The sequence below is a fragment of the Eschscholzia californica genome, unplaced genomic scaffold, assembly GCF_041429995.1.
Source record: "Eschscholzia californica isolate CP2 unplaced genomic scaffold, dmEscCali1.0.p SCAF_1, whole genome shotgun sequence".
Taxonomy (NCBI): domain Eukaryota; kingdom Viridiplantae; phylum Streptophyta; class Magnoliopsida; order Ranunculales; family Papaveraceae; genus Eschscholzia; species Eschscholzia californica.
This window is the reverse complement of record NW_028238198.1, coordinates 16,657,772-16,932,266: the sequence shown is the minus strand read 5'-3', so window position 1 is coordinate 16,932,266 and position 274,495 is coordinate 16,657,772. Positions and strand designations below refer to the sequence as shown.

The 274,495-nt window shown below is 37.0% G+C and overlaps 28 protein-coding genes, 5 long non-coding RNA genes and 4 pseudogenes across 45 annotated transcripts in view; 25 read left to right on the top strand and 12 right to left on the bottom strand.

Moving 5' to 3' along the window:
* Window positions 1–8,461: 8,461 nt before the first annotated feature.
* On the top strand, window positions 8,462–9,820 carry LOC147564647 (putative serine/threonine-protein kinase PBL7 pseudogene; annotated as a pseudogene). Its single transcript, XR_015223558.1, has 3 exons — window positions 8,462–8,468; window positions 8,736–9,115; window positions 9,201–9,820. The product of XR_015223558.1 is annotated as a putative serine/threonine-protein kinase PBL7 pseudogene (transcript).
* Window positions 9,821–15,107: 5,287 nt separating this feature from the next.
* LOC147564646 (uncharacterized) lies at window positions 15,108–16,950 on the top strand. Its single transcript, XR_015236946.1, has 3 exons — window positions 15,108–15,327; window positions 15,798–15,949; window positions 16,670–16,950. It is a non-coding gene; the product is annotated as an uncharacterized LOC147564646 (long non-coding RNA).
* A 929-nt stretch (window positions 16,951–17,879) lies between these two features.
* On the top strand, window positions 17,880–19,651 carry LOC147564645 (putative serine/threonine-protein kinase PBL7). Its single transcript, XM_086635716.1, has 4 exons — window positions 17,880–17,964; window positions 18,108–18,452; window positions 18,923–19,302; window positions 19,388–19,651. Exons 1-4 carry the CDS (start codon window positions 17,880–17,882, stop codon window positions 19,649–19,651), a joined length of 1,074 nt encoding a protein of 357 aa, XP_086491842.1.
* A 1,593-nt stretch (window positions 19,652–21,244) lies between these two features.
* On the top strand, window positions 21,245–24,506 carry LOC147564644 (putative serine/threonine-protein kinase PBL7). Of its 2 annotated transcripts, none has more exons than XM_086666023.1 (4): window positions 21,245–21,346; window positions 21,511–21,846; window positions 23,468–23,847; window positions 23,932–24,506. In XM_086666023.1, exons 1-4 carry the CDS (start codon window positions 21,277–21,279, stop codon window positions 24,157–24,159), a joined length of 1,014 nt encoding a protein of 337 aa, XP_086522149.1. In that variant the 5' UTR covers window positions 21,245–21,276; the 3' UTR covers window positions 24,160–24,506. The 2 variants fall into 2 exon arrangements, with proteins under 2 accessions (XP_086522149.1, XP_086522156.1); XM_086666030.1 differs by having other exon boundaries at window positions 23,468–23,843; window positions 23,932–24,479.
* Window positions 24,507–44,039: 19,533 nt separating this feature from the next.
* Window positions 44,040–44,937, top strand: LOC147564643 (uncharacterized). Its single transcript, XR_015236941.1, has 3 exons — window positions 44,040–44,170; window positions 44,356–44,496; window positions 44,621–44,937. It is a non-coding gene; the product is annotated as an uncharacterized LOC147564643 (long non-coding RNA).
* Window positions 44,938–45,115: 178 nt separating this feature from the next.
* LOC147564641 (uncharacterized) lies at window positions 45,116–58,663 on the top strand. Its single transcript, XR_015236939.1, has 3 exons — window positions 45,116–45,335; window positions 45,431–45,552; window positions 58,372–58,663. It is a non-coding gene; the product is annotated as an uncharacterized LOC147564641 (long non-coding RNA).
* Window positions 47,199–47,816, bottom strand: LOC147564642 (secreted RxLR effector protein 161 pseudogene; annotated as a pseudogene).
* A 5,309-nt stretch (window positions 58,664–63,972) lies between the features above and the next one.
* Window positions 63,973–76,792, top strand: LOC147564639 (vacuolar fusion protein MON1 homolog). The gene is made up of 14 exons (XM_086648561.1): window positions 63,973–64,715; window positions 65,598–65,677; window positions 65,840–65,911; window positions 66,010–66,049; window positions 66,223–66,324; window positions 66,511–66,632; window positions 67,248–67,380; window positions 73,284–73,375; window positions 74,256–74,337; window positions 74,577–74,641; window positions 74,877–75,176; window positions 75,253–75,344; window positions 75,692–75,756; window positions 76,544–76,792. The coding sequence occupies exons 1-14, from the start codon at window positions 64,203–64,205 to the stop codon at window positions 76,637–76,639; spliced, it is 1,854 nt and encodes a 617-aa protein (XP_086504687.1). The 5' UTR covers window positions 63,973–64,202; the 3' UTR covers window positions 76,640–76,792.
* LOC147564640 (uncharacterized) lies at window positions 64,040–67,925 on the bottom strand. Its single transcript, XR_015227783.1, has 2 exons — window positions 66,143–67,925; window positions 64,040–66,093 (listed from the first exon to the last, which is right to left on the bottom strand). It is a non-coding gene; the product is annotated as an uncharacterized LOC147564640 (long non-coding RNA).
* Window positions 76,793–77,413: 621 nt separating the features above from the next.
* Window positions 77,414–83,809, top strand: LOC147564638 (kinesin-like protein KIN-5B). The gene is made up of 24 exons (XM_086648516.1): window positions 77,414–77,731; window positions 77,884–78,080; window positions 78,573–78,702; window positions 78,809–78,964; window positions 79,068–79,405; window positions 79,486–79,624; window positions 79,746–79,843; window positions 79,936–80,092; window positions 80,180–80,249; window positions 80,338–80,414; window positions 80,532–80,585; window positions 80,661–80,741; window positions 80,822–80,933; window positions 81,006–81,092; window positions 81,197–81,372; window positions 81,456–81,617; window positions 81,700–81,807; window positions 81,985–82,143; window positions 82,223–82,306; window positions 82,402–82,607; window positions 82,706–82,807; window positions 82,897–83,006; window positions 83,099–83,250; window positions 83,425–83,809. The coding sequence occupies exons 2-24, from the start codon at window positions 77,905–77,907 to the stop codon at window positions 83,638–83,640; spliced, it is 3,150 nt and encodes a 1,049-aa protein (XP_086504642.1). The 5' UTR covers window positions 77,414–77,731; window positions 77,884–77,904; the 3' UTR covers window positions 83,641–83,809.
* Window positions 83,810–84,127: 318 nt separating this feature from the next.
* On the bottom strand, window positions 84,128–86,783 carry LOC147564637 (uncharacterized). Of its 2 annotated transcripts, none has more exons than XM_086648534.1 (8): window positions 86,415–86,783; window positions 86,268–86,310; window positions 86,031–86,155; window positions 85,630–85,736; window positions 85,135–85,317; window positions 84,691–84,765; window positions 84,487–84,609; window positions 84,128–84,375 (listed from the first exon to the last, which is right to left on the bottom strand). In XM_086648534.1, the coding sequence occupies exons 2-8, from the start codon at window positions 86,291–86,293 to the stop codon at window positions 84,301–84,303; spliced, it is 714 nt and encodes a 237-aa protein (XP_086504660.1). In that variant the 5' UTR covers window positions 86,294–86,310; window positions 86,415–86,783; the 3' UTR covers window positions 84,128–84,300. The 2 variants fall into 2 exon arrangements, with proteins under 2 accessions (XP_086504660.1, XP_086504652.1); XM_086648526.1 differs by having other exon boundaries at window positions 86,031–86,161; window positions 86,415–86,544.
* Window positions 86,784–87,330: 547 nt separating this feature from the next.
* On the bottom strand, window positions 87,331–90,110 carry LOC147564636 (uncharacterized). Of its 2 annotated transcripts, none has more exons than XR_015227780.1 (2): window positions 88,903–90,038; window positions 87,331–88,661 (listed from the first exon to the last, which is right to left on the bottom strand). XR_015227780.1 is itself a non-coding variant. In XM_086648546.1 (2 exons), the coding sequence occupies exons 1-2, from the start codon at window positions 89,940–89,942 to the stop codon at window positions 87,621–87,623; spliced, it is 621 nt and encodes a 206-aa protein (XP_086504672.1). In that variant the 5' UTR covers window positions 89,943–90,110; the 3' UTR covers window positions 87,331–87,620. The 2 variants fall into 2 exon arrangements, 1 of the variants encoding a protein (XP_086504672.1); XM_086648546.1 differs by having other exon boundaries at window positions 87,331–87,627; window positions 89,329–90,110.
* Window positions 90,111–90,929: 819 nt separating this feature from the next.
* On the top strand, window positions 90,930–93,940 carry LOC147564635 (small ribosomal subunit protein uS8my-like). Of its 2 annotated transcripts, XM_086648305.1 has the most exons (4): window positions 90,930–91,111; window positions 91,156–91,369; window positions 92,773–92,933; window positions 93,569–93,940. In XM_086648305.1, exons 2-4 carry the CDS (start codon window positions 91,240–91,242, stop codon window positions 93,665–93,667), a joined length of 390 nt encoding a protein of 129 aa, XP_086504431.1. In that variant the 5' UTR covers window positions 90,930–91,111; window positions 91,156–91,239; the 3' UTR covers window positions 93,668–93,940. The 2 variants fall into 2 exon arrangements, with proteins under 2 accessions (XP_086504431.1, XP_086504425.1); XM_086648299.1 differs by having other exon boundaries at window positions 90,935–91,369.
* A 3,361-nt stretch (window positions 93,941–97,301) lies between these two features.
* Window positions 97,302–99,583, top strand: LOC147564634 (small ribosomal subunit protein uS8). Of its 2 annotated transcripts, none has more exons than XM_086648283.1 (4): window positions 97,302–97,465; window positions 98,432–98,582; window positions 98,690–98,850; window positions 99,279–99,583. In XM_086648283.1, exons 2-4 carry the CDS (start codon window positions 98,450–98,452, stop codon window positions 99,375–99,377), a joined length of 393 nt encoding a protein of 130 aa, XP_086504409.1. In that variant the 5' UTR covers window positions 97,302–97,465; window positions 98,432–98,449; the 3' UTR covers window positions 99,378–99,583. The 2 variants fall into 2 exon arrangements, with proteins under 2 accessions (XP_086504409.1, XP_086504417.1); XM_086648291.1 differs by having other exon boundaries at window positions 97,320–97,465; window positions 98,435–98,582.
* Window positions 99,584–100,495: 912 nt separating this feature from the next.
* On the bottom strand, window positions 100,496–103,656 carry LOC147564633 (soluble inorganic pyrophosphatase 4-like). Of its 2 annotated transcripts, XM_086648497.1 has the most exons (10): window positions 103,504–103,656; window positions 103,372–103,407; window positions 102,281–102,424; window positions 102,139–102,167; window positions 101,867–101,932; window positions 101,674–101,781; window positions 101,511–101,576; window positions 101,309–101,429; window positions 101,095–101,176; window positions 100,496–100,756 (listed from the first exon to the last, which is right to left on the bottom strand). In XM_086648497.1, exons 3-10 carry the CDS (start codon window positions 102,420–102,422, stop codon window positions 100,714–100,716), a joined length of 657 nt encoding a protein of 218 aa, XP_086504623.1. In that variant the 5' UTR covers window positions 102,423–102,424; window positions 103,372–103,407; window positions 103,504–103,656; the 3' UTR covers window positions 100,496–100,713. The 2 variants fall into 2 exon arrangements, with proteins under 2 accessions (XP_086504623.1, XP_086504631.1); XM_086648505.1 differs by lacking the exon at window positions 103,504–103,656 and having other exon boundaries at window positions 103,372–103,502.
* An 11,674-nt stretch (window positions 103,657–115,330) lies between these two features.
* On the top strand, window positions 115,331–115,937 carry LOC147564632 (uncharacterized). The gene is made up of 2 exons (XR_015236937.1): window positions 115,331–115,669; window positions 115,788–115,937. It is a non-coding gene; the product is annotated as an uncharacterized LOC147564632 (long non-coding RNA).
* A 5,041-nt stretch (window positions 115,938–120,978) lies between these two features.
* On the top strand, window positions 120,979–125,750 carry LOC147564631 (ras-related protein RABE1c). Of its 2 annotated transcripts, XM_086648491.1 has the most exons (9): window positions 120,979–121,121; window positions 121,204–121,322; window positions 123,165–123,237; window positions 123,345–123,445; window positions 124,219–124,284; window positions 124,566–124,663; window positions 124,943–125,005; window positions 125,089–125,181; window positions 125,290–125,750. In XM_086648491.1, the coding sequence occupies exons 2-9, from the start codon at window positions 121,250–121,252 to the stop codon at window positions 125,371–125,373; spliced, it is 651 nt and encodes a 216-aa protein (XP_086504617.1). In that variant the 5' UTR covers window positions 120,979–121,121; window positions 121,204–121,249; the 3' UTR covers window positions 125,374–125,750. The 2 variants fall into 2 exon arrangements, with proteins under 2 accessions (XP_086504617.1, XP_086504611.1); XM_086648485.1 differs by lacking the exon at window positions 120,979–121,121 and having other exon boundaries at window positions 121,135–121,322.
* A 1,895-nt stretch (window positions 125,751–127,645) lies between these two features.
* On the top strand, window positions 127,646–134,423 carry LOC147564630 (uncharacterized). Its single transcript, XM_086648454.1, has 9 exons — window positions 127,646–127,834; window positions 128,062–129,736; window positions 130,294–130,520; window positions 130,624–130,956; window positions 131,675–131,921; window positions 132,353–132,481; window positions 132,563–132,778; window positions 133,299–133,425; window positions 133,780–134,423. Exons 2-9 carry the CDS (start codon window positions 128,180–128,182, stop codon window positions 134,016–134,018), a joined length of 3,075 nt encoding a protein of 1,024 aa, XP_086504580.1. The 5' UTR covers window positions 127,646–127,834; window positions 128,062–128,179; the 3' UTR covers window positions 134,019–134,423.
* Window positions 134,424–135,191: 768 nt separating this feature from the next.
* Window positions 135,192–140,264, bottom strand: LOC147564629 (uncharacterized). 2 transcript variants are annotated; one of them, XM_086648466.1, is made up of 7 exons: window positions 139,982–140,264; window positions 139,748–139,852; window positions 136,774–137,994; window positions 136,620–136,685; window positions 136,332–136,530; window positions 136,105–136,219; window positions 135,192–135,937 (listed from the first exon to the last, which is right to left on the bottom strand). In XM_086648466.1, exons 2-6 carry the CDS (start codon window positions 139,748–139,750, stop codon window positions 136,137–136,139), a joined length of 1,572 nt encoding a protein of 523 aa, XP_086504592.1. In that variant the 5' UTR covers window positions 139,751–139,852; window positions 139,982–140,264; the 3' UTR covers window positions 135,192–135,937; window positions 136,105–136,136. The 2 variants fall into 2 exon arrangements, with proteins under 2 accessions (XP_086504592.1, XP_086504599.1); XM_086648473.1 differs by having other exon boundaries at window positions 135,192–135,818.
* A 1,230-nt stretch (window positions 140,265–141,494) lies between these two features.
* LOC147564628 (uncharacterized) lies at window positions 141,495–149,975 on the top strand. Its single transcript, XM_086635667.1, has 7 exons — window positions 141,495–144,141; window positions 144,275–144,387; window positions 145,352–145,413; window positions 146,460–146,527; window positions 148,089–148,157; window positions 148,276–148,382; window positions 149,683–149,975. The coding sequence occupies exons 1-7, from the start codon at window positions 141,495–141,497 to the stop codon at window positions 149,725–149,727; spliced, it is 3,111 nt and encodes a 1,036-aa protein (XP_086491793.1). The 3' UTR covers window positions 149,728–149,975.
* A 1,049-nt stretch (window positions 149,976–151,024) lies between these two features.
* On the top strand, window positions 151,025–153,270 carry LOC147564627 (putative F-box protein At1g47790). The gene is made up of 2 exons (XM_086648275.1): window positions 151,025–151,221; window positions 151,748–153,270. Exons 1-2 carry the CDS (start codon window positions 151,152–151,154, stop codon window positions 152,956–152,958), a joined length of 1,281 nt encoding a protein of 426 aa, XP_086504401.1. The 5' UTR covers window positions 151,025–151,151; the 3' UTR covers window positions 152,959–153,270.
* A 1,735-nt stretch (window positions 153,271–155,005) lies between these two features.
* Window positions 155,006–156,415, bottom strand: LOC147564626 (histone H2A). Its single transcript, XM_086648446.1, has 2 exons — window positions 156,017–156,415; window positions 155,006–155,463 (listed from the first exon to the last, which is right to left on the bottom strand). Exons 1-2 carry the CDS (start codon window positions 156,221–156,223, stop codon window positions 155,209–155,211), a joined length of 462 nt encoding a protein of 153 aa, XP_086504572.1. The 5' UTR covers window positions 156,224–156,415; the 3' UTR covers window positions 155,006–155,208.
* Window positions 156,416–160,475: 4,060 nt separating this feature from the next.
* Window positions 160,476–172,996, bottom strand: LOC147564625 (uncharacterized). The gene is made up of 18 exons (XM_086648432.1): window positions 172,504–172,996; window positions 171,017–171,096; window positions 170,340–170,390; window positions 169,535–170,065; window positions 169,163–169,423; window positions 168,495–168,560; window positions 167,682–167,861; window positions 167,154–167,205; window positions 166,791–167,075; window positions 166,158–166,268; window positions 165,252–165,446; window positions 164,795–165,070; window positions 163,697–164,323; window positions 162,326–162,831; window positions 162,188–162,248; window positions 162,014–162,082; window positions 161,314–161,887; window positions 160,476–160,989 (listed from the first exon to the last, which is right to left on the bottom strand). The coding sequence occupies exons 1-17, from the start codon at window positions 172,705–172,707 to the stop codon at window positions 161,801–161,803; spliced, it is 3,642 nt and encodes a 1,213-aa protein (XP_086504558.1). The 5' UTR covers window positions 172,708–172,996; the 3' UTR covers window positions 160,476–160,989; window positions 161,314–161,800.
* A 10,755-nt stretch (window positions 172,997–183,751) lies between these two features.
* Window positions 183,752–187,835, top strand: LOC147564624 (uncharacterized). Its single transcript, XM_086648266.1, has 2 exons — window positions 183,752–184,188; window positions 185,067–187,835. Exon 2 carries the CDS (start codon window positions 185,278–185,280, stop codon window positions 186,658–186,660), a length of 1,383 nt encoding a protein of 460 aa, XP_086504392.1. The 5' UTR covers window positions 183,752–184,188; window positions 185,067–185,277; the 3' UTR covers window positions 186,661–187,835.
* A 1,754-nt stretch (window positions 187,836–189,589) lies between these two features.
* On the top strand, window positions 189,590–193,673 carry LOC147564623 (uncharacterized). Its single transcript, XM_086648256.1, has 2 exons — window positions 189,590–190,026; window positions 190,905–193,673. The coding sequence occupies exon 2, from the start codon at window positions 191,116–191,118 to the stop codon at window positions 192,496–192,498; it is 1,383 nt and encodes a 460-aa protein (XP_086504382.1). The 5' UTR covers window positions 189,590–190,026; window positions 190,905–191,115; the 3' UTR covers window positions 192,499–193,673.
* Window positions 193,674–195,418: 1,745 nt separating this feature from the next.
* LOC147564622 (uncharacterized) lies at window positions 195,419–199,502 on the top strand. Its single transcript, XM_086648247.1, has 2 exons — window positions 195,419–195,855; window positions 196,734–199,502. The coding sequence occupies exon 2, from the start codon at window positions 196,945–196,947 to the stop codon at window positions 198,325–198,327; it is 1,383 nt and encodes a 460-aa protein (XP_086504373.1). The 5' UTR covers window positions 195,419–195,855; window positions 196,734–196,944; the 3' UTR covers window positions 198,328–199,502.
* Window positions 199,503–203,868: 4,366 nt separating this feature from the next.
* On the top strand, window positions 203,869–205,590 carry LOC147564621 (ATP synthase small subunit 6, mitochondrial-like). Its single transcript, XM_086648421.1, has 3 exons — window positions 203,869–204,077; window positions 204,203–204,288; window positions 205,340–205,590. Exons 1-2 carry the CDS (start codon window positions 203,957–203,959, stop codon window positions 204,247–204,249), a joined length of 168 nt encoding a protein of 55 aa, XP_086504547.1. The 5' UTR covers window positions 203,869–203,956; the 3' UTR covers window positions 204,250–204,288; window positions 205,340–205,590.
* Window positions 205,591–208,735: 3,145 nt separating this feature from the next.
* On the bottom strand, window positions 208,736–213,014 carry LOC147564620 (protein INVOLVED IN DE NOVO 2-like). 2 transcript variants are annotated; one of them, XM_086648321.1, is made up of 7 exons: window positions 212,772–213,014; window positions 211,226–212,142; window positions 210,575–210,756; window positions 210,344–210,433; window positions 209,953–210,249; window positions 209,514–209,720; window positions 208,736–209,334 (listed from the first exon to the last, which is right to left on the bottom strand). In XM_086648321.1, exons 2-7 carry the CDS (start codon window positions 212,127–212,129, stop codon window positions 209,104–209,106), a joined length of 1,911 nt encoding a protein of 636 aa, XP_086504447.1. In that variant the 5' UTR covers window positions 212,130–212,142; window positions 212,772–213,014; the 3' UTR covers window positions 208,736–209,103. The 2 variants fall into 2 exon arrangements, with proteins under 2 accessions (XP_086504447.1, XP_086504439.1); XM_086648313.1 differs by having other exon boundaries at window positions 212,739–212,972.
* A 5,867-nt stretch (window positions 213,015–218,881) lies between these two features.
* LOC147564619 (serine/arginine-rich SC35-like splicing factor SCL30A) lies at window positions 218,882–222,276 on the top strand. The gene is made up of 9 exons (XM_086648375.1): window positions 218,882–219,035; window positions 219,175–219,212; window positions 219,586–219,771; window positions 219,862–219,939; window positions 220,962–221,126; window positions 221,226–221,275; window positions 221,437–221,515; window positions 221,598–221,783; window positions 221,870–222,276. Exons 3-9 carry the CDS (start codon window positions 219,593–219,595, stop codon window positions 221,991–221,993), a joined length of 861 nt encoding a protein of 286 aa, XP_086504501.1. The 5' UTR covers window positions 218,882–219,035; window positions 219,175–219,212; window positions 219,586–219,592; the 3' UTR covers window positions 221,994–222,276.
* A 1,379-nt stretch (window positions 222,277–223,655) lies between these two features.
* Window positions 223,656–227,582, top strand: LOC147564618 (uncharacterized). The gene is made up of 4 exons (XM_086648366.1): window positions 223,656–224,227; window positions 224,505–224,901; window positions 225,925–226,141; window positions 226,611–227,582. Exons 2-4 carry the CDS (start codon window positions 224,644–224,646, stop codon window positions 227,093–227,095), a joined length of 960 nt encoding a protein of 319 aa, XP_086504492.1. The 5' UTR covers window positions 223,656–224,227; window positions 224,505–224,643; the 3' UTR covers window positions 227,096–227,582.
* Window positions 227,583–240,208: 12,626 nt separating this feature from the next.
* Window positions 240,209–242,438, top strand: LOC147564617 (protein TRIGALACTOSYLDIACYLGLYCEROL 2, chloroplastic-like). The gene is made up of 5 exons (XM_086648354.1): window positions 240,209–240,758; window positions 240,846–241,175; window positions 241,384–241,499; window positions 241,711–241,801; window positions 241,896–242,438. Exons 1-5 carry the CDS (start codon window positions 240,231–240,233, stop codon window positions 241,986–241,988), a joined length of 1,158 nt encoding a protein of 385 aa, XP_086504480.1. The 5' UTR covers window positions 240,209–240,230; the 3' UTR covers window positions 241,989–242,438.
* On the bottom strand, window positions 242,431–243,262 carry MT2A (metallothionein 2A). Its single transcript, XM_086648398.1, has 3 exons — window positions 243,078–243,262; window positions 242,793–242,876; window positions 242,431–242,695 (listed from the first exon to the last, which is right to left on the bottom strand). Exons 1-3 carry the CDS (start codon window positions 243,140–243,142, stop codon window positions 242,599–242,601), a joined length of 246 nt encoding a protein of 81 aa, XP_086504524.1. The 5' UTR covers window positions 243,143–243,262; the 3' UTR covers window positions 242,431–242,598.
* A 3,086-nt stretch (window positions 243,263–246,348) lies between these two features.
* LOC147564615 (very-long-chain enoyl-CoA reductase-like) lies at window positions 246,349–247,471 on the bottom strand (annotated as a pseudogene). Its single transcript, XR_015227740.1, has 2 exons — window positions 247,035–247,471; window positions 246,349–246,716 (listed from the first exon to the last, which is right to left on the bottom strand). The product of XR_015227740.1 is annotated as a very-long-chain enoyl-CoA reductase-like (transcript).
* Window positions 247,472–247,711: 240 nt separating this feature from the next.
* On the top strand, window positions 247,712–248,698 carry LOC147564614 (uncharacterized; the record flags this gene model as incomplete). Its single annotated transcript, XM_086635624.1, has 2 exons — window positions 247,712–248,249; window positions 248,392–248,698. Coding segments are annotated over 2 exons (756 nt in total), but the record flags the coding sequence as incomplete, so codon positions are not given.
* Window positions 248,699–257,329: 8,631 nt separating this feature from the next.
* On the top strand, window positions 257,330–259,035 carry LOC147564613 (uncharacterized). Its single transcript, XM_086648343.1, has 2 exons — window positions 257,330–257,469; window positions 257,673–259,035. The coding sequence occupies exon 2, from the start codon at window positions 257,704–257,706 to the stop codon at window positions 258,895–258,897; it is 1,194 nt and encodes a 397-aa protein (XP_086504469.1). The 5' UTR covers window positions 257,330–257,469; window positions 257,673–257,703; the 3' UTR covers window positions 258,898–259,035.
* Window positions 259,036–263,238: 4,203 nt separating this feature from the next.
* Window positions 263,239–265,941, top strand: LOC147564612 (protein argonaute 1-like; annotated as a pseudogene). The gene is made up of 11 exons (XR_015228269.1): window positions 263,239–263,397; window positions 263,509–263,642; window positions 263,730–263,868; window positions 263,962–264,024; window positions 264,106–264,169; window positions 264,251–264,386; window positions 264,498–264,571; window positions 264,655–264,749; window positions 264,835–264,866; window positions 264,991–265,080; window positions 265,531–265,941. The product of XR_015228269.1 is annotated as a protein argonaute 1-like (transcript).
* Window positions 265,942–273,316: 7,375 nt separating this feature from the next.
* The window catches only part of LOC147564611 (splicing factor Cactin-like), a 4,337-nt gene continuing 3,158 nt past the window's right edge, over window positions 273,317–274,495 (bottom strand). Inside the window, exons 10-12 of the mRNA XM_086648332.1 lie at window positions 274,103–274,279; window positions 273,748–274,014; window positions 273,317–273,651 (exon numbers count right to left, since the gene is read on the bottom strand). Of these exons, the coding sequence (XP_086504458.1) occupies window positions 273,532–273,651; window positions 273,748–274,014; window positions 274,103–274,279 (564 nt within the window). The 3' untranslated portion in view covers window positions 273,317–273,531. The remainder of the gene's footprint in view (window positions 273,652–273,747; window positions 274,015–274,102; window positions 274,280–274,495) is intronic.

Genomic DNA, 274,495 nt, shown 5'->3' with positions numbered 1-274,495 from the left:
TTTGTTCAATTAAATCCTTCACTAAAATTTGATTCAAGGTTCGAATCTTGTTGTCCAAGATTATTAAGTTATGATAAACTTTTATTGCTCATTAGCATGATTTTGTATTCGTTTTGATTTGCTAGTGACCTAGAGTTAGTACTATTAAAAATCTGAACTTGAAATTGGGAACTAGGGTTGATAGATCTTGAGTTAATTGCTTATCAGAAATGATTTGTTATTTGTCTTTATTGCTTATAAGAAATGATCTTAAGTTGATTTGATGTTTGTCTTTATTGCTTGTAGAAATTAATGAAGAATTTTGGAAGAAGAGGATTTAACTGTTCTCCTCCAAATTTGCTATTTATTTTGAGTTTATTGGTTATTAGCTGGTTCTTCACTGGTCCTTAACAAAAAAAGCTGGTTCTTCACTGTCCGCCTGAATCCCAGATTTGGTTAGATTCTGGCTAATGAGAATAGAAGAAGAAAATAGAAAAAGAAAAAAGTGTACAAGTAGAAAAAGTTTTTTTTTTTTTTTTTTTCAGGTGATGGGGTTGCCGGCGAACTGCCGGCCGGCGACCCCATCACCAGTGAAGAAATAAAGAAAGGACAGGAAGGAAATGTTATTTTAGATTGAAGGGTAAAAAGGTAACAATTATTTTGACTGTGGGGGTCAAAATAGAAGTTGGTCATCTTTAGGGGATCATTTTGGTGAGTTGGTCATCTTTAGGGGGCCAAAATAAAATTAACCCTTGTTTTTTTAGCTGAAAAAGTAAGCAATGGATAAAAAGAGCTCATACGGAGAATTATGAGCTTGAGCTCGTGGTCCGTTGATCTTCTAAGATCGAAGAAGGTGTAAATTGTACAGCTGTATTCCTTCAAACAAGGTAAAAACAATATACTAAAAGACAACTTTCTCAGTTTAATTACAAAATTACCACATTGTCTCCCCCTTCCATTCTCCGTCTCCACAGTTTCCATTCTCAGTCTCCACATAATTATTCTCTCTAAAACAATAAATTATGTCACTTGAAAACAAAGATTAGAGAGAGAAATAAGGGGAAGTTAGATTGAAGCTGAAATCTATCTAGTAAAGCACACAGTGGAGTGGTGGGATAAGATTATTCTTCCGATGAAAAGAGTTTAGATTGTTGTCACGGCATGTATTGGGTTGCGTAAACATGGATGATTGAAGCTGGGATACGATGTGAAATCATGCCTGTAAATGCTGAAAAAGTCAAAAACATAACAAATTCATGAAGTATTATCATTATCATCATCTTCTTCTTCTTCTTCTAGCCATGAACCCTATCTAAATGATATGTCAGTAGATTCAAGATTGTAAACAATGTCAAGGGATCTTTATAACATCACCTTACTAAAAGGTTAAATAATGTTGAGACTCTGAGATGAAACCAACTCCACAAGTAGTAAATGGGTCGTTCCAAGAGATCTCAAATTTCCCCTATCTCTCTCTCTCTCTCCCTCTCTCTCCCATCTCTGTTTAGAAGTGACTCATAATTTGTTGTTGTTCTGAAGACAAGAATTAAACGGATACGGAGGTGCGGAGGAGAATGAGAGACAAGGTGGCAATTTTGTAATTAAATGATAAAAATTGTCTTATAGTATATTTTGTCCTGAAGAGGGAATGTTAGATGTTTAAATATATAGTTGGTAGCTCAAGTAGTTCCAGGGTGTTGACATAAACTCTAGAAAGCCTTGGAGGTCCCAGGTTCGAATCCCAGAGAAGGTGTAATATTTGGTTTATTTGAATTGGAATTATTAGGGTATAAACAATGTAGTTGGATTTTAGGCCATTGTTTAGTTGGGCTATAGGCCCTGTTATGTTAGAGTTTGAGTGGGTGGTTATCGAGCTTATCACATCTTTGATGTATCAATGCCAAATGTAACGACATACGTTGATTGACTTCCAAAAAAATAAAAAAAATAAAATATAAAGTATCCTCAAATAAATATAAAGTATCCTTAAATAAATAGGGAGTCAAATAGGAATAATCATAAAAATATAAAGTATCCTTAAACGAAAAAAGAAGAATAAAATCAGAAAAGTGAAATTATTGTCAGGAAGAGGGAATGTTGGTTGTTTAAATATCAAAAAAAAAAAAAAAAAGAAAAAAACTTCTAACACTTCTTCCTCTCCCGCTCTGTCTCGCCCTCTCTCTCTCTCTCTCTTTATCTCTACTTCTGCTTGTTTACTGTAGTAATGGGTTATAACTCATGGTTTTGCAAGTCCAAGAGAAAACCTGACGTACATGTTCCTGTTAAACCTAATAGTAATGTTATCTACTAACCATATGTTACAAGTTTGATTTCTCATATTTATTTGTTTAACAATAAGTATAGGGTTCTTTTTTTGTTTGTTTAGATTGCAGTCCTTATGATGTTGTTGTTGTTGTTGTTGTTAATATATTTCCTTTTTTTTCAGTGCCTTTGATGGGTTTTAAACGTGATTGTAAGTTTTACACTCTTGATGAAATGCGACTTGCAACCGGTAATTTCAATGAAAACTATGTAATCGGAAGCGATGGATTTGGTAAAGTATACAAAGGAATTTTACCGCGGACAAACCAGGTCGTAGCTATCAAACAAGTGAACCTATCTGGTTCCGATGAACACGAAGCTTTTTTACTTCTTGTTCACCCCCACCGCAATCTAGTCCCTCTCCATGGAGTATGTCAACAAGGACATGACACATTTCTGGTACACGAGTTCATGCGTTTAGGGTCCTTGGACAAAGCATTGCATGGTAATAATCTATCCTTCCTCTCTCTCACACGCGCACACACACACACACTCTCTCTCTCACACTGTAGGAAGTTGATACAATAACGTCCGGGGCTATTCCATCTCCTGGCTAGACGCCCAGACCATCGGGGGCTCTAATAATCCTTTCGTAACATAGTACCCTTGACCAGAAGAGCCCCTTGAATTAGAGATTTGAGTAGGTCAGAAGTCTAGATTGGTGAATTTGCATCTAACTGAAAGAAAGCAAGATTATCATTCACTTTCATTAAGAACAAACAATTACAAGGATTGAGTTTATATAGTTCATCAATCTAGAGAGAGAGAGAGAGTCGGTTATAAGCTCATTAAGACTAATTACATCTTAACTACCAGTAACTAACAGTTAACTAACCTAACTAACTAATTACACACACACATACTATTAGCACATGTGACAGAGTGTAAACAGAATGTAACCACAGTGTAAACCGAGTGTAAACAATCAATTAAGCTTCTTCTCTTCTTCTTTCGCATCTCCTTTATCTTCTTCTCTCTTACACCCCCCCTCAAACTCATGTTTCGAAGAAGGAACAAACATGAGTTTGTCTCTAATCAACTGGAGAGTGGAGAACAAAACTCCCTTTGTAAGAACATCAGCCAAATTCTCATCAGATGCTACAAACTTAACTTCAAGTTTCTTTTGAAACACCAAGTCTCGAATAAAATGAAAATCTATGTCAACATGCTTGGTTCGAGCGTGAAGAACAGGATTAGATGCTAGATATTTTGCACCCATATTGTCACAGAAGATAGTCATTGGCAACTCTACTGCAACATGAAGTTCCTTGAGCAAATAAGAAACCCATAGCATCTCAGAGATTGCCAAAGAAAGAGCTCTATATTCTGCTTCTGTTGAAGACCTTGAAACCACCAATTGCTTCTTTGAAGACCAGCAAATTAGAGTAGATCCTAGAAAAATACAGTATCCACTTGTTGATCTCCTAGAATCTGGGCAACTGCCCCAATCTGAATCAGAAAAACCAGACAAAGAAGAGATATTTCCAGGGACAATTCTTATACCAGCACCAAGTGTACCTTTCAAATATCTTAAGACCTTCTTGAGTAAGATTAGATGAGTAGTGCTAGGCTCCTGCATAAATTGAGCAAGATAGTTCACAGCAAAGGCAACATCTGGCCTAGTCATGGTGGCATACTGAAGCCCTCCAACCATACTTCTATAAAAAAATGGATTTTCAATTGGTTCCCCATCAAACTTAGAAACTCTCTTTCCATGAGACACTGGAATTAAACTTGGCTTGCAGTCTTGTAACTCAGACTTATGAAGAAGCTCAGAGATATACTTTGTCTGAGTCAATTCAAGATAAGAACCATGAGAATGAACTTCTATACCCAAAAAATAATGAATAGCACCTAACTGTTTCATAGCAAACTCATGTCCCAAATCAGTCACTAACTTTTTCATTAAGAACTCACTTGAGCCAGTGAGAATTATATCATCAACATATAGCAGAAAGATGAGAATCTGGCCATCTAGATAAAATACAAACATGGAAGTGTCTGAAGAACTTCTCTTGAAACCCCATTGAAGTAAATAAGATGCTATTCTTGTAAACCAAGCTCTTGGAGCTTGCTTAAGCCCATAGAGGGACTTGTGGAGCTGGCAGACATGAGTAGGATATTGGGGATCCTCAAAACCAGCTGGTTGTCTCATATAAACCACTTCATTCAAATCACCATGAAGAAAAGCATTCGACACATCAAGTTGTTGAATAAACCATTTGTGAGTCATAGCTAAGGTAAGAGTGACTCTCACAGTCTGAATTTTCACAACAGGGCTAAAAGTCTCTTGATAGTCTATACCTTCTTGTTGGTTATACCCTTGAGCAACTAACCTTGCTTTATATCTCTCAAGAGACCCATCTGAATTGTACTTGACCTTATAGACCCATTTACATCCTAGGACATTCATAGAAGGCAACCTAGGTGTCAAGGACCATGTTTTGTTTTGAACCAAGGCCTCATATTCAGATTTCATAGCTTGGACCCAGTTCTTATCCTGAGAAGCAACCTTATAGGTCTTGGGTTCAGGTATTGAAGAGATAGCAGCAACATAAGAAGCATGAAAGGCATGAGGAGTAGTAAAATGTGATACATGATCAGGTATTCCCTTAGGCTTAATTATCCCACTTTTAAGCCTAGTTTGCATAGGATGCTGATTTGTGAGAATAGGAGGAGCAACTTCTGAAGGAGAAGGCTCCAACAAGGGATTAGAATCGTCTAAAGTATCATGTGAAGGTTCTTGTGGTGCAGAAAATGGACTTGGTGATGGACTAGGCTCATGTGGTCCAGAAGATGAACTTGGTGATGAACTAGATGATGGAGATATTTCCTGGTCATTTTGAGGATAGCTACTGTGGTAAGAGGGTATAGATACATTTGAACCTTGAGTGAGCAGAGGCAATTGAAGAATTTGGTAGGTTGTAGTATGATCTTGGGTTTGTGAAGGAGTAGGAACAGAAATGTCAGCAAAGGGAAAGGTAGACTCATCAAATATAACATGTCTAGACACATATTCCTTATAAGAAGACATATCCAAGCATTTGTATCCCTTATGAGTTGTACTATAACCTATAAACACACATTTAACAGACCTAGGAGACAGTTTATCATGCTTCACATTTCCCAAATATGGATAACACAAGGAACCAAATACCTTAAGCATTGAATAGTCTGGACATTTATTGAATAAAACTTCATAAGGTGTGGAATAGGATAGTACCTTGGTTGGGGTTCTGTTTATAATATAGCTTGCTGTGTCATAAGCATGAAACCAGAAGCTTTTGGGCATTGAAGCTTGGAATAGCAAGGAATTCCCAACTGAAGTAATTTGCCTGTTCTTCCTCTCAGCAGCTCCATTCTGCTCAGGTGTATAGGGACAGGAAACTCTAAGGAGTATACCACACTTGATTAAGTGAGCTTTGAAGTCCCCTTTTGATAATTCAGGAGCACCATCACATTGAAATATCTTGATGGATGTGGAGAATAGCCTTTCATAGTGTCTTTGAAAGGTTTGAAAGCAACCCAAACTCTCAGACCTGAGCTTAAGAGGATATATCCAAAAGAACTTGCTAAAGTCATCCATGAAAAGGATGTAATATCTTATTCCAGACTTTGTTGTTACAGGTGATGGCCCCCAAATGTCACAATAGATGAGCTGTAGTGGACCAGAAGAGGTACTGTCTGATGCAGAAAATGGTAGCTTATGACTCTTACTTAGTTGGCAAGAGTTACATAAGGACATGAAGTCTCTTGAGCTCAGTTTTATTCTATTCTCTTTTTCCAAACTCAAGATGATATCCTTTGAAGGATGTCCTAGTCTATTGTGCCATGTTTGAGCAGATGCTGTCACAGAATAGGCTTCCTCAATGGTATCTTGAGATTTTTCATAAGGGTTTAGTGTGAGATCAATGCTGTAAAGGTTGTTTATCATAGGTCCATCAGCAAGGACCTCTTTAGACCACAAGTCTCTAACTAAAAAACCCCATGGCAAGAACTCAACACTGCAGAAATTCTCTTTAGTAAATTTGGAAATGGAAAGCAAATTTCTTTGGATAGTTGGTACATGAAGTACCTTTTTGAGCTGAAAAGAGGCTGAACCAGAACTCACATTTGCTTCTCCTGTATTGGATATAGATAATGACTTCCCATCTCCTATCATAACTCCATTTGTACCCTTGTAAGGCTCACTGACATTGAGATTCCCTTTGCTATAAGTCATATGACTACTAGCTCCTGTGTCAGCAATCCATTTGCTATCATTCTTATTTTGACAAGATGTATTTGCTGCATAGGCTACCTCTTGACTTTCATCACAGTAGACAAGATGAGCTTGCTCTTCTTCTTCATCATCTTGTTGTGTCAAAAACCCATCTTCATCCTCATCCTCCTCTTCTAATTCTTGCAAATGAAGATTTGCAAAATTTCTTTGAGGTAGCTTGTTTGAGGATGATGGCTCAGAGAAATCCTTAAACCTCATCCTACATTGCCTTGCTGTGTGACCCCATTTGTAGCAAATACCACAAGGTATGGTAGTATAATCAAAGAACACATTTCTTGGTTGAGATGAAGATGATATTTGTTTTTGACTTTGTCTAAATTGATTTCTCTGTTGAAACCCATCTGAGTTTTGGGTTTGATTTGGGTATCTGTAAGAGGGTTTAGTTGGGTTTCTTGGTTGGTATCTTTTCACAAAATAGGACTCATTTTCCTCATTCATGTCTTGTTCTTTTAACCAGACTTCATGATGAGTTAATCGACTTCTTAGTTCTCCAAAACTCAATATTCCCTCTCTATTTTGAATTGTGATAACAAATTGTGAATATTCTTTTCCTAATCCTTGTAAAGCTATTCTTGTTAATTCAATATCACTAACCCTATCATTTACTGCTACAAGAGAATCAGCTAGGGTTTTAATCATACTTAAGTATTCAGAGATGGAAGATGTACCTTTCTTGATGGTTTGTAGTTTATGCCTCAATGATGACTTCTTGGCTTCGAATTCTTGAAGATAAATCTGTTCTAAATATCTCCAGATGTCTCTTGCTGTTTTCAAACCCAGAATATCTGATGCTATAGATTGATTGATTGTAGCTTTGATGAATGATTTGACGAAACTGTCATTCTTTCTCCATTGAAGATAGGCAGGATTCACTATGTCTCTTCCTTCAACCACAGTTAATTGTGGTGGTTCTTCATAAGTTCCATCGATATAGCACATAAGATCATTACCAATTAGTGCGTTTTCGATTTGATCCTTCCAAATTAAAAAGTTAGAACCATCCAATTTTGTTGAAATCAGACTGGTTATGTTAGCATTGTAGGAAATTTGACCTGGATTAGGGTTCATAACTTGAGGATTGTTGATGATTTCTGGTTGTTCCATGAAATGAGATCAAATCTCTGATTCTATGATGCAGAAGATGATCTCTTAGTTGCGAATTAGAAAGACTGAATACTCCGATTCTTTGATGACGGAAGTTTCAGCTCCTTTTGATCGATTTCGGTCTCGTCCCAATTTTAGGGTTTCTTGAATCAATTTTGATCTTCAACTCTTAGGGCTCTGGTACCATGAAAGAAAGCAAGATTATCATTCACTTTCATTAAGAACAAACAATTACAAGGATTGAGTTTATATAGTTCATCAATCTAGAGAGAGAGAGAGAGTCGGTTATAAGCTCATTAAGACTAATTACATCTTAACTACCAGTAACTAACAGTTAACTAACCTAACTAACTAATTACACACACACATACTATTAGCACATGTGACAGAGTGTAAACAGAATGTAACCACAGTGTAAACCGAGTGTAAACAATCAATTAAGCTTCTTCTCTTCTTCTTTCGCATCTCCTTTATCTTCTTCTCTCTTACACTAACTATGGGTCTATTTTATTTCGATCCCTCGTCCTACAATAGGAGAAGTCCAAAAAGTAGTAGACATAAAGATCACTTGGGCACAATACTAAAACATTAATTCCCTTCAAAATATTTTGCCGAGTTCCATGGTATGTTGCTTGTACTTTATCTTATGTTCTTTTTTGGCATTGATAAAAATCTTTTTAGGTTAAAATTGTCAGATTGTGTGCAGAATAATGCACCATATCTGGAGTGTAATGGTCGGTATAATTCTTAATTTCTGAAAGAAGTTGAACTAGGATGGGAAGTAAACTAGTTGTGCGAAAATTGCGTAGTTCTCAGTGAAACTGATTCGTTGGTTCATGGGGAGTAAACTCGGTCATGAAAACTTTCGTGGCCTCTAGAAAATATCAGCGTGGTCTCTTGTTGATAAGTTTTCTGAAATCTTTCATAGATTTTTATCTTTATTTGGATTTGAATTAGCTGAGAAATACATAAATAGAAGATTTATAAGAACTAGTACATAAATCAGTTAGATTTCGTTAGAACTAACAATGTACATTTTATTTTGTAGGGGACACTAGAGAAACTATACTTGATTGGGATACTAGGCTGAGGATTGCCGTTGGTGTCACTAAGGGATTGCAGTTTTTGCACGAGAGGGGGATTATGCACTACAACCTAACGAGCGCGAATATTTTGCTCAGGGATGGATATGAACCAAAACTGGCAAATTTTTGGATAAGAGGACTTAATCCGTTTGGGTATGGGTCACATATTGTGATCGAGCCTTGGTTCACGCTTGGTTACATGGATATGAATTATGTGGCGATAGGTCAATTTACAGTCAAATCAGACATTTATAGTTTAGGAGTAGTCCTTTTGGAGCTCATCACGGGTCGAAAGGCTTTGGACCACTCAAGACCAGATGGAGAATGTCATTTGGTTTATTGGGTTAGACTTATTTCTCGATTAATTTCTTCTGTTAATTTCTTTTTTTGCTTCTTTGATTTGTTGATGCCGCTTGATATGAATGCAGGCAAAACGTAAGTTTAAAGATCATTCCTTGTACCAAACAATGGTGGATCCAGAGCTCAAAGGGAGGTTTCATGAAAAACAGTTACTCGGTGCAATGACGATGGCTGCAAGATGTGTCCATTCAGATGAGAGACTAAGACCATCAGCAGCAGAAGCACGAGAGATTCTGAGTCGCATCATCAGTTGTTCTGCTGATGAATGTGTCGGTGCAGAACAAGAACAAAGGCCATCTATAGCGGAAGAAGTCCTATCTCTTGCTGACTCAATTGAAGCAAAATCCATCCGTTGACCTTCTTCTGCAGTAGACACAGTTGTTCTGCAGTATATGGGAAGCTTTAACAACTCCTTGAACTGCAGTTATATATATATATATTATTAACATTGAAGTAAATTTTAGCTTAGTTGCTGGTTTGATCTACCAAGTTTTTTAATTTTGTGAGGCTTGTTGCACTAGGAAGCCTGACAAACAGGGCCTTGGACGATGCCTATTTTTAGGGCTCAAATTAACTGATTTTTAGGGTTTAGAATATATTTACCTCTCTTGGGGAGGATTAATGGATGAAGAAACTTGATTTGGAAGTCCCATGGAAGATGTACGAAGAGATTCAAGAGATTTTGTTTGATGATTTCTAAGGTTCAGAATGTTTTTTCCCTCTTTATCTCTCTAACTTACTAACTTTGTTCCAGATTTAGAGAAATAAAGATAGTAGGGTTGGAGATTTGCAGCAGATAAGAGAAGTGATGGAGAAGGAAGAACAAAAAGTTATGGAGGAGATGAGATGCGTGAGTTTTTCTCCAGAGAAGAAGAAAGAGGGGAAATGACTTAAAATAAAAAAATTAAATTTTTTTTACGTAAATTTAATTTATAAATTGCAATTTTTTTTTATTCCCCATAGAAAATATTACATGTTTTTGAATTTTTTTGCCAAAATTCGCTTAAAAATTTAGGCTTTGGTTAAAAAGAATTATTTCCTTTTTGTAGGCTTCAACTCCCAGTAGCATTTTTGTAAATTGTTAAATGGAGGTAAAAGACGAAACTAACTTTATTGGCAAAAACGCAGTAGTCTGCAATGCTTTGCAAACTGGTTTGCTGTGCTTTGTAATCTAGTTTTTAGAACTTTACAGCTCACTTACAAATTTTTTTTTGAAAAATAGTTACAACACATGTTTCTTTAAATTTTTTTCAGTAGACCGAAGACGACTGAAAGATTAAAATAAAAAAAATATGCAACTTTGATGTTTCTTCTGAAATGTTGATATTCTCGCTTAGTCATCCGAATTCAAAGAAGAATCCAACTGGTTATCATTGAATACGTAATACAAATAGTGTGTAATTCATCAAAATTTTACACATGGTGTACGTAAATTGAGCTCGTTTACATTGAAGGTTATGCAAGTATGTGCAAAAGTAATTTAATTTTCATCCAAGTTGCAAAAGAATTCCAAGCTTTCGATGACTTTGCAATGAGTTTGCAGTGCTTTGCAGAGCTTTAGAATGACTTCAAAAGTATTTTCTATCTAATTTGAAAGAGAAATTTGGCCAAAACTCCCAAAAAAATTTGGAATTTCGTTAAAAATGACCAGTCATTTTTTTTTTAGTCTGCAGCTCCCTATGTATTTTTGTTACTTTGCAATACCCTGCGACAGCTTTGTAACACATTGCGACAGCTTTGTAATGTCTTGTGACAGTTTCACATCGCCTTGCGACAGCTTCACAGCGCTTTGAGACAACTTTACAATTGTTTTGCAACAACTTTGGAGTGCCTTGCAACACCATACAACAACTTTGCAACGCCTTGCAACACCATACAACAACTTTGCGATGCCTTGCAACGCCTTGCGATCTCTTGCAACACCTTGCAATCTCTTGCAACACCTTGTGATTATTCGGAAGACTTTTGTAAAAAAATTATTGGATTTTTAACAAAAAAAATTCAAATATTTGAGTTTTTAACAAAAAAATACAATATATTTTATTTGTAAAAAAAATATAACTTGTCTTTTTAACTAATTTTTTTTTTAAATTTGGTCTTCGATCAAATTTCCTGAATTTAAAAAAGTTTCCGAAACTTTGGAAGAGCTTACAATAAGTTTGTAGTGGTTTCCAATGAGTTTGTAGTGTTTTGCAATGAATTTGCACTGCTTTACAATTAGTTGGAGTGTTTTGCGATGCTTCACACTGCTTTGCAGTAACTGTAGCCACAACCATTTTGTTCAACTACCACAAAACAATTAGGCCAGCGCTTTAGGGAAAGCTAAATAGTTTCCGGGGTGTGAAATTTTAAAGGGAATATGTAGAATTTTAGAAATTTTCCGGGGAAATAAATTTTAAGGGGAAATAAAAAAAAACACTCCACCTCACCTCTGTCTTCTCCGATTAGGTCGCCGGCCGGAAAATTTTCCGGCCGGCGACCATGAAGACAAAAAAAAAATAAAAATAAATTCACTCTCTCTCTCTAGAAACTCCGGCGAAGGGGTTTCCCTTCGCCGGAGTTTCGGTCTGTTGAAGAACAGACCAGATCGGTTTGTTGAAGAACAGATCTGGTCTGTTCTTCAACAGACCAGTTCGGGTCTGTAGAAGAACAGACCAGATCCGGTCTGTTCTTCAACAGACCAGATCGGTTTGTTCTTCAACAGACCGGAACTCCGGCGAAGGGAAACCCCTTCGCCGGAGTTTCTAGAGAGAGAGAGAGAGTGAAATTTTTTTTTTTTTTTTTTTAAATGTTCGCCGGTTGGAAAATTTTCCGGCCGGCGACCTAATCGGAGAAGATAGAGGTGAGGTGGAGAGAGAGTGAGGTGGGTGGAGAGAGAGTGAGGTGAGGTGGAGAGATAGAGAGGTGAGGTGGAGAAGTATTGTGCTTTCCCCCTAAATAAAATTGTCAAACAAAATTGACCAATTTTGACCAAGTCTTCACACCCCGGAAACTATTTAGCTTTCCCCAAAGCGCTGGCCAACAATTAGAACTTTAAATTACTTTTGTATGTATAGAATTGTTAAAACAATGAAAATAAGTAAATCAAAAAGTAAAATGATACCTTGAGACAATAGAAGATTTTGCTTCCATTATTATTTATCAATAGAAATTAAAACTTTCTCTCTTTAGAATTTTATTAAAAAACTTGTTGAAAATTCTAAAAATTCAACTTCAAACAACCAATAAAGAGATTCAAACACCTAAATCTAAGATAGATTGATGATTTGATAGCAAAAAAATCAATGAATCTTTCCCCGCTCTCTCTCACCTACTGTTGGAAGGAGCACTCAAAACTTCAATCTTATCTTTCTAAAATTTTGAGTTAGAGAAGAGGTATTTTCAGTATTGAGAAAAGTACTGCTTTTAAAAATGCCCATCAAGAGCATTTCTAAACTTTCTATGGTGCCTAAAAAGATAAAAAGCTAATTCGTCTTTTTAACAAAAAAACATAAAATTAGGTTTTCGGTCCAATTTCGAATTTTTTTATTCCCTAAAGTAGCGACCATATTTGCTGTAGAAGGCGAACCTTTGATGCCTACACAGGGCCTAACAAATCCGCTTTTGACACGTGACTCCTATCATCCACATTGTGCACTGGCCATAGTTAACTTTTAGTGTTTAGAGTTTAGTCCTACAAATACAATAGTTTATATTTGAGTCCTGAATCTCTTTTTTATCTGGACCCGTTGTAACATTGTTGGTACGTTTAGAAAATTTCCTCATATTTTTTTTGGGTTGTACTAGACACTTAAATTGAATTCTCATAGGAAATTTGAGTTTTTTTTGCCGCGGCTTTGGGGAATAAAGAATAATCTCCGTGGAATAAATTCTCTAGGGAATCCATATTTTTTTTATACATTCTCGGGGGAATATTTTATTTTAGTCCAAAAACTCACTTGATCAAACATTGAACCCTAATATTCGTCTATTTGGTGTTGTTTTAATTTTTGGGAGTAAAAAAAAAAGGGTGGTTTAGTTTTGTTATTAAAAAAAACGTGATTTGATTAGTAGTTTTGAATGGGGGCATTGAACGGTAGTATAGAATGGTTTAGGAAGTATTGAATGATAATTTTGGTTGGTATTTCATTTGAGTGGTTTCGGATAAGGTGGTTTTAGAATTTAGAGGAGGTGGTGTTAGTGAAATATTTGAAAGTGGTTTTGGATTTCTTATTGGAATTGTTGGCAATGAATTTGTTGGCGGTTTTGATTTGCATTTGAAAGTTGGCAGTATTGCATTTGAATGTTTGACAATATTGCATTTGCATTTTCTTCCTCCTCCTTTGGACAATATTGCATTTGCATCTTCTTCTCCTCTTTGGGCAATATTGCATTTGAATCTTCTCCTCCTCCTTTGGCAATATTGCATTTGAATGTTGGCAATATTGCATTTGCATCTTCTTCTCCTCTTTGGGCAATATTGCATTTTAATCTTCTCCTCTTTGGCAATATTGCATTTGAATCTTCTTCCTCCTATGAGCAATATTGCATTTGCACCTTCTTCCTCCTCCTTTGGGCAATATTGCATTTGCATCTTCTTCTCTCCAACGATTGCATCTCCTTCTCCGTTTGCAGTTTTGCAGTATTGGATTTTGGTTTGCAGTTTTGGATATTGGATTTTGATTGGCAACATCGAGTTTTTGGATTTTGGGTGGCAGTATCGGATATTGGATTTTGGTGGGCAATATTGGACTTTGGTCGACAGTATCGGATATTGGATTTTGGTTTAGCAGTTTTGCAGTAATTGGTTTAGCAGTGACTTGTTCACCAAGTCACACTCGGTTCCACGCTTTCGTTGCTTAGTTAGCAAACTCTTGATACTTTTCAAAATCGCATCGTGAGTTTGAGGGATGGTGTTAGAATAATATATGTAATAGTTAGGGGTTGTTTAGTAATTTGCCCTTTAAGGGCCTTTTAGTCTTTTATCATTACTATATATTTGTTAAGTTGTAACCCTAGTTTATTGAATGAGATTCATAGCTTCCATCAGAATGTTTCTCCTCTTCCTTCTTCTCTTTGAATCTTCCTTCTTCTCTTTGAATATTGTTATTGATTTTCACACTTGGAACAGCAAAAACATCACCCTCTTGTACCTTAAATCTCATGTTATTGCACTCTATGTCATTTTTAATGCTTAAACACACCACATCGATCAAACGTCCATGTGTTACTATTGCTATCTCACTTGCTCTTGGATTCCAATGAGGACCCGTCATTGATCCCTTCATCACAAGCATACAGACAGGTGATCAGTTGTTATATATATATATATATATATATATATATATATATATATATATATATATATATATATATATATATATATATATATATATATATATTTGGAATTGCATGGCAGGTGATCTTTCTATTTAGAATTGTATTGCGGCTTGTGATTTCTTCATTTTTAATGTTACTCAGTAATTCAGATGCCTAACTCGACAATGGCTTAGGCTTCACGAGGCTTGTATTCTAGATGAAGTAGATGAGATAACTTAACCATGGCTTGGGCTTCATGAGATTTGTATAGGTTTGTATTATCAAAATGTATACTCAGCCCGCCTCCAGGGACTCCCACTTGAACCGCATGTGAGAGAAACCCTTGTTTCTCTCTCCACGTGACTAAACATGTGAGATGAGAGAGAAACTCTTGTTTCTCTCACATGCGGTTCAAGTGGGAGTCCCTAGAGGTGGGTTGTGTAGCTTTGTTGTTGTATTATAGACGATTTTTTTTTGCAACAATGCTGTGTGGAGCGAATAGGTAAAAGCGAATGAGTAGCGAACAAATCATAGAACGCCACCTGGCGGAGAAACTTTCAGACCACGTGACCCCTCTAATTTTAGAAGTATTACTCTTAAGTCTAAAATTTAAGCATGTTTAGCTTTAGGTCCCTCAACAAAAATATGATCTCGACCGTTGAGGATACCAACGGTCCAGATCAAATCAAACAACACAGAAGCCACTCCCAAACAGCATCTCGCTCTCTCTTCTCTCTGTCGATAGAACCCCCAATAAGCAGATTGCTCTCTCCTTCTCACTCTCTCTAAAAATACTCAAATCCAAGAATTCAAGGTGATTTTCTATAATATGTCTTCAACGAAACACGGAGTTTCTTTTCTTGCAATATCTTCACAAATTTCAGAAGATTTGGTAAGGTAAAATTTTAGTACTTTTCCTTTTAGGGTTTTTTCTATTTAGGGTTTTTGATGAGGTGAAAAATGACTGCTTTAATAGATTTTTTATATTTAGGGTTTTTCTAGGTACTGCTTTAATCTTGTTAGTTGTTTGTGGATAATTCTCTGTATGTTTATTTCATCATTGCCTACTGGAATTAGTAACAACAATGGATATGACAAAGACATTTACACATTAACCACTCCTCATAACAGAGTGGGTTGATTCTAAGTTTGTTGAAATCGAAATTCAAATTATAGGAATACCTTACTTGTAATTTGACCATTGGATCTTGAATGAAGTAAAAGAATTGACCTCTAATTGGATGATTTAATCTTTCACTCAAATCAATGAATGTTCATTATTTTCTATTGTGTTCTTGTACTATTTCTAAGTTATCTCTTACTTGAGTTGAATAGTGAACTCGAACCAATTTGGATTTGAACTCTAGGTTTGTCTTCAAAGGAGAAGCCAAAAGTTGTAGATCCGGAGTTCTTAAGTTGTTTGCTTCAGCCTCCGAGTGCCAATTCAGATCCTAATTACATTGGAATTCGGCGTTTACTCCTATACAAGAAGATTACATCTGGTGTTGATAGCCGGAAGGTATACTCTTTTCTTTGTATGTTCGTACTTGTCTGTGATTTTTGGAGCTTTTCCTTTGGTTTAGTTATGGAGTTGATTTCTTTGTGTTGATATTCAGTCGAACTAGATTTTGCTCTGTAATGAAAGAATTAAGATGCATTAGAAGGTATTAAGATGTAATTGAACTGAAAGAAAACAAAAAATGTTAATGGCATTCACTTCAACAACATCTCAAAGTCTTCAAAATGAAAAACTTGTGAAATGATTATGTTTGATCTCCTTGATTGTTGATTTCATACATTAAATATGAAAAAAGAAGTAAGTTCTCTGCAAACAGTTTTGCTTGGCATTTAGATGGTATTTAGGAACAACTTTTTTATTTGAGTTTGTGAACGGGTTCAAGGGCCCGACCCTTTAACGATTAACTTAAGTATGCTTAATTTGTAGAACACTTACGATTAAATCATTTGTCGATTTCGATTGTTCTTTACTGAGGTAATACATAAAATCTATATCGTCGGGGAGTATTTATGGAACATTGCATTATATAGTACAAGCTTTTTGATATGTGAATTATAGGGGTTGCTAGGCAAGACAAAGTTTCATGTCAGCTATAGGGACAAAGGGCTTATCAAGCCTATTCAACAGCTGAATGAGACTTCTCTGAAATGCTTCAATGATGCCCCTTTTCAGATCTTTTATTACAAGATATTATTAACTCGAGAAATCCAAATTTTGCAGGTTCTTGCTAATAGCTTGAGGTATTTCTTGAGGCGTCCATCGACTACGGATGCGAGCTTTTGAGTCATTTCGGTGGTCATGTTTTTGTCTACGATCTTTTTGGAGATGTTGGTGTTTCAGTTCATTTTTTTCTCTCTCTCTCTCTCTCTCTCTCTCTATGTTGGTGTTTCACTTCATCTCTATCTCTCTCTCTAGAAATGCAATGGATAATGTATTGTTGAAACAGACATATTGTTGAAACAGACATATTGTTGAAAAATGTAAAAATAGTTCGGATAATCTGTTGTTAGTAATAATCCTTTCCGTCAACCAACTTATTGTATTACAAGTTCTACAAAAAAAAAAAAAACTTATTGTATTACAAATGATGTAAACTTTTAGTCTTGTGATGCCATACACAGGGTTCTGAACATTGGTTGATCGGTTCTTCTAATGGAATTGAATCTTATGAGCTTCTTTGTCAACATTGATTGAAAAAAATAATGACCAATCTATCTATAAGTTGGATCTTATGAGTAGTAATTAGAAAAAAAACCTAAATTGTACCTCATAATTACCAAAAAAACAACAGTCCAATAAATCGAGAGAGAGAATAGAGCCAGATGCTGTTTGGGAGGGGCTTGTGTTGTTTGATATGATCTGGACCGTTGACATCTTCAACGGTCCAGATCATCTCCTAATTGAGGGGCCTAAAGCTAAACAATCTTAAGTTGTGGACTTAAGTGTAATACTTCTAAAATTAGGGAGAATCACGTGGTCTGAAAATTCTCCGCCAGGTGGCGTCTTCTGGTTTGCTCGCTAGTCATTCGCTATTAACTCTTCGCTCCAAACAGCATTGTTGTTTTTTTGTTCTTTTTGTTTTTGTTTTTTTTTTTTTTGTTAAGGATGTTGTTTTTTTGTTAGAAAAAAATAATATTCCTATCAAATATTTTCACACGTGTAAACACATGCCCTATAGGTAAAAGAGCAATTGATTACAAAAATATAAAGTATCCTTAAATAAATAGGGAGTTGAATAGGAATAATCATAAAAATATAAAGTATCCTTAAACGAAAAAAGAAGAATAAAATCAGAAAAGTGAAATTTTGTCCGGAAGAGGAAATGTTGGTCGTTTAAATATATATATATATATATATAAAAAGAAAAAAACTTCATCACTTTTGTGGCTCTCTTTCTCTGTCTCTCTACTTGTACTAGTTTCCTGTAGTAATGGATTACATGTCATTGTTTTGCAAGTCCAAGAAAAAACCTAATGTACATGTTCCTGTTAAACTACCTAAAATACATGTTCCTGGTAATGTTTTCTACTAACCATATCTTTATAGTTTTATTTTATATGAGAATATTAGAATAATGGATGATGCACTAATGAAGCTAAGGGTTTTGTGTAGATTGCAGTCCTAATGATGTTGTTGTTATATGTTTCCTTCTTTTCAGTGCCTTTGATGGGTTATAAACGTGATTGTAAGTTTTACACTCTTCATGAAATGCAAGTTGCAACCGATAACTTCAATGAAGACTATGTAATCGGAAGCGATGGATTCGGTAAAGTATACTACGGAATCATACCGTGCAGTGTGACAAACCCGGTTGTAGCTATCAAACAAGTGAACATATTTAGTTCCAAAGAAGGATATCACGAGGACAAACGTGAAGCTTTTTTACTTCTTGTTCACCCCCACCGCAATGTAGTCCATCTCCATGGAGTATGTCAAGAAGGAGATAACCCATTTCTGGTGTACGAGTTCACGCCTTTAGGGTCCTTGGACAAAGCATTGTATGGTAATAATCTCTCCTCTCTCTTGACGCGCGCGCGGACACACGTGTACACACACTCACTCACAGTAGGAAGTTGATACAATAACGTTGTATGGTCATAGACGACATAGTCGCAACGAAACTCCTAAGCTACTGAAACATTAATAGTAGGAGCTAACTACTTCTAGAGCAGCCCTTTCATGCGATAAAATCTTAATGTTTCCACAATTCTATCGATGTTTAACCCTTGTCTAACATGTGGTTGATGAAATGAGTCAAATGTTTACAACCAATGTAGGTAATTAAGTGACCTATCTAGAATTATTGTCACCTATTACCTACTTTACTTTCCAAAGATATGTGGTCTCTTGTAGTCTTATTGATAAGTTTTCTGAATCTTTCATAGATTTTTATCTTTATTTGGGATTTGAATAAGCTGAGAAATACATAAATCAGTTAGATTTCCTTAGAACTATGTACATTTTATTTTGTAGGGGACAATAGAAAAACTATACTTGATTGGGATACTAGGCTGAGGATTGCCGTTGGTATCACTAAGGGATTGCAGTTTTTGCACGAGAGAGGGATTCTACACCACGACCTAAAGAGCGCAAATATTTTGCTCGGGGATGGATATGAACCCAAACTGGCAAATTTTTGGATAAGAGGACTTAATCCGTTTGTGAATGACACACATTTTCGGATGAAGTCTTGGTTCACGGCTGGTTACATGGATCCTGAGTATGCGGTGACACGTCAATTTACAGTCAAATCAGACATTTATAGTTTAGGGATAGTCCTTTTGGAGCTCCTCACGGGTCGAAAGGCTTTGGACCACTCAAGACCAAATGGAGAATGTCGTGTGGTTTATTGGGTTAGACTTGTTTCTCGATTAATTTGTTCTGTTAATTTCTTTTTTTGCTTATTTGATTTGTTGATGCCGCTTGATATGAATGCAGGCAAAACCTAAGTTCGAAGATCGTTCCTTGTACCAAACAATGGTGGATCCAGAGCTTAAAGGGAGGTTTGATGCAAAACAGTTACTCGGTGCAATGACGATTGCTGCAAGATGTGTCGATTCAAATCCAAGACTAAGACCAACAGCAGCAGAAGCACTAGAGATTCTGAGTCGCATTATCAGTTGTTCGGCTGATGAATGTGTCGGTGCAGAACAAGAACATAGGCCATCTACAGCGGAAGAAGTCCTATCTGATACTGACTAAATCGAATCAAAATCCATTGGTCGACCATTTGCATTAGACACTCTTGTTTAGGAAAAAGATTGAAATCGGTCACTGAAGTATATGGGAAGCTATAAGAACGCCTTGAACTGCAGTTATATAAACTAACATTTAAGTAAATTTTAGCTTAGTTGCTTGTTTGATTGCTTAGTTGAGCTTCTTGTTTTTGTTCGAGAACGAAATAGAAAACTTCAATTATATATATTACCAACAGTACGTCAAATTTTGGCTTGTTATATCTTAATCATTCTTCGACATCATACAGTATTTATAGAAAATTGAATCAATGGATTTAGTTTTTGACCCTGTTATGAGTCTAATGAGGACTATATTAAAATGTCTATATAATTTGAGTCTTTGTATGCATTTACTTCTTTGATCTTAAAGCAAGTCTCAACAAAATTTAGACATATTAATTTAGTTGAAAAGCCATGCAATAGAAACAAATATATGTTGCAAGATCGTACCTTTCATCCGAAAGATAAACGTATGCAAAATGACTAATTACGCCTAAATTTTATTCAACTAACTTTTCTTAGCAACATGACGCTCCAATGCCCCACATTGTATCAATACCGAAGAACTGATTAATACGGGTAACATTACATTCCTTAGTAGGTGGAGTCAGCTACCTAACTATGTGGTAATGGGGACCAAGATTATTATGAAAAAAAATGACTTCCTAAGAATCCAACTATGCTGCCATATATTCATGTTCTCACTATGAGAAATGGTGTTTGGCCCGAGTGGCCGGTCGATGAAGGAGGGTCTAGCAGCATGGGTTGTGGATAAGCAGCAAACTCATACAACTGTGTCTAAAGAAGAGATGTTACATCACTCAAAAGAGGAGCAGGATGTGACATAGGAGACATTCCGGCGATCTTAATGTAGTTTGTAATGTGCTTGTTCACGAATCTTGTATATGTATCCAGATCATCTATAAATCATCCATCTTTTATTTCTCATAAGTCAAAAGATATTGTTATCATCACTGGTTGAATAATTACTTCGTTATAAAGTTGGATTTTCACGTTGGCACATCATGTCAAAACTAAGCTCAAAACATATCTTGAGGCGGTGTTTTTCTCGACATTTTTCATCTTGGAGTTCTATTATCAATTAATTGCAAACGGGTCAAAACCAAAAGGTCCGAAATCATATTTTTAAGAGACATTAGCGAGTGATGGGATATTCGAACTACAACTCTCCAACTCTCTCTAAAATTTAAATTGAAATAGACATAATCACACGCACCTCTAGTTTGTGCACTTCATTTCTACTTTGACTACTCTTTTTTTTGTGTGTTGAAAGAATACTTCGACTTTTTTTTTGTTTGTTCAAAGAATACTTTGACTACTTTTTTCTGTTCAACAAAAAAAAAAAAAGTCTAAATTTTTCCAGTTTGAACTAAAAAAAAGTGCCAGTCTTTTCCCTCCTTAATTTGGTTAGACTACCAATTTAAGTAAAATGAAGTAGTGGGTTTGGTGAATGTGTCATTGAGGAGGTAATGTTCAATGTTGGTTGTTTATCTAGTCAATGAATGGTGGATATAAATTAGGGCATAATATTACTTGTGCCTCTCTAGCTTGTACTAGTTTACTGTAATAATGGATTTTAAAGCATGGTTAAATTACAAGCTTAATAGAACACCATCTAATAATGTACAGGAGAAACCTGGTAATGTTATTTTCATAGTTTGATTTGTAGTGTTTATTCACTTGTTTAACAAGTATAGGGTTTTATCAACATTATATTTTGATTAGAATTGAGGCAGTAATGAAGTTTAGGGTTTCTGTGATTACATCCCTAATGATCTTGTTTTTATATTTCCTTGTCTGCAGTTCCTTTTTTTGATTATACGATGCGCTATAAGTTTTATACTTTAGGTGAAATGCAACTTGCAACGCGTAACTTCAATGAAAATTGGGTAATTAGAACAGATGAATTTGGTAAATTATACAAAGGAATCATCCCGAAGACAAACGAGGTCGTAGCTATCAAACAATTGAACCTAACTGGTTACAACGGACATCACAACTACAAATACGAAGTCCTTTTACCTCCTGTTAGCCACCACCGCAATGTAGTTTATCTCCATGGAGTATGTGAAGAAGGACATAAGCCAATTCTGGTACACGAGTTCACCCCTTTAGGGTCTTTGGACAAAGCCTTGTATGGTAATAATCTTTCTTCTCTCTATCTATACTTACATTTTTATTGATCAAACTTAAGGAATTAAACAACTGTTGGGCCCCGTACTTTCCTAAAATTATGAAACTATTAAAAATATTAATTATTTACTAACTCAAAATATTATACTACTAATATTACTAGATTTTAAGATACGATACTAGGAATATCTTTTGAAAATCTCTCTGCATCATTAGAAGTAGTTGAACTTCGGATGGATGGGGAGTAAACTAGTTGATCCGTAGTTCTGAGTGAAACTAATTCGTTGGTTCGTGGGAGTAAACTGGGTCATGGAAACTTCAATGACTCAATATATATATATATATATATATATATATATATATATATTGCGACCATTAAAAAAATTAGGGGTGTCGTAGATGACATAATCGCCACAAAACCCTTATTGTACTGAAACAGAGATAGTAGGAGCTAGTTAGTTGTCTAAACTAGTCCTTTCGTGCCACAACATCGTAATGTTTCGACACTTTCATCGATGTTTAACGTTTCTTTAATTTGTGTTTGATGGAATGATGTAAGACAAATGATAGATGTACAATCAAAAATCTGGAAATAGTGTCCAGGTTTAGGTGGCAGTCTTGAAGATGAACATTGAAATTGTGGTGTTTAATGCTACTCTTTATTCTCAAGACTGCCACATAAGATCTGGACGCTATTTCCAAACTTTTAATTATACATATAGCATTTCTCATGATGTAAGTATTTCAAAAAAATATAACCATATAGGTAATTAAGTGAACCATGTAGAGTTATTGTCACTTGCCTACTTTGCTTTCCAAAGATATTTTGGGGCACTATATTTAAGGCCGCGGCTTTGGGGAATAAAGAAAATTCTCCGGGGAATAAATTCTCCAGGGAATTCAGATTTTTTTAAAAATTCTCCGGGGAATAAATTTTTATGGGGAATGCAAATTACATTTTTTTGAAAGTTCTCCTCCATCTCATCTGTTCTCTCTGCCACTTCATCTTCTCGCCACCTCATCATCTTCTCCGGCGAAAATTGCCGGCCGAAAATTTTTCCGACCGGCGACCTTAAAAAAAAAAAACTTTTTTTTTTCTCTCTTCCTCTCTCTCTCTAACACTCCGGCGAAGGGAAACCTTCGCCGGAGATCTGGTCTGTCCATGGATCTGTTCGTGGACAGACCGGACCTCCGGCGAAGGTCTCCCTTCGCCGGAATGTTAGAAAGAGAGAGAGAGAGAGGAAGAGAGAATTTTTTTTTTTTTTTTTTTTTTATGTTTGGAGGTCGTCGGCAGGAAAACTGGTCGGCCGGCGACCTTCGCCGGAGAAGATGATGAGGTGGCGAGAAGATGAGGTGGTAGAGAGGTGATGAGTTATAGCATGTTCTAAAATTAAAAGCCCCTTAGCAATTAAACAGAAACATAAAAGTCAATCTTATTTAACTAGTTTCAAGAAAAATCTTTATTCCCCGGAGAATTTTCTTTATTCCCCAAAGCCGCGACCATATTTAATTGATAGCTTTTCATCCTAATTTGGATCCGAATAAGTAGAGAAATACATAAATAGAAGATTTATAAGAACTACATAAATCAGTTGAATCATCTTGGAACTAACATTTTATTTTGTAGGTAGCACTAGACAAACTATACTTGATTGGGATACTAGACTGAGGATTGCTTTTGGTGTCACCAAGGGATTGCTATTTTTGCACGAGAGAGGGATTATACACCGCAATCTAACGAGCGCAAATATTTTTCTCGGGGATGGGTATGAACCGAAACTAGCAAATTTTGAGGTAACTCAACTTAATCCGATTGGGAATTCTTTACATCTTTTGATGGACCCTTTTGGCAAGATTGGTTATATGGCTCCTGAGTGTTATACGATAGGTGAACGTACAGTCAAATCAGACATTTATAGTTTAGGTGTAGTCTTTTTGGAGCTCATCACGGGTCGAAAGCCTAACGACCGATCAAGACCGGAGGAAGAACACAATACCGTTTGGTGGGTAAGGCTTTTTTCTCGATCAAATTCTTTTGTTAAGTATCTTTTTCATTTCTTTGATTTGTTGTTGCGCTCGATACAAATGCAGGCAAAATCTAAGTTTAAAGATTGTTCTTTGTACCAAGCAATGGTGGATCCAGAGCTCAAAGGGAGGTTTGAAGAAAAACAATTACTCGATGCAATGAAGATTGCTGAAAGATGTGTCAATGACAAACCAAGACGAAGACCATCAGCAGCAGAAGTACATGAGTTTTTGAGTCGCATCATCAGTTGCCCCGCTGATGAATTTTTCGATGCAGTACAAGACTTTCAGTGAAAGGCATCATTCAACTCAACTGTTTCATGCCACTTTAGATACTTATAAAGCAACAACAAATTCACCATTTGCAGTTACAGACCAAGAAGCATAACTAAATTCTAGCAGTAGTATACCAGTCTAAATAAATAAAAGGATTATTTTATGAAAGGGCGGTACGTACCGGGTTTTGCAAAAAGGACATGACCATGTATTATTTTGGGAAAAGGTTGTGAACTACTCTTGACCGTTAAATAAATGTTATATTTAAGTTTCGCATTACATGAACAGTTAATTTGTTAAGTCGATGTAATTAACGACGTTAACCCAAGTGAATATGAAAGAACCTATTCGGGTTTTGAACGAAAGAACATATTAAGTTCATCTTGTTTCCGTTTTCTTTCTTCAACCTTCGATTTTGTTTGATCTAATAGTTTAAAAGAAATCCAAAGTTACGTTAATAGAAGCAGTTAGCAAATTTTGAGAAATAATATTTTTCACGGTGAATGTTATAATATTTCACTTTAGTGAATTTAGTGTAGTTAGATTTTGTTAGAAGTGACTCGAATATGGATTGGTATCGAACTCGGTTGACGACCCGCCAACCTGCTTACAAGTCGAATTTTGGACCCTTTAGCGGAGCTGATTACTGAGACAGAGCTGGTATGCGAAGCAAAGTTGTGAGGCAGAGCTGGACTCCGAGACAGAGCTGGGATGCGGAAGATAGGCTTATGTCGGTGATTAGTGTTATCCGTGTATAATGTCGGTTGTAGAGAAAGTCGGTTGTAGAGAGTCGGTGAGGCGGTGGGATTAGGGTTGAGTGGCTATATAAACTAAACCCTAAGGAGATATCAGTAGCACAATCTCACGAATCTCTTGTGTAAACTTGTTTGCTTATCATAGTGGAAATCATCGTGCCGTTGTCGCCGTGGAGTAGGTCTCACCAACTGAACCACGTAAATCTCTGTGTTCTGTTCTTGATTGTTCTTTACTATTCCTATTGCTTATCTTGGATTACTCGTATTGATCACATTAAACCCCGATCGACATAACAGATTTAATGGTGTTAAAATTTTAAACAATATAGCTAGAATAAACGATTTTAAAACTTACCTGGTCAATTCTAGTCCACGACCAGTTCGCAAAGGAATAAACAGTCATGCTCCTTTCACGAAACCCAGTACTTATGTAGGACCCTTTCGCAAAATAACCTTAAATAAAAAATTTGATCATCAATAAATGAGATACGATACGAGAACTCTTATTTAAACCCATGAATGAGACCAGTTTCTTAAGCCTGAATCATTCATCAACTAAAAGCCTTCATGCAAATTAACGTAAACGGTAGAGGGACAAGAGATCTCCTTGCCTTGAGCTTTCCTGCTCTTGATCTTTCAGTAAGAATTTAGGATAATAAACAGTTCTAGGCTCATCATTACATAAAACAGAAAAAGAAGTAGTTGATAAATATTGCTATCCGCGTACAAAAATGGAAGAGAGATCTCTTAGTGCATTCATGTTTATCAAAAGAGTACGAAGTCTATGAATGGTGATGTCTTAGTCCATGTTTATCAAAAATGTACTTAGTCCATGAATGGTGATGTCTTCGTCCATGTTTATCAAAAAAGACCAACCACGATTCAAGATTTTATTTCCTCAGCTTTCATGCCTAGAGGAACCTTTGATGCACTTGTTAATGTATAAATTCTTATGAGGATGTGTTTTGTAATTCTTAATGTAGTGACGGATACTATTGTAATTGTTCCTTCTCTTCTCCTTTATAAATATAACGGTTGCCTTTCCATTGAGGGCATCCTTCTGTGAAAAGGTAAAACCTCGATGAATAGAAGCACACAAACTAAAATAAAGAACACAATGGTTTACGTGGTTCGGTCGGAGGATCACGACCTACATCCACGGAGAAAGCCATGAATGGCTGGATTATATTATTTCCATAATCGTGGGATTGATTGGTTACAGATTCGAAGACTCAATGCAACTCAATTCAATGTAAAATACATAGAGGTCACTTCTATTTATAGAGTGATTTGGGTATCTTATTTTCCTAGGACTCTATCTAGGATAAGTATAAATAATATCTTCATATATCTTGGACTGTATACAGATATCTACGAATCTCGATTCATCTCGATCTTTATACTCTAACACTCCCCCTCAAGTTGGAAGCGGAACTAGTGGAGTTTCCAACTTGAAAATTGTACTTGGAAAATATGGATGTTGCTCGCATACGATCTTATTCAAACTTGAACTTGAATTTTAATTTTTTTTTGTTTAATGTCGAACAATTGCCAATGGTGCTCAATTCTTTGTCTGCAACTTGAACTTGTAATCGCGCATAAACTTGATATAATATTTTTGTCTTTCGTAAGCTTGAATCTCATTCTTTTCTTCTTTACTTTATTTCTTTCTCGAGCTTGAATAAAAATTGGTGAGAGGGAGGCGAGCTTCCAATTTATCAACAAACTAAGGAGGAAACGATACCATATGTAGTTGATGATGGAAGAGAGGAACCGGTGGATCCACGAAGAGGATGATGAAGACATAGTGTCACGAAAAGAAGAGATAGGTGACTGAAAGATAGCATCTCGAAACCATGTAAAATTCCACACTCACGTGAGAGTAACCATGAGGGAGAGATTACAACCCACGAGTGATATCGTGAGGGAGAAAGATATAGCCGAGAGAGAGGGTTATGGCCGAGAGAGAGAGAGATGACAGAGAGAGAGAGATTACACCATGTGAATTATCGATCTTGAATGATCGGGAGAGAGAGATAAACTCGTCGGATTACAAACCGAGAGGAAGAGGGATGATTACTCACAAAACTGAAGAAATCAGTGGTGGCTAATAAGGTGATGTCCAAATTGATGAAGAATTTCGGTTGGTCGAAGGAAAGGCCGGAAAAGTCGATCGGCAAAAAAAAAATAGATGAAGTTCTCAATCCAATTTCTGGTGAGCTGGAGAGACGAAGTATATCGAGATGAAGCAGAAATTGTAGTAGTATATCCTACTAAATATGATTTGAAGGTGGTGTAATTGATGAGATTAGAGAGCGACCATCAATGATGTGTGGAAATTTGTCACTCCTCATTAACAAATCCACGACAGTGATGATTGAACGATAAATACAACAAAAATTGTTAGAACTCGCGGAAGCTTGAATCCGGATGCAAAAGAAACGATCGGCAAAGACCGTTTTGAGAAGAGAGGGAATGACTGAATAAGTCTAATTCATCGCAGCCGATAGAACGGAAATATTAAGGCGATTAAAAAAGAAATTGATTAACTTGCTCATAAGAAGCATGTTGAAGATGATTGGATGATTATTAAACGATGAGGAGATGTCATGTGAGTAGTTCCTTTGGATGACCATGTAAGCAGTTCCTTTCAATTTCAACGTAAGGCCATTGAGATGGTCTCTCCCATTGAAGTCAATAGATTTAGCTAGAGAGAAAAGGAAAGTACCAACCAAGAAGAGGAAAGGGTACTTGAAAGATTAAGCTGAACCATTGGAGCATGTTACTGTCAACACATCTCCACCCTCAGTGCCAAGGGTATGGTGCCGTGATATCTTGGAGTTTTAACAAAGTAACTTCAACTGTCCAAGTGAATAAGGAAGATGAATGGGAAACACAAGATAATCTTGGATATAATTTCTTCCTGAAAATCCATAAGAGGATGAACCGAAAAACGCAAGAATGGGAAAAATAGACCGAGTGGTCGATTGATAACGGAATCACAACGATTAGAAAAAACGTCGGAAGTGCGGAAGCATGAATGAGGGTTTATTAACCTGCTCAGAGAATAACAAGAATAACTTGGACAAAAAATATCAACAAAGTCATATTGATTACTTAATCACAACGAAACTATCGTCGATAACAGCGACGCTAAAAGAATTCGATAAAACAGGATTGATGAACCTGTTCAGGAGAATTTAATCTATCAAAAAAAAAGTCGAGAATATGAAGAAGTTTGATCAGGATTGGTTAACCTGCTCTTGATACCATGTGAAAAGGTAAAACCTCGATGAATAGAAGCACACAAACTAAAATAAAGAACACAATGGTTTACGTGGTTCGGTCGGAGGATCACGACCTACATCCACGGAGAAAGCCATGAATGGCTGGATTATATTATTTCCATAATCGTGGGATTGATTGGTTACAGATTCGAAGACTCAATGCAACTCAATTCAATGTAAAATACATAGAGGTCACTTCTATTTATAGAGTGATTTGGGTATCTTATTTTCCTAGGACTCTATCTAGGATAAGTATAAATAATATCTTCATATATCTTGGACTGTATACAGATATCTACGAATCTCGATTCATCTCGATCTTTATACTCTAACACCTTCATTTCAGTATCCCACATGGTATCACAACCGCCTTCCTCTAAGTAATATATTTTGGGTCTTGGCTCTCTAGTCTTCTTCCCTCACCTTATTCTTTTCCTTTCTTTTCTACTGCTTCATTCATGGCTGACTCCACCATCACACCTCTTCTCCCACTCGAATCTCTTCTTTCCCACCCTCAACCACCTATGTTTCAACTTTGCTAACCCTTACTAACATTGCTAATCTTGTTTCCATTAAATTGGATAACACAAATTATCTTCTCTCGAAGAGTCAACTTCTTCCTATTTTACATTTTCAAGACCTCTACAAATTTGTCAATGGCTCCTACCCTCCCGTTCTTGAGTTCATCACATCTTCTCCTGAAACCTCCTCTGTTTCTCTCCCAAACCCAGATTATGCGTACTGGTATCGTGTGGACCAAATGCTTCTTTCTTGGCTTAATGTCACACTCACTGAACCAATACTCACTCAGGTTTTAGGACACACCTCCTCTAGAGCAGCCTGGGAGTCCTTAAAAATAAGTTTTTCTTCCTTCAACTCAACTCGACTAATGAATTTGAAACTTCAAACCTCAAAGAAAGGTTCTCTTACTATGTCTGAATATCTTTTTCGACTTAAAAGTATTACTGATTTTCTTGCAGCTATAGGCCATACAGTAAGTGATGAAGAACTTGTTCTAATAGTTCCCTCTGGCCTTGGCTCTGAATATGAAGGATTTGTCACCTCCATAACAACTCGATTGATTCCTCCCACTTACTCTGCACTTCACTCTCAGATACTCACTCATGAGTTTCGACTTCAGCTTATTCAAAACAACATTTCACAAACAACTGTTCTTTACTCACTCGTGGTAGAGGCTCCTATTCCGGTAGAGGGAATTTACGCCAAAACTCTTCCTATGTTCTTGGCAAACCACCAGATCGTCCTCTCCTTATTTCTCAATACTGAGATCGTGTTTGTCATTCAGCACGTCAATGCTATCATCTGACTCGTCAAAGTGACCTTTGTTGGGTTGTGGTGTCCCCTAGTGTTCTAAGCGGAATCCAAAACATCTCATTTCTAACACTAGTATGATCCCAAGATCATCATGCATAAGCTAATAATCAACTAAGAGTTTAATATTACCTTAATCGCTAGTTTCCTCTCAAACTTTTCCAATCGAATGCGAAGACCACGAACCCCACTTATGGCTCCTCTACTCAAGACACCCGAATGATCAACTTGATCTTCCACCTTGTAGCTAGCTAGAACTTCAATGGTGGGTTGATACCGAGAACACCTTCTTCTTTATTGACTAGTTAGATAGCTTGAGAATTAGCTCAATTTTTCTTCTCTACTTGATGTTGTAGAGTAAGAAAGCTTTTTGAGAAATTGCACACCTTATTCAAGTCCCTAAGAGACCTTATATAAAGTTTTAAGTTAGTGTCAAACCCTAATTAGATTACTAAAAAGTCTCTTTTGAATAAGATTAAGGAAATAGTCGAAAACCTATTTCCCTTAGTTGTGGCCGCCCCATGTATATGAACTTTCCAGATCTGGCATGCCCCTTATGGGCAGCATATTGAACATGGTCGGCCTTCCTATTGGGCCCAAAACATCCTTTTGGTGCCCCTGTCCAAAATCCCTCTTTTCGAGCCTTTTGCGTTATCTTTGTCTAAACTTCTTTTAGGCCTATTAGACATGTTTATGGGACTCTCCCATGATTATATATCTCATTCTCACTAGTCATATCATTCGATCAAACAAACATTCTTATGTGTAACCCGATGTAGGATCCGGTCGAACTTAGCCACGAATTACTTTGTAATTCGACGACCGTAGTTGGTTCCTAGCTAAATACTACGACCCTAAATCAACCAGACTTGATGATCTTCTTCGTTAATTGTCCTATCCGAAAAATTGCTCGCATTGCATCTTTGGTCGAAGGACATCTCCTTCACATACATATTATTTTCATAATGATTTTCGATACAACGCAGTTTGTAGAGATATAAACGTTGTAAGAACGTAGAGAGTGAGAAGAAAATCTCGTTTTAGAACAAGGACGACGGATTTGGTGACTTTGATGCAGTAAAGCCAAACCGGTTTCGACAATATGTCGAGTTTTTCTTTCAGCCATGTCGTTTTGTTGTGGTGTGTATGTCGGGTTATGGTGGTGTCTACTAATGATTATCATGCATAAACTAATGATTAAACTAAAAGAAAATAGTTGATTACCTTAATCGCTATTTTCCCTCGAACCTTTCCAATCGCTTAAGAAGACCAAGAGCTCCGGTTGTTGCTCCTCTAATTGAGACACCGAACGATATACTTAATCTCCCACCTTGAAAGCTCGCAAGCACTCCAATGGTAGTTTGATAAGAAGAACTCCTTCTTCTTGCTTGACTAGTTGATAGCTTGGGAATTAGCTCACTTTCTCCTCTCTACTTGATGTGGTAGAGTAAGAAAGCTCTAAGAGAAATTCCACACCTTATTCTGTGCCCTAAGAGTCTTTATATAGAACCCTAATAAGAATCCACCTCTAATTTGGTTTTTTAAAAGACCCTTTAGAATAAGATTAACGAAATTGCCGAAAATAGCAACTAGTTGATATTTTCTCAATTCCTTAAGGAGGTGACGTCCAAACCCAGCCAAAATTGACAGATTTTATGTTCCTAATCACAGAAACCGACCCTCCGATTTTCAGCCCAATCCGAGCCCTAAAAGTGCTCCAATCGGTTTAGGCCCAAAACCCCGTTTTCGGGCCTTTTTTGCTATCTTTTGCCTAATCTCTCTTTAGGCCTATGAGATATGTTTATGGGACGCTCCCATGGTTATATCTCACTCCCACTAGTCATATCATCAGATTAAATACCCATTCTTATGTGTAACCCGTTGTAGGATCCGATCGAAGTTAGCCGCGAATTACTTTAATTCGACGATCGTAGTTGGTTTCTAGCTAAACACTAATACCCTAAATCAATCGGACTTGATGATCTTCTTCATCAATTGTACTATCCGAAAAATTGCTTGCATTGCAATCTTGGTCGAATGACATCTCCTTCACACTCCTACTTGTACTTAAAACAAGTGCAATGCTCGATTCCCGTGTCAATTTGTATCCCATCTGATACGTCACGTCATTCAGACTTTCTTGATATCCGTACAAATGTAAAAGACAAAAGATTAACTCCTAATCCGTTTGAGCGTGGCCACGCATTTTCAGTTGTCAACTCATCAAGTGCCTTGAGACACTTTGTACCTAATGTGATTAGGATGACACGATCCATTCTTGCGCTCCCACTTAACTTCATGTCTATCATGTCCTTTCCAGTATCCGCCTTTATAACCTCCTTTTACGGCGCGGCGTTTGACGAAACCAAGGCCGGACATTCCTTACATAAGATGAGTGGAGCACTCATGTTTGGAGGAATCTCTCCAATTTTGTCTTCATGAGAAGCGTTTGACGTTCATCACGAGTGATGTACTTCTTATTAGAGGGTTATCCAGTGTATAAACCCTTTTACACACCCACGTGGTCGACTCGAATACTGCCATTCTATAGCCCATGAAACTGCGCTATCTCATCGACCTCATGTGCTAGTCTTCCTCGGTCATTGTTGTTCAAGCAACGAACTGGACTAGGGAGATGATAATAAATATTCCAAGTTCACTTAATAGGGTTTCATTCATCAGATCACGTATCTGACAAACTTATTCAGAATGTTTTATTATCTGTGGACTGTCGTTTAAATACTAAACCAAATTTAGACGACTGTGAAATAATCAACTTATTTCCGATAACGAGTTTGTAAATCTGAGTCTCTTCCGTAAAAATCCTTATACCCGCTCAGTTTACTTGTCAAGGTTTATTCAAAATATACCTCATGCCTTAGACTTGTGTATGAGCCTCATACTTTGTCTTAGGTGACAGTTTAGATTTGACTACCGATGTAGTCTGTTTTAAACTTTGCTAATTATCAGTTAATTTGAAGACTGCTTTCTTCAACCCTGATAATTTCTTGTAATCTTTACTAGTATTAAGGCTTTTAATTCTTATGTAGTATTTGCAACAGTTCCCGGCTTAAACACTTTTAGCCTAGTTTCCTTCCATGTCTGGAAGTTTGCTACGATGACTTGTTCAACTTGTGTACTACTTCATCCTTTAGCCTTCTAGGATGTTCTAAGTAGTGTTTCGGTTTTCAATCCGAATTTGGATGTCGACATCAGTGCTCTGGATGTTTAAATGCTAATCATGTCCCACATGATCGACTTTATGTTTTCGAACATAGGGGTCTCTCTCATGCGTGCTTGCTCATCGGCGTCTCTTAGACTCCGAGTCTTGCAACGCTCTCTGTCATGAGTTTTTGGGTCGAAATTCTCGCAGATTTTTTCGAGTCTCAGATTTCCGGTTTTGGATCTCAAGAGTCTCAGCATACTGAGTTCTTCTAATCCTATCATCTTTTCGATCTATGCTTATGGATCTTTATTTGGATTTGAATAAACTGTGAAATACATAAATAGAAGATTTATAAGAACTAGTACATAAATCAGTTAGATTTCGTTAGAACTAACAATGTACATTTTATTTTGTAGGGGACAATAGAGAAACTATACTTGATTGGGATACTAGGCTGAGGATTGCCGTTGGTATCACTAAGGGATTATAGTTTTTGCACGATAGGGGGATTATGCACAACAACCTAACGAGCGCGAATATTTTGCTCGGGGATGGATATGAACCAAAACTGGCGAATTTTTGGATAAGAGGACTTGATCCGTTTGGGAATGGGTCACATATTGTGATCGAGCCTTGGTTCACGCCTGGTTACATGGATATTAATTATGTGGCGATAGGTCAATTTACAGTCAAATCAGACATTTTTAGTTTAGGGGTAGTCCTTTTGGAGCTCATCACGGGTCGAAAGGCTTTGGACCACTCAAGACCAAATGGAGAATGTCATGTGGTTCATTGGGTTAGACTTGTTTCTCGATTAATTTCTTCTGTTAATTTCTTTTTTTGCTTCTTTGATTTGTTGATCCGCTTGATATGAATGCAGGCACAACAAGGGGCGGCTGTCGAAGTGGCGGCAGATAATCCAGTCGGAGGGGCGGCAGATAATCCAGTCGGAGGGGCGGCAGATAATCCAATCGGAGGGGCGGTAGATAATCCAGTCGTAGGGGCGGCGGATAATCCAGTCGTAGGGGCGGCGGTAGAAGAAGAGCCTGTCGTAGATCCCGTTGACAACATGTTAATTGAGCCCAATTACATCCAGCCCAATATGTTTTTGAACCAACCCAATAACCTTTTCATGAACGAGCCCAACAATATGCTTCAGAACCAGTTCCAAAACGACATCCAATTTCAGAACCAGTTTCAGAACCAGTTCCCAAACAACAACCAATTTCAGAACCAATTCCCAAATAACAACCAATTTGAGAACCAGTTCCCAAACAACCAACAAGGCAACATCTATGACAGGGTGTTGCAAGTTTCAAACCGCGTAAATGGAATGAGGGCAGAGTTGGACCAGTTGTCTGTTATGTTGGCTGGCATAGCTGATGAGATAATCCTCAAGGGTCTTTAGTCTGTTTTTGTTTTTTTTTTCGAGTGTAAATTTAGTTTTTGGGTTGAGTATAAGGTTCAGATTCATGCCTTATTGTATCTCGGATTTTTTTTGGTAATGGAATTTTGTTCGTATACTAATTGCTGACCATCTCTAGAATTGGAAACTACAGATTTTGATAGAATTCCATAATGTATTTGAATGTCTGATATTCTATTTATTTCATAATTTTTTTTGGTTGTATGTTAGTGATGATATTCCTGGTGTTCGAACTATTGTCCACTATCAACTTCCACATTGGGCTGATGTAAGTATATTCATAGGGAAGCTAAGGAGAACTTTTAAGTGTTATGTTTCCTAGAATATTATGTCTTTGCTTAACAAATGTTATCTATTTTAGGTTTATGTTCATAGAAGTGGAAGAACTGCTTGAGCATCTGCAGATGGTTGCTCCATTGCATTAATCTCACCAAATGATAAAAATAAAAGTTCGCCTCCCTGTGCAAATCTTTTTCAAAGGTAGTTTTTCTTTGGAAGTTATTTTTTCCCATCTTGATTAGAGTTTAATATGAGGATATGTATGCCGCAATTGCTCATTCGGAAGCCTTAAGTTTCTTAGTATTTTGTGGGCCGTGGGGTTTTTGTTTAGACTATCCGACAACAACCTGCATGCTTTTTAATCTTATTTAGGATCTTTTTAGGTGAAGTGTATAGTTCTATTTCTATATAATGCAATTTGAACTAATGGGATGGAATATTCGCGTTTCCACCATGGAGATTGACTGAGATCCTGCTAGAAAAACCATCAAAATTAAAATTCTAGTACCGAATATTTCGGTGTAAAATATGTTTCCAAGAATTTTTGGCAACATACAAAATAATACCCATTAGAATCACCCAACAGGAAGGACATCAACCGAATGAAGGGTGACCCTTATTTGTCCTAAAACAAACAAAATAATTTTCCAAGAATTTTTGGCAACACCCAACATAATACCCAAGAGAGAGTAATGGAGATTTTTTTATGGTACAAGTGGATTTGCAAGGGCAATTTGGGAAATAAGACGACTACCGAAACCCTAACAGTATTTTATAAATACAGTGAGATTAAGTCATCATCAAATCATCATTAAGTCATCTCGTCTTCTTCCTCGAAAATCTTTTGCGAAAAAAAATCTCGTCTTCGTTTCCTTCAAATTACTTTCCGTTTTCCACGCCTATTAGATGGCGCAACCACCGCCGGAAACAGATTTCGCGGCAAGGATATTTCTCTATATCCAACAAACGCAACGTGGATCAATTCAGTTCATTAAATATCGAGTTTTGTATATCAATAGGATTAGTTTTGCTCAAGAATTCAACACCGTTTCTTTCCCACAGCTTTTACAAGAATTAAGAGAGAGAGGATTTGTGGAACCAGATCAACCCGGAAATGCAAAACCAGAAGAAGATTTCTTCCTTTTCCCCAGGAATTTATATCCTAAGAGTACCAAACTAAATGAAGTATTACCGTCGAGGAGATCAATCTTCCCTGAAGGACTCCATTACGTGACAGTTCCACCCTGGTCGGCGCCGTCCCTTAACCAAGAACCTCCCATTCTTGATCAAGCACCTCCGATTCTTCAACAAGGCGCGGTTGTCGAAGGGGCTGGTCTTAATCCAGCAGGAGGGGAGGCAGATAATCCAGCCGGAGGGGCGGGAGATAATCCACCTCCAATTCTTGATCAAATTGGGGAGGTTAATTAAGATGCGCATCAGGAGGCGTCAGATAATCCAGCAGGAGGGGCGGGAGATAATCCACCTCCGATTCTTGATCAAATTGGAGAGGTTAATCAAGATGCCCATCAGGAGGCGGCAGATAATCTAGCAGGAGGGCTGGGAGATAATCCACCTCCGATTCTTGATCAAATTGGAGAGGTTAATCAAGATGCCCATCAGGAGGCGGCAGATAATCCAGCAGGAGGGGCGGGAGATAATCCACCTCCGATTCTTGATCAAATTGGAGAGGTTAATCAAGATGGCCATCAGGAGGCGGCAGATAATCCAGCAGGAGGGGCGGCAGATAATCCACCTCCGATTCTTGATCAAATTGGAGAGGTTAATCAAGATGTCCATCAGGAGGCGGCAGATAATCCAGCAGGAGGGGCGGTAGATAATCCACCTCCGATGGATGATCACAATATGTTCGACAATGATCCGTTTAATTTTTTGTTCGATGATGAACCGGTCGATTATGAATTTATGAATGATGAGGAAGTTGGCGACAACTTCTTGTTCGGTCCGATTCTTGATCAGGCACATCCGGTTTTTGATCAACCACCTCTGATTCTTCAACAAGGGGCGGCTATCGAAGTGGCGGCAGATAATCCAGTCGTAGGGGCGGGAGATAATCCAGTCGGAGGGGCGGCATATAATCCAGTCGTAGGGGCGGTAGATAATCCAGTCGTAGGGGTGGCGGATAATCCAGTCGTAGGGGCGGCGGTAGAAGAAGAGCCTGTCGTAGATCTCGTTGACAACATGTTAATTGAGCCCAATTACATCCAGCCCAATATGGTTTTGAACCAACCCAATAACCTTTTCATGAACGATCCCAACAATATGCTTCAGCCCAACAATATGCTTCAGAACCAGTTCCAAAACGACATCCAATTTCAGAACCAGTTCCCAAACAACAACCAATTTGAGAACCAATTCCCAAACAACAACCAATTTGAGAACCAGTTCCCAAACAACCAACAAGGCAACATCTATCACAGGGTGATGCAAGTTTCAAACCGCGTAAATGGAATGAGGGCAGAGTTGGACCAGTTGTCTGTTATGTTGGCTGGCATAGCTGATGAGATAATCCTCAGGGGTCTTTAGTCTGTTTTTGTTTTTTTTTTGGAGTGTAAATTTAGTTTGTGGTTTGAGTATAAGGTTCAGATTCATGCCTTATTGTATCTCGGATTTTTTTTGGTAATGGAATTTTGTTCTTATACTAATTGCTGACCATCTCTAGAATTAGACACTACAGATTTTGATAGAATTCCATAATGTATTTGAATGTCTAATATTCTATTTATTTCATAATTTTTTTTGGTTGTATGTTAGTAATGATATTCCTGGTGTTCGAACTGTTGTCCACTATGAACTTCCACATTGGGCTGATGTAAGTATATTCATAGGGAAGCTAAGGAGAACTTTTAAGTGTTATGCTCCCTAGAATATTATGTCTTTGCTTAACAAATGTTATCTATTTTAGGTTTATGTTCATAGAAGTGGAAGAACTGCTTGAGCATCTGCAGATGGTTGCTCCATTGCATTAATCTCACCAAATGATAAAAATAAAAGTTCGCCTCCCTGTGCAAATCTTTTTCAAAGGTAGTTTTTCTTTGGAAGTTATTTTTTCCCATCTTGATTAGAGCTTAATATGAGGATATGTATGCCGCAATTGCTCATTCGGAAGCCTTAAGTTTCTTAGTATTTTGTGGGCCGTGGGGTTTTGGTTTAGACTATCCGACAACAACCTGCATGCTTTTTAATCTTATTTAGGATCTTTTTAGGTGAAGTGTATAGTTTTATTTCATAATCCACCTCCGATTCATGATCAAATTGGAGAGGTTAATCAAGATGCCCATCAGGAGACGGCAGATAATCCAGCAGGAGGGGCGGCAGATAATCCACCTCCGATGGATGATCACAATATGTTCGACAATGATCCGTTTAATTTTTTGTTGGATGATGAACCGGACGATTATGAATTTATGAATGATGAGGAAGTTGGCGACAACTTCTTGTTCGGTCCGATTCTTGATCAGGCACATCCGGTTGTTGATCAACCACCTCCGATTCTTCAACAAGGGGCGGCTGTCGAAGTGGCGGCAGATAATCCAGTCGTAGGGGCGGCAGATAATCCAGTCGTAGGGGCGGCAGATAATCCAGTCGGAGGGGCGGCGGATAATCCAGTCGTAGGGGCGGCGGATAATCCAGTCGTAGGGGCGGCGGTAGAAGAAGAGCCTGTCGTAGATCCCGTTGACAACATGTTAATTAAGTCTAATTACATCCAGCCCAATATGTTTTTGAACCAACCCAATAACCTTTTCATGAACGAGCCCAACAATATGCTTCAGCCCAACAATATGCTTCAGAACCAGTTCCAAAACGAAAACCAATTTCAGAACCAGTTCCAAAACAACATCCAATTTCAGAACCAGTTCCCAAACAACAACCAATTTGAGAACCAGTTCCCAAACAACAACCAATTTGAGAACCAGTTTCAAAACAACAACCAAACCCAATTTCAGAACCAGTTCCAAAACAACATCCAATTTGAGAACCAGTTCCCAAACAACAACCAATTTGAGAACCAGTTCCAAAACAACAACCAAAACCAGTTCCCAAACAACAACCAATCTCAGAATCAGTTCCCAAACAACAACCAATTTGAGAACCAGTTCCCAAACAACCAACAAGGCAACATCTATCACAGGGTGATGCAAGTTTCAAACCGCGTAAATGGAATGAGGGCAGAGTTGGACCAGTTGTCTGTTATGTTGGCTGGCATAGCTGATGAGATAATCCTCAGGGGTCTTTAGTCTGTTTTTGTTTTTTTTTCGAGTGTAAATTTAGTTTGTGGTTTGATTATAAGGTTCAGATTCATGCCTTATTGTATCTCGGATTTTTTTTGGTAATGGAATTTTGTTCTTATACTAATTGCTGACCATCTCTAGAATTGGAAACTACAGATTTTGATATAATTCCATAATGTATTTGAATGACTGATATTCTATTTATTTCATAATTTTTTTTGGTTGTATGTTAATGATGATATTCCTGGTGTTCGAACTGTTGTCCACTATCAACTTCCACATTGAGATGATGTAAGTATATTCATAGGGAAGCTAAGGAGAACTTTTAAGTGTTATGTTTCCTAGAATATTATGTCTTTGCTTAACAAATGTTATCTATTTTAGGTTTATGTTCATAGAAGTGGAAGAACTGCTTGAGCATCTGCAGATGGTTGCTCCATTGCATTAATCTCACCAAATGATAAAAATAAAAATTCGCCTCCCTGTGCAAATCTTTTTCAAAGGTAGTTTTTCTTGGGAAGTTATTTTTTCCCATCTTGATTAGAGCTTAATATGATGATATGTATGCCGCAATTGCTCATTCGGAAGCCTTAAGTTTCTTAGTATTTTGTGGGCCGTGGGGTTTTTGTTTAGACTATCCGACAACAACCTGCATGCTTTTTAATCTTATTTAGGATCTTTTTAGGTGAAGTGTATAGTTCTATTTCTATATACTGCAATTTGAACTAATGGGATGGAATATTCGCGTTTCCACCATGGAGATTGACTGAGATCCTGCTTGAAAAACCATCAAAATTAAAATTCTAGTACCGAATATTTCGGTGTAAAATATGTTTCCAAGAATTTTTGGCAACATACAAAATAATACCCATTAGAATCACCCAACAGGAAGGACATCAACCGAATGAAGGGTGACCCTTATTTGTCCTAAATCAAACAAAATAATTTTCCAAGAATTTTTGGCAACACCCAACATAATACCCAAGAGAGAGTAATGGAGATTTTTTTATGGTACAAGTGGATTTGCAAGGGCAATTTGGGAAATAAGACGACTACCGAAACCCTAACAGTATTTTATAAATACTGTGAGATTAAGTCATCATCAAATCATCATTAAGTCATCTCGTCTTCTTCCTCGAAAATCTTTTGCGAAAAAAAATCTCGTCTTCGTTTCCTTCAAATTACTTTCCGTTTTCCACGCCTATTAGATGGCGCAACCACCGCCGGAAACAGATTTCGCGGCAAGGATATTTCTCTATATCCAACAAACGCAACGTGGATCAATTCAGTTCATTAAATATCGAGTTTTGTATATCAATAGGATTAGTTTTGCTCAAGAATTCAACACCGTTTCTTTCCCACAGCTTTTACAAGAATTAAGAGAGAGAGGATTTGTGGAACCAGATCAACCCGAAAATGCAAAACCAGAAGAAGATTTCTTCCTTTTCCACAGGAATTTATATCCTAAGAGTACCAAACTAAATGAAGTATTACCGTCGAGGAGATCAATCTTCCCTGAAGGACTCCATTACGTGACAGTTCCACCCTGGTCGGCGCCGTCCCTTAACCAAGAACCTCCCATTCTTGATCAAGCACCTCCGATTCTTCAACAAGGCGCGGTTGTCGAAGGGGCTGGTCTTAATCCAGCAGGAGGGGTGGCAGATAATCCAGCCGGAGGGGCGGGAGATAATCCACCTCCAATTCTTGATCAAATTGGGGAGGTTAATCAAGATGCGCATCAGGAGGCGTCAGATAATCCAGCAGGAGGGGCGGGAGATAATCCACCTCCGATTCTTGATCAAATTGGAGAGGTTAATCAAGATGCCCATCAGGAGGGGGCAGATAATCTAGCAGGAGGGGTGGGAGATAATCCACCTCCGATTCTTGATCAAATTGGAGAGGTTAATCAAAGTGCCCATCAGGAGGCGGCAGATAATCCAGCAGGAGGGGCGGGAGATAATCCACCTCCGATTTTTGATCAAATTGGAGAGGTTAATCAAGATGGCCATCAGGAGGCGACAGATAATCCAGCAGGAGGGGCGGCAGATAATCCACCTCCGATTCTTGATCAAATTGGAGAGGTTAATCAAGATGCCCATCAGGAGGCGGCAGATAATCCAGCAGGAGGGGCGGCAGATAATCCACCTCCGATGGATGATCACAATATGTTCGACAATGATCCGTTTAATTTTTTGTTCGATGATGAACCGGTCGATTATGAATTTATGAATGATGAGGAAGTTGGCGACAACTTCTTGTTCGGTCCGATTCTTGATCAGGCACATCCGGTTGTCGATCAACCACCTCTAATTCTTCAACAAGGGGAGGATGTCGAAGTGGCGGCAGATAATCCAGTCGTAGGGGCGGCATATAATCCAGTCGTAGGGGCGGGAGATAATCCAGTCGGAGGGGCGGCAGATAATCTAGTCGGAGGGGCGGCAGATAATCCAATCGTAGGGGCGGCGGATAATCCAGTCGTAGGGGCGGCGGATAATCCAGTCGTAGGGGCGGCGGTAGAAGAAGAGCCTGTCGTAGATCCCGTTGACAATATGTTAATTGAGCCTAATTACATCCAGCCCAATATGATTTTGAACCAACCCAATAACCTTTTCATGAACGAGCCCAACAATATGCTTCAACCCAACAATATGCTTCAGAACCAGTTCCAAAACGACATCCAATTTCAGAACCAGTTTCAGAACCAGTTCCCAAACAACAACCAATTTCAGAACCAATTCCCAAACAACAACCAATTTGAGAACCAGTTCCCAAACAACCAACAAGGCAACATCTATGACAGGGTGATGCAAGTTTCAAACCGCGTAAATGGAATGAGGGCAGAGTTGGACCAGTTGTCTGTTATGTTGGCTGGCATAGCTGATGAGATAATCCTCAGGGGTCTTTAGTCTGTTTTTGTTTTTTTTTTCGAGTGTAAATTTAGTCTGTGGTTTGAGTATAAGGTTCAGATTCATGCCTTATTGTATCTCGGATTTTTTTTGGTAATGGAATTTTGTTCTTATACTAATTGCTGACCATCTCTAAAATTGGAAACTACAGATTTTGATAGAATTCCATAATGTATTTGAATGTCTGATATTCTATTTATTTCATAATTTTTTTTGGTTGTATGTTAGTGATGATATTCCTGGTGTTCGAACTGTTGTCCACTATCAACTTCCACATTGGGCTGATGTAAGTATATTCATAGGGAAGCTAAGGAGAACTTTTAAGTGTTATGTTCCCTAGAATATTATGTCTTTGCTTAACAAATGTTATCTATTTTAGGTTTATGTTCGTAGAAGTGGAAGAACTGCTTGAGCATCTGCAGATGGTTGCTCCATTGCATTAATCTCACCAAATGATAAAAATAAAAGTTCGCCTCCCTGTGCAAATCTTTTTCAAAGGTAGTTTTTCTTTGGAAGTTATTTTTTCCCATCTTGATTAGAGCTAAATATGAGGATATGTATGCCGCAATTGCTCATTCGGAAGCCTTAAGTTTCTTAATATTTTGTGGGTCGTGGGGTTTTTGTTTAGACTATCCGACAACATCCTGCATGCTTTTTAATCTTATTTAGGATCTTTTTAGGTGAAGTGTATAGTTTTATTTCATAATCCACCTCCGATTCATGATCAAATTGGAGAGGTTAATCAAGATGCCCATCAGGAGGCGGCAGATAATCCAGCAGGAGGGGCGGCAGATAATCCACCTCCGATGGATGATCACAATATGTTCGACAATGATCCGTTTAATTTTTTGTTCGATGATGAACCGGACGATTATGAATTTATGAATGATGAGGAAGTTGGGGACAACTTCTTGTTCGGTCCGATTCTTGATCAGGCACATCCGGTTGTTGATCAACCACCTCCGATTCTTCAACAAGGGGCGGCTGTCGAAGTGGCGGCAGATAATCCAGTCGGAGGGGCGGCAGATAATCCAGTCGGAGGGGCGGCGGATAATCCAGTCGTAGGGGCGGCGGCAGAAGAAGAGCCTGTCGTAGATCCCGTTGACAACATGTTAATTAAGCACAATTACATCCAGCCCAATATGTTTTTTTTTAACCAACCCAATAACCTATTCATGAACGAGCCCAACAATATGCTTCAGCCCAACAATATGCTTCAGAATCAGTTCCAAAACGAAAACCAATTTCAGTATCAGTTCCAAAACAACATCCAATTTCAGAACCAGTTCCCAAACAACAACCAATTTGAGAACCAGTTCCCAAACAACAACCAATTTGAGAACCAGTTCCAAAACAACAACCAAAACCAGTTCCCAAACAGCAACCAATTTGAGAACCAGTTCCAAAACAACAACCATAACCAATTTCAGAACCAGTTCCAAAACAACATCCAATTTGAGAACCAGTTCCCAAACAACAACCAATTTGAGAACCAGTTCCAAAGCAACAACCAAAACCAGTTCCCAAACAACAACCAATTTCAAAATCAGTTTCCAAACAACAACCAATTTGAGAACCATTTCCCAAACAACCAACAAGGCAACATCTATCACAGGGTGATGCAAGTTTCAAACCGCGTAAATGGAATGAGGGCAGAGTTGGACCAGTTGTCTGTTATGTTGGCTGGCATAGCTGATGAGATAATCCTCAGGGGTCTTTAGTCTGTTTTTGTTTTTTTTTTCGAGTGTAAATTTAGTTTGTGGTTTGAGTATAAGGTTCAGATTCATGCCTTATTGTATCTCGGATTTTTTTTGGTAATGGAATTTTGTTCTTATACTAATTGCTGACCATCTCTAGAATTGGAAACTACAGATTTTGATAGAATTCCATAATGTATTTGAATGTCTGATATTCTATTTATTTCATAATTTTTTTTGGTTGTATGTTAGTGATGATATTCCTGGTGTTCGAACTGTTGTCCACTATCAACTTCCACATTGGGCTGATGTAAGTATATTCATAGGGAAGCTAAGGAGAACTTTTAAGTGTTATGTTCCTTAAAATATTATGTCTTTGCTTAACAAATGTTATCTATTTTAGGTTTATGTTCATAGAAGTGGAAGAACTGCTTGAGCATCTGCAGATGGTTGCTCCATTGCATTAATCTCACCAAATGATAAAAATAAAAGTTCGTCTCCCTGTGCAAATCTTTTTCAAAGGTAGTTTTTCTTTGGAAGTTATTTTTTCCCATCTTGATTAGAGCTTAATATGAGGATATGTATGCCGCAATTGCTCATTCGGAAGCCTTAAGTTTCTTAGTATTTTGTGGACCGTGGGGTTTTTGTTTAGACTATTCGACAACAACCTGCATGCTTTTTAATCTTATTTAGGATCTTTTTAGGTGAAGTGTATAGTTCTATTTCTATATACTGGATACCTCATAACCTGATATTTCATTTATGTCTAAATGTTTGAGATGTGTAATTATTGTCTGCGTAACTAGAATCTGCTCTCCTTTACAGGAAAGTCTTAAACGGTTTCCCGTAGATAGATCATTAATACAAGAGATTACAAAACAACTATCTCTTGCTCGTCAAATAGACAAGATTTCACGAAAAGACTCTTAAGGTAATTAGATATTATAATTGCTAAAAATGCTGCAGAAGTTCCAGTTTATCTGTTTTTTCATATGAGCAAGATAGTTGTATTTCCTTGGTTTGGTTCGATCAAGTTTTCGGATTAATCAGACACAAAAATTAGATATAATTTTTTCACATGTTTCATTTTCTTCCTACCTTTTATGTTGTTTTCAGGAAAAAGCGGATAAAACGTGGTTTCGACGTCAGGCCGAATCGGTTGAATTAGTTATAGAGGATAGTGACAGTGAAGAAGATTGAGTGAATAGTTCTAAGAAAAGGAAACTCAATTCTTTACAGTTGGAAAAGTTACAGGAGGTATCTTTTGACCTTGAACATTCTTTTTATCGTAAAACTAGATGTTACTTGGCTTCGTAATCAGAAAATATTTATTTGAATATCTATTAGTTGAGCTTATTCTGTGATATGTTACTATTTCCAGGAGTTGAAAATACTGCTTTCCAGGCCATTGCAGCCAAAATTATTTTCACATCGCTTTTGGGCTGGGATATGTATCGATCAATGACTTCATTTCTACTAATCATTACCATTGAGTAGTTAACCAATTCGATATTTATTATTGATTCTTTATTAATATTTCATTTGATGTCTGGTGTTTATAACCAATTTATTCATGTACTTTTATAAGTTTTACTATTATAAAAATTGACCGTCTTGTCGTGCTTTTCAGTCTGGTGTTTCACCACTACTTCAAAACCAATTCAAAGAATTAGCAACAAACAAAGCAGGTGGTAAAAAATAAAAGGGAAATGATAGAGTGACTTAAAAATTGGTACTTAGAGGGTGACATATTTCCTCATTTAGAAATAAAAGCGGTCCCCACCGTAGTCAAATTTTGAAAAAAACCTTGTCTTTTAGTGATTCCACATCAGCTGGGCATTAAAATGCCCAAAAAATTTGGGCTCTCTAGATAAAAATGCAGGAGAAAACAAAAGAAGCAAATTAGTAGTTATTGGACAGGATTGTATCGAGCCACTTCAAGCTCTTCGTAGTGGCGGGCATGAGGTATACTATAAACCTTGATTCTGATGTTATTTTCATATCTTGACGCCTATTCAGAGAATGCAAACAAAGGAATGAAGAAAAGCGAAGGAGTGCAGAGAACGCGAGAAGAAAGAAAATGCAAGAAAAGAAACGTACGCCTATTTCCCCACCCAAATCCTCTCTCCCTCTCTCTCTCTCTTTACGCTTTGTTTTTCGGTCATGTTTAAAATGGCTTTGTCTCTGGCAGGTTTACATACCAACGTAGAAAAGAGAAGAAAAGACTGAAAACCAACGAGGAGTAGAAGACTTTATTCAGTGTGTTCGGAAAAGGAAATGGAGGATCAAGAGACCTACTTATTTCTTATGTAGGTCAGAATCAAACTTGCTTTTTTCCTTTTTCTTTTCTTGTGTTAGAACTTGTGAGAATACTAGGGTTAAGACTGATTTACTTTAGGCTCTGTTCAGCGAACATGATGGCCTGTAGTTTCACTAGTTTGCCCACAGTCAAAACTGTGTTAAGGTACTAAATTAATTATCATCAATTTAAGTAGAACTTCATTTATTAATGTGATTTTTTAACCAAAGTTTTAATGAAATTTTAAGTTGAGTATTTGTGAAATTCAAATACTACTAAATAAGTCAATATAATATTGAAAAGGAACAGAAAAACACAAAATAGTTGATATTTATTATTCTGGTAAAAAAAACACACATTTAATTGCGCAGAGCAAAGAAGGATGGATCTAATGAGTGTTATACATTCTATAAGTAGTGTTCATGAGGCAAGTTAGCAATTCAAAATCTTCTCATGAACACACAAGAATCTAGGGACTCATGTTTGTCACAAAATCAATATGGAAATATGAACATTGGGTAATTATTAACATGAAATAATTACATACCTTTCTCCATTGTAGAGATTAGAAATAACTTTTAACTTGAACCAATACAAGCTCCTTTCTTGAATAAGATTAACTCCTTAATTCTCTACTTACTAGAAGATGAACTTGTATATTCTTTTCTCTTCTATTCTTCAAGCACTAGTGATGGAGATACTAGCTTGAGTTAATGAGCAAGAGCATAGCTTTCCATCTCATTCTCCATCTCTATTTATACAATTCTCTAATCCATCATAGAGTTTGTACAAGTTACTACATGGGTGTCATGTGTCCCCTCATGTGTCAAGCAACAAGTCCATTAGGTGTCATGATACAAGACAAGTGTCCCTTATGTGTCAAGAGCCACAAGACCATTAGGTGTCAAGACACAAGACAAGTGTCCCTTATGTGTCAAACAACTAGACCATTAAGTGTCAAGACACAAGACAAGACAAGACAACACACCTCATTAGTCTATACACCTCATGCTTATAGATGGGCCTTGTTGTCAACACATATTTAGTGTCCATAGATTCAATACATGAATGAGTTTTATGAGCCCAACAAACCTTTAGCCCAACAAGTCTATACATGGTCTTATTGTATGGGACATACTAATGGGCCTTGTTCATGAAAATTGGCGAATGGGCCTTGCATGAACATAGCCCATGTTTACATTCTCCCACTTGGACCATACAATTGAAAAAAAAAATTTAGGTTTTCAAAGATCATTAAAAACTTTTAGTAAATGTATTGGTTAAGGCTGAGGCTCAAAAAACATATATGCGCGCATTTTAAAATTAACTCCATTCATATCTAGTGAACACAATCTCATTAACAGGTAGGCTACTAATGCGAGTCATAGCGGTTACATGTCTTAAAGCGACATATTTCCTTCCATGTACCACGACATTAGCAACTTCCTGACATTACCATTCATTGGAGATTAGATACAAAACCAAGTACATAAGTGGTTTTGTTTCAATTCAGCTATGTCTGATTAAGACTATTCCTGTCTAATCAAGACTATTCTTGTCACTTTCACTCATTTCGATTATGCACATATGAGTAAACAAGAATTTGGAAACATAACATTCATGAGATCTCAATTAGTATTTGTAGAAACTTACATACATATTAATCCACTACGATACAAGGATTACTAAGACCCATCGTTGCAACATCTTCCTTAAAGGTCTTAGATACCAAACCCTTAGTTAGTGGATCAGCTACCATACACATGGTACTAATATGTTCTACAATTACTGTATGTTTCCGAACCTCCTCTTTTACAATAAGATATTTGAGCTCAAGGTGTTTGCTTCCTCGTGAGTTCGAATACTTATCATTTTTAGAGAAATATACTGCGGCAGTATTATCACAATAAATTCTCAGCGGCTTGGCAATAGAGTCGACAAGTCCAAGTCCTGAGATAAAATTCCGCAGCCATAAAGCATGAATTGTGGCTTCATAACAGGCCACAAACTCAGCCTCCATTGTGCAAGATGCATAAATACTTTGCTTAATGCTTCTCCATGATATCGTTCCTCCAGCTAATAGGAACACATATCCAGAAGTGGATTTTCTACTATCAGTACATCCAGCAAAGTCGGAGTCTGAGTAACCTATTACTTCCAGATTATCTTCTCTTCTGAAAGTAAGCTTATAGTCTTTCGTTCCTTGTAAGTACCGCATCACCTTCTTTGCTGCTTTCCAGTGAGTCATCCCTGGGTTACTTCGGTAACGACCAAGCATTCCTACTGCGAAGCTAATGTCTGGACGGGTACAAACTTGCGCATACATAAGACTTCCTACTGCAGAAGCATAAGGAATACTTTCCATTCCTTTTCTTTCCAAGTCATTCTTAGGACATTGCATGAGACTTAACTTATCTCCTTTCTGTATTGGTGTATCAGTCGGTGCACAATACTTCATGCCAAATCTCTCTAAAACTTTTTCGATATAGCTCTTCTGAGACAAACCAAGTAGACCTTGTTTTCGATCTCGAAAAATTTCGATCCCGATCACAAATTTTGCCTCATTCATATCTTTCATTTCAAAGTTCTTAGAGAGAAATTTCTTGGTTTCATACAGTAGACCAAGATCATTCGTGGCTAGGAGTATGTCATCCACATATAAAATCAAAAATATGAACTTACTCCCACTGACCTTCTGATATTTACATTGATCAACAATGTTTTCTTTAAATCCGAAGGTCACAATGGTATCATTAAATTTAAGGAACCATTGTCTGGAGGCTTGCATAAGTCCATATATTGACTTATTCAATTTACACACCATATGTTCCATACTCATTTCTGAGTAACCTTCTGGTTGCTCCATGTAGACCTCTTCCTCTAAACTCCCATTTAGAAAAGCTGTTTTCACATCCATTTGGTGAAGCTCTAGATCATAATGAGCCACCAAAGCCATAATGATTCTAAATGAGTCTTTTCTTGATACAGGCGAAAATGTATCATGATAATCAATGCCTTCTTTCTGAGTGAAACCTTTTGCAACAAGTCTGGCTTTATATCGTTCAACTTTGCCTTTAGAGTCGAGTTTGGTCTTGAAGACCCATTTACACCCGATTTTCTTACACCCTTCAGGCAATTGAACCAGATCCCAGACTTTGTTTTGTTTCATAGATTTCAACTCTTCATTCATTGCATCAATCCATTTAGAAGAATTATTGCTATTTACTGCTTGTGAAAATGAAACTGGATCTTCCTTACTTGTCCCAATGTCATATTCAGATTCCTGAAGATATACTAAATAATCAGAAGAGATCGCAGACTTCCTTATTCTCTGAGATCTGCGTAACTCTACTGGATCATGAGATTGTGGGTCCATCAATTGTTGTTCACTATCAACAGTTGGATAGTTTTCATGAGGAACGACAATATTTTCAGTAGGTAAGGGTATGGGAACAGTTACCCTTACTTCTTTAATAACCACATTTCGTGGTTCAGTACTCCCACTATTCTCATGATTCTCAAGGAATCTTGCATTGCCAGTTTCAACAATTTTAGTGGTATGGTTAGGACAATAAAATCTATACCCTTTGGATTTATCAGGGTATCCAATAAAGAACCCACTGATAGTTCTTGAGTCCAATTTCTTTTCTTGTGGGTTATAGATTCTAGCTTATGCTGCGCAACCCCAAACACGAAAGTGCCTTAAACTGGGTTTCCTACCAGTCCATAACTCAAAAGGAGTTTTAGGAACTGACTTACTAGGAACTCGGTTTAAGACATATGCAGCAGTTTTAAGAGCTTCACCCCATAATATAATGGGTAAAGTAGAGTTGCTCATCATGCTCCTAACCATATCCATTAGAGTTCTATTACGCCTTTCGGCAACACCGTTCTGCTGAGGCGTTCCTGGCATTGTATACTGTGCACAAATGCCAAGTTTTTCTAGGAGTTTAGCAAACGGACCAGGATGTTGTCCCGATTCGTCATACCTTCCATAATATTCACCACCTCTGTCTGACCTGATGATTTTCACCTTTCTATCTAATTGTCTTTCAACCTCAGTGATAAAAATCTCAACAACAGTTACTGCCTGAGATTTATCATGTAACAAATAGATATACCCATAACGTGAAAAATCATCTATAAATGTGATGAAATATTTCTCTCCACCAATACATGCAATGGAGAGAGGTCCACAAATATCAGTATGGATGATCTCAAGAAGTTCTCTGCTCCTTGTGGCTCCTTTCTTGGTGTGTGTTGTTGTCTTTCCTTTTATACAATCGACACACATCCCGAAATCGGTGAAGTCTAGGTTTGACAAAATCCCATCCTTCACTAATCTCATCATTCTTTCTTTGGAGACATGCCCCAATCTTTTATGTCACAAGTTGCTAGAGTTCTCATTTATTTTATGCTCAATTCCAAAACTTACATTAGGATGCAGACTTAAAATAGATTCAGCAAACTGATTATCAAGACTGATTTTATAAAGTTTATCATATAAAACGCCAGAACCTATAACACATTTATTTTTATACAAGTCAAAACGTTGATTTCCTAAAGACAGTTTATAACCCAAAAGATCTAGTTGAAACATAGAAACTAGATTACGAGATACGGTTGGAACAAAAAGAGTATTATACAAATCCAAAAAACAACCAGTATCAAGTTTTAAACGATAGGTTCCAACAGATAAAACTTCAGAGGAAATCTGGTTTGCCATAAAAATGAAACGTTCAGTCTGACTTGGGTTTCGGCTTGAAACAAAGCCTTGCATCGTTTTAGAAACATGAACATTAGCGCCCGTGTCGAGCCACCAAGTATTAGAAGGAATTTCAACAAGATTTGATTCGAAACATACAAGAGCTAACTGCTCACCTTTCTTTTCGAACCAAGCCTTACGCTTTGGACAATCTGCCTGAAAGTGTCCAATCTTTCTACAAAAATGGCATCTGAATTCCTTCTTCTTAATATGAACCTGGGGAGCTAAAGCAGGTTCATGGTTCTTTGGTGCGACAACTTTCTTACCTTTCTTGGGCTTCCAATTCTTTCTTTTCACTTCTTGAGTAACAAGATTAGTAGAGAAACTTTCTTGTTGTCTTAACCTTGTCTCCTCTTGAACTAACATACTAGATAGTTCATTCACATTCCATTGTTCCTTAAGTGAATTGTAATTCATCTGGAATGGTCCATACTGAGGAGGCAAGGAATTCATAATAAAACGAACAAGAAAAGGCTCCTAAACATTCATACCAAGTCCATTAAGTCTCGCCGCAATGTTAGTCATTTCAATTAAGTGCTCTTGCATACCTCTCACACCGTCATACTTTATGGTTGTGAGTTGAGCCATTAGCGTGCCAGCTAGAGACTTATCGGCTGCACGAAATCTCTCCTCAACTGCATTAATGAAGTCTTTAGCATTATCAGTTTGAGCAAGGGATGACTTTATATTGCTTGCAATAGTCATTCGCATAAACATCATGCTTAGTCTGTTTGATTTTTCCCAAGCGTCAAACAAATTTTTCTCATCAGTGCTACTTGATACATTTAGAGTAGCAGGTCTATCAGACATAAGGGCTCGATCCATATCAAGAACACCTAAAGTGAACTTGACATGTTCGCTCCATTCTGAAAAATTTGAGCCAGTAAGCAAGGGAACAGACGCAGCTTGCGAATGTAGGGATATCGGTGCAGATACTGCAAACATTTAGACAATATACTATAAGCAAGTTAACTATATCAAAATTTATCCTTTGGGTCTAAATTAAGATATATACCATACCATTCATCATTTAAATACCATACATAAATGAGTCCATTAGTGTATCGTCTAACCACAAAAGGGTTCATCACCTTTGGGCAATAGAACCAAGTTGATTAGATGGTACAAAGCATTAACAATAATATTCAATCAACTTATAATTCTTCTTTGGAAAAATTACACGTTATCGAAGTAGTTTAATGCAAATTACTCGACATAAGTTTGAACGTTAGCTAACCTTCTTAGATATGTAAGATTAGTTCAAATGTCACTTTGGCAACCTTTTCACTAATTATACATATCATGGTTAAACTTTTATTCTTATGTCAAATTTTCATTTAAAACTTTTATAAAATACAATTTTCATATACTTCAATTATTTGACTATAACAAAACTTTAATTAGCCAACATAATGAACTTTAATATTGTCTTCTTACAAGTTCTAAAATTAACCTTTGGCTCGTTTTATCGATAATTCGAAAGGCGATAAAAACACATAAAGAAGGTTTTTCTTAAATCAAAACCAAAATTCATTAGTGTTATAACTAAAAGTCGCGGAAGCTATCGAACCTATCCTAGAAATTGATCCGATTATGATGATTAATCGAAAAGCCAAGTCAAAATCAAATATGCGAACAGAATTTAACGAGGTTCCGCTTTAAAGCCTACGTCCTCGGGCGAACAAGAAATCTTTATTGAAGGATATATAGATGAAGACGACTAACACAACCCGCAAGTTCGTCGCAAGATGGTACCGTATAGTAATAACCTTCTATACTAAATCTTCGACGACCGAAAAATTTAACACCGCTCAAAAACTATGAAAAATTTCTCTCACTCTTGCTCTCTCTCTAGCTCTCTAAAGAAGAGTTGTTGTTGCTTGTGTTGGTTGTTGGTGATGATTAGAAGCACTTAAGACCACCTATTTATATAATAATATAAGCCGGTGGGGGAACCAAATTTTGGAAACCAATTCCAATTTTTGGAAACTAAACTGAAACCGCCATCCACATTCCAAACCGCCACAAGCCATGAAACCGCCTATTCAATTTGAAACCAAACCGCCTCTTTTGAATTAGAAACTGCCTCTCACAATTCTCCACCTCGTACACAATTTGATATACTTCAAATTTTGGACGAACACCAGGATACTCCTTGTAAGATATATCTATTTCTTGTAGCTTCATCCGACTGCACCATATGACCATGGCTGCCTACGTACCCTTTTATAGGATCAAGCCTACCGTAGTTCTACCAACCCTTCACATAAAGATTACCTTGTCGCCATTACGCCCTTTCGGGCAACTTAACACGAGCCGATTTGTAGCAATTCCAGGCAATGCTGAAACTTGCTACACGTCACCACTTTAGTCAACCTGTCTGCGGGATTCTCATCTGTGTGTACCTTCATGAGAGAAACATCACCTTCCTCTATGACATCTCGTACAAAGTGATACCTGACATCGATATGCTTAGTACGAGCATGATGGACCTGATTCTTCGCTAAGTGGATCGCGCTTTGACTATCACACCATACATCCACGCACTCCTGCTTAATCCCTAGATCATCCAGAAGACCCCACAACCACAATGCTTCCTTCACACCCTCGGCCATAGCCATATACTCGGCCTCCGTAGTAGATAACGCAACTGTAGATTGTAACATCGATCGCCAACTAACCGGAGCACCATGTACCCTAAATACATAACCAGTAGTAGATCGTCTTCTATCTAGATCGCCAGCATAATCCGAGTCAACATAACCGCTTACTTGACATGTGTCTCCACCAAAGCACAAACCCGTATCAACGGTACCCTTCAAGTACCTCAAGACCCACTTCACAGCTTCCCAATGTGTTTTCCCCGGATTTGCCATAAACCTACTAACCACACTGACCGCCTGTGAAATGTCCGGACGAGTACACACCATAGCGTACATCAAACTGCCAACTGCACTAGCATACGGTATACGATCCATATGATCCTTCTCCACCGTAGTAGTGGGAGATTGTTTTCCCGAGAGCCTGAAGTGTGGTGCCAAAGGTGTTGACACCGCCTTCGCATTCTGCATCCCGAATCGAGTAACTACTCGTTCGATGTAACCTTTCTGATTCAAGTACAGTTTCTTACTTGACCGCTCTCTCTTAATCTCCATTCCCAGTATTTTCTTTGCAGTGCCCATGTCTTTCATCTCAAACTCTTGACTGAGTTGAGATTTCAACTTATTTATCTCCACCATGCTTCGAGAAGCAATAAACATGTCATCCACATACAAAAGGAGATAAATAAAGTCACCTTCGCGAAGCTTCTTGATGTATACACAACAATCATAGTCACTTCTGCGAAAACCATGCTTTAGCAAGAAAAAATCAAATCGTTTGTACCATTGGCGAGGGAATTGTTTTAATCCGTAAAGAGATTTCCTCAAACGACATACTTGATTTTCTTTACCCTCAACCTTGTATCCCTCAGGTTGAGCCATATAAATTTCTTCTTCCAAATCTCCGTGGAAGAAGGCGGTTTTAACATCGAGTTGTTCCAGCTCAAGATCACTGTGAGCAACAATACTCAATAGCACCCGAATAGAAGTATGTTTCACGACCGGTGAGAAAATCTCATTGTAGTCGACCCCTTTTTTCTGTGCATAACCCTTGGCCACTAGTCTTGCCTTATACCTTGTACCCTTGATTTCGGAAGAATCCTCTTTCTTCTTGTACACCCATTTACAACCAATAACAGACTTACCTTCGGGCAATGGGACAACCTCCCATGTCTGGTTCTTGTAAAGAGACTCCATCTCTTCTTGCATAGCAACCAACCAACTCTCTCTTTCCTCCGCGGTGATAGCTTGTTTGAAGGTGACCGGCTCGTCGTCTTCCACCGAGAGTGCATATTCAACCACATTTGCCTGCCCGTAATGCCTAAGAGGTTTGTCTGACCCTAACCTCTGTACCGGCTTATATAACCGTTTCGGCCTAGTGTGTACCGAAACATCCTGCTGTTGTTGTTGTAAAACTTGTGTACCTTCCCCTTGAACCTCCTCATGATCGGGTTCATCAATTTCCTCATCCTGAGTTTTATCCTGATGCTCCACCTGATCATGATTCCTAGAAACCCGTTGGTCTTCGGCTTCTACTTCCACTACTTGAGCTTTAGTAGACCCAACATCACCACAACTAGGCACTGTAGCTTTTGCCATAGCTACAATAGATGACTCATCAAACACCACATCTCTGCTGATTACAAACTTCTTGTCTTCCGTACACCATAGCCGATAACCCTTGACTCCTGTAGCATATCCTAAGAAAATTGCCTTCTTTGCTCTATTGTCAAGTTTGTTACCTTTAACATGGTAATAGGCCGTACAACCGAAAACCTTAAGTCTCTCGTAATCTGCATGTTCACCTGACCACACCTCGTAAGGTATGCCGCCATCTAAAGAAGAATGTGGAGACCTGTTCACAATATAACAAGCTGTAGCAACAGATTCTGCCCACCATTCTACGCCTAATCCCGAATTGGAGCGCATACATCTAGCCTTCTCAAGTAGTGTACGGTTCAATCTCTCTGCGACTCCATTCTGTTGAGGTGTGTTTACTACTGTCCAGTGCCTCACAATGCCTTCCTGATTACAAAACTCCTTGAATGCCCCATCCGTGTACTCGGTCCCATTATCCGACCTTAACGTCTTCAGCTTTCGACCAGTTTTGTTCTCAACCATTGCTTTCCACACCAGGAATGTGTTGAATACCTCATTCTTATGCTTCAGAAAATAAAGCCAGACAAATCTCGAATGATCATCAACGAATGTAACAAAATACCTGGAACCACCCTTGGAAGGTAACTTTGCTGGTCCCCAGACATCGGTGTGTACGTAGTCTAACACCTCTTTGCTCTTGTGCTTGCTTGTAGAGAACGTCACCCTGTGTGCCTTCCCGAACACACAATGCTCACAAAACTCCATGCAAGGCTTCTTCATGTCCTTCAACAAGCCTTTCCCGCACATCAAAGATAGACCCTTTTCTGACATATGCCCAAGGCGCATATGCCAAAGCCTCGTACTAGCCGTTGGATACCTTCCACTGATTCCTACTGCTACATCTCCCGTAATTGTTGTCCCCAAAAGTTTGTATAAATTTCCGTAACCAGTACCTCTCATTACCACCAAAGAACCCTTAACGACTTTTATGGAGCCATTCTCTATAATTATCTTACAGCCGTTCCGCTCCAACACACCAAGGGAAATTAGATTTTTCCGCAAATCGGGTATGTGTCTTACGTCCGTCAATGTTCTCACCACTCCATCGTGCATCTTGATCCGTATTGTTCCGAGTCCCACAGTTTTACATATACTATCATCACCCAGTATAACTGTACCACCATCTATACTCCTATAGGTAGTAAACCACTCCCTATTTGGGCACATATGGTGTGACGCCCCTGATCAAGCATCCACTTATTGAAGATCTTCTCAGACACCTCTGTCACCGAGAAACATTCGTCCGCCTCTTCTGACACATATCCTGCCTCTTGCATCTCTTGTTTCTCCTTGTAGCCTTCGTTCTTTTGCTTCAACTTTCTCTTTGGACAAGCCGCTTTAAAGTGGCCAAGCTCACCACAACTAAAGCACGTTTTCTTGAAAGAGCCTCTAGATTTGGATCTAGATTTCCCGCCCTTTCCCTTTCCCCTTTCATTACTCCTCCCCCTCGTTACAAACAACCCTTGTGCTTGTTCTTTGTCTACTCCACCCGACGCCATACTGCTAGTAGCAACCTTACGAAGGTCATCCGCTAATAGCGAATTTCTCGTCTCTTCCATGCTTAGACTATCACCAACAAGCATCAAAGTTTGAACAAGGTTCTCATAGGATTTAGGCAATGAAAGTAACAATATGAGGGCTTGGTCCTCATCCTCAACCTTAACATCAATATCCTTCAAATCTGAGATAATCCTGTCAAACCTATTCACATATTCCTGAATAGAAGAACCCTCTTCCATTCTACATGTGAATAATTTGGATTTTAAGTAGACCCGATTCGTTAAAGTTTTCGTCATGAAACTGCTTTCTAGTTTTAACCACACACCCGCCGCCGTTGTTTCTTCGTCTACTAGGAACGCCACATCCCTCTCAAGACACAACATAATGGTAGCCCGTGCTTCGAGATCTAACTCTTCCCAATCCTCATCTGACATATCTCCTGGTTTCTTTCCCGTCAACATCTTGTGTAATTTCTACGAGATTAACAGATTCTTCATCTGCATCCGCTAATAAGAAAAATCGTTTTTCCCATTGAACTTCTCTATCTCATATTTCCTTGCTTTGACCGTACCACTTCTCGATCCCATCTTCTCTTCGTTCAATCTCAACAAGGCTCTGATACCAATTGTTATAACTAAAAGTCGCGGAAGCTATCGAACCTATCCTAGAAATTGATCCGATTATGATGATTAATCGAAAAGCTAAGTCAAAATCAAATATGCGAACAGAATTTAACGAGGTTCGGCTTTAAAGCCTACGTCCTCGGGCGAACAAGAAATCTTTATTGAAGGATATATAGATGAAGACGACTAACACAACCCGCAAGTTCGTCCCAAGATGGTACCGTATAGTAATAACCTTCTATACTAAATCTTCGACGACCGAAAAATTTAACACCGTTCAAAAACTATGAAAAATTTCTCTCAATCTTGCTCTCTCTCTAGCTCTCTAAAGAAGAGTTGTTGCTTGTGTTGGTTGTTGGTGATGATTAGAAGCACTCAAGACCACCTATTTATATAATAATATAAGCCGGTGGGGGAACCAAATTTTGGAAACCAATTCCAATTTTTGGAAACTAAACTGAAACCGCCATCCACATTCCAAACCGCCACAAGCCATGAAACCGCCTATTCAATTTGAAACCAAACCGCCTCTTTTGAATTAGAAACTGCCTCTCACAATTAGTGGTTTTAATAACTTTGAACCAACACAAAAGAGGCTTTTATGAAACTAAATGAGTTCTTTAATACAAAGGATTTTAAGTTTCAAAAATCAACTCATATAGCTTCTTAAAATTTATTTTCAATATGGCAACTAAACATAGATTTAAAATCCGATAATTTGCCAAAACGATTTTGAACAAACATGAAGTCCACACCCATAGCTCTGATACCACATGTTATACATTCTATAAGTAGTGTTCATGAGACAAGTTAGCAATTCAAAATCTTCTCATGAACACACAAGAATCTAGGGACTCATATTTGTCACAAAATCAATATGGAAATATGAACATTGGGTAATTATTAACATGAAATAATTACATACCTTTCTCCATTGTAGAGATTAGAAATAACTTTTAACTTGAACCAATACAAGCTCCTTTCTTGAATAAGATTAACTCCTTAATTCTCTACTTACTAGAAGATGAACTTGTATACTCTTTTCTCTTCTATTCTTCAAGCACTAGTGATGGAGATACTAGCTTGAGTTAATGAGCAAGAGCATAGCTTTCCATCTCATTCTCCATCTCTATTTATACAATTCTCTAATCCATCATAGAGTTTGTACAAGTTACTACATGGGTGTCATGTGTCCCCTTATGTGTCAAGCAACAAGTCCATTAGGTGTCATTAGGTGTCATGATACAAGACAAGTGTCCCTTATGTGTCAAGAGCCACAAGACCATTAGGTGTCAAGACACAAGACAAGTGTCCCTTATGTGTCAAACAACTAGACCATTAAGTGTCAAGACACAAGACAAGACAAGACAACACACCTCATTAGTCTATACACCTCATGCTTATAGATGGGCCTTGTTGTCAACACATATTTAGTGTCCATAGATTCAATACATGAATGAGTTTTATGAGCCCAACAAACCTTTAGCCCAACAAGTCTATACATGGTCTTATTGTATGGGACATACTAATGGGCCTTGTTCATGAAAATTGGCGAATGGGCCTTGCATGAACATAGCCCATGTTTACAATGAGGACGACGTCTATTTCCATATTGATAACTAGTAGTAGTAGTAGTCTATTTCCAGATTGATGACTAGTTTTTCATCTCTTTCTCTTTCTTTGCAGATTACTACTACTGTACCCAACAACGACAAGAGCATTCATGGACAACCTAAACGACGACCTCCTCTATAAAATCCTCATAAGACTACCTGCAAAAACATTAGAGGGATTAAAAGTTATCAACAAAAGATGGTACTACTTCATCTCTGATCCTTCCTTTGTTACCAAACATGCTAGTCTTCAAACAGCTCGAGATGCTTCTAATTTTCTTTTGCAAACATATGAACGTCTTGTCACTCTGTTATCTTTTGATTGCCCCTCACCCGATCTCCATAGTGAAACCACCTTCACCCTAAGCTTACCACCTGATGACTATGGTACACTAACCGTTGTTCCTCAACCAAATTTTTTTTGCTAGTGGTTGTGGCCTTCTTATTGTTAAAACTGGATACAACACTTACATCTACAACCCTTTTCAGAAATATAAATATTTTCCATCTCCCTACAAAACCTTATATTCTCATTATGGAATAATCTTTGGTGAGTCAACTTCCTCCGGCCATAATCACTACACTCTGGTTTGTTTGGTTGAAGCAAACAAGGCTTTTAAATTCATGGTTTTTGCCAAATAAAAGCCGTTGGAGAGACTCCAACAACTCTTCCATAGTTCCATGATAAGCTACGGAACTAACGGGTTAAAGATATATTCTATATGCAAAGATATTTTTCCTGTTTGTTCTCGAGGGATTATGCATTGGTTAACTCGTGAGGGATATATTATTGCATTCAATTTGGATAAAGAAGAGAGTAGGATGATTGAAATACCAAAGAGCGTATGGCGGTTGCAATGAGGAGAGATTGGTGGGAATGTACTTGGCTCGGAGTTTTAGAAGATGAAGTTATTCTTGTCGTGGCTACCTCTAAACATGAAATAGTAACTTGGGTACTCCATGATTATGAAAACAAGTTGACAATTAAGAGAAAAGATGTGATAAATCTTAAGAGGGTTCCCGTAGTTTATATAAGACCATTGTTCTTTGATGGTCAGAGATTTTTGTTAACCATCTCAACCAACATCTACTACAAGTCTGGGTACCGTGCACACTTACGGATGGAACATCATGTCCGAACTAGTGTTTCAAAACCTTTACGTTCCGAAGGTCGTTCATCGTTTCCAGGTTCTTTACTGTGTGTTCCTATTATGAGCACTCTTACTGAGGTTTAGACTGGTAGTTAGCTTGTTTGTGGAGGATAGATACACTTTTGTTTGGTTTAAGTTCCATTTTGTGCCATTTCGGTAGGAACTCTTTTTCAGGTTAAGCTTTCAGTAGATACTAATCTTTTCTCCTTTTTCATTCTTTAAATCTTTGAGTTTGCAGTTCATAGTAATTGAGTATGGATGTCGATGATCTCTACAACATCACTAACAGAGTACTAGAACAATAACTTCATGGAAAATGGTCACCTGTATATATATAATCATATATGCAAACTGCTGATTTTCTTTGACAAAAGCAAATCAGATACTCGTCTCTCCCTCTCTCTCTCTCTCTCTCTCTCATATATTTTGGGAAGAACTTGGATTTGGGCTAATCAGGTAATTCAAGACATAGATTCAATGAGTTTTCCACTGATTATCATAAATATTGATATATTGATTTCTGAATCTAGATCAAACATTTGTTGCCTTAAAGATCTTTATTTAAGTTTCTTTCTCTCTGGTTTGTACAAATAGGTTAATAATGGTAATTGACAACCTAGACAAAAATCTCCTTGGTGAAATCCTAACAAGATTTTCTGCTAAAACATTAGGACAATTAAAACTCATTAACAGAAGATGGTACTCCTTCATTTCTCATCCTTACTTTGTAAATAGACATACTACTCTTCAATCCAAGACTTGTACTACTTTTTTCCCCAGCTATACAAGTGGTAGTGGTGGTAATATCGTCAAACTATCTTTCGATCCATCTTCGTCGGCTCGGCCCTTTACTAAAACCATCATTTCTCTAGATTTACCCGAGGAGTTTTCTGAGTTGTACTAGTAGTAGTAATTCAACCACTGTAGCTATTTGTTACGGGCTTCTATTGGTTGAGTACTTGAGTTTCCAAACTGCATTTACATTTTCAACCACTTAACGAAGAAAAAACACACTTTATTCCCTCATCTAGTTGTGATTGTAGATATGGGTTAGCATTTTGAACAACTTCTCCATCTTCATATTACCATAACCATTACAATGTGGTTTGCTTGTATGCAATAAAAAACAAGTTTTTGTATCAAGATATCCGATCCGGAGCAAGGGTGTTGGAGAGATTCTAACAAAATTAGCACGATAAGCTATGATAATGGGTTGAATAATAGGACAACATTTATAAGATCCAGTCCTGTTTGGTTTTGAGGGATTATACATTGGTTAACTAGAGAGGGATATATTATTGCGTTCAATTTGGATAAAGAAGAGAGTAGGTTGATTGAAATACCCAACAGTGTATATGAAACGGTAGCTACACCTAGTAATAGTGTCCCATGGTGGGATTTTAGTTGGTTACTTGGTTTGGAGTTGTGGGAGATGAAGTTAATCTTGTTGTGCTTACCCCTGAACACCAAACAGTAATTTGGGTACTCCAAGACTAAGAAAACAAAAAGTGGAAAATTAAGAGAAAGGATGTGATACAAACAAAGATTAATGTTATACCTTATATTCATATCATGTTCTTCGATGGTAAGAGATTGGTTCTTTTCATTCAAGTCGTGAGCAGGAGTTGTGAGTTGAAGTATTATTGGCAGAAGCATGATACCAGAAATGGTGTTTCAAGATCTTTAAGTTTCAAACAATGGTTTACACAGAGTTTCCCCTATATAAGCACTCTTACTGAGGTTTGGGATGACAACCAAACTTTGATTAGTATGAAGGTTTGGAACCCTGAGTAGATTTGTTGTGTTTATAGATACAAGAATTCATGGTTTTCTTATAAGGTTTTCTTCTCAACTCATAGTTTTGTTAATTCTAATGAGATAGAGTTTTGAGTTTTTTTTTTTTTTTTTTTTGTCTATTGGTACGAGTGTTGTTAGAGTGATTCTTAGCTTGTAGATGATGAATGTAATGAAGACATCGAAAATGGGTTGATATAAGAAAATGGTAAAAGAATATGGCAAATATTTGTTCTTCTTGCTCTATATGGATCTGACGAAATTCAACAACTTTGGTTTTGTTCATTAATGTGGAGTAACAACTTGTTTGGGAGCTTATCTGCTAAATAAAGTAAAGAACGTTTTTCTTTTCCTCCTTCTTTTTGTGTCGGTTCAATTCCAATTTGCCCCAAATCTTGACCAATTAGGAAATTTGGCTCCTAAATGTGTTCAGAATTCTAATTTAGTCTCTAAAACTATGATTAAGAATGCTTCATAAATACTATATTGAAGTTCATTCAAATATCACAGGAAGATAATGGAGATGATGAAGCACAAGGGGAAGACATCATCACTGTCTATGGATAATGGGCGACTAACATAATATGTGTTGTCTTTGTGGTGGATAGATTATAGATAGTAGATACACATCTTGTTTGGTTTAAGTTCCATTTTGTGTCATTTTCGTTGGAATTCTTTTTCGAGTTAAGTGATGTGGCGTTAAAATGCGACATTTGGATCACTTAACTTGGATGAGTTAGTTCTTTTCGGGTTTTATTTTTTGATTATTTATGCGTTTTTCTTGTTAGGAGCTTATTTGGAGTTTTATGTTTGATTCTGAATAAAACGGAACATTTATCACATTTTCATCTCATGTGGAAGTGATCGGAAGGAAAGAGTACCAGGGGTATTTTGGTAATTTTGTGAAAAATCAGAGGTTAAACGGCAAGTGGGGTCAATGGTGAGTCCGACGGCGAAAACAGAAGTCGAAACGGAGTTCAGACGGGAAAGTTATGGAAGAAACAATCCGAGGGATATTTTAGTCTTTTCTTGAGATTAGATGTGTCAATAGATATGAAGGCACCCCCTCGTTAAAGCCCAAAACCCAAGCCCATGCTCAAACTCCAAAAGGCCGAGAAGAATTTAAAGTGAGAGACTTATAAACACCCCCTTTTATGTCCATGAAAATAGTCTTAATAGATAGACTAAGTCAAGGTGGGCCTAAGGTTGAGTCTTTGGACAAAAGAACAAAAAAGAAAGAAAGGGCCAAAGGGGGTCTGAAAAAAGGGATTATTATTAGAGTTAATAATAAAAATAAAATCTTAATTCCACCTCATTTCCCTCTCTAAAATGTCATTTTGACAACTTTGTAAACAAGTCATTTAGTAAGAAGGATAAAAATGTCATTTGTCCAATGCATAACTAAGAATTTATTTATGGTTAAAAATGTCATTTTGAACATGTATGGAGATAAATATTAAGTTTAGTGTACGAAAATATTAAAATATTTTTACTTTGATTTTTAACTTTACGTGAAACTAATTCTTAAGTGGGAGCAAGGAATTAAAAGTGGACTATTTCATGGAAATAGATGTCCTAGGGAATCAAAGTCATATATTATACTTCGTACCAAACGGTGGAAATACACTTTTCCATGTTCCATGGAAATAGGAGATACCAAACACACCTGAGGGGATAAAGTGTTCCGTATAGACATTTTAAAACATTTCAGGATATTTATCCATAGACAAAATATCTTCATAATGTTATAGGATGGTACAGACCAGCCTTCCGGGCTGCTAGTGATACTATCCGCTTTGGCACACCTGAGCCTCACGGTTTTAAAAGGATACTGTCCGCTTTGGCACACCTGGGTCTCACGATTTTCAAACGCCTCACTAGGGAAGGGTGCTTAACCTCTTAAGAGGAGCACCACACTCCTGTCTCCCACGAATATGGGATTGCTTTACAACACACCCTTCCAAGACCACATCACAGTAGAGCGAATCGTGCTGATAAAGGGTATAGGATGGCGAGGACCAGCTTCTGGGCCGCTAGTGATATTGTCCTCTTTGGCACACTTGGGCCTCATGGTTTTAAAAGGCCTCATTAGGGAAGGGTGCTTAACCTCTTAAGAGAAGCACCACACTCCTGTCTCCTGCCTCACGGTTTTTTAACCCTTGAAATTTATTTTGTGTCTTTATTTCTTAAATTAGTTATTTTATTTCTAAGGAGGAAACTATTATTGTTTTTTAAATAGGTAACTTTATTTCTACGAAAGACTATATTTTAAATTTTGAGAAGGGCTTCTAGACAATATATTTTATTAAAAAAAGATGTTTGAAGCATATAATTTTTTAAATTATATTCCCTTCTGTTTTATTATATAAATTGTATAGAATATAATTTATGAAAAACTTTAATAAAAAATGTAAAAGAAAATGTCAGATGGGACTTCTGTCAGACCGATCGAATCTGTTGGTTTCAGAATAGAGGTCCAACCCGGATCCAGAATAAAACCCGAGTTAACATGGCTCATTTTCTGTACGGTTTGGACTGGGTCGCCCCTGACAGATAAGCACCCTTATGTCTGTCTTGGGCCACCCCCTAGTTAACCCGAAAAAAGGGATTTTAAAATGCACTTACCATTTTTCGTTAAAGGTAATTTTTAGTGAAGTCAAAAGAAGATCTGAGTATGACAGGTATAAATGGTAAGTGTATATAACATTTCTCGACCGAAAAACAGCCCCAAAAGAACAATCAATTAACAACCCTTTGTTGAAACAGTAATATGTATAGTCTACCTCCTCGTCAACTATCTCAGGTGGGCAGAATGAACAACACGACCAGTCGTTAAGAGGACGACGATTTGTCCTTTCCTGTTTGTTGTATGTTCATCAAAACCCTATTTTTTACCCCCATCTGACCAAAAGTTCCCATTAGAAAGAATTTTCATCAATCATTTTTCATTCCCAAATTGATGGCCTCAGATTTGGATTCCTCCTCTGAGTTAGCCATTGATTCTACAAATGAAAAACCTAATCCTATAGAAGTTGCAGATCAATTATCATGTTTAGAATTGGAAAAACCTGTAGACGAGGAAGTAATTTCTTCTAATACAGCTACCATAGCCAATGGATCTGCTGAATCCAATCAAGATGATGAGATCAAAGTCCACGAAGAGCTTGTTAGTGGTTCAGTCGCTGAAGAAGTGATTGAAGATGATAGAGATATATGTTCTTCTAGTTTGGGCAATTGTTGGGTAGAAAATTCAGTTCATGAGCATGAAATTGATGCCCAATTGAGCCCTACTAGTAGTGGATATGCTGGAGAAATGGGTAGTAGTAGTAGTGGAAATAGTGCTTCTGGAATTGAAGAGGTTGAAGAGGATAGAAATGTTGATAATTGTGAAGTTCTTCTTCAGGTTAATTCGATTGATACTGTTGTTTCAGATTCAGCTTCATGGGTTCCTGGAAAACGGCACGATGATGAGGTAGGTGGTGGTGCATTATTATTATTCAATTCTTCTGATTAATGGTATCTCTTTGAATGCATGCTATCTGGGTAGCAGTAGTTATCTATCTACCTCTCTTGACTTTGTAGATAAATTTTAATGAGTAGATGCTACTACACTAAAAGTTTTGAGGATTAATTTATACTAGATACTATTCTTTTGAACTAGTTCTCTCTCATAACTCATTCCTTTTCCAACTGGAAAACGAGAAGCTCTTTGGTTTTGGAAAATGTCATCTTGGCACTTGGTTGAGAGTGTTTTTAGTTTTTGTATCGTGAACCCAGACATGTTATAGATATCTTCTTTCATTGGTCAGGAAGGAAGCTGAGGAATGAAATTTCGGTAGGCATGGAAATGGAAATATTTCGGTCATATTCAAAATTTATTTCCTTGACAAGGCATTGTTAAGAGAAACTTAGTTAAATTTTAGGTTGGGTGGAAATTTCAGTAGGCATGGAAATGGAAATGAAATGGCCGAGATATTTCGAAATTTAATTCCTTGGACTGAAGAAGACGTATATTTCTATTAAAATGTTTTCCTTCCTAAGGTGTTATGACTCTCCGGCTATTATTAACTTAAAAAATTTCTGCATTGTTAGTTTCAACCATGAGTCCTTCAAAATGAGGGTAATGCGTTTGGAACATCTGTCAAAGTTCGTATCCATTTCACTCACTTAACGTACTTCTCAAGCCAAAGCCTTACATTCGAGAGATAGGATCGGGAGTTTGAGAATTGAGACTTGTTGGTTTCTTATTTTTAGTGGGCGTTGTGCCCTCTTGCAAGACATGGAGTGCTAAATTTATTCCTGTTCAATGGTTAGAATTGCTTCGTGGGCTTCGTGATTTATTAGTCAAGTGCAGGATGATGCTTCTATTTCTTGGAGGAAAAGGAAGAAGCACTTTTTTGTGTTGAGTCACTCTGGCAAGCCTATATACTCCAGGTAGGTCTCAGTTGGTAAAAAGAGGAATTTAGAATCTTCAATATATTTCTTTTGTACATGTGAATAGAAATTAAGAAAAACAAGGTGTGTGTGACAAGAGTTTTCATATCAGCTATCAGGACGTGTTAACTTTTGTAGATATCCTGTTTATCCCACTTGAAGGTACGGAGATGAACATAAGCTCGCGGGATTTTCAGCGACATTGCAAGCCATTATCTCCTTTGTTGAGAATAAGTATAAGCTTAAATTTTTCATTTTTGTTTTTCATAGAGTGAACCATCTCTATTCGTGATGCTGAGCAGTTTTTTGGTTTTCTCATTGATGCGTTTCAGGGGAGACAGTGTCAAATTCGTACGGGCTGGAAAACATCAGGTTGGCTTGAATTTTTGTATAATCACGACTTAAGGGTCACTTTTCTAAATTAAGATTGAACTTAACGAAAACGATAAACGAAACAAAATCTACTGAAGTATAATGGAATATGCACCTAGATTGCTTGCTGTACTAAGAGTTGATGTTCAAAGCTGAAACTGTTGCATGCCCAGGTAGTTTTTCTGGTTAAGGGACCAATTTATTTGGTTTGCATTAGCTGTACTGAAGAGCCTCCAGAGGCATTGAGGGCTCAATTGGAGCTGATATATGGCCAGGTAAGGTTCTTCCTTAATCTCTTTTCTATATGGTAGTCATTGACTCATTGGATAATGTCTATAGTTCTGTACATGTATTTGCTGGATATGTTATTCATTGTATATTTTCGTGATGTCCATTTATGAAAAGCTGTTATTTTACCATTTTTTTTCATTTAATTTTTTCAATAAAACCTGTGGATGCAGATACTACTTATCTTAACAAAATCAATAAACAAATGCTTTGAGAAGAATCCGAAATTTGATATGACACCGTTGCTGGGAGGAACAGATTATGTCTTCTCATCATTAATTCATTCTTTCAGTTGGTTTGTTCAACTACTCCTGTGGCTAATGCTTCATACTTGAACCATATTTCAAGCACTTAGTATTTCTTGATATATTTGAAAGTACTCGACATTTTCGCTTTATAAATTGTAATTAGTTGAACATGTGGTGTCTCCAATCCATTTCGGTATGTAGGCAGAAAATTTAGATTTCTTCTTGATAAAAGGAGAAAGTGCAGTTACTGATGTCTAATGGAAATAACATCAGAAATATCTGATAGCTAGCGAAAAAAAGGCAGTACCTTATGTAGTAATTATGTGTACTAAGTGGGGTTTATTCCTACTGTCGTTTAGTTAAAGAAGATGGACAGATCTTGTATTAGAGATTGAATCACAGGTGATTGTTGTTAGATTTCGGAATTTGCAACCTAGACGAAAATAAATCATAATAATCTGCAGCATGTGGTACTGATCTTAGCGCCAGAGACTATAGTTTTTTTATGCATAACACAGTCGGTAAGGGTAAAAGTTTTGGATGGCTCATTACTATTATGATTGTTTCCCGTAAAGTAATAATTGTTTGTTGGAAATACATCGGAGTATTCAAAAATTGATGATGAAGTAAATCCTTCTGCTAATCTCTACTTTCTTTTTCAGGAATCCTGCTACATTTCTTCATGCTTATTCTTGTCTTCCTCTTGCTTACCCAACAAGGCAAGCTGCGGAAGCTGTATTACAAGATGTTGCTGAATCAGGTGTTCTTTTTGCAATTTTGATGTGCAAGCACAAGGTTTGTTCTTCTCCGTAACCAGAAATACCATATTGAATAGGGAATATAGTTCTGCTTTTACTTGTTATTGGAGGAACTGGAAGCCACTTAGCTTTCTATAGAACGAATAGGAATATCAGGCGTAATAACTCTTTCTAGAGCACGCATGCAGGATTTACAATTTTAACTTGTCATTAATCATGCCTGGGTGGTTCACCAAGAAAAAAGGCGATACGGGAAATCACTTTCTTAGCAGTTTGTTTTGTTCAATGGAAGCAGAGGAAAATGAGAGTATTTGACGAACAAGAGTGTACTTAGAAGCAACCATTTTGCATAGAAAGTTTAATATGTTAGTATCCCACAGATAGACGGAGGTTAAACCCTGTGATTTTCATGTTTCTTCGTCAAACTGGGATGCCTTCCTTATGTGAGTAGTGGGTTGTAATACTACAGGAGGGCATCATATTTTTTGCTTCTCTTTGGCCTCTTCAAAATCTTTGAAACCATACATTCTTTGCTTTCTGGAGTTTTAATATAATTTTGCTTTTTCCGGAAAAAAAAAAGAATCATTCCAGGTGATTTGATTAACATAATATTATGCTTGGCTTGGTTGCCACCCTAGCTATATATCTATTGATTGGTGTGTGGACCTCATTATTTCTTCTTTTGTTTCTCTCTTCTTTTGGTAGAGAGCACAGTCTAGCCCCACGAAACAGTGATGATGGTGATAAAACATTTTGAGACCCTGGTGGGATGTCACTTCGTGTTATTATCTTTATACTGAAAGCGCACCCTTACCTGAATAATCACATGATCTGATACTATATTTCTTAGCATGTTTCTTTGCACGACTTGTAGCAGTTAAGTTTAATGATATTCTAGTGTTGTGTACATTGTCTGTTCTGTGTTAACAACTTAACATGCACGGAGGGGGATAGCAGTTTTACTCTTAAATTTTTTTGCAGTTCCATTGACTTTTTATCCTGACCTATATGAAAATAGAGGTGCTAGTACGTTCTATTATCCTTTACGAGATCATCATCTTGTATTAGAAGGAAGCAAATAAAAGTCTGGTAATTTTAAACACCAATTAAAATAGAGTTTCTAGTTTAGGTTGTAGTTACTCTGTATCTGTTATTCTCATCCTTGCAATCACAGGTTTCGTTGTGTCCTGTTGGAAATTAAAAATACTTGCACAAACAAAGAAGAATAAAGAAGATATTTATCTGAATTGAATACTTGACTTGATTTGATTTGATGAAAATAAACTACAAAGACTGGTCTATTTATAGACCCAAATTCTACCCACTAACTAAGACCACTAGTAACATGATTCCACTAATTCATCCATTAACCCACTAACTTAATCAACTAAAGAAAATAACTACCCACTAACTTAACTCTCTAATAACTTAATTATTAAATCAATTTTGAGTTTAAATAAAATAACATTAAAATTAACACCCTCCCTTAAACTCAAACGGTATAACGCCCATCATGATCTTCAACTTGTAAAATGAATCAACCTTTAATGGCTTAGTGAAAATATCAGCCATTTGTTCTTCTGATTTGCAAGACTTCACATCAATCTCATTGTCCTTCACAAGCTCACGAATGTAATGATATTTTATGTCGATGTGTTTACTTCTTCCATGAAATACTGGATTTTTTGTTAAGGCAATAGTTGATTTATTGTCACAAAATATAGTTGTAGGTGATTCTTGCTTCTGACTAAATTCATCGAGTAGACGTCGTAACCAAACAGCTTGACTGGCACATGAGGCTGCAGCTATATATTCAGCTTCTGCAGTTGAGAGTGCAACTACCTGTTGTTTCTTTGATGACCAAGAAAATACACCTGAACCAAGGTGAAATACAAAACCAGAAGTGCTTTTCCTGTCATTAATATCACCTGCCCAATCACTATCGGTAAAACCAACCAGATTAAAATTGTCAGTAGGTGAGTACAAAATTCCATGAGTTTGGGTACCTTTGATGTACCTCAAAATTCTTTTTGCTGCCTGCAAATGTATCTGACTAGGTTTTTCCATGAATCTACTTATCAATCCCACTCCAAACACAATATCAGGTCTAGTAGAAGTCAAATAACGAAGACTACCAACTAAACTTCTATAATAAGTTGGATTCACAAATTCACCCTTACCGTTAAGGTCTAAACACTGTCTTGATTCAATTGGAGTCTTAATTGCATTACAATTCTCCATTTTGAACTGTTTCAAGATATCTGCAGCATATTGTTTCTGTGATACAAAAATTTCTTCCCCTGTTTGTAAGACTTCAAGACCGAGAAAATATGACATAAGTCCCAAATCTGTCATCTCAAATTGGTTAGTCATCGTCTCCTTGAATTCTTCAAACATAGTTGTATCACTCCCTGTAAATATCAAATCATCTACATACAAACATACAATAAGGATATTTCCATGAGAATTAAATTTGATATAGACAGTTGGCTCATAAGGACATTTTTCGAAACCACTTTCTAGAAAATATGTATCAATACGAGTGTACCAAGCCCTCGGTGCCTGTTTCAATCCATAAAGAGCCTTTTTCAACCTTAAAACTTTTTCTTCCTGACCTCTTTTAATATAACCAGGAGGTTGATCAATGTAGACTTCCTCCTCAAGTACTCCATTTAAAAAAGCAGATTTTACATCCATTTGATGCAATTTCCACTTATTTTGGGCAGCCAAAGCAATAACCATACGAATAGTGTCAAGTCTTACTATAGGTGCAAAAACTTCATAATAATCAATACCTAGTTTTTGTTTGTACCCTTTCACCACCAATCTCGCTTTCAATCTGTCTACTTGACCATCTGGTTTATACTTGGTTTTGAAAACCCATTTCACCCCAATGGATTTCTTTCCTGCAGGAAGAGAAATTAATTCCCAAGTATCATTTTTTTCAATGGAATGAATTTCATCATCCATAGCTGAAATCCACCCCACATTTTTTACTGCTTCTTCAAAAGTGATAGGATCACAATCTGCAAAAAATGCAAAACTTGCAAAATCTTCGTCAGAATCATCATTATCATTTGTTACAACATAGTCATCAAACCTTGATGGCATAACTCGAGTACGAGATGAACTGGGACGCAACTCTAAATTTGAAGTATCATGAGTATCAAGAGAATTTGGTGTATTCTCAATTAATTGAGAATCTGAAGCTACTGTCTCAGTATCAATATTGATACCCATTTGTTGTTTTTCTTCAACTGACCAATCCCACACTGCATCTTCAATAAATTCCACATCCCTGCTTACAATAACTTTGTTTGTTTTGGGATTAAACAATTTATATCCCTTACTAACATTACTGTAACCAACAAAAATACACTTTTCACCTTTGTCATCAAATTTCTTTCTTCTCTCATCTGGGACATGGGCATATGCAATACACCCAAATACTCTTAACCCTTCCACATTTGGTTTAAAACCACTCCATGCCTCTTCAGGTGTTTTATGCAAAACACTTTTGGTAGGAGACCTATTCAAAACATAAACAGAACAAGCAACAGCTTCTGCCTATAAAAATTTGGGTAAGTTCTTACCTTTAATCATACTCCTTGCCATCTCAACAATTGTCCTATTTTTCCTTTCTGAAATTCCATTTTGTTGAGGTGAGTAACTTACAGTAAGCTGATGTTTAATTCCCTGTTCCTTACAAAAATCAGAAAATTGGTTAGAGGTATATTCACCACCCCTATCTGTTCTGAGTACCTTAAAAAAATATCCACTTTGTTTCTCAACAAAAATTTTAAACTCCTTGAACACTTCAAATGCCTCTGACTTCTGCTTCAAAAAATAAACCCAAATTTTTCTGCTGAAATCATCAATGAAAGTAATAAAATACCTATTACCTCCACTTGATTCCACCTCAATAGGACCACAAATATCAGAATGCACAAGTTCCAACTGCTTTGTAGCTCTGCCAGATTTTCCCACTGGAAAGGGATCCCTGTGTTGCTTTCCAAGAACACAACCCTCACAAAAACTATTAGAATTATCTATTACGGGTAATCCAGTAACCATATTTTTCTGAGCCAATAACTTTAAGCTATTAAAGTTAAGATGACCAAAACGAAAGTGCCATAACCAATTTACATCCATAACAATTGCATTAAAAGAAAAATGCAATGGAGTCTGTAAAGATAATGGAAACATACGATTTTTTGTCATTTTCACCATAGCAACGATCTCTTTATCCTTGTTCTCTAGTTTGCAGATCCCTTTATCAATTGTTATCTTGATTCCTTCCTCAGAAAGTTGTCCCAAACTCAATAAATTCCAATGCAAACTAGGAACATAATAGACATTAGATATATAATCATATGAACCATCTTTCAAAGAAATAACAATGTTACCTTTACCCATAATTGACACTTTGGATTTGTTTCCAAATTTCACGTTTCCACGTTTTGATTCATCTAATTGGTGAAATAATTCTTTCTTACCACTCATATGGTTACTGCACCCTGTATCCAAGTACCATTTGTCTGAGTGATCATCTTCATTAAGACTGCAAGCTAATAAAAATGTTTCACTTTCTTCTTCTAAATCTTCACCCGAGTCTTTATCTGAACCTTCACCCGAATAATCATCTTCATCGATTCTGCAGGCTAATAAAAGAGTTTCTTCCTCTTCTACATCATCTTGAACAAAGTTAGCATGCTCAGAATATTTTTTGGAAAGTTTAACTCTACAATCTGATTTATAATGACCCAATTTTTTGCAACGAAAACATCTAACTTTAGATTTTTCATACCTTCCAATTTTTTTGGATTTCTTACCATGGCTCTCTTCACCATTAGAACCACTTTTTTCAAGCAGAGTCACTTTGCTTTGAAAAGCTTGTTCAATAGACCCTGCAGCAGCTCTCTGGTTCATCCTATGTTCATGAGAACATAATGAACTCATCAAACCTTCAACTGACATAGTTGAGAGGTCTTTTCCTTCCTCAATTGCAGCAACAACATAGTCAAAACGACCTGTTAATGATCTCATAATTTTCTCAATAACACGAAGATCAGTTAAATGTTCACCATTAACCCGCAATTGATTAACAATAGATTGAACTCTAGAAAAATAATCAGAAATATTTTCAGAGTTAATCATATTAAGAGATTCAAATTCACCTCGTAAAGTCTGCAACCTTACATTTTTTACCTTCTCATCACCCTTGTAGGATCTTTGCAACAAGCCCCACACTTCTTTAGCTGTTTCAGCTCTTGAGATTTTCTCGAAGACAATCTCATCAACAGCTTGATAGAGAAAGAACAATGCCTTCTTATCCTTCTTTCTGTTCTCTCTCAAACTATCTTTTTGGACCTGAGAGAGAGCTTCATGTGCTGCCTGATCAACTGGCTCTGCATACCCAAATTCGACAACCTCCCAAATTTCCTGGAAGCCAAATAATGCTTTCATTTGGATACACCATTGATCAAAATTTTTCCCACAAAATCGCGGAAGCTGAGGTTGGATTGATCCATTCATTTTGTAATTCGGTTAGTAATCACAAAATAATTCTAGCTCGGATACCAGATGTTGGAAATTAAAAATACTTGCACAAACAAAGAAGAATAAAGAAGATATTTATCTGAATTGAATACTTGACTTGATTTGATTTGATGAAAATAAACTACAAAGACTGGTCTATTTATAGACCCAAATTCTACCCACTAACTAAGACCACTAGTAACATGATTCCACTAATTCATCCATTAACCCACTAACTTAATCAACTAAAGAAAATAACTACCCACTAACTTAACTCTCTAATAACTTAATTATTAAATCAATTTTGAGTTTAAATAAAATACCATTAAAATTAACATGTCCCACTTTATCTGTAGCTTCAGATACTATTCTGAAAAAATATCTTAAAAACTGTGGTTGCAGGTTATCAGTCTCGTTGGTGCACAAAAGGCGTCTCTTCATCCCGATGATATGCTGCTACTCACCAATTTTGTCCTGTCCTCGGAATCCTTTAGGCAAGGGGCGTTTTACTTGAGTTTTTATTTTTTTATCATCTCGTGTATCACTAATTTGAGAAGTAACAGAAGTTTAAACGTGAATGAGAAATGTCCAGACTATCTAGATTTTTTCTTTTGGTGCGAGTGTGGGGGTGAGGGCAATATCTCACGTTAGAACAGTTAAAGGAAACCATAGTTGCCTCTTGGTACTCCATAGCATGTCTGATTCATTCGCATCAGATCTTTATGAGGTGACGATCACTCAGATAAAGTAAACTGTCATTCGACATTGTCACATGAGCTAATGTATTTTTGGCGAATTTCTCATTCAGCGTTGGATCAATAAAAATGATATAAATCTAGACTGTCCGTTAAGACTGATCCATTGAGTATGAAAACATTTTCGTTCTTTTAAAGTTAGCGTTATGGTGATGGTCTCTCCATTTATACCATTGTGTCCATATTGGGTAATGGGCTTATGAGTACATCCGATGGTTAAGGGGATGGGTTGTTATTGAGAATGACTACTTGTAACCTGCCCATTATTTGGCCTAGGGTTGCTTGAAGGGTGTGGAAATGGACCACAAGGGGATCTTCCTTTTTCAAAATGCCTGTATTAGGCACATACCTCGGGCACCAAATAACACTCGTATGATATGTGTTCATCAATTGTAGAACTCAAATTATTCAGGGGTAGTGGGCCTAAGTTTTTTTGTTATATTAACATCAGTTGTTACTTCAAAATTTATGTATGTAGCTTTCAAGATGCTTTTATTATTATTATTATTATTATTATTATTATTATTATTATTATTATTATTATTATTATTATTATTATTATTATTATTATTATTATGTTCCCTTTTTCTTTATTGGTCGATTTATTTGGCATGTGCAGAACATCCGAAGCATTCTCACCTATATGCTTGCCAAGATATAACCCGATGGCGTTTCTATATGCTTATGTCCATTATCTAGATGTAAGTAATTATCCTTGTAACTGGTTATCTTATTGATTGCTGAACTCAGCCTATATTCTTTTCCATATTGATCTCAGTGTCCGCGCGACGGGCAGTGCTTGTTCTGATCTTATTTTATAAAATTTATTAACATGATTCTTAATTACCTCAGAATTTATTTGTGCTGTTCTGCAAATTTTCTTTTGGTATGCTTTTGTTAATAATGCAATACATGCTTTTGTTATACATTTTTGTGGCAGGCAGATACATACCTAATGTTGCTGACCACTAGTTCAGATGCCTTTTATCATTTGAAAGACTGCAGGTAAACTATTTTCTCTAACCCAGATGAAAATGTGAGACGAAAGTAATGTCGATTGTGTTTTTGTCGAAGACCGTGAAAACTGATATTATTAATTTAAAGGCATATATTGTGCTTTTCATGCATACACAGATAATTCAAACTATAATACAGAACTTTGTAATGTTTACCTTTTCTACATTTTTCGCAACTTTTCTACTCCTAAACAGAATCTTAATATATAGCTAAACTTTTATAGGATTCTTATTGAGACGGTCCTTTTGAAGTCCGATGTTCTTAATGAGGTTCAGAGATCCATGCTAGAAGGTGGTCTCCATGTTGAGGATTTGCCTGGCGATCCTTCTCCTCTACCAATATCTTCATCTCCTCATTTGGGTCAAGAAAGAACCACGACTTCTTTTGAGAGATTTAGAGAAGTAGACAATGGCATTGGTGGTCCAGCTGGACTTTGGCATTTCATTTATCGAAGCATTTACCTGGATCAGTATGTATCTTCAGAGTTTTCATCTCCAATAAACAGTTCTAGGCAACAAAAAAGGTACGGTTCTTCCTTCTAGCTTATTTTCTTTTTGATGACCTGTTCTCGTTGAAGATGACATCATCTCTAATTGCAGATTATACAGAGCCTACCAGAGGGTTTATTCTTCCATGCACAATGGAGGAACTGAACCACATAAAACACAGTTCAGGAGAAACGAGGATTATGGTATTAAATCCCTTTGTTTTTTTATTATCATACGCATGCTATTCGGTTCTAATCTGAACAAAAAAAACAATTTCAACCTCAAAACCATATTCTTCAGAAACCAAAATATCACGCGAGGAACATCCCTGTGGTGTGACCCAACGGGAAGAATCTTGCGATATGTTGGTCACTTGAATACTTGATCCTATTCCATTACTTGATCATATAACTGTTTGTGGCGAAGTATTGAATCCTATAGATCATAAGTTTGAGTCCTCTTTGTTTCTAGGTTCTGGTTTCCCTTTAGAAGCTCTTACTTTAAAAATTGAAAATTTTATGTTGATGTATCTCATATTGTTTCCTGGCAGTAATACTATGCTGGATTACTCATGACTTCGAACTTTATGCAGCATTTGACCCACTTGCGGACAAGGTTTGCCTCTTTCTGGTCGTCTGAGTATTCTTGAATTATTATTTGCAGAGTAAAGTTTTGAGTAATTTTTCCAAACTCATTTCGAATTTCAAATTGAATCAAGAGATACCCCTACTTTTGGTTAGATTCACGAGAAATCTATCTTATTTTATGACTTACATCTATATATACATATATTTATATATAGATTGTCTGAGCTCCATTAGCTGCTAAGAAATTTCATATTTTGGCACCTGTGTCTCAAGAAATGCTTATTTGTCCTTCACCCAATCATGTGGACATACTGCAGACATATCAGATACCCTTGCTATTCCCAGTTGAACTGTTTTTGTCCATCTGTTTTTTACCATTATTTCCCTACCTTCAGAGGTAAAGAAGAAGTCTTCCCCGTGTATTTGAGGGCAAGGAGAGATTGGGACCCTGGATATGGTTCATAGCCACGTTCTCTGATCCTCAAGAGTTACTTGCCCTTACCCGTCTCCACTGGACCTGTTCCTGATATATACAACACTGGGAGCAAACTAATCAAATTTGATTCTGCCATTAGGATGTTTTTGTCTATTTATTTGATCATTATTTCCTTATCTCCGGAGTAAAGGGAATCTATACCCGTACAAGGAGGGGGATTCGAACCTTGGACACTGTTGTTTATAGCATGCTCGAATCCTCTGAGCTACATGTCTTACTCCGTCTCTGTTGGACCTGTTTAATCAAATTTGACTTCTGTCATTAGGATTTTTTTTTCGCAGACCCTCTACAAATATTTGATATACTTCTTTTTTTTCAGGCTACAGCAATAAAAATTTGCAATCGTGTTTGTCAGTGGGTTCGCGATTTGGAAAACGAGATTTTCTTGTTAGGGGCAAGCCCCTTCTCGTGGTGATATCTATCTTTTTTCGCATTTGATCTATATGTATACAGAGAATGTAATGCTATTATTTGCTCATAAAATCTTCCAGTTTTATGGGATGTTGGTTGCCTGTAAACTTTGACATTTTTTGAACTATAGTAATAAAAGCTCGCTGTGAGAAACTAAGGCAATGGGTATATTCTGTACATGCTTAACGGCTCTACATGTTTCTCGTGAAGTGAACTCAAACAATCGCTCTAGAACTCCCAAACATAGAAGAAACCTGACCGGTCCCATATATTTTTGCTCCCACACGAAGAAGAAACCCGGCCAGTCCCATATACTTTAACTCCCAAACGAAGAAGAAACCCGACCAGTCCCATATACTTTCACTACCTAAAAGAAGAAGAAACTCCGCCAGTCCCATATATTTTCACCATGCACGTATCTTCTCCATTTGCTTCAAGCCAGAGTATTTGGATTGAAACGGGTGGTATTTATTTTCTATTGAATCTACAATGATCTTCTTTCCACCGAATTTACAACGATCATGTCAATATGTATGTGCAAGTAAGGCGGTTTTTCCTGGTTAGGGGTGTCTCTAGTTTCACGTTAGAGGAGAGGGAGTAACTCTTAAATTCCTAACAAAATAGAACAAATTTATACAGAATAAAAAGTAGAACTTGCTTATGGATGCCAAAAAAAAGTAGCTAAGACAAAAATGGGCCCAAAATGACTAGTTGATCACAATTGAGGGCCAAAACGTAAAATTAACCTCATTTAAAATGAATTCATTTCCGATATCCTGACTTTGAATCCAGACCGTCTATTTTGAATTCAAAATGGCTCGCTTTACTTTCTTTTTCTGAAACGGAAGTCAATATTCAAAATTAATCTTGTCTTTTAACCAGCTTCTACAAAAGCATCAAATATAGTCGTTAGAGTGTCTCTCAGATTTCAAAAAATCTTATTTCCTGTTCAATCAGTGGGAGTTGCAAAAGGAAAAGCCCTAAAAGAAAGATCCAAATCAAGGACTTAGAGATTTCTTACAAGAAAAAGCTACAATTTTCAAGATTCATCAGAAACCAATCCATCTCTTTCAAGGTTCTAAAACCCTAAAATTCGGTAAGAGAATCTGAAAGAAACCCTACTTTTTTTTCATAAATTCTCACTTTATATTATCTTAAAAGTGTTTTCAGATTTAGGTTTTAAAATACCTTACTGATAATTGATCTTGACCTTTTATTTACTTGGATGAAATTCCTTCTTTCTTTTAGATTTCAAAAGAAGTAGCAAAAATGCATTTTACACCTGATCATCAAAGAAAAGTTGGAGTAGGAGTAGTACCATCTCCTTCTCCCTTTTTAACGCCTCGTCCTGAAAGACGAAGAACCGATCCAAGATCGCTGGATGCGAATACAAATCGACTGGACAGAGATCGAGAGGTTAATGTTCAAGTTCTACTAAGATGCAGGTAAAATTATGATTTTTCTTTATGAAAAACCTAATCTTGTAACTTACATGAAAACTGCAATAATTAAGAAAGCCCAATTTTTGTGAAGCAAAATTTTGAGTACCCAAATACTTTTTCAGTGAGGTTTATGATTATTAAGTATAGGGGTACTCCAACCAAGGTTTAGAGAGATGTTTCGATATCAGTTCTTGAGTCTTTTACAGTGACACCTATGAGTAATTTTATACAAAATTCTATTTCTAGTGCAGAACTTAATTTTGAGACAACGCTATGTGAATTTGGCTGTGATCCATGTAGATTTTATGCCCTAACATACCAAAACAAACACCATGATTTCCTGTCTACGTGTACAAGAGTCCAGCCATGTCTGGATTATGAAGAGGAAAACTCAAAATGAGTCGCAGTATAACAATTAGGACTTGGGAGAAGTGGTGAATGTTAAATGGAGTATTAACTTAAGTGCTTTAACGTTTTTTCTGCAATATCTACCAGGCCGTTAAGTGATGAGGAGCAAAGACTTAACGTCCCAAAGGTCATCTCATGTAATGAGCAGAGAAAAGAAGTCACTATTTTGCAAAGTATAGCTAACAAGCAAGTAGATAGAGTATTCAACTTTGATAAGGTAAACACAAATGCGCAATCCTTTATTCAATGACTATATGTTGACTCATTATTCAGTTTTTGGATATGAAGTATGTGATTTTACATGTTCATGATTTGTTTTTTAGGTTTTTGGTCCGAAAGCACAGCAACGGTCAATATACGAACATGCTATTTCACCGATTGTCGATGAAGTTCTTGAGGGTTTCAATTGCACAGTTTTTGCTTATGGGCAAACGGGCACGGGTAAGACATATACAATGGAAGGAGGCATGAGAACAAAGGTATAAATCACAAATTCTTTGTTATAATGTGAACTTGACGTATAACATTAACATGCTTGCTTGATTTTTTTAGTCTCATACTCACACTTACTATTTATTATAGACAGGAGACCTTCCTGTTGAAGCTGGTGTCATTCCAAGAGCAGTACGACAAATATTTGAAACACTAGAAGCACAAAAGGCGGACTATAGTATGAAAGTAACCTTTTTGGAACTATATAATGAAGAAATAACAGATTTGTTAGCTCCAGAAGACTCTTCCAAGACTATGGATGATAAACAGAAAAGACCAATATCTTTGATGGAGGACGGAAAAGGTGGTGTCCTTGTAAGAGGTCTTGAAGAAGAAGTTGTCTACAGTGCAAATGAGATTTATAGCCTCTTGGAACGGGGATCAGCCAGAAGACGCACAGTCGATACTTTATTAAACAAGCGCAGCAGGTTTAACTAAGTTAAACATATATATTTGTACAATCTTGAAGTCGTTATGAACAAGCTTAAGAAGTTTCTTTCTGTTGCAGCCGGTCTCATTCTGTGTTTTCTATTACCATCCACGTTAAAGAAGCAACAATGGGAGAAGAGGAGCTTATAAAATGTGGAAAACTTAATCTTGTCGACTTGGCAGGCTCAGAAAATATATGTCGGACAGGTGCAAGAGAGGTATGTTAAAATATCAACCAAAAACTCCGCATATTCATGTAAGTTCTTTTCAAGTTATATTCTCTCAGTTTGTATGTCGTGGTAATTCTTAATTGCGTATCTTTCGTCAATGTTATTGTAGGCCCGAGCAAGGGAAGCAGGGGAGATCAACAAGAGCTTGCTTACCCTTGGTCGCTGCATCAATGCACTTGTTGAACATTCTGGTCATATACCTTACAGGTTTGTCCAAGTAACATCTTCATTGAAGCTATCTTAGTTCGTTTAGTTCTTTTAGTTGCCGTAATGCGTTTCTATATTGGCGATTTATGCAGGGATAGTAAGTTGACCAGATTGTTAAGAGACTCATTGGGTGGTAAAACAAAAACATGTATCATTGCAACAATTTCTCCAACTGTTTATTGTTTGGACGAAACCTTGAGTACGCTTGATTATGCATACCGTGCTAAAAATATAAAAAATAAACCAGAGGTGTGTTCTGTGATACTCGTTTTCTTTATATGACCATGAATTATATAATGCATATTTTAGCTGAAGGTTCTCAATATATTTTTTCAGGTTAACCAAAAAATTTCGAAAGCTGTACTTCTCAAGGACTTGTACTCGGAAATTGAAAGAATTAAACAAGGTTTGCTTATACAACCGTCTTGCTCTACTATTTTTGATTGAAAAACCTAAAAAAGCTCATACATTCCATACCAATAAACTCATAACAGATGTGAAAGCGGCGAGGGAAAAGAATGGTGTTTATATTCCACATGAAAGATTTGTCCAAGATGAAGCTGAGAAGAAGGTTTTTCTAGCACACTTTTTCTTTTTCGTTTCTTTTATGTCAATTGGGTGGGTAAGAGGTCATGTTTCCGCTTGATTGGTTTCTAACTTATTCAGTGATAAATGATCTATCTTGTAGGCAATGATTGAGAAGATAGAACAGTTGGAGCTTGATCTTGATCTAAAGGGGAAAGTAAGAATTGACATTTATCTTGCTTTTTCTAATAACTTTAAACTATCTTCCCTAACTAAATTGAGGTTATTACAGCAAGCTGATAAATTTCAAGAGCTTTACCTTTCTGAGCAAGAAGATAAACTGGATCTTGAAGGTGAACTTAAGAAGTGCAAGGTTAGTATTTCGACTTGGGAATCACAATTTTCGGTCTAGTCTTGCATTTATTATCAACTTAGAGGTTGTCATCTTTTCAGATAAATTTGGAAAATACTAACAAAACCTTGCAAGAGCTTCAAGAGAACCACAAGATGGCCATATCAAAGTTGAAGGATAAAGAATTCATCATTTCTAATTTACTACAGTCCGGTAAGTGAAGCAAAGTAAGATTACCACGTTTTTTGTTCGGTAAGGTTCTGACTCCGAACATATATGAAACAGAAAACTCGATAATTGAACGGGCAAAGGAGTTGCAAGCCAATTTACAATATGCATCAGAGGATATAACGGCTCTCTGTTCCGAAATAGGTATTAGGAATTTCTTTAGTTATTTCACCAATTGAAAATTAGATTAACTAATCCAATATAGGATTTTCTTTTACTTCGTCAACTGAAAGTACTATGTTGTACAGAGCGTAAAAATATGATGGAAACAGCAAACCATGGATTAGTTTTGTCTTTTGGGTCTCAGCTTGATCAAAGCTTAAAAGGTTTACACAAGACAATCCTGGGGTCAGTTTCCCAACAGCAGCAACAACTAAGATGTATGGAAGAACATGTCAGCTCATTCATTGCTAGTAAATGTGATGTAAGAGATAAAACCCTTTAACAGTAATAACAATGACATTAGATTAAATATATCATATTTATGTGATGTCATATTGCTTACAGGCAAACAAGGTGATGGAATCAAGAATTGAGAAAATGAAAGGCACCTATTCTTCAGGTGTCATATCCATGAAGGAGCTTGCTCAAACTCTACAAAGGACTGGTTCCTCAAATTTGAAAGAAATTGAATCACAAGTTTCAGCTCAAACAATGGCCATAGAAAATGTAAAAACATGATTTACTTTTTGGGGTTTTATAGAATGCATCATTTTCTGGCTTGCTGATCATTCGTTAACCTATTTTCCAGTTCCTATCAACTGCCGTTTTGGAGTCTGAAGAGGTTATTCAAACTATCAACAGTTATATTGATGAACAAAAAGAGCTATTAACTTTCTCTTCTCGACAACAAGAGGAGGTGGGTTTTACTATGAATATTGAGCTCTTGAATCTCTACGAATATTGAGCTCTTGAATCTCTATCTTGGTTAGACTTTGTTTAGTGATTGCTCAGTTTCCTCCATTGCTATTACTTCTACCATAGCTATGATTTGCAATGCGTCAGACTGAAGTTTTTCTTTTTTGTTCAATTAAAGGGACTTCGAAGGAGTTTGGTTTCCGCGCAAGTGATATCTAGAGCTACTACTGATTTCTTTGATGACCTTCACTGTCGTTCCTTGAAAGTTATGAAATCTCTTGATGAAAACCAAGCAGAAAAATCTCGCCAATTAGCCACTTTTGGGAAGACATTTCAGGTAAAAGCTTTTCTCACTCAAACATGATTTACATTAATGAAAACATGAATGACTGATTATATCTGGTTTTCCTATGTAGGAAGAGTCCACCAGAGAGGATAAACTTGCTCTTGAAAAGATCGCTGCAATATTAGGAACATTGACATCGAAGAAATCAGCTATTGTCCGTTCTCTTCAATTTAACTTGTTAAAGCAATATTCGTTTATCAACTAACACCAAAGTTGATGCTAATAGGTTTCATTTATATCCTATGGCAGGTTTCGGAGACCCTCAAGAACTTTGATGAGGAAAATGTTGATGTGAGTAAAAAGTTGCAAACGGAGATCTTCGGCATGCAGCAAATTTCAGAAGATGCTAAAGACAATTGGAATAGTTATGTGGAAACTATAGGAACTAATTTCATAGAAGACTCGATCTCAGCAGCTCAAAACAAAGCTACTATAGATAACATTCTTGATGAGTGGTGAGTGTTTAGATTTTACTCTACTATATGAGGTGTGGTGGAAACCAAAATTAAGATCTAATACGTATAATAAACGGATACTTGTTTTTTCTATGCAGTTCAAACAAAGTGGGTTATTCAAAACAGCAGTGGAATAAAACCCAGTCTAGCATAAATGGTCTCAATAAGAGTAGTATTGCAGCAATTGAATCTACTGTAGTGTAAGTTCTTCAGTTTTTACCGAACTCTTCTTCAGTCTCTTCTGTTTCTTTGTTTTGGGGGATTTCATTTCATATTTTTTTTGAAACAGGGAAAAGTTGAATGTAAATCAGACTGCACTTGAAGAATTCGTCTCTGTATCCTCAACCATGGATGCCGAATTTCACATGGAGGCCTCTGATCTCCATGCATCTATTAAAAGTAAGTCAACTACGAAGCATATATATACGTGTTTGTGTGTGTGTGTGTGTGGTTGGGACAGTTCTGATATAGTAAAGAACTTGTCCATGCAGATTCACTCAAAATGGATCATGAAGTAAAGAAGGAACTAGACTCTGTTTTAACATTTTCGATAGATCAGCTCGCTCTATTACAAGACAATCACCGCGAAAAAGTAGCAGATATCAGAAATCGTACGGATCAATGCCTCACCAGAGACTACTCTGTAAGTCAAACTCTTCATTTCTTCATCTTCCTCATAAAAATACGATTCCAAGCTTCATTTAAAAAAATGACCCGTTTAACTATCTTGTTTGTTTTTTTTCCTTATCGTTAAAATAAATAGTACGAAACCATTTTTTTCTCGCACTAGCACACTCACTATTGGGTTGATGAGCAGGTTGATAATCCTTCAAGTAAAACGCCTAAGAAACGGGAAATCGTTGTTCCTACCTTAAGCTCCATTGAAGAACTGAGAACACCAGAGTTTGAAGTTCTAATGGGAAAGATGAAGTCATTAAACAGAACAAAAGGAGAGAAAACTGAAGGTGGGAAGAACCAGCCATGTCTTATGGAGTCATCACCAAACAGAATCCCTTTTGCTTCTGTCAACTGATTGAAATGTCAAAGGAACCAACAAGTTTGAATGTTGTATATGGAAAATGCGGTCGGTTTATCAACTCATACTGCATTCTAAAACCGTGGCGAAATGTAACATCTCATTGTAGAAAAGATGTAAACTTTTGCAGAATGTAAGTTTCATGAAGATGCACGTATTCTATCTACTGATATTCGCGGTAGAATAATCTTAGGTGGCCAAGAATGAAATTTATTTTTGAGCTAGTCAAATTCTTAGAAAACATACTCAAAAAACAAGTCAGAGTCAAACGAGACAGAATATGATACTTGGTTTGTCATACAGTCGAAACGTGTCTATAGTAGTTTCGATAAAATAGTCCAAGACGAAAATGTTAGAGTTTACGGAAGAGATTCAATTCTACAAACTCTTGTTATCTAAAACATAAGGGTTTCGTTGTTAAACTTGGTTTAGTGTTAAACAACTGTATAAAATAATGGGTAGCTTAACAAGCAAGGAGATTAGGTACATGACATTTAGAGTTATGTTTATAAAAGAAGAATCTTCATATTTAGAAATAGCAATCTCATTTAAGAAACTACTAACTTATATTAATGTACTATTTCTCTCTCTCTCTCTCTCTCTCTCTCCATTGAAGCTTCCATTATTGATGTTTATCAGCTATCTTCTTTGATGATTTTATGAGTGAAAGCGGTCGATACGTACCAAACAAAGCCCTTTACTCTTTAGATCATTCTTCCTTTCTCCACCACCCTGAGTACATATGAAAACAACCATTTTTTACCTTAGAATCTTATAATTATGTTTACATTGTTTTCGAGATTATCGACGAATCCACTAAGTCTAGAATGTTAATTAATATACCTGGGGAGGTTGAAGAAGATGAAGATTAGGAGATCTAAAGTAAGGATTACTAAGCATATGAATCTGGTCATGGAGTAATTTAATGTATGAAGCTGTTTCTTTCAACACTGATGAAGTATCTGTCTGTTCATAAAATAAAATAAAACAATTTAACTACAATTAATTAACATAAGATTAGTGTTTAATTATATTTTAATTCATTACCTTCCCATAAGGAGAAATCATTTTCTGAAGTTCTGTAATTTTGTCTCCTATCTTTTGGCTCCTCTTCACTTGTACCTGCAGATTATTATGATACAGAAATATATCAGTAACTCTATTGTGTCTGAATCTACGTCTTATACCAAACGTCTGACATGACCCTCCCAACCGTGGTGAGTCAGTCATCAGTGTGGGACTTTACGAAAGGACTATGTTGTTTCATGTGGTGGTTTTAACGGGGCGTTGTAGGTCATACTTGGCCCACCGCAACCAAGTGAACCTACCGTGACACAAACAAAAGTTCATTTTGTTTAGAGCTCAGCTTCGTGTCTAGTTTGAGAAACACCTCAATTTTGAATCTAAGTCGTTGAGGATGTTAACGTTTGAGATTAAAATGTTTAAACACTGAATGACTTTTAAGTGATCGTATGACCAATTAGCTAATACTTTTTGAGGTTTGGTTCTGAAAGGGCGTTGGAGTAGTTTGCGCAAATGTTGGTAATTTGAAGGACTTCTACTATCTTCTACGGTAATGGCAGCTTTCTTTTTCTTCGATTGTTCAAGACTTGAATATTCGTTGCAACTCCTTGTTGACCGATCATCTTCTCTATCCTTACGTTTTCTCTCATTCTGCTCATGAAACCAATACATAATTACTACAAAAATAGATATATTTTCATGTAACTTAAAAAATTCATGGAAATAGAGAGACTAATAGGCCCTCATTCTGTTAGCTCAGTGTGCTATTCTTTGAGCTGAGGACATCTTGTTCGCTCGCCTATTTTTCGTTTAGAATTTTACAAATCATCAATCGTTGAGTCTAGCATATACATTTCTATTTAGTACCTCATTAATTTGTGAACATTTAATCAGCCTCAAAAGGTAATTCTTTTAGTAAATTAACTTCGTCGTGTGAAGAAGAGATCAAATCATTATACTTACTAGTTGACTATTGTCTATTGAAACTCCCCTGTGAGGCAACTGCGACTCCGAAAAATTGTTTTGTACCATAGGTGACGTAGTACTAGTTGAAGAAGCATAGAACAAAACTGCAACCAAATCTTTTTTTATAAATAAGAGTAGTTTAAGCAAGAGAAATTTTATATGTATGCGTTGTCGGGTAATATTATATATAGACCCACTTAACACGTAAATTCATTTATATATATTAACAGAAAGCATTTGTCAGTATTCATACGTCCAGTTGTACATACAGCCTTCTCACATGAGAGAGTCGAAGCGGAAATTTTCAAGGCAACGATGGTATTATGTCAAGTAAAACAATTTATGAAATATATATATCAGATCATTAAATTATAAAGAACAATTGAAGATTCATAAACCTGGATGGAGACAATTAAGGGATAAATGAGGAATCTCAACGGTCGATAAAGGAGAAAATCTTCCCAAGTGTTGATCATTAGTCACTTGTGAATCTCTAAAGAAATTTCTCCAGCAAACTCCTACTCTGTTACTTTTGGAGAGAGAAAAAGAGAAAATGAATCCGAAGAAAAAAATAATACTTTCTGCATTTCTCAATTCAAAATCAATAATCAATGATTCTCAGTGACTAAACTTACACATAAGTGACATCAGAATTCAGCATTTTAACGTCGTTATTACCTGCATTGTTAATGAAACAAAATCAAACGTTTATAATATTGTAAGGAAAATGGAAAGAAATTTGGGAAGAAGAAATGAAGGAGATTGATCATTTGGTGAGTTACCCAAGTTGCAGAACTGAGAAGAGAATTGTGGGTAGGTAGAGTTTTTCACTAATTATTTGAAAAACAGAGGATTTCTAAAGAGCTATGTAGTTTAAGGTGCTACTCTGTTTTTCATCTTTGATGAGAGAGAAAGGGTTAGAGAGAAGGTAAATGAATGAAATAAGTTAATCACAATCATCCTTAAATAGTAGAATGAGGAGATAACAAAACTAGGGTTTTAGGTTTGGTTTGTAGTAAAGTAATAACTAGGGTTTTTTTGTATTTGTTTGTTCATAGCCATCTAAATTAAGCATTAGTTCATTGATTGAGTAATGCAACGGCTTTCAAGTATTGCTAAAAAGAGGATAAGAAACTAGAAAGAAGAAAGTCTTACCTGGCCAAAAATGACTAGTTTAAATAAAGATGCCAATTTGAATTAGCAAATTTTCTGTTTGATTTCATTTTCATCTCTCTCTTTACATCTTCCCTTTTTTGTGTTCTCTGATTTTCACTCAAGAAATCAAAATTCACTTCATGAGACACAATTACAGTCAGCACTAAGCTGGCCACAGTCAATGTGGCTTGCAATATAATTGTTGATTTTTTGAGAACTTCAAAATTCTTTTTATATCGAAGATGTTGAATGTACAAGAGAACCCTTTGAGATGTTTTAGTCTGCGCCCGGATTAGAATATTGCTTGAAGTCCACCTTCCTTCGAAGTTTTCATAACTCATAAAGATATAAAAGTACTACCTATTAATGTATGTAGTACCAAAAATATTTTCTGATTTCGTGTGGTTTTTATGTCAATCACGTGTTAGCGTTTTTGGGCTTCTATCAGAAAACAAAATAGTTTCACATTCACCTTTAATACATTCTTTATTTTGTGATTATAGTAAGAAGCAATATAAGGAACCATTAGAACATCTGAGATGATTTTAAGAGTTTCAAAACAAATCCATCTAAGATTTCAAAGCAAATATTCTTTTCAATCTCAACATATACTAGCTGCTAGATTATTGATGGGCAAAGAAATTTGGGACTACTTAAAATTGAAGTTTGACTATAACATCATTGATTTGTACCAAAATAGAGATCCAAAGAGTACAAGCCGATCGATTGTTTCTTTGACAAGGATGCCTTCTTTGACAAGGATGCCAGCAGAGATGAAAGAAACAAGTGAAGGCTCCGCACAACCTCTACCCGGTTGCCACCATACAGCTCACTCAAATCCTGCAAATTACATAGGAAGAAAACAGATGAGGAGCAACATCAGACTATGCCCAAAGCTCGCACATTAAACAACATGTCTTCCTTTCTTTTTGCAGTAAAAGAAGATGGTGGAAAGGCCGCAAGTGAGTCTACGAACAGAATATAGTTAGAATTGAAGTTAAAACATCCTTAGAGGGCTACAGGTGATCACAGAATAATGGTTCAGGATGCCAATTTTTCATTCGGATGTTGGATTCACCAACCAAGAAGAGAAACTTCACTCTGTTATGAAGGTAAAATAACTGTCAACCACAATAGACAATTATAGTGTGGTTCTCATATGACTAAGAATATGACATCTATGGGCTCTCTCTCTTTTCATAGCCAACTAGTTTGTGAGACCACAAAGTTAATATATAGTTTGCTTCATACTCTTGCACCCAACGTAGCTCTATATGGTGTCTAGAATATTAACTTAACACGTTATAATTTTTTTTTTTTTTTTGAAAATTTTGAATTAATATAAGAAAAGTGGGTTTGTACAACGGAAAGGGGAATCACAACTACACTATTTCGTCAACTTAACACGTTATAATTGATACTAAGCATAGCAAGCAAATGAGATTAGACTCAACAGTCAACAATGAACGGCTTCAAGATTCATGGAATAAATTCCAATTCAATCTACTGCTATCATGCTGAAGAGCCTCGTGCAAGAAAAAATTAGTTCCTAATTAGGGAAGAAAGCTTTGGAATTGATACCTTATACTAGTCTGGTTACCCGGAATGGGAAAATGACATTACACTTAAAGGCGAGAGAGTGCACTCTCAAAGCCTTAAGCTTAAGAGTTTATCTTTACTTTTCTATTGAAACAAGAGAATGAATTGGAACCTTCAATAAGGGGGTCATTTTAAATTGGGAGACGTATAGAAGATGAATTTGACATTGTAAGGTTTTTGGTCATCCGTAGAGGGTCCGCAGATATTACACTTTACCGAGACCATAGCCTATGCGCTACCCTTTACTAGTCTTTTATCATTCTTTTACGATGTTCCTACTTCTTCACCAAAAAATTGTACTTCCTTTTCTCCTTAGATGGAAATGAACAAACAAAATCTCCATAAAAAAGAGAAGATCAAACCCAAATGCATTCTTAGCCATCATTAAGGCCTTGCTTGGTGCATCGGAATGGCATGAGATAACCGAGAATCACATTTCATAACAGTGTTTGGTATATGAGAACGCATCGTGAATCGAACTCCAAGGGCCAATACTTTTCACCCTCAAGGGGGAACCAAAACCCTGGAGCGGGTGAGTTGCTATTCTCTTTCACTTGGATTCGTCAATTGAATAACCTACCGACAAAATCAATCTCCACATATCGTATTCGAACCAAACCAATCAATATTCATATTAGTAGGAATCACATTAGGGGATTGAAATTCATGGTCATCACATCCCTTTCCCGCATGCCAAACATGGCCGTAATGCAACAAAGAAACAAACACCATCTTGGTCTTTGGTCTTGGGTACTGATAAAATTGGCTACACCATACTCAAGTTCGAAACTCCTTCAAAACTAATGAACTCAGAGGCCCAAGACCCATATCACAAAATCAGAAAGAAAGCATATATACTGTCAATCCATAAATTTTTATAAAACCCTAGTACAAGAATGAGAAGAAGATAGACAAATCATCATGAAAAGATAAAGTTATTACCTTGGAGAACCAGCATTCATATTGCGATGAAGAATCCTTCCAGTAATTGAATCCCCACCATCAATCAACTCTCTGAGTCCCAAATTCCCAACTTTCTCCTCTTTCTCTTCCTCTTCTTCTTCCTCTTCCTGCTTCTCTTCCTTAGCCACCGACGGTGCCGCCGCCGACCCAGCCTTCACCTGAGATCTTTCAAAGTAATTCCCATAAATATACTCAGGTGTATAACCATTTTCTTCATCAAATAACATAATATGACCATGCCACTCCCAAACACGATAATCAGAACCAGTTTCTTGATGAAATCCAACACAAATATAATGCTCTCCAACTGTAACAGCTTGACCTGAATTAGGTTTTAGGGTTTCGATATCACCACTTAGTATTATACGAATAATATCTTTCTCAAGCTTTGATTCTTCTTTAGCTAATTGGGTTTTTTCTCTATCATCTTCTTCATCTTCATCGTTGATTGAGTTTGTATCAAGAAGAAAATCTTCTAAATTTTGAGAGAGAAAAGAGTTTGTGTTGAGATATGGAGGTCGGATTTGTAACCTACCCATTAAGCTTTGAAGAAGAAGACTATCGGAGTTCATGTTTCCGTTGTACGAACTCATTTTTACCTGATTTTTGGAGTTTCTAGGGTTTCTGGTTTTGATTTTGGGGTTGAGAATTTCGGAGAGGAAAGGGTTTGGTCTTTGGAGGAGACGACGAAGTCTGGGGTTTTTGGGGTTTTAGATAGAGATATTTTATCAAGAAGCGGATATTTCCGCCCAACCGGACCCATAATCTGAGTCGGGTTGGTACCTAGACGAGAGGTGTTTACTTTGTTCCTTATCTGAGTCTGACTCCTGTGACTTTATTGAATCGTCTTACTCAAATGGATGTCAAATCTAAAGTTAAACCGAACCAAACCAAACTTTTGATTTAGTTCTGTATCGATATTACCCTTATGAATCGTTTAAACTGAGTTGAGTAATCCTATAGTATAAATTAGCGTAAAATAATTAAAAGACGTATATAAAATGATATATTATTAGTTTATAATATATTTACGTTGTAAACAATTTCAAATTTATCGTAAAGTTTAGTTAGTTACATGTTTTACAGTTATATCATGTTGTAATCGTAGTATCTTGGGATAAAAGTATAGAATAAGCAATGTGTTGAAATTTACATGTGCATCTTATGAATATAAAGAAGAATAACGTATAAAGAAGAATAACATTCAAAGTATAGAAGAAGCAATGTATAACTGAAGTTAATCGTACAAATCTTAATTGATTCCATATAGGTCTAACTAAAAATGATGGGCAACCCACCAACGCTCTTCTTGTTCGAATTTGTAATAATGAACAATATGAATTTTGAGTGAAACAATAATTACGAATCAAACGAGAGAACAAACATTTGGTCATGGGAGCGTCTATAGGCGTTTTTACTCGTACTCGAATTCTCTCTTTGCACCTCACACACTAAGCAAGTGTCATGGTATCCACATTTGGTCATGGGAGCGTCTATAGGCGCTTTTACTCGTACTCGAATTCTCTCTTTGCACCTCACACACTAAGCAAGTGTCATGGTATCCACATTGAATCTAATTTGTGTTGGGTTTGAGCAACATGGACTGAGATTGGCCCTCAAGTGGAAAGGTAGAAGGAAGCTTGACTGCAAGACTCACCCGTCGAGAAGGGGCGTGCTCGAGAAAGTCCGCCTTCGTGATCCGACGGTGGCGTTGGACTGTTTGGTTGGTGGACTTTGGACTGCTCAGTTCGGGCACGAGAAGGCGCCCAAACAAACACTGCGAACATTGTCATCTCCGGAGAGTAGGTTTCGGCCGACTTGTGTCTTGTGCTTGTCTAGAGAGAGAAAGAAGTGTGTGAGAGAGGGGGAGGAGAAGAAGAAGAAGAAGAAATGGGGAGGAGAATATTGAATGAAGCACTGAGAACGATAGTGAATGCAGAGAAGAGAGGAAAAGCAACAGCTAACTTACAACCTATCTCTCATGTTATGTCTTCATTTCTCAAGATTATGAAAGATCGAGGTAAAGCTCAATCAAAACCCTAAAAACCAAAACCTCATTTCTACTTTTATTTTCTGATACTAGAAAACCCAAGGACAAAAATCGTCAAGCTTCTTCTTTTTGTTCATAATACTACTTCAATTGAGTTTTGAAGTCATGAATTAATAAAATCTAAACTTCTAGTGTCAGTTCTAAGTTTAGGGTTGAGGAAATTATGTTAATTTTCTGATTTTGGTGTATGCTTTGTGAATAATGAAACCTATCAAATTTTGGGTTTCTGGAAGTCTAAAATAATTGTTGAAGTTATTTGATCATCTGATCGTTTAGGCATCAATCTAAAGAATAACTGCATATTGTGTCACTAATCTTCTCTTATCAAGTTCTGAAATCTGCTGTTAATGTGAAATTTGATTGTTTATGGAGTACTTAATCTGAATTTGAATTGCCAAATGCCAATCTATTTGTTTGCTTGAAAGTTTATTTGTTCCTCACTTTTTGGCCTCCTCAAATGTTTCGCCGGTACCACACGGTCACGGAAATAAGTTCAAGCTTTAATCTACTTCCTTTTTTTCAATGCGACTGTACTTTTGTTCCAAGAAAGAATAATGCGACTGTACTTTTGTTCAGAGAAAGAAAGCAAACTGTTGCCTCATTCCTTATTAAAACTAAGTATCTAACCTTGAGGCCAGACGACCCATATCTCACACTCATATGTTGCACACTTGGATTTCATGGTTGAAGAGTGCTAGGCAGTGTTTGGATCATATATTTGGTTGGTCTATAGTATCAATTGTTCATTAGAATGAGGTGTTAGACTAGAGTTAGTCCCAGCTTGGTTGTGGGAGGGGGTGGCAGTGACTTTACAAGTGCGAAAGAAAAGCCTCACCTCTTAAGCTAACTTTTGGGGTGATAGAGGGTCAAGACCACCTGGGAGCAAGGTAGGCCCTATACCACACCCACAGAAGGATCACTTTTTTTTTGTTTTTAATGATAACTGAAGGAGGATTATAATTTTGACGTTCATCATTAATTTTCTATGAGAGTTTTTATAGTTTGATTTTGGTCGATTTTCCTCTCTCTTTGAGGACTTCATACGTCGCTTGATAGTGAATGAGTACCCCAGCATGCAGTTCTGTTAGTTAGATTATTGTTGGTTGAAGCCTAAAGTACAATCTTCCTTAGATGCCACAACTGATATGCAGCACTTTTCATGCCTTTGTGTCCATCTTGCAGCATTATGAACATACTATATGTCAGAATTTTGGCTCAGCTTGCTAATGGATATTTTTTAATTTAACTTTAATCTTGTGAGTTGATCCTAATTCCAAAACAATAGTCTTGTGGCAGCTTATAATTCAAGATATTCATATGCCAGAGTCACTTAATGCATACTTATCCTACGAACTTGTCAACTTCCTCTCCAGGATATATAAAAAATTTCCAAGTATTCGATCCGCACCGGGTGGGAAAGATAACAGTTGATCTGCAAGGCAGAATAAATGATTGCAGGGTTCTCATGTATCGTCAGGACATCAGGGCAAAGGAGATTGAAGAGTACAGATTGCGTACACTTCCGACACGGCAGGTTCGTATATATCCTCTGCTCATCTAGTACTTCAATGAACTGCCTTTTCTTTTTGTTGCACAATGCATGAAATATTTGTCATTTTCTCTATTGGCGATTATTTATTTCATTTGGTACTTCACTACTTTAGTGTTCCTGCATTGTGTTCTTTTACAATATCATATATCTTCTGTTATTTTTCCCCCTCGAATTCGTACTCTTCAGATTGTGTTCTTATAGTGTTTTTATGGTACTACTAAGCAGTCAGAACCAGTAAGCTGAGATTTTTATGAAGTAAGAGAGATGTCTGAATATATATAAAATGGTAAAAACAGAAAATATGGGCTTGAGAGAAAAGAGAGAAGATTCATGATAAGAACATAAAATATGAAGTAGAGAGGTAGAGCTGCCTGGACAAAAAAACAGCTTATTGGTCCAAAAAATGACTTACTTGCCATTGTTTACCTAATGAGAATATAAGCTGGACTAGGTATATTTTTTGTTTTCGTGTTGTTATTCTTTTTATCTTCTGCAGAATGCTAGAAATTGGAAACTATTAGTTTCATCAATTTTTCGTGGTAACCTTGAAACTTCTTTGTTTTCAGAGACGAACTTATTCAAATTTATAGTAACTTGTTCTTTTTTGGCATGTGCAGTGGGGATATGTCGTGATTAGTACTCCCAATGGGGTGTTGGATCACGAAGAAGCCATCAAACAGAACGTCGGAGGCCAGGTTCTTGGTTATTTTCATTAAAGCAACCTCTTTCTTTCTCAGTCAGTGCTAAAACTAGCATATGTTATTTTAAGTTTTAAATCGACGAAGATGCTGATCTCAAAGTTAGGCAATAAATTATGACAAATTAGATTTTTGTAAGTGATTCAAGTAACTTTACGTTTCCGTGTTTATCTTAGCTAATCAGATGATGATATACTAAGATACACTCAGCTGGATTACTAACGATGAATTGGGCCATGTGAATTTTTTCATTGTTTGTTATAAGTTAAAGCCAAGAGATACTCGAACTTCTACCTGCGACTCTTGTGTAAGTCTGATTATGGTTATCATGTAATGTGGGTAGCTCGTAAACTAGTCCAATGTGGCAAAAACTAGCAGATCGATGCATTTGGAGAAGCTTCCCTACCGGTGTATGGAAAAAAGGTGCCTTCCAAGGTGGTAATAAGCAAGAAAAGGTCTCCATCTCGATGTATCGGAGTTTTTCCTGGTTTTTAGTGCAGTAGAGATGTGATTTCCTAGAGAACTAGTTATGATTGCATCCTGGCTGAAGAGCTTTCCTTCGTGCTACCTAAACCTAGATTTTTTTTCCTATATATCTTAGTGTCTGTGCCTGGGTAATACTCAAATTAGCGAGCTAAATGTGTTAAAGGTCTCTGTGGTTCAGCAAATGTGTCGTAAGGACAAAGGAGACGAAATTATGAACTGACTAACGAGTCATTCTTTTTCTCGTAATTATGAGCATGACACGGGGAACACTCACTTCGAAACAAACCAATCAAAACAGATGTTTGACATGAATAGATTAAAACATATCTTAAAATGAAAAGAAAACAGATCTAAAAATGTCAGTCTTTTTCGGGGTATCTTACTTTTCAAACTAACAGAATTTAGAATTTCATCTTCTTCGTCACGCCATCTCCTCAAACACAGACGTAATGAATCGCGTAGACCTAATCAGATCACAAAACTCTTAAGATATCATTAAACCTAACAATATGTTCATCAAAATTGGGAAGATAACAACCCCAATTTTTTTTTTTGTTGAGATAACAACCCTAATTGATGTTTCAACAAAAAAAAAAACAACCCTAATTGATATAAGATGAGAAAGAAAAGAGTGGGAACATGTGAAGAGAGCTCTGAAGCAAACCTTCACCTTCCTGCCAAACCTTAACAAATACTTTGTTTGTTATAAGATCATAACCAATCTGGTTCTTGCATCTTTGTGCTAAATCCTAAATAAACGTTCTCTCTCGCGAAATACTTTTTACTAAATCTAAAACAATTTTTTGTGATCAATTCTATAAAACATCTTCGTGTCATTGGTATCCATCATCGCATCATCGTCTTCTCCCATTGCTTCATTTGGAGAGAAAAGGATGGGGAGAGAAGGCAGATAGAGATATAAATTGGATCCTTTTTACACAAGACTCACATAGCCATTCCTTTCATGACGCAGAATATATAATATGTAAATACATCATAAATTTGAATAAGTAATATAATTGTCCTTCAACAAAAAAAAAGTAATATAATTGTCATTGTCAAAGACATTTTGAGCCTCGAGGTCATTTAAAAATTCTTAAAGTCACCTTATGGAGTTTGAAAGGCCAGCCATTCTTAGCTTTAGCTTATTTTTACCATTTGAACACAAATTAATAAAGGGTTATTTCTAAAATGACCCCCAACTTTGTGACCAGCTTCCTGTCTAGACCCCCTACTTTAGCAAATATTCTCATATGGCTTCATTTTTTCCCTTATCTTTAACTTTCCGTTACTCTCACTCCTCCATCTCATTTCCTCTCTCTGCCAAGTCACCTAACACGCCACATCATCATCTTCTCCGCCATGGGTCGCCGACCGGCCAAATTTCCGACCGGCGACTTTCAAACTTAAAAAAAAAAAACAAAAAATTTCTCTTCTTCTTCCTCTCTCTCTTCTTCTTCCTATCTCTCTTCTTCTTCCTATCTCTCTTCTTCTTCTTCCTCTCTCTCTCTCTCTCTCTTCCCCTCTCTTCTCACTCTCTTCCCCTCTCTTCTCACTCTCTCTCTCTCCAAAAAAAAAAAATCATCTCTCCTCTCTCTCTAAACTCCGGCGAAGGGGGTTTCCCTTCGTCGGAGGTCGGGCAGACCTTCATGGTCTGTTCCGGCAGATCTAGAAGGTCTGCTCGAGCAGACCTTCATGGTCTATTCGAACATACCATGAAGGTCTGTTTCGGCAGATCTGGTAGGTCTGCCGGAACAAACCTTTAAGGTCTGTTCGAGCAGACCTAGAAGGTCTGCCCGACCTCCGGCGAAGGGAAACTCCCTTCGCCAGAGTTTAGAGAGAGAAAGGAGAGATGAAATCAAATTTTTTTTTTTTAGAGTGAGAAGAGAGGGGAAGAGAGAGAGAGGAAGAAAAAGAGAAATTTTTTTAAAGTTTGAAGGTCGCTGGCCGAAAATTTGGTCGGCCGACGACCCATGCCGGAGAAGATGATGATGTGGCGTGTTAGGTACTTGGCAGAGAGAGGAAATGAGATGGAGGAGTGAGAGTAACGGAAAATTAAAGATAACGAAAAAAGGGGGCCATATGGGAATATTTGCTAAAGTAGGGGGCTCACAAAATTGGGGGCACATTTGGGAAATAACCCATTAATAAATCATATGATTCCAATCCCACCAAATATATAACTTGTGACCGTCAAGGTTTTGGAATAGATACACAACTAACTAAATTACTAGTTATTTGCGAGGACTTTTGTGCAGATTTAATCCGTTGTTGGTCACTTGTTTGATTTCAAGGACAATCTTGAAATTATTATTAGGACGGAAGACTAAAAGCATATTTTAGTTTGTTTATTGGGATTAAAGCTGCATCAACTAAATGTACATAGAGGATCGTCCTTACTTAGGATGATCAACTCATCAAAACTAACACAAGCAAGTCCCGGTTTAGTGAGTAAGTGCTCATTTTTTATTGATCTTGGCCAGATATAAACTCTAGAATGGTATTTGTAGCGCTTCACATTTTGGGAGTCACTGATAATTTTTTCGCTTTAGACACTTCAGGTCCAGTAATCCAACAAGTTCGGGGTTTTGTTCTTGGCGAAAACTCTACGGGTGTCCACCCAAAGGGTCTCGACACTTGCTAAGCTTGAGAGTTCACCTATGACTCAGACTCTGGACACTCTCGTGAGCGAGCGATGTGAGATTATCACAATCTTACCACTTGCACCCATCACCTATGCATTTTTCTTTTGTGAAAGATTCAAAACCATCCGCAACAATGTTAAAAAGCGGACTCTTTTCCTCACATGTTTGCCCCAAATATTTTGTCATCATATGACATTAATACATCATCAAGATGTGATAAGCACGATAACCGTCGAAATTAAACTACGAATGCAAGAGGCCTAAAACCTAACAACGTATTAAATAGGTCTAAAGCTCGACAAACTTATTAGTTATACTCTTAATGACCAAATTCAATAACCATGGATTCCACCTCTTATGGGAATGGAACCTGAAATCATGCCAACACAATCAACCACTTAGACAACCTTTGCGGATGCCTTTTGACCCTTGCGGGGGCGCCTTCTACACTTCCCTTGTCTATTTCACTTTCACGGTAAAAAGTTAATTCAAATATTTTCCGAGGGTAATATCCGGAACAAGAGTAAGGAACCAATAATAAGGGTATTTTCGTCAATTGGGTCGATTCTCTCACTCCCTCTAAGTAGGGCAAACCCACATGTGTTTTCAAAACCCTAATTCTTAGCTTTCATACGTTCTCCGCCGTCCGGAAAAGAAGAGCAGTCGAGACGTATCTGCAACAAAGGTACAAGCTCATAATTCCCATTCATCTTCCTTAATATTAGGGTTTCGATTCCTGAATTAAGCTTCCATAGTTATTCATCAAATACGAATCAATTGATCTATTATTGAATCATCTTTTTCTGTCTATTTTTTACTGGTTAGTTTTTTTTTCTTCTCATTTTCTGGTTTCTAGTGTTGGAATCATATCAACTCTGATATTGCATCCATGGTTGTATATATGATCTTAACAATAATGGGTCGCATAAAAATTAAAACTTTATACCTAATTACCAGTAGATACTGTTATAAGGTTGTATATTAGGTATAGGTATGAGCTTACTATCTGATATGGTATATCCCTGAAATAACCATTAGTCGTATGGAAGATTATATCAGTGACGCCAAATATATCACCCATTTCTTTTGTCCTTGTGGGGTTTAGGGTTGTATCTTTGGGTAGAATTTAGCACAAAAACACGACTAGACATCTAATTAAGAGTTATTTATGGCACTCGTCTAATCTAATGTAATGTCATTTGCCATGAAACAATTGTAAGTATTGTCTACAGTGATAGTGTCCCAAAATCTGAGGTCGACCGCGGGATTTTGCCCAACCAGAGAGAGAGAGTGAAACAGAGGGCGAAATCTGGGCGTCTTCTCGAGTTTTGGCGGTTTGGCTTCGACCTACCTTTTTGGGCAAACTAGCATTTTTGTGAGTATAGTTGCAATAGGTGACTTCATATTCTAGATGCAGGGCTGGTCTGTTCAAACTTTGTGGTTGGTCTTGATTGTTTTAATTTCTCAATCCAAGTAATATTTGATATTTTCGAAGCCCAGATGATGCTAATCATTATTTCATTATATATGATTGAAACTTGAATAGTTGGTTCTTTGTTGGCCACGTAACCTTTTGTAGCTGTAAATATTCATCTTATTAAGCTGTTAAGAACTTGAGTGTAACATTGTAAATGTTATGTTTATGTTGCAGCAGTGAAGTTCAGCAAGGATGGTGAGAGTGAGTGTTTTGAATGATGCACTTAAAAGCATGTACAATGCTGAAAAGAGGGGGAAGAGACAGGTCATGATCAGACCATCTTCCAAAGTCATTATCAAGTTCCTTATGGTCATGCAGAAGCATGGTTGGCCTTCTTACTTGGACTTTTTCTTTGGGCTTCTCATTTTTCGTCCATCGTTAAATCTTTATCACCTACATAATCTCATTTTTGTGCATTTGGTCTGTATACAGGTTACATTGGTGAGTTTGAATATGTTGACGATCACAGGTCTGGCAAGATTGTCGTGGAATTGAACGGAAGGCTTAACAAGTGTGGTGTCATCAGTCCTCGTTTTGATGTTGGTGTCAAGGAGATTGAGCCTTGGACTGCAAGGTTGCTTCCCTCCAGACAGGTCAGTTTCTTCTTCAACTCTTTTACTTCAAAGATTTGTTTTAATCAATTGAAACAAAATGAAACGAAAAAAAAAAGTTTCTTGTTGCATAGATCCTTGAAAATGCCTATGCACAAGGGGAGACCCTTGATTCAATCATTTTTTATGTAGTTGATTGAATGGTACCATTGAACCATATGTTCATACACTTGGTTTTGTGCGCCATTAGATCTTCGTATAGGAAAACAACAAAACAGGGGGAAGATCATAGATTCATGATTTCTTCCCAAAGTGATCATCTATTAGTCATTTTTCCTTGCTGTGGTTAATGTGAAGTTGGAAAACGACAAAATAGTGGGAAGATCATAGATTCATAATAGTTTCTTCCTAAAGTGATCGATGATCTATTAGTCATTTTTCCTTACTGTGGTTGATGTGAAATTATGCAGTTCGGTTATATCGTGCTCACGACATCAGCTGGGATCATGGATCATGAAGAGGCAAGGAGGAAGAATGTTGGTGGTAAAGTACTTGGTTTCTTTTACTAGGTCAAAGTTTTGACAGAGTATTTTTGGTGGTGAAATGTGAGAGACTTTGTGTTGTTTCTCTACAGAAGTTGGGGTTAATTTTTATTCAGAATGTTTGTGTTTTCTTTATTTTTCCTTACTTAAGACTGGAGTCTATTAGATTCTATTGTAGAAGATAATATGAATTTATTTGCTTAGTTTTCTTATTGTTAAACAGTTTTTTGTTTCATTCTTCGATTTTGGTTTCTTTCTGCTTGAAGTGAAGGAAATAACAGATTATCTTTTTATATTGAAATCAGATAATGAACTTATCTATGGATAGACAGATGATCAACAATTTCAGTTCGCATTCAAAGCCTTATTTCTTTTTGTGAAGTGTAAAGAACAAAAATGGAACTGCACAAAACAATGTGTTTTTGAAGTTGTCATTTTTACTCTTTCTCAAATGTACAGGAAAAGAGAAAAACGGTAAAATCATTGCCAAAGGTTATGTAATTGCCCAGATTGCCAAAGGTTATGTAATTGCCCAGATTGCCAAAGGTTATGTAATTGCCCAGTAGATGGTTTTACACTTCCACATGAACTGTCAAAGCATAAAAGGCTTTTTTCTTCTCTACGTTATTTTCGTCTGCTCACTGTAGTTCGTTTCTTGTTCTTCTTTGTCGTCACTGTCATCTTTGAAGACTTCACTACACAGTTGATAAACACCCATGAACCCATCTCTGGATGAGGGGGTTTATTCCTTTACTAGGTGGGTAGGGAGAGAAATAGATGGGTTGTAGTTATTGTAAGGGTATCTTAAGGGACGGAGCGTTTTAATATATTCCTTTATGTAGAGGGGCAAGGGGAAGAAATGAGTCTTCTTAGGATGTACTTCGACCACTTCCCTCCATCTTTTCCTCCCTCCTTTTTGGCTTTTTTAATTGATATTTTCAGTGTTCTCTGGCAAAGCTTTTACAAGGTGACGAATTTGAAACATAATATTTAGGTATCTAGCTTCATCATAAGTTTGATACACGTTATTATTCTTAGAACCTCCTTCGTTATTATGGAGAGATGGAAGGTAAACAAGTACAACTTGCCAGAGAAAACACAGTTTATGAAAAAATAATTAGAAGAAATTATAACAATCGCCGGGATTGAAAAAAGATGATTGGGATATATGAAAAACGATAAAATGCAGCTATTGAATTTATAGGACTATTCGTATGATCATTAGTAGTACATAAGCAAGTATTGAAACATATACTTCATCACTAGAAGGATATATAAGTTGTCCACATTGACTACTGAAAGTAAACTTCAAGTGGTTGAAAACCCGTAAATTCTGGAGCAGCTTCGAGATTTCTGTCGCCAATTACCTCCTTAAATTTTCTACTATGTATTCTGCATAGAGATTCCTTCAAAACACCAAAACAAAATATCGATTTAACATGAAGTAATCAATACTAAGATCTACACTTTCAACTTCACTAGGTCTTTCCAAGCCAAGCAATGACCCCCTTAACCATCTTGTAGGTCGTTGTGTACGGGCCTTGGGCCTGGGTCCAAAGTGCCTGAGGGCCGTGACTCTAGCTGGGCCAGCCGAGTGACAGAGAAGTCACTCGGCCAAAAACTCGACTATATATATAAATATATTCGTACATGTAACAACTCGACTATATATATAAATATATTCGTACATGTAATACTATAATATGGAACGTACATAGAGAAAGGAATAATAAGGAGTCCTTACATGGAGTGTTCGACAACTTCATAGGCAGCAGAGGCTGGTAGAAAATCATTCACTGCAACTTCTTTGTTTTCATTCTTCTTGTCTGATTGCATTTATTAAGAAAACGACAAGCATGTACACATATTGAGCTGCTCCTGGAAAAAAATATGAACATACAAAACAAAATGTGTTCACTAGTTGAATCTTTTCGATCAATTTAGTAGTGAAAGGATACAATCTTCAAAGAAGCGGCGAATCTCAGCCAATCGATGAGGTGGGAGTTCCTTAATATCATTGAAATGGCGATATTCAGGATCATCTGCAGATACTGCAATTATCTTATCGTCTTTCTCACCCTGTATGCATCAGTATTATAACAAAGTAAGATTATGTTCAATGATCGCAAGATGTTTTTACTTGTGGGTATTTGTACATACCTGATCAATCATAGGCATGACTCCTATGGCTTTGGCCCGAAGAAAAGATCCAGTAAGAACTGGTTCCTAAAAATTATCGAAACATCACGGAAAGAACATCACATAAATTTCAAGACTCGATATAGTAATGATGAAAAAACTTATCTGGATTATATTAGAATACCTGCATAATGACTAGCACATCCAAGGGGTCATTGTCGTCACAAAGAGTACGAGGGATAAAGCCATAGTTGTGGGGGTACACGACTGAGGAGTACAGTACGCGGTCAACCTGCCAAAATATTTTCAATTATAGCATCAGAACATATACAACTCTAGTAGGGGAGCACTCATAAGAATATTGAATTCTGTATTACCTTGATAAGCCCAGTTTTCTTGTCCAGTTCGTATTTCACCTTACTCCCTCTTCCTATTTCCACCACCTGCATAATTTACAGAGGTTTTCGCTCAAATTCATATACCATTAGCTCTGTTTGCGTCTAAGCATGTTTGTTGAGAGAAACAATTAACAGGTTCGTAGGATCATATATCACTAAAAAGCTACAATAGCAAAGTTGTGCTTTCTACGATATATGACTACTGAAGTTACTATTAATTCTTTCCAATACATAAAGTTTAGTGCCCTTACACAGTTGAAAATAATCGGAGCTTCGGGTCCTGAGTAAAAAATGTAAAAAAAATTTAAATTAACATTACATATGTTAGTTTATCAATTCAGTTTATGGGTAATTGATCAGATGTGAAATGAAATAAAACCTAAAGAGATATACCAATCTCAAGATCATGCCAAGGGTGTGCTGCAACTTCTCTTCGTGACATGGATGAAAGGATTCTTTCATTGAGAGGAGGACGAGCATACGATGGTGGGTTGGAGTTTGAACCATTGTTTGGAGTCTCAGTCTTTTGATCCATTACTGCAAGTTAATAATAACAACAAAAATTAGATTTCAATAATATGCAGTTCCTTCTCTATTCACTTGAACATAAACTGTATCCTGTGGTCACTAGCATATAAACAATTCTAAGTACCAAGATATAAAATGAAAAGAAGAAACAAGGAAAAGTAAAACATGTCAACATAATCCAGCTTCTACTAGGGAAGGTTTCATTAGCACAAGAATTTTACTTAAAAAAAGATGTCAAAGAAAGCTTCATTCGATCTTTTAATTGTTTTTCGAACAGAAAATAAGCTTAATGGGCAGAGATGAAAGCACTAGAACCCAATTTTGGGTCTTTATTAGATTAGTGAGCTTTAGTGCTTCGACTAGGTAAACCTTTTTAAGGGATCAGTAACCACCTTCCTACTCCCTAGTTGCTAATTGCACCAAATGTTACTTATTCTTTTTGAAACTTTGCTAATTGATTCTGCTTGGCAAAGTTGAAGGTTAAAAAAACACATGAAAGAACAACGTGAGAAATAAGTAATCCTTGCCAATTGATCTATGAATGAAACATCAATTTCTGCAAATAGAGCTAGATCTATCAGATCTAGAAGTGCAATAACTAAAAATCCACTCACAAAATCAAGAATTATAACTTCTTATATAAAAAGAAAGCAAAACTAACTAAAACTACTTCAAAAATCATGTTTAATCTTCAAAAACCTATTTACACAATTAACTCAACACCGATTCAACAAATCAAACACACAAATTTCAATATCAACCGTTTGATCTATCATTTCATCATTAAAACCGAAGAGAAGGTCGGAATTTATAGAAACAAAAACAAGGAACACTAAAACTTCAACAAGTCTGAATCTAAACATATAATCATCGCCAAGTAATAAGATCGTATACGGAAATTTACACACAGAAGATGAAGTTTATTTTTAAAACATTTCAATGAATCAAAATCATACCTGAAGTAATCGAAGCTGTATTGAAATCGATCGAAACTGCAAGTAGAAATCGGAAACGAAGAGATGAATTAAATGAGAGAGAGTAGAGAGAGAGAGAGAGAGAGAAGAGTAAAGCAGAAAATTGGAACTTACGAAACGTAAAGAAGAAGAAGAAGAATGAGAGTGAGTGAGTACTTCGCTTTCCCGCTCGGTTCTTCTCTTTGTCTTAATTGTTGTGAAATTGTGGCGTATATAAATAAATAAATAAACTAAGCAGTATTATTCTAAAGAATATCTTTTTCAGCTAGTGTCATCCGCTACACGTGTGGTGTAAAAATGAACCTATAATCTTATAGGCCCCCCAAACTATTCCAGCACAATCATCTTCATACCTTTTTTTTTTTTTGTTGAAATCAAATACATTAACTTAAAAGTCTATTACAATATCCAAATTAAAAAGATAAACATAAACAGTAAACAAAGTAATACACCAAAATACAGAAATGAGGAATTGCGTAAAATAACTTCGTGTAGTGGATCTTCCTTTATTCTGTAGCTTAGACATCTGGCAGCTCTTCAAGATGATTACGTGAAAGTTGGTCTTGAGATTTCTTCCGATAGATTGAAAGATGTAACTAGTACCTGCCTTCCTGTAACATGTAAGATGGATTAAACAGACACCCGAAGTTCCAGATCTGAACAAGGGTGTCTGTAGGGTGGAGCCAAAGGATGGTTCCGGGGTATCCCGCCAGTATTCTCCATATGCAGAGACCATATCCGTTCGAGTTCCACAAAGTAGAATTTGATCAGACACCTGGTAAATGGGATCGCCGTCATAGCCCGAGTATAAATACTCGGCTAATTCGACAAAAGATCGCACATGAGATGCGACAAGGGGTGGAAGTGAGCATGTTAAGGATCTTGGATAAGTAGTTAAATCTATGCTAAAAGCAAAAGCGAAAGAATTCGAAAGAGATTGAGCTGAAGCGTAAGAGACAAAAGGTGGGCTACTAAGATGGACAAACCTATGTGAATCGAAGTGTCTTCCGGGGTCGAAAGGTAAGTTAATGCTAATATTAAATCTTTTATAAGACATACGATACGAACTCATGATCCATAAGGTTAAGCGATGGATCCAAATAAACATGAAATGATAATGATTACAAACTTTACAACCTCTCTTGGAGATGAAAAGTAAGATGATAGGAGTTGGATTAACTTTAGAGTAACATTCAGTTGAAATAGAAGAGAAATTGGAACCTATGATATGATCATCGATTAACCGGAGTGGGAAGAAAATCCCCCTCCGATGGTGGACTATATGCTTGTTAAACGGCATCCAAGACTGAAATAAAAGCTAGGTACTAACTAATTAACCTAGAAACAAAGATAAAAAAAGTCTAGATTACTTCCCTGTCTATGTCTAAGTTCGAGAAAACTTATGCTTCTGCTTTGTCGTTGATTCACCGTTGCCTTTGAAGACATGCAAGACGGCCGCCGTCGAGGAACCGAATCTGTCTTCAACTCGATATTACCCCTAATTGCTTCCTGGATTTGAGCTCCGGTAATTGATTTACTTAACTTTAGGGTTCCTATTAATATATGACAGATCTGTTGTTGAAAAAATTCGTTTGGATTTTGTTTCTGATCTGGAATGATTTTGAGATTAGGTTTTCAGGTGGGAATAATAGAGGAAAATAGAAACTGTTAATGGTTGAAAATTGATGCTTCTTTTGCACATAGTAGTTGAGATTGAAAAACTGATTGATCTTTAGGTTGATTTGAGATGATTTGGAAAGTTTGAAGGCAAGATTTGTCTTTTGCACTCTGTTCTTGGTAGGATATGTTGAGATCTACTTTCTCTCTCTAAAGTTAGAGAGAGAAGCTCCGGGTTCAAGCCTTCCTTATCATACACAATCATCACATCATCTTCATACCTAATGGTCAAAATTTTGAGGTTGGACTTAGACTCCAATCTTAATATTCCATAATGTGATAACGGTGTAATTAGGTTACGAACTAAATGAATTTGTATGAATCTTAGATGGAATGCATTTCTAATTCAATGTTTGTATACTGTATCTGGTAATTTGTACAATGCATTTTTAAGTGTTTAATTTATATTATTCAATGACTTTAGGTTCTAAGCATCTGAAAAATTAGATTAAAAACTATTAGAAATGATGAGTACATAAATAAATTTGTATTAATCTTACATCTAATGCATTTCAAACTTAATGTTTGTATACAATGTATATTTTTTTTGTGTAATCCATCTAGCTAGTCACTTTATGTTCTAAGCATTTGAAAAAATAGTTATGAACTATTAGAAATGTTGTATGCATAAATGACTTTGTATATACATAGAGAGGTAAAGTTGGAAAAAGGGAAACAAATTTTTTGCATAGAGATGAGATTTGGTGAATTGGGATATTCGTTTGGACTAGATGTGTCTTTATAATTTATTTTTGGACTTTTGATACATTTTAGAGGATGAGTGGACTATTAACACAACTAGGACCTTGTTTTTAAATCTCTAGCCCATTTTTTTAAACCATAGTTTTTTTCTACTTCTTCACCAAAAATACTTAAAGAACAGAAAAAAATGTGTGTTAGGTAATGGAAACTTGTACATTTAAAGTTGAACCAATTCAGTGAATTGTATGTACGCTTTCATAGCATATACTGATATACATTGTCTTATGAATGTTAAATCACTGCAGTTAATCATAAAAAATGGTTATATTTATAATGTATAGATCTCCACTTACTATAAAAGTAATACCATTTTTTTCCAAGTCAACATTATTTAGTTTAAGTGTTTAACACAAGATTAATTAGTCAAAATTGGTCTAATTAAAATAGAAATGAATTATTCTAAGACTCATTCTTTAGAAATCTTAGAATCTTAAAACTAGAGAAAATAGTTAAGTTTTGATGGTTTAAAGTGAAAATTAAAATACCAAATATGTGCCTTAAAAAGACACACTACAAAAGCATCTGCTATGGTGTTTGATTTTGTACGTATTAAGTGATTTTCACTTATGAAGTTCGGAATATTAATCTTAGGTGTTTTTACTTTAAAGTGACGATAAAATAATAAAAGTTCTTTAACTCCAAATTCAATTCAAATTTATACGAGTATGTAGTAAATAAATCTCTTTTATTGTGGAAAATGAGTTTATCTGTGATTTAATAGAAGAGCAGTAAAACTTCTAAGTCATAAACCTTTTAAACCCTAAATATATTGGTACGTCTTTGTACCTATTATCTCTATTTCTTTCTCTTGTTTTTTGATAAATTGCTCGAAAAAGTGTTGAATTTGTTCATTCAAATTAAAATTTATAGTGACAAATTAAACATATTTTTTTTTTGCTTATTAATACAGGTGAAAAAGGAACCGGCGAGTGTTTGGGTTCTTGTTTTGATAAATGCGCCAAGAAACAGTAAAACTTATAAGACGTTTTATGGATACGTCATGGTTTAGGGACTTTTCAGGTTGAAGATTTCGTCGATATCTGATCGTCCTCCCACTAAATCAGTTAAAGTTAGCAGTCCCTCAAGGAACCAACATGATAACTCAATCATCCAACATTGATCATTGTACAGATTTTCATACTACACGAAGAAAAAAGTAAGTATTTGATCTCCGCAAGTGGGAGAGAGCAACGTAAACCATGAAATCAGTTAAACCGGAAGCATATCTGGTAAGAGTTAGTGTCTGCACATAAATTTTGATAGACACAAGTTAATGCTTCTGATTAGAAAATGATAATCAGAAAGATTGTGGCAGCCTTACAGATCAGTAACTAGCGGTCTTCTCGAGCACGCCAATCTTTTAAACCCAAAAACCCACATTATCAAAAATCTAACTTAAAGTTCTGAAGACTGAAATATAGTTCTAGCATAAAACTTTTTCAAAATGATTCAGTTCTTACAAAAAACACTTCTTCAGTTCTAAAGCCATACTGTAATGTTTGCCGAGACAAAAGGCCCCTTTTGGCGGGATCATTGGAAAGTTAGGAAAATCTCATTGTATGAAAGTTAGGAAAATCCAAAGCAAAAATCTACAAAAGGGTTTTTGTTTAGTAAGTTAGGAAAATTCATTTAAAAATTCATAAAAAAATCGGATATTTATCGGAATCGCTATTATTATATATCAAAAAAATCCTTGTGAAAAAACCTTTCCAACGAATACAAGTTTGTTGGATTTGGACGAGTAATGAAGGAGTCGAGTATGCTTGGTTAAAAATTTGATGTTTCCTTGTGAAAATAGGCAAAATAATAACTTAGCACTATATAGGGGAGGGTTGAGCTCCCTCCCCAGGCCGTGTACATGCCTTGGGCTGGCGCGTGCCTTGGCCCTTGCCTTGCAACATAGGGCATCCCAAAGTCAAAGCTCGACACGAGGGTGAATGAGAAGCTTCCAGGAGTTGCCCAACTCACCCACCTTAGGCCAAAAAATCGAAAAGTCCCCAGCCTATGCCCGACACTTGGGGAATCATTCCATGTCTGGAAGTTTGCATTGTATGACATCTTCACTTCTCATATTGTACTAAGAACTCATTATGAGGATGTTCTTTAGTTGTGGTCCAGATTTCCTTATCTGTATTTGAATGATGAAGACTCGTTATACCCCAAGTATTTGAGACATGATAGGCCTAAAAGGTTACCCTAAATAGGTCACCACTCGCAAATATACGGGCGTCAAGTAATATTTCCGGTAAGACCGGGTCGATCCGCAGAGACTAGGTGAAATCTATTCTAAAACTTAGAAGTAGAACGTTTTCTTTGAAAATTGTTTTGGTGACGATAAAATCAAATACTGAAACAAAAATAAAAATGAACTCAAATGGGGGAGAAGTCTAGGTTTTAGGAATTCACCACATAAAATCACCTTTGAAATAAATAATTATCTAATCAATTCCCTTTCTTTATAACTCAGAATTTCGGATAATAAACTATCCTAATTTCGGGAGATGTTTTCGGTTAAAAATGATAAAGCATAAGAATGTAGTTGTTTGTTTCGAAAGATATATCTCTAAACTATTATCCATCAAATAATAAGTATACACCCTCAAAGGATCTAACCTAAGCATGATGTATCAAATCTAAAAGCATAGATAATGAAAAGATTACATATTTAACAAACTAGACAACTTAAACTTTGAAGCACGATAAAAAGAATTAATCAAATATTTATATGTTGTCTCTAAAAGTTTAAATATGGGTTTCATCCTAGCCCTGGAAGGAGAATTAGCTACTCATAATAAAAAATTAAATCAAATATGACAAATGAGAGAAAATGGAAGAAGAATTGAAGTTTTCTCACTGATTTTCCTCTGCCAGCCAAACGCGCCCTAAGGGAAATTTTCCTTCTGTTTTTACTATTTTCCAGGAAAACAGACCAAACAGACCCTAAGGGAAGTCGATTTTCTCGTCTTCTTGGAATCGATTTCTCTGTTGGAAAATGATTTTCCCACTGATTTTCTCGTCTTCTCCAACTCTTTTTCTCTCTCTACTTTCTGAAAGCTCTCTTTAACTCCTTCTAAAATGTTCCTTTCTCTCTCTATAACTCTCTGTTTCTTGATTTCTCTCACAAAAATTCAGAAAACAGTAGCAAAAGAAGAAGAAAAGATAATGAATTCTGATTTTATTGGATTTCTCTATCTCTTTCTCTCTCTATACAATCACTCAATCCCTCTCTATCAATCTTTGTTTCTTTATTTCTCTCACAAAAATAAAGAAACAATACAAGAAGAAGTAGAAAAGATGAAGATGATGATGATGGTAATAACTCTCTCTCTTTTTCCTTCTCTCTCTTTTTCTCTGATTTTTCTAGTTTTTGTTGAACTTTTGACCCCAAAAGGTGAGATATCTCCCTCTCTGTTTTCTTCAGTTATATAAAGAGAAGAAAACCAATTCGAAATCAATCCAATCTTCCCATCAATCTTTCCTTTACTCTCCATTTTCGAAAGTTTCTGTTTCTAAAACTCATTCCCTTTATTTCTTATTTCCTTCTTTGATTCAAAAATATATGATTTCTCTCTCTACTGTGTAATATATTCTTCCAGCCGAATCTTCATTTCAACTCTCTCTCAATCTTCTACCAAATCCTCTTCGATTTCTTTCTCTTTCAAGCTCTTTCTCTCACTGTCATGTTTAAATTTCTAGAGAGAGAGAGAGAGATCGGATTTGTCCCTCTCTACTTTCCTTTGTTTTTCAAATAACTACCAAATTCCCAGAAATATGGGCGGGGACCATTCAAGACGTGATTTGCTGGCAGTAGGGTTGATACGGTGTATCATGGATCAACGAACTAAATTGACACTGCCGTTAGATGGATTCGTTGTGCGCGTTGTTGCAGCCAAATTTGTTGGAACGTGTGTGGAGCATCGTACTACCGTTGTCGCAATACACATAATCAACTTCTAGAGAGGATCCCGAAACCTGTCCCGATGTGCCCACATGTGTATCGAAATTTCGAATTAACGCCCGGATTTGTGCCATATGTCATAGAAAGCCCTAAGTTGACCGGATTTTGACCAAAACCTTGACTTGCTCTATTTTGCGCGTCCAGACTCCGTTTTCACTTCTGTTTTTACCGTTGGACTCGTCTTGGAGCCTACTTTCATGTGAGTATCAATATTGACAAAACCACCAGACCACCCTCGTCACCAAATGACCAAAATGCCCTCAAGAGTGTCTTTCTCTCGATTATATCCATTTTTGCGCTCAACTTCTTAGAAAACACCTGGACAAGAGAAACACACAATTCATCAGAGTAATCGCTCGAATTAGACTAACTAGCCTTCTTTAAGAGATTCAGATGAGACATTTTCATGTCTCATCAAGACATCTTAGGTGAATGCTAATCATGTCCAACATAACCGATCTTATGTTTGATGCATAAATATCTTTCTCATGTGTGCTTGCGCATCAGAGCCTACTAGACTCTAAGTCTTGCTTAGCTTTATGCCATGGGACTTGGGTCGAGTTTCTCTTATAGAGTCTTTCGCATTTGGACTTCAAGAATCATAGCGTAGTAAGTTTCTTAACTTAGTCCTATCTTTTCAGTCTATTCTTATAGATCTTTGATGTCAAAAGCATATCATCCTTTTGTGTGTGGTCTATATTGAGTCAGTTCTTAACTGTTTTCAACATCTCAATGATATGTTCTCTGCATACTGTACCTGAAAACCTGTCACTCACACTTATCTTTTTGAAATTTCCGAGATTCAGGATTCTTTCCATTCTTTGGGAATCAAACATCTTTCGATTACCTTGTTAAATCGAAAATTCCAACTCTTGCCTAATTCAATCCATCGATGGATTTCTGAAGCATGTATTTTTACTAACTTCTAAAGTCGGTAATCATATCTTCTTTTATAAGTTAATTAGGGAAGATGGGTTTTGACTTTCATATGTTAGTATGGACTTAAACTTGGACTGAGGTAAAGATCTTGTTCATAGTCTCACGGTATGAATCTGTGATCTTCATCTCTTTGTCTAGTTTTGAGAAACATCAATGTTTCCATCCTTCTCAGTTTTCTCCTTTGAAAAACTAATTTTTCGTCCAGTGGATTTTACTCCATTGACCAAATTATCAAGTTCCAAAACTTGATGAGATATGGATTCCATAATCTTTTGATTCCAAGCCAAAATTCAGAGTTGGTTTATGTCTCTGCACAGTGTAGGGATTTATACCCTTATACTAGTGTTTATAGCGGATAACGACATCTAATGTCTAACACTAGTATCTCCAAGATCATCATGCAAAACTAGTAATTAACTAATAAGAAGATAGTAGATTACCTTAATCGATATTTCCTTCAAGCTAGTTGAATAGATTAAAGAAGACCAAAAGCTTCAAACGTAGCTCCTCTACTTGGGACACCGAATAGTGTATTTAATCTTCCCTTGAAAGCTCGCCAGCACTCCAATGGTGGTTTGATAATAAGAAGACCTTCTTCTTGCTTGACTAGAAGATAGTTTGAGAATTAGCTCACTTTTTCCTCTCTACTTGATGTGGTAGAGTAAGAAAGCTTAGAGAGAAATTCCACACCTTATTCTCTATCCTAAGAGTGTTTATATAGAACCCTAATAATAATCCAACTCCTTTTAGGTTTCCTAAAACACCCTTTAGAATAAGATTTAAGGAAATTGTCGAAAATAGCAACTATTGATATTTTCTCAATTCCCTAAGGATGTGTCCGAACGCCACGAAAATTGGCAGATATAATGCTTATTATATCAGCAACTAATCCTTCAAAATTCAGCCCAATCCGAGTCCTAGAAGTATCCAAATCGGTCTAGGCCCAAAACCCTTATTTCGGGTCTTTTTGCTATCTTTTGCCCAAATTCTATTTAGGCCTGTGAGATATGTTTTTGGGACATTCCCAATGTTATATCACACTCCCACTAGTCATATCATCCGATTAAATACCCATTCTTATGTGTAACCCTATGTAGGATCCGATCGAAGTTAGCCGCGAATTACTTCGTAATTCGACGATCATAGTTGGTTTCTAGCTAAACACTACAACCCCTAAATCAATCGGACTTGATGATCTTCTTCATCAATTGTCCTAGCCGACATATTGCTCGCATTGCCATCTTGGTCGAAGGACACCTCCTTCAACTCCTTCAGACTCCCACTTAGACTTAGAACAAGTGCAATGCCTCGATTCCCGTGTCAATTTAGTATCCCATCTGATACGTCACGTCATTCAGACTTTCTTGATCTCCGAGTACAACTGTAAAAGACAAACGATTAATTCTTAATCCGTTTGAGCACGGCCACGCATTTTCAGTTGTCACTCATCAAGTGGCCTTGAGACACTTTTGACCTAATGTGATTAGGATGACAGAATCCATTCTTGCGCTCCCACTTAACTTCATGTCTCTCCTGTCCTTCCCAGTATCTGTCTTTATAACCTCCTTTTACGGCGCTGTGTTTGACGGAACCAAAGTCGGACATTCCTTACATAAGATGAGTGGAACACTCATGTTTTGAGGAATCTCTCCAATCTTGTCTTTTGAGAAGTATTTGACGTTCATCAAGAGTGATGTACTTCTCATTAGAGGGTTATCTAGTGTATAAACCTTTTAAACACCAACGTAGTCGAATCGAATACACTATTCTTCTTAATCCCATGAGGTCTTGGGATTGAGTCTCAACAGTTTATCCCCAAGATTTATCCCATGTAATTTAGGCACTAAATAAAGTAGTTGTTGTCGGGTTTTAGACTCTTTCTTGTCAGACTTTAAGCGTCTTTAATTATTCGTTTAACTTAACTAGGTGGTTATCGTGCTTATCACATCTTAATGATGTATCAATCAGGGGCGGGCCCACATAGGGCCCCGTGGGGACGAAGGCCCCCACGACCCAAATGTGAGTCCCTCTTGTAGTAGTAATATAACAAGAGGGTGCCTATTAATTTACAACCAAATAAGTAGTAACTCATGCAAAATACCAACCCAACTTTATTGGTTACTATACTTTTTTTTAATAAAAAAGTCAATGACCCACCACCAACATTTACTTCCATTAAAAAGATCACCACTTTCCAACTTGTCACGACAAAATTTAAATGCCCCGCAACCCTACTGAATACGACCATATACTGGTGTACTTATAATAACCCCAATTATTTTCGTAACCATTAAATATTTTTTTTAGGGCTAATCTCTTTCTATTCTAGGAGAGATCTTATAATTCTTTTTAGTTAGTCACTTCTATTTTACTTAAACCCTAAATTATTTCAATTAAAATTAAGTTTCAAATCTACTATTGTATACTAATTTCAATTAAATTAGAAACAAACAAAGATATAGAAGTTATAAATTTCGGTACTTAGGTTCTCTTACAAAATCGTATTCTCATTTTTTCTTTTGTCGTGACATCAAAAGAAGACATGTATACCATTTTTCTTTTCTATTCCTATATGATTTAAATTAAACTTTTTATATTCAATAAGTTTATTAAAGCCCGTAAACTAATTATGTTTTACATATCTATTACTTATAAAAGATAAGGTGTACACGCTTGTTTGCTTACTATTACATTGGCATTAACACTTCCAATTACAACTGCTACAGTAGAAAGAGTGTTTTCTAGTATGAGTATTGTGAAAAACATATTACAAAATCGAATGGGAGACGAATGGATGAATGATAACTTACTTGCGTACATTGAAAATGATGTATTTTATACTATTAGGAATGAAGTTATTATGCAACGATTTCAGAAGATGAAAACTCATCGAGGACAACTATAAATACGTAAATAGGTAAAATATTATGAATCAATAAAAGTCATTTTCTTATAACATATGAAATTGTTATTTCTTTTGACTTAAATGTGCCCCCACATCGAAAAATTCCTAGCTTCGCCACTGGTATCAATGTCTCGTAACGATTAACGTAGATCGTAGTCGATTTCTCAAAACAAGTAAAAAAATGGTATTATAATAATTATAAAGATATCCTAAATTTAAGAAACTCGATCTTTTGTATTCAAATATCTTAACTTCTTGTTGATCGTTGAAAATTCTTTCTAAATCTGTTACGTTACTCATGTATCTCATTATGGTCCATTGATATCGTCAAATAACAAAGTAGATTATATAGAACTACTATATGAGTTCAATATCACTTGTAGGTCATGATAAGTTTCTTTTACAAACATGTTACACTGAGTAATAAACATATACTTAAGTCAACTAGAAAAAATACAATTAAAATAATAATTGTAATAATAGTATAGATTTTATTGGGTTGTTTGAAGATAGAAGAAGAAGAAGATAGAGTAGGAATCGTTTGAATCTGAAGAGAGAGAAGATAAGGAAGAGAAAGAAAAATAATGTGAGATTTTGTACGAAGTGGGCGGATTGAGATTTATGAAGAAAAGTTACAGAAGACTAAGATTTATATATGAAAGTTATGACATGGCATGAAAATCTATACCATTTGTTATATAAATGATTAACATCTATAACAATTCTTCTAAAAAAACATCTATAACAGTTACAGACATGTAAAATTGGTTTGAAAATGGTTTTTAAGGAAGCGAGAAACCAGTAACCCGATAAAGCATAACTTAGTGGTTTCACGCTAGTTCTTATCACAAACTATTTTTTCTCATATGTTTGAAAGTTTCATGATATTATCATTTTTTTTTTGCATTAGAGAGCTTGCCTACTCGAAAGTAGTAGATATCAAGACCACTAGATCTGTTTTTTGTATACCGTTTCCCTTCCTTATTTCTCTGAGTACATAGTTTACTGCATTGTCTGTAGAATTTGGGATTATTTCATAAATTAAGCAAAAAATCCAAATCTATGAGATTATTTCCTTGTCATGTTAAAAAGTCTTATCAACAAAATCTTATAAAACTATGGGTAATCATTACTTCACCAATTAAAACTATCTTGATAATTGCTTTATCAAAATCGAATACTGCAAAAAAAAAAAATGGATTTAAGAAAAAGAGAAATGCCAAAGGCTATAATGACTTTAGTATATTATTTCAAAATAGATATTTTTACATAATAGTCATAAAGATTTACATAATCATAACTGTGTATTAAAACTTAATTTTTTTTCAAACAATATTCATTAATCTTCCTTATCAAATATTACTAATATAATCTATTTATTATCTCTCATTTTGTAAATCATGCAATCTAAACAATATTTGAATACTCTTAAGATACACCGAAATCACATGTGTCAAGTCATAAATTTTTTTCTTTTGCAACTCATGTGACTGAAACTACAGTTTTCAATATTTTTAAGTTAAAGGAAAAGAAAGATTCTATGTAGCCACGCTAAAAAACTTTTAGTTGGCAGAGATTCAATAACAAAAATGATTCAGAGAAAGAAAATCTCTCAGATAGAGTTTTATTAATAAAGTTATTTTTCCTAATCATGATCCAAAACGAAAGTCTTATAAATTATAGCCTTTCTCATGGGTTCTACATCATATCTCAAGTAGTAAGAGAACAAACAAGAAAAAGAAAAATAAAGTTGTTTTTGCTTGAGATGGAGGGTAAAATTAAGTGTGGAAAGCAAACTGTAATTATGTTGATGATAACAGTTTTGGTGTTAGGCATGTTTGTAGAGCAAGCTCAAGCAGGTTGGTGGTGTGTTACCCAATGTTTTTTTAATTGTGGTGGCGGAGTTGGCATTTGTATGCGTATGTGTAAGGAGTTGTGCAAAAGAGTGTTACATGTCGATGAGGTCAATATCAACTATACATGTCAGTCTCGTTGTGCTTTATCTTATTGCTCTAATATCAGTACCCCAGAAAATCCTCGTAAGTTCATCATATTCTTACACAGTCAAATTTTATTTAAAATTAAATATTACTTACAAAATGCCAAGTTGTTTTAGCTTAGTTTTCTTATTTCTTTTCGGATTTTGTTTTAATGCAGGTCTGGAAGAAGAACAAATATGTTTGAATTCTTGTTGGGATAAGTGCAACAAGAAATACTAGATCATAATCTAATTGTATAAATTAATTTGGAAGTTTAAGTCCAAATGTAAGGAAAGACTTTGATGATAATATTTGTGTGTGTGGTGTACTTTCTTGTTTATAAAATAATTGGAGTTAATAATGATTAATGGATTGCTATACGAGGGCCCTTCAACCCTCTCGTCAAAACCCAACTTCTCATAGTGGGTCCAAGGACATCTAACGGTTATAATTCTCCCCGTGCACATGGCGTCATCTCTCAAGTGTGTTGTAGCGCCTATCTATGATCCGAAATGCACCAAATCATTCTTCTATTGATAACTCCAACAACCATCACTCGGTTGGCTGTATGATCCGAAATGCACCAAATCATTCTTTTATTGATAACTCCAACAACCATCACTCGGTTGGCTGATCCTTCCTTTATTTTCTTTTTGGGTTAATTCTGTTTTGGCTCCCGATTTGTGACCAACTCGCCGTTTGGGCCCTTATAAGTGTCCGGTAGTTCGTTTTGGCCCCAAAAATTTCCTAATTGACCCCAAATTTTTTTCAACCTCCCAATTCTACCACCATGACATTTCTGTAATTTTATTTTTTTCTTTTTCTTTGTCCACCTCATCTAACAATTACCTCATCACCTCTGTCCACCTCACCCTTTTTCTCCGGCGAAAGGATGCCGACCGGAATAAAAAATTCCGACCCGCCACCTTTACAAAAAAAAAAATTCTTCCTTTCTCTCTCTTCATCTTCTTCTCTCTCTCTCTTCTCTTCTTCTTCTTTCTCTCTCTTCTTCTTCTTCTTTACTCTCTCTTCCTCTTCTTCTTTACCCTCTCTCTCTCTACAAGTCCGACGAAGGGGTTAATCCCCTTCCCCGGACGTCTGGAAACTAGACTTTGAAGGCCTGGAAACCATGCCGTGAAGGTCTGGTTTTCAGACGAATCTGGAAAGGGAACTCCAGATTCGTCTGGAAACCAGACGTCCGGCGAAGGGGATCCTCCCCTTCGCCAGACTTGGTAGAGAGAGAGTAAAGAAGAAGAGGAAGAGAGAGAAAGAAGAAGAAGAGAAGAGAGAGAAAGAAGAAGAAGAAGAAGAAGAAGAAGAAGAAGAGAAGAGAGAGACAGAAGAAGAGGAAGAGAGAGAAAGAAGAAAAGGAAGAAGAAGAGAGAGAAAAAGGGAGATTCTTTCTTTTTTGTAAAGGTGGCCGGCCGGATTTTTTTATTCCAGCCGGCAACCTTTCGTCGGAGAAGAAGGGTGAGGTGGACAGAGGTAATGTGGTAATTGTTAGATGAGGTGGACAAAGAAAAAGAAAAAAAAAATTACAGAAATGCCATGGGGGTCAAATTGAGAGGTTGAAAAATTTGGGGCCAATTAGGAAATTTTTGGGACCAAAACGAACTGCTGGACACTTATAAGGGCCCAAACGACGAGTTGGTCACAAATCGGGAGCCAAAACAGAATTAACCCAAAGAGAAAATAAAGGAAGGATCAGCCAACCGAGTGATGGTTGTTGGAGTTATCAATAAAAGAATGATTTGGTGCATTTCGGATCATAGACAGGCGCTACAACACACTTAAGAGATGACGCCATGTGCGCGGGGAGAATTATAACCGTTAGATGTCCTTGGACGCACTATGATATCTTGCGCTCGGCTGCGTGATATTAAAGACTCCTGAAAATCCTGAAATTACACACATGTGCCCACCAGCGTTCCGAAATATCCATCTTATTGTGATATTGCATGCCACGTGTTTCTGGGTGATCTTTAGTCAACTAACTTGGACCAAAACTTTGACCTAGTCTATCTTACTCGTCCGGACTCCGTTTTCACTTCTGTTTTCGCCCACGACTTCGTCTTGGAGTCTTATTTCACCCGAGCATCAAAAATGTCCAAATCACCAGACAATCATTGTCTCCAAATGATCAAAATGCCCCGAAGTGTGTCTTTTTTTTGTTTTTATCTATTGTTGCGTTCAATTCCGTAGAAGGCACCTGAACAAGAGAAACACGTGATTTATCAGAGTAACTGCTCGAATTTGACTAACTAGCCCAAGTTAAGAGATCTAAATGGGACATTTTCATGTCTCATCAGTGGCCTACCGACCACGAAGCCTTTTGTCGTCGATTAGCCACGAAATCTGAAACCGAGAGACCACAAAGCGAGACACAGTGAGAAAGAGACTTGTGTTTAAAGTTTCAAAAAATAACATATCTTCTTAGGTAAAAGTCTTTGAGTAAAAAATCATATATCTCTTAAACTCATAAAGACCTAAAGTTACAATCAAAATACAAAATTAGGTACCCACAATCAAAACCAGTCACCAAATAATCTAAATTTGTAGCTCAATATATCAAAATCAGAAACTCTAACATTAAACTAATGGACTATGAATTAATCGAAATCAATCATCCACAAAATAAATCAAAATCAAGAACCTAAGTGCCCAAAATAAAATAGAAGCGTTAGAAGCTTAATAAGAATAAAAAAGAAGCCTTGAATACCTTGAGTGGGACAAAAAGGAGGGGCAATTTTGTAATTTCAGGGGCTTAAAGTAGAAACCCTAAACTAATTTTCTAAAGTTGTAGCGGCTGGGAATAAATGATGCGGCTATGGTGGTTCTCAGTGGTACGAAGAAATGTGTGGTCGCAGCAGTTGTCCGTTGGATTTAAAGAAACGCGAAAATGAACGGACAGGAGGGAGCCACGTCTTATGGGAGCACGGGAGCTATGTAACAGCGCGTAACATCCGATCGCCCACTCTTATGGGAGCAGGGGCTTTCGATACTATAATCCGTTGATGTCTAAAAACGGTCTTCTGTTATATTAGCATGAAAAAGAGAGTTGATGCATGGAAGCCTCCGTTATGATCGAATATTCCGTCTAGATGATCGATATTCCTTCGATTTCTGCTCCTTCTCTTAGAAAAAACTGAGGAAAAAGAAGAAGAAAGAAGAGAAAGATATGGAGAGTGGGAAGTTAGAGATAAATCGTGAGATGCTGGAAAATATTTTAAGGAGATTTTAACTGATTTAATTGTTGAGACTAATACCCCTCTATTTTGACTTGATTTACACGAAAATGATTTTATATCATCCGTTGCATGTAATCTCTATCAAACTCCAACAAAAACGGATGACCAGACTTATACCTCATATAACCGACTGGGTTGATTTAATATATAGGATATTAAGTTATTTTTTCTTATTGAGTGCTAAAACATAGTAGACTTTATAAGACTAAGAAATTACTATTGTGACTTCTTTAATGAAAATCCTAAACAGATAAAATAGTGTACCGAGCTCCCTGAAAAATTGCTTGTTAGCGAGAGAAAGAACGAAGGATAAATTGTGGGGTATTCAACCAAAAGAAAACTGTTTCACTTTTCACACTAGAACGTAGTTAAAATCTCTCTTCTTCTATCTCTTCATCTTTCTATATCTTCTCTTCACTCTAAATTATTACAAAAGATCGATGTTTTAAAGAAATAAGAAATTTTACGGGGTCAAATTTTTGGGAGGAAAAAAAATTAGAATTTTTTGGTCCTTCGATGCATCACCCACACAATATTGTCTTTTCATATTTTTCTTCATCTTTCGTTTTCCCACCCCATCAACTTTGCACAAGTTCCACCATCAACTTTGCGTGAATTCTACCATCAATTGTTGCGTCTATTCCCCTCTTCCTTTTCTCTTCTCTCCCTTTCTAAGTCCATGTAAAGGGGTTACCCCCTTCGCCAAAACTTAGAGAGAGTTAGAGAGGAAATCAGGGAAACTTATGGAGAAAGAGAGAGAGAAAGAGAAGAAATACAGAAAGACTGAAGGAGAAGAGACACAGAAGGAGAAGAGAGAGGAGAGAGAAGATAGAGAAAGTTATAGTTGCCGGCGACGGTCGTCGAACGGGAGACGACCGACAACCCTCTGTCGGTGACGTGAGAAAAGGTTTGTTTGGCTCTTTTTTTTTTATATTTTCCACCTTGTACTATGCGAGAAAAAATTTATTTCCCCGTTATACCGACTTACAAAAATTGAAAGACTTCCCCGTTCCTTTAAATTTATAAGGGATATTTAGTAAATGCCCCCCACTTATTTAGCAATATTAGGACTTCACCCCTAAAAACATTATCGTTCAGGCGTTAACCCCCATTGCCTCTTTTTCCGTCAAAATCTCGTTATGTAGTGGGCGTGCGAGTCACTTGCTTGTTATCAGACCAAAATACCCCTGTCCTAATTTTTAGTATATGACCCCCATTTATTTAGTTATATTAGGACTACACCCCCGACCAAAATACCTTGTCCATTAGAATAGTTTATCCCGAGCTAATACCTTCCGATGGTAGGGTGGATCGTGTCTTTACCAGTCCGAGGTAGTTGTACCCTAAAATTACTTGTATGGGTCAAGTTCAAGTTATAATATCCACCAAAAAGAACCCGAAAAAGAATGGAAGAACAACTAGTAGTAGTTGTACCCAAAAATGGTGTAATTGGTTTCAAAAGTCTCTGTTTTATAATTGTTTTTCACAAAAATCTGATATTGAATCTTCTAGTCCTGTTTTAAGGAGTTGTCCATTGCTTAGACATGGGTTTCAAAAAAAAGATGAAATCTTAGAAGATTTTGCTAGAGAAGAATTGAAATCTAGAATAAATGTAGAAGAAATTGAAGAAGGAGAAGGAGAATCAATCAAAGAAGAAAAATTAAGGAAGAAATTCATTCATGTTAAATCGATTTTCAGATCGTCCTTCAACAACTAACCAAACTATTTTGGTTGGGGTGTAATCCTAATATCGCTAAATAAATGGGGGTCATATACTAAAAGTTAGGACAGGGGTATTTTGGTCCGATGACAAGCACGTGACTCGCACGCCCACTAAATAACGAGATTTTGACGGAAGAAGGGGCAATGGGGGTTAACGCCTGAACGATAATTTTTTTAGGGGTGAAGTCCTAATATTGCTAAATAAGTGGGGGGCGTTTACTAAATATCCCAATTTATAATTACCACAAGTGGAACTTGGTTGTTCAAGCCAACAACCCTTGACTCACGTGGTAAGAGGTAAGTCTTCCAACTTAGAGGTCAAGGGTTCGAGGCACACGCTTACCAATTCAAAAAAAACTTGGTTGTTCAACAAAAAAAAATGGAACTTGGCTTTTCCACACTCAACATATGAGCTGGCCCGGGCAACACGCGCGAGTGAGCAAGTTGTACGCGCGGGGCTCCGTCAAGAAAAAAGGAGGCAAGTTCATAATAGCCCGCTCCATCTAGGCCGAACCCGCGAAACTCATCACCCAAAATTCAAGGTTTCCTCTCTCTAATTTGGGCATTTCTCTTCCATCCGCGTTTGATTTCTAATTATCATTTTATTCTTCCCATTTCATACAGACGAATTTGATCTAGGGTTTAATCTTCTTCTTCTTCTACTTCTCCAATGGCTGCTCCACCTGCAAGGGCTAGAGCTGATTACGATTACCTCATCAAGCTTCTCCTAATTGGCGATAGTGGTAAGCTATTATTCATCATTCTTTTTTCGATCATTTTTGTACGGATAAATTTTACTAACATACCTTGATCTTGTTGATTATAGTGTCTATGCTTCTTAAATTTGAGAGATCTGAAGATTTATTTTCCATTCATTTCAATTTTCCTGTACGACGTAAACACATATTTATGATTTTCATGTCTGATTCGAGATCCCAAACTCTTCCTTTACCTGATCCGCTTGTAAACGTCAATGACCTATTTGGAGTGTCCAATGCAATATTCGTTCTACTAAATTGTTTAATCAATGTATTGATCTAAATAATTGGGTATAGGTTGTGTTTATGTATCAACTGCTACTACGAGGGTTTGCGAATTTTTTGAAGGGGTTTTTGTGTTCTGGTTTGTGGGCTAGAGTTATATAGATCTATTTAAAGATGCTAGTTGAATATAATTTTGAATTTGGTTAGTGTTGTTTCGGGAAGGGTTATATGGGAAGAAAGAAAGAGGAAAAAGAAGCCTTTCGAGGGTTCAACAGATTTATTTACCTCTGCAATGGGGAAGTAACAATGAAGTAGCAGCATAGAGGAGACAACAAGAGAAACCTTTTGAGGTTTCTATCCTATAGGAAAAGATCTATTTCATTGAAAAGGGTACTGGAATTGAGGAACTGGGGTCCAATGAGCCCGCAAGCACAGTCCAGTAGGACAAGCGCGGCCTGTCACCCACAAGCTAAGATCCATACCAAGGTTGAGGAAGAATCTAATATCATTAATCAAGCTTACTCAAAAGTGAGGAGGAATTGAATAAAGAATCAACCACCACTAACAAAACGAAAGGCAAGGCAAAACACACTTTTGTAGATGTTGAGAAAAGGCATGGCCCACTTAATCACTTATAAGTTTGATCTTCAGTTAGGGTAGAGTCGGCAAACAGGTGACACTGAAATTTTTATGTTTATACTTTATGGCCGTTACTCGTGGAAAACTTAAGTTCTTTTTATCGAAGAATGAGAGTGCTTTACCAAAAATTTCATTTAAAAATCTACCTTAAGTTTCTCTACACTTTTAAAACATGTCTTAGTCTCATACTCTCATGTATGAAGTTTGCCTGGTATCGGCGCCTTGAACCTACATAACTTTGTATATCTAACCCTTTAGCTTTTGCGTGGCTAAGAGCATCTCCAATGCAAAACTCAAAAGAAACTCAATTTGTCCTATGTGTCAAGGCTCAATTGAGTTTCTCTTTCCTAGATGTCAAAATTGAGATCCTTAATTCAAAAGACATCTCCAATGCAACACTCTAAAAACTTAAAAATAACTTGGGTGTCATTTCTTAGATGGGTAGATTTGCTTTTAATATTGAGTAGCCAATTGAGATCCTCAAAAGAAATCTCAAATATTGAGTTTCTTCTTAAGATATCTAAACATTAAATGATGTCACGTCATTTTGAGATCTAAATTGCAGTGTTGCATTGGAGAGAGTTTTTTACAAAAAAAAAAACTCAAAAAATCCTACGTGGCACTTTGAGTTTTTCAATTTGAGTGTTGCATTAGAGATGCTCTAAGTTCTGATGAAAAAAAACCCCAAGGATCTTTATGGAGTGAGTGTATGCAGAAATTTTTTCTTCCAAACAGACCCCAAGCAGTTGTTAGTTCCGAAGTAATTGTTATTTTATCCATATGTATGTTAGCTCAGAATTGGACAAGTTGGATAGTCACCATTCAAGGATATAGAGTTTGACTGTTTTGGTCACTCATATCCTGTGCAGCTGTTAGAAATTTGCCTGGTATCAGCTGTTAGGAATCCTGTGCACTATTGTAGGTTATAGACATTCAATCATCTTCTTTTTAATGCTTCTGCAGGGGTGGGAAAGAGTTGCCTTCTTTTACGGTTTTCGGATGGATCATTCACTACCAGTTTTATTACTACAATAGGGTGTGTACTATCTCATCTTATCGATAGGCATTCTACAGACTATAGAGTACGTTTCTTCATGTCAATCGAGTCTTATCTTTCAAGGTCATGTATGTTTTTCTCTGCAGGATTGATTTTAAGATAAGGACAATTGAGCTCGACGGCAAGCGTATCAAGCTGCAAATCTGGGATACTGCTGGCCAAGAACGGTTCAGAACAATCACAACAGGTAGAATTTGCTACTTTTGGGGTTTCAATATTATAATGAAGGATACTTTCTGTGGAATCAGATAGTAGTTGCACTCTTCATGCATGGAGCTGCTAGCTGAATGCCTTGAGCATGAAGCGTGTGAAAGCCTAGGATACAGTTGGATCCATTTTGGAATCTCATTTGCTAAATGTTCTCTACTAAATCTGAAATTTGAACCAATCGATGTGTAATTTACATGTACAGTTTGAGTATATGCATGTGTTTACTTCTCTACTAAATTCAGACCCTAAAACAACTCTTCTTTGTCCAATTCAGACGTGTATATAAGATGAGAATACATGCATTGGAATATTGGATACAAATACTTATTTCAAGATCTTAAGATAAGAGCATGCAAAACAACTAAAATTACACATCTAATTCAGATTTGAAAAAAACAAGCGGCACCTTACTCTGGCCCCACAGGTACAATTTCACATTCTGTTGGGGTCATAAATGGTACAACGTACAATCTGAAGAACAAGTTATTGGTTATTTCATTAGTTCTCATCTAGTTAAAGACAATATGTTTAAAGTCCTTTTTCCCTGCCAACAGGCTGACACATGGACATGTTTGTTTGACACTGACCGAAACTTTACTGGGTACTTTGTGGACACATCATACTACTTAATATTGCAAGAAATTGAAAAGTAATGCTCTAGGAAAAAGTTGAAACTCCAAAAACCAGGCCTTCCTTTACTTTATATGTAGTATAATGGATGGTTGATGTTTCTTCAATTTTCTTATGCAGCTTATTACCGTGGTGCAATGGGCATTTTGCTGGTTTACGATGTTACTGACGAGTCGTCTTTCAACAGTACTCCGCTTCACTTCTATTTCTCTATGATATTTGATAGCTTAATTTACTATTTAAAGCCATAAGACCCCGAGCTCCATGTATTTGAGTATCAGCCATTTACTGGCGGACCAATGGATCTGTATTTGTGGGTTCTTCTGAGTTATCTCTTTTTCCAATTTTTGCTATGTCATTCAGTCTTGAGAATCGAGATCCATATGGTGGTTGGGTTTCTCTTTTGCAGCAAAATTGATTTGTATAATTTTTTAGTAAACTCATTCTTTTTCTTGTTACGTTAACAGACATCAAAAACTGGATCAGAAACATAGAACAACATGCTTCTGATAATGTCAACAAGATACTTGTGGGGAACAAGGCCGATATGGATGAAAGCAAGAGGGTGAGATTCTGCTTTCCATTATAAGTAGTGGAATTGATTTCTCATTCTCTTTTTATTTTTGCATAAATTGATTTCTCATTCTTTCATGTGATTGATCCCGTTTTCACAATTTGGCTTTAAGAAAAGAGAAATGGGTTCTTTTCTCTACTAGTTAATGAGATAGATGATTTTCTTAACCACCTTATTCCCCAACCTGTTAAAAAATTCAAATCTCAAACTATCGTACCTCTTATGTTCTATTAACAATTCCAATAACTGGTAATAGATTTTGTTCAATAGGCGGTTCCCACATCCAAGGGTCAAGCACTGGCCGACGAGTATGGAATCAAGTTCTTCGAAACTGTAAGTGAAAATCTTTTTCGTACCAACTTTTATGACATAACATTTCCTTGTACTGGGTCTACTGACATACATGGCATATGCAGAGTGCAAAAACAAACTTAAATGTGGAGCAGGTTTTCTTTTCGGTAGCAACGGATATAAAACAGAGGCTTGCCGAAACTGACACCAAGTCTGAGGTACAAACTGAATTCCATCGTTTTTGGTTTCTTGTTCTCTCTTTCTTTAGTTTTCTTGTCCTCTTAAGTTGAGTTTCATGTTGAATTTCTTTGGTCGGATTCTTGCAGCCTCAGACTATCAAGATTAACCAAGCAGACCAGGCAGGAGGGAGTGGTCAAGCTGCAACAAAGTCAGCTTGCTGCGGTTCTTAGAGAGAATATAGTGTTGTGTTGGGACATGGGAGGAGATGACAACAGTGAAGGACGTTCCGGCATATTTGAAAACTGGCAGCCACAGCAGCAGCATTCTCCTGTTGGGTCTAAACACTAATAGCGATGATCAATGTGCACGCTGTGCTTATGTTTCTCTCACTCTCTATCTCTCTCTATTTTTTGTTTATCATTCTTTTCGACTATGGCTTACTAACTTATTTGATGAAATTCTAATATGCCAAAACAGGCAGATGGTCCATTTTTTTCTGGATTGGAGAACTTACTAAAGCTTTTGATAGTTTTATGATTGTTAGACATATTTTATTTTTCCTACGCTCTAATGTTATCCTAATACTTAATTTGTTTGTTTTCTCTAATTCTTTCTCCTATCTGCTGAATTTAGTTTTAATCTCGACTCTGTTATCCGTTTCTTACCCATCACATAAAGATACTCGCCCAAGCTTTTCATCCTTGATTGCTGTTCTTTACTCGGCTCTTAAATTTTCATTTCAACGGCTATTTAGAACTCGGGAGCTTAATATTTAGTCTATTTTGGTTGTCCAACTTCGTTTCTTCAAATTTAATTTCTTTTATTGGCCAGCAACAGAATTGTTTTTCGAAGTTCTATGAGCTATTTCTATTTGAAGCAGAGCTTCTCTTTTTCAAGCCAGGTGCCCGGAACCCCTGTCATTCACACAAATGCTTGATCCTTTACCGGAGGCAGAGAAACTTGGTGATGCTTCCAAATTCACGTTCGATCTGGAAAGCTCTTCCTAGGGGTCTTATATGTAGACTGGTGGCTCTTCTGTATATGCATGCGAGTTCAACCTGTGATTAACTCACCTACTGTTCTCATGCGAGAGATCCTGTAGGTGCGGACAGGCCAACTATTTTGGACATCCAGATTTTCCCCTCTTCAATGCAGACAGATGATTAATTCCAAATACTGAGTTTTGTGTACAATGGGGCAGGTCGATACAAAAATGATGTCGCCAAACCTGTTTAGAAGCAACCTGAAAACAATGCTACCCATTTGTTGACTGGCCAGAACAACCCGCCACAATGAAAAGGCAAAGGGCGTACCAAGATTTTTGCCATGCCAACCCGCCTGTCTGGCCACTCTCCATGAAAAAACTTGAAATGACTGGCCATCAAAGGTGAAGTGCCACGAAACATGAACTGCCCCAGCACACCACAAACCGTGAACGACCATGGATCTCTCTGCCCACAGAGCGCCACCAAATATGAACAGCCAAAACTCCAATATTTTCCATTTCTATGTAAATCAAAATCTCTGGCAAAATAGATCTAATCATTTAAAGGTGCGCTTCTATTGGTGCCCCTCTTTTTCGCTTTAGGCTTTAGGTAGGCGTAAGTCGGCCATTGTGTAGACACCCACATTTTCAGATGAAATAGCCATTTCCCTATTTGACTTCTTCTTCTACTGTTTCTCCATTTTCAATTCATTTTTTCTTCCAAATCTTCATCAAAATCCTTAGATTTCTTTGTTTTTTTTTTAAAGGTATCATTAGTAGTTTGTTCAGTGAAAAAAAAAATTACAAAAGGTTTTAAAAGCTATCCATTTCTTATAGAAAATTGGTTCCAAAAAGTTCAATTTTTTTTGATGATTTTCTTTTTATATTCACGGTTAGAAAACCTTTTTTTTTTGGAAATTGACTACGATATACGATAGTCATTACAACAGCGTTGATACATCATAAATGTGATAAGCACGATAACTGTCGAATTTAACAAGAACAGACATAAAACTCAACTACATTATTAATAAATAGCCTAATAACCCCAAATTCAATAACCCAAGAATTCCACCTTCTATGGGGACCAAACCTGGGGCCTCCAGAGACTTTTGGAGGTTATGTCAACGCTTTAACCCGCTTGGGCAACCAAGTGTTGATAGTGTTAGAAAACTTTTTGAAGTGATTAAATCTTTGAAAAGTGGTTATCATATGTTTTTAGTTGATTTCGAGTGGCTGTAGAGTGATTTAAGTAATAAGCTATATGTGTATCCAAATGAGTACTAATGGAGTTTTTCAAGTCTAAAAAATTCGGCTTGTACCAATCCGAGAGTTCTCAGTCTGGAGTCTGGACAGTCTTGAGAGCCCAATGAAGATTTCCAAGTGATCATGGCACAGCGCCACAGCCTAAGCAAATGTCATTTAAATTCATACACGCATCTCGGGCCGATCTATATGGGTTGGGCCATACCCGAAAAGAACACGTATATAAACCAGAAGGCGAGGCGAGGCGAGGCGAGCCGTGAACTCTGAAAATCTGAAATATTGGACGTGAAAGTTAACTGAAAAAACACCCGTTCCCGGCGATCATGGATCCACGTTGTTTTCTTCTCCAAATCTGATTTTCTCCTCCTCCTTCATTACGTCATTTTGATCATCTGTTCTTGTTTGTTTCTCTCTCTAAATAGATCTCATCACACAAAATGGTAAAGTTAAACATCTCAAACTATTGATCTATTCCTGCAAATAAGCTTTTCCTTTTGATCATCTTCATGATATATATATATATATATTAGTTCTATACTTCTATCCGATTTGGATTTTTTACTAATAATCTCAGATTATAAAGATATCAGTCTCAGAATTGAAAATTATGAGATTAATCACTCTTAGTTTTGTTGTTTATATATTTCTCTGTTTTTCTTTTCCACAGTTATAAAAGAAAGATCGAGTAAAATTAGGGTGTGAGAATTAGATGCGTTTTTTTGGCTATAAGAGTTCAGAGGAATCGCGTAAAAGTTAAGTTAAGTGGGAATTGAGATTGATAATCTATGGCGTGGTTTAGGGCTGCTTCTAGTATAGCAAAATTGGCTGCTAAGAGAAATCTAGCTCAGGTTGGATCATACGTAACGAGAACACGAGTTGTTCGTTCTCAGAATCAGGGTTATCATTCTACGATATTTAAGTCGAAAGCTCAAGCTTCGACTACTCCAGTTCCTCGTCCCGTGCCTCTTTCAAGGTTAACTGATAGTTTCCTTGATGGGACAAGTAGTGTTTATTTAGAGGAATTGCAGAGGGCTTGGGAAGCTGATCCGAATAGTGTTGATGAATCATGGGATAATTTTTTTAGGAATTTTGTTGGTCAGGCTTCAACTTCACCTGGTATTTCTGGGCAAACGATCCAAGAGAGTATGCGTTTGTTGTTGCTTGTTAGAGCTTACCAGGTTAATGGCCATATGAAAGCTAAGTTGGATCCTTTGGGTTTGGAGGAGCGCGAGATCCCGGATGATTTGGATCCTGCCCTTTATGGGTTCTCTGAAGCTGATCTTGATAGGGAGTTCTTTCTTGGAGTATGGAGTGTTTCAGGATTTTTATCGGAGAATCGTCCAGTCCAAACTCTACGAGCCATATTGACCCGACTAGAACAGGCTTATTGTGGGAGCATTGGGTATGAGTATATGCACATATCTGCCCGTGAGAAGTGTAATTGGTTGAGAGACAAGATTGAAACCCCTACCCCCAGGCAATACAACCAGCAACGCCGTGAAGTTATGCTCGACAGACTTATGTGGAGTACACAGTTTGAGAACTTTTTGGCAACAAAATGGACAGCTGCAAAGAGGTTTGGTCTTGAAGGTGGGGAGACTTTGATTCCTGGCATGAAGGAGATGTTTGATAGATCGGCTGATCTTGGGGTGGAGAGTATTGTTATTGGTATGTCGCATAGAGGAAGATTGAATGTTTTGGGTAATGTTGTGAGGAAGCCACTCCGTCAAATCTTCAGCGAGTTTAGTGGAGGTACAAAGCCAGTGGATGAGGTTGGACTATATACAGGAACTGGAGATGTTAAGTATCACTTGGGAACTTCTTATGATCGACCTACCAGGGGAGGAAAGAGACTTCATTTGTCTTTGGTCGCAAACCCAAGTCACTTGGAAGCTGTGGATCCACTTGTCATTGGAAAAACTCGAGCTAAACAATATTATTCTAATGATGTTGACAGGACAAAGAATTTGGGTATATTGATTCATGGTGATGGAAGCTTCGCCGGACAGGGTGTAGTGTACGAGACTCTGCATCTTAGTGGGCTTCCTAACTATACAACTGATGGGACGATCCATATTGTGGTGAATAACCAAGTGGCCTTCACAACCGATCCAAGTGCTGGAAGGTCATCACAATATTGCACAGATGTGGCTAAAGCCTTGGATGCCCCAATCTTTCATGTCAATGGTGATGACTTGGAGGCTGTCGTTCATGTATGTGAGCTTGCTGCAGAGTGGCGGCAGACATTCCATTCTGATGTAGTCGTCGATATAATATGTTATCGTCGATTTGGTCACAATGAGATCGATGAACCATCTTTTACGCAGCCTAAAATGTATCAGGTGAGTCTAACTCCCTTCCTTCCCCAGTATGTTGAGTATATTTGTTTATCATTGCAACTGGTATACTAATAAGGAAAAAGATATATCGATCAAATATTCACTTGCCAAAACATCGAAGTTACTTCTTCAGCCTTTTTTCGTAGTTATACAACATACACGTACACCAATGTATATATGAGCTTATCTAGATATACTTTTTATGTGTTAATGAACTACAGGATTTCAAGAGATAATTCTTCAAAGATATGAAATGAGCGTATAACATGCATTCGGGTCAGAATGTGTTCATCGGGACACTAATATTCATTAGGTTTCTGAACAATATACCCATGAAAAAGAAGAGATGTGCGTAAAGATCTGATTTTCTAACTATACTTCTACCAACACTATCACATCTGTACTATAATTAGTTTCTAGATTTTGTTCAACATCCTATGATATATAACTTTATCTGTTTATACTCATAGTTATTAGTTATTACGGCATTTGAGTTTTCACTTTGTGAAATGACGACACAGAAGTGCAATATCTCACATTTCTCATGGCTTTTGTAACAGGTCATTCGAAATCACCCATCTGCTCTTGCGATTTATCAACAGAAACTGTTAGAATCAGAGCAGATTACACAAGCAGACATAGAGAAGATGCAGAAAAAGGTTAATTCTATTCTCAATGAAGAATTCATTAGCAGCAAAGACTATGTTCCTATCAAAAGGGACTGGCTTTCCGCATATTGGGCTGGGTTTAAGTCTCCTGAACAGATTTCACGTATCCGAAATACAGGGTATTTTCAGCTACTCTAGGCTTGGATTTTTACTTTTTGTATAGTTCTTACTTCTTGGTATTTGCCAAAAGTGTTCAACTGATGCTAGTAAGCTACACTACAGGGTTAAACCAGAGATACTAAAAAATGTCGGCAAAGCAATCACTAGCCTTCCAGATAATTTTAAGCCTCATAGAGCAGTCAAAAAGATATTTGAACAGCGAGCCCAAATGATTGAAACAGGGGATGGCGTTGACTGGGCAGTCGGAGAGGCACTTGCTTTTGCTACATTGCTGGTGGAGGGTAACCATGTAAGGTTGAGTGGCCAGGATGTTGAGAGAGGTACATTTAGTCACCGACATTCGGTGATTCATGATCAGGAAACTGGGGAAAAGTACTGTCCTCTGGACCATGTTATTCTGAACCAAAATGAGGAGATGTTCACTGTCAGTAACAGGTGACATTAAGCAAGCCATCTTATTCCTTTGTTTTTTCTAACGCAGTACTTTATATGATATTTTAGAGATGAAAATAATCAGTTGAGGATTCTAAAATTTTGACGTTAGACAATATTGTGAGGGGAGCTTCATCTTAATAATTTCAAATATATAAGGGTTGAGATTTGTGTCAACCTTATATAAGGAAACAGAAACGGCATCTTCATTTGATCAAACGAGTGAACTTTTGTTGTATGATTCACAAGGACAATAAAAAAACCTGCATATACCCCTAGAATGCTTAGGCTGAACACCATCTTTTGATTTATTATATAGGTCTCCCGCGGACGATAAACCGTTCCTGAGCATGAAGATAGTAATGCTTATGGATAATAATTGCTACAGATGTGATATACGTGCTTGTCAGCTTGTGTACTTTTTCCATTATGTGATCTATTTTTAGCTTTGGGTATTTCTTTTGGTTTGCTATGCTGATGAAGATCGGTTAGCCATGTGTTATATTTTCTGACTGGAAAAGTAGTGGAACGGGTTTGAGGCTTAATTTTCGCAAATAAGATCTATGTGGTACCAGACACCCCCTTTCATGTGCACCAATAATATCGGTGCCTACCTGCAGATACATTTTTATATTATTCATGAATGAACTTTGTCCAAATTCCACGTAGAGAATGATGCATACTTGATTCGGACACTTATTCTGCAAACTTATGTCTGCAGCTCTCTTTCTGAGTTTGGTGTCCTTGGATTTGAACTGGGGTACGCAATGGAAAATCCCAATTCATTGGTAATATGGGAGGCTCAATTTGGTGATTTCTCAAATGGGGCTCAGGTGATGTTTGATCAGTTTTTGAGCAGCGGGGAGGCGAAGTGGCTCCGTCAAACAGGGCTTGTTGTGCTTCTTCCTCATGGTTATGATGGTCAGGGTCCCGAACATTCAAGTGCAAGATTGGAGCGTTTCCTTCAGGTATATTCTACGATCTGATTATCTTGTACCTTATATTTACGCCTATAGCTCTTTCAGACCGCTAATTCTCTACAAGCAGGGGGAAATGGTTTTCATAAAATAGGTTTTTTTCTGTTCTTTTCTGCTATGTTCGATGTTTGATCACGGCCTACCACACAGCTTCCTTAGTCACTGTAGTTGTGTGTTTGTCAGGTTTTCATTGGTAAAAACTATTATAGTGTCAAACATTGAAACCTCTTTGCACATATGGCAGGTTTTCTAGTTTCAGTTTCACTGCCCTGTTTTTCATAGTTGTACAAATATGTCCAGTAATCCTTAGCCAGTCATCTTTCTTCTCTAATAGCAATAGCTCTTTAGGTGGAACTCTCGATATGAGAATAGCTCTAAACTATGGTGGTCCTAACACATATCTTAATTGACAAAAATTGCAGATGAGTGATGATAATCCATATATTATACCCGAAATGGAACCAACCCTGCGAAAGCAAATCCAAGAATGCAATTGGCAGGTCGCAAACGTCACTACCCCTGCTAATTATTTCCATCTTTTACGGCGCCAGGTGAGTAGTATTACACTCTTCGATTGGTTATCTGAACAAATTCTTGCTATTGTATACTAAAATCACTGCTTTGCCTATCAGATACATAGAGGATTCCGGAAGCCACTAATTGTGATGGCACCTAAAAATCTGCTACGTCATAAAGACTGCAAGTCAAATCTGTCTGAGTTTGATGATGTCAAAGGCCACCCAGGTTTTGATAAGCAAGGAACCCGTTTCAAACGCCTTATCAAAGACCAGAAGGAACGCTCCGATCTTGAGGAGGGAGTCAGGCGATTGGTTTTGTGCTCGGGGAAGGTAATGTTGTTTCCCAATAAGCGGCTCCTTATTTGATCCTGAACTTCGTAATCTTGAATGTGCTTGCGCACTTGGCCGCTTCGCTGCAAGCCTGGAGATTCTTTTGCCCTTTTGAGATTTTCCTTTAATCAATCTGATATGTGGATAATTGATGCTACTGGTCACATTTGATCTGTTTTGTTCACTACATAAAGTGTGCAAGAAAAACCCCACGATTGTGATTGGTATGCTTGGGCATGTGAAGAGCAGATTTATGTGCGCTTAAGCTGTGTGAAAAGAACCATCTCTGTCAGGTGTTAGTTATACGATTAATACTATCATATTCAACCCGATGCACTCAAAAGACTGAATTAGGCTACTGAGTGGTAGAATCGCCTTGGGAGATTAGAAAGTTTTTTCTTTCACTCCCTCTAGGGTAACTCGGTGTTCTTTCGAAAGATATTTCTATATTAATTCTCTGATGTTACTTCGTAGAAATGGGAAGTTTCTGACTGTTGCCATTAATGCTGTCATCTTACAGGTTTATTATGAGCTTGATGAAGAGCGAAACAAAACCAATAATGGCAATGACGTTGCTATCTGCAGGGTGGAGCAGCTCTGCCCGTTCCCGTATGACCTCATTCAACGAGAGTTGAAGCGATATCCAAGTATGTCACTCTAATTTAAGCAAACATGAATAAATTGAAAAGAACTATGCTGAAAAAATTGTCTGGTTTATTTCGTTGGGTTCTTAACTACAATCTGACCTACGCAGTCTCCCTCCTAATCCACGCTTAGGCCTGGTAATAATTAGGTTGACTCTCTCTTAGCACAAAATTGACATTAGAATTCTAGCATCTGAATGAGTTATGGACCATGACTGCTTGCATTCCCCAATCTAATTTACTGTTCTATCATTTGGTTGATTGGAGGTTGAATAAATTTGCCCTGTTTTATTTCTCAATATGGAATAGATGGTGACAGGATCTGATTTACTGTTTGTGGGCGGTTGTTTGTTTCAGACGCAGAGATCGTATGGTGCCAAGAAGAGCCAATGAACATGGGTGCATACAGTTACATAGCTCCTCGGCTATGGACTGCCATGAGAGCTCTGGGAAGAGGAAGTACGGAGGATATTAAATACATAGGTCGGGCTCCATCTGCAGCCACAGCCACTGGGTTCTACACAGTTCACACAAAGGAGCAAACCGCGCTTGTTCAAAAAGCCTTGCAGCCTGAGCCGATTAACTATCCTTTTTGAACGAATCTCATGAAACCCCATCGACTATCCCTTTCTTTTTTGAGGATCTTTGGTTTCTGCATATCGTTTTCCTTCCCTTTGTGTAGATTATAGTTCCCTGTCATGTTTTTTTCCTGTCTTTTTCTCCAATGGAGACACAGTAAGCTCGAATGTTACGATCTCCATCTGACCTACGTGAATATTTCGCGTTCCTTAGGTTTTCTTGCGATGACGACCCTTTGTAGGGGGGGAACCCATAAATTTATCAATAAGTGTATGTGTAAATGATGAGCTTTTTCTTTATAAATGTAAAAGCTTCATCTTTTCTGTTTGTTATTTTTGGATAAACAAGATGTTATTTAAATTCTTGTTCCTGTATTCGAAACATCAACAAGTGAACTATAGTTGAATTTGGCTTGTCCTGCAGTTGTGCTTGTAAAAATGGTGAATCAGGTGGGAGAGATTTTAAGCATTGTTATTTATAAACACATTGCCCTAATTCGGCCATTCCACTAAGACATAAATTGTATATTTAAGTGTACTTGTCTCGTTCTCTCTCTTCTCATGGTCTTTAAAGTATACTTCAAAAGTTCAAGTTAGACATTTGTAATTCAGACTTCATTTTACATTAATCCTTCTATAATTTCTATTTACACATTGAAGTGATGTAGGTTTGAATTCCCTTGCCCAGACTGCCAGACATTAATATTGACTGACCTGATCTGGGTAAGAACTTGTAGAAAAGGTTTGTGAAAATCTATGCAGACTCAGCCGAGTGACTCGGGACTCGGCTCGGACTCGGACATACACCGAGCCGAGTCTTGACTCGGATCTGACTCGGGTCGTTACTAGTATATGCAAAAAAAAATTTCCTTTATTTGTCACATATTAATTCTGTTTTTGAAAATATTCTAGAAATACCAAAATTTTCCGTTTCTTTTAAAAGATTATTAGTAGTAAGTTGCAATTACAAAGTTTATTAGTAGTAAGTATTTAAACCTTTGGAATAGCAAAAGATTTTCTAGAAATATACCAAAACATAGTTATAGAAAGTTGCAATTTAGTAGTAAGTATTTAAAATCTTTAGAATGCCAAAAGATTTTTTAGACATAAAAAGAAAAATTTATTAGTAGTAAGTATTCAAAATACACCACAGGATTTTCTGAATAAAATATTTAAACTACCAAAACATAGTTTTAGAAAGTTGCAGATTAGTTGTTGATTTTCAGTTTTGAAGTGTGAACATGATTACATTTTGAATTGCCGTATTAATCATAATCATATTATATGGAGTACATACATTAGTAACTACTTATGGGAAGCAATGAGATCGACTCTGGCTGACTCGGCTAACTCGCCCGCTGACTCGGACTCGGATCTTGGTCGAGCTGAATCCGAGTCCGAGTCCGAGTCGTACTACTTAGGTGAAAATAACGAGGTGTGTAAAGTAAAGACCGTAAAATGAATTCCATTCGGGTGGTTTGCAGACGCCTGTCCAGCTGTCCTAAAGAGCGTTGTTAACATAAGCTACACTGAGAGATCGGCGACATGTAAGTGGATGAAAAACTTCGCCATAGTTCGCTTGATATGCTCTCAAGTCTCAACCAAGCTCAAATTAGAAGGCGTAGCATCTGAATGAGTTATTCAATGTCTCTTCTCACAATGTTTTACTTCATGGAAGCCAAACTCTAACAACGGGTTTTCCCTCCAACGAAAATGATGAAATCCACAAACTTGTAAAATTTGAACAGAGGAAATGGCAACACCATCAACTTCAAACATTCATAGCTACAATGACTTGTGTTGATGAAAAATATTAACCTGCAAGATAAGGATCTCATTTCCATATCAGGCTTCACATTGGCTATGATTTTAAGCTGCTTGTTTCTTTCTTGAATACACCTACTGTTGTTTCTCCATTTCTCATTCGTAGTTATTGACTGTCAATGAAAAGGTTCAAAGAAAAGAAAAAACAAAGATATATCTTGCAAAGACATAAATACAGAGTGCTTAACATTTATATGTACCGATTTCAGTTCTCTGATGAAACGTCTAAGTATTCAAAGACAAGGATGTATAGCTTGCACAAAATGAAAGAGTTTCCTACCTCCTAATGTCTTTCCCTCAAGGATATTCTTTTTAAGATGCCGAACTTTTCTCTTCCTTCTCCTTATCTTTGCCATAGATACGCTGAAGTTCACGGGTTGCTGCCTGGTAAGATTCTGGATTGGAGGGGAAAAAACAAGGGAAGGGTAATAAGGACATAGACTGAACTCACTGAAGTAAAGGCAATACATCTGCAAGATTTTCAATCACATCAAATAGAAAATTTACCTTTCCACAGATTGAATGACTTTTGATTAATCTGAGAACCAGTAACATTTTGAATCACTTCAAATAGTAAGTTCTGAGGTGTGCTTCTAAGCTCTTGGACTACTGCGTATATCGTCTTCCCATTCTCGAAATATATATGATTATTTGGGTGTTTTGTCTTGCAACCAGCATGTCGTTCAAACTCGTATGCATTGAGCACCTATGTAAACCGTTTGATTAAATGGAAGTGAATTCAGTATAAGAATTATTTGGGACGAAATAGTAAGAACCTAACATTGTATACGGTACCTTTGAAAATCCACACGATTGACAGCTGCATAAATATCCCGAACCTTTTATGGTCCCTCGAAGTTCCTTTTGACACGCCAATGAATGTCAGAGAAATCAGTTAAGATAAAGAAAAAGAACTATATGGTCAAAATTGGGCGAAAATAAGACTTACTTGCTGTGACCAAGCTACATATTTTACAGGAACTCCATCAAGCATACCAGTCGACAGCAAGCTTCTAACATTGGAAGGAAAATTATTATTATTATTCGAAGCTGTCTTCTTTGACGTTTTAGGCTCTGTCTTGCTATGAGTATCAGATTCAGCCTTCTTCATGCTGGTTTGAGTGGTACTAACTGTCCCAGCTTGTGAAACAATCAGCTTTTTATCATTTGTATTTTCTGATGGTTGACTTGAAGATTGATGAACCATTAACCAGTCAGAGCTCAGCCTGTCTGAGTTCCTATGCTCAGGTTCCCCATGAAAGCCACCAAAAGATATCATATTCTGGTTCTCCTTATTAAAGGAATGAGCAATTGATAATGGCATGGGAGTCCCGGCCTCAATCGTCTGGTAGGAGTGAGCCATTGATAATGGCATACTAGTAACATACTCGTTCTTCTGGTAGGAGTGAGCCATTGATACAGGCAAGCTGTTTCCGAAGTCTTTCACCTGATAAGCGTGAGCCATGGGCAAGCTGTTACCAGATTCCTTCCCTTGATAAGCATGAGCCATTGATACGGGCATGCTACTCCCAGATTCCTTCTCCTGGTAAGTATGGGTCATAGATACAGGCATGCTATAGCCGGAATCCTTTATCTGATATGGGTGAGCCATTGGTACAGGCATAGGATTGCCAGAATCAGTAACATGATAGTTGTGACCCATTGAGATAGAGACCCCACTGTCAGAGTCCCGTACCTGATTGATTTTAACTCTACGAACTCCACCAAGGTTCAGATTGGAACCAGTATAATCCTGTGAAATAGATAAAGCAACATGATCATCATTTCCGAAATGCTCTTGCATACTTCTTCCAACGTTCAAATTTTCGTTGGCATTGGAATGAATAGTCCTGTCGCTGAAGTTGATAGCCTCCCTTGCAGGTTCGGAACCAAATAATCGGTCATTGAATTGGTGGTGACCTCCTCCTGATTCAAAAGTTGAACCATTTTCCCATGAAGAAAGATTTGAAGCCAGAACTCCAGAATATGGTCTGCTGTTTGAAGTATCCATAACTTGTTTCTTGTTGGGAAATAGCTCTGCTTCTGTAGCGTCAAGAAGCCACTGATAAGGTCGTTTGGGTTCTATTCTGGAAGAATTATCGAATGGTATCTGTTCTTCGGGTAATCCTCCAGTTTCCTTTTCGATCCACAAGCCCTTGCTCTGAAAAGACTGTAGATAAAATGTGAACATGAAGTCAGAAGCAAAAGACAAGGACAGAAAAAGTTCAAATGAAAATGAATCTTAAAGCTAAAAGTGGAATCTGAAATATAAACTAAAACCAATTATTTGAACTCTTTGGAGAGACTCTTAAACTGTTAACTAGACGCAGTAGATGTGGATATCGTGTACTTAACAAAGACAAGGACCTAAAAATGTAAATAACAATAACTAAGTTGCTAAACCTATAAAGGCAAAATTGGGTAAAGAAGAAGGTGAGATGGAAGCTAGGGTCAATTGTGTAATTGGCTTCAGCGGCTTACAAGCTAGAAGAGAACATAAAAGTCATTACATGTTTGTGTTTGAATAACTAAAGTATTCAAGGTTAGAAAGCAAACTTACTCGGAAAAAAAAAAAGATATACTCTGGTTGAGAGAACCAGTCAATAATGTTACTTGTAATTATCATTGTCCACCTTAACATTGATACAGGTGTGTCGGTTAACAGTTTGGCATACCAGTTGTTCCATACATGTAATTGGTGAACACAGCTTGCGAAACCGACATCATGAAGATACAACACACAAATTTATATTATATTGATAGTCACTACATCCCTTTTTTTTCAGTTAAACTTCCTTACCAAGCATCGGTCGTACAACATAGAAAGCACAAGATATATTGACCTAGAATCGGATCTACTGTTTATCTCCATAAGCTATTAAATCATATGTTAAAAGTAGAGGCTGATAATTCATCCCAAATAATGATTGGACTCTTATACTATTAACTAATTGCTAAAAAAACAAGATTTAGGGTTCATTTATTTAAGAACATCTAAGCAATCTAGATTGCTAAACTTATAGTTAACAGACTGCAAAGTCAAACAATAACTATGTTGCTAAACTTATAGCGGCGAAATGGGAGAGGAAAAGGCAAGATAGCAGCTAGAGTCACGTTCATGATTGGCTTCAGAGACCGGACAAGCTAAAAGAGAACATAAAAGCAAGCGAGCAGAAAACAACTACTAATGACCCCAAAATACAACTCTAATAAAAAGAACCACCGATACTAGTCAGTTCTAACTACTAATTACCACTGTCCATCTTAAAATTGGTATTGTTATGTGTGTTAAACAAAGAGTTCGCAGAAACAACAACACATGGGCAATGAGATACAAAACTAAAAATATATTATCTTCTTACTCAATAATCATTAGGTACTTTACTTTTTTAGGAATACAATTTACTTCCTTATCGAGCATTGCCATATAATACACACAAAAATGCATTAATGAGACTAACAAGTTTTCACTTACCACTCTTGACACATCAATGCGAAATAAGATAGTTAAGCAAAAATGGAAGAATCATCAAAATCATTGGCCTGGAAAGTACTGAAGTAACTCTACTAAATATTTTTAGAAACACCAAAAACCCAGATCCGATTCCCTTCTAACACTTGAAAAGATAGATCAGGTGCATTTATAGTCTTCATATCTAAGCTAAGCTCCTTCGATCCAAACACTCAAAAAGTTTGAAAATGAGTACAACTGCCACAGGTTTCTCATGAATTTGAACTCAAAACCTCAATGCAATACTCATACATCATTTGAAGTGAAAACCCATCCATGTAAAACCAATTCCCATTATAACTATAAGCTATCAAAGTCAATGAAATCAACACGATTTTCACAAAAGATAGAAAAAAAAACGTAAATTTCTTATGAAATCAATAACTCAGAATATGATTGAAAAAGTTCATACCATCTTTCAAGTTGATTGAAAAGAAAAACAGATTTTGGTGTTTGAAGTCAATGGGTATGTATTTCTTTACTAGTACTAGTTCTTCAACATCAGAAGCTTCTTGACCTGCAAAAATCAGAGAGTTTGCATGTAAAGTTTCAAGCTTTCCATTTAAAATCGAATCAGATTCTGAAATTAAGAACATTCCATATCCAAACCCTAGTTTTTGAAAAGAAAAACTTTGATAATCCAAACCTTTGAGAGTGAAGGATGGATGATGATTCCAGTGAGAGATCAAATAACATTCTAGTAGCCGCGATGTACAGACGAAAAAACCCTTGAAAATAATAAAAAGGGGGGGGCGATTGAGATTTCCCTCTTTTTTTTTTTTTTGGTTCTTCCTTCACTTTCTCTCTCTAATCTGAAAGGGAAATCTCCGAGGTGTTTTATAAACTTGGATATGAATTGATGCGTGACACGATTCGGGATCTAAGTTCCCTTATCTTAACCGTTCATACATGAGGAACTTGTGTTTCTTAATCTTCACCATTGATTTTCTTTTCTTTTTTATTAAAACACTCGATTCTTTATTAATGTTACGGGGGAGGCGGACCAGACTTCTAGGCTGCTAGTAATACTATCCGCTTTAAAATTTCTCGACTTCGCATTTTTAAAAGATCTCGTTAGGTAAGAGTGTTTAACCTCTTAAAAAAAACAGTCTGTCTCACTACTGATGTGAGATTGTTTACAACAATTAACCATTTTATAATGTGCATTTATTGATGCATACAAATTTACTACGTTCTTTTACACACCCTCTCTTATAATGCTAGTTTATCAACAAGTTTTGTATGTTTCACTAATACTACTAAATTCTCGAAGCTGGAGCTCGTTTAGTTAGTTTTTTCGTTAGCATATATACAAGTTTGTATTAACAAACTTTACATTAACAAGGTACAAAGATGAGTATAAGAACAAACCTAATGTCTAAGGGATGACCCCTAAACTCAAAATAGCCTCGCCCCTATACTTGGACACCAACCGGGTAGTCCAGGGGTTGGGTTCCTTGCGGGGTTTGTAGCACGGAGGTGAGGGCTCTCAGACCCACAATTATAGTTGTTTGAATCTTTGTCGAAGTTGCAAAGACTTGAAGATGGAAAGTTGAAGAGAAAGATCCTGCGTTCTGTATCACTACTCTACTACTACAATCTCAAACAATCAGAGTCGACTACGATCTACGATAGTCGTTACATTTGATATTGATACATCAAAGAGGATAATATATTTACTGTCCAGTGAATGTTATGAACTCAATTTGTCACATTGTGGGTCCATTTTTGTTTGCTTTAATGTAGATACACATTTATAAGTTAATGAAGCAAAAGAAGGTTGGTTGAAATACTACGAAAATAGAAGAAATAATTCTCCTCCTACTGTTAAACCTCACAACAAATTGATTGAGCTTCAACCTCTTCTTCAACAATGGGACAGAAATCACTATAATGCTCTCCTATCTGAAATCAAACATCATTCAACCCTCTTAGAAAAGTGTACAGATAACTCTCAGTACACCAGACTTCTTCAGCATCTCAACTCACTTCTAGATAAACAGGAAAAATTCTGGAAATTAAAATCCAGAGATAAGTACATCACTTTAGGGGATAGGAATACAAAATTCTTCCATGCCTTAGCCTCCTCTAGAGCAAGAAATAATAGAATCAAGGGTTTGAGAAATGAGACAGGTAATTGGGTTGTTGAAAGTAATGAGATGGAACAGATTCTTCAGTCACATTTTGCAAAGATCCTCTCTACTCAGAATATAACCCCCTCAACACAAATAGAGGATCTTTTTCAACCTGTCATAACAGAAAGTAATAACAATATTCTTACCTCTATTCCAACTTTAGAAGAGATTGAGCAAACAGTTCATCAACTGAAAGCAGACAAATCTCCAGGGCCAGATGGATACTCCCCCTCCTTCTTTCACCAAAATTGGGATGTAGTTTCATCAGACATAGTACAAATGGTTATTAGTTTCTTCCAACATGGTCACATTGCACCTGAGATAAATGAAACTCACATAGCTCTCATTCCAAAAACTACAAGTCCTGTCTCTCCTTCTGACTTTAGGCCAATAAGTTTATGCAACACTACTTACAAAATCATATCAAAACTTATTGCAAACAGACTCAAACCTCTATTAGACACCTTCATCAGTCCTTTCCAAAGTGCTTTTGTCCCTGGCAGACATGGGTCAGATAACATCCTTTTAGCTTCAGAAATTGCACATTCTATGAAAACTCAAAAAGGAAAACAGAAGTATCTTGGATTGAAACTAGATATGAGCAAGGCTTTTGATAGAATCGAGTGGAGTTTTCTGCTCAAAATTCTCTCAAAGTTAGGCTTTTCAAACTCTTTTTGTAATCTCATTTCCCAATGTATATCAACCTCCACCACATCCATATTGCTCAATGGAATCCCAGGACCCACTTTCAAACCAACTAGAGGTCTTAGGCAGGGAGATCCTCTCTCCCCTTACCTATTCATAATTTGCATGGAAGCTTTCACAAGAATGCTTCATAAAGCCCAAACTAAAGGAGAGATTCAAGGCTTTAAACTTGCAAATTCCTCATCCATCATCTCTCACCTTCTTTTTGCAGATGATTGCCTTTTATTTCTCAAAATGGATATCCCTACTGTCCTCAATCTCCAAAAACTTCTGCATCTCTTTGGCTCAGCTTCAGGTCAAATGGTTAACTTTCATAAAAGTGGTATTTTCTTCAGTGCAAATGCTCATCACAGGCATTGCAAAATTGTTTCAAGAATTTTGAAGGTAAAGAACATCAACAATCAAGATCCTTATCTTGGAACAAATATTTTTATTGGTAAATCCAAAATCAAACCTTTCCTTCCTATTATTGAAAAACTTAGGAAAAAACTTAGTTGTTGGAAAAGAAACCTTCTATCTCAGGCAGGCAGAGGAGAACTTATAAAATCCTCCTTGGCTGCTGCCCCAAGATATCAGATGGCTATTTTTAATCTTCCTTGTAAGATTAAGAATACCATAACATCTTTGCAGAGAGATTTCTGGTGGGGAAACAAAACAGGAGAAAGAAACCTCTACTTGAAAAATTGGAACTCTATCAGCACACCAAAAGCATTAGGAGGATTGGGTTTTAGAAACATAACCATGGATAACATTTCTCTCATAAGTAAACTCAACTGGGAAATCAGAACTAAGGGAGAAGCAACTTGGGTCAAATTCCTTGAAGATAAGTACCATTTTAAGTCCTATAGTCAGCTCAATTGTCCATCAAATGCTTCTTGGGTTTGGAAGAATATAGCAAAAAACCAGGCTCTAGTAGATCAGAATACCTCTTGGGAGGTAGGAAATGGGCAACAAATCAATATTTGGCATAGTTCTTGGATTCCTGGGGTCCAACAACTAGGCTCACCTCAAAATGACTTAGGATACACTTTGGTTTCACAGCTTATATCCCCTAACCAGACTTGGAACCAGGATGTACTGAACCTCTTATTTCCTCAAGACATTATAACCAAGATTCTGTCTATCCCACTTACTTCCACTATGGATACTCAAAAATGGAATCTCTCCCATAATGGACAATTTGCAGTTTCCACTCTATATAAGAAACTGATTCACACTCATCCCCCTACTGTCTCTCCCTCTTCAGAGACCTGGAAAATGCTTTGGAAACTCAGAATTCATCCTAGAATTTTATTGTTCCTGTGGAAATTATCTCATAATATCCTTCCTCTTAATTCAGTGCTAACAAAGTATATGGATAGTATCAACCATCTCTGCCCCCTCTGCAAATTATATTCTGAAACTCCTATCCACTTCACCCAAGAGTGCAAGGTAACAACAGATATAGTTCAGCTTTTTCTCCCTACCATCAGCCATCTTGGAGCAACTGATAGTTTTGAGGAATGGTTCAAGAAGATACATAGCCAAGATAGTCAAACTCAGCATAGCAACTCTCTTACTATGCTTGAGACTCTTTCAACTGTCCTTTGGCACCTCTGGAAGACCAGATGCGATATCATTTTCAAGGGTAGCACTTTCAACCAGGAACACCTTATCTCTACTATTAGGAGCTTTCTGAGCATTCAAACTATAAACCTCAAAACTTACAGCTTAGACCAACCCTCAACCATAACACAATGGTGTCCACCCCCACAGGGATATGTTAAAATCAATTATGATGCTTCATGGGATAAGAACACACTAGTAACTTGCATTGCTATTGTCATCTCTGATGAAACAGGTACCCAGCTTGCCAAGGAATCACTCCTTACCTCCAGCAGAACAGTAGATGAGGGAGAAAGCAAGGCCTGCCTACTAGGGATTCGTTGGGCAATAGAGCATGATGTGAAGAAGGTTCTTTTTGAAGGTGACTCTTTGAATGTCACAAACTTTTTGAAAGGCAGGAAGAATACTACCCACTGGACGTCTAAACACATTTTGAAGGAAGCTAGGAGCATGGTTTCCTCTTTTGAAGATTATAACTTTTTGTATGTAAATAGGAAGTTTAATAGCATGGCACATAATCTTGCTACAAACTCTAGGAAAACCAACATTTGTGTTTCGTTATGTTTTCCTAACTGCTCCTCATCTCATTGTAACATCTCTGTATGTGGTTTGAATCCTAATCAATAGATGTTATCTTTGAAAAAAAATACTACGAAAATATGAATATGACGTCAGACCCACCACGAATCAAAGGCATAAGGATTTGTATCCAACCTTCAACCTTGCTTGCCCACATTTAATGGGTAAACAACCTTACCACAAGCAAGCAAGCTTGTGATGTTTTAAGTCATTTGAATAGTTGATTTTGAGTCAAATGGATTACCACAACAAGCATGCTTGTGATGTTTTAAGTCGTATATAAACCACTTCAAATCTATATAACAAAATACCGGAAGGGATTCTCTTTTGAAATTTTTCTTTCAAAAGAGGATTCTATAGGCCCCCAAGTTTGTCGCTACAGGCTCCCCTTTTTAATCATACGTAATGGTTTGAAAAATCACTAACGAAATCAAGAACGGTTTGTTTATGGATGACAACAAAATACCAGATACCGAACCAACGAACACCCCTAGTGGCCAATTTTGTTGAAACTGGGTTTAAGATTCACCAAATTCAATTCAAAGGTTTTCAGTTGAAATTAGTGAATTCAGACCAAATTTTATTACAAAATTCGACTCAAGATTTACCGAATTTTCCAACCCCAAAATTTTAAGTTGAAACTAATGTCGAATTTGTGGACTTCAGCAACATTTTGTATCAAAAATCAGTGAGAGTCCACCGATCAAACTTTTATTCAATAGTTGTCAGGTCCTTTGAGATCTACGGACTTGAGCCAATTTTGTAAGTTGTGTCCACTCCACCGAATTTAAAGTAGAAAAACACGTAGGAGTGCCTATTTCGAGAGGAGGCGCTTTTAACCATTTCCGTAGATGTCAATTACCGGAGGCCCCAAAACACTTTCTGAAGGCACCCGGCACCTTTACAGTGAAGTCGATTTCAACTCACTTTTTTTCTCCCTCTCTCTCTTTCTATTTTTCTGGTCTTCTCTTTATTTCTCTCTCTCTCTCTAGGTAAACGAATTCAAAGGGTTTTTTTTTACCTGTTCTCGTGATCGGCCAAGTTGCAGAAAAGGGTTAGTTTCAGAATCTCAAACCCTTTTTGTTTTTAGATTTTATTTTATCGTTTGATCGTGATTTAGCTTATCTTTGTTCATTGTTCTGAGATTTGATTGATTCAATTTCTACTTATTTTTAGATTTAATTCATGGTTTTTATGATTCAAGTCGTTTGTTTTTTCACTTTAGATTCGATATGTAGTGCTTAAAATCGATAAGTAAATGTTTAAGATCGTGTATTGAATTTGGGGTAGGAAAATTTAGGGTTTTTAAATGATAAATTTAGGGGTTTCCAAGTTTCCCATTTTAGTATTCTCTTATTCTTGCTTGAAATTATAGTCTCCTATTATATAAGTTAGATACTTAGATATTATATGAGATATTAGACGTACCATAGTCTAAATCAATGCAATTCTAGTATGAAATTAGAGTCTCTAATTTTGTTAGATGTTTCAATTTTAGGGCTTTCCAAGTTTCCCATTCTAGTATTCTCCTATTCTAGCTTGAAATTATAGTCTTCTATTTTGTAACTTAGATATTATATGAGATATTAGACAAACCATAGCCTAAATCAATGCAATTCCAATGTTTTAGGGACAATTGGAGGTGGAGGATTGATGAAATTCCTATTACTTTATAAGTTATAAATCTTAGAGAAGTTTGAAATTAATTCATTAGTTGGTGACTTGATGTCTAAATACTCATCCATTGACATTGTTAATTGATTCATAGTTAGCCTTAGTTCATTAGTTTGAATTCTATTCTTTGAAAGATCGTAGGGCTCAACTCAAGTAACACGATTATATATCTCAAGTGGCGTTCTTTTGATGGTCGGATAATATTTCATCTTAGTGGTTTTTTGTATCTTTTGGTAGTCTTATGTTTCCACCTTTCTTTTTGTACGTATTTTATCATACTTCATGAGATATATAGCAAATCTTTTAAATAGGTACACATTGGTCAATGTAAATGTTACTTAGAGTTTTATATTAGTATACGAATATTTTAATGAATCAATTCATTTCTAGTCTCAAGCTTTTCCATGAAACATTATATTTTGTCAGGTACCAGATTGGAAGGCCAAGTTATTTCGCAGATACGGGAAGGGAAAAACGATCATTTTCGCGATCAGGTATTACTAAATTTTAACTGTTGTGAACTATTTAATTTTCTTTTTCAGAAAATATACATAAATGTGAGGTGCTCGTTATTGTTGTCACTAGAAATTGCCTTTAAATAACACTTTTACATGTATCCTAGGTATAAACCTACTTATAGTGACTTTTAGTTAAACATTTTGGCTACCATAAAATTAAAGCTTAGCCTTGGTCAAGTTGAAATCCTGGCTTCGCCCCTGTGTGAAACTAAATGGTTTAATCAATCATTAATTCTATTTAGGTTAGGAAAATGTTTGGATGTGAAAATAAAGTATTTCTTCAGGGAAAGAAAAATCAAGTTTACCCTATCAGTTTGTGGGGGTCAAATCGAACTGTCGAACACTTCTTGCAGTCAAAATGATGAGTTGGGCACAAATTGTGAGCCAAAACAGAATTAACCCTACTACTTTTTTTTATGTATACCCATGGTAGTTAGAACTTCAAAGATCCACCTAAAAAGATGAAACTTTGAATGACAAATTTGTGAGTAAATATTTCTCCAAAAAGTTCTTGGGTAGATTTTAAATAAAAACTTATTTATTTTCATAAAAAACGAATAATGCAAAGTTTCGAAGTTCTTAAAAAATGTTGTAGACCAATAACACTAAATTTCGTAGTTCTTAAAATAAATAAAAAAACTTTGAACCAGTAACACTAAACTTTAAAGTCCCTAAATAAAGTTCTGAACGAATAACATGAAATTTAAAAGTTCTTAAAAAAAAGTTTTGATTCCTAAACTTTAAAGTTCTTAAAATCGTTGAAGATCTGATGAAAGTTCTGAACGAATAACTTTCGCTTAGAGATTTGCATCGGAAGCGAACATAAACGGGAGGATTTCTATTTTGTTACGAAGTGAGACTGGAGATGCTCTACATTGGTCTTCTATATTTCATATCTTTGTTTTGTTTGTTTTCTTTTTAATATGAACTACAATTTACATTAGTCATTACATGACATTGATACATCATCAAGATGATAAGCACGATAACCACATAAAGTAAATTACAAATGAAAGAGGTCTAAAGCCCAATAACACATGAAAGAGCCCTAAAACTTGACAAATTAACTATTTATACCTTTAATAACTCAAATTCAATGACCATATATTCCTCTTCAACAAAAAAGAACTATGGGTTCCACTTTCTATAGGAATCGACCTCCGGGATTTTGGATTTCGTATCGGGAGAGAAGGCATGTCTTGCCAAATTGGCTTAATGTGTCTGCCCCGCAAAATAAACATCAACGGCTACTCTTTTTTTTTGGTAAGGAATCAACGGCTACTCAAACAAGCAAAAAAATCCTCTTCATCACTCTCGAGTAGAATTTAGGGAGCATTCGAATGGAGAAAATGATCCCATTGTCTTATTCCTTTCTGAGAAGAAGATTCAGTACTCAGCTTTTCGTTAGCAGTAAGTTTTCGACAATCCTTACTAACCATAATTCTACTACACTTGCCCTCTTGATTTCATCATTTTTCAGTTTATCTTTTAGGGTTTAAGTTAAATGTTTTGGGTTTTTGTTTCATTTTGTTATTAGGGTTATCATCTTTCACCACCGATGAAGAATTGGAAAGGTTGTTTTCCCCATTTGGTAAAGTAAAAGAAGGTAAGAATTTTTTTTTCCTCTTTTGGCATTTAAGAAAGAATTTATTTACTAAACCCTAGAAAGACAAAACTGTTTCAAACTTGTTGTTAGTGAAAAAAATTGAATTTTGATAAAACAGCAAGACTAGTGAAAGATGGAAGAACTCAAAGACCTAAAGGATTTGGATTTGTTACATATGAGTCTGATTTGGAAGCACAGAAGGCATTAAAGGGGATGGATGGAAGGGTATGTTCCTATAATATTTCTATTTTAGGTTTCTTCTTCTCCTATTGAAAGTGGATGAAGTTGATCTTGTTTATTTATACGAACACTTAAAATTGCTATTCATATTTTGAGATCAATACATTAAAGGGTTAGATGGTTTGAATATAGGATATAATCTTAATCCCCTTGATTTCGTCCTCCATGGATCTCGTCTGACCCATCTGAATTGTTTGAAACAAATTGACCTTGTGAGAATAGTCCCACATGGGGAAGGGATATCTAGCAACCAAGAATATAATGTCTAGGTCTTCTCCACTCATTGCCAATTGGTTTTGAGTTGGATGGATGACCACAAATTTAACAGACTCTAAATCAGCTCGAATTAGCCATATTCGTGACTTTTGGGGGGGAAATAGTAATTTGTAGTTTCTTAGTTTTTTTTTCTGGATCCATCTTCAACAATTGTGTACTATGCGTTGAATGTCTACAAATGTTTTTCATAGACGATGAAAGCTGGTATCTATGATCGCCTATGAATTGATAGGCTCGACTGTTATAAGAAACTTTGTATGTTGAATTACTTTCGCATGCACATGAGATCTTGCTCCAGTGGTAGTACACCAACTCCGAAACCCAGAGGTCATGAATCGATACGTGGTAGTGGTGGAAATCTATCATTTGTTAATTCCTGTTATTAAGGGTATAAATTATTAATCTAAGTATGGCCTTGAATGTAGTTTGTATGGCTTTTAAGTTCTGTTTCAAAAAAGAATTTTTCATGGACTGGAAAATAATAAATCCTGTAATTTATAAGCTTTTGAAGTAGGAAAAGTTCGGTTTTACTTGGTATAAGCGGAATTTTTGCAGATTTTCACTCCTCAGGTATGACTTGGTGACTTCTATCACATGGACTAGTAACAACTTTAAAAAGTCCAGATGAACTTGATAAAATGGGGAGTTTAAATTTAACGTTGAAACAAATCTGCTTATACTTGCATCCTATTTTGTCAAGTTCATGTGTGCCAACCAGAAATTATTCAAGGGATAGCATTCGAATAAACACTACCAACACATAGCATGCTAAAATTTGAAAAACTTCCCCGAATACCAATTGCAGTTTTCTTGTCTGTTTTCTCGTCCGCATTTCGTAAAGAATTCGACGTAATGTACATATGAATGTTTTGTGTTGGAATTGAGTGAGATTAGTTTTGATTGGTCATACATCAAATATAATTCCTGGTTTTGGTTTATATACCTCTGAGGAAACTCTTATATATAACACCTAATCCCCAAGCATCCTGTATTGATACACCATATGCAGATAGTAGGTGGAAGGCTAATCTTTGTCGAAGTTGCAAAGACTTGAAGGTGGAAAGTTGAAGAGAAAGATCCTGCGTTCTGTATCGCTACTCTACTACTACAATCTCAAACAATCAGGGTCGACTACGATATACGATAGTCGTTACATTTGACATTGATACATCAAAGAGGATAATATATTTACTGTCCAGTGAATGTTATGAACTCAATTTGTCACATTGTGGGTCCATTTTTGTTTGCTTTAACGTAGATACACATTTATAAGTTGATGAAGCAAAAGAAGGTTGTTTGAAATACTACGAAAAGATGAATATGACGTCCGACCCACCAGGAATCAAAGGCATAAGGATTTGTATCCAACCTTCAACCTTGCTTGCCGACATTTAATGGGTAAACAACCTTACCACAACAAGCAAGCTTGTGATGTTTTAAGTCATTTGAATAGTTGATTTTGAGTCAAATGGATTACCTCAACAAGCATGCTTGTGATGTTTTAAGTCGTATATAAACCACTTCAAATCTATATAACAAAATAACAGAAGGGATTCTCTTTTGAAATTTTTCGTTCAAAAGAGGATTTTATAGGCCCCCAAGTTTGTCGCTACAGGTTGCCCTTTTTTATCATACGTACCCCTCCCCCCCCCCCCCCCCCCCCCCCCCCCCCCCTACTCCACTCCACCCACAAATGTGGGAGGTTCCTAATAAAAATTCACGATGATATATATATATATATATATATATATATATATATAGAAGGGTATATCACTTATATCAATCAAATGTTACAGAATTTATTGTTATATTTTATTGAGAGATTTTTGTTAGTTATTATATTTTTTGTTTCTTTTATCTTAAATTAATTATTATTTTATTGAGAGAGAGATTTTAATTTATTTTTTTTAATCTTTGAAATTTATTTTGTTTCTTTTTTTCTTAAATTAGTTATTTTCTTACTAAGAGAAAAGGATTATTGTTTTTTAAATTGGAACTTTATTTCTACGAAGGACTATATTTAAATTTTGAGAAGGGCTTCTAGACAATATACTTTATTAAAAAATGATGTTTGTCTCAGTCATCGTTTTCCCTTTTGTTTAAAATAGGAACTTTATTTCTACGAAGGATTATATTCTAATATGACCTGGCCTATACCCACTCAAACTTTAACATAACCTACCCTATAGCCTAACTAGATAATGGCTTAAAGCCCAACTACACTACATTACTTATATCTTAATAATCCCAAGTAAAATAACTAAAGATTCCAGATTCGAATCTGGGAACTCCAGAGATTTTTGGAGTTTATGTCAACACCATGGAATCAATTGGGCTACCAACTGTTGACCGGAAGAGGATATATTTTAGATAGAGAGCAAAAAACAAAGAGGAATTGGGACTCTCCCGTTTTCTCGCCAAACCATCATCTTCTCCGGCCGGGATCACTCAGCACCGTTACCGCCTTCCGTCGGAAGAATGACCTCGAAACGGACCTTGAGAAGCACGACTACGTACGAGAGCATTAGGACTGTGAAAATCAAAATAGGTACTCCTAATTCTTATTCTCTCTCTCTCTCTCTCTCTCTCTCTCTCTCTCTGTCTGTCTAGGGTTTTTGTAATCCAACATTTAACTCTCATCTCTCCTTTGGGTAAAGTGCAATAATTTTTCAGGATGAATATTCCATTTTTCTAGGGCTTAGGTATGACGTTCACTCATTTGATATACTCACTTTTTTTTTAAGCTTCTAGATCAATCCGATAACCCTAGATATCGTAGGACCTTTTGTTATATTATTTCCCCATGATCTTAAACTTTCACTTATAATAGTTGTGTATGCCCAATTAATTCTTCTTGCTTCCGATTATCTTCCTAAGAATGTGATTCTTGATGCACCAAACACCATTATAGAATGTAATTTTGGTAATCGAGTTCCATTTTTGTAAACCCACACATGGCTAGGGACTAGAGTGTAGTCTCCTTTCGAACCTACCAGTATCGCATTATGAGGTTAACATTGTTTTTGCATTAAGGAGATGGTTTCTAAGTTTTATCTCTCCTCTTTTGTAAGCAGATCACTCTATGCCAGAAACGATCGCAAACAAGTTTGATGACAATCTCCTTTGTCAAATTCTAATACGTCTGCCTGCAAAAGCCGTAACTCGATTAAAACTTATGAGCAAAAGATGGCAACCCTTGATCTCTGATCCTTTCTTTGTAAACGAACATACTAGTCATCAAACCAATCGAGATGCGTGTAGTTTTTTTTCTGGCTGTTTATCTGATGGAAATATCATTTGCCGAACTTTTGCTCCCTCTTCAACCAATAGTCCGACCACCTTTTCTTTAGGCTTACGTGAAAAGTTCGACTTATTTAAGCCTCATGTGTCACCCAATCTCCTTAGTGAGACCACCCATTTTCTAGACTTACCGCAAGTGTTTAAGTGTTTCGATGCAGCAATTTCAGCTAGTTGTCATGGCATTCTTTTGGTTGAGTTTGGAAGCTACAATTATATTTGCGTTTTTAACCCTTTAACCAAGAAAAACCAGATTATTCCATCTCCTCTAAAACAAAGATCTTGTTGTTTCGGATTAGTTTTTGGGCCAACTTCCACCTCTCCATATTACTATAACCACTACAATGTAGTTTGCATGGTCATAACAAAGACAATGGTTAAATTCAAGATCTACAGTCACGAGAAATGGCGTTGGAGAGATTCCAAGAAGACTACGAGGATAAGCTTTAACGACTGGGTATATACACAGTCCAATCCTGTTTGTTTTCGAGGAATTATACATTGGTTAATTGACAATGGACATATTATTGCATTCGATGCGGATAAAGAAGAGAGCAAAATGATTGAAATACCAAAGAGCGTAAGGGAAATGGCGGAAAATAGATGCAGACCTTGGTTTGGAGTTGTAGAAGATGAAATTAGCATTGTTCTTGTTACCCCAAAACATGAAATAGTAATTTGGGTACTCGACGATTACGAAAACAACAAGTGGAAAATGAAGAGAAAAGATGTGATAAAAACTGAGAAGGATAGTAAAGTTTATATTGAACCCATCTTCTTTGATGGTCGGAGATTGATTTTACACGTGTGCCCGTCTTCAAAGGTTGGTAAGTGGAAATATGATTGGGTAGAACACGATATCCAGACTGGTGTTTCTCGACTTTTATGTTGTACAGATGATCCGAGATGTTTTCCTGATATAAGCACTCTAACTGAGGTTTTTCCGCAGGACCCAATGCTTCGTTATGCAGAAAATTTGTATGATTAGGAAATATGTGTAGTAACTTTTTGTTATGTAATGATTTTAAGTGTCTATTATACGGAGATGTATTATGAATTGGCATAGCAGTTTGGTTTTGTTTCATCTTTGTTTCTTTTGGGTAAGTTGAACTAGTTTATTAGTTGGCCTTGAACATTCTCGGAGTCCTTTTCTACTCATTTTGTGTATCAACGTAAACGTTATACTGTGATGTGAAATGTAGTTGGTCGACTGTGTTACACTCAATGTCTGAATTCAGGCGAGTCAATTACTGGATGTTTGTTTCTATTTAACTCAATTTGAATGGTTTGTTTTGTTGGATTTTGAGTCCATTTAATTTAAGAGATTTAGGCACATATGAGAGAAAATATAATATTTTTTTTGGTAACTCTTGAAGAACATCAAAATTTGGAATATGCATTTTTCAAGATAAGTCCATCTCCCTTTCTATAATCCCTGAATTTGTTTCTTCTTCTTTTCTAGTTAGTAACTCTTGAGAGATAAAGTGTGAGAAGATCACTATTGAAGATGGCAAGATCAAACAAATCAAAGACAGACCATAGTTGAAGACCTAAAGAGAGAGAAAAATAATTTCACGTTCAAACTCAAACCAATATACTAGTTTTTTCTTCACCAACGTACTTGGATTTTTATTGAATACTCTTTTGGAACCCTATAAACCAAGCAATCTGTTGCTCATGTTCGTGTTTCGATGGAATCCCACGAAAAATAATATACAACTAGTTGAGGTTTCGCACGATATCTGGAACAAGGAAGCAAAGTTTCCACGAAGTTGGAGGGTTTCTTCATTGATTGAGATGTTTTCTTTCACCGTTAAAGGCTTGCAAAATAAAACGGTGGGTGGATTTTGAGAGGTTAAGACTTATTATATGCTCAAAGTAAGCATTATATAGGAGACTTAGTATATGCTTAAAGTAAGCATTATATTGATTGTTAAGATTGACTATATGGTGTTAACTTCTTAGTCCAATTCAAGCTAGCTTTCAATAGGGTTTATTTTGCAGCATATCTCTCTCCTGTTGGGATTTGTGGTAGCAAATATTATTGGTTCTGTCTTAGCTCTTAGTTTGTTTGCATCCTAGCTCTTAGTTTTCTAACCCTTCTCATTTTTATAGTTAAGGTATCTTTAGCTGGGTTATCTCCATTTGCTGGTGATTGGGGTACTTACTGTTTTCCTTTTGTTTGGGGTAGGTAAGAAGGACCCTTAAGTTCGGAATATCTATTGCCTTTCAGTATGACTACTCAGACCGCCTATTTAAACCCCCAATTGAACCGCCTAAGAAAGAAACCCATGTTTCTCTCTCCACGTGAGCAAACACGTGAGAGGATAGAGAAACATGGGTTTCTCTCTTGGTCGGTGCTCAGGAGAGAGAAACATGGGTTTTTCTCCTGGGTGGTTCAATTGGCAGTTGAAATAGGCGGGTTGAGTAGAGTTATCCATTGCCTTTAGCTTGTTGATTTCCTAGCCTATGCTTCTTCAGTTGTGTACATTGTGTCCCTTCGTTGGACACAAAACTTCACCGTACCTTTCACATCGCAATCCTATCCTGGAACATGAGAGGGTGCTGTAACTACATTAACCGCAAACATCTTCTAACACTTACCGAACACCATTAAAAGCTTCATTGAATAATTCCGCTTGCTAGCATGGACTTCAACCTTCATACTGTTGAACCCAATAACAAGGTTGGGGTTTTGGCCCTATATTGGAATTAGGTTGGATATTATTTACTCAGATAGTAACATTATTCACTCTAATGGATATCTTAACAACACTAATCATAATTTCATGTGTGCTGATCTCTATGGGTGGCACATTACTCGTATACCAAACACAAACTTCGCCCCTGGAAACAACTAGAGTCGCTTAGTAAAACCGTTTTGACGCCCTGGATCATAATGGGCGACCTTAACTATATACATGGTCTAACTTGTCGTTTGAATGGTCGATTTTGAGTTGAATGGATTCAGAAGCATGAGATTCTTTACAAGGAAAGAAAACAAACACCAACAAACCAATTTTGAGAAACAATGGTTAGTGAGAAAGAAGCAAGAAGTTTCATTCATTCATTCATTCATTCAAATAGAAGATTATATCACCTACTAACAAGAAAGAAAAACAATGAAAAGAAAAGAAGAGAGAACAGTTTGGGGAGAGAAATAAACCCACTTCAAATTTTACATACAAAAAACAAGATGGGATTTTCTTTTTCTTGTGGGTAAGAAGAGGAAAGAGAATTAAGCTTTCTTAGGAGATTTAGTTGCCTTGGAAGGAGATTTGGGGGTTTTAGTAGCTGCTTTTTCTGCTGCTTTCTCTGATTTCTTGGGTAAGAGAATAGGGTTTATATTTGGAAGAACACCTCCATGAGCAATGGTTACACCAGCTAGAAGTTTTCCAAGTTCTTCATCATTTCTTACTGCTAATAATACATGTCTTGGTATTATTCTGTTCTTCTTGTTGTCTCTTGCTGCATTTCCTGCCAACTCCAATACCTAAAAAAAACCAACAAATCAATTCAACAAAAACCCATCATATCAAAAATCAATCAAGGATCTTACTGGAAATAACCAAATTAGGGTTTCCACTATGAGTTTTCAGAAGCTCAATTTCATTAGTTTTACAAGGATCTTCATTAATTTAAGGGAATTAATGATCAGATCAATTAATCAACTCAACTTCTTGCTCATGATTTACAATTAAAGTATATTTACAATTAAAGTATATTGAAAAGGTCAACCCCACTAAAATTCATAACCAGATAATCATCAAAACCCATTTTCAAATGATAATTTCTTGTAGATAGTAGTCAAAATTAGGGGGAAATCTGACCTAATAATAACTTCTGATAAGGAAGATGAAATTATGCAATTCAAAATAGATTTTCAAAATTTTAAAGAAACCAATCAAAGGAACAACCCATTAAACAAATTAAACGCTCAAACTAATTCAGATATGATAAGAAACAGAACATAATTCACAAATGAAAACCCTAGAAAGTACCTCCCTAGAAAGTGATAGTAAATAAGGGAAATGAAGAAAACGAACCTCAGCTGCGAGATACTCAAGAACAGCAGCAAGATAAACAGGAGCACCACTTCCGACACGCTGAGAGTAACGTCCTTTCTTCAAATACCTACCGATTCTACCCACAGGAAACTGTAAACCAGCTTTAACTGAACGAGATACTGATTTCTTCTTTGGTCCACCTCCCTTTCTTCCTCCGGCACCTTTCTTCACTTTTCCGGTATCCATATCTTTCTTAACTAGTTTGCCGGAATAATTAGCCGGGAAAATGGTGGATCTGAAGTTTCGGTTTTCTTGGTAGTAGTGGTGGTGGCGATGGTTGTGGTGGTGGTGATGGTGGTTTGAGACTTTTTATATAGTAGTTGAGTTGACAGCATTCTCGTTTGGATTTAAGCAAATTTTCAATCGTTGGATCATTCCACTAATGTACGGCTATAAACGTCTATATATACGATCTCTGTCATCCAATTTCGACCAATAAGAATTGAGATCTAATGTGAGACTTGGAAATGGGTCCATGAAGATTAGGGCCTAAAATTGATCAAAAGATAGGGAGAACAGGGTTTTTGGAGCTTGGAGCTTACCCTCTCATCATTAATTGGTAATTGAGTTACTAAATGATTAGATTTACAAGGTGCGCTCCTCTGATGGGAACCATTAAAATTAACTTCGATGGAGCTTACAAGGAAACCAGAGCAGCATGCGCAGCAGTGGCAAGAGACAAGAACGGAACGATTCTTGAGATTAGAACAGATCTGTTCTCGCCGATTTCGCCTTTGCATAACGAATTATTAGGGTTTCGGTCGGCAGTAGAGATGATGGAAGACAGGAGGGAAGGCATTTATATCATTGAAGGAGATTCTAGGATTTTGCTAGATTTAATCTCAGCTGAAGATCCTATAATCCCGTGGAGATTACTAAGACGACATCAACGACCTACGGGAGCGCACGCATCAACTGCATGTCACACTCGCCTATTGTCCTCGTGCGAACAACACGTTGGCACACGATTTGGTCGCTGATTCGCCAACGCTTTGAGTTTGGAAGTTTTCGGTTTTAGTACTATGGTTAGACTTGTTTACATTTTAACCCTTTTCACTGGTTGATTTGGGTGAACTTTGTAACTATCTTTTATTAATGGTATTTACTTTCCTCAAAAAAAAAAAATTGGTAATTGAGTTTACTCCTCTCAATAATGAGTAATTAAGTTTATCCCCTTAGATTTATTATTTTTGACAAAAACACAAAGATTGTGTTTGGCGAACGTGAAATAAATATACTTACCAAGAACAATTATCCTTCTACATGACTCCTCGTAGTTATTCCACCTTACTTTTATTGTTTGATTTGGTCGGTAATAAGATTCGTAACGATTGATTTTGGTTGTAATTTGTGATTTTATCGTCCCATGTCAAACATACCCTTAGTAGTTTTGCTAAAAATACTAAATTCAAGGGGGTAAGTTCAATTAATAATAAATTAATGGGGGTAAACTCAATCACGGATTAGTTTTGAGGAAGTAAGCTCAAAAAACCCTTATTTTAACCGAGTCTAATTTATTTATTTTTTTATCTATCTGTATGCCTCGAACTCTTGACTTCTAAAGTGGAAGACTAAATAATTATTTATTTATATTACACATCAGTTTCATCTTTCGACCGGTTGCATTATAGGTCGACGCGAAGCTACCGATATGTAATGGAACATATCGATTTTGTCTTACCGATGAAAAACTTATCAAGATTATCTTCAAATGTTGATCTCTGTTATCTGCCGGTGCCTTAAGTAAGACAACTTATTTACCAGCCACACTCACATTCGATTGACTTGGTCAATTTATTTTAATCTGAGTCTTAATTTATTTATTTTTGAGCTATCAGCATGCCTCAAACTCTTGACTTCTAAAGTGGAAGGCTAAATAATTTATTTATATTACGCATCAATTTCATCTTTTCGACCGCTTGCATTATAGGTCGATGCGAAGCTACCGATATGTAACGGAACATATCGATTTTGTCTTACCGATGAAAAACTTATCAAGATTATCTTCAAATGTTGATCTATGTTATTTGCCAGTGCCTTATGTAACACACCAGTTTCATCTTTCCAACTGGCTGAATATATTAATGATTTCATCTTACCGACAAAAACTCATCAAAAATCTCTTTGAATGCTCTTCTTTGTTGTCTGTCGAAATAAAGGTATTAGTATGTCACACGTTGGTTTCATCTTTCCGATAGTTTAAGCATAGAGTCGATTTCTTCTTACAAATAGAAAAGATGGCAGCATATTTGACCGACATGCGTGTGTATAAGAATAGTAAGTGTGTTAGGGTAAAGATAGGTTTAAACGTGAGTGTAAATAAACGCGAATGTATCATGTGAAAACGGTAAGTGTATATAACATTTCCCAAAGATAATTGGCAATACGAGACATCTCTTTGGGTACGTTGAGGACTTTGGGGCATAAAGAAAGATTTACCAGGTGAAAACGGTAAGTGTACGTAACATTTCTCAAAGATAATTGGCAATACGAGGCCTCTCTTTGGGTACGGTGAGGACTTTGGAGCATAAAGAAAAATCTACCAGGTGAAAACGGTAAGCGTATATACCATTTCCCAAAGATAGTTCACAATACGAGGCATCTCTTTGGGTACGGTGAGGATTTTGGGGCATAAAGAAAAATCTACCCATAAATGACTTGGTCAGTCTTACTAAGAAGTACAAAATTGTCTTATGAAAAATCTCCAGTAAAGGGACAGAAATTAAACAGAAAACCTCAACCCAAAGAAGAAAAGAAAACATGCAAACCCAGACTTAAATCTTCAGAAAAGAAACCCATTATTAATATACAATCATCAAAGAAAATAGAGAAAAAATAAAAAAAAAAAACATTACCAAATTTCTCCATTTTGAACTAAATCGCTCAAATTTTCCCCCTGTGAATTCCGACATGATTGAACTCCGTTTAATATGATTTGTTCGATCTGAGAGAAGAAGAAAGGGGTGTGAAGGTACTGAGCCATGACAAAGGGAAAATTCCCTTAGTCTTCCATGAATGGGAAAGATGGAAGAGAAAGACGAATGCCACTATGATGAAGAAGGGAAATTCGTCTTCTTCGAACGGAAGATGACGAAAGGGTTTCACCTCCATCTTTTTTGGGACAGAAAACTGTGAGTTCGGATGGAAGATAACGAAGGTATTCTTCAACTCAGAAAAACCCGAGTTGAAAAACATAGTTTTAGAGAGATGAAAACTGTGGCCAGAATTTGTAGTGGCCGAGTGTGATTTCGGTATTACCCTTGAGGCATTCGTCAGAATGTGGTTCTTCCGACGTGCCAACCATGACCTTTAGGTTTTTCTTTAGTGGATGATTTGAGAAATAAGAAAATTATCCGGAGTAGAAAATTTTAAAAGGAAGATGTAAATTTTGACGATGCGGGTTGCAAAATTTAAGGGAAACAAGTCATCTTCTACATCATCTCTTATCACCTAGTCCGACTACCACCACAAATTTCGGTCACCACCTCTTATTCCAGCCACCATCTCTTTCCAGTAAAACTACAACCTCCATTTATCTTTCTTCTCTCTACTCCTCCCTCTCCATTTCTCTCTATCCTCCCTCTCTATTTTTCTCTCTACTCCTCCCTCTCCATTTCTCTCTATTCCTCCCTCTCTATCTCTCTCTCTACTCCTCCCTCTTCTCTCACTTTTTATTTAATCCGGTTAGGGGAGGATCCCTTCGCCAGAAAGTAGATTTCCTGGCTGGCTAATGGTTTAGGGTTCTCCCAAACCATCGTCTGGTTGGGGATGCCCCCCAAAACCAGTATGAACTGGTTGGGGGAATCCCCAACCAGTCACTGATTTGGGGTTTTCCCAAACCAGTGCCGTTCTTTTTCGTCGAAAAATGGTATATGTTTACCGAAAGAGAGAGAGGGGAGAAGAGAGAACCGGTGCCGTTTTTTCGACGTCGAAAACAGGAAAGAGAGAGAAGAGAGAAGGAGATGGTTTCCCTCTAACAACTACAAAAACTGAGTCAACTAAAGTTGACCGATTTTTTAGGAAGTCTTTGCACCCCCGATACTTTTCTTATTTCCCCAAATCATCCACATTTTCTTTCGATTCCTACTTTGCATCAAAACATGCAAATATAACTAACTCAAATATAAACACTGAACTTCGTTATTTTCCTTATAAATTCTCTCATAACCTTTTTTTGCACAGGCAACAGGCAAATGCATCTTCAGGGATAGCTGTGCCCGATGGTTGCAAATAAAGGTTTTTGGAGCCGATCGTAACAAACTTACAATTTATCGCATTCGAGATAGGGGCAAAAGTAAGCGAAGACATGTGGAGTTGCCAACACCCCAGATACGATTTCAACTTGCATCTACTAGGTATCCCTGACGCATTTCCTTTGAAAGTGAAATGTTGATTCTCTTTAGGGGATGAAAATTCAGGCAGAATTGTAGAAACACAATTTCTTCTAGCAAAACACAAGAAACAACTTAAAATTTGATATAGGCTACGAGAACATCAGATCGGAGGGTTTGCAGAATAGCAGTTGATCCAAGATACACCGGAAAAAAACATGACATAATGAAAGGAAAAAAAGACAAACTTTTACATTTTTAGTCTAAATGAGATACCAAACAACAGATCAAAAAACTAATCAGTAGGGCACAAATTTGTTGATACCCTCCAATTATGGAGTTGGATAGCCTTTGGGGATCTAATTTTTTCCCCCTTGGTGCTTCTGTTTCCTACTCAGAAAATTAAAATACCGCAAAAAAAAGAAAAAACTATTCACACATTCAATGAGCCAGACTTCCAACAAACACATGCTTGAGAGAGAGAGAGAGAGAGAGAGAGAGAGAGAGAGAGAGAGAGAGATATACCCCGAGGATGCCTCATAAAATTTATGCATAAACCTCGAGCTACAGAGAAATGAAGTCGGCCTAGCTTCACCTCAAGTTGCCACACAAACAGGTTCTCTGCAATGCAAACCAACAACCACTCTAAATTTAGAAACGGAATAAAAATCAAGAGATCGAACCAAGAAAGTTACGAATGAATGCTGGATGAAAACCAGGGGAAATCAGACGGTTCACGGAGATAAAGGACAAAGTCTGGACTGGTTGAATCGAGTCCCTCGCTTCTTACTTAAGAATTAAGATTCACTAATCCTAATAGATTTCTGAAAAGTAAAGCTGCCTTAAAGCCCACATTTACAAATGGAAACATAAAATATTTCATCTTACTCGGAAAAACAAAAGACAGAAATACTGCATGTATGAGTAGTCAATGTAGTGGAGTACCTGAAGGTGAGAAAGGAGTTCAACCCGTACAGAACCAGTTGCTGGCATAAGAAAATGGAATCAATCAAAGAATTTAGGTTACTCCAGGGTTTCCTGTACATGTGCCTCAGCTGTCGATTCTACTGATTAGACTCTGTATTAAACCTTCAAGCATGTCTGGAAGCTACGGTAGTTTTGATCAGCCACAAGCCCCGGACTAGAACACAAAAGCCATACATACTCATAGCTGTATATACTAGAGACACTGAATATGGATTAAAGATGTTTTATCATTTTCCAAGAACCTGTAGCAGAAACTCGTCAGCACCCACAAGATTATACTTGGGGTGTAGTCATGGGAGCACTTTGTAGAGGCTAGTCCATTCGGAAACAATTGACCGGTATCATAATCAGTAGCTATCAATTCCGTTACGTTGATCTGCTGAAATATGGGCTACATTAAATGTCAACTCACTAGCTATCCATCGTGACAACTCTGCCAGTTGAACTATAATCTGGTTCCGAGGTCATTTGATAGTTGAAGGATGCCCCTGATCTGGAGATATGGGTTCTCCAAAAGTTTTTCATTGTTGCTCTGATTTATAGAAGCGCATGTTAGTTGATATTACCCACATAAGTAGCATGACTTTATAATAAGCAAAATAGAAGCAGAAATTATCAATTTCCAGAGGCAAGAAAAATGAGTGAACCAGGTTCCCACCTGCTGTGCTCTGAATATTAGACTCTGAAGTATGCGCTGGTACTTTTCAGGTTCTTCTGTCATCATTCTCTGTTAAAATCCCAGACAATAATAAGCAAAATCTCACAGAACAAGTAAATAAGTAAACAAACTCAAAGCATTCATGTATTAAGAGAGAGAGAAAACAGTCGTTGCCTTCAGAAGGAAAGCCGAACAATAATACGCCACTCTTGAGTCCGTGTCATCCAAAAGTTCCCTGTCAAAGATGGAAAGCTCAAGTATCTTAGAATTTCCGCATAGAAAGACATGATGTAGGTATATGAAAGAAGGTACCTGAAGAACTCTTCCCCTCCAACCTCTTGGAAAGCAGAAGCATCTGCTGTGCATTTACCAATGAGAAGTAAAAGAAGAGCAGCTCGGATATCTGATGTGGCACCAGGTAGGTTTCCCCTCCCTTTGCTACCAACTGCCACACCCAGCGAGATGTTGTCTGTTGCAGCACTAGCAAGTTGAATCAAGGGCCAGTAAAGCAAAGCAGTAGGAACACGTGCGACAAGCTGCATAGGTACTATAGCCTGCCCTCTCAGAAGCATTGCCGCCAAAGATGCTGTCTTACAAATAGAGGGACCATTTTGATCAGAGCTGACCGTGCTAGTGGTTTCTTCTGCAAATTCATCTAAGATAAGGTTCTTCCCTTGCTTGGGGACAAATACATCTCCAACATTTTTTAGACTATCCGTGGATCCAAAGATTTTTCCGACAGATGTTAGATCCCCAAGGGGCATTGCAGTCGCAGAGTGAAGCCTCAGGCATAGTTGCGAAAAGAGCATGTCACACATCTGTCCAAAGAGCTCAATTATATAATGATTAAGATTACTTCAGGAAGAGCGACGTTATACCTAGGTGGAAAATGAAACAGCAGAATGATACTATCATATTTACTAACTTTGTCCCTTTCACATGCACAGGTGGTGGTGGGGTGGGGATGGGATATATTTGTATGATATATCGTTACCTATATTTTTATATTGCTTAGTGTATTAACAGGGATTGCGGCTTTAAGGCTTCCAAAATAATCTCCGAGATCCAAGATTTTGGGTGAGGAAATCTTGGATGCCCCCAGCCCTTTCTTCTCTTCATGCAGGCTGACTTCCATTGTCAACGATCCTCCATTAAAAAAACTTTTTTTCTATTCTCTTCCCACCACCACCTACCGCCACCATTTGTTTCTCTTTCTTAGTCTTTGCTCAATCTATCTCTCTCTGTCGGTTGTTCCGGTGAAGGGTGCTCTCCCCTTTGCCGGACAAAGAGATACAGAGAGAGAGAGAGAGAGACGATGGTGGTGGTAGGAAAAGAGGAAGAAGAATAAGTTTCTTCTGTTAATGAAGGGTGCGTTAAGAGAAGAGGGTCCTGGGGACATCCAAGATTTTTCCACCCAAAATCTTGGATGCTATTTTGGAAGCCGCGGCCAGTTAAGTGTTTTCATATTTTGAAGGTATTAAAATAATTCATATATATAAACTAAGTTTCTATAAGTTTGGGTAGCGGGATTCCCATCCTCGTCCCCACTCCATTTGCATTCCCATGCACACAGAGTTACGGTCAGGCACTAATCAAGATTCACATTCTAGGAGATCAAATGTATATTATATGATTTTTCATGTAGATTCAGTAAAAAAACTTAAGATTCCCAAAGAACAATACCTTCAGAATATTGATCCGGTCGGTTTCATTTATTTGATACACCAAAGACAGAGCACTGCTCATTATGTCTATCACTGCATTGGCTTTCTCCAGACGAACATCATCGTGACTACTCCCAACAACTTCCTTGCTGCTCGAATTCTGCAGTTCGATTTCGTCTAACAGTAATTTGCATCGCAGAAGGAGCTTTTCGACAACAAAGAGGAAACCTCGTCTGATGAAGTTGTGTTTTGACTTCAGAAGACCACACAAGATCCAAATAGGTAAAGAAACTTCTGAACCTATTGCAGAATCTTGACCTCCAGCAATTCCAATCTGTTGTTTTAAAATTGTAATGTTTGACCATATCCTTCTGTCTCTTTCCTCGCTAATTTCAGCGAGAAGTAATTCCACCAGCCAAATATAGCCATTTTGTCGGTAAGAAGATCTTTCGGAATGCAGAAGCGAATGTAACGTGGCCCATGACTGTTTCCCTTTCATTCTTATTGCATATTCGATTTTTTCATCATCGATGCTTTTTAACGACTTATAGGATTTTGTTACTCGTATCATGTCTGAGAATTCCCCATCTAAACGACCAAATGAACTCACGATAAAATCGAACTTCTGGGTAATCTTCTCCAAGAGCTACAAGAGAAAAACAGAACCCAAAAGTCAAACTTAACAGACAATTAATGATGTAGACGATATGGAAGCATAAAGAAACAAGACTATGAATTATGAACTAGAAAAACCTTGAAATAAAGCGAGAAAGAATATAAAAAAGCAATAAAGAAAAGGTAAATTACAAGAAAAAAGGTATGATTTGATGAATGATAAAGATAGTAAGACGCTAATCCCTTATTTAGAGGGTCAGCTAGGCTAGTTGAAAACTACTTGAGGAATAAGGATTCCTAAATTCACTAAACTTCTAATTAGTCATATCATGATATATAAACTTCTATCTTGGTTGCTATCCTAAATAAGACACAAAAGGAAACCCTGGACAGGGGTTCCGGCTGTACCTTTTGCCATGTTTTGGTCCTCATAACTTGATTCTTTCTATACTTCAACTAATACACTTTTCAGAGGAAGAAAATAATAGTTCAGGATCATTACCCTATTTAGTTGTTCGCTGTTCGGGTATCTACTCAAAGCTACAGAAATTGATCCTCGTAACACCTCTCCAATGCCTTCTACTCCATGCTTCACGGCAATGTAAAAAGCTTCAGGAGCATCGGCAAGAGATAGCATTGAAGCAAGGGGTTGAATTTCCTCAAAGCTGTATTCGGTATCTCCAATAGCTGAACACGTTTCATTTATTTGATGTAAAATATAGTCGAAAAGAACCAGAAATAGATTTCTCTTTTCTTCCCTTGAGTTTGCTTGTGAATACTGCAATAAATAAATACCAAAATTTTCAATTGTTTTCCTTGACATTTTCTAGAGACAGTAGAAAATTATAAGGGTCTTTCGCTTCCATCACAATCACGATTCATCATTAGCAATATCAAATTGTATAGTGTTCGCCAACAAATGTATAAATATGAATTTCATAGATATTTAAGGAGCAAACCTCAAGGCAAATAAATTCAATCCCTCCAAGGAGATCTACTTGTTCAATAAGAAAATTAGGAGGAGCATTTGGAACAGCTTTTGAAACTCCATCAGAGACTTGATAGAACATGTTTGTCAACATGCTAATGAGTTTGCAATGAACTAACTCCGCCCAAGAATGCTCTCTACTGATCTCCAAAAATCCCTTAATGACCTGGAAACATCACAAACAAGACAATTGCAATTTGTAACTTCTGATTATATTGTCTAACTAAGCAATCCCTTTTTTTTCCCTAAACTGCAAATCAATATGATGTCTCATTCAAGGTTACCAGATACTCTCCTCCACCCTACGTACCGCGTACCCGATTCACCGTACCCGAATTTCGTACCCTTTTTGGGTGGGTTCGCTATCCAGTACCCCACAATTAGTGTACTGAATTTATAGTCTTAATTAACCTAAAATCTTTGTAGAAAACTATAAATACGACTAATTGGGTAGTTAAACCACAAGAACTTTTTTAATTGGCTTGTTAGATTGTAAGTTTGATGGAGAAATGATGTCTAAGAGTAGGTGTATCTATTATAAATGCATCATAGAGAGTATTTATTGTTTATGAAAAATAGTCCAAAACGTACTGAACTCGAAAATGGCGTACCGGAGAAGTATACCCCTAGCGTACCCGATACCCACATGGTAGCGTTCCGCGTACCGGTACCCGTACCACGTACCGGAGCGATCCGCGTACCAGGTAACCTTGGTCTCATTAACAAGAAAAGTTTGGTGCAGCAGGAAAGGTTCTTTTGGGGCGTGAAAAAAGTATAGAACTGCTTGGGTAGTAGAAGACTTTTTTCTTTTTGGATCTTCAGATGGAGATGATAAGTTGAAACTACAGTGGCAACAAAGAGTAGAATAAAAGCTCACCCGTATATCGAGACCTTCCAATCTTTTCCTCCAGATTTTGCCTCTATCACTGACAAAGTACAGTAGACAACTTAAAGCAGATGCCCACACAGTTTCTTCTTTCTCTTCTTTCTACAAAATGTTATAAAGGATTAAGGGAATATATTACAAGCAAAACCGATCATAGATATCTCCTACAGATCAGATATGGAAGTTATTAATATAATTTTGATACAAGCGCTCCAAGAAGAAGCCTAACAAATTTTAGATGAATGAAGTGTCACTGTCAAAAGACATCAGCCATCTCGTGTAGATTTGAACCAAATTTTGAAATTCCAAATATGTTTGATCTAGAGATATTAAACAGCATTATAGTACTAAAAAGAAACTAGAACTTTTGAGCAACCGATGTTCATGACAAGTGCTACAACTTATTCGTTCCACCTAGCAAAAAATCACAAAATATATTGTAAATAGCATCCTTGGACTGGATATCTGAATCGAGTTTGCAGTTATTCAAATTATCTAACTTTATTAAATTCTTTCAAAATACGTAGAGATATCTAGTAGAAAGACGAACTTTCTACCAGCATATGAAATTCGACCATTCGGGGGGTTGAAAAGTAATGGAGATCATATAGAGACCAATTGTACCTGAACAAGAAGAAGAAGAATCTCATGCAAAATGCTCAATAACCACGACTCAAAATTGTCAATAGCTAAGGCACTTCCATTCCGCTTAGAGGGATCAACGTTACCCTTTATGTCAGTCACAAGCTGTCCTTCATTATTAGGATTCAGTTCTTGAGAAGACTCTTCTTCAATTATGGGAGGATCATCAGGGAACATAGGTTCCAGTAACTGAGCATGCACCCCAAGGTTCAGAATTAAATCAAATGCACGAATCCTAGATGTTAATCTTGGGGAACTGAGCATTTCCTGAAATGTGGAAAATAAATATTAGAAAAATATTGGGACATTAATGCAAAAATATCTCAAGTGTAATTGATGTAGCACCTCTAGCATAGAAAGGGCGAGAGGAGCAGCAGTCTGAGAATCCAACACATACCTGCAAAAAGAGAAACATGGATTCCAATTTTAAACCAAGGGGAAAAAGCAATTTATATATCCAAAAGACACCCACTTACCTAATCCTTTGAAACTACTTTTTGTATTTTAGAAAGGTATAAAACAATATTAGAGAAAATTATTCACAAAGAAAGCCTCAAAAGGGTATGAACAATCTAGACTATTATGTTTCAGGCATCCCACCTAATACAGAAATTTACAAAAGAAATATTTTTAGCCTAATCCAATTTTCTACTCCATTGGAGAAGGTAAAGCTTTACATACTCAATTAACTCCATCTTGTTAAATTTTCTTTCCTTGAAAGTCATCCCTCTACGGAGTTTCCAAATTGCCCAGATGACTGCTATTCATGTTACTTATTTATGTATGATTTTTTTCACGTTTTATACGCAATTGGCATAATCACAATCCAAGTAACTAAGGGTGTAGAGATGCAATTGCATCTAGAATACATACATGTCGATAACAAGTTTAATAAGGACGCTAACTGCAACATCCATCGAAGGTTTTCCACTATTATTACTCAATCTGGATGAAACAGTCATCAGATTTGATTTTGGTGATGATGCTTCTGAACAAACTGCAGTTATGACCTCATATACTTCATTGGGATTTAACTGCAAAGGTTGCTGCTCACTAACAACAATAAAACGTTTGAGTCAGATATCTAGAAATAAAAATTATCAGGAAAACAAATGACTGAAAAATGATCATTAATCCCTTTACGTAATAAAAATTAAGGAACAATTAAACCACTACCCATCCAAACCAGGGTTGTAAAACGAATACAATAAGGATATCTAGAAAATTAAACATACGATAAATGACATGTACACGATAATGGTAAGGATATTTGTAATGACAGATATGAAGTTCTTTGACTTGTATGAATTTACGTGTTATATAGGTCACCGAAAAATCGAAGATTGTTAAGAAATAAATAATGAGTTGTACGATATTGAGTGACATATCCTTGGATAGTGTTATCCCAGTGCATAGGTATCAGGACCCAAGGTTAATGAAGCTGGTAATGTTTTGGCGAAGGCAGCAGGTTATAAAACGCCAATGGTGTTTTCCTGAATCAAGTAGCTTACTTTGAGAATGTTTTGAACATCCTTCTGAATGCTTCAAAGTTGTTCTTCATGTACTTAATGGTGGGGGACTACCGAGGTATGTAAGACCCATTTAATCTTCACATATGTGTCTATATATCACGAAGTTATGTAGAATATGAAATAATTTGCAAAGCACGGGGGTGGCTTTCTATACCTGTAGTGACGATACTGGAAAAGAGGTCGAGAACGTGGACGAAATGTACTAACTGCAGACTCCTCCCTGTAAAAAGACAAGTAGTTAATAGATGGTAACAGCATGTTCCAATCAATTAATACATAAGCAAACTATGCAGTTTAGATGTTAGTCTCTGAAAAAGAAATGGTCTGAAATAATCAGCTCTCAACAGACATAATATGTTGTCATAATAAATATCAAACAAATGTTAACTTGGGTAAGAGCCTAACCCATTTGTTTAGTTTGACATGTTTAGTTTGATAAATATGTCAAACTAAAGAGATATACTCTAAAAGTCAAACTAGTTCAATTCCGCCAGACCGAAACCAGGCCATGAATAGACAACCACTACATTACAGAACCAAAATAATAGCAAGAAACGAGGCAATATTTGAAGCGAGATTTGAATGAATAGTTTAGTTGTATCCGCCATAGAGTTCATCAGAATGGAGAGTTTTTCTACAACATGGATTTCCTTAAATATATTGTTAAGTAACATGATAAATTAAAATCAGTGGCACCCAAAATGCCTAAGTTACTATATTTTGGCAGCAACGAGACGTAGCAACTAGCGAGGTAACATAATAACTGAAGACTGAAATGCAAGAATAAAAATTCATATGAAATATCAAAAGAAAGGAGCATGCCAAATTTGATGAGGTCCAGGTTTTGTGCGTTTGGAAGCGGTTATCGCTCTCAAGTGGGACCGGGCTGATGCAAAGTCAGTTGCAGTTGTGACTGTCGAAGGCTGCAAAAGTTGATCGAGATCAGGTATATCTTGAGCACCAGAATGTCTCCAGGGCTCGCCTTTCATCTTAGCCTCCATTTCTCCGACAAGAAGTGCAGCAGCTCCTACTTCCAAGAAGCTACGTGTACTAACTTCTTGGGGCCTAGGCGCCCCGCCATCACTAGGTACAAGATTAAATCCAGTTAGATTTTCCCGAAGCCCCTTCAAACAATTACCCAATTGAAATTCAAGATTGTTAACTATATCGAATTGAAAGTGTCGGAACAATTACCTGTCACCAGTAACTGAAGATAATTGCTGATCACCTGACCACCTCCATTTGAGGACATCAGTGGTTATATAATCAGTGCCTTCTTTCACTTCTACTGCTTCAACAGTTGATAAGTTCGAAACAGATACAACTGAAGCTTCTTTCCTCTCGGGTGATTCCCTAGCGGAGACAGCCGTAGCGCCTAACTGGGAATTAAAAGATTTACTCAAGAAAGAAGAGAGTGATGGGAGAGACTGTTTAGAAGCAGTGGAAGCTGATGTGAAAGCTGCTGGTTGGAACGACCGTTTTGGGATATGTCTAGCTAATAAAGAACGAATATAATTTAGCGACTTGACAAGTGCTCCAGACGCAAAACCAGATGCGGCCAAAGATGGAGGAGGAGCATTTGCTGACGTAGTTGATGCTCCAGATTGTTGACTTAGGGATTTTGACCATGGAGATACTCTTCGGTTTATGTTAGAATCACACTCAAAAATGGAATTTACACAAAATTGGTCAATCAGTTGTAGTGTCTGCTCACTGGGTACATATCTGCAGCAAGAAAACAAACAAAAGATGGGTAAATATGTCGATGAAATCTTCTTTATGAAAGCTTACCATGCTGGGTCCCCCCAGAAGGTATGACTTCACGATCAAAGTTTGACACAGTCAAAAGGATGAACTTGTCATACTTCTTTCTGGGTTAACCATTCTTGATGCCAAAAAGCGATAGGCATGGACACCAAAGAAGCAGCAAATTGTTTGCAAGTTCGTCTGCTTATGACTTGACATACAACTGATAAGAAATTGATGTTGAAAAACACACCTTAGTAGATATCGCTTTAGAAGTGCCACACACCTTGCAACTACTGCTGGACTGGTACAAGTAAGTGCCATCAATAGGGGGAATAAAGAATAATTTTACCTTTGAAGATAATTGAATAATTGAGTGTAACAATATAAAAGAACACATAACATGAATCAGGGGTATCCATCAAGAGATTTATTGGTTAGCCAGGATACCATGAGAAGGTCAGATTTAGATATAGACAATATATACAGATGCTGTTTTTATTTTCTAAATGATCCTCCACTTCGAATACAATGTAATTTACACCTTCAAGCTCACCTTACTACCTTAGTCAGGATTGCTTTTCAAACGAAAACAATATTTTGTTACATACAAGCTTATCCATGAAATGTTTAAAACTGACAAAAATGGAACATTTTTATTGAGATTTATTATTATTCTTTCCATCTTAGGCGTGCACGTTTACTCTGTAAGTGTAGCTCAAAGGCTTCAACTTTATCATTGGTTATTTCCATCCTCCAACCTTAGATGGACGTGGACCACTGATGCTTTTCATAATTTACAACAACTTCATCATAATTTATGTTATTGTATTGTTTGAATTTCATTAAAAGAGGGGACAACATTATGACGAAAAAAAATAGTGTTGATAGATGTACATATATCTATTATATTTGAAAGACCAATAGTACCTTCGTTCACGCTCTGCAAGTGCATGCTCTATGATAACACTGTAAGCGAGGTCAGTGGTCGAAGAGGCTGCGATATAGTCCTGCAGATAAAATATATGTTCATTTTTTGAGTTATCACATCCGCACATGCAAAAGAGGTCAGGTCCACATATACGAGTCAATATCATATACAGTAAGTGAAGCAGCAAATACGTCAAAGTTGAAAACATGGTCACATTAAAAAGATCATCTAATAGAAAAAGTTCCAGTGAGGTAGACCAATGTGTTTGGTGTCAATGACGTGCATGGAGGTGATGTTATCGAGTCAATTGAAAAATGTGGGGAAATAATGGTGTTTAAGTTGAAAATTTTGCAATACTATGCTCCAACCGGAATCTCTACGAGTATCTTAATCCATAGATTCTAATAAGTTCAAGGATTATGCTCACTCCTGAGATGCATATGTACAAATTTGAGTAATGGTGCTGTCCAGATATTTGTCGTGTTATTTTTTCTTAGGGCCCTTAGAAAATTTCATGCTTTTCTCAAGAAATAAGATAACAATATATGCTTCGACAAATAAAGAAAATGTGACGTTATTGATTATTGATTACGTAACAAGACAAAGAAGGCATAAACGTTAAAATGAAGAACTATCAAAAGTGGGTTAGGGGTTAGAACTCCTTGATTTTTCCTAATTCTATATCGTGACCGTAGATTGCATCAGGTTGTCCAAAAATAGTATAAAACGGAAACCCACAAATTCTTTAAAACGTGATGCCTACAATTATACATTCATGTTGGTTTCTATTGTGGTTTGTTATGGAAATTGAAGATCAACACGTTTTTGTGCAGACTAAAACTAGTACTTTGATGAATGTTAACTAAATAGTTATTATTCATCACATATCAAAACACGTATAAATCGCCTGAACTAATCAAAGGAAAAATTATAAAACCCACTTGCATTGCCCCCTCAAAAGTCAAAACCTACAAAATTGCATAAAACCGGCAGAAATACAATCTTGTAGAACTAAATACCTATATTTAAACAAAATTAACAGAATCTTATATATGCAAAATACTTCATAGAAGAATGATCACATGAAAAACTTAGTAATATATAATCACAGCAACCGTAGTGAAAATATACAAATCACACATTGAACCCTACATGCAATGTATCACTGTGAAATAACCACAAAAATGAAACATGTTTGAAGTTTAGAGCTCAATTCCTAAATTTGAACAAACAAAATTCAGCCATGAAGAACAAAAATTAGAAGGAAAGAATTTCTTTTTCACTTTCATCAAACAATTCAAAGACAAATGAAGCAACTCGGAATCGATATCAAATCAAATCAAATCAAATCAAGAAAATATACAACATTTCATAGGCGGAGAAAAAGAAAGAGAGATCTAATAAACAAATCACATGCAAGGAGGTTCAATTACGAAGCTATAAACACAGAAATTAGAATAAAAGAAGAGGAGGAAAATAGACGAACTCGAAGAGTTCTGGCAGCCTCAGAAGCAACAGTAGAAGGGTTTCCATGATGAGAAGAAGATGAAGATGATAGACAATCAGCAACGGCACGTCGAAGTGGTTCAGGTGGTTTTTTAAAAGATGAAGATCTTAATCTTTGTGAAACCGCACCAAACTGCAATCTCGCACTTCCAGGGCTTCTAGATGGACTGAAGCTCCTTTCCATCACACTTTCTCTCTCTCTCTCTAAAACCTAAAATTAATAAAATCTCAGAATCTCTTTCTTTCACTTCTTCAAATCATATGAAAAATTCAAAACCAACTAAACTGATTAATTTTCAGAAAACGAGAGATAGAGAGAGAGAGAAAGAGAGGGATTTCGAGTGTTTTTTTTTTCTTTTTGGGTCGAGATTTGGAATTTTTCTCAGTTTTTGGGTGTTTTTATTTTTTTGTTTTTGATCTATTTTTTTTTTGTATATAAAAAATTACATATTAGCTGTTTATATATTTTATGCGTCTCTAGCTGGCATTTTCTGTGAATTCGTCATTTCCCAAGAGTGGGGGTAATTTGGTCATTATGAATGAAAATATTGTGGAGTTAAAGCATCTGAAATGTATATACTCCTATTTGTTTTGAATGGAATCCTAGAGAATCTAAGAACTAGGTTTAGATTTAAATCACATATAAAGCCTTTTAAAGGACAAGATATTCATTTAAATAGAAAAAATAACTATCCTTATTTTAGTGAAAATGTATTTGTGCTACTACTCAAGTAAATAAACATACGCTAATTCATTACTCTTGGGTTCGTGGAGACTCTATAGTTTTCCTAAAAACAAAACGAAATGGAAAGTTTTAAAAAAATATAATTCAATTATAGAGATTATATGAGTAATGTGGTGTTGTTTTTCTCAACCCAATTCAAACTCGTCTTAATGGCCAAACTCGAATTGATTTCAAATGACTATTTTATATGACTATCTAAATGCCAGACTCGCACAAATTAATGTAAAATAAAGTCTGAATTAAACTGAGATGACTATTATACTATTTCTTACCAAAACAAATCAAACTGAGATGAATATTTCTTACCAAAACAAATCAAACTCAGATGAATTGTATTACGACAAAAAAAACACAGACAGTATAAACACAACTTAGTTGTAACATTCTTTTGTTCAAACATTTTCATGTTTCTGAAGAAAAATATGGAAGATGTTATGAGATAAAGCTCTATTTCCCATGAAACCCGCCAAAGCATGAAAATTCTAATTTTGTAGTTTTAAATTCCTTTGCTCGAAAAGTTGTCAAATAACATTTCAAAGCCAAACTATAATTTTTTTCCAACACATAATGACCAAAAGGGATTAGATTTAGCTTTCTAGGCCAGATTAGATTTTCATTTCCATACTAAGAAATACCACAATCACATAATGATCCAAAGAATTTTTTTTTGTTGAAAGGATCCAAAGAGACCTTCTTATTCATAGAAAAACTTAAATACATCAATATAAAGAATAATCCTTCAAGAAGGAAAGATATAAAATAGCTAGTTATTTGTTCTAGAAGTGTTGCTAAACAGGTGGCCGACCCTCAAAAAGCTCCCGGGAGGAGCGATTTTTGGGGGTGGTGGCGCCACCTACGGTTTGGATGGTTACCGGCGATTTGGGCGGTTTTTAGCACAATCTGAACAGTCTTTCTTGACGATTCTGGTTTTGAACTTCTAATTTATTCTTCTTTTTCTTCTCTTTTCGTTTCATTGGTGAGATTTAAATCTGATCGGTCTTTGTGAGTTTGCTTTGGTAGTTGCCCTAGATACTCTCTCTGGAGCGGTTACACTTCTCTGGAGCGGAGAGATTTATTTGTTTAGGTGGCGCCACCTTTATAGGGCGGTTACAGGCAAATACTAGGAGTCATCTTTCAATTTCTGCCGTGATTCTCTTCTCTCTCTTATCTGTTTGTTATATTGGTCGAGATTAAGTCTCTTTTCATCCGTTTCTTCTCCTCTTTTCTCTCACAAAATATTCTCTCTTTCTCAATGAATGTGGCGGGGATGCGATTGGTTTCTATCGCTAGATCTAGTGGTGTTGCTTAGTGACGATGGTGGTGTTGTGGAGGGTTTCGTGGTGATGTTTAGTGGTGGTGATGTGGGGCGGGGAAGAGGTTTGTGGTTAAGGGTGGTGGTGTGTTTTGCTGCGGTTTCTGGTGTGGTCTGTGGTGGCAAGAAATGGTGGTGTTTTTGATAGTGTGGTATGTGACGGGGGAGATGGTACCGTGACAGCAATGGTGATGTTTTTGGTGGCGTGTTTTCATGGCAGTGGTGGTGGTGGCGCGGAGAAAGGTATAAGAGAGAGGTTTTTTTTGTATTCCACTATATTTTAGTACAATAAATTGATGGTTCCTTAGTGGTGGTGGCACATATTTGGTATTGGTGGCGGCGACTCTTGACTGGGGCATTGTCAGTCTTAGTTTTATTTTGTCGACTATTAGGGTCTTCAATTTTCGTTCTTTGTTTTTTATTTGTGTCTGTGTCTAGTCGATTTCTTTCCCTTCATGAAGCACTTTGCATTTAAAGGTATGAAACTCTAATGAAGTGTTCAAAGGAGAGAAATAAGAATTATCATCCATGAAACTTGTGTTTGGTTCACTTATGAATGAAAATGATTTCGATGGTTTCAAAAAAAAAAGAAGTGTTGCTAAACAGAATGTTGAAGTGCAATCAATACTCTTAGTAGTTAATACCCAGGAAGCCCACACACCCTGCTTAATACCTGCAAAGCCCACAATCGACTACACATCCTCTTGTCCAATGGAAAAAAAAGCCTTCTTCATACCTACGGGCGGTCCTCATCTCTTGACTATACAAACCCTTCTTAATACCTACGAAACCCACGATCAGTTAACCGAGCAGACGGGCACTCAAATGGGTGATGACCTCGACCGCCATAATTACTACATATAACAATAGCAACAAAATCACGACTAATATTCCCTGGAAGGTAGCAATTTCGACAAGTGATGTCGCGAAATGGAGGACCATTAGCAATCTCCAAAACTAAATGTGTTTTTGGGCATTGGCCACATGACCCGAGACATTGCATTCGTTACATACAGGGCCATTATGGCAATCACGAGCTAAGTGTTCTGTCTTTCGACAATTGTTGCAGGGTTTCTCATTGGGGCAATCTACAACGAAATGGCATGGTCTGAAACAGTTGTTGCATAGTTTTGAATTCTGAAAAGGTTGAACCAAAATTTCATGATGAAACTACGACACCCACTGACCCAGCCCATCAAAGGCCCGACGTTAATTTGGTTTAGGCCGCGGCTTTGGGGAATAAAGAAAAGTCTCCAGGGCATAAAGATTTAGTCAACCAAAATTGACTTATGAGGCATAATTTTTTTTTAACCCAATAATTCACATGGTTGGTTTTCGCCCCTTAATCTTCATCTCCATACATCCTTTTATCTCCTTCTCCCTTCCTCTCTCTCCCGGTGCTCTCTCTCTCTCCTTGTCTCACTATCAAAATAACATATCCGACCCATATTGCGACATTGCCTATGGCATAAACCAAATGTTTAATGTGCTCTACTCATCAAACCCTAGATCTGACCAAATCAAACCCTAAACTTTATCAACTCAATGTTCGTCATATCACGACTCCTTTATACCTACTCATCATCTCACCCATAGACAGACAAAATCAGTGCACATGATTCTTGAATCATGTATTTTAGATTCTATCAGTGGAGAAGATGCTTGTGGGCAATGGATCCACTCACAGGTCTTCTTCTTGGGCGGGCAAAGGCCATGATAAAATGGAATGAGTACTTGATTAAACTGGCCTAATCCATTATCCATCTAGCTTCTAAACTGGAAGATTTCTAGCCTGATTTTATGTGTTGAAGATCCTAACATCTAATATAACTATCCTATCAAAACTTAACAGGGTGTTCTATTTTGAGACTTGGTGCAATGAGTTAGGGTTTTTAAAGTAGAAAAGAAAAGGGAAGTAGAATAAGAAGACTATATTACTGGGATCTCAAACCCTAACTCCCAAAGTGAGAGACAGAGAACAAAGGGAAAGAGAATACATAAGGATGAAGAGGTGAAGATTAGGGGATTAAAACAGTCATGTAAAACTTTGGACTAAACAGAAAGTATTTCCCTTAAGTCAACTCTGATTGACAAAGTCTTTATTCCCCAGAGAAGTTTCTTTATTCCCCAAAGTCGCGGCCTTTGGTTTATGCCGAACAACGAATACATTTTGCCTCCGTATAAACGCCTTCGACCATCCACACTCGGGCAGAAGGCGATTGGTAAAGGGAGCTGGGAATTGTTGTTGGGGAGCTATTATAGTTGGGGAGCTATAGAGATTAGTAAGGGGAGATAAGGCTTTTGGGTTATTATTTTAAAGACCTTCTATGTTAAAAATTTTAATCATAATTTGAAGGACTCAAGGGTAACATAGTCAAATATCTCATAAATAACAAAAGAAAAAAAACTTTCTTCTTCTTTCACTCTCTGATGGGTCATGAAAATGTCCCATCTAAGTCGTTTAATTTAGTCGAGTTAGTTCGTTTCGGGTCTTTATTATAATAAAATGGTTGATTTTCTTGATTAGGTGTGTTTTGTGGAGTTAGGTGTAAAAAAACGATTAAAAACAAGGAAAAGATGCATAAAGGGTATTTTGGTCATTTGAGGTCAAGGACATTCTGGTAATTTGGCTAAGGTCAGTGCGTGGTTGAAAATTAGAGGTCGAGACGAGTCCGTAGGAGAAAACGGAAGTTAAATCGGAGTCCGGATGAGCAAATTAGGCAAAGTCAAAGATGAAGTCAAATCAGGTTGACTAGCGGGACAGTGTCGGGCACAAATTTGGCGCGCGGTACACCCACAGACACGTGGCGAAGGAAGGAAGCCGGTGCATCTAAATCCCGTATTCTCGCTCAGCAACAAAATGGACCCTAAGAGCATGATCCGGTGGAGCGCGCTGCAGCTTAATTTGGTGGTCCCGATCCAACGTTTTAATCTCAGCCGGTCGTTCCCGCGTTTTCAAGATCTACGGCTGCTGACCGTCCCGTCCTTATTAATTCTTCCGTGTTAACCGAAGCTGTATATTACGGTAGTCCCGGACGCGTGTCCATCTCTTGTCCCTCCAGATCCGCACGCTTCAGGATCCGACGGTTTCTGAGTCGTCCCACTTTGTTAAGTTACGTCCGTTCACACCCTAACGAACAGATTCTCGCCCATTCTCCAGCCGACAAGTGTCCCACTCAATTTCTCCATTTAAAACCCTAGCCGCCTCACTATTCTGTTTAGGGGTTTTATAAATCCGAAAATGACCCTCCTTTTTTTTTATGTTTTTACCATTTAACCCAACCAAAACCAAAACCCACCTATAAATAAATCTCTTTCTCCTCCATTAAAACCTAGACTTCAACAACCCTCTCAAATGGCTTCCTTATCTAATTTCTAAGCCACTTCTCTTTCTATCTTCTAACCCTAATCCCCCATTCTTTTCTTCTACCTCTTCTTACCTATTTCTTTCTTCAACCTAATCTATTTTTCCCATTCTTTTTCTATCTTCTCTACCAATACTACTACTTTCTTCTCTACCACTATTCTTTCTACCATTAATAGTCATCTCCTTCTTTCTTCCATATTCTTCCATCATCTTTATCCCCTTTCATCTCTTCTTTCTAACTTCTTTCTACATCTAATTTCTTCCTTCTTTTCCTTCTTTTTCTTATTTGGGTGGCAATAAAATAGCTATTACTTGGATTTCTTGGAGTAACATTCTTGAGCATAAATGGAGCAAATCTTGGACAAATTGGAGATACATGGGGATATGGAATTTGAGCATTCTTGGTGATTTCTTTCCATTAATTTCTTAGTATTTTCATTTATTTTACAATGTCAATGAATGTCACTCTAGATTCCATGTATAGTTAATTTAGCAATCTAAGGTTGTGAATGAAACCCATTTTGGATCTTTATAATACTTGCTCTTGATTAATTAAATCCTTTGATGTGCTTTAATGTCTATTGATTGTTTATCTATATGGATTGGATTTTCTTTCTATTACTCATGCCTCATAATTAGATATTTCATACTTTCGTTAAGTTGTTAGATGGAGTATGCTTTTTAGATGATGAATAGTAGTTTAGCAATCCGAATCTTTATAAGGAGGACAATTAGAATTAGTAATCATAAAATTGTTTTATCTAGAACATCATCCGGAATCCAAATAGTTTATTATATTGGATCCCGAGTAAATACAAAAGAGATTTAAGTAATTAAGTGTTTGTTTTATAAAGTGAAATTATGTGGTGGATTTTATAACCTTAGATATCCTCTTACCTCTTTCTTAGATAGTTTAGTTAGTTGTATTTGTTTCTTTATTTTACAAATCAATCATCAATTCTATGAAGTGGGGTGTGTGTGTTAGTCTAAGTTAGCTATTGACATTTTGATTATGGGGCTAAACTCGCCGTCAATATTTGAAGTTACCTACCTATCCCTTGGGACGATACTCGATCTTATTTTCAATACTATAACTTGACCCCGTATACTTGCGGGAATAGACCTATTTTTAGGCCCATCAAGTTTTTGGCGCCGCTGCCGGGGATAGGTTTAGTAGTTAGGATATTGTTTGCTTGTTTTGTTCATTAGTTTAGTGTTATTTGTTAACTTTGACGTTTTTCTTTCTTTATTTTCGTAATTTCTTATCTTATCTTTTTTTCAGGTACCACTTGAAGAGAAAAGCCAAAAAACAGGAACATAGGAGCGAAGGGGAACAAAAGAATCAGAAAGGAATCGGAAGGAAGAACGAAACGAGATGAGCATCCGCTAGTATCGTATTCTATCTCTTTCTTTCTTACTTGTGTGTGATTGGTTGGATGAGTTTTGATTTGCATTGATAGCTTGTTTGTTAGTTCCTTGAGCATTGTGAGATCATGGCCCGTTCTTATAACGGTTGGCCATTTGATGATGATGATGAGCTTATTTCGAGGATTCCCCGCACTAACCGACCTGATATGACCTTAGGTGAATACCAAATGATGTGTAGAGATGTTTCGATTAGTGAGGGGAATAGACCATTTGAGTCTGACAGATCTCGTATGACCCTAGGAGAATACCGACGGATGTGTAGAGATGGTCGAATTAGTGATGGATATGGTCTGACACTAAATATGTATGAGAGACCTTATAGTCCACATTATTCTGAGACCAATGATTTTAGAGGCAGGTATGATCCTAGTATGTACGGTGGGAGTTATTATCAAGAGTCTTCATTTAATTACACTTGTGAGCCTTATCATGAAGAGACTCTTGAAGATAGATCTCAATTAGAGTTTGCGAGTCGTCTGACTGAAATGATGTTACAACATGAACAGACGCAGATTCAAATGCAACAAGAGTTACATCAGAGGTTTGAGTCTCTAAATCATCAATTAGAGTCTCTAAATCATCCATTAGAGATGATGTTGTCACAGTTATTAGCCGACGAGGAAGGGGTTTTACCACCCCAAACTCAAGAGGGTACTAGGTCCGATGGCGAGGGTAATACGTCTAACCCTAGTACTAAGTTAAATGTCGACGAATCAACTGAGAGGACCCAAGAGCTTGAACAAACTGATAACCTTGTTGTCTCGTTTCCTCACCATGTGTCATCTCATCATGATAGAACTATATTAGACTTTGAGATTCAAGGTGATGGCTCTACGAGCAAGTTTGAGGATGACACGATTCTGAACTATCCAACTTTTGACACTTGTAAGGAGTCAGTCTTAGATGCAATGCTAGGAAGGCCTGATATTATAACTGACTGCGAGGCTCCAGATGCCTTTGAGGATATTGATGACGTAGTAGTTAGAGACATGTTGGATAGCTTGTCAGACTATTTACCTAAGGAAACCATGGACCTTGACTTGGTCCCCGAGCCTATTGCCTTACCCTTAGAGTCTAGTTCGACTTTCCACATGATCTCATACTCGGTTGTTGATCCCTTTTGGGACATTTCAGACGTTTTCCCGAAGACGTCTATGGACATAGTGGATATTCTGTCCACTAAGCTTCCAGATGATTTTTTGCCTTCGACTGATATTTTGACTCTTCACATCTATGTCGATCCTTTTGATGATTTCTTTGTTGTCGTTCCTTCTATTTATACCTACTTAGTGGACTGTGCATCCACTAAGTTTGGGGATGGCTTATTTTCTTCAATCGTCTTGCTTGCACTTTATGGTTTTTACATAGTTGTGAGACGATTAGCACCTGTATATAGCTTTCTTTGGGTTGACCCCCAAATTTTTCGTCTTTTGCTTTATGATCGTTAGGCCGATTAATGGGTCTTGATGTTTGTGGGTATCATCTCTGGAAACCCTCCACGAGACATAACTCGTGTTCTTGTGTGAAATCAAGAGAATTAAAGGCTAATTGCATAGCTCAATGCAATCGTGTATACCCGCGTTAGTGGTAGATTTGTATGTGGTCATGTGTTTTATGTGCTTCATTCTCATGATATTTGTTGATATTTTAGGAGCATTTCTTATATGTTTTACTTCTAAGGCGTGGTTTGTTCCAAGTTTGGGGATGGCGCGAGCTTGGCATCAACTTGGAACCTCTTTATACATGAGCCTTGGTAGTATCATCTTTTATCTCCTTCGGTTATGGTAATATCTCTCCACTCTTCTCTTTAGATTGATGTGCCTCTTTATCTTTTGGTGAGTGTATGCTTAGAACATTGAGGACAATGTTAGTTTTAAGTTTGGGGATGCGGGATATGACCATAACCAATGCATGACCATGGGGTTCAAAGACAAAAGGGTTCAAATTAGCCAAAATTTGAAAATTTTGAACATTTTGAGTAGATTTGCATGTGATTCTAGTGATAGTTTTAAGAATTTTGATGCATATGTGTTGAGTTGATGAGTTTTGTGATTGCTAATGGCCTTTGCATGAAAGTCGAGTCTTTTAGTGTTTGTGTTGTGCCATGTGAGTTACATCTTAGTGAAGAAGAAACATTTCTAAGAGACCTAAAGTAGTCATTAGTGGAGACTTAACCTATGTGAGAGCTCAAAGCCTAAATTGCCATTCGAGTGTACTCTTCCGCGCTAACTCCGAGTAGAATGAAGAGCTACTCAACCTCGTAACTTGTAAAAGAGCTCATTTGATCTCGTGTGCTCAATTTCCTTAGCCACTAGGAGTGACATTAGGATAGCGAATTAACCTTACCCTTGTAGTCCATGAAACCCAATGAGAATGCCAACTAGAGGAAAGCAGATACTACATCACCATCCATCATCTTATATCCCGAGAATGAAGACATGAGATAAAAGAATGAAGAATATCAAAAGCAAGTATGAAATGAAAAGTTGATTGCAAGAATAGAGTTGTGTGTGTTGTATTTTGTTTTAGTTGTTTGTATTTGTGTTATGAAAAGAAAAGAAAAAAAAAAAGGAACCAAAAAAATGAAAAAAAGTGATATGAATAAAGAAAAAAGAAAGAAAAAGAGTGAAATAAAGTGATTTTTGTGTATGTTTGAGCATGTGTTAGCTCTTTTGTGTGAGTGATGTGATTGTATATATGTGTTGGTGTTTTTGTTCATGAATAAGTAATCGAAGCAAGAAACAAATGTTAAGATGCTTAAGAGGTTCTACCATAATGAAGAGTTCGACATTCTCGGGATTCCACCATCATCATCCATCTCTAGTATCCGCTAAACTTTAGAAGACATTTTTAGAGGGTAGAATGGGTGAGAAGGGTGAGTGAGCTTCCCCACTCTATATAGTGGCTAATTCCTTTTCGAAGATCATTCGTTCTAAAATGTTGTCCTCACCCCTTTTTATGTGTTGAGTCCTATTTAAGTGATCACACTCACACATACGAGCGAACCATTCTTGAGTGATTTCATTTTTGGAGTGTATGTCCGTGAGGCCGAAGTCGAGGCGAAATGTACTAACTTGGGAATCAAGGTTTTGTGACTTCGGAACATAGATGTGCTTATTATGGTATGACACTTGCATTTTAGGGTAAGATCATTAGTGAAGAGGTTTTTAGCCTTTACAAGAACTTATTTACTTGATTCATTATGTGTTGACATGCTTAAACCCTTTACTATATCAATCATGCTTATCTACGATTTGGATTTTGGACCCTTGTGTATTTGAAACCATGATGTTTGTGGGTGTCATCTATGGAAACCCTCACGAGACCACACTCGTCCACTAGGGCAACCTATGGGTTTAACGGCTTGTTGCATATGCTAAATGCAACCGGGATTCCTCCGAAAGTGAGTTAGGTTTTTCTTTTATTTTGTTTTGCTCGAGGACTAGCAAAATCTAAGTTTGGGGATGTTTGATGGGTCATGAAAATGTCCCATCTAAGTCGTTTAATTTAGTCGAGTTAGTTCGTTTCGGGTCTTTATTATAATAAAATGGTTGATTTTCTTGATTAGGTGTGTTTTGTGGAGTTAGGTGTAAAAAAACGATTAAAAACAAGGAAAAGATGCATAAAGGGTATTTTGGTCATTTGAGATCAAGGACATTCTGGTAATTTGGCTAAGGTCAGTGCGTGGTTGAAAAGTAGAGGTCGAGACGAGTCCGTAGGAGAAAACGGAAGTTAAATCGGAGTCCGGATGAGCAAATTAGGCAAAGTCAAAGATGAAGTCAAATCAGGTTGACTAGCGGGACAGTGTCGGGCACAAATTTGGCGCGCGGTACACCCACAGACACGTGGCGAAGGAAGGAAGCCGGTGCATCTAAATCCCGTATTCTCGCTCAGCAACAAAATGGACCCTAAGAGCATGATCCGGTGGAGCGCGCTGCAGCTTAATTTGGTGGTCCCGATCCAACGTTTTAATCTCAGCCGGTCGTTCCCGCGTTTTCAAGATCTACGGCTGCTGACCGTCCCGTCCTTATTAATTCTTCCGTGTTAACCGAAGCTGTATATTACGGTAGTCCCGGACGCGTGTCCATCTCTTGTCCCTCCAGATCCGCACGCTTCAGGATCCGACGGTTTCTGAGTCGTCCCACTTTGTTAAGTTACGTCCGTTCACACCCTAACGAACAGATTCTCGCCCATTCTCCAGCCGACAAGTGTCCCACTCAATTTCTCCATTTAAAACCCTAGCCGCCTCACTATTCTGTTTAGGGGTTTTATAAATCCGAAAATGACCCTCCTTTTTTTTTTATGTTTTTACCATTTAACCCAACCAAAACCAAAACCCACCTATAAATAAATCTCTTTCTCCTCCATTAAAACCTAGACTTCAACAACCCTCTCAAATGGCTTCCTTATCTAATTTCTAAGCCACTTCTCTTTCTATCTTCTAACCCTAATCCCCCATTCTTTTCTTCTACCTCTTCTTACCTATTTCTTTCTTCAACCTAATCTATTTTTCCCATTCTTTTTCTATCTTCTCTACCAATACTACTACTTTCTTCTCTACCACTATTCTTTCTACCATTAATAGTCATCTCCTTCTTTCTTCCATATTCTTCCATCATCTTTATCCCCTTTCATCTCTTCTTTCTAACTTCTTTCTACATCTAATTTCTTCCTTCTTTTCCTTCTTTTTCTTATTTGGGTGGCAATAAAATAGCTATTACTTGGATTTCTTGGAGTAACATTCTTGAGCATAAATGGAGCAAATCTTGGACAAATTGGAGATACATGGGGATATGGAATTTGAGCATTCTTGGTGATTTCTTTCCATTAATTTCTTAGTATTTTCATTTATTTTACAATGTCAATGAATGTCACTCTAGATTCCATGTATAGTTAATTTAGCAATCTAAGGTTGTGAATGAAACCCATTTTGGATCTTTATAATACTTGCTCTTGATTAATTAAATCCTTTGATGTGCTTTAATGTCTATTGATTGTTTATCTATATGGATTGGATTTTCTTTCTATTACTCATGCCTCATAATTAGATATTTCATACTTTCGTTAAGTTGTTAGATGGAGTATGCTTTTTAGATGATGAATAGTAGTTTAGCAATCCGAATCTTTATAAGGAGGACAATTAGAATTAGTAATCATAAAATTGTTTTATCTAGAACATCATCCGGAATCCAAATAGTTTATTATATTGGATCCCGAGTAAATACAAAAGAGATTTAAGTAATTAAGTGTTTGTTTTATAAAGTGAAATTATGTGGTGGATTTTATAACCTTAGATATCCTCTTACCTCTTTCTTAGATAGTTTAGTTAGTTGTATTTGTTTCTTTATTTTACAAATCAATCATCAATTCTATGAAGTGGGGTGTGTGTGTTAGTCTAAGTTAGCTATTGACATTTTGATTATGGGGCTAAACTCGCCGTCAATATTTGAAGTTACCTACCTATCCCTTGGGACGATACTCGATCTTATTTTCAATACTATAACTTGACCCCGTATACTTGCGGGAATAGACCTATTTTTAGGCCCATCAAGTTTTTGGCGCCGCTGCCGGGGATAGGTTTAGTAGTTAGGATATTGTTTGCTTGTTTTGTTCATTAGTTTAGTGTTATTTGTTAACTTTGACGTTTTTCTTTCTTTATTTTCGTAATTTCTTATCTTATCTTTTTTTCAGGTACCACTTGAAGAGAAAAGCCAAAAAACAGGAACATAGGAGCGAAGGGGAACAAAAGAATCAGAAAGGAATCGGAAGGAAGAACGAAACGAGAGGAGCATCCGCTAGTATCGTATTCTATCTCTTTCTTTCTTACTTGTGTGTGATTGGTTGGATGAGTTTTGATTTGCATTGATAGCTTGTTTGTTAGTTCCTTGAGCATTGTGAGATCATGGCCCGTTCTTATAACGGTTGGCCATTTGATGATGATGATGAGCTTATTTCGAGGATTCCCCGCACTAACCGACCTGATATGACCTTAGGTGAATACCAAATGATGTGTAGAGATGTTTCGATTAGTGAGGGGAATAGACCATTTGAGTCTGACAGATCTCGTATGACCCTAGGAGAATACCGACGGATGTGTAGAGATGGTCGAATTAGTGATGGATATGGTCTGACACTAAATATGTATGAGAGACCTTATAGTCCACATTATTCTGAGACCAATGATTTTAGAGGCAGGTATGATCCTAGTATGTACGGTGGGAGTTATTATCAAGAGTCTTCATTTAATTACACTTGTGAGCCTTATCATGAAGAGACTCTTGAAGATAGATCTCAATTAGAGTTTGCGAGTCGTCTGACTGAAATGATGTTACAACATGAACAGACGCAGATTCAAATGCAACAAGAGTTACATCAGAGGTTTGAGTCTCTAAATCATCAATTAGAGTCTCTAAATCATCCATTAGAGATGATGTTGTCACAGTTATTAGCCGACGAGGAAGGGGTTTTACCACCCCAAACTCAAGAGGGTACTAGGTCCGATGGCGAGGGTAATACGTCTAACCCTAGTACTAAGTTAAATGTCGACGAATCAACTGAGAGGACCCAAGAGCTTGAACAAACTGATAACCTTGTTGTCTCGTTTCCTCACCATGTGTCATCTCATCATGATAGAACTATATTAGACTTTGAGATTCAAGGTGATGGCTCTACGAGCAAGTTTGAGGATGACACGATTCTGAACTATCCAACTTTTGACACTTGTAAGGAGTCAGTCTTAGATGCAATGCTAGGAAGGCCTGATATTATAACTGACTGCGAGGCTCCAGATGCCTTTGAGGATATTGATGACGTAGTAGTTAGAGACATGTTGGATAGCTTGTCAGACTATTTACCTAAGGAAACCATGGACCTTGACTTGGTCCCCGAGCCTATTGCCTTACCCTTAGAGTCTAGTTCGACTTTCCACATGATCTCATACTCGGTTGTTGATCCCTTTTGGGACATTTCAGACGTTTTCCCGAAGACGTCTATGGACATAGTGGATATTCTGTCCACTAAGCTTCCAGATGATTTTTTGCCTTCGACTGATATTTTGACTCTTCACATCTATGTCGATCCTTTTGATGATTTCTTTGTTGTCGTTCCTTCTATTTATACCTACTTAGTGGACTGTGCATCCACTAAGTTTGGGGATGGCTTATTTTCTTCAATCGTCTTGCTTGCACTTTATGGTTTTTACATAGTTGTGAGACGATTAGCACCTGTATATAGCTTTCTTTGGGTTGACCCCCAAATTTTTCGTCTTTTGCTTTATGATCGTTAGGCCGATTAATGGGTCTTGATGTTTGTGGGTATCATCTCTGGAAACCCTCCACGAGACATAACTCGTGTTCTTGTGTGAAATCAAGAGAATTAAAGGCTAATTGCATAGCTCAATGCAATCGTGTATACCCGCGTTAGTGGTAGATTTGTATGTGGTCATGTGTTTTATGTGCTTCATTCTCATGATATTTGTTGATATTTTAGGAGCATTTCTTATATGTTTTACTTCTAAGGCGTGGTTTGTTCCAAGTTTGGGGATGGCGCGAGCTTGGCATCAACTTGGAACCTCTTTATACATGAGCCTTGGTAGTATCATCTTTTATCTCCTTCGGTTATGGTAATATCTCTCCACTCTTCTCTTTAGATTGATGTGCCTCTTTATCTTTTGGTGAGTGTATGCTTAGAACATTGAGGACAATGTTAGTTTTAAGTTTGGGGATGCGGGATATGACCATAACCAATGCATGACCATGGGGTTCAAAGACAAAAGGGTTCAAATTAGCCAAAATTTGAAAATTTTGAACATTTTGAGTAGATTTGCATGTGATTCTAGTGATAGTTTTAAGAATTTTGATGCATATGTGTTGAGTTGATGAGTTTTGTGATTGCTAATGGCCTTTGCATGAAAGTCGAGTCTTTTAGTGTTTGTGTTGTGCCATGTGAGTTACATCTTAGTGAAGAAGAAACATTTCTAAGAGACCTAAAGTAGTCATTAGTGGAGACTTAACCTATGTGAGAGCTCAAAGCCTAAATTGCCATTCGAGTGTACTCTTCCGCGCTAACTCCGAGTAGAATGAAGAGCTACTCAACCTCGTAACTTGTAAAAGAGCTCATTTGATCTCGTGTGCTCAATTTCCTTAGCCACTAGGAGTGACATTAGGATAGCGAATTAACCTTACCCTTGTAGTCCATGAAACCCAATGAGAATGCCAACTAGAGGAAAGCAGATACTACATCACCATCCATCATCTTATATCCCGAGAATGAAGACATGAGATAAAAGAATGAAGAATATCAAAAGCAAGTATGAAATGAAAAGTTGATTGCAAGAATAGAGTTGTGTGTGTTGTATTTTGTTTTAGTTGTTTGTATTTGTGTTATGAAAAGAAAAGAAAAAAAAAAAGGAACCAAAAAAATGAAAAAAAGTGATATGAATAAAGAAAAAAGAAAGAAAAAGAGTGAAATAAAGTGATTTTTGTGTATGTTTGAGCATGTGTTAGCTCTTTTGTGTGAGTGATGTGATTGTATATATGTGTTGGTGTTTTTGTTCATGAATAAGTAATCGAAGCAAGAAACAAATGTTAAGATGCTTAAGAGGTTCTACCATAATGAAGAGTTCGACATTCTCGGGATTCCACCATCATCATCCATCTCTAGTATCCGCTAAACTTTAGAAGACATTTTTAGAGGGTAGAATGGGTGAGAAGGGTGAGTGAGCTTCCCCACTCTATATAGTGGCTAATTCCTTTTCGAAGATCATTCGTTCTAAAATGTTGTCCTCACCCCTTTTTATGTGTTGAGTCCTATTTAAGTGATCACACTCACACATACGAGCGAACCATTCTTGAGTGATTTCATTTTTGGAGTGTATGTCCGTGAGGCCGAAGTCGAGGCGAAATGTACTAACTTGGGAATCAAGGTTTTGTGACTTCGGAACATAGATGTGCTTATTATGGTATGACACTTGCATTTTAGGGTAAGATCATTAGTGAAGAGGTTTTTAGCCTTTACAAGAACTTATTTACTTGATTCATTATGTGTTGACATGCTTAAACCCTTTACTATATCAATCATGCTTATCTACGATTTGGATTTTGGACCCTTGTGTATTTGAAACCATGATGTTTGTGGGTGTCATCTATGGAAACCCTCACGAGACCACACTCGTCCACTAGGGCAACCTAGGGGTTTAACGGCTTGTTGCATATGCTAAATGCAACCGGGATTCCTCCGAAAGTGAGTTAGGTTTTTCTTTTATTTTGTTTTGCTCGAGGACTAGCAAAATCTAAGTTTGGGGATGTTTGATGGGTCATGAAAATGTCCCATCTAAGTCGTTTAATTTAGTCGAGTTAGTTCGTTTCGGGTCTTTATTATAATAAAATGGTTGATTTTCTTGATTAGGTGTGTTTTGTGGAGTTAGGTGTAAAAAAACGATTAAAAACAAGGAAAAGATGCATAAAGGGTATTTTGGTCATTTGAGATCAAGGACATTCTGGTAATTTGGCTAAGGTCAGTGCGTGGTTGAAAAGTAGAGGTCGAGACGAGTCCGTAGGAGAAAACGGAAGTTAAATCGGAGTCCGGATGAGCAAATTAGGCAAAGTCAAAGATGAAGTCAAATCAGGTTGACTAGCGGGACAGTGTCGGGCACAAATTTGGCGCGCGGTACACCCACAGACACGTGGCGAAGGAAGGAAGCCGGTGCATCTAAATCCCGTATTCTCGCTCAGCAACAAAATGGACCCTAAGAGCATGATCCGGTGGAGCGCGCTGCAGCTTAATTTGGTGGTCCCGATCCAACGTTTTAATCTCAGCCGGTCGTTCCCGCGTTTTCAAGATCTACGGCTGCTGACCGTCCCGTCCTTATTAATTCTTCCGTGTTAACCGAAGCTGTATATTACGGTAGTCCCGGACGCGTGTCCATCTCTTGTCCCTCCAGATCCGCACGCTTCAGGATCCGACGGTTTCTGAGTCGTCCCACTTTGTTAAGTTACGTCCGTTCACACCCTAACGAACAGATTCTCGCCCATTCTCCAGCCGACAAGTGTCCCACTCAATTTCTCCATTTAAAACCCTAGCCGCCTCACTATTCTGTTTAGGGGTTTTATAAATCCGAAAATGACCCTCCTTTTTTTTTTTATGTTTTTACCATTTAACCCAACCAAAACCAAAACCCACCTATAAATAAATCTCTTTCTCCTCCATTAAAACCTAGACTTCAACAACCCTCTCAAATGGCTTCCTTATCTAATTTCTAAGCCACTTCTCTTTCTATCTTCTAACCCTAATCCCCCATTCTTTTCTTCTACCTCTTCTTACCTATTTCTTTCTTCAACCTAATCTATTTTTCCCATTCTTTTTCTATCTTCTCTACCAATACTACTACTTTCTTCTCTACCACTATTCTTTCTACCATTAATAGTCATCTCCTTCTTTCTTCCATATTCTTCCATCATCTTTATCCCCTTTCATCTCTTCTTTCTAACTTCTTTCTACATCTAATTTCTTCCTTCTTTTCCTTCTTTTTCTTATTTGGGTGGCAATAAAATAGCTATTACTTGGATTTCTTGGAGTAACATTCTTGAGCATAAATGGAGCAAATCTTGGACAAATTGGAGATACATGGGGATATGGAATTTGAGCATTCTTGGTGATTTCTTTCCATTAATTTCTTAGTATTTTCATTTATTTTACAATGTCAATGAATGTCACTCTAGATTCCATGTATAGTTAATTTAGCAATCTAAGGTTGTGAATGAAACCCATTTTGGATCTTTATAATACTTGCTCTTGATTAATTAAATCCTTTGATGTGCTTTAATGTCTATTGATTGTTTATCTATATGGATTGGATTTTCTTTCTATTACTCATGCCTCATAATTAGATATTTCCTACTTTCGTTAAGTTGTTAGATGGAGTATGCTTTTTAGATGATGAATAGTAGTTTAGCAATCCGAATCTTTATAAGGAGGACAATTAGAATTAGTAATCATAAAATTGTTTTATCTAGAACATCATCCGGAATCCAAATAGTTTATTATATTGGATCCCGAGTAAATACAAAAGAGATTTAAGTAATTAAGTGTTTGTTTTATAAAGTGAAATTATGTGGTGGATTTTATAACCTTAGATATCCTCTTACCTCTTTCTTAGATAGTTTAGTTAGTTGTATTTGTTTCTTTATTTTACAAATCAATCATCAATTCTATGAAGTGGGGTGTGTGTGTTAGTCTAAGTTAGCTATTGACATTTTGATTATGGGGCTAAACTCGCCGTCAATATTTGAAGTTACCTACCTATCCCTTGGGACGATACTCGATCTTATTTTCAATACTATAACTTGACCCCGTATACTTGCGGGAATAGACCTATTTTTAGGCCCATCAAGTTTTTGGCGCCGCTGCCGGGGATAGGTTTAGTAGTTAGGATATTGTTTGCTTGTTTTGTTCATTAGTTTAGTGTTATTTGTTAACTTTGACGTTTTTCTTTCTTTATTTTCGTAATTTCTTATCTTATCTTTTTTTCAGGTACCACTTGAAGAGAAAAGCCAAAAAACAGGAACATAGGAGCGAAGGGGAACAAAAGAATCAGAAAGGAATCGGAAGGAAGAACGAAACGAGAGGAGCATCCGCTAGTATCGTATTCTATCTCTTTCTTTCTTACTTGTGTGTGATTGGTTGGATGAGTTTTGATTTGCATTGATAGCTTGTTTGTTAGTTCCTTGAGCATTGTGAGATCATGGCCCGTTCTTATAACGGTTGGCCATTTGATGATGATGATGAGCTTATTTCGAGGATTCCCCGCACTAACCGACCTGATATGACCTTAGGTGAATACCAAATGATGTGTAGAGATGTTTCGATTAGTGAGGGGAATAGACCATTTGAGTCTGACAGATCTCGTATGACCCTAGGAGAATACCGACGGATGTGTAGAGATGGTCGAATTAGTGATGGATATGGTCTGACACTAAATATGTATGAGAGACCTTATAGTCCACATTATTCTGAGACCAATGATTTTAGAGGCAGGTATGATCCTAGTATGTACGGTGGGAGTTATTATCAAGAGTCTTCATTTAATTACACTTGTGAGCCTTATCATGAAGAGACTCTTGAAGATAGATCTCAATTAGAGTTTGCGAGTCGTCTGACTGAAATGATGTTACAACATGAACAGACGCAGATTCAAATGCAACAAGAGTTACATCAGAGGTTTGAGTCTCTAAATCATCAATTAGAGTCTCTAAATCATCCATTAGAGATGATGTTGTCACAGTTATTAGCCGACGAGGAAGGGGTTTTACCACCCCAAACTCAAGAGGGTACTAGGTCCGATGGCGAGGGTAATACGTCTAACCCTAGTACTAAGTTAAATGTCGACGAATCAACTGAGAGGACCCAAGAGCTTGAACAAACTGATAACCTTGTTGTCTCGTTTCCTCACCATGTGTCATCTCATCATGATAGAACTATATTAGACTTTGAGATTCAAGGTGATGGCTCTACGAGCAAGTTTGAGGATGACACGATTCTGAACTATCCAACTTTTGACACTTGTAAGGAGTCAGTCTTAGATGCAATGCTAGGAAGGCCTGATATTATAACTGACTGCGAGGCTCCAGATGCCTTTGAGGATATTGATGACGTAGTAGTTAGAGACATGTTGGATAGCTTGTCAGACTATTTACCTAAGGAAACCATGGACCTTGACTTGGTCCCCGAGCCTATTGCCTTACCCTTAGAGTCTAGTTCGACTTTCCACATGATCTCATACTCGGTTGTTGATCCCTTTTGGGACATTTCAGACGTTTTCCCGAAGACGTCTATGGACATAGTGGATATTCTGTCCACTAAGCTTCCAGATGATTTTTTGCCTTCGACTGATATTTTGACTCTTCACATCTATGTCGATCCTTTTGATGATTTCTTTGTTGTCGTTCCTTCTATTTATACCTACTTAGTGGACTGTGCATCCACTAAGTTTGGGGATGGCTTATTTTCTTCAATCGTCTTGCTTGCACTTTATGGTTTTTACATAGTTGTGAGACGATTAGCACCTGTATATAGCTTTCTTTGGGTTGACCCCCAAATTTTTCGTCTTTTGCTTTATGATCGTTAGGCCGATTAATGGGTCTTGATGTTTGTGGGTATCATCTCTGGAAACCCTCCACGAGACATAACTCGTGTTCTTGTGTGAAATCAAGAGAATTAAAGGCTAATTGCATAGCTCAATGCAATCGTGTATACCCGCGTTAGTGGTAGATTTGTATGTGGTCATGTGTTTTATGTGCTTCATTCTCATGATATTTGTTGATATTTTAGGAGCATTTCTTATATGTTTTACTTCTAAGGCGTGGTTTGTTCCAAGTTTGGGGATGGCGCGAGCTTGGCATCAACTTGGAACCTCTTTATACATGAGCCTTGGTAGTATCATCTTTTATCTCCTTCGGTTATGGTAATATCTCTCCACTCTTCTCTTTAGATTGATGTGCCTCTTTATCTTTTGGTGAGTGTATGCTTAGAACATTGAGGACAATGTTAGTTTTAAGTTTGGGGATGCGGGATATGACCATAACCAATGCATGACCATGGGGTTCAAAGACAAAAGGGTTCAAATTAGCCAAAATTTGAAAATTTTGAACATTTTGAGTAGATTTGCATGTGATTCTAGTGATAGTTTTAAGAATTTTGATGCATATGTGTTGAGTTGATGAGTTTTGTGATTGCTAATGGCCTTTGCATGAAAGTCGAGTCTTTTAGTGTTTGTGTTGTGCCATGTGAGTTACATCTTAGTGAAGAAGAAACATTTCTAAGAGACCTAAAGTAGTCATTAGTGGAGACTTAACCTATGTGAGAGCTCAAAGCCTAAATTGCCATTCGAGTGTACTCTTCCGCGCTAACTCCGAGTAGAATGAAGAGCTACTCAACCTCGTAACTTGTAAAAGAGCTCATTTGATCTCGTGTGCTCAATTTCCTTAGCCACTAGGAGTGACATTAGGATAGCGAATTAACCTTACCCTTGTAGTCCATGAAACCCAATGAGAATGCCAACTAGAGGAAAGCAGATACTACATCACCATCCATCATCTTATATCCCGAGAATGAAGACATGAGATAAAAGAATGAAGAATATCAAAAGCAAGTATGAAATGAAAAGTTGATTGCAAGAATAGAGTTGTGTGTGTTGTATTTTGTTTTAGTTGTTTGTATTTGTGTTATGAAAAGAAAAGAAAAAAAAAAAGGAACCAAAAAAATGAAAAAAAGTGATATGAATAAAGAAAAAAGAAAGAAAAAGAGTGAAATAAAGTGATTTTTGTGTATGTTTGAGCATGTGTTAGCTCTTTTGTGTGAGTGATGTGATTGTATATATGTGTTGGTGTTTTTGTTCATGAATAAGTAATCGAAGCAAGAAACAAATGTTAAGATGCTTAAGAGGTTCTACCATAATGAAGAGTTCGACATTCTCGGGATTCCACCATCATCATCCATCTCTAGTATCCGCTAAACTTTAGAAGACATTTTTAGAGGGTAGAATGGGTGAGAAGGGTGAGTGAGCTTCCCCACTCTATATAGTGGCTAATTCCTTTTCGAAGATCATTCGTTCTAAAATGTTGTCCTCACCCCTTTTTATGTGTTGAGTCCTATTTAAGTGATCACACTCACACATACGAGCGAACCATTCTTGAGTGATTTCATTTTTGGAGTGTATGTCCGTGAGGCCGAAGTCGAGGCGAAATGTACTAACTTGGGAATCAAGGTTTTGTGACTTCGGAACATAGATGTGCTTATTATGGTATGACACTTGCATTTTAGGGTAAGATCATTAGTGAAGAGGTTTTTAGCCTTTACAAGAACTTATTTACTTGATTCATTATGTGTTGACATGCTTAAACCCTTTACTATATCAATCATGCTTATCTACGATTTGGATTTTGGACCCTTGTGTATTTGAAACCATGATGTTTGTGGGTGTCATCTATGGAAACCCTCACGAGACCACACTCGTCCACTAGGGCAACCTAGGGGTTTAACGGCTTGTTGCATATGCTAAATGCAACCGGGATTCCTCCGAAAGTGAGTTAGGTTTTTCTTTTATTTTGTTTTGCTCGAGGACTAGCAAAATCTAAGTTTGGGGATGTTTGATGGGTCATGAAAATGTCCCATCTAAGTCGTTTAATTTAGTCGAGTTAGTTCGTTTCGGGTCTTTATTATAATAAAATGGTTGATTTTCTTGATTAGGTGTGTTTTGTGGAGTTAGGTGTAAAAAAACGATTAAAAACAAGGAAAAGATGCATAAAGGGTATTTTGGTCATTTGAGATCAAGGACATTCTGGTAATTTGGCTAAGGTCAGTGCGTGGTTGAAAAGTAGAGGTCGAGACGAGTCCGTAGGAGAAAACGGAAGTTAAATCGGAGTCCGGATGAGCAAATTAGGCAAAGTCAAAGATGAAGTCAAATCAGGTTGACTAGCGGGACAGTGTCGGGCACAAATTTGGCGCGCGGTACACCCACAGACACGTGGCGAAGGAAGGAAGCCGGTGCATCTAAATCCCGTATTCTCGCTCAGCAACAAAATGGACCCTAAGAGCATGATCCGGTGGAGCGCGCTGCAGCTTAATTTGGTGGTCCCGATCCAACGTTTTAATCTCAGCCGGTCGTTCCCGCGTTTTCAAGATCTACGGCTGCTGACCGTCCCGTCCTTATTAATTCTTCCGTGTTAACCGAAGCTGTATATTACGGTAGTCCCGGACGCGTGTCCATCTCTTGTCCCTCCAGATCCGCACGCTTCAGGATCCGACGGTTTCTGAGTCGTCCCACTTTGTTAAGTTACGTCCGTTCACACCCTAACGAACAGATTCTCGCCCATTCTCCAGCCGACAAGTGTCCCACTCAATTTCTCCATTTAAAACCCTAGCCGCCTCACTATTCTGTTTAGGGGTTTTATAAATCCGAAAATGACTTTTTTTATGTTTTTACCATTTAACCCAACCAAAACCAAAACCCACCTATAAATAAATCTCTTTCTCCTCCATTAAAACCTAGACTTCAACAACCCTCTCAAATGGCTTCCTTATCTAATTTCTAAGCCACTTCTCTTTCTATCTTCTAACCCTAATCCCCCATTCTTTTCTTCTACCTCTTCTTACCTATTTCTTTCTTCAACCTAATCTATTTTTCCCATTCTTTTTCTATCTTCTCTACCAATACTACTACTTTCTTCTCTACCACTATTCTTTCTACCATTAATAGTCATCTCCTTCTTTCTTCCATATTCTTCCATCATCTTTATCCCCTTTCATCTCTTCTTTCTAACTTCTTTCTACATCTAATTTCTTCCTTCTTTTCCTTCTTTTTCTTATTTGGGTGGCAATAAAATAGCTATTACTTGGATTTCTTGGAGTAACATTCTTGAGCATAAATGGAGCAAATCTTGGACAAATTGGAGATACATGGGGATATGGAATTTGAGCATTCTTGGTGATTTCTTTCCATTAATTTCTTAGTATTTTCATTTATTTTACAATGTCAATGAATGTCACTCTAGATTCCATGTATAGTTAATTTAGCAATCTAAGGTTGTGAATGAAACCCATTTTGGATCTTTATAATACTTGCTCTTGATTAATTAAATCCTTTGATGTGCTTTAATGTCTATTGATTGTTTATCTATATGGATTGGATTTTCTTTCTATTACTCATGCCTCATAATTAGATATTTCATACTTTCGTTAAGTTGTTAGATGGAGTATGCTTTTTAGATGATGAATAGTAGTTTAGCAATCCGAATCTTTATAAGGAGGACAATTAGAATTAGTAATCATAAAATTGTTTTATCTAGAACATCATCCGGAATCCAAATAGTTTATTATATTGGATCCCGAGTAAATACAAAAGAGATTTAAGTAATTAAGTGTTTGTTTTATAAAGTGAAATTATGTGGTGGATTTTATAACCTTAGATATCCTCTTACCTCTTTCTTAGATAGTTTAGTTAGTTGTATTTGTTTCTTTATTTTACAAATCAATCATCAATTCTATGAAGTGGGGTGTGTGTGTTAGTCTAAGTTAGCTATTGACATTTTGATTATGGGGCTAAACTCGCCGTCAATATTTGAAGTTACCTACCTATCCCTTGGGACGATACTCGATCTTATTTTCAATACTATAACTTGACCCCGTATACTTGCGGGAATAGACCTATTTTTAGGCCCATCAAGTTTTTGGCGCCGCTGCCGGGGATAGGTTTAGTAGTTAGGATATTGTTTGCTTGTTTTGTTCATTAGTTTAGTGTTATTTGTTAACTTTGACGTTTTTCTTTCTTTATTTTCGTAATTTCTTATCTTATCTTTTTTTCAGGTACCACTTGAAGAGAAAAGCCAAAAAACAGGAACATAGGAGCGAAGGGGAACAAAAGAATCAGAAAGGAATCGGAAGGAAGAACGAAACGAGAGGAGCATCCGCTAGTATCGTATTCTATCTCTTTCTTTCTTACTTGTGTGTGATTGGTTGGATGAGTTTTGATTTGCATTGATAGCTTGTTTGTTAGTTCCTTGAGCATTGTGAGATCATGGCCCGTTCTTATAACGGTTGGCCATTTGATGATGATGATGAGCTTATTTCGAGGATTCCCCGCACTAACCGACCTGATATGACCTTAGGTGAATACCAAATGATGTGTAGAGATGTTTCGATTAGTGAGGGGAATAGACCATTTGAGTCTGACAGATCTCGTATGACCCTAGGAGAATACCGACGGATGTGTAGAGATGGTCGAATTAGTGATGGATATGGTCTGACACTAAATATGTATGAGAGACCTTATAGTCCACATTATTCTGAGACCAATGATTTTAGAGGCAGGTATGATCCTAGTATGTACGGTGGGAGTTATTATCAAGAGTCTTCATTTAATTACACTTGTGAGCCTTATCATGAAGAGACTCTTGAAGATAGATCTCAATTAGAGTTTGCGAGTCGTCTGACTGAAATGATGTTACAACATGAACAGACGCAGATTCAAATGCAACAAGAGTTACATCAGAGGTTTGAGTCTCTAAATCATCAATTAGAGTCTCTAAATCATCCATTAGAGATGATGTTGTCACAGTTATTAGCCGACGAGGAAGGGGTTTTACCACCCCAAACTCAAGAGGGTACTAGGTCCGATGGCGAGGGTAATACGTCTAACCCTAGTACTAAGTTAAATGTCGACGAATCAACTGAGAGGACCCAAGAGCTTGAACAAACTGATAACCTTGTTGTCTCGTTTCCTCACCATGTGTCATCTCATCATGATAGAACTATATTAGACTTTGAGATTCAAGGTGATGGCTCTACGAGCAAGTTTGAGGATGACACGATTCTGAACTATCCAACTTTTGACACTTGTAAGGAGTCAGTCTTAGATGCAATGCTAGGAAGGCCTGATATTATAACTGACTGCGAGGCTCCAGATGCCTTTGAGGATATTGATGACGTAGTAGTTAGAGACATGTTGGATAGCTTGTCAGACTATTTACCTAAGGAAACCATGGACCTTGACTTGGTCCCCGAGCCTATTGCCTTACCCTTAGAGTCTAGTTCGACTTTCCACATGATCTCATACTCGGTTGTTGATCCCTTTTGGGACATTTCAGACGTTTTCCCGAAGACGTCTATGGACATAGTGGATATTCTGTCCACTAAGCTTCCAGATGATTTTTTGCCTTCGACTGATATTTTGACTCTTCACATCTATGTCGATCCTTTTGATGATTTCTTTGTTGTCGTTCCTTCTATTTATACCTACTTAGTGGACTGTGCATCCACTAAGTTTGGGGATGGCTTATTTTCTTCAATCGTCTTGCTTGCACTTTATGGTTTTTACATAGTTGTGAGACGATTAGCACCTGTATATAGCTTTCTTTGGGTTGACCCCCAAATTTTTCGTCTTTTGCTTTATGATCGTTAGGCCGATTAATGGGTCTTGATGTTTGTGGGTATCATCTCTGGAAACCCTCCACGAGACATAACTCGTGTTCTTGTGTGAAATCAAGAGAATTAAAGGCTAATTGCATAGCTCAATGCAATCGTGTATACCCGCGTTAGTGGTAGATTTGTATGTGGTCATGTGTTTTATGTGCTTCATTCTCATGATATTTGTTGATATTTTAGGAGCATTTCTTATATGTTTTACTTCTAAGGCGTGGTTTGTTCCAAGTTTGGGGATGGCGCGAGCTTGGCATCAACTTGGAACCTCTTTATACATGAGCCTTGGTAGTATCATCTTTTATCTCCTTCGGTTATGGTAATATCTCTCCACTCTTCTCTTTAGATTGATGTGCCTCTTTATCTTTTGGTGAGTGTATGCTTAGAACATTGAGGACAATGTTAGTTTTAAGTTTGGGGATGCGGGATATGACCATAACCAATGCATGACCATGGGGTTCAAAGACAAAAGGGTTCAAATTAGCCAAAATTTGAAAATTTTGAACATTTTGAGTAGATTTGCATGTGATTCTAGTGATAGTTTTAAGAATTTTGATGCATATGTGTTGAGTTGATGAGTTTTGTGATTGCTAATGGCCTTTGCATGAAAGTCGAGTCTTTTAGTGTTTGTGTTGTGCCATGTGAGTTACATCTTAGTGAAGAAGAAACATTTCTAAGAGACCTAAAGTAGTCATTAGTGGAGACTTAACCTATGTGAGAGCTCAAAGCCTAAATTGCCATTCGAGTGTACTCTTCCGCGCTAACTCCGAGTAGAATGAAGAGCTACTCAACCTCGTAACTTGTAAAAGAGCTCATTTGATCTCGTGTGCTCAATTTCCTTAGCCACTAGGAGTGACATTAGGATAGCGAATTAACCTTACCCTTGTAGTCCATGAAACCCAATGAGAATGCCAACTAGAGGAAAGCAGATACTACATCACCATCCATCATCTTATATCCCGAGAATGAAGACATGAGATAAAAGAATGAAGAATATCAAAAGCAAGTATGAAATGAAAAGTTGATTGCAAGAATAGAGTTGTGTGTGTTGTATTTTGTTTTAGTTGTTTGTATTTGTGTTATGAAAAGAAAAGAAAAAAAAAAAGGAACCAAAAAAATGAAAAAAAGTGATATGAATAAAGAAAAAAGAAAGAAAAAGAGTGAAATAAAGTGATTTTTGTGTATGTTTGAGCATGTGTTAGCTCTTTTGTGTGAGTGATGTGATTGTATATATGTGTTGGTGTTTTTGTTCATGAATAAGTAATCGAAGCAAGAAACAAATGTTAAGATGCTTAAGAGGTTCTACCATAATGAAGAGTTCGACATTCTCGGGATTCCACCATCATCATCCATCTCTAGTATCCGCTAAACTTTAGAAGACATTTTTAGAGGGTAGAATGGGTGAGAAGGGTGAGTGAGCTTCCCCACTCTATATAGTGGCTAATTCCTTTTCGAAGATCATTCGTTCTAAAATGTTGTCCTCACCCCTTTTTATGTGTTGAGTCCTATTTAAGTGATCACACTCACACATACGAGCGAACCATTCTTGAGTGATTTCATTTTTGGAGTGTATGTCCGTGAGGCCGAAGTCGAGGCGAAATGTACTAACTTGGGAATCAAGGTTTTGTGACTTCGGAACATAGATGTGCTTATTATGGTATGACACTTGCATTTTAGGGTAAGATCATTAGTGAAGAGGTTTTTAGCCTTTACAAGAACTTATTTACTTGATTCATTATGTGTTGACATGCTTAAACCCTTTACTATATCAATCATGCTTATCTACGATTTGGATTTTGGACCCTTGTGTATTTGAAACCATGATGTTTGTGGGTGTCATCTATGGAAACCCTCACGAGACCACACTCGTCCACTAGGGCAACCTAGGGGTTTAACGGCTTGTTGCATATGCTAAATGCAACCGGGATTCCTCCGAAAGTGAGTTAGGTTTTTCTTTTATTTTGTTTTGCTCGAGGACTAGCAAAATCTAAGTTTGGGGATGTTTGATGGGTCATGAAAATGTCCCATCTAAGTCGTTTAATTTAGTCGAGTTAGTTCGTTTCGGGTCTTTATTATAATAAAATGGTTGATTTTCTTGATTAGGTGTGTTTTGTGGAGTTAGGTGTAAAAAAACGATTAAAAACAAGGAAAAGATGCATAAAGGGTATTTTGGTCATTTGAGATCAAGGACATTCTGGTAATTTGGCTAAGGTCAGTGCGTGGTTGAAAAGTAGAGGTCGAGACGAGTCCGTAGGAGAAAACGGAAGTTAAATCGGAGTCCGGATGAGCAAATTAGGCAAAGTCAAAGATGAAGTCAAATCAGGTTGACTAGCGGGACAGTGTCGGGCACAAATTTGGCGCGCGGTACACCCACAGACACGTGGCGAAGGAAGGAAGCCGGTGCATCTAAATCCCGTATTCTCGCTCAGCAACAAAATGGACCCTAAGAGCATGATCCGGTGGAGCGCGCTGCAGCTTAATTTGGTGGTCCCGATCCAACGTTTTAATCTCAGCCGGTCGTTCCCGCGTTTTCAAGATCTACGGCTGCTGACCGTCCCGTCCTTATTAATTCTTCCGTGTTAACCGAAGCTGTATATTACGGTAGTCCCGGACGCGTGTCCATCTCTTGTCCCTCCAGATCCGCACGCTTCAGGATCCGACGGTTTCTGAGTCGTCCCACTTTGTTAAGTTACGTCCGTTCACACCCTAACGAACAGATTCTCGCCCATTCTCCAGCCGACAAGTGTCCCACTCAATTTCTCCATTTAAAACCCTAGCCGCCTCACTATTCTGTTTAGGGGTTTTATAAATCCGAAAATGACTTTTTTTATGTTTTTACCATTTAACCCAACCAAAACCAAAACCCACCTATAAATAAATCTCTTTCTCCTCCATTAAAACCTAGACTTCAACAACCCTCTCAAATGGCTTCCTTATCTAATTTCTAAGCCACTTCTCTTTCTATCTTCTAACCCTAATCCCCCATTCTTTTCTTCTACCTCTTCTTACCTATTTCTTTCTTCAACCTAATCTATTTTTCCCATTCTTTTTCTATCTTCTCTACCAATACTACTACTTTCTTCTCTACCACTATTCTTTCTACCATTAATAGTCATCTCCTTCTTTCTTCCATATTCTTCCATCATCTTTATCCCCTTTCATCTCTTCTTTCTAACTTCTTTCTACATCTAATTTCTTCCTTCTTTTCCTTCTTTTTCTTATTTGGGTGGCAATAAAATAGCTATTACTTGGATTTCTTGGAGTAACATTCTTGAGCATAAATGGAGCAAATCTTGGACAAATTGGAGATACATGGGGATATGGAATTTGAGCATTCTTGGTGATTTCTTTCCATTAATTTCTTAGTATTTTCATTTATTTTACAATGTCAATGAATGTCACTCTAGATTCCATGTATAGTTAATTTAGCAATCTAAGGTTGTGAATGAAACCCATTTTGGATCTTTATAATACTTGCTCTTGATTAATTAAATCCTTTGATGTGCTTTAATGTCTATTGATTGTTTATCTATATGGATTGGATTTTCTTTCTATTACTCATGCCTCATAATTAGATATTTCATACTTTCGTTAAGTTGTTAGATGGAGTATGCTTTTTAGATGATGAATAGTAGTTTAGCAATCCGAATCTTTATAAGGAGGACAATTAGAATTAGTAATCATAAAATTGTTTTATCTAGAACATCATCCGGAATCCAAATAGTTTATTATATTGGATCCCGAGTAAATACAAAAGAGATTTAAGTAATTAAGTGTTTGTTTTATAAAGTGAAATTATGTGGTGGATTTTATAACCTTAGATATCCTCTTACCTCTTTCTTAGATAGTTTAGTTAGTTGTATTTGTTTCTTTATTTTACAAATCAATCATCAATTCTATGAAGTGGGGTGTGTGTGTTAGTCTAAGTTAGCTATTGACATTTTGATTATGGGGCTAAACTCGCCGTCAATATTTGAAGTTACCTACCTATCCCTTGGGACGATACTCGATCTTATTTTCAATACTATAACTTGACCCCGTATACTTGCGGGAATAGACCTATTTTTAGGCCCATCACTCTCCTCTCTTCTGAAGTCGACTATCCAATCTCCCCTCCGACAATCTCTTTCTTTCATCAACAACAAATCTCTGACATTTTCTTACAAAGTATTTTGCCTAATGAAGAAGACATCAACCAAAGTCTTGTGACTTCTTATTCCCCCCTTCTAATTTCTAAAGTTTTATTGAGTTTTATATCTAGGTTTTTAGTGAGTTTTTTTAACCTCTACAAATCACACCCACCATTAATGGAGAACTCTCCATGATTTCATCCATTTCCAAGAAACACTATGAAGGTGAAGATGTGTATGGAGATGAGTCTTCTGGATGGGTAGCATTATAAAATTTTATTCCAAATTCTTCAATCTCATCCATTTTCCTGCAAATCTTTTCTACTTCAAGGAAAATAGAGAAGACAAATTGGATAGTATTGAGTAGGCATTTTAGTGAGTTTTGTATCTAAGGTTTTGATGGGAATTTTATTACAAATTAAATAGCATTGGGAATTTCTTGAATCTATACTTAATGCTTGAAAACTATATCTAGAGTTTTGATGACAATTTTATTACCAACATTCTGCTGAAAGAGGAAATCAAGTCTCAAACAAAGAAGATGCGAGCGATTCAAGCGATGGAACGATTCAAGCGATAAGGATGAAGATTATGAGTAAAATTGACAATAGTTTGGTGAATCTTTTTGTGAAGAGAATTGATATGTAATATCTCTAATGTAATCACAATATTCACCAAATTTCAGAAATGGGAAGAAACTTTACTAGTGTGCGTAGTTTTTTCATTTTTTAAAGTTCTATTACAATGACAAAAACATAGTGCTTGCAACTTTACTAATGGGCCTCGTTTTTCCCCTTTTTTTGCCTAATTTCCCTCGATCTGAGGGAAATTTGTTTAAGAGAATAACATATATATGTGGTTCTCTAGAGTAAACTTACTGTTTTCACATTTTTTCGTCTAATTTCACTCGGCTGGGGGGAAATTTGTTGAAGAAAAAAATCATGTACATGCAGTTCCCTAGGGAAAACTTACTGTTTTCGTGTTTGTTCACCATATTTCCCTCCACTGGGGGGAAATTGTTTAACGCACATTTCCAACACATCAATATAGATAATTTGAATTAAAGCAAAAACTAATATAAAACTCTATTGCAACTCATATCATATCTAATTTTCAAGGCCATGACATTTATAAAATGAAACATTATCGTTTTAGACTTGAAATCTTAAATCATGAACAAAAAACAATCTTTAAAAAAATTACAATTAAAATTTTTAAATTTAGAAATTCTGTAATCATTTTCTAATCCCTCTCTATTTCAATATTTAACTTAAAATTCAAAAAAAGAGTTCCTAATACTAAATTGGTATGGGGAGCTATAGTACAAAAAATTAATTTAGTACTACAGCTCCCCAACAACAATTCCTGGCTCCCCTTACCAATCGCCGGGCAGAACTCGGGTCTGATCGTAGAGAGAGAAACACAAATAGAGAGAGAGAGAGAGAGGGAGAGAGAGAGAGAGAGAGAGAGAGAGAGAGAGAGATGAGGCAGTTTGATCCATGGCCCGTGTTCTTCAAGCGAGAGTGGAAGCGTAACTGGCCGTTTCTCGTCGGTTTCGCTATCACCGGCGCCATCATCACTAAATTTTCTCTTGGACTCACAGGTATTATTCCAATCCACCACCCCTAATCGCACCATCTTTTTCATTTTCCCATGTCTATACTTTTTTCCTCTTCAACTTTCCGCAACCTTACTTCTCTCTCTCTATATATTTTAATCGTTTTGCAGAGGAGGATGCTAAGAACTCCCCCTTCGTTCAGAGGCACAAGAGGTAGATTTCTAATTTCCGGATCATCATTAAACTCCTAAGACAGGTAACAACATTACAATCATCAATTAGGGTTTTAGTTATCATCAGTAATCCTATTTCTGGGCAAACCAAACATCAAACTAAAATAATCCAAACATGACCTTAGGGTTCCTTAACGTAATTCACCAACTGTCCTTGCTAAATAATCCCTTATTTTTTTGTGATTTCCAAGAACAAATATGTTTACAAATTGGTTCAGGCTATATAATTTTGTCATGTGATCTACGGTTTCTTTAGCTCCAGGAGCACGTTAGTTGATTTCTTACCTTCTGCAATTACTTGGGAAATATTTTCCTATCTTTTATTAAAGCAATTAGGTCTCAATTTAACATGTTTTCCTTGTTAGAACTTTTAGAAATTGTGGAATCTAACACCCCCATGACACCATAAAAGTTGTATATACCTTCATGCGCATCTATCTATGATTCTATGGTCTATTTTAGTCTTTAGATAGCTCATCTCATAAATGTGCTTAATGGGTACAAAGCACGAGCATGCAGTGGTGAAATTGGGCTATTCGGGCGGGCAGACTCATGGGTATATTCTTCATCTGACGGGCTTGGGGTGGGCTCAGACTTATTTTCGCTTTTAGGACGGGCCACCCGTTGGCATATTCTTCATCGGAAGGGGTAAGGGTGGTCCCAACTTATTTTGGCTTCTCGAGTAGGCCACCCATGGGCATATTCTTCATCGAACGGGCTTGGGTGGACTCCAACTTATTTTGGCTTTTAGGGCGGTCTCGGTCTGGCTACTTGGTCTTATCAAGGCGAGAGTACATGAGTAGTCCATCAGACTTCTCCTATTGGGCTCGGGTGGGACGACATGTTTCCTCAATACCCGAGCCCGATCCACTTATTTCAGCGGGATGGGGTGGTGTTACCATGACTTCAGGCTTTCGGTGTTCACAGGTTTATTCGGACTAGTGAATGTGATGATAGGTCTCAGGCTTTTGAGCTTTTTCACCATGCTTGTGTACATGTATTAAGTGCAACACATGAAATTACTTTGTTAAGTTATTTGTTGTGAATGATTCTTGAGATTATGATTTTCTACAGGTGAATTTCGGGAAACCTTGATCTAGTTTTGCTGGAGTGATGCGCCTTAAGGAGCTTTAGTAGTAGTAGTATTATATTTCCAAATAACAACTAAGATGGTTTGTTTAGATATTAGAAGTCAGATCTTCTTAATGTCCTCGAGTTGTGATATTTGTTTCCTTCTTTTCTCCATGTTTGGATAAGAATAGACGCTGTTGGTTCCATCAGAAAGAGTGTAGAGGTTCATAAAATAAATGATTTACATTACTTCACTTGTTACTTGCATGGTTAATTTACATTTGTTCAAGTCGGATATGAAATCTGACTCAAGGTAGATTTTATAATGTTTTTTTGTATTATGCCCCTGACTAAAATGATTTAGATTGTTACTAGTCAGATTTGGACATGACAAGGAAACCGAACAAAGAACACACGAGATAATTGGTTGTGATAAAAAAAAAAACAAAGTAAATAGATAATTTTATTATTTTCTTTCCAGAATAGAAGAGATAGCGAGAAAGAGCTCCAAATTAGCGACATAAGAGCTTCTGTCTACGGAAGAAAACTCTCATCAGATGTTTCTACTACCCAACTGCACAGAACCTCTGTCTCCAAAAGAAAGCTCTCTGTCAGATGTTTCTACTACCCAATGGCACCAAGACAAAAGAAAGAGAACAAATGAGTTAACAATATTAGCCTACCGTGGGAAGTTGGCGAGATGAACATTATTTATTCACTAAGGTTAATTTTGCGAGAATCATTGGCATATGAGTTTGAGTACGAGGTTGACGATTTTTTGCACATTAGTATCCTTCAATTCCAGTGCAAACTTCGTTCGAAGTGGGAATTACGGATCGCCATGACAGATTTCATCGTATGCGGGTGTATCAACTTGTTTTCTTCATCGAAATCGGTTCGAGACGAACCTTCTGGGGAAAGGGGAGCTGATGCAGGCGCATACGGGTCAAGGACTCAAGGCCGCAAATCCACGCGCCCTTGCCCTAGTCGGTTACGTTAGTGGTCCTAATTAGTGTAGGATTAGGAAATTACCTTATGTTAGTAGTTCTATTATTTAGGAGTTTCTATGTGTTAAGTATCTTTAATATTTAGGAATCATAGTTTGAGTCTATCTAGGATAGTCTATTATCCTATAAAAGGAGGTCTAGTCTATTTTGATATTCATATTGAAGAGAAAAACTATTGAAGTTAATTAAGTTTTAGTTTATTTACCGTTTTCTTTACCGTTCTTCGTTTATTTTCTTGTTCTTCTTTAATTCCGCTGCGACTACATCAAAACATTTACAAAGAAACATGTCGCTATTATAAAAGCCCAAGATTTCATGATCTTGAGATAAATCTCCACTAACCCCTAACACGAGGGTACAACTTGTCAAGAATTTGGTTCAGGAGATAAACTATCCCACTCTATCCAAAACTTAATGAAGATGAAAAAATACATGGTGAAATGAACAACAAAAACTTCTGCAAGAAATAACATATGTTTGGACATGTTTGACACATGGGAATGGAACGCAATTGCTATGAGTCGTCTTCCAAAATGGTGTTTGTACATGAAAATGAATAGACGAGGAATGGGACTCCGAAACTGAGGGGATGGATGGTGATTCACTTTCTCTTGGAACCGTTCAATCAAATAATCTGCGTGGGGAAATTAATCCCTATCAATCCCATTCTTGACCAAACCAAACAATATAGTAACGTATTGCAATTACTAAAAATCATTTACGGGATTACTATTCACTGTAATCGTATTCCTTTCCCACGCACCAAACATGACCTTAGGTTCACGGGAGACCGGTGGAAACGTGGAAAGCATGGGTAAGAGTGACCATATAATGAATTAAGATAATGAAATTAACAGTATTTTGCAGTTCACAAAGGCACTGAGATAGATAAGAAAGGTATTTTGCAATTCAGAAAACAGAATTCTAAAGGCACTGAGAATGAAAGCTCTTCGATACCAAACAAAAAAAACACAGAACTAACATAAATAGATGATTGTTCGATCTGAATCTTGTTCTCAACATACAAAGATGCCATCAAAAACTTAAAAATCAGATGAAACAAACTTACCGTGGAATAAATTTGATTTGGGGTTTTGGTTGGAAAAATAACAAGAACTATTTTGAGTGAGAAATTTATAGCGAGAAAGAATTCTAGTGTTCCACGAGATATTATTGACACGTCATCGTGTACTCGGAAACAAAACAAGAATATATCGTTACGTAACGGGTTTACATGAAAACAGTTCTTACATTAAATTCCAAATTTTGATTCAATTTCAAGTCCAGAAAAACCTAAACTCCCTAGAGGTTGTAGTCCATGACATAATGTTTGGCCCGTCATAACCTTTTTTTTGGAAGTTTCAGAGAATGTCCTTTGTTGTTAGAGACAATGATGTTAAGCGCCAACAACTAGTAGCCTAGTTGGTTAGTGTATTACCCCGAAAGTGCAAAACGTACCGCTAGTATAAGAAGCCCTTCCCTCCACAAAAGAGAGAATAGAAAAGGGAAGAGAAAGAAGAGAAGAACATAGAAGAAATAGAAATAAAAAAGAGATTGAAAAATTGAGTTAAAATCTTTGCCTAAACGACCGACAACTTTTTGCCAGAGAATTGCGATAGAGGAGGGAAAAATAGATAACGAAATTGAAGGATAAGGAAATTGCCTTTACCCATATTTGGTCAACTTGTTTTGACCAAGTCTTGTGTGAAATTTGTGCCACTAGCTATGGATATCGCCTACAAAACTTCCTTACAAAATACGATCGGGAAACAAAAATTCAATCATCCATAATGAGGTTCGGTAAACGAGTACCTCAATATATATAGTTTGATTTAGTCAAAAATAAGAAAAATACACCCATAATGTGGTTCCGCAAATGAGTATCGTTGATAATTGATAGACATTTCCGAAAGAACATAAAGAGCAAATCCATCTACTCTACTTTAGTTTAATGACTCCCTCCTTCACAAGACATCATTCCTTCAGAGGAATAGCATTCAGCTATTGGTTTCTGAATGCAAACCCTAATTCATTTAGGTGTACCAGACATCATTGTTATCTGAGTGCAAAACCTGATTGATTTACGTGTAACAAATATCATTGTTGCCAAAAAAAATAAAACTTAACAAATGTGGGCCTTGTACTTGACAAAGTCGGCCACATCTTGGATCCCCCTCCCTCCACTAGACAACCTCCTGCTGGTTGGCATGGGCTTCCACTGATCGGAGGCTCGTAATTGAGTGGAATTGGCTCCAAATAAACCCAAACACCTAAAGCTAAGAGGGTCAAGAATTCCTAAATGGAGAGTTGAAGGGTATCTCAAGATTGAAAGGGCCAATATAGGGTGTCAGTGCCAACACCAGAAAACAAACCATCAAGTTAAGAACTAGGCTTCAAAATCAAAACAAACAACAACTAATCTGCCTCTCAAGTCTCAAACAACAATAATCACAAGTTCATAACAACAAGCTTTAGTTCATCTAAGGTTCCTCAAATAAGTGTTTCTATAGAAACACAGACACTACTCGAAAACCCAAGTTCCTTTTTCGAAGGTTCAGCCTAATAAACGATGTACATAGGAAGAACAAGACCTTCTATGCAGCAGAAAATTATATATGAGAAAATCCGGTCCCCAGATGATCAGAGATAACACTACTCCTACAGGATTGATATACTAGTAGTTCTTCATCATCTACATAAACACAGAAAACTACATCCATGAAGTCTCTAGATAGTTTTTGGTTGTATGGGAAACAAACCTTAGGTTCTTTTTCTCTTGTTCGTCTTCCATTTGTTGAGTATAAACAGAACTCCTTCCTTCAACGTTGCCTTTCTCCCCTCCTTGAAATTCCAGAGTTCTGGAACAATGTAACGTCCACTTGCATTGTACTCGTTCATCTCCATGAGTGCAGTTGCTACAGCTTGGTATACCTCTTCACTTAACTCGGTTCTCAGACTTTTCAGTTTCTCGTCATCTTCATCTATTATCTCCTAAACCAGCAAAAAACACCACCACCAAATAAGAGACATATAATAACTTCCCATGAGTTGAAGTTGCCGCAAAGGTTGCATAGCCCAATACATATATATATATATTATATATATGTATGTCAAGAAATAAATTTTGCATAAATAAGAAAGACAGTTCCAGAAGAGTGATATAAGAATACCCGATGGTTATTCCCGACTTTGATGATCTTAAATGGATGCCACTCTGGGTTTCTGAGGTGCTCTTCCCATAAGGAGCTCAGCTCCAAAGCTTTTGCATCAGGATCATTAGCGTACTTCCTCTTACAAGCAACTTGGAAAGGTTTCGTATCAAGCTCCCCCATCCTCTTGACCCCGATTAATGCACGAGGACCAATTTCTCTCAGCCCCTGCAAGCCAAGTAATGTTTAGTAAAACAAGAAAATATTGTAATCGCTTTCGTCATTGACTTAATATACACGAATTTCGCAGAGTATCAAACTATATAAAAATATATTTTCAGCTCATGTGAGCCGTGAAATACAGAAAATTTGAACACGATAGGCACTAGAGCTGATCGAGCTTGAACTTCGAATTTAAGATAAACCAAAAAGAAAAAATTGCTTAAGAGAGAAAATTCACATTGATTAGTTCTTTACGAGCTTCCTGCAGCTCATCATTGCTCTTGCGTTCCTTCACAATAAGAGTCTGGTTTAACTCCTCAAGGCCTTCTAGCTCTCCCTCTTTCTCTTCTAAATTCTTGCTCATTTCGTCTATTTTTTTCTTGAACTCTAAATCTTCGTCACCAGATTCATCTCCCATGTGCTTCAGCACATTCAGGTTCCCTTTTAGTCGCTCAATTTCCAGTTCCAATGCTTGTTTTGTATCAAGTTGCTTTTCAAGATTAATAATTCTTTTATGAAGTTCTTCCTTTTCTTTCTGTTGCATCAACAATCACAAGTAGATGAATTAGAAATTGTTAGTCATACATATATTAGACATTCTACCAAGAACTAACAATAAGTTGTTTTACCTTCTGTTCTTCAGCTAGTCTCATGACATTTTCATCGGCTTTCGTTTGTTCCATTGATGCCATTTGTAAGGAACTGTTTTTCATGGCATTCTGAAAAATACAACAGAAACAATGTAGTCTGACATTTTTCACAACAAATTTACATTTTTATATCACAATCATACATGGTTAACATGTATTTTATCTATCATTAGCAGTTAATATATCCCAAGAATAACTTCACAGTTTTACCTTTCTTTTTTCTTCGATAAGTTTGTTCATTTCATTTTCGTTATGCGCCTCGCGTTTTTCTAGTTCTTTCCCTCTCAACTCGAGCTCTTTCCTTTGACTTTCCAGATCCAACTTTAGCTTTTCATGCTCATGACAGATTCGTTGAAAATGATCTCTTGCACTCTGCTGCATTTTTCTTATCTCTGTTACATACGAAGAAAGTGTCAGGTTAGTTCGTGTAGCTTCCAAGGTATGCAAAATTAAAAATACCATCATAAATAATAGAAGAGGTAGTAGTTCACGGATTTAAGAAAAAAATGAACATATGTTTGTAGATCTATACTTGGAATGAAGTATATGTGGTGCCCCTAATATTCAAGCAGACTGGTATTCTCTATATTATATTATATATCAAGCTATGAAGAGATGTGCCCCCCACCCCATTCATACATGATACTTCAATTATCTTTACAAACATTATATCAGATTCTTCCGCTATATAGCAAACCACAAGCTTCAAATTTATCCTTTGCAAGCAAGCTGACACTGGAGACCCCCGGCATCTAATGGTCATATATGCAATTGGTATATAGAGTTATCCTAACATATTCGATTCGTCATATTCAAACAGGAATCTGTTTTCCCTAACACAAATATGGTTAAAAAGCATACCTTCGTTATATGTTTGATGCAGCTTCTCGTTTTGATCCATCAAGGTATGGAGTGACATGCTGGTCTCACTGAATTTGCACTCTATTTCTTTCACCTTCCTCTCCTTCTTTTCAATCTCACTAGCCAGTGTCTTGACTAGTTTGTTTGTCTTCCTTTCCTCTTCAGCTACAACATCAGCAGTAGTCTTCAGATCTCCATTTTTCCTCAAGTGCTCACCTATGATCCCTCCGGATTTGAAGTCGTCCTCTCGGGCAACCCATCCATAGATGCTTGAGCCATGCGACTTTTTCGAATTCCAGTCTCGTTTGCCTAGTCTCTCAGTTTCAAATGACTTCTCAAAAGATATGGCATTATGAAAGCCAGGCCAGTCTTTAGTGAAAATAACAATAGCACTTCCTGAATGACCACGATGATTCCACAGCGGCTGAACCTTTACAGGATTGAACCCTTTTTTTGTCAAATGATCTCTATACTTAGACCCACTTTCCCCTACATATTTGCCATCCTTCCATTCTGTGGGAAGGTTGACAACAATCCCCATCCATGGAAATACAAACTGCTCGTCATTGTTGCCCTCTACAGGAGGTTCACTTGTAACTACAGATTGTGAAGGAACAACATTAGGCGATAAGTCTTTCTCCAAATACATAGCCAGTGCTCTGTGGGTTGCCTTTTGCTTAGCACTCCTAGTACTTGAACCCTTAGCCACCCCATTAGCGTGTTGCAGAATATCCTTGTAGCGGAAATCTTTTTTCTTCCTCCCCTGACAGTATGGGCATCTAAATAACTCATCTGAGAATTTCACCTTGTGTTTTTCATTCTTTAGTTCTTCGTAATATTTATCTCCATACTCTTCGATCTCAGATTCACTTATATCTGAATCATCTTCTGAACTGTGATCCATTTCTTAAAGCAACCTACAACATGAAACAGAGAACTTCATTACACACACACACACAAAAACTAGGGGATAGTAGAGATGATGAAATATCAAGTCATTCATCATCATACGGTATATTTGTTTCTCCTCTAAAACTTTATGAGATTCAGAACCCAAATAGACCGTAATCTTGACTGATGTGCTATATTTGTAGTGATGGGAAAAATTAAACCATCACTTACCAAGACTCAAACTAAACTAAGAAACTTAATTTCATTTCAGAGCATGAACTAGTGTTTAGCGTATGACTGAAGACAAAAACCCTAAATCAAAACCCTAAACGATTACTATTTCAGTTAAAATCTCTCAGATGACAACCAAAATCGATGAATACTTCCATATACTAAAATAGTATCTGAAAACAACATCATCGGAGTTAAATCTCCAAATTCCAGAGAAAATAACAGTAAACAATTAAGATAAAAATAAAAATCGAGATTATCGAGTGAACAAACAGATTCAGGCATGAAAAACAAAAATGTTAAGATTATTTGAGTATGCATGACAAAAACGGAATTGCAGAAACTACAAGTTGTGATCTAAGAAAGAAAATCAACATATGAGAATTCTTACTTAGCACAAAAGGTTGAAACGAAGACGACTCACTCTAAGAAGTCGATCGAAACCCTAAAAATTGGGATATGAGCGAGTGAGTATGAGTGCTGGAAATAGGATTTTTAGAGAGAGAGAGAGTGAGGTTCAGAAATGGTGATGACTTGTTTATAGAAAAGAAAAAAGAAAAGGAAATGACGAATGTGACCTTTTGATGCCCCGTGCTCTCCTGATGTCTGCTATTGATTCCAACCCAGGGAGCATCCAACGGTTAGACAACACTTTTGTCCATCCACCGACTATTCTTATGTTGTCTTCAACATATAAACCAATGGCAAAAGGTTTTTTACTGTACGGTTGTTATTAGGGGTGAAACTAAAGATCGCGAACACAGAAACACCGAAGAAAAACGAACCAGACCCAATCAAAGAAAACCGACCAGAAAATCTTGATTTATAATGGTCGTCATTTTTTTTATTGAACTGGTCTTTATGTTCGATTCAATCTTTTTTCTGACAAGTTCGTTGGTCCTAATCTAGATCGAATAAAATGTTATACAATACTATATTTCATACAATTTATGGTAAAATATTAATAGATAATTAAATATTATATCTTATAATTGAATTACCCCATTAGAAAGTGTAAGTGTTATTCATATACATCATTTATCGGTGAGTATTTATACAAGATAGCTCGAAATAACGAAAAGAAGAAGCAACAACAAACATGACATACACCAGAAGACTTCAACGCAAAAGAGTCTTCTACGAACTAAAAGTCGCCACATCGAACAAAAAGATACCACCTGTACACTAACAACTAGTAAGGTATCAGATAACTCACGGACACAAGTTATACTGGTAAAAGACCAATCCAAAATCCATCACGTTTTCAGAAATTTCTTTAACAAGTTATAAACATCATGACAAAACGATTTATCAAACTTGTAAATACTAATTACTTTTATTGTCTTCCTTAACAAAGTATCCAGAGATTTCATCTACATTTTCAGATACATTCTCTTTCCAAATCCACACCAAAAAAATCTATTGAAGTGTGTTCAAATACCCATTTATTCAAAATTTCTTAGTATCTGCGATAATGTGACAAATGAATGCCCCAGACATTAGGGTACATTTTGAATTTACCAAATCAATGCACACAAAAGGTTAAATGTTTATAAAGAAATCAGTATATCAAACACTAAGGGACATTTCAAATATCAAAATCAATGCCCCAGAAAATGATTGACTTTGCAATGTCCACGAAGTCTAAATCCACTTCCACTCTTTGTTTAATTTTATTTAAACTCAATTTTAATGAGAAGATTAATTTTATTATTTAGGTAATTAGAGAGTTAAGTTAGAGAGAAGTTATTTTCTTTAGTTGATTAATGGATAAGTTAGCAGGTCAATGGATGAGTTAGTGGGATAATGTTGGTAGTGACCATAGTTAGTTGGTAGAACTGGGTTTATAAATAGACCAGTCTTTTTAGTTAATCAAATCAATTCAATTCAATTTAGTTTGTTCCTTCTTCATTCTTCTTTATCTGTGCAAAATTAATTTCCTTTATCATTCGTAATTTAAAGTCTTTTTTGATTTCCATCATTTGGTATCCGAGTTAGGAATATTTTGTGATTACTAACCAAATTGCAAAACGAACAGATCAATCCAACCTCAACTTCCGCGATTTTGTGAGAAAATTTTTGATCAGTGGTATATCCATATGAAAACATTATTTGACTTCCAGGAAATTAGAGAAGTTGTCGAATTTGGATATGTAGAACCAGTTAATCGGGTAGCACATGAAACTCTCTCTCAGGTCCAAAAAGATAGTTTGAGAGAGAACAAAAAGAAGGATAAGAAGACATTGTTCTTTCTCTATCAAACTGTTGATGAGATTGTCTTCGAGAAAATCTCAAGAGCTGAAACAACTAAATAAGTGTGAGATTTGTTGGAAAGATCCTACAAGGGTGATGAAAAGGTAAAAAATGTAAGCTTGCAGACTTTACGAGGTGAATTTGAATCTCTTCACATGATGAACTCCGAAAATATTTTTGATTATTTTTCTAGAGTTTAATTATTGTTAATCAATTGCGGGTTAATGGTGAATAGTTAATTGATCTTCGTATTATTGAGAAAATCATGATATCATTGACAAGTCGTTTTGACTATGTTGTTGCTGCATTTGAAGAAGGAAAGGACCTCTCAACTATGTCAGTTGAAGGTTTGATGAGTTCATTATGTTCTCATGAACATAGGATGAATTAGAGAGCTGTTGTAGGGTCTATATAACAAGTTTTTCAAAGCAAAGTGACTTTGTTTGGAAAATGTGGTTTTAGTGGTGAAACACCTATCGACAGAGGTGAAGAAAGTCATGGTAAGGAACCAAAAAAAATTGGAAGGTATGACAAATCTGAAGTTAGATGCTTTCGTTGCAAAAAATCAAGTCATTATAAGTGAGAATGTAGAGTTTCCAAGAAATATTCAGAGCATGCTGACTTTGCTGGAGATGATGTAGAAGAAGGTAAAACTCTTTTATTAGTTTGTAGAATGGATGAAGATTCAGATGATTATTCGGTAGAAAGTGATGAAGATGGAGTTTGGGTTTGTCCTGATAAAGAAGATCATCAAATAAAAATTGATATTCATGATGAGACAGTAGCTTCAGAATCTCAAGTAATTGAGATTACACCTATTTACCTCCCACCGATCCTATCACTTTAAGAAGCAGTAAAAAATGTAGGGTGGATTTCAATTGAGAAAAGTGATACTTAGGGATTAAATTCTCTTCCTACAGGAAAGAAGACAATTGGGTTGAGAAGGTATTTCAAAACCAAGTATAAACTAGATGATGACCAAATAGACAAATTAGTTGTGAAAGAATGCGATCGAAACCAGATTGATATGAAGTTTTAAATTGAAGAACAAATGGCTAATATTTTATTAAGCCATTGAAGGTCCATCCATCTTTCAAGTTGTAGATTATGAGGGACGTTATGCCATTTGAGTTTAAGGGAGAGTGTTAAATTTAATGTAAACTCAATTTTAATGAGAATATTTATTTTATTATTTAAGTAATTAGAGAGCTAAGTTAGTGAGAATTTATTTTTCTTTAGTTGATTAATGGATAAGTTAGTGAGTTAATGAGTGAGTTAGTGAGATAATGTTAGGAGTGGTCATAGTTAGTGGGATATAAATAGACTAGTCTTTGTAGTGAATCAAATTATTTTAATTCAATTTAGTTTATTCCTTCTTCATTCTTCTTTGTCTGTGCAACATTAGTTTACTTTATCATTCAGGAATTAAAGTCTTTTTTAACTTCCAACATTCTTAAGACTCCGATACTTGAAGTGTTGCACAGAATTTTGTAGATACTTTATAGAAAACCATCTCGAACAAAGCACTTCATTATAAACTTAATGATGAGGCCAAGATAGTTATTTTAAAGAAGAAATCGTGGAATGAATATGAAGGCAGAACCTTTTTTTCTGGAGTATCCCAGCACAAAATTCGACTTAGGTGTTGCTTTTTCTTTTAATGTCTGAAATTGGCTGAACTGAATTTGCTGAATCTGAATTAGATGAATTGTTTTCCAAGTTAGTTGTTTGTTTTCTATATCTGAATTAGTAGATCTGACTAAAAGTTTTGACATTATTACCTTATATATTTTAGACAAAAAAATATCTAATTTAAAAAAATCCTAATATCTTTATCTGGATAAAAAGAAACCCTAAATCCTCCTAAATCATCCTCCTCTATTTCTCCACTTCTCTACTGCCGCTCTCCTCCTCTTCTAGTCTCTCCCTCGGTCAGTTTCTCCAGCGAGACTGAGCCATCTCTCTCTATCAGTCTCTTTTTCTTTAACAATAAATCAAATATCTGACAAGTTTTCTCTCATACCCTCTCTTTTTAACACCAACTGGGCGAAATCTTTCTCTGTCACTCTCTCTCTAATCGAACACCGACGAGGTCACTCTCAGTCCCTTAACCGAAGATCCGACGAGATTTCTAAATCTATCTTTCTATTACTCACACTGAAGATCGGTGAAGTTTAATATTTTTTGGTGGTGGTTTCCTCAGGTTGTTGTGGTGCTGTCTGGTGGTGGATTTGTGGTGGTGTTTGTGGTGGTGGTGGTGTTTGTAGTGGTGGTGGTGCTACTATTGGTGGTGTTTATGGTCGGTGTCGGCGGTGGTCGGTTGAGGTAGCTTGATGGTGGTGAAATGTTAACTATAAAGAAAAGATTTTCTTTAAATCATGGGGGCATAATAGTCATTTGGAGAATTTCAGATATTTGGGTTATGTTTCAGACTTGTTTTGAAGTCTGAAATTTCTGGGTCTTTTTTCAGTTAATTCAAACATCTACAAAATTCAACTAAATTTCAAATCTTACCAAAATAAAAAAAACATCTGAAATCGGAATAGGCATCCAATTCAGATTTTAGATACGAAGAACTACGAAAAAAAATCAATTAGTGATTAAACAGGACATGAAAAAGGGGAAAAACTACTCAAATTTTAGACTAAATATAAAGATGTCCTTTATGTCAATCTTTGTTGACTAAGTGTCTATGTCCCTATTTCATCAAAAAAAAATGTCCATTTCCCTATTTCATAAAAAAAAGGGTTATTTCACAAATAGCCCCCAATTTTGTGACCGATTTCATGTCTAGCCCCCTACTTCGTCAAAAATACCCTGATGACCCCCTTTTTCATTTACCGTTATAACACCATTAACTAGTCAACATTTCTCTCTCTTCCATCTCATCACCTCTCTCTGCCACCTCATCTTCTCGGCCGGGCGACGACCTTCAAATATTTTTTTTAAAAAATTTTCTCTCTCCTCTCTCTCTCTAACTTTTTTTTTTATCATCTCTCCTCTCTCTCTCTCTCTCTACACACTCCGGCGCAGGGTTCCCTTCGCCGGAGTGTATAGAAAGAGAGAGAAGAGATGATAAAAAAGGAATTTTTTTAGAGATAGAGAGGAGAGAGAAAATAAAAAAAGTTTTTTTAAAAAATATTTGAAGGTTGCCGGTCAGAAAATTGGTCGGCCGATGACCTTGCCAGAGAAGACAATGAGGTGGCGAGAAGATGAGGTGGCAGAGAGAGGTGATGAGATGGAAGAGAGAGAAATGTTGACTGGTTAACGGTGTCATAACGGTAAGTGAAAAAGAAGATCATCTGAGTATTTTGACAAAGTAGGGGGCTAGGCAGGAAATCAGTCACAAAGTTGGGGGCTATTTGGGAAATAACTCGAAAAAGGAAAAAAAAAGCCGCGCTTTGGGGAAAGCTAAATAGTTTATGGAGTGTGAAATTTTGAAGGGAATATGCAAAATTTTGAAAGTTTCTGGGGAAACATATTTTATGGGGAATATGGTTCAAAATAAAAAAAGGCCACTGTTGTGGGGAAAGCATTAAAGTTTCCGGGGAAGACGGTGGAAAAAAAAAGTTAAACCAAACACCCCTTTAATGTCGCCGGAAAAAAGTCGCCGGCCGGATGTTGCCGGCGACTTCATCATCTTCTTTCTCTCTCTCTTCTCTTTCTCTTTCTCTTTCTTCTCTCTCTTCTCCCTCTCTTTCTTCTCAATTTCTCCGGCGAAGGGGAGGAGCTCCTTCGTTATCTCGTCTGGTTTGTTCCTCAACCAGACGAGCTCCGGCGAAGGGGCTCCTCCCCTTCGCCGGAGATGGAGAAAAAAAAAAGTTCGCCGGAAATGGTGTAGTCGTCAGAGATGGTGGAGTCGCCGGAGAAAGGAAGAAGAACTGAAAAGGATTTGGTTGTTTGGGAAAAATAAAAAAAATCTAATTTGTTTTTGTTTCCACCCAAAACTTCACACCCCGGAAACTATTTAGCTTTCCCCAAAGCGCTGGCCAATAAAAAATCCTCCACCTCACCTTTCTCTCTTCTCTGACTAGGTCGCCGGTCGGGAAATTTTCCGGCCGACGACCTAGTTGGAGAAGAGAGAGAGGTGAGATGGAGAGAGAGAAGATGAGGTGGAGAGAGAGAAGATGAGGTGGAGGGTTATTTATTTTTATTTTTATTTCCTTCTAATAACTTACAAAATAAAATTGTCAAACAAAATTGAATAATTTTTGACCAAGTCCTTACACCCCGGAAACTATTTTGCTTTCCCATAGCGCTGGCAAAAAAAAAAAAAAAAAAAAAAAAAAAAAAAGAAGTGTCTATGTCCCACTGGTGGCATATAATAAAGTTTTATGGTTTATAAGCGTTAACGATAAATTTTCTAGGGTTTATTTGATAGAGTCGACCCTTCGCCTAACTTTGTTTCTCCAGCCAGGAATCATTTGATCTCCAGGTTTTCTTCTTCTTCTTTCTTCTTCTCTCTTTCTAAATTTCTCGTTGTACGTAGGGTCTGAAATCACTGATTCCTTTTGAAGTTTGAAATCTAGCAAATCCAAATCTTGACCCCTCTTCTTTTTTTGCTTGATTTCCAGGGAACGCCATTTGAAATCTTTTGAATCTGCGTCTGTAGGTATGATCTATCGCCTTTCTTGCATACTTTAAGTTTCACTTAATGTCACAGTAATTGAAACCCTAGTTCTAATAAATGGTCATTAGATCTGTACTTTATACTAGATTATACTTATCATCTCGATGTTGTAGACAAGGGAGGAGAGTGGTTTCTTTAGATACAGTTAGAAAAAAAATTAGAACTTTAATTTGATCTTTTAAATGCGTTTGTTTTGAACAATTGGGTCTCTGGTAGCTAGTAGAAATTCTTGTTTACCCACAGGACCTTCAAGTTGGTATGTTACATATGTATTTTAATGGGCGAAGGTGGTTTAGTTTAAAGGTAAAGTTTGGATCTTTTGACAGTGCATGGAAGTGCTAACATTTTATGACAGATTTATCATGCGGAGATACAGTCCACCATATGATAGTCCTCCAAGGAGAGGATATGGAGGTCGAGGAAGAAGTCCTCCACGAAGGGGATATGGTGGAAATGGTGGTGGACATGGTGGTGGACATGGTGGGAGGAAGGAACAGAACAGTGGGAGTCTCTTGGTCCGTAATATTCCTCTGAATTGCAGGTAAAAATTTATTCCTAAAAGAGAATTATAAAAACATTTTACTGTCCGATGATTTGATTGCTCACACTTTATTTCTTATGATATTTGCAGGGCTGAAGAACTTCGAGTCCCATTTGAAAGATTTGGACCAGTAAGAGATGTGTATTTGCCGAGAGACTTTTACTCGGGGTAAGGTTTATTTGTGTACATTTGATGCTTGATAAAATATCATGTTATATGATTGATGTGTTTCGTTATGTGCCATTACTTAAGTCATCCTATTTGAGGGTGCTATGTTTGTTTTCTTTGTCCATTATATGCACGGCTTAGGATCACGTATTGTAAACATCATTTCATTAATTTACTAGACATTTATGCATGTAAATGGCTTCTCTCATTGGTAAATACTCTACAACGAAGTCAAAGCTTTTGTCATTTTTATTTGTGAATGGGCCAACCTTTAGTTGATGAGGTCTTTCAGTCTGTTTCTCTCGAAGTGTTCATATGGTTTATAATTAGGAGGGTCCGTTTTATAAAAAATTGTTGGAAGGTCGTTTTTCAGGTAGAAATGTTCCGCTTTTGCTATCAAGGTCTCCACTTGTTGTAATTTTGCTTTGTTTTTGGTGAGTTATTTGTTTAACTGGTTTGTCAGGGGGTATATTGGTTTGAAGTAAAAAACTAGCCCAAGCCCCGTTATGATGAAGACGTATTCTTCAGCATTGCCAAACATTGTGGTGTTTCCAAGGATGTTAAAAGAAATATTGTTCAAATGAAGAATGTACCCGTATGAAGAGAAATATGTAATTCACAACCCAATAGAAGTACTGTGAGGAAGATGATTGTGCTTTAACCAAGAAAATTGAGGATTGTATGAGAGGCTTTTAAGTTTGGAGCAAGGTTGATTTGAAGTGATTTATGTATTTTCAAGACTATGAAGAATTTTCAAGTCTCTTGCATTTTTTGAAGTTGCCTACATACTTGACTATAAAACAAAAGGTCAGCCACTAAGCTTATGTAATAACACTACACATGAACTTCTTGTGAGAAGTGATGGCATATAACTAGTCCGTAAGTAAGAAATTCACACTTAGTGTGATAATTCCTCAAAAATTTAGTTGATGGGATTGTATTTCTATATTAGATCGCGTTGTGAGGGTCCCCATATTTCATCTGAGACTAAAGATAATAAATCTAATGTGTCTTTCATGCAGTAAACCTCGGGGATTTGCTTTTATACAGTTTGTAGAGCCTTATGATGCTGCAGAGGCTCAGTATCACATGAATGGTCAACTTTTTTTTGGAAGGGAGATTACTGTTGTGGTTGCTGCAGAGACCAGGAAGAAGCCCGAGGAAATGCGCCAAAGGGGCGGGCCTAGGTGTGTAGAATATTTGTAATTCCATGTCTCTCAATTATTGTTCTTGGAGTTTTACCAATTCTTCATTTCTTCATTTCATGACATCACTTTTATTTGCAGTCATAGAGGACCACCAGGTTATGGAGGAGGAGGACGACGACCATACTATGGTACGAAGTTAAGGCTATCATCTTCGTAGTGATTCTAGGGTTTGAATGCAAAATTCATTTTGGGAGCAATTTGCCATTTGCTTTTCATCCTTTCAGAATGTCAGCTGTATCGGTGAACACAAACAATTTTATTTATGGGTACTACGTTATCATTTTTGCAGGACGTTCCCGTACTCGTTCAGTATCCCGCTCACGCTCTCCCCGTCGTGCCCCAACTTCTAGAGGAAGATATCGATCAAGGTAATCATACTTGTTCATTTACTGATTTACATGAAGTGCATCAAATATTGTAATACAGCTAATTGTTTGTTCAACTTGTCAGATCCGCATCTCCAGCACCAAGAAGGCGGGCTGACTATTCAGTTTCCCCGAGAATTCCCGTGGAACACTCTAGATCACCGAGGGACGTTGTACATGAGCGAGATAACGATCACAAGCGCAGAAGGTCATACTCGCCACCAGGTTATGGTGATGCTGACAGGAAACCCATTGACGATGGACATGACGAGTAAGTTTGAAGTTTCTTGTATTTGTTATTGTTAATTAAAACCATATCACAGTTTCGTTTATATGCAAAAAATTTGTTATTTGCAGGAAGCCTGGTTACAGTGGTGAGGAAGGAAGAAGGCACGAATATAGATCACCTAGGCGTGTGTCAAGGTCACCATTTGGATCAAGATCAAGGTCTGCAGATTTATCACCTCCACCCAGCAGATAGACTATGAAATCACAAGCCGAAAGAAAATGAGATTTGACCCGTAAAACCTTGCAGCTTTAGTGGTAAGAAAATGCAATTATATGAAAAGAGTAGGTGTATGGCTTGACATCTAATAGTTATCAGACTTAAAAGGACTTGGCTTTCTGTATTCCCCTGCAATTTCCATATTTCTAAGAACTAGTAGAACTGCTTCTGACTTTCATACGTGTGGGTTAAATAATTTATACTTTTGTCTTTTATTTTCTTGAATCTTGATGAAGCAAATTGTGTCTTTTTCTTGCTCTTTCTTGTCGTCTCTTTCTCTCTCTTCTTGTTCACATTTTATCTCTAATTGTCTATACTTGAGGGAGATATAATCCCATGACATCTTTGTTACCCTCTGTGAACCCATCTTAAAAGAATGGTTGGTTATGCCAATAAGCCATTTTATACTAGAAACTTTCATAATCACGGAGGTCCCTGATCATAAATAATTAGGGAATAATAGTTAATCTATGGGAGTTGATACCTTAGAGCATCTCCAATGGGACACTCAATCTCTAACATTTAGAGTGTCACATAGACTTTTTGGAGTTTTTGTTAAAAAATCATCTCCAATGGAACACTTTATTAGACACTCTAATATGAGGTGGACACATTTATTATAGAGTGTCTAGAGAGAGAAACTCTAAAATGAGAGTGTCTACTTGAGACTCTCTAAGTGTTACTTTTAAATTTCAACCAATAGAAAATCTTGCTTTTCAACTACTTTTTATCTATTGAATTGAAGAAGGACTTGTGTATTAAGTATAGACACTTTAGAGATCTCCATTGGAGACTAACAAAAATTAGAGTGTCTCTATATTGACATTTAGGAAAGAGAATCTCTATTGGTCCTTGACAACTAGGACTTTTAGAGTGTTTGTTAGAGTGTCCCATTGGAGATGCTCTTAGAAATCTGTGGGTGGAACATGGATCTATTTCCCTGAGATATGTATTACAAGAGAAAATCAAACTTTCCCTGAGATATGGATCTATAGATTAGACTTTCTCTTATTTCCAAGACTCTGAGAGTTAATTTCATAAAAAAAAAAGACTCAAGAGTTAAGTGCCGTACTCTATAACCTATTTATTTTCTATATTGTCACTTGATTTTAATATGAAAGATTAAGAAAGAACCCCACTATAATAACTACTTTGGCTATTAATACACTAATATTTGTTTCGCTTTAGACAATAAAAACCCATTTTTAGCTTCAAAATGTTACTCTGTCCGAAGGCGACCGACGTAGTTAGGCCTAACTTCCCCCAAAATTTCTCTCTTGATAGGTTGGGCCAATGGTTCACTTCAGTTTTCAGTGTAACTTTGTAGGAAAATCATTATAAAATGTTGGTAATTCGTAAACATAAAATAAAAAGACACGTCAAGATCTATAAATTGAATAAGCACAATAATATCGAATTTTTAAGACTTTTAAGTCTTTACGAGTATTTTAAGAAAAAAAAGTCTTTACGAGTCATATCAATTGTTAAAAGTAATCTTGAAAAGGTTTAAATTCTATCCAATGCGTTTATACTCAAGTTTTTTTTTTTGATGAGAGCGTTTATACTCAAGTTAAACTACCAAAGATTTTAATTTTCATGGGAAGTGAGTGTCCAATATTCCAATCCCTAGACTTACAAGTGATTCTGACTTCCTTAATACTAGTAGTAGTAGTATTATTTTTCACCCATTGGTGCCATTAAATGTTATCACATGAAATGAAGGAACAGTGGCACACCTATTAGTGGGTCCTAAATATCAAACAGCCTGTCACCATTACCTCTAGAGTGGAGCCTTTCTGACCGCGTGGGAGAGGAGCTGGAGCGGTGCCGTCTCACTTTCTCTCTCTTCCCCCTTCTTAAAAATTGAATTTTGATTTACCTCCTCCCTCCCATATCTTGACTTCCTCCCCAAGCCAACCCAAAATCTTTTTAGCTTTTCTATGTTACCATCATGTCCTCACTATTCCACCTTATTGACCTACAATTTTCCATCATGTCCTCATTATTTGGAGCCAATAATGAAGCCTCATTTAATATGACCCAAGGGTAATATTGTCATCTAAAATTCAGTTACAGGTTCTATAAAGATGCTTCGAATATTTTCTCTTCATCTTCATCCCTTTGGGTTGCAGCGGGCCTAATTCTTTTTTTTTTCTCTCTTTTCCTTCTTCTTCCCATTTGGATCAACCAATAACAATACAAATTTAAAGGTTAGGGTTTCTCAAAATTAGGGTTATTGATTTTCATCTCTATATTTATCTTTATCTTACCACGATATAAATAAGCGCAGGGAATTCGTAAATTTTGAATTTCTTTCTAACTTCCAGTCTTGAATTCGATGCGTGAGCTTTGTTCATTGATCTCGTTTCCCTGATTTTCAGAGAATATAGCTAGGTTTATAGAAATTTTAATGTGAATTTGATGATTTTTTGTTCTGATATTGGTATTAAGATTATCAATTTGATTTTGTTGAAACTTTTGAAACAGATTTTGTTTTATACTACGAAAAAGGGCGAGAATTTGATTGTGAAATTAGGGTTCTTAATTGAAGGAGTTGTAATTGTTGTTGATAATTTTTGTGAAACTGGGGATTTGGAATTTTGAACCTCGCTCCAAGGGAGCGGTAATGGAAGGTAACGGTCCTGATGGTGGTGGGAGTGATTGTCGCATTTGTGCGGCGGCCGGAGATCTATTATTCAGATTAGGTGGTGGCGGAGCAAAATTCATGGGTCAGATGGGTGGTTTTAGCCATGAAAGTGAACATGATTTAGCTGTTATGGTAAGTGATTTCTTAGAGAATGGAAGTGGCGGTGTCGATTCGAGATGCAGTAGCGATAGCGATTCTAGCCATTCTGATCTTCCTCATCTCGCTGAGAACATATTGGTTAGTTTTCATGCTCCTTTTTCATTCTTTTTCTTTTGCCTCTTTATATTTTAAGTATTTAGATTGAAATTGCATATCTGTTTAGAAACTAGAAATGGTAAGTTAGTAATTACTTTTCTTTGATTTAAAATCAGTTCAATCATTTGAGGGCTACTAATTCTGAAAATCTCAATTAGGAAAATACTTCATGGAGAATTATGTTTCATGACAAAACCTTGGAAAATTGAAGGGGAATTATTCACTAAAGACCATTCAATAAAGTTTTGATTTAGGATGAATAAGGTCATTGAGAGAAAGCACTATTTCGTAGAACTTTGATGAGTTTTAGAATTTAGATGCATTCGGTACCAAAATTAAATTACTATCCCCTGGCTGAAATGCAGTTCTCTGCGTGTTTAGTACTTTTGGTGAATTTGATGAGGATATAATGAAGATATTTGTTGTTGGCAAGTCATTAACTAGATAAGCAGGGTGAGGGAGTTGAGGATAGCGAGTCATACAGAGTTATTTAGATAGACTCGTGCTCCTGAACTTAGTTATGATACTGTAGGAAGCTTTTCCAAGAAACCTTGGTCCCTAAATGGCTAGAGCCATATTGCCATTTAGTTGGATATATGAGTTAGTGAGATTCATCTAGTATTTGCTGAATGGTTTGTTTATAGTTGCCGAGGAAAATGACGAATTTGGGACTGAACTCATTCAAAGTTCTAAAGCTCAATTTACTCATGTTTCAACCTTCTTACTGTTGGCTATATGAAGCCGCGACCTCATGACCTCCTGAGCCTTAGAAAAATGTGGGTTGGTGTCAACTGTTTGAGGATGGGTATAGCTTTTCTCATATTAGTTATTGATACACATATAAGTTCATAACTAAGAGTTTATGAATATAATCTTTCTCAATTCACCTTCTAATTAGAGGTTTATCTGAGTACGAATATTTAATTGAGAAACATTTTTTTTATTTGAGTTCATATTAGATTTATAATCAGTCTGATTTTGTTATTTGTCTGTTTTTCTTACCAGTACCACAAGCATACGGTAGACCAGTATGAGGGTGAACTGCTGTCAACAGTCCATTCCCTTTTACTTTCTATCAACGAGTCGGATCTACGTGTTGTTAAGTCAGGTCCTTGCAATGGAAGTTGCATCAGGTTTCATCTAGTAAAGCTTCTAAGATCTTATGGCTATGATGCAGCTGTATGTGTATCCACCTGGCAAAATTGTGGCAAGGTACCCGGAGGTATGCTAACAAACCCTTTAACCCATACTTGCCGTTTTATAATGTCCGCTGTCATAGATGGAAAGCTAACCCCGTAATTTTCATTGAGGAATTACTCATGTCTTGGTGATAGCCTGATAGAGTATTTCTTGTTACGCATGCGTAGAGAATTGGTACAGCCTTGATCGCCCTGAATTCTTCTATTTTAGGAATTAACATTTTCTTCATATGATCCTATTATAAAACAGATAGAAGTCAAGTCCTTTCTTGTTTGCAGAATACAAGAAAATCTTGGTCATTGGGAGAAAATGAAATAAACCCGGTGTACACTTAGAGTACTTCCCCTTTTCATAGTACAATGAATGGATATTATGTCCTTGAGTTCTCCGAATTAGTTTTCTCTTTTATTTTATACACTGAAATACTGATCCAGAATGATAATTTTAGTTGTAGATTGCTTACTTCTGACACTATTTCTCGTACTATGAAGGTGATCATGAATATATTGATGTGGCAACTCATCGTGACAGTGGGAGTTCAGAACGCTTGATTATCGATATAGACTTCCGAAGCCATTTTGAAATCGCAAGGGCAGTAGAATCTTATGATGCAATTTTGAATTCTCTTCCGGTGGTTTATGTGGGTTCACTATCCAGGCTAAAGCACTTCCTTCACGTTATGGTTGAAGCTGCAAGATCTTCTCTTAAACAAAACTCGATGCCTCTTCCTCCATGGAGGTCTTTCGCATATTTGCAAGCTAAGTGGCACTCAGCGTACCAGCGAAACAACAATCCCGAAGAGGGTATCCAAGGAACTACTTCTGATCACGAGCAATGCATCGGACACTTGAGGAGGATAAAATCTTCGCTCCAATCAGAAATTGAAGCGGAACGATTATTGAAGCCCATAAACAATGAAAATCATAACTGGAGGATGAAGCTGGAGAGGAGGAGACCCTCCCCGTTAAGGTCCTAGCGCAAGCACCGAGGTTTCACCTAAAGAAAACCACGTTCAAGTTTTCAGATAAATTCTAGTAGCAGAGGCTTCTTTCAGTGAGCGTATTCTTTTTCTCAGATCAAATAGATCAAAACCAAAAGGTAGAAAGATTCATATAAATCAACATCAATAAACAATAACACGAGCCGTTTTTGTGGAGGCTCGTTCTATCTCTAGTTGGGAATGGAGTTTCTCTTCCATTCCCTATTCATATCTCTAGTTGAAAGCAAGGGCAAGGCAACACAGTGGGATCAGCAACTGTTCTCAGTAAAACTTGCAGAAACTCAGGGCTAGTCAATACTCGCTTGACCTTAGACCATTGTTTGCAAATTTTGGGTTTGTTTCTTATTCTTTTTTCTTCCGCCATTTAATTTTTTGTCGTTGAGTGTGTAACCTGCGCGCCTCTTTATTATATGGGCAAAGGGAATTTTTTGATTCTTTAATACATTTTTTGTCATGGATAAAACTCCAATTACGTATTATTTCAGCAGTATCGTGGCAGCTTTGCTTTCGCCGTAATCTTTTCCTTGTATTTTGTTGCTACTTTTGTTCGACCAAGGGAGTAATTAGCACTACTTGGCCAAATATAGGTTCTTTTAGAATCAGTTTCGAACCATGTGATATGCTATATTTTGTCATGAATGAAATAACAGTTGAGTGGGGTAAAGGAGTTGAAGCCCCACCCACAGACCATGGTACTGGTAGTAGAAATAACAAATCGGGTGCTGCTATCTGCACCTGGCTGAAGTTCTATAAGCCGAAGAACAAACCACTTGACTCGAATTGATCAACTTTGACCAACAGGCTCTGTTAGCAATCAAGTGAGATTCTGTCTTCGGACTGTCGTCTAAGAATTACTTTGCTATCTCGGACTGAATTAGTCCGAACCGATTCAGACAATTTTATCCTTTACTGCTTGCAAATCACTCAGAATAAACCCAAAATTGACGCTAAACATTTTTCAAGAGTTAACCATTAGAATAACCATTTAAATATTAGATTTAGGTTGTGTTTGATAGCATTTCGGAGAAAAGAAAAAAATAGGGTAAATTTTATTGAAGTAATTTTTTCTAGAAGTAATTTTAAAGATAAAGTAATAAAAACATCAGGGTTTATAGAACCGATCATTACCAAAAAATTCAAAGTTTTTTTCTCAGTCTTTTTCAACAAAAAAAATAAAATGCATATACATATGGTACCCCTATTAAAACATGAAGCAATCTATTAACTAGGAGTGAGTAAAAATCGAACCAAACGACCAAATTAAACCAAGTGAAACCAGACATATCTGTTTTTGGACCGGATCAACCACTTTTCGACTCGGTTCGGCAAGAAAACCGAGCAACCCAAACCGGTTGTCTGGCAGCGGCTTGGGTTTCTAGAAATTGCCCAAGACAAACCGACCGAACTCTAAAGACTTTATCATAATAAAATATTATATATAAAGGGTGGAGAGTCAGAAATACTAAAGTAGAAAATTTCTTTGTTGAAATAGGATAAAGAAATCCCTCCCCAAACCGTGCTCGCATTTTTCATTGCACACAGATTTCCTTATGTAAAACTCAATTCCCTAGACATAATTATAAGAAAGTTTAATACTAGTACTTTACCAAGTTCCAAATTATGCTTGTTATCTTAAGATAATAATGGTTTAATAAAATAAATTTGAAAGTGTTAAACTGAAAAAAGATAAAAAAGAAAAATCTAATAAAGAATAAGGAATTTAATCCTTATGCAATGAGATGAATAACATTACTTTAACATTTTCTCTAAATTGTGTTCGGCTAAACTGATCAACCAAACTCAATCGAGTCGAACCATGTCGGTCAGCCGAATGATCCGCTCGAATTCAAACCCCTAGCTCATTGCTTGCATGACCCTAGACCTCCCTTACGCTCAGAAAGAACTTATCCTCCTTAGTCATACACTCTGAAGTAAGGAAGAATCGACAAAGATAAAAATACAATAAATTTAGGTTCTGGATATACAACGCTTTAAAATAACAAAAAGACAAACATAGTTCAAAACGATAAAGTAAAGCGACGACCTAAAATTGAACTACCCAAGTAATGTACTAAAAATCTTTTTCAGAAGGTCTCGGAAAACTTATCATAGCTCCCTCAAATTTAATTATTTTTATTTCATACTTGTGTCGTTGGAAAGTTTATGTCATTTCTAATGTTTTGTTCTCAGGTGATTTCTCCTAATTTCAAGTAAAATGTCTTTGAAAAACATTGAACATTCGCAACAACGCATCATTTTCATTGACCATACGCTGCATGTTTGTGATACAACAGACAAAAGTACAACAACAGATGACGGTTCACATTTTTATGAAGAAAATTCTGATAAAAAAGAATTGGTATTTCAATTCCTTCTACTGTGGTTTTGCTAATACGTAAATGCTTAAGAGCTATGAAGAATTGGTTGGGGCTTTTGTTGCAGGCCGCCATTGAGATAGAGAACGATATGAGTCTGATAAAAATATTTGTGGGTACATTTTAGATAAAGCACTAGAAAATATGATACTCTTTAGTATCAGGACTCTAGCTGGATACAATCGCAACTGAAAAATTTGATACTCATAAGTATTTGGTAGACTCGAGCCAGATAACTGAAAATATGGTATCTTAGACTCGAGCCGTATATAATGCGACAACCACTTCAACCCATCTTAAAGGAAAATTCAATGGGGAAAATCGCACAAAGTGAACATCGATTGCTTTAATTGCTCCTACTGAAAGCATTGAACAATTGTTACTTAGAGACACCCCTATGAATATACTCTAGCCCGTAACCGGGATTTAACCTAGGCCGTGATAGGCAGGGCAAGGTCAGCTTGTAATTTTTGTTATATGTTTTTTCAAAATTTCATATTAAATTATAAAATAAATAAAAAGATTACAAACTATAAACTTATTATATTAAATATATGAGACAACTTACCTAAATAATAACCAATAAAAAACTTTTTCAAATGTTATAAGATATAATATTAGGGGTAACAAATCTTAATTAGGGTGTCGTTTTGCAAACAAAAGTAGAAGAACTTTTGCTTCTGGTTGAAGTACTTTTGCTTTAATAAAGTTAAGAGTTAATACCTATTTGGCCCCCTACTTTGTGACCAGCTTTCTTTATGACCCCTATTTTCTGTAAAGTCAAATATGACCCCTATTTTCTGTAAAGTCAAATATGACCCCTTTTTTTGAAGTAAATGTCCTAACTGTCATTTCTATATTTATTTTTTCAAAATAAAATAAAATAAAAACTTCAATTCCACCTCATTTCCCTCTCCCCCACACATATCTCTCCACGTCACCTCTCTCTCTCTCCAACTCACCTATCTTCTCCGACGAAGGTCGCCGACCGGAAAATTTTCCGGCCGGCGGCTTTCATAAAAAAACACTCATCTCTCTCTCTAGAAACTCCGGCGAAGGGGTCATCCTCCGTGGGATACATGGTCTGTTGAAGAACAAACCGGATCTGGTTTGTTCTTCAACAGACCAGATCTCCCACGAAGGATGACCCCTTCGCCAGAGTTTCTAGATAGAGAGAGAGAGATGAGTGTTTTTTTTATGAAGGTCGCCAACCGAAATTTTTTCCCACCGACGACCTTCTTCGGAGAAGAGAGGTGAGTTGGAGGGAGAGAGAGAGAGGTGACGTGGAGAGATATGCGTGGGGGAGAGGGAAATGAGGTGGAATTGAAGTTTTCTTTTTGATTTTATTTTGAAAAATAAATATAGAAAGGGCAGTTAGGATGTTTACTTAAAAAAAAGGGAGCCATATTTGAATTTACAGAAAATAGAGGGTCATAAAGGAAGCTGGTCACAAAGTAGGGGGCCAAATAAAAATTAACTCTAAAGTTAAAATATATCAAAAGCATATTCAAAATAGTTACTTATAAATAAAAAAAAGTCAAAAGTTTAGTTCGGCAACATAGTTTACTTTTCCATTTTTTTTTTCTTTTTTCATAAAGATAATTTATTTTTAAATTTCCTTATAGGATTTCATGATGACTATTGTGGCAAAGGTGGTGGTGATAACGGCTGTGATTGTGGTGGCCATAATGATCAAAGTGGTAGTGGTGTTGGACCTTTGGATAAATGATCATCGAGGAAGTTGAAATGCGGTTGCGGTGGTGATGGAAATACAATGTTGGTGGTTGAGGTGTGGTGGATATGGAATTATGGTGGTGTGTGTTGGTTGGTGGTAGTGATGATGAAGATATAGTGGTGAGAATATGAAGATGATGATTGTAATGGAGGTATGATGGTGGTGGTGGTGGAAGTATGGTGGTGGTGGTGGAAGTATGGTGGTGGTGGTGGGGGTATAGTGTTGGTGGTTGAGGTATGGCGGGGGAGATGGAAGTATGGTGGTGGTGTTTGATGACGGTGGTAGTGGAGATTTGGTGGTGGCAATGGTGTAGTGGTGGTGGTGGAAATGTGGTGGTGATGGTGGTGGAAGTGTGGTGGTGGAGATATAGTGATGGCAATGGTGTAGTAGTGGTGGTGGAGGCTTGGTGATGGTGGTGGCAGTGGTGGAGGTGCGGTGGCGGTGGTGGAGGTGTGACAATGGTGGTGGTGGTGCAAATACGTATTGTGGTGGAACTGAAGTAGACAAGAAAAAATAAAAAGTAAAGTATCATTCGTGTATGCGTTGGACATAAATAACTTAACTTTGAAGCCGAAAGCAAAAATTTTGAACTTCAAACGAAAGTCAAATTTTAACTTAAGTCAAAACGTTTTGCATTAACAACCTAATTTTTTTTAACTTTTTTTACTTAAATAAGTAAAAAAGTTACTTATTTGTGTGTTGCCAAACGACACCCAAAACTGAATTTGACTAGAACATAAAAGTAAGAGATAACAGACTTAAAAAGTAAAAGATTATGCAATATCATATGTACTATGTTGATCTTACCTTAAAAGATAAGAAACTTTCACAATTTTATCTTAAATTAAGTTTACCTTATATAAAAGTCAGAGATAACATATATAACAAATAAAATATTATTCCAATTAAAAGATAAAAGGGTACTTCTAAAAGCACCAAATCAAAAGGCTGTTAGCATCCATCTCTATTAGCACTAGGCTCAACTGCTCATTTTTATGTTAGCACCGTACAACTATGTAGGCACCCGTCAAAGCCAACTTAACCTTAACACCGCCATCCGTTTATCACAAAACCAAACAAAATCTATCGGACAGACTGAACTAGTCCGAGCCTTAAGAGGACCAAACGGATCAGTTGATCCGGGACTTAAGGAGGACCAAACAGATCAGTTGATCCGGGACTTAGGAGGACCAAACGGATCAGCAGATCCGGGACTTAGGAGGACCAAACGGATCAGCTGATCCGGGACCTAAGAGAGCCAAACGGATCAGCTGATCCGGGGCTTGAAAAACATATCCCAATCCTCACTCTCTTTCTCGTGAACTCGACCATGACCAGCTCCTCTGCTACTTCTCGCAAGGTTTTCTTCATTTTTCTCTCTCTAAAAACCCTTATTCTCATCTCTCTCTACCTTTCTGAATCTCTCAATCTTTCTTCTACATTTACAAAGGGGATACAAAAGGGATGAAGATGAACATGAGAAGGAAGAGGAGAGAAAACGAGTTTATTTTGTGGATGAAATTGGTGAAGAAGGAAGAAGAGAGTGGACCCATTCTTTTCAATTTTGTGTATTTACTAACAGGAATAGAAAGTAAATAAGAAAAAATGTATTTTTTTTACTTACACTATCTAGATGAACACACATGATTTTTGTTTTGAAAAAAAAAATGAATTGGTATTCTTTTTATTTTGGAAGAAGAAGATGGAAGAAGCAAATGAAGGTGAATATCACCCACATTAAAAACCGGTGCTTATAGAGAACTCGGGTCAATGGCTATTGACCCGAGTCAATAAAATTTCCGGATGCTAACAACCTTTTGGCCCGGTGCCTTTAGAAGCACCCAAGATAAAATTACAAATGCTACCTTTAATCAAATTTAAACCTTAACCATAAAAGTCAAAGACAAATTTCTTATGTAATATTATTTAACTTATCTGAAAGTTAAAGAAATTTTAAGAATAAAAGATAACAAAAGTAAAAGATTAAAAAATAACAAATAGAAAACATAAGAAATTAAAAAATAAATAACTATAATAAACAGGGGCAAATCTTAACTAAAAAAAAAATATATAAAGACAATACAAAATTAATTTGGATATTAGCTACTTAGGTAGTAGGAACTATCTTTCTTATCCCATTACATCGGTTGCTTTGATTGCTCCAGAGCATATGAGATAAGTAACTATGGAAGATGCTATCTCGTTAAATTTTTTTAACTTTGTTAGGAAGCATTTTAATGGATAAAGATAGTTGATCCTCAACTCCGTTCTGACATGTGGTGGAGAAACATGTCACATATCAGGATGTTTATACTTTAGCCCAACTCGCGACGAGTAATTTTATATTAAATTATTATTTTCTTTTTCTTAAAGTTTTATATCAAATTATAAAATAAGTTTTTATATTAACAGGAAATTGGGCCGGAGGCCCAATTTCTTGTATTTTTTTGTTAAAAAGACAAACCATCTTTTTTACTAGCTAGGCCCCAAGTAAGTTATAAAAATAGGCTTGAAGGTCATTTTTAAAAGCACCAACTTTTTAAGAGTCAAAAATACCCTTCATTCAATTAGAAATACCTAGTAATAATCTAACTAAAAAATTAGGAACTTGAGTTTTTCTCATGAACGAACCAAGTTGGATTGTCGACGCCGATTAGAATTTCTGGGGTTTGAATTGATTTTGGCTATAAGATAGGTTGATGTTTTTAGGTTCTGGTGATTTAATCTATTTGCTTGTTGTTTGAAGAGGTTTTTAAGGGGTTTGATTTAGTTTTTGGTTCTAAATTCTAGAGAGAGAAAGTTTTATATTCTTTCAATGAAAGGAGAATTTGATAGTGTAGGGTATAATCCAACTTCTTCATTGCTTTATTTTCATTGAGTTATGAATGATGGATGACAATTTGTTAGTTTTGATGTTTATGTTCAAACTTATTTGTTGGATTTACATGGAAGTTGTGAAAGTATAGTGGATGAATGCAATGTGTTTGATAAAATGCTTGAAAGAGATGTTGTTGCTTGGAATGCAACGTTAATTGGTTATACAAGACTTAGGTAGGTTGAAATAGCTATAAAGTTGCTAGATGAAATGCCTATGAGAAATATTTTTTCTTGGACAATCATGATTGGTATTTATGTTCAAATTGAGAATTTCATGAAAGCTTTGGAAGTTTTTCGAAGAAATGTAAAATGATGGTGCTAGAGCTTATAAAATGACTATTATGAATTTGTAGGGGTTTTAGTTAGTTTTTCGATACAACATTCTATTAGACAATATATAATAATTTGAACAAATTTCATGTTAAATCAATTCAAAAACTAATTTGCAAACCATTTGCATGGCATTGCAAGGTGTTTGCAAGGCTCTGCAAGGTGTTTGCAAGGCTCTGCAAGGCTATGCAAGGTGTTCGCAAGATATTTGCAAAAGTCATGCAAGGTGTTCGCAAGGCTCTGCAAAGTTTTTGCAATGCTCTGCAAGGTGTTCGCAAGGCTCTGCAATTTGTTTGCAAAAACCATGCAAGGTGTTTGCAAAAACCATGCAAGGTGTTTGCAAGGCTCTGCAAGGTGTTTGCAAGGCTTTGCAAGGCAGTGCAAAGTGTTTGCAAACCATGCAAGGTGTTTGCAAGGCTCTGCAAGGTGTTTGCAAGGCTCTGCAAGGCAGTGCAAAGTGTTTGCAAGGTGTTTGCAAGGTATTTTCTTAGACTGGGGTTAGGTTGGTATTTTTACTGAAATTAAAATTTTCATAATTGCCATCAGGGAGGTGAAGCCTAAAAAACTTTGATGAATCCTTTTTAACCAAAGTCATAATTTCTTAGGGAGTTTTGGCCAAATTCCCGTTATATTAAATTATAAAATAAATTTTTATATTGAATAATAAAATAAATTTTTATATTGAAATATAAAGTAAACTTATATAAGTATTTAATTATTAAATAAAATTTTATATTAAATTATAAAACAAACTTTTATAGTAAACTATAAAACAAACTTTTATATTAAATTATAAAATAAAATTTTATTTTAAATTATATAATAAACAAAAATCACAAAATACAATCTTACTATACTAAAAAATTTCTAATTTGTATGAATATATAAAATTTATAATATATTGCGGTAGGTAATATTTCATCTGTCTTGAAATACGTAGACGAAGGGATAGCATATCCTAAGTTCCTAACGATCAATTTTGGAGACTAACTGATGATTCTGTCTCTTCGCATGATGGTTTTTTCATCTTTAATGTTATTTCTTTTTTCTATTCATATTATCTGTTAAATGTTTTTTTTTATCTTGTCTATCATATTCTTATCAACTATTGATCTTTTCTTTGCGCATGATATTTTATTAGATAACTTACTTAAATAATACAAATTAGAAAATTTTTAATTACTTTAAATAACTTTCCTTTTAAATGTTATCAGATATAATATAAACGATAATAAAACTTACCTAAACCTAAATTTGCCTTAACTATAAAAGCAAGAGATATCAAGTTTAAAAAGTACAAAATTATGCAATATATAACAAAGTAAAAAAAATTAAATTAAAAGATAAGAAAAAATTACATTAAAAAAATTACATTAAGAAAAATTACATTAAAAAAAGTTACATTAAAAAAAATTACATTAAAAAAAATTACATTTAAAAAAATTATGCAATAGATATCAAGTTTAAAAAGTACTATATTGAACTTACATTAAAAGATAAGAAAAAATACAAAAATTTAATTTAAATTAAGTTTACCTTAAACATATATAACAAAGTAAAAAAATTACATTAAAGTAAAATATAAGATTACAAAAATACCTTAAATGGAAAAGTTAAAGATAAATTTCTTATGTAGTATTATTTAATTTACCTAAAAGTAAAATAATTTTAAAAATAAAAAACGTCAAACATAAAAGATTAAAAGATAACAAATATAAAACTTAGGGAAATAAAAAAAAGTAAAAGAAAAGTAAAAATAGAAAAACAGGCCAAACCCGGACTATTTCCAAGCCAGATCTAGCCCTTCATATTCAAAATAGAGGACCAAAGTTGATTGAGAATAAAAAAAATGTCACAAAAGAATTAAATTGCGGCATAATTTTGTATTGCCACTTATTTATATATATATATATATATATATATATATATATATATATATATATATATAAATAAGTGGCAATACAAAATTAATTTAACAATTAGAAGTTTAGAAAATCTTTCATGCTGTGTTGGGAGCTAGGGAAAACACACAACCACCTGAGCTATCGAACTCTCATGTTTTATTTAGCTATTTCATTATGTTATAAGTAGTTTTACCTTTGACTGGTGACAATGGTCGCCCACGTCGGCTGCGCGCTTGATCTCATACGTTATAAACTGTTAAGGTTAATTTTTCTACAAGTGTTCATGGGAGGATTTGAATAATGCTATAAGTTTGTTTAGAATATAAATTGTTATTACGAAATAGACATAAAACATCGAAAATATGAGGCCCTGCGTTAAGTTTGGGCCCAAGGCGCTTTGGTGGCTTTGGCCGGGGTCGCTCCTGGTCCGGAGTAACTTAAAATCTTGACTCTGCCCTCGCTCTAGGAGGTTACTCTGCCTACAAGTCTTGCTTCATAAATCCATTTTCCTTCTGCATTTGTATCTGTAACTTTGTGGAACATGTGCACGCCAATTACGTTCATTTATTGGCTTAGTGTTTTAATTGTTCTATATGAAGTGTCTGGAGGCACGAAAAGGTTTAATGGTTGTATCTTAGCTAGAAAATATATATGGCCGCATTACCTGTCTGGGTGAAGGACACTAGCATCTTATAGACTTATACACACTATAACAGTGTGGATTGTCGAGCTAATATCTATAGTATTAATATATAAAATTTATAGTATATTGGGGCAGATAATTTTTCATCTGCTTAAAATACGTAGACGAAGGGATAGCATATCTTGACGTTCAATTGTGGAGACCAGCTTCTGATCTTGTCCTTGCGCACGATCGTCCAAAATTGAAGGGATAACATATCCTAACGTTCAATTGAACGTTCAATTTAGGTCTTCTTCGATACTTTCTTGGCATGTGGTTGCTCGATCCTCACGTGGAATATTTATATCTCAACGAAAATATGTTCTTGATCTCCTTAATGATACAGGTATGCTCGGATGTAGACCTGCCTCAACTCCTATGGACCCAAATCTTAAACTGACAACAGAGTCTGGAGAGTCATTATCAGATTCATCACAGTATCAATGGCTTATGGTTCGCCTCATTTACTTGACAAACTCACATATGCAGTGAGTGTCGTTAGTCAGTTCATGCACTCACCACGTACTGAGCATCTGGATGCCGTTTATCACATTCTTCGGTATCTAAAGACATGCCCTGGTCTTGGTCTCTTTTATGTCACAGGTCCACAATCAGGTCTCTCTTGCTTTACTGATGCTGATTATGCAAGATCAAAAGATGATACGAGATCCACTTCTGGTATATGTGTGTTTCACGGTGGTCATCTTATAGATTGGAAAAGTAAGAAGTAAGCAGTTGTCTCACGATCTTCTGCAGAATCTGAGTATCGTGCCATGGCCCAAGGCACATGTGAGATTATTTGGCTTCGTTCCCTTCTAATTGAGTTAGCCTTTCCTCAAACGATGTCATATACATTATTTTGTGATAACAAGTCTGCCATAATGCTATCATCTTACCCAGTCCTTCATGAAAGAACAAAACACATAGAAGTGGATATCCACTTCATTCGGGAAAACGTGCTCTCAGGTGTTATCAAACTAAATTTTGTGACATCGGCTAATCAAACTGCAGATATGTTCACCAAGCTTTTTAGTCCGTCATTACAACAGTCATCTCTTGTCAAGCTGGGTCTCGTCAACATCTTCGCCTCAGCTTGAGGGGGAGTATTGGAATTAGGAAATATATTATGTTTCCTTTAATTTTTGGTTTCTATTGTTAGATTAGGATAGTATATTAGATTCTTATTTATATTCTCTGATTTGTATCTAGACTATATAAAAAGATGTATAGGATGAATTAATATATAGAGAAATAATAAGTCAATTAAGTCTTCTACACCAACACCCCTTTTTGGTACCTCGTGTGAGAAGAGTTTCTTATCATCTACCATAACAATGACAAATTGGATTGTCCACCTGACATTCTTGTACATTTAAAGGAAGTCGAACAACTTGAGCATATGTTTCATATTCCTGAATAGGATTTTGTCTTCAAAGACGAAATGGTCCGGGCTCTAGGTTTACAATGGCCCATGCATTTCCACATAGACTACAAGGGTCATAACTAAGGACACCATTTACACTCTACTCCTGCACCCCTGTTTACGTTGATGCGCCCGCCCTATAATTATGAGAATCTTTGGGAGAGGTCTCTCTCTCCCCTGCGAGTGAGATCATTGTCCAATATTTATGTGTCTCCCTGCAGGTATACCAAGCATAAGTGCCTAGACTGTGAAAGTATGAAACCTGGATTATGTTTGCTTTGTGGTAGAGATACTATTGAAAGAGATTCTTGGTTCGAAAAATCCAGCAGATATGTTAACCAAAAGGGTCACAATTGAAAAGCTGAATCTCGACAAGGTTTTGGTGGGTCTCTCGGTCTGAGAGAGCCAGATAGCTGCATCAAGAAAGTTATGTTAGCATCAATCCAAGTTGAAAGTGATATTCTACAACTCCAAGTCACATGTTTGTTTGACCGTAAGTAGGAGATTTTCATATGTGGGGCCAATAGACAAGTTGTTAGGATAAATGTCTAAAAGACTACAACCTAAAATGTTAGAGTCCATCACGCTACTTCGGAAGAAGCAAGTATAACTATTCATTCCTTGTTAAGGAAGAAACTTTATGATACAAAATGGAAGAAAATTGTACTTTCAATATGTTTTTCAGTGGTGTAAAGTGGGCCGTGTTACCCGACTTGAGTCTGGCTCACATCTTGTACCAGGCCCGCTATGTACAGCCCATTTCTTTGGATAGGTCGCATCCGCCAAGTCGGCTAGCCTAAGCCCGGGTAGGAGCGCTGAGCGCTCTATAGGCTAGGACGGGCCTGTCACTGCCCCCGGTATTTTACATTTCTAGTGTTTTATACCAAATAAGAAAACGGTATATCTTATTTGACACCACTAGTCACTAGTGTTCGATATAGAGTTCAAATCAGAAAAATGGTAAAAGTAACTTCTGTCAACCCCCATCCAAGTGTGATAGTAGTGGTTGATTGTTTTACCAAAAAAAAAACTTGTCCTATGAACGAATGAAACTATTGTAATTGGAGTTCAGCTCTTGTTTTGCTTAATGATAAATAATTCAGGAACTATCAAATCATGCTTTGAGCTAAAGGCCCCGCCCGGAGCATTAAACTTTAGGCATATTATCTTTGCATATTCATTTTTCTTGGTTCTAGTTTACACTTACCTTATTCTAAAAAGCAGGATAGAAATTGGATGATATGTTCAACTGACTCACGGACTGATCACTTTCATCTGGTTCACCATTTTGTACGTAAAATGCTTTTGCACCCGAGCTGCATCCAAGTTTGTCAAGATGGCAAAAGAGTCAACGATATTGTGAACATAGGGGCATACATTTGGAAATGAATTTGGAAAGTAATTGAAATCAACATGCATTTCTAGGGTTAAAACATGAATCTACTTCAGTTGGTCACACTGTTGGATGAAAAGACGCGTTAAAACTTTATAGTATGGCGTCATCAATTGCCTTGGGAAAGAGCAACGTCGAAAGTAATGATGAGCTGACACACTGGCTAAAATACGGAATTGCGAGACCAAAAAAAAAGGGGACTATCTTGGCATTTTCCCTAACTTAAGGGATCACACAGGAAGTTAGTCATACTTTAGGGGGCAAATCAAAGACTTTTTTTTCATTCAATTTTTATTCTCTTTAGACTCTGATTGCCTACTCATGAAGCATTCCTCAAACTTTTTTTTTTCTTTGTAAATCTAAGACTCTTAAGTGAGTTGGTTGAGTAGAAGATGGTTGGGAACTCATTTCATCTCGCTTCATCTCACCCGAGTATGTCATTTTTACCAGTGATTAAACCCATGTCCGCGAGTGGGTCACAGAGTTCTCTACCACATTTATCCTATAGATTGATAAAGAAACAAACCCAAGTAAGAGCTAGTTCAGCTAACTCTGGACAAAGTCGTCTTTCACACTCATCTTTCACGGAAAAGAACTCATTTGCAGTTATCTTGGGTTTACCGCGAAGTATTTGGGAGCAGACATTGCATCCTCTAAATGATTTTGGGTTTGGAGAGAAGAGCATTCGGGAGGGTGGTGTTGGTTTGTTTATCTTTTCAGGGGCGGTTCTTTTCGCACTTAGCTTAGTTTGGTTCAAGGGTTTCCAATCTCGATCTCGAATGAGAAAGTATCAAGCAGTTGTTGAATTTTCTCAAGCTTGTGGTATTAGCAAAGGTACACCTGTGAGGATCAGAGGAATGAGTATCGGAAACGTGATCCGTATTAGTCTTTCCTTGAGATGCATTGAAGCAGTCATCGAGGTGCGGCCTAATGCATTGTTATCTCCTAAAGTACTAAAACATTCATGTTATGGGAATATTTATCATTCGTATCGATTTTTTGTGCAGATTGAAGATGATAAAATTATTGTACCTAAGAATTCACGTATTGAAGTGAACCAGTCTGGCCTTCTTATGGAACCGATGATTGATATTACCCCTCAAGATCCGCTTCCAACGCCATCAGTTGGGCCTCTTGACCCAGAATGTGTTAAAGAAGGTCTAATTCTATGCGACAGGCAAACTATAAGAGGCCACCAAGGGATAAGTTTAGATGCATTAGTTGGTTTATGCACTCGTCTTGGACTTGATTTTGAACAAATTGGTGTTGCCAAAAGCTTTGACTTGGCCGAACGAGTTGCAGTGTTTATTGAAGAAGCAAAACCCTTACTTACTAAGGTATGTGCATCCGACGTATTTTCGCATTATATGAAAGTGTTACAAATCTGATAACTTAAGAACCAGTGAAGAGTTTTCGAGTTCTCATCCCGTAAAATATTTATTAGCCATTGGCTGCTAAATGTTGTTTCTATTCTGGTCCATTGCTTGGTAAATTTTGAGTTTGTTCTCATAAGCAGTCTTTCTCTGTGGTATAATGATGTCTCAGATCCAAGCCATGGCTGGAGATTTAGAACCTTTGTTGGCTGAGGTTTGTGATAGAAGTCTGCTAAATGTAGTAGAGAGTTTAACGAAAAATCTAACCGAAGCAACTGCAGATTTAAGGTAGGGTTCCCGACGTCCATTAGTCATACTTTGTGGATGTTCCTATCATGCCACAGTTTTATGCTACTTACTTCTCCACCTTCGATTCATGATCTCTGATCTCCATTTGGCTGGTTTATTTTTCCAAATGATTATTTGTCGAACTCCTTGTTCTTGTTTCTACCTCTGTTCCTAAATTCTTATTGCTGAATCCAAATTCAATGCCCCCCAGGAAGATGCATTCATCCATTATGACTCCTGAGAACACTAAGCGGATTCGGAAATCTACTCAGAGCCTCTTATTCACTTTAAAGAATATAGAGGTAAGTTCTGATTCCATTTTGCTAATTATTATCACCTCATAGAAGTTTAATTCTTGGTTAGTTGATTTCTCAGCAAATTGCCCAAACTTTGCAGAATATAAGCTCTGAAATCTCCGGGTTCACTGCCGACGAGGCTACTAAACGGAACTTGAAGCTCCTCATCAAGTCTTTGAGCAGGTTATTTTGATACAGAGGAGGAACAAAGGCATTGAGGAACATAACTTAAATCAAATAGAAGAAAGGTTTGAAAAGAACCCAAATACTATTTGCTTTGAAATGATGATGTAGAGGAACTGGTCGAGAAATTTATAGAGGAAATCGATGCAGCCAAAAATAAGCGTAAGCGGCTGAAATGACATTCCACATATTCGTTACCGACAAAGCCACAATTGACCCATCGATGCAGTTAGCAAAAAAATTACGAACAATTTCTCAATTCTGTGTGAGTTTTCGTTTTTTCTAAGTTTTAGATAAAGATGTAAGTTTTTTTTTTTTTACGCCGCGTCAAAATAAAAAATTATTCAATAATAATCAATTTCAACATAAACCATGAACTCACTCACAAGTCACAAAGAGATAATGAGATCCCTTCTTGGTTTTATTCTTTTTACAAGAGAAAGGATCATGAAAAACAAAACATAGACTATATTTATTTAAGCAGATATAGAATTACTATCTAACTAGACCAAAATTCTCTTTCCACAAACAGGAATCAAAACACCAAATTCGAGAGAGAAATCCCATCAACACAATCGAACTAGACGATGGTTTTAGGGTCTTTAAGCATTTGAATCCCTTCATTTGTTGCAGGTGCAAGGGTTACAAGTGCAGTTATCCCCACATTTGCAACCATTCTCTGCTCCTACACCCATTTCCAACGAGCCCTCAAAATCTCTGCCATTATTGAATTTCTCTGTTAGTTTTGATGATTCCGAAAAGGAAATGCAATCAAGATCAAATTTTTAAAATCTGGGGTGAAATTAATTCTTACGATTTTTCAGGTGCAACCCCCACGATGAGGGTTTCAGTTTTGGTGGTCTCACCATAGTAGCTCAAGTCTGGGTACATTTTGCACCTGAAATCAACAAACCTAAAAATATTAAAGTTGAAATATTTATCATGAATTTCAATGAAATAGTAAAAATTAAGAACAACCCAGATTAGTAATTGGAGTGTTTTGAATAAAAACCAATTGAATGATTTGAAATTGTCAATAAACAGAGACTGTGATGAAGACATGATGATGAAGATGGAGAAGAAGATGAATGAGAATTACCCTCCACAACCACTGCCGCACTTGCAGTCAGAACCACAACCACAATTTCCTCCACAGCAAGACATCTTCTTCTTCTTCTTCTTGGGACTTGGGGTGATTGATTGGATAGAATTGAGAACTGAAATTAGGTTTCTGAAACAGAATTGCTTTTGAATGTGGAACTAGTTTAATGGGGAGGTAGTGATTCCATTTTATAATGCAGTTGAGGAGAGAGATTACTGTCTATCCTCCGGTCACCTTGTCAAAATCTCCGATTGACATTTTCTTATTGGGATTGGTCGTCCTCTAATCTCGGGACTTGGGAGCATTCTAAAAACACAAATTTATTCAAATATTTGTATTTTTAGGATCCATGAAGATCTAATGGTTGTGCACTTCCTTAGTTTCTCTAACATAAATCTTCATTCACCATTGAATAACAACCTAAGGTAGTCTACCACCTTTTGGAGTTACGGTCGGACACCCCTCTTAAGTCCATGAGGTCGTGGGATCCAGTCTCGGTACAAGCAGTTGCCATCAAGATTTATCTTATGTAATTTAGGCAACAAATAACGTAACAATTTGTCGGCCTTTAGGCCTCTTTGTTGTCGGGATTTAGGTCTCTTTCATTCTTTGTTTAGATCAGGCGGTTATCGTGCTTATTACATCTTCATGATGCATCAATGCCTTGTAACGACTAACGTAGATCGTCGTCGAATTCTCAAAAAAAAAACAACTCAAGGTAGTCGGTCGATTCCTCAACAAAAAAAGACAACTCAGGATAGTCAACACCTAGTTGCCTAAGATCATCTCCAATGGGCACTCTAACAAACATTCTAAGATGTCTAGTTGTCAAGTGTCAATCAAGATTCTCTTTCCTAAGTGTCAATATAGAGAACTCTAAAATTAGAGTGTCTCTCCTGAAAGTCTCAATTTATAAATGCTTCACATCATCATAGAGTGTCTAGTTGAGTGTCTCATTGGAAAAGGTTTTTTTTAGCAAAATCTCTAAAAATCCTAAGTGTTACAATTTGAGTGTCCCATTGGAGATGCTCTAAGTGGTTGATAGTGTTGGCTAGGGGTGGGAATTCTACCCGAAAACCCGATACCCGTCACGTTTACCCGCGCCCGACAATGTCCATGGACGCCCGCGCCCGAAGATGGGTACTACCCGCCCAGCCCGATGATTTTTCGTGGGCGGGCTCGGGTGAAAAGCTCTGCCCGCCACCCCGCCCATATCCGAGCCCGATATGCTCACCCGACGGGTGCCTATAGATGCCAATCACTTTGAGTGTCGATTATACTTCACTATAAAGGCCAAAGTAGATTTAAGGTTTCTCTCAAGATATATAAACTACACATTGAAGCAACCCTAATAGTTTACCACATTGAATCTGAAATATTCGGTAGCATAGAGAGAGAAAAAAAATCTACATTATCTCTCTAGCCGTTTCTCTCTTATTTACTAGACCTTCTTGTGCCAACCTTCTTCTCTATTAAATAAGTTATTGGGATCATCTTCCATCTCTATGTAGTGGTCAAATTTTAAGATTATTTTGATGTGAAGGAAGAACTAATGAAACATACAAAGACAAGAAAAAAAGTGGAAGACAACCAAGTATCATGTTTGCATATATAGATTTATATCAGTTGTTGATTTCTTATGTCACGGAATCTGAGTATTTCTTTCATTCTTGATTTATAAGTTTTGTAAAGATTTGGTATCAATTTGTTTAGAGAAGCTTATTTGAACAATATCAAATTTCTAGAGTTTCCTGATCTGGTAGAAAAATATCAGATAAAGAGACCCGATGCCCGATTTGCCCGAAGCCCGACTTGCCCGATGCTTTAGTGGGCTTGGGCGGGCTTTGATCATAGGAGATTTCAGAAAAGCCCGCCCGAGAACCCGAGTGGGCAGAGGAGAAACTTACCCGACCCGCCCGAGCCCGACTTAGAATTACCCGCGGGTGCCCATACCCGCCCGATTCCCACCCCTAGTGTTGGCATAAATTCAAATACAGTATCTTGTCGGTCCTATGTTCGAGGAAGTGGAATCTATAGCTATTGAGTTTGGGTTATCAAAAGTATGCGTTAATTGACAACACTTGGTTGCCCAAGTGGTTGAAAGTGCTGACATAAACTCCTAAAACTTGGAGATCCGAGGTTCAATTCCCATAGGAGGTGGAATCTTTGGTTATTGAAATTGAGTTAATAAAGGTATAAATAATAAGTTTGTTGGGCTTTAGGCCTCTTTCATTTGTAGTTTAACTTCGACGCTTGTTGGGCTTTTGGTCTCTTTCATTTGTAGTTTAACTTCAACGGTTATTGTGCTTATCACATCTAGAACGTAGTCCATTTCCAAAAAAAGAAGAATGGGTTAATTCCGTTTTGACCCCCAATATTTGTCAGACATACCCATTTTACCGTTATGGCAATTTTGTAAATATTTTTATTGTTATTTTTATTATTTTCCTGAATTACTTCCTTTTTCTTATTTACATCTCTATTTTGTCAACATTTCTCTCTCTACTATTATTCTTCCCTCTCTACCACCACCACCACCACCACCACCATCTTATCTCCATCATATCATCTCCATCCCCTGATTCTTCTTCCAAATTGAAAGCCAAAGTGACAAGTTGGTCAGAAATTAGGGACCAAAATGAAATTAACTCTGAACGTATAAATAGTGATAAGTTTGTCGGATTTTAAACTCTATGTTGTTGGGCTTTAGGACCCCTTTACTTCTTGGTCTAACTTAGGGCAAGGGTAGATTTGTAGGGTGCCTCTATAGGTGCCCCATCTTTTTTGCTTTTGGCCCACCCTTCAGGACACTTCTCGTGGGTCTCGGACGGAGCCTAATCCATATTGTTCAAATATACACGGATTAGGCCCAATACAAGTGCCCTGGGAATGCCCGTGGAAGCGCTAAGGGTGGGGGAGGGCCAAAAGTAAGAAAAAAGGGGCGCCATTAAAATGCTCCCAAAATTATATACTAATTCTTTTGGAAAATTACCCAAGGTATACTCATTTGTGATATTTGTTCCTTATGTTTTCCTCATTGAATGATTTCTCTTTACAAATTGCATTTCCGATAATATTGTCGCACCAAATAAAGTGTATACAGTATAGGATGCAAGAATATGCTCGAAACAAATGACTTAGGTGAATGACCCAAGAAGGAAATACAGAATAATAAAATTTTATAGGCACTCTCAATTTGTCTTTTGGCAGGCGACAAAACAATTGATCGGTCAATGGAGCTGGACTTTCAGGTACCACAGTATGAATAACTAAACATAAAACCGACATTTCTCATTCGAACTTCGCGAAAATCACAAAGATAATTACCTAGCTTAACCACCGAAAATCATTACGTTACATTAAATTAAAAGGAGTAGAATGCGGACTTCAAATGATCGATCATAAGCTTTTGACGAAACAAAAAGACATAAGAGATTAATACTTTTCTTCAGTACCTAAACAGCATGACTTGAATAGATTTCTGTCCCATGACAAAGGTGAACATACTAAATAAAACCAAAGAAGTTTGTAGCAACGGTACCAGCCGAAGATCTCTCTAAGAGCTCCTCAGAGGAATGGTGGAAGAATAACCCATCGTCGAGGATATTTTGGTCTCCCCTCCTTGCCATCAAATAACTGCAAACCAAAACAATGTGAGATACTAAACTCAATTAAACTATAAAATTAGTATGTGTTAGAGGATATTTGACCCGTTATTTGCTAACAAAACAAACTTAAAAAGCAGCGGTACTTAACATACTATAGTTTAAGTCAAGTTATCTACATTCCTGACGATTTAATTGAATGACATTTTCCGTATCTTTAACAAATATTTTACCATTCTGTATCTTTAGAAAGATTTTACCATTTCTTACAGTTCGAATGTTTAAATGTGGTCAAGCCATGATTTTCGGTAAAATATGAGCATAACTCAGCTATGAAATAACAGTTTACCTTTCTCAGACGACGGTGCTTTGCAAGAGCCCAGTTAGTCATGATAGATGCAGCCACCACAAGAAAAACGTAACCAGCAACTGTCTGTGTTGCAATATTAAAACCCAACCATTGATATATCTCGGTTGTGTAATTTGCACACGTGACTAAATTGAATAGAAAACCTTGCGGAATTTTCCGCTAGGGCTCCGAAGGTTTCTCAGCAAAAGATGACAATATAAATTAGAAATCTGGCAAACTAAACCAAACGCGAATCCGATCTTCATCTGGAGATCGCTAACAGGGGTGTAAAATGGGTGGTTTACATAGTAAGCAATATATGCCCCGTAGGCACAGTTTCTAAACACATTGGAGACAGGTGATGTTGCATGGCTGAATCTATGAACAAAGAACGTCTCCATGATACGTTTGAAGTAATGGAAGCACCAGTAGTACATAGCATATGTCTGAAGGCCGCGGCTTTGGGGAATAAAGAAAATTCTCCGGGGAATAAATTCTCGAGGGAATCCAGATTTTTTTTTGAAAATTCTCGGGGGAATAAATTTTTATGGGGAACACAGAATACATTTTTTTGAAAGTTCTCCTCCATCTCATATGTTCTCTCTGCCACTTCATCTTCTCGACACCTCATCATCTTCTCCGGCGAAAGTTCGTGAGAACAGACCTTCTCTCTCTCATCATCTTCAACAATAACTGCAGCAGATGACCACCACCACCAAATTATCTCCAGATTCCAACAATATCTCCAAATCAACACTGCCCATCCCAACCCCAATTACTACCAAGCTGCTGATTTCATCATCTCCGAAGCTAATTCCCTTCACTTAGAATCTCAAACCCTAGAATTTGTCAAGGGGAAACCTTTGATTCTCGTCAAATGGGCTGGTAAGAACCCTAATCTTCCTTCCATCCTTTTAAATTCACAACCGGATGTTGTCCCAGTTGAGAGTCACAAATGGAAACACCCTTCTTTCGAGGCTCATCTCGATCAATCATCTGGAAATATCTTTGCCAGAGGTTCCCAGGATATGAAATGCTTTGGGTTACAGTACCTGGAGGCGATTCGCCGTCTCAAGAAATCTGGGTTCGAACCGATTCGAAATTTGTATATATCTTTTGTACCTGATGAGGAGATTGGTGGCCACGATGGTGCTGAGAAATTTGCAGAATCTGTAATATTCAACAAGATGAATGTTGGGATTGTACTCGACGAGGGTATTCTTTCTTTATTTCTTTCAGTATTTCTTTTTTAGTATAATAAGCTACTACTACTTAAAAGTTTAAAACTTGCTGTTATTAAATTGATCATTCATTCATGCGTTCTTGTTATATGAATGGCTGACTAGTGACTACACAGGTCTGGCTTCCACAGATGAAAAGTACATAGTTTTTTACGCAGAGAGAAGCCCATGGTTGCTTGTCATTAAGGCCATTGGAGCACCTGGTCATGGAGCCAAGCTTTACCACAACACAGCAATGGGGAATCTCTTGAAGAGCATTGAGAGTGTCAGAAGGTTTAGGGCTTCTCTCTCTAGATCTGTTCTAGAGAGAGAGAGAAAAGAAAATAAAATTTAGAGAAAGAGAGGAGAGAGAAAATTAAAAAATCATGTTTGAAGGTCGCCGGCCGGAAAATTGGTCGGCCGGCGACTTTCGCCGGAGAAGATGATGAGGTGTCGAAAAGATGAAGTGGTAGAGAGAGGTGATGAGATGGAGGAACTTTTTTATAGCATCTTCTAAAATTAGAAGCCCCTTAGCAATAAAAAGAAACATAAAAAGTCAATCTTATTTGACTAGTTTTAAGAAAAGTCTTTATTCCCCGAATTTTCTTTATTCCCCAAAGTTGCGGCCATGTCTGAAATGGGTGAATAATCTTCTCTTTGTAGCCCAAGAGTTGGTAGACGGGGAAGTAGTAAAAGATGGGGAAGATAATCAAAGGACCCACATATTCCCAGAAGAAAAGCGTCCGGTAGGAAACTTGTGGGCCTAGATCCTTGAATACCACATTTAAGTTATCTTGGTTTCCATCACAATAATCACGAATGTTGTTCTTGGAGTTGAGGACAACAGGTTTCTCTTTCGATCCAGGATTATATTCAAGGAAGATCAAACTGAAATAATATGCTTATAGGTGGTGGAGTACTAGTGTTTTTTCTTGTACACAAAGATGATCTAATTTCCAAAATGAACACGCGCCCAGCCCAATACCCAATCAGTTCAATTTTTCATCATGCCCTCTTTCACAATCTACACATTACTAAATAAAATCCAATAAATAACAGAGAACTCATAATCTATTCCTTCACTTGTTCCATTTGATTGTTCTATTCATCGGTCTCTTTCCCGATCAACACCTTCAGCCAGGTGTACGTCGATTCATGTTCTTTACACCAAAAAAGTCAAGATTCTCAAACGGCATACACCTACTAGTCCTCATCATAGATTTCCATGGCTATCGAAATTTCCACAAATTTCATTCCTTGCTAAGAGTGGGATTAAGCATCATTATCACTACAAGGAGAAGAAAAAATCCAGTTTCAAGTACTTACTTCGAACGTTATATTTATAGACAAAATGTCCCGTAGACATTTCAAGATATTTCGGGTAATTTTTTATAGACAAGATGTCTTCATAGACATTTTCAAGACATTGAGTTTGTAGACAAAATGTCTTTATAGACATTTCAAGACATTTGATCCATAGACAAAATGTCATCGGGACATTTCAAGATCTCGAATCCATTGACAAAATGCGTAATGCATATTATATTTGCTTCACTATTATAACTATCTTTCAAGCTTGTAACGAGTAAATGCTAAGAGGACAACAAATATCACTTGTACAGTTGTATGAATTGGATGGTATGGAAACTTTGAACTCATATTTGCACAACACTCCCTGGAGTTCCAGATTCTTACTGTTATACTCGCTGGCGATTTTCATCTTCAAGATAGACCACATTTGAATTCTTGCATCCATGGTTATCTTTTAGTACACAACGGAAAGGTGAGATTTTAAGTTTATTGTGTGTTAGTCAATTATAGGTCCAAAGATGCAAATCATAGTATGTGTCAATTACAAGAAAAATTTCATCCTTAAGTATTAAGTTAATCGGTACAAGCGAATTAGATATCTTCCATTTTGAAGTTAAATGAACGGTCAATGTTAAAGTTTTGTATCACATTAGTTTTACTTTTATTAGTTGTTCTATTTAGTGTAGTCACACAAACTTCAGTTAAACTATATTAATTATCATGTAACGATATGATGAAATAGTTTGACCAACAAAAATTCCCCTTCAAATCTATTTCTTTCACCAAATTACAACTTAATTTGTTGAGTAAATTCTTATTTGGACCCCCTCTTTGTGACCAGCTTCCTTTATGACCCCCTATTTTCTGTAAATTCAAATCTGGTCCCCTATTTTCATGTAAATGCCATAACTACCTCTCCCATTAATATATTTCTAAAATAAACTTAATAAGTAAATATCTCTCTCCACCTCACATCCCTCTCCACCACACATGTCTCTCCACCTCATCTCTCTCTCCACCTCACCTCTTTCTTCTCCGACGAAGGTTGCCGGCCGAAATTTTTTTCGGGCGGCGACAAATTTTCGGCCGACAACCTTCAAACATTAAAAAATTTTTAACTCTTCTCTTTCTCTCTAAAAAAAATCTTCACTTCTCTCTCTAAAGGAGAGAGAGAGGGAGAGAAGAAAGGAGAGAGATAGAGGGAGAGAAGAAAAAAGAGAGAGGGAGAGAAGAAAGGAGAGAGAGGGGGAGAAGAAAGGAGAGAGAGGGAGAGAAGAAAGGAGAGAGGAAGAATTTTTTTTTTTTATGTTGAAATGTAGAGAAGGAATAAGTAGAGAGAGAAAGAAGAAAATGTAGAGAGAGAAAGTGAAATGATATGAAAATGGAGAAGAAAAGGTCTTGGGGAAAGAATTTTGGATTAAATGATTTGACAACTTGGGATTTGGTTTTCATTTGGTCAGAGTGGTAATTCAAGTATAGAAAAGTATTGCTTATGCCTTGATGATGTCAGCACTGCCCGAAAAGTGGATCTTGGGGTCAAAACGAACTGCCGGACACAATTGAGGGCCAAAACGGTGAGTTGGTCAACAATTGGGGGCCAAAACGAAATTAACCCTTTATGTTCAGTATTTAATTTTGTTGTTTACATGGTACATAAATTCACCCCTTTAGCTTCTTATTTAGTATTATTAAAGTACAATAATTTTATATTTTATAAGGAGGTCGATTCACTGAGTTCGAGTTCATACTGTGAGGTTCGAGCTCGAGTTCGTAGATCTTTAAAAAGTCACGTCAAATCTGAGTGTGGCTTCAAGAGAATGTGAACACTAAATCAATGCAAATGAGCTATCAAATCCCTTTAAATTACAAAATCGCTATGGAATTTAGTTGCCTTGCATCCACAGTTAGAAAACATGGAATTTTTTTTGAATTATTTCCTTTTGGCCCCCTAGTTTGTGATCAGTTTCCTTTTTGGCCCCCTATTTTTCATAATTTCAAAAATAGCCCCCTTTTCATAAAACCGTCAGTTAACTTTAACACCTAATTTTTTTGTTTCCCTTACTACCCTTCTTCTAGAATTATTTTTATGATCTTCTCCGACATTTCATGAGATTTTTTCTTCGTTCTTCTTCTTCGTCTTCTCCCTTTCTTAGTTAAAATCTCATTCACGAATTTTGGGTTTTACTTTTCATTTTGCCCTTCATTGTTTTGTGTAATGAAATATTTTAGAGAGAGAGTGATTATGTTTGGTCTATTAAGGCAAAATTATATAGAAACAGAGGCAGAAAGTTACGGTGGCCAATACGTGGACAACCGTTTCTCTTATATGGACAATTACTTTTGGGCCCGATGCGAATAAATTATGTTTGACTTAGTTGACTTTGATTTGGTAAGGGGACAACTCCATAAAGTCTTAAATACTAACTATTAGCAACTTGTGGACCATTAAACTGTTCTCCAAATCACAACTAATAATTGCTTGCAAACTTAACAAATGGAATTGGTAGACTCAGGTTCCTCAACCCCACTACCAACCAATTGAACTCACATGACTTGGTAGTGTGGATCCTCCCCCCACTTCTAAAAGACCTGATTCCACAAAATCATAAAAATCCTTTAATTTACTGGATCTAATAATAAACCTAATAAGAACAAAACCCTAGAACCGGAAACTGATTTAGGACCTGTACTATCGATTACTCATAAAGAAATAAACACTCAACAACTAATTAGGCACCGGTAAGAGAGAGAAAGAGATACTCCCGAAAAATGAGCTACTGATTTTGGGAAGTTTGAAGCCCATCAACAAATCGACTTGTTCCAAAAAGAATTGTGGTTTTGAAAACTTCAATTTCTAAGTTTACAAGTTGGGTTTTAGGGTTCTTATCTTTCTCTTTGTGAAGATCATTCAAGAATTCCCTTCCCTTTGTTTGATGTCATAACCAACAACGTTTCTCTAAAAATTTTTTTTTTCTAGAAATTTGGGTGTTGATGATGAAGTAATAGAAGAAGATCAATAGAGAAAGAGGGAGGTCTTCAAATAATACATCCAATTCTAAGAGGACTTGAGTGAAAATAATAGAGAGTTGTCCGCTTAGAAACTGATTTCCATATAAAAAAATTATATTTTTAGGTTGTCCACATAAGATAGTTGTCCATACAAGAAAAATAGTTGTCCACGTATCGGCTACCAAAGTTACAGACAAAAAGGAAGGGAAAAAGCTCATCTTCTTATCTTCTTGTCTGGGTATGGGCGGATTGAAGACATTAGGGTTCCTCACCTAGTCACCTTGCAATTGCCTGTTCTCCTTACTTCTCTCTTTCTCTATCTAATTCTCTAAATAAGGAGGTGAAAATGCAAAGAATTTGGCTGAAGCAGAGGTGACTTCAATGGTCATAACTTTCACATGATCTCAATGTGGGTCCTATTGAAGTCAACCAAATTAAGTAGCTTACAACCAAAATGGCACTGATAGATTCATTAACCCATCGATTTTCTTCAAGCAAGTAACAATGACTGTACAAAGACAGTAGGTTTTCTAATTAGTGGGAGGACTGGTAACGGGATCAAGCAATTTTTTTTTTTCAAAACCCAGTCATATATGCAAAAACCCTAACATTCGGGATCCTCTTTCTCTCTCTAGAAATGGCAACCTGACTCATTCTCCGATCTCAACTTCTCAATCAACAAATCTCTTCAACTCATGTCGTCCATTATCTTTTCCTTCTTTAATTACATGTAGCATCAACAACACATCTTCCTTCTCTTCTTCTAAAACCATAAAGATAGCAACACTCGAACCAGACTTCACCTCACTGAAATCCTTCGCAGCTGAGGTCTCCTTGTTGCGGCGTTGATGGAATCAATGGTTTCGTCACTCTTTCTGTTGATCCTGATGTTCAACCTGGTGAGATCCCTATTTCTTCCATTAATGGCCTATAAGCTCATTCCCCCAAACAAGAAATAAAGGAAATCCTATTCCAACTAGGAGTCATTTTATTAGAGCATCTCCAATGCAAAACTCAAAAAAATCTCTATTCATCCTATGTGTCAAGTTCCAATTGAGATTCTCACGCATATGTGGCGACAATAGAGATCCTCAATTTTTTTGTGTCTCCAATGCAAAACTCTAAACTAGTCTTATTTACTTATGTGGCATAGTTATTTTTGTAAATAAATAATTAGTTATTTAGAAAATATAGAAGACTCGATTTCTATTGGTTGAAAATCAAATATTGATGAGCTGGACAATTAGAGATATCTCTATTTCACCCTCGACACGTCATCTTAGAGATCCAAATAGAGTGTTGCATTGGAGAGAGTTTTTAAGAAAAACTTGTAAAAATCATATGTGGCACTCAGAGTTTCTAAGATTGAGTGTTGCATTGGAGATGCTCTTATAAGGAGGGACCCCAACAAACTCCCCCTCCCAATTTATGAAGAGGGACCTACCATCCTCGAACCTGCAACACTGCTACATAGCTCATGTTTGCCTTTGGGTAATGGTTTTGTCATCATATCTGAACCATTGTCGTCAGTATGGATTTTCTCAATTATCAACACGTTGTCTTCAAGAACATCTTGGATCCACTGGTATCTCACATTTATATGCTTGGACTTTGAATGGAAACTAGAATTCTTACTGAGGTGGATGACACTCTGACTATCACAATGAATAACATAATTATCCTGTTTCATACCAAGTTCTTCTAACAACCTCTTCATCCATAACATCTCTTTGCAACATTCTGTGATGGCAATATATTCTGCCTCTGTAGTAGATAAAGCTACACACTTTTGTAATTTAGATTACCATGACATTGCTCCCCCTGAAAATGTAAATAGGTAGCCTGATGTGGACCTTTTGGAGTCTACATCTCCTGCCATGTCTGCATCTGTGTAACCGACTAATACTGGCTTATCATTACCAAAACATATACGAGCGTTACACGTACCTCTAAGATACTTCAGAATCCACTTCACTGCTAATCTGCTTACTACTCCAACTGCAAATGCAATGTCCTGTCTCGTACACACCATTGCATACATCAATCTTCCTACAGCTGATGCATAAGGAATTTTCTCTTCTTTCTCCCTTTTAGTTAATGGACACTGATCACGAGTCAACTTGAAGTGACTGGCTAATGGACAACTCACTGGTTTTGTCTTGTCCATATTGAACCTTTCTAGAACCTTCTAAATGTATCTTTCTTGTGATAGCCAAAGTTTTCCAGCTTTTCTATCACGAGAGATATGCATGCCAAGAATTTGTTTTGCTGGACCAAAGTCTTTCATATCGAAATACTTGGTTAGTTCCTTCTTTAACCTGCTAATTTTATTAGCATCCTGACCAACAATCAACATATCATCAACATAAAGAAGAAGTATAATCAAATCTCCAACAGGAAATTTATGAACGAAAACACAATGATCTGAAGCCGTCCTGTGATACCCTTGATCCCTCATGAACGATTTCGAACTTTTTGTACCACTGTCTTGGTGCTTGTTTTAGCCCATATAAACTCTTCTCTAACTTGCAAACCAAGTGTTCCTTACCTTTAACTTCAAATCCTGTTGGTTGTTCCATATACACATCTTCCTCCAAGTCACCATGACGGAAAACGGTCTTGACATCTAGTTGCTCAATTTCTAGGTTCATACTTGCAGCCAATCCTAATACTAACCATATATAGGACATCTTCACCACCGGGGAGAAAATCTCATCAAAATCAATACCCTTCTTTTGCCCAAATCCTTTCACCACTAGGCGTGCCTTGTACCGTGGTTGTGAATTTCTTTCTTCGGTTTTGATTTTGAAAACCCAATTATTTTTAAGAATTTTCTTATTCTTAGGTTTTTCAACCAACTTAAAAGTGTTGTTCTTATGCAATGATTCAATCTCATCTTGCATAGCTTTCAACCACTCCTTCGTGTGTTCATCATCTAGGGCATCTTCATAACACTGTGGTTCTCCATTATCTGTAACCATCACATACTCGTGTGGAGGATACTTGGTAGATGGTGCTCTCTCTCTAGTCGATCTTCTCAATTTAGCTGGTGGTTCATGTTGAACTTCCATTCCTTGCCCAACATCATCACCTATAGGAACATCTTCATGAGCTTCATCTTCATGATTTTGTTCTTCACCTGCATTATCATGCATAACCTTAGAAGAAATATGTGAATCTAGATCAATGAGATCATTACTATGTGATGAGACATGAAAATGTCTCATCTGAATCTCTTAACTCGGGTTAGTTAGTCCAGTTCGAGCGGTTACTCTGATGATTTGTTTGATTTTCTTTTTCAGGTATCTTTACGGAGTTCAGTGTGATAAACGGATAAAAACGGGAGAAAACACACAAAAGGGCATTTTGGTCATATCGGGACTCTGATGGTTTTGGTCAATATGATATTCTGATGAAAGTAGACTCCGTGACGAGTCCGTAGGCAAAATCAGAAGTCGAATCGGAGTCCGGATGCGAAAACTAGGACGGGTCAATGTTTGGTTCATAACTTATAACCAAGCCAACTGGAGGACACGTGGCTCAAATCTAATAGGAGAAAGAGGAGCATCTGGATGCGCGCGAGATATCTTCGGTACCATGTTGGGCAGTGTCAATACAGTTTCGAGTTTGTTCAAAAGCCTGCGATTCAGTACATCAAAACACAGGTTGCTACGGTGATCCAGATAGTTCGGTCCCTTCATCTCCGCGCAAGCACTGATCTTACGGTTGTTGTACAACACGTACCATCAAGCGATTTGAACGTGAGCATCCCACGTTATTGAGTTGCTTCTGCTACAGTACTGCATATCCCTTCCTGATGACTCAGCAACACCAGATTGGGTCAGTCGTGTGTTTCCTTATCTTTCTCTCGTCTCTAGCTAGCATCATAAGAGAAGAATATCTTCTCTCAAAATTTCTTAAAACAGAGAATAAAGAGTCCAAGAAGGAAGGATTGGCTTGGAGTTGGAAAGTGATTGAAAGAGAGAGATTATTTCTCTTTAAACAGAGAAGGAAAGATATAGAAAGAGAATGTGATTTAGCTAGAGATGGAAAGGTTGAATTGAATTTTTGGAAAGAGAAATATTCATCCCTCCCTCTCTTGAAATTCAAATGGAAAGAAGAAGATTAAAGAAAAGTTTTATGGTATATTTAGAGAAAGAAATCTGGAAATGGGAGGGGGGAAGAATCACGATTATTTTTCTTCTATATAGACACAGAGAGTGAGACTAGTTCTTCATCATCTCATCTCGGTTTTGAACAAAGAGAAAAAAATTTGAGAGAACATCATTTATTCATCACGGTTCAGAGGAGGATTCTAGTCGGTTTTATAGAACAAAAAAGAGTGTGGGACAGAAAAAAAAGAGATACACCACTTTTTATCATCTTCAATTCTCGGTTTTGAACAAAAGAAAGAGTAACAGAGAGTTGGTTTGGAGAAACAGAGACAATTCGGTTTTTGTTTTATTTTTCTTTTTCATTTTTTTGTATTCTCCTTCTTTGTGAGAGAGATAGAGATTATAGAGAGAGAAAGAGATTGTAGACATCGAGAAAAAAAAGGAAGCAGAGAGACAAAGAGAGAAACAGAGAGAAGTTTATGTTATAAAACTTGATTTCTGATTGATTTCATTAAATAGTTCATTCTTTTCAGTTATATTGGGTACAAAGAGAGAAAGAAAGGATTATATTAGAGAAAGAGAGAAATTACAGAAGGTTAGAGAGAGAATTCAAGTGGGGAAGACGAGAAAACTGAGTGGAAAACAATTTTCCCACAGAGAAAACAATTCTAAGAAGACAAGAAAATCGATTTCCCTAAGGCTCTGTTTGGTTCATCGGGAAAAATATTTTCTCACCTGCTGGAAAATATTTCCTTAAGGCTCTGTTTGGTTGCAAAATCAGTAAGAAATCCGACTTTTTTCTACTTCTCTCCCACATTTTATATAGTTAAACTTCCATCTTTCATCATGAGAAACTAATTTTTCCATCTAGGGTTTAGATGAAGTCTATAACGAGAATTTTATTAATTCGATTTATATGCAAGTCAATTAAATTTTTTTTGTGTACTAGCCATTGACTTGGATGGTTAATATCTTTGTAACAGGTAGTGCCAATTGTCCTGTTTTCAACCGAATATGGAAAATCCTCTTCATAGGGAAGATACTAGGATGAGTGATGAAGGAGAAATAGGAGAGGGTCGATTTCTATTGGCTGCAAACAAAATATCCAGTAAGGATGAAGAAGAAGTTGAGGAAGGTTTGTTGCAGATAACAACTAAGGAACAACCTAGTGGAGGAGATGCAGTCATTAAACCTATCGGCCTTAGGTTTCAAGCAATGGCAACAACAAATAAGGCAGGATCCGTGTCTAAAACTCAAGCTGCTACAAAGAACAAGGAAGCACCACAAGTTTCTGCTCGTAAAGAAGACATAAATGGTTTCGAAAATCAAAATATTCTAGGTAACAATTCTTTAGCAAATACTATAAAAAACAACATGTTTGCAGGTGTTCTAAGGAACTCTAAGGCTGGACTTGATAACACATCAAGAACAGTAGGTTCTCAGCCGGCAGAATCACAAGGAATTAGGGTTCCGACTGCCGCTAGGGTTCCGACCAGACAGGAACAGTGTGCAGCCGAACCAACAAGTCAGGGTGCTACCAGAATTCTGGGAGGTGCTCCAATACGCTCAAATTGGACTGAACTATTCAGTAACAAAACAAATACTCCACGAGCTGCTTTATCCTATATCCCTCCTAGAGTTTTGGATGGTTGTTTCATGGCAGAAGTGGATGTGTCGGACTTTGTGACTGAAACACAATCGTTTGAAAACATACTAATTGGTAGTTTTGTCAACGAGAAAATGGGATATGGCTTAGTACACAGTGTGTTAATGAAACAATGGAAACCAAAGGGTGAGTTGACACTCACGGCGCATGGGAATTCAGCTTACGTCATAAAGTTCTCATCATTGGAAGATAGACAACGGGCTTTGGAACATGAGACTATATTCATTGCAGGTCGAGTCTTTATAGTTAGAACATGGAAAGCCAATATTGAACAAGAACTTCAGGATATGAAGACGATACCTATATGGGTAACATTGAGAAATATCCCTCTCATTCTCTGGAATTTGAAAGGTATTTCCCATATTGCTAGTGTGTTGGGAACTCCTCTTATGCAAGATAGTCGTACGGAATCAAAAGAGCGGATGAAATTCGCAAGGGTGTGTGTTGAAGTACAAGTTGATAGGGGTTTACCCGAGGAGATTCATGTTCGAGTTAAGGGCCTATATAGTAAAGGTGCAAGTGGAGTATTCGTGGAAACCTAGTAAGTGTATGACGTGTCTAGTGTTTGGGTATGATATTTCGACGTGTCCCATGAGACCAAAACCTGCTGCAAATGTTGAAGTTCTGACAGTTAATAGCCAGTACCTTAGACAAGGTAGGAAATTGGAGAGTAACACTAAGACTAGGTTGCACCAACAGGGAATGGAAACAAATGAAATGAGGAATTATAATGGGACGCAGAAGAGTTTCAAATCTGGTACAGGGATTGGTTCAGGTGGTTCAAATGGAGGGAGGAAACGTCCGGCAATGGTGTCAGCTCGAGATAACCAACAAATTCGTGAGGAAAACCGTGATATAAACGAAGGATGGTCGGTGGTTCAATCTAAATGCAGCAAGTTCTCTATCGGCGTGGGACAACCAGAAACGTTTGATCAACAACCACGAAAAATGGCAAAGAAGGCAGTAACAATACAAGGTAAATCAGGCTCATACAACCTCATTGAAGGTAATTCTTTTCAGCTCTTTCCATGTATTGATGAACAAAAGGGGTGAGCCGGGGGTGAGCTTACTTGTAAGTGATCATCCCCATCATGAGGGAACCAGCTCCACATTACATGACCCAAGGGAGGGGAATGACCCTAATTTGATCAGTATGCGATTAGATAACATCACCGAGACTTCCACGGAGGTCGAGGACGAGCCCCAATAGTTTTTATGATTATAATCATAAAAACTATTGAGATTAAATAAGATTGGTTTATGTGGTTTTCTAGAAACGCATGTCCAGGAGCTCAATAAGATTCGCATTTAGCGAAGTCTTAACTCTAGCTGGACTTTTATTGATAATTATGTGGCTATTCCGGGTGGCCGAATTTGGATTGGTTGGGACCCCACTAGGGTCGAATTTAATGTATCCCATGTTGGAGGGCAAGTTATTGCAGGTAGTGTTCAGTTTACAGATGGCTCGGGTTTTAATATGGCAGTGTTGTATGGAAGTAATAACACTATTCAGCGTCGGGAGCTCGGGAGGGACCTTGAGTTTTTTATGGCGGGTTCTGAGGCTCCTTGACTGGTGCTAGGTGATTTTAATATCCCAATGCTGGCCAATGAGAAGAGAGGTGGTAATACCTCACCATCTCAAGGTTCCAATGAGATGTTTGAATATGTTACCGACCTGGGATTGTTCGATTGCTCGTATACAGGTTGTTTCTACACTTGGTCTAACAGGCAGATGGAAACTGCAAATGTCAGTTGTAAGATTGATCGGGCTCTAATTAATAGTGGTTGGTTGACCTGCTTTCCTCTAGCTAAAGTAGATTTTCCACCACCAGGGGATTCAGATCACTCTCCTATTATTATTCCTCTTGCAGCACCTAACATACACCGACGTACTCCGTTTCAGTTCTTCAATGCCTGGACGGAGGATCCCACGTTTCGAGCTCTTGTTGCTGATGTACGAAAGGTGTCAGTACGGGGTAATCCGATGTTTCGTATGGTGACAAAACTCAAAGCTTTGAAGGCTCGATTGAAGAATGGAAGAAAGATCGGTTCAATGGGGTGACGAACCAGGTAACCTTTAACCGGAATTTTTTACATTCAGTGCAGGTCCGATTGCAGGGAGATCCAGCAAACCCGGTTTTACGGAGGCAAGAGAGAGTAGCTACTGGAAACTATAGAAACGTTGTACGAGCTGAAACAACAATGCTCCGACAACGTGGTAAAGTTGACTGGGTCACTCTCGATGACAACAATATAACTTATTTTCACAACTCTATTAAGGAGCGGAAGTCTCGAAACGCTATCACTCGACTAACCAGAGAGGATGGTTCAGTGGCAGAGGATCCAGTGGAGATAGCTAATATGTGTGTGGACTTCTTTCGGGACTTATTTGGGCCAGAGGTTGAGGATAATGAAACATTAGATCCCATATCTAATGTGGAGTTCTCACGCCCGCTTACGGAAGTTGAAAGAGCTCTTCCCATTATGAGAGTGACGAGAGATGAGATCTATGCTGCCTTACAGACTATTGGTTCTGATCGATCGCCGGGGCCGGATAGGTTCTCTTCCCATTTTTTTAAGGCGTGTAGGGACATCGTAGGAGATGACTTTGTGGAAGCTATCCAGAGGTTTTTCGACTCAAGAAAACTTCTCAAAGAGGTAAACTCAACTTTCGTAACTGTTATTCCTAAAATAGATAACGCTTCTTCAGTGTCAGATTCAGACCAATATCTTGTTGTAATGTGCTGTATAAATGCATTACCAAGATTCTTACTATACATCTGAAGGGAGTCATTTATTCGATGATCAGCCCGAACCAATCAGCCCTTATTTCTGGCCGTACTATTCAGGACAATATCATGCTAGCACATGAGATTGTGCGGAATTACCACAGACCAGACACCTCGGCTAGGTGTACGGTAAAGATTGACCTTAAGAAGGCGTATGACACAGTTCGTTGGTCTTCTCTATTCTCAGTCCTTGGTAAGTTTCATTTTCCAAGGATATTCGTAGAATGGATACGGGCCTGTGTGACTACGTCTAAATTCTCGATTATGGTTAATGGTGAAGCCCATGGTTATTTTGATGGGAAGCGAGGTCTACGGCAAGGCTGCTCGATTTCTCCATATTTATTTGTCTTAATGATGGAGGTATTCGCGGTTCTTATTGATCGAGAGGAGAGAGCAGGTCGGTTTCTGCTACACCCTAAGTGTCGAGTTGCGAAAGTTACTTGATGCACCCGAAAAGATTGCACACCCAAGCGGAGGTATCAAGTAGTAACCGATAAAACCGGAGTCGATCCAAGGATAGGAAGGTAACTTGGAGGTCTTATCCCCCGGTCTAGATATCAAATGCTAACATAGACTAAAAAGGAAAGGAAATAAGATAAATGGGGGGGGGGGGGGGGGGGGGGGGTTTAGATTGAATGAGTAACAAAACAAGAAAACAAACAAAACTAACTAAACAATATAAGTAAAACGGGCGAGAGAGATTCGAGAGAAGTGTCGGAAGAACAAGATTCGGCAAGCAACAAATAGGTGAGAGAGGTGTCGAAGTCCGGGAATCCAAAATGATAAATCTACGACTATATGTAGTCTGATCTAATGTTTCAAAGTATAATCGAAGTTCGACTCCTAAAGTAGATGTCTCTAAGTACTACGTATACCTGGAGATCATACTTAGTCAAACAAACGTCTAAAGCGTTTAATCCCGAGTCATCGAAAGTGTCGTCTAGTCGCCTAACTATGATTAACGCAGTAAGTTAACTTCTTAAGGCTCATCATATTTACCTGGATGTTTGTGTTGAAAAGTGGCCTTCAAACCAAATTTGGTATTGGGCCTTATATGAAGTTTGTGTGTGGGCTTGAGTACTATAGGGTTACTAAATAGAAATGTGTTAGGTGTAAAAGTGATAAAAACAGAGAGATTGTAAAAAACGTGAGTTTGTGCTTTTCTTGAAAAGTGAAGTAACCTAGTGAGAGAAAGAAGATTAGAATGTTCTTGGTGACTCATTTGAAAGATTTGTTATTTTAGAAAGAGAAATTAATGGTCCTGAGTTTAATTTTTTTTTTTTGAAGAATTATGGTCTTGAGTTTAATGGTGAATGTGTTGTGCATTTCCAAAGGTTAGTAGTTAATTTGGATATTTAACTTTGTTATCGAAAAGAGATTTGAGCTCATATTTTGAATCTAAGTTTGATGAGATTTATTGATTGATAGTATTAGGTCTTATATATATTGCTTGTGGTTTTTGTGGTTATATCCTTTAACATCTTTCAAGAGTTTGTGGTGTAAATCCTCCTTGTTGGTTTTATTATAGTTTGTGGTGTGGTTCAGTTTCATTTTCCTCCGATTGAAAAACATAATGAAAATAAAGAACTGCGTGGTGGGTAACTAGTACATTGGTTTGCTTTGGGTTAGTTTGGTAGTCTACGTGCATGCCATCAAAATGATGGCTTTCATTTATGTGTGCAGAAAATGGTGAACGGTGGTAAGGTTGAAACTTGGGCATGCATAAATTTCTCCAACTTAAAGCAGGATGGTGCCATACGTTTTTTCGTAGAACTCGTTGGCATGTGTTCTAGTAAAGGAATGGTAAAGTTGCTGTTTACACTTCTTTTCTTTTTCTTACTCCCTTATTTAGGTTTTAACTTGAAAATAGTTTATATTATCAGGTCTTCAGTCCAAACCCTATAATTCCTATTCGCTCGATCAGGCCTAACCAAATTGAATCTTCTCTTCGAGCTCTACAGTCTACACAAGGAAGCTGCAGTGAATTCAAAAGGGAAGCAACTTCAGCTTCTCATTATTATTTTACCTGATTACTCCGGAGAAATCGTAAAATGTAGATATAGCTTAAATTCTTGTTATAGCTAATTAGCTTAAATTCTTGTGATTTTTCACTCAAATTTTCTTTCTACAGGAAAAATTAAGCGGGTCTGCGAGACTGAGCTTGGGATCGTTTCACAGTGCTGTCAGTCCAAGCAGGCTTACAAGCTTAATAAGCAGTATCTAGAAAACGTCTCTCTGAAAATCAATGTTAAGGTTTGTCTACTAACTTTTGGTATAATATCAATATATCTATATACATACAGATACGTTTTGTTTGGGCTTTGGTGGTGAATGGTGCCTTGTATGGTGATCGGAAACGAACAGGTTGGTGGAAGAAATACTGTTTTGGAAGATGCTTTGTTGAGAAAAATTCCTCTCGTCTCTGATCGACCTACTATTATATTGGGGCTGATGTAACACACCCTCATCCTGGGGAACACTCTCCTTCGATCACTGCGGTTTGTTATACTTCTAATCTATCATCAAGTTAAATATTAACAATTCATAACTGTATATCATGTATAAAAACTGAAATCACGTAATAGGTTGTTGCATCAATGGACTAGCCTGAAGTTACGAGATACCGATGCCTAGTTTCTGTGCAACCTTCAAGGAGAGAAATGATCGACGATCTTTACTTGAGAACGATCCCAAAAGGGGTCCTGTCCACGAAGTCATGATACGGTAATTAGAATTCTATATAGTAAATTAACACCATAATGTTGTCAAAATTTTGTTTTCATTACTTATATTGTGATTATCTGATATGTGATTCAGTGAGCACCTTATAGCATTTAGAAAATCAACAGGGTACAAGCCTCACAGGATCATATTCTACAGGTGAACTATGTTCTCTGAACTCTGAGTTTGACGAGTTTGGCAAGTGTTTATTATCTTATGCTTATATCTAATTTATTGCAGAGACGGCGTGAGTGAAGGTCAATTTTCTGAGGTTCTACTATATGAAATCGATGCAATTCGAAAGGTAAAAATCAGCATGAAGTTGCTAAAATTAACTTTTTAAACAGGTTTTCACGAGCTTACCTCACCATTTTCTTACTCTCAGGCATGTGCTTCTTTGGAGGATAGGTATCTACCTCCCATTACCTTTGTCGTTGTGCTAAAGAGACACCATACTCGTCTCTTCCCTAATAACCACAATGACAGAAACGCGACTGATAGACGCGGAAACATTTTACCTGGTTATACATTAAACCACGTACTATTGTTACTGTCTTGTTTTCCTACGATGTGTTGTGGGTGTTCTATGTTTTCTCAGTAGTTCTTAAATTTAAGTTTCGGTTTGTACGTAGGGGCGGTAGTGGATACAATGATATGCCATCCCACTTAGTTCGACTTCTATCTATGCAGCCATGCTGGGATACAGGTAATTCACATTTTGAACCCTAAACCTGCTCTAAAACATATAATTTCTTACGTTCTTATTATGTTTTTTAACTTACAATGTAGGGTACGAGTAGGCCAACTCACTATCATGTTCTCTGGGATGAAAACAAGTCCTCTTCAGATGCCTTGCAAACTCTTACGAACAATTTAACCTATACGTAAGTAATCAATTTGTTCTTGTTTTTTGTTTGCGACTTCTGTTGGATTTTGATTTGATAAGAAATGCTTTGATTTTGAATTCAGATATGCAAGATGCACGCGATCTGTTTCAATAGGTTAATCCTTATCCTTCGCTACTCTAGTTCAAAACCTTCTTTTGAGTACCAAATTTAAGTTGTGAACTACTTACTGGTGTGTACTTATTCAAGTTGGTAATTGGAATGATTTCTACATTTGCAGTTCCGCCAGCATATTATGCACATTTAGGTGCATTCAGAGCTCGACATTATATCGAGGGTGATATATCGGACAGTGGATCATCTGTACGAGGTAGTAAGAGCAAGGGGGAGAGTAAATAGAAATCAGAGGCAGACCATGACTTGGATCAACTATGCTCACCATAGTTGCTTTCTTCCGGTATAGGCTCCAAGTCATGGTCTGCTTCTGATTTCTGTTCTCTCTGCACGGTTTTCCAAACGCTGAAGATGCTTGCGTAAGAGGCTGGCTGAATTTCCTTCAGACAGGCCTGTGATTAACAAGTCACCATAGGTTTCCAGTCGGAAGAAGCAAATTAGCAACAAAAAACTAACTTTTGACAAATTTAGGAAGGAGCTTGTACATGATAGTTTTAAGATTTGCATTTGTTACATTAGCCTTAAATATGTGCAGTCGTTTTGAGACAGCTTCCCAGTACTCAACGACCTTAGCCGTGCCAGAACGCATCCGTGACTCAATCTGGGTTTGTAGTACTTCTAACTTACTGTAAGTTTTCCCTTGCAGGAGATTCTTCACATCTACTTCAATGCTCGAGTGCAAGCCCCCGTCTTCTGCAAGCAACTCAGGAGGTGGTTGCTCCCCGCGTACCCTTGCTCGATCTAGAGCATCCTTTTTTCGAGATTCTGCTAACTCCCAATCACAAACAACCATTAATGCCTACAAGAACAAGGATTGCCGTATCAGTACCATAATCTTAAGGATATACTATGCGGAGACAAGATTTCTTGATTTAGATATTAAGAAATATATAACTAGTGGTAAGTATAGAACCTACTAATACAAAACTCTTACTTCGGTCCTTTTAAAGCTAAATGGTCTATTGTGCTTCTTACATAAAGGAAACTGTAATTACGCCATACAGAAAATAACTATAAATCGCTACAGGACTTGAAAAATCTATTTTGTTTTTACCAAGCCTAGTCTTGTAATGCATCAATTTCTCCCCCCATTTGCATATTGTCTTCGACAATGCGAAGACAATATGCAAATAACAGACCTTGGTTTCTAGTCGCGAACATTCCCCAAACAACACATTATATATAAAACTCCCCAAGTAATTAGGCATTTCCACTATAATTTCTCAACTAAACCAATGATTCGTCGGAATATGAGACAGAAGAGGTGAGAGAAAGGGTAATACCTCCCAAAACTCTATATGCGTTGGTGTTGCCCGGTCCAGATCAAGATGCATGTTTATGCCCTCGCGGAGCTCTTCCATTTCTTTCACGGTCAAACCCTGTCAAATAAATCCCAAATGTCAACGACTATTTTTTATTATATTTTCTACACGAGGAAGAATAGAGTAAGTGATCTTATTTTAGGCCGAAGATTTTGCTCCATATCCTCTACAACAAGAGTTCAAACTCCAAAACGGCAAAGAAAGTAAAACTAACGAATTTAATGGTCTCCTTAACCATTAAAAGACAAAATTTTATGTCTAAAACAAAATATCATGGTCGACATGAAATCAAGTATAAACAAAAAAACATATGCTGGTTACCATAAGCATTTATTGTAGCACACAGATAAAATTTGTGAAATGTGATAATACATACCTTAAAGACCATGTATGGTTCATCAATTTCAATATCGAAGTCTTCCGAACCATTAAGTTGCTTGGAGAGAACATCAATAGGCTTAATACGCCCTTCACGAAGTCTAATCTCTGATCTAATCTTGCTTTGATCGAAGTGAAACTGCAGATGGAGTATTTTAGCAAAGTAAACATTTAATTTTGCAAATTTAGGACTGGGTGATGAATGACCTCTTTGGTGATCCTTTTTTGAAAACTGAATCAAAGTGGGCATCCGAAAACCTAGTAGCAATAAAAGCTTAAAAACAAAGCTGTCACAAACCTCTTCTTCCTTCTTCTCCCAGTCCTGGAATTCAGCCTTTGCCCGTTCTCTACCCAACAATGCCTGCGGAGAAATAAAACTTGTATAAAGCCAGATACTCAGTTCGATCAAATAGAAACTAAAGTTATACAAACCAACAAGAAAGGCAATCCGATGTAGATTATACGAACCATTTCCTCTTCATGTTGTGCTTTTTCAATTGCCCTTTCCTCCCTTCTCTTTTTAACTTTTTCAATCTCAGCCATCCTTTCTTTTTGCCGTTTCTTCTCAGATTTGATGGACAGTGAGTCAAGTGGTACGCCATTAGATACGTCACGATCTTCTTTCGCCACACAAATCTGCGACGACAAGTCATAATAGTTACCGAAGTCGGTAATTTGACACGAGTTGGCTTCCATACTTGAGTTTCTAAGTTTAAGTACATAGTTAAACTAATGTAAGCATTGCATTAAAACCAAATTAGGTAAAAAACTATATTGAATTAAGAAGTTCCTAGGTCAATTTGGAACATACAGAAAATAATACAGAATTAGAGAAAAATAAGACCTACTTTTCATTGAGGTTAGAATCACCAAAAGGATTCGACTCGTTCGCATAGCCAGAAACAGTATCTGATTTTAGTTTCTTGGCAACTTTCAATGCCTGTCATAAATCAAATCGAATTCATAAATAAACAATAATAATTTCATTATTCTAAATATAAACAAAATTAGGGATAGAGTTTAGGGTTAGAAGAAAATACTTTTTTTTGAGCTCTCTTGGCTAAGTATTCGTTAAGTTCTCCATCTGTGATTGACTTGGAATGCTTTCGCTTTCTTCGTCTATCATCGTCACTCGCCCCATTAGTAAAGCCGGAACTCTCTCTCTCTCTCTCTCTCTAGATTTCACTTTCTCTAATAAGATACGAGCAAAAAAAGAAGAAGAAGATGGAAAATAGTAAGGGAGAAAGATGAAAGCCCTAAACCGAACCCTAAACCTACCTAATGGAGTATGAGAAACTTTTTGACATTTCAAATTTAATTCGTTAACCTTTGAGTCATTTCAAAGGACTTTCTGGTGGGGAAAACCGGAAAATCCAAAACCTTCCATACTATCAACTGGTCAATCATTTGTAAACCTAAAAAAGGGGGGGGGGGGGGGGGGGTCTCGGTCTTCGCCTCCCCCTTCTTGATAACCAGATTTTTCTTAACAAAATTAACTGGCTCATGATTAAAAATCCTAATGCCATCTGGGTTCGTGTCCTCAAAAGTAAGTATTTTCCTAATACTCATAAACCCACTTCTCCGAAAGCTAATCACTCCTGGCTTTGGAAGTCTATTGCTAAGCAGTACAACGATTTGGCGGGTCTGATCTTTTGGGATATCATCAACAGTGGTAAGGTAAACATTTGGCAGGATTTCTGGATCCCTAACCACCCCCATATTACCAATCATAAGGGATCCAGTCTTATCTGGGTCTCTCAACTGATTACTAATAACAGTGCTTTGCCATTCCTAAAGGCATATGCAACAGCATTCCTAAAGGCCTATGCAACGGTGCTTTGCCATTCCTAAAGGCATATGCAACAACATTGAGTCCATTCAACGGACTTTCTGGTGGGGAAAATCCAAAACCTTCCATACTATCAACTGGTCGGCCATTTGTAAACCTAAAAAGGCGGGGGGTCTCGGTCTTCGCCTCCCCCTTCTTGATAACCAGACTTTTCTTAACAAAATTAACTGGCGCATGATTAAAAATCCTAATGCCATCTGGGTTCGTGTCCCCAAGTAAGTATTTTCCTAATACTCATAAATCCACTTGCAGTGCTTTGCCATTCCTAAAGGCATATGCAACAGCATTGAGTCAATTCAACGGACTTTCTGGTGGGGAAAATAAAAAACCTTCCATACTATCAACTGATTGGCCATTTGTAAACCTAAAAAGGCGGGGGGTCTCGGTCTTCGCCTCCCCCTTCTTGATAACCAAGCTTTTCTTAACAAAATTAACTGGCGCATGATTAAAAATCCTAATGCCATCTGGGTTCGTGTCCTCAAAAGTAAGTATTTTCCTAATACTCATAAACCCACTTCTCCGAAAGCTAATCACTCCTGGCTCTGGAAGTCTATTGCTAAGCAGTACAACGAGTTGGCGGGTCTGATCTTTTGGGATATTAACAACGGTGGTAAGGTAAACATTTGGCAGGATTTCTGGATCCCTAACCACCCCCTATTACCAATCATAAGGGATCCAGTCTTATCTGGGTCTCTCAACTGATTACTAATAACAGTTGGAATGTTCAGATATTGCAGGAATGCTTCGACGAGGAGGTTTGTAGAGCCATATGGAGTATTAATATTCATTATAACCAAGAGGATAAATCGACGTGGACGTTAACGAAATCAGGAAATTTCTCCATAAAAATGATGTATAATTATTTGAGAATGAATAACACGAATCATGTGCAGGATCAAACAGACTGGTACTTTATTTGGAATATGAATATTATCCCCCGAGTTAAACGATTTATATGGAAGTGTTGTACCAATAACTTACCTGTGAAAGCAAAAATAGGTAAATACATTGGAAACTCTTACGCTTGTGTTAATTGTGCAGATGACGAAACTCTAGATCATGTAATGCTCCATTGCACGTTTGCAAAAGCTATATGGTTTCATTTTTCAGGTACGAACAGATCAAATCAGCTCCACCATGCAATGGATCTTTCAGTGGAAGGATCTACAAGAGGAGATTACTCACCTATATGCCAAAATCCTTTGGTTTATATGGAAAGCACGATGTGAAAACTATTTTAATGATAACAAACAAAATCCTAGACAAAGTATTGACAGAATCAATAATGCCACTATTACTCCTCTCAAAACGGAGACGATAAACACAAATAAAAGCAGAAAGAAAACCACGAAAAGCTCTTGGATACCCCCCAGAGAAACCATACCTCAAGCTGAACGTTGACGCCTCTTATACTACCTTGACAGAACAGGCAGGTATTGGATGTATCATACGAGATGAAGAGTCTAACTTCATAATAGCGGCAGCAGACTCGGTTCGATGTCAAAATGCTGAAGAAGGTGAAAGCCTAGCTATACTCAACAGTATGAAATGGGCGTTAGAGTTGCAGATCTCACACATCCACATTGAAAGAGACAACCAATCATTGATAAATTTTATTAACGGTCATAAGGTGGGTGTCCACTGGCAAACGGAAGCGACTCTACAACAACTACAGACCCTCATAAATCAATTTGAAGGCACCATCTTCACCTTCACTCCTAGAGAATGTAATTCTTAGGCTGACGCTCTAGCCAAATGGGGAAGAAGGAATTCGAGCAGGACAGTGTGGAACTCTGTACCTTCGTTTATTTCTGTTTTAAAGTAGCTGCGTTTTATGTAATGTGTACTCCGGTTTGTTAATGCAAGGTTTCTCTCATAAAAAAAACCTTTGAGTCATTTAATTTGGTTCGTCTTTAGACCATTAGTGTTTCCGCAGTTATCGTACTTATCACATCATATCAATGTATTTGTAATAATTTTTAGGTTTATGACCCAAAATCTACCCTTAATAACTCATTTAATACACTCTAAATTTCAAATAGTTTTATAAACCAAAATATTAAAACAATTAGATATCTAGTCTATTTGTATCCATCTCGAGAGAACCCAAATCTCTAGGATGCTTATAATTTCATAATACCTAATCTACCTTTATATATAATGAAACACTTCCCTTTTAATCAAATCCACTAATATTCGGTTTCCATTTGTATTTCCCTCTTTCTCTCTCCAATCACGATCTTAGTAACCGAAACTATTATCTTCATTTCTAATCAAAATCGAAAATCATAATTTTTTCTCTTCCTAAAATCGAAACCTATATTCATTCTCTTTTTGAAGAAGCTTCAGATCTCATTCCGATCCAATAAACCAGCTAAAAGCTCCATTGTTTATTTCGATTTTCATAAAAAAGATTCAGGTTTGTACCTTTGTTAAGAGCTACAATTGCTTATGAGGTTAAAGTAACAAGTTTGATCTTTCTTTCTAATGTTTATCATCATCTTTAAAGATATTTATGATTTTCATTTTTATCGATTTTATATCCGTATCTCTTCTCAAATATTCATCATTATTCATGATTTTCTCTCTCTAAGATCTTCATAATCGATTTATAATGTTAATGTTAATGTGACGCCCCGTGTCCCAAAATAGAGCGGACCACGCCTCGACAACTCACAGACGAGACAAAAATCCGACAGAATCTCCTCTGTAAATCGAACCGGTCGCACTGTAAACCCTGTCATGCAAACCATACATTCGCATATACAAGAAAAATGAACTGAAGCGGAAGCTAAACAAACTCAACTCAATTTCAGGTTGAAACTCGAACCACAAAACACAATACAAAAGCCTCTTACACATCGATTATCGATACAACTTATAAACAACTTTAAGTGTTATATATATACATATTCGAGTTCAGTTCTGCAATAACTACATAACTTTAAAATAATGGAAAGCCAATAAACGACAACCGAAGAAAATGACGCAACGCCACTAGCCTCGTCAGACAAGATCACTGGCTGGAATACACACTCCGTCTCGAGGCTACAACCAAGCACCTGCACACTAACAACTGGTAGGGGGTCAGAATACTCACCGACACGAGTTATTCTGGTAGAAGACCAATCCAAAATCCATCACGTTATCAAAAGCTCATTTAGTAAGTTGAAAACATCATGACAAAACGAGTTATCAAACCAGTTACCATATATACTATATACAAAACAATTTTTCTTAATCTAGCAAGCAATAACAGTGATTAGCTGCCCACCCATGGTGCACTCTCAATTAGAAGAGAGTTCCTCAGAAGAGCCTAGAGTGCGTTAGATAGTACCAGCCCATTTAGGCACTAGCTAATGCACTAATGTCTCTTCGAGAAAGAGACTTACCCCTAGCCGGTAAGCCCCTCTCCCACTAAGGGACTCCGCAATCATTGAAGAGTTTACCTCATGATACATATATACCTTAAGTATCTAAATACGTTTTTGATCACCGAGTTCGAATAAGAGAGTCGTCCCCCAATTACCATGGAAGGACTTGAGCCTCATTCTCTTTGGTACCCTGTCATGCATCGGATGCGATCTTTCAAAATCAGTTTCATTCGTATATCAAAACCACATTCTCATATTCGATTCAAATCAGTTTCATCGTATATCAAAACCAATATTCTCATTCGATTCATTATCTTATCAAACACGAAAGTGGAACAACAAATAACCATATCACACACAAAGTAGAGGGATTCCAAATCAATGTCACCTCCCAGATGAGCAGTCAGGTGTACGCCCCTGAGCCTCGAACTGGAGGCACGAGCACCAATGGCCAGCAAGTGAAACACTCTACTCCCACAGGTCTCATGACTAGTGTCGTCCACCTCACTGGTCTCACACGGGTCACACCCATGTCCACATGTCACCTACCCTCACTGGCTACGTGTCCGTAGGTTGACATAATCCGCAGTCTGGTACATACAACAAAATCTCAAGTAGTTCGCAATCATCGCAAAACAGTTCGAAAACATTTCTCATATCGCATCAAAACAGTTCAAGCATATTTTAATTCATCACTTAAATCGAGTTTCATGCTACCTAAACTCTAGTTATAATGACGCATATATAACTGTAGAACCTAACACATTTCATTATCTATAAAACCATGCTAGAAGTTCAGTTCCAGGATGGGTAATAGCTAATAGGGAGAACGTATGGGTTCCCTTGGCTGGTCTTTTGCCCCAAATAATGTACAAACTTGGTTCGTTTGACGTATGTTGGGCTGCTGGATCTGACCTGCAATCGGTCAAGAACTTGCTGGAAATCGATTTTGAGGTTTTCTATACAAAATGGCGAGTAGTGACTGTCCAACACAAATGAAATGGACTGAACCATCTCGAGTCAGCCATCGCTCATCGGGTTCGGTAGGACATCTCAAATTAGCCATTGAGTCTATTAAGACACGGTAAGTGCCACAGAAAGACATCTCAAATTAGCCATTGGGTCTATTAAGACACGGTAAGTGCCACAGAAAACTGTAGTCTGGGATCAGACAAGTTAACTAATACCTCTAACTGGGTTCGGTAGGACATCTCAAATTAGCCATTGGGTCTATTAGGACACGGTAAGTGCCACAGAAAACTGTAGTCTGGGATCAGATTAGTTAACTAATACCTCTAACTAGATCTAATTTAGAGAACTCTTTTTGAGGAAACGACTACGGCATTATTTGAATTTCTCAACTCAACTATGAGTGACAAGTTCTTCAAGTCATTTTTTCCTCAAGAAGTGAGATCTAGAGCGAGCAGAACACTTAGAGATCGGTATATGTAGCTTAACCACCAGAAAGCATGATTTAGAAACCGGTCAAGTATTTGCTTACTTTGGTGATAATTAGAAAACAGTAATATATTAAAAACCCAATTATCATAATACAGCAGTAAGATGATATCTAGTAAGATATTATCCCATGTTCCTCTGGTTTTTGCATCCTATTCTCCACGTACAAATTTAACAGTAGTGAATTCCTCAGTTTTTATTAGTTGTGAACCACTAGTAATCCTCTGATCTCTCGTATCCAAATCAGGTCGACAAGGCAGCTTAAACTATCTACGGTAACGGTACCGCTTGAAGTTGAAGTAAACATGCAAGATTCCTCGTTCAAAGGTACATTTGAAACCCTTCTTATGCGAGTACTCCCACTCTTTGTTCACGATCTTGAATGCCTGCATTTCCAGCACAAGAATAGATTTTAGTATTTAATTTTCAAGATCCACTGTTTTGAAACTCATTTGGACGGGTAAGAAAAATGATAGGCTTACTATGTCCTCATAAGGAGGTCCAGCGTGGAACCGTATAAGACATGTCTCGCCACTGCTGCCATCTTTTTCTATGGTGTAAGTAGGAGCCTTGATTTTGTCTACGAGATCTGGATAAAAGATGTTGAATTTGTAACCTTGAACGACTTTAGGGGGTGGATTGTCATGGTCGTAGTGGGTCTGGTTATACTTGTTCCACTCGTACCCAGTATGAACACGATTGAAGTATTTAGGTTTTCTTGGACGATATTTGTCGTGCCACCAGTAAACCTGTAACCGCCATAAAGTATTTAGGAAAACAGAAGATTTATTAGCAAGGAAGCAAAAAATGAGAAGTGAACGGAGAGTTATAAACCACCTGTGAATCTAGGTTTACTTCAGCGCCAGAGCCAAATACTGCGTCTCCGTCTTCCATTGCCCCCATTGATTTCATGGCCTTAAACTCCAAATTATCTTGCGGAGGATCCGGTTTTGATGCCATTGCTTCCTTCAGACGCCTTTGATGTTCTTCTTTGACAGCGATACGCTTACGTTCCTGTTTGGCAAGAGTACATCGATTAGTCTGACAGAACTGTTTAGCAATGGTAAGTGCTACAAGACGAGATTGCAGGTCATTCCCCCAAAAAGCTCAGGTACCAAGAATTCACAAAGGGAAACAACCCCCATTTGTTTCCGTTCCTCCCAAGTCCAAACTCGCCAGACAGATATGAAGAGAAACAAAAGCTAATTTCACCCGTAATCTGTAACTTTA

What these genes read in the sequence shown, in the direction of transcription:
- LOC147564630 (XM_086648454.1), top strand. Translation starts at nt 128,180, where the DNA reads ATGGCGTGGTTTAGGGCTGCTTCTAGTATAGCAAAATTGGCTGCTAAG. An exon ending in CGCAGCCTAAAATGTATCAG is followed by an intron (nt 129,737 to 130,293) that starts GTGAGTCTAACT and finishes CTTTTGTAACAG; the next exon opens with GTCATTCGAAATCACCCATC. An exon ending in ATGTTCACTGTCAGTAACAG is followed by an intron (nt 130,957 to 131,674) that starts GTGACATTAAGC and finishes TTATGTCTGCAG; the next exon opens with CTCTCTTTCTGAGTTTGGTG.
- LOC147564625 (XM_086648432.1), bottom strand. Translation starts at nt 172,707, where the DNA reads ATGGAAAGGAGCTTCAGTCCATCTAGAAGCCCTGGAAGTGCGAGATTG. An exon ending in CTAAAGCGATATCTACTAAG is followed by an intron (nt 170,066 to 170,339) that starts GTGTGTTTTTCA and finishes TTCTTGCTGCAG; the next exon opens with ATATGTACCCAGTGAGCAGA. An exon ending in TTCCAGTATCGTCACTACAG is followed by an intron (nt 167,862 to 168,494) that starts GTATAGAAAGCC and finishes TATTGTTGTTAG; the next exon opens with TGAGCAGCAACCTTTGCAGT.
- LOC147564628 (XM_086635667.1), top strand. Translation starts at nt 141,495, where the DNA reads ATGGAACAGATTCTTCAGTCACATTTTGCAAAGATCCTCTCTACTCAG. An exon ending in GAAGAAGGTTCTTTTTGAAG is followed by an intron (nt 144,142 to 144,274) that starts GTGACTCTTTGA and finishes GTATGTAAATAG; the next exon opens with GAAGTTTAATAGCATGGCAC. An exon ending in ATTTGGTAAAGTAAAAGAAG is followed by an intron (nt 148,158 to 148,275) that starts GTAAGAATTTTT and finishes TTGATAAAACAG; the next exon opens with CAAGACTAGTGAAAGATGGA.
- LOC147564638 (XM_086648516.1), top strand. Translation starts at nt 77,905, where the DNA reads ATGCATTTTACACCTGATCATCAAAGAAAAGTTGGAGTAGGAGTAGTA. An exon ending in CATCGAAGAAATCAGCTATT is followed by an intron (nt 82,307 to 82,401) that starts GTCCGTTCTCTT and finishes ATCCTATGGCAG; the next exon opens with GTTTCGGAGACCCTCAAGAA. An exon ending in GCAATTGAATCTACTGTAGT is followed by an intron (nt 82,808 to 82,896) that starts GTAAGTTCTTCA and finishes TTTTTGAAACAG; the next exon opens with GGAAAAGTTGAATGTAAATC.
- LOC147564635 (XM_086648305.1), top strand. Translation starts at nt 91,240, where the DNA reads ATGGGGAGGAGAATATTGAATGAAGCACTGAGAACGATAGTGAATGCA. An exon ending in CAAGATTATGAAAGATCGAG is followed by an intron (nt 91,370 to 92,772) that starts GTAAAGCTCAAT and finishes CTTCCTCTCCAG; the next exon opens with GATATATAAAAAATTTCCAA. An exon ending in GTACACTTCCGACACGGCAG is followed by an intron (nt 92,934 to 93,568) that starts GTTCGTATATAT and finishes TGGCATGTGCAG; the next exon opens with TGGGGATATGTCGTGATTAG.
- LOC147564618 (XM_086648366.1), top strand. Translation starts at nt 224,644, where the DNA reads ATGGAAGGTAACGGTCCTGATGGTGGTGGGAGTGATTGTCGCATTTGT. An exon ending in ATCTCGCTGAGAACATATTG is followed by an intron (nt 224,902 to 225,924) that starts GTTAGTTTTCAT and finishes TTTTCTTACCAG; the next exon opens with TACCACAAGCATACGGTAGA. An exon ending in TTGTGGCAAGGTACCCGGAG is followed by an intron (nt 226,142 to 226,610) that starts GTATGCTAACAA and finishes CGTACTATGAAG; the next exon opens with GTGATCATGAATATATTGAT.
- LOC147564634 (XM_086648283.1), top strand. Translation starts at nt 98,450, where the DNA reads ATGGTGAGAGTGAGTGTTTTGAATGATGCACTTAAAAGCATGTACAAT. An exon ending in TATGGTCATGCAGAAGCATG is followed by an intron (nt 98,583 to 98,689) that starts GTTGGCCTTCTT and finishes GTCTGTATACAG; the next exon opens with GTTACATTGGTGAGTTTGAA. An exon ending in GGTTGCTTCCCTCCAGACAG is followed by an intron (nt 98,851 to 99,278) that starts GTCAGTTTCTTC and finishes GAAATTATGCAG; the next exon opens with TTCGGTTATATCGTGCTCAC.
- LOC147564633 (XM_086648497.1), bottom strand. Translation starts at nt 102,422, where the DNA reads ATGGATCAAAAGACTGAGACTCCAAACAATGGTTCAAACTCCAACCCA. An exon ending in TCATGCCTATGATTGATCAG is followed by an intron (nt 101,430 to 101,510) that starts GTATGTACAAAT and finishes TGATGCATACAG; the next exon opens with GGTGAGAAAGACGATAAGAT. An exon ending in TCGCCGCTTCTTTGAAGATT is followed by an intron (nt 101,177 to 101,308) that starts GTATCCTTTCAC and finishes AAATGCAATCAG; the next exon opens with ACAAGAAGAATGAAAACAAA.
- LOC147564622 (XM_086648247.1), top strand. Translation starts at nt 196,945, where the DNA reads ATGGCCCGTTCTTATAACGGTTGGCCATTTGATGATGATGATGAGCTT.
- LOC147564613 (XM_086648343.1), top strand. Translation starts at nt 257,704, where the DNA reads ATGGAAAATCCTCTTCATAGGGAAGATACTAGGATGAGTGATGAAGGA.
- LOC147564629 (XM_086648466.1), bottom strand. An exon ending in ATGTAGCTTGGTCACAGCAA is followed by an intron (nt 136,686 to 136,773) that starts GTAAGTCTTATT and finishes GCGTGTCAAAAG; the next exon opens with GAACTTCGAGGGACCATAAA. An exon ending in GTCATTCAATCTGTGGAAAG is followed by an intron (nt 136,220 to 136,331) that starts GTAAATTTTCTA and finishes CCTCCAATCCAG; the next exon opens with AATCTTACCAGGCAGCAACC.
- LOC147564639 (XM_086648561.1), top strand. Translation starts at nt 64,203, where the DNA reads ATGGCCTCAGATTTGGATTCCTCCTCTGAGTTAGCCATTGATTCTACA. An exon ending in CTGTCCTCGGAATCCTTTAG is followed by an intron (nt 73,376 to 74,255) that starts GCAAGGGGCGTT and finishes TGGCATGTGCAG; the next exon opens with AACATCCGAAGCATTCTCAC. An exon ending in CTTATGTCCATTATCTAGAT is followed by an intron (nt 74,338 to 74,576) that starts GTAAGTAATTAT and finishes TTTTTGTGGCAG; the next exon opens with GCAGATACATACCTAATGTT.
- MT2A (XM_086648398.1), bottom strand. Translation starts at nt 243,142, where the DNA reads ATGTCTTGCTGTGGAGGAAATTGTGGTTGTGGTTCTGACTGCAAGTGC. An exon ending in TGCGGCAGTGGTTGTGGAGG is followed by an intron (nt 242,877 to 243,077) that starts GTAATTCTCATT and finishes TGTTGATTTCAG; the next exon opens with GTGCAAAATGTACCCAGACT. An exon ending in GGGGTTGCACCTGAAAAATC is followed by an intron (nt 242,696 to 242,792) that starts GTAAGAATTAAT and finishes CAATAATGGCAG; the next exon opens with AGATTTTGAGGGCTCGTTGG.
- LOC147564645 (XM_086635716.1), top strand. Translation starts at nt 17,880, where the DNA reads ATGGATTACATGTCATTGTTTTGCAAGTCCAAGAAAAAACCTAATGTA. An exon ending in CTTGGACAAAGCATTGTATG is followed by an intron (nt 18,453 to 18,922) that starts GTAATAATCTCT and finishes TTTATTTTGTAG; the next exon opens with GGGACAATAGAAAAACTATA. An exon ending in AATGTCGTGTGGTTTATTGG is followed by an intron (nt 19,303 to 19,387) that starts GTTAGACTTGTT and finishes ATATGAATGCAG; the next exon opens with GCAAAACCTAAGTTCGAAGA.
- LOC147564627 (XM_086648275.1), top strand. Translation starts at nt 151,152, where the DNA reads ATGACCTCGAAACGGACCTTGAGAAGCACGACTACGTACGAGAGCATT. An exon ending in GACTGTGAAAATCAAAATAG is followed by an intron (nt 151,222 to 151,747) that starts GTACTCCTAATT and finishes TTTTGTAAGCAG; the next exon opens with ATCACTCTATGCCAGAAACG.
- LOC147564637 (XM_086648526.1), bottom strand. Translation starts at nt 86,293, where the DNA reads ATGCTGAATTCTGATGTCACTTATGT. An exon ending in CCTTAATTGTCTCCATCCAG is followed by an intron (nt 85,737 to 86,030) that starts GTTTATGAATCT and finishes ATTTGGTTGCAG; the next exon opens with TTTTGTTCTATGCTTCTTCA. An exon ending in CAATAGACAATAGTCAACTA is followed by an intron (nt 85,318 to 85,629) that starts GTAAGTATAATG and finishes TTTCATGAGCAG; the next exon opens with AATGAGAGAAAACGTAAGGA.
- LOC147564619 (XM_086648375.1), top strand. Translation starts at nt 219,593, where the DNA reads ATGCGGAGATACAGTCCACCATATGATAGTCCTCCAAGGAGAGGATAT. An exon ending in AGGACGACGACCATACTATG is followed by an intron (nt 221,276 to 221,436) that starts GTACGAAGTTAA and finishes TCATTTTTGCAG; the next exon opens with GACGTTCCCGTACTCGTTCA. An exon ending in ATTGACGATGGACATGACGA is followed by an intron (nt 221,784 to 221,869) that starts GTAAGTTTGAAG and finishes TGTTATTTGCAG; the next exon opens with GAAGCCTGGTTACAGTGGTG.
- LOC147564624 (XM_086648266.1), top strand. Translation starts at nt 185,278, where the DNA reads ATGGCCCGTTCTTATAACGGTTGGCCATTTGATGATGATGATGAGCTT.
- LOC147564636 (XM_086648546.1), bottom strand. Translation starts at nt 89,942, where the DNA reads ATGAGTTCGTACAACGGAAACATGAACTCCGATAGTCTTCTTCTTCAA.
- LOC147564620 (XM_086648321.1), bottom strand. Translation starts at nt 212,129, where the DNA reads ATGGATCACAGTTCAGAAGATGATTCAGATATAAGTGAATCTGAGATC. An exon ending in GCATCAAACATATAACGAAG is followed by an intron (nt 210,757 to 211,225) that starts GTATGCTTTTTA and finishes CGTATGTAACAG; the next exon opens with AGATAAGAAAAATGCAGCAG. An exon ending in CTCGTAAAGAACTAATCAAT is followed by an intron (nt 209,721 to 209,952) that starts GTGAATTTTCTC and finishes CTTGGCTTGCAG; the next exon opens with GGGCTGAGAGAAATTGGTCC.
- LOC147564621 (XM_086648421.1), top strand. Translation starts at nt 203,957, where the DNA reads ATGAGGCAGTTTGATCCATGGCCCGTGTTCTTCAAGCGAGAGTGGAAG. An exon ending in ATTTTCTCTTGGACTCACAG is followed by an intron (nt 204,078 to 204,202) that starts GTATTATTCCAA and finishes ATCGTTTTGCAG; the next exon opens with AGGAGGATGCTAAGAACTCC.
- LOC147564631 (XM_086648491.1), top strand. Translation starts at nt 121,250, where the DNA reads ATGGCTGCTCCACCTGCAAGGGCTAGAGCTGATTACGATTACCTCATC. An exon ending in TCTCCTAATTGGCGATAGTG is followed by an intron (nt 121,323 to 123,164) that starts GTAAGCTATTAT and finishes ATGCTTCTGCAG; the next exon opens with GGGTGGGAAAGAGTTGCCTT. An exon ending in ATATGGATGAAAGCAAGAGG is followed by an intron (nt 124,664 to 124,942) that starts GTGAGATTCTGC and finishes TTTGTTCAATAG; the next exon opens with GCGGTTCCCACATCCAAGGG.
- LOC147564623 (XM_086648256.1), top strand. Translation starts at nt 191,116, where the DNA reads ATGGCCCGTTCTTATAACGGTTGGCCATTTGATGATGATGATGAGCTT.
- LOC147564626 (XM_086648446.1), bottom strand. Translation starts at nt 156,223, where the DNA reads ATGGATACCGGAAAAGTGAAGAAAGGTGCCGGAGGAAGAAAGGGAGGT. An exon ending in TTGAGTATCTCGCAGCTGAG is followed by an intron (nt 155,464 to 156,016) that starts GTTCGTTTTCTT and finishes GGTTTTTTTTAG; the next exon opens with GTATTGGAGTTGGCAGGAAA.
- LOC147564617 (XM_086648354.1), top strand. Translation starts at nt 240,231, where the DNA reads ATGGTTGGGAACTCATTTCATCTCGCTTCATCTCACCCGAGTATGTCA. An exon ending in CAAAACCCTTACTTACTAAG is followed by an intron (nt 241,176 to 241,383) that starts GTATGTGCATCC and finishes ATGATGTCTCAG; the next exon opens with ATCCAAGCCATGGCTGGAGA. An exon ending in TCACTTTAAAGAATATAGAG is followed by an intron (nt 241,802 to 241,895) that starts GTAAGTTCTGAT and finishes CAAACTTTGCAG; the next exon opens with AATATAAGCTCTGAAATCTC.
- LOC147564644 (XM_086666023.1), top strand. Translation starts at nt 21,277, where the DNA reads ATGGATTTTAAAGCATGGTTAAATTACAAGCTTAATAGAACACCATCT. An exon ending in TTTGGACAAAGCCTTGTATG is followed by an intron (nt 21,847 to 23,467) that starts GTAATAATCTTT and finishes TTTATTTTGTAG; the next exon opens with GTAGCACTAGACAAACTATA. An exon ending in AACACAATACCGTTTGGTGG is followed by an intron (nt 23,848 to 23,931) that starts GTAAGGCTTTTT and finishes ATACAAATGCAG; the next exon opens with GCAAAATCTAAGTTTAAAGA.